Source organism: Orcinus orca, chromosome X, assembly GCF_937001465.1.
Source record: "Orcinus orca chromosome X, mOrcOrc1.1, whole genome shotgun sequence".
Taxonomy (NCBI): Eukaryota; Metazoa; Chordata; class Mammalia; order Artiodactyla; family Delphinidae; genus Orcinus; species Orcinus orca.
The window spans coordinates 1,870,497-2,158,854 of NC_064580.1; the positions used below are offsets into that span (position 1 = coordinate 1,870,497).

General features: G+C 46.0%; 1 protein-coding gene and 1 long non-coding RNA gene across 6 annotated transcripts; both read right to left on the minus strand.

Annotated features, from left to right (window-relative positions):
• Positions 1–41,050: 41,050 nt before the first annotated feature.
• LOC117199738 (uncharacterized) lies at positions 41,051–87,174 on the minus strand. Its single transcript, XR_004481054.2, has 5 exons — positions 87,015–87,174; positions 86,028–86,205; positions 82,273–84,424; positions 81,960–82,057; positions 41,051–51,081 (listed from the first exon to the last, which is right to left on the minus strand). It is a non-coding gene; the product is annotated as an uncharacterized LOC117199738 (long non-coding RNA).
• A 4,521-nt stretch (positions 87,175–91,695) lies between these two features.
• Positions 91,696–233,428, minus strand: PRKX (protein kinase cAMP-dependent X-linked catalytic subunit). 5 transcript variants are annotated; one of them, XM_049704899.1, is made up of 9 exons: positions 231,026–231,333; positions 199,080–199,248; positions 181,957–182,220; positions 173,262–173,381; positions 166,599–166,694; positions 161,448–161,505; positions 158,038–158,115; positions 154,239–154,386; positions 91,696–91,789 (listed from the first exon to the last, which is right to left on the minus strand). In XM_049704899.1, exons 1-8 carry the CDS (start codon positions 231,189–231,191, stop codon positions 154,261–154,263), a joined length of 1,077 nt encoding a protein of 358 aa, XP_049560856.1. In that variant the 5' UTR covers positions 231,192–231,333; the 3' UTR covers positions 91,696–91,789; positions 154,239–154,260. The 5 variants fall into 5 exon arrangements, with proteins under 5 accessions (XP_049560856.1, XP_033276138.1, XP_004265479.1 ...); XM_033420247.2 differs by lacking the exons at positions 91,696–91,789; positions 231,026–231,333 and adding exons at positions 147,088–151,721; positions 233,302–233,428; XM_004265431.4 differs by lacking the exon at positions 91,696–91,789 and adding an exon at positions 147,088–151,721 and having other exon boundaries at positions 231,026–231,572.
• Positions 233,429–288,358: the final 54,930 nt, after the last annotated feature.

Sequence of the window (288,358 nt, forward strand, 5' to 3'; positions counted from 1 at the left end):
TCCCCAAGACAGGATCTCTGGGGATACAGTGGCTGTTTCTTGCTTGAGCAGGCGCTCTGAATCTTGAATGGGAGTTTCATGTTCCGGGGGGCGCTGTGCATGACCACGGGATTATATGGTTTTTTGCTTAACAGCGATTGTGAAAGTAAATCCTGCATCAGCGGCTGCTACCCAGCCTCCATAATCAGATGAAGGACTGACCCTAAATATTCTAGGATGACTGGAGAGAAAGGAAAAAAAAAAAAGTCTGCACAGGAAATGTCTCCTTGCATAACTGGGAAATCCCAGGGGTAGACTAATAGCTAGTGGGGATGTATCTTTATCTGAGCAGAAAGAGACTTTCAGGAATGTTGCATGTGAAACTTGCCCCCGGTCTGTCTAGGGTAAGCCTTAAATGAGAATACAAGCTACTGGCAACCTCTCTGAAAATGAGGGGGTATTTTTGTTTGACCTCGTTCCTTCATACCACAGTCAGTGGAAGTCTCCCATTCTGCTGCATTTACTAAAATGCTTCCAGATTTTTCTCAACAGCGAATTTTTAAACAGAACAAAAAAATAAGAAGTACACCTCAGAGGAACTCCCCAGATCTCCCAAGCACAGTTGAATTATATCTGCAAAATGGGCTGGAGCAAATTCTGCTCAGCGGGGAGGGTAGAAATCTACAGAAAAAACATCAGATACAGATGTGATGTCAGTCCGACCCACCATGGGGGACGCGCTGAAGGGGACTGCTCGGCAAACTGGAAGCTATTTCTCCATCCCTCCCCCTTATCTGAGCCGGAAGCATCTAGAACAAGTCACAGACACAGGCTCTTCCACTCTGGGTCTCCAGATTCTGCTTGGTAGGAAACCAAGTGCAGGGGGATAAGATAATGGAATTTCAGCTCTCTCCTCCATACCACGGGAAAACATGCAGACTGGGGTCAGCAGCCCACGCCTCGGCACCCGTTCAAAGACCTCAGCTCTGGATGGCAACGTGTCAGAAACCAAGATCGGGCTTCCGTTTCGAAATAAAAGTTACCAGTGGTCTCTACCTCAAGGTGAAACTATTCATGCCGGAGAGATGTCCTGTGATGGCGACTATTCAACCTTCTACGCAGTGTCAAGACTTGTGGTTTTCGGTGTGTGTTTTTTTTTTTTTTTTTTTTGACAAAGCATTTTGACCTGCATTTATGCTGATTTTACATCCTGCCTCCGGGAATACAAATCAAGTAGCTTCTCTGGGAGTTCATACGGCAGGTGCACGAAAGGCTGGAATGAAAGGTCACTAAAAACTACTTCTGGGACTTCCCTGGCGGTCCAGTGGTTAAGACTCCGCGCTTCCACTGCAGGGGGCGAGGGTTGGATCCCTGGCCCTTCCGTGGGTCTCATAGGATAGATCCCAGGGTATTTCTCTCACCTGTGGATGCATTCAAGACACCAGGTAAGGTCCCTTCTGCTTTGGGAACATGCCTCTTTCACGAATTAGGACGGGCAGCCTCATTTATGGACAACAGATGACTTATGCAGAGAATTTAAGTCATTCTGAAAACAGACAAGCAGGAAGACATTCTTGTGTCTGGTGACCGTCAGTTCTCCCTGCACATCGCGGAAGAGAAACACGGATTTGTCGAATTGTCAGTGGCGTGGGCACGGACGACACACAGGCACGCGTTGTAAGCAGAAGAGCTTAGACAGGCACCCAAACCCAAACTGAGTTCAAAGAAGTTACAACAGGCTTTGGGACATGGTCTTTAAAGATGCAAAGAGAATTTACTTAGGAATAAAGTGGAAGGAACACATGACTCAAAACGATTAGAAAGTGTGAAGCAGAAAATCATGTTCTGTTCATGGTTTTCCAAAGAAGAACACGGCAAAGAAAATACTTAGAAACTGCGCGGCGTCGTTAGGACTCCTAATTAGCCTTCAAACTTGGATCGTACCTATATGAGTTTTCAGTGGCTGCTGTAATGAACTACCATAAAATTTGTGGTTTAAAGCAACAGAAATCTGACTGCGCTCCGCTCTGAAGACCAGACGTCTGAGGTCAAGGTGTCCCAGGGCCACGCCCCCTCCAGAGGCTCCAGGGGAGGGTCCTTCCCGCCTCTTCCAGCTTCTGGGGGCTCCAGGCGTCCCTGGGCTTGTGGCCGCGTCCCTCCCGTCTCTACTGCCGTCTTCACGGGGCTTCTCCTCTGTGTCTGGGTCTCTCCTCTTCTGTGTCTTAGAAGGACCCTGTCATTGTTTGTAGGGCCACCCTCCTCCAGGGGGACCTCATCTCAGACCCTTCCCTGCACCACATCTGCAGAGCGAGACCCTCTTTCCAAATAAGGTCCCGTTCTGAGGTCACAGTTGGACATGAATTTTGAGGGGATACTGTTTGCCTTACGGCACTACCTGTTTGCCCTGTAAGAGGGTAAAACGTGTCACATTGACATCGACCATGGAAGCAGTAAATCAGCCCCTAACAACCTTAAAATGTCATGTTTTTAAAGTAATGATAGAAATATTGCGATAGAGGAACTAGAACCCTATCATAGTGCCTACCTGAAAATGTAGGTCCCTGGTGTAGGGTACATTGATATAGGATGGATTTTTTTTTTTTTGTTCCAGCATCTAGAACCTCCAGACCTAGCAGAAACACATTCCTTCCTGGCATTGCTCTTCTCTGAGTCCTAAACTGGGTTCAAGTGGGATTGGCCAGGTTCACGTCATCCTACAATGCTGGGCCATGATTGGCTGGCACCACGGTGAGCAATCGCTGATGGACCTTCTGCACCAATCAAAATGCCTGGCTCCCGGATACAAATGATTGGTGCACGGGTGAGCACATGACCCAGGCCAGGCCAGTCACGATCCATGCCCAGAATTTCTCAAACAGAGAGGGAGATGCAGTTCCTGGAGATGCCGGGTGGGCACGTATGAAGACCCAGAGCTGCCATATTTCTTGTCCCGGTGAGGAAGGCTGTTTAAGAAAGTGAGGTCAACATTTTGGAGAACCAGAAAGGGGAGATGCAGCAGAGAGCACTTGCCTTTTTCTTTTCTTTTCTTTCTTTTTTGGCCTCGCTGTGCAGCTTGCGGGGGGGGGGGGGGTCTAACTTTCCCGACCAGGGACTGAACCCGCAGCCTCGGCAGTGAGAACGCAGAGTACTCATCACTGGACCACCAGGGAATTCCCACCTTTGCTTCCTTCTCAAGGTTCATGTGGGTTCCAGTAACCTCCCTGTCTTGCCTGAGCTGGTTCAGCTGAGTTGATAGCTTTTCCTGTTATGGATCAAAGCAGAAATGCCCAATGGGTGGTGTTCCACTCCAAGCCCCATAAAGACAGATGTTCTGCCCTCAGATGCGTTGTTTTTTTGTGGGGAACTACAGATTAACTATCACAAAAGACGCTGCCTCAGGACCTTTGCACTGACTGTGTCTGCTCCCTGGAGTGCTCATTCCCCAGATTCCCCCATGCCTTCCTCTGGACCTTCTCCTGGTCTTTGCTCAGGGGGGTCCCTTTCAGCAAGTCCTCCTCTGACCACTCCCCCTATACTTTTCACTCGTCTTTCCAGCTTTATTCTTCCACAGGTTGGAGCTGAGAAGAGACAGGTGGACCTGAGGAGAGGCAGATAGAAGTGGGTGGCAGCTTTGAGTTTCAAGGTCATTGTGATCTCCACGGACTGCATAGTTTCCCTTTGATTCAGGCAACTTTCCATCACCTTTCAGCACACACTTAGCCAACAGGCACCTTTATTGCTTTCCTAACTTGAGTTGGGTTTTTGTTACTTGCAGTGAAAAAAGTTCTCAGTGATATAACAATCACCGTTGAAATGTTAACCCAGTTTTGTTTTTTTTTAAACTGCACCACTTAGAACAAATGATAATGTAAGATTCATCACTTTCTGAATCAACAAAACCTGTATGGTTGAAAGAAAAATGTATGTTTGCTTTGTTTTCATTATGATGCTATGTTTTATTATTATTAGAACACATAGTCATTTATCCGTGAGTTTCATTTTTTTCCTGAAAAGGGTTTTCAGGATTTCCTGAAAATAATTCCTAAGGTAACGGTTTACAACTGGTCCTTCCCCATTTGTTTCTCAGGCATAATCGTTATGAATATAAGCGTATGCATTAATGTTTATTCTTTCATGTTTTACAGTGTTTTTAATGGCATACACCCATATATACGTGCTTGACTGTATATAAAAATTCTGAAGAAGTTAAAAGAAATCGTTAATTGTTACTTCTGACATTTAAGACCGAAAAACAAGGGGGGTAGACAAAAAACGTTTAGGGTTTGTATTCTTTTTTTTTTTGCAATATGAGTTTTTAGTTTTATACCAAAAGGGGCCTTTGTTTGGTTTAGAAATGTCTCCTGATTTTTATAACAATACAGTGGAATGTTTTATTGTCTTGGAATTTAAATGTAAAGCTATTAAGGAATATGATGCGAGCCCAGTCAAAGCCCAGTCCACTAAAAGATCCAGGACATATAATGCTTTTAATTTGGGGGATTCCTTTTTCTTTTAACTTAGAATAATCTTTTAAGAAGGACTATTTCTTGCTCAAATGAAACGTGTCCAAAGTTTAGTCATTCTTTGACTTCCACTTTTATTTTATCAAGGTAAAAGTCACACCCTACAAAATTTACCATTTAAACCACTTTAACGGGCACAATTCAGTGGCTTTAGAGCGTCCACCGTCTTGTGCAACTGTCACCACTACCTGCTTCCAAAACATTTACGTCATCCCTAACGGAGACCCATTAAGGGGTCACTCTTCATTTTCCACACCTCCTCCCACCCCCAGCCCCTGGCAACCGCTCATCTGCTTTCTGTCTCCCTAGATTTACCTAGTTGGGACATTTCATATAAGTGGGATCATAGGGTATGTGGTCTTTTCTGTGTGGCTTCTTTCATTCAGCAAAATGTCTTCAAGGTTCATCTATGTTATAGCCTGTATTCATACTTCATTCATTTTTAGGGTTGAATACCATTCCACTGTATGGCTGGACCACGTTTTGTTTATCCACTCATGCACGGGTGGATAGGTAGAATTCACTGAAATGCTTTTTAGAAAAGAGCCAAAGATGTAAGACTCTGCTTTAGACCTAGTGAAACAGGCATGGTTCTGCAGGTCAGCAAATGACCACGGGTGACTGTGACACGCAGAGACTCCGATTCACACCTTGCAACCACAGTTCTTGTATTTTTTGCAGGGAAAGGCAAGCTTTGCTCCTAATGTCTCTCCTCTCCACAGGGATGGAATGCATGAGAAATCTCTCTGGATCCCACGTGCAGCATCATTCCATAGAATCACTGACGACAAAATCATTTTTAAGATTCTCATAGTTGTGTTGGATTTTGCTGACTTGTACTTAGCGGCTGACTTGACTCAATTACAGGCATTTGACTCCGAATTTCCTGCCTAGGGGCAAGGGTTATGTCAACTTACAATTTGCATAGCTAAAACTATACTTAGGAAGAACTGGCAAAGTGTGTCTGGCATGAAGACTTTTCTCTATAGCTTAGGTGGAATTCTGCCCATTTTAGGCGTTTCTAAATCAGAGAACAGAGAATGAGAGCACACAGATATCCCTTTGCTTGCTAGTAGTTTAAGTTAGATGTAACTTGTTCAAGGAAAAGTATACTTTATGGCTGTGGATGCCTTGACCACCAAGGTTCACACCGATGAGCCATGGTGAGGACTTTAAGGTCTCAGTAGAATGAAGATAGAATCCGTCCTGAGGTGGACACGTACTCACATAACCCCGATTCAACTCAGAGCTCTGAGGGGGAGGGATAAACTGGGAGATTGGGATTGACATATACACACTACTGTATGTAAAATAGATAGCTAATAAGGACCTGCTGTAGAGCACAGGGAACTCTACTCAACACTCTGTAATGACCTATATGGGAAAAGAACCTAAAAAAGAGTGGATATATGTATATGTATAACTGATTCACTTTGCTGTACACCTGAAACTAATACAACATTGTAAATCAACTACACTCCAATAAAAATTTTTTTAAATAAAATAAAATACATCAAAATGATAAAGAAACAAACAAACAAAAAAGCTCAGAGCTCTGAGACCTGATTCTGGACCCAAAGGGATGCCACGCTGCGCTGCCGTACGCATTGGCAAGAGGAGAAAAGGATCCCAGACGTATCTTGTCATTGAACAAGTCCAAACACCAGACCCTGAAATCCCAGGTACTTGGTGAAGTCTCGGCCCCACGAGGATGACACAGGAATACACAGGAAGCTTCTCCTTCCAGCCTCTATCAGAAGACCTTCGAGGGCAGGAGTCCCCGTCAAGCAGAGGTCGTGGACGACCAGATGACTCTGTATTTTGCGCTTTCCTAACATGTGAAATACGCATTCCTGGAAAGGACTCAGAGAAGCTCTCCAATGAAGCATCCGTTTGGAGTCATCACCTGGTTGGCTGTTCTCCCAACGTCACTGGTCTACCCCCAGAATCAAGTAGTCAAGTTATAACGAAAGCCTCGTAGAAACAATGTTACCCCAGCAAGTGTGGGTTTTGTCAGACTTTGTCTATTACTACTTCTTAATGTAGTCTATGTTTTTTCTGAATGGAGTAAGATAATCGATTCATCATTTCTATCTATCTATCATCTACCTACCTGCCTATATCTATTATACCTAAGATAAATGAATGCAACTAATTTCCATTCATTTGACCAAAAAAATAGCCTTATCCAAAGGTTTGCTCGAAATTTTTGAGTCTGATGATTTCTTCTTAAATAAAATAATAATAAACTGCATTCCACATTAAAAAAAAAATGAGATCCTGCTTTCAATTCTTTTGACTATATACCCAGAAGTGGGATTGTTGGATCATATGGTGGTTTTATGTTTAATCTGTTGTGAAACTTCCATAGTGTGTTCTCTACCAACTGCACTATTTTGCACTCCCACCGACAATGCTGATTGTTTAACATCTTCACCAACACTTGTCGTTTTCTGTTTGTGTGCTTGTATTTTTTTTGTTTGTTTTTATAGTAGCCACCCTAATGAGTGTGAGCTGATACCTCATTGTAGTTTTGATTTGCATTTCCGTGATGGTTAGCTATGTTGAGCATCTTTTCATGTGCCTGTTGGCCATCTGTAGATCTTCTTCGGAGAAATGTCTATTCAAGTCCTTGGCTTGTTTTTTAATTGCGTATTTTGAGTCAAAATCACCAATGTGGCGTCCCCTGCCATTGCTTTGTTGCTGTTGTTGAGTTTTAGAAGTTTGATATGTACTGTGGATGTGCGTCCCTTATCAAGTATTTAATTTGCAAATGTTTTCTCCCACTGGGAGGGTTGCCTTTTTATCTGTTGATATTGCCTTTTGATGCACAAAATTTCTTAATTCTCATGAGGTCCACTCTGTCTATGTTTCCTTTTGTTGCCTGGGCCTTTGGTACGCTGTCCAAGAAATCATTGCTAAATCTAGCGTTGTAAAGCTTTGCCCTAGACTTGCTTCTCCCCATATAATTCAATGACACCAACTTATCAACCCTGGTGATGATTTACCACCTGGATACTCTTCTAACCTAAGGATCACACTGTCAGGAGGACAACATCAATCTAATGATCCTAGTTTTCCAGTTTCCCAAGTTTCCCCTCAAACCTTCTTTCTTTAAAAGTGCTTGCTGACCCACTCACTACTGCAAATTAGATTCGACAATTGAACCGTTAAATGCGACATGAATTTAAGAATATCCTTTGAGTTCCTCCTTCAACCCGTCCTGGAAAAAAGTGCTAAGCGCATGTGAATTGGAATCTTGAAATAGGAGGTCTGCGTTCTAAATGGACCACCCACCTTCTCCCCACGCGTCATGCAAGGTATCTGAGAGAAGCTACTTTTGTTCACTTAGCCAAATATGCTGTATCCTTAAGTGACACACACCGTGCAGTGATATTATATAACAGTGTTTCCAAGAGAGACAAAACATTTCATGACAGTTAAGGAAGGAAAAAGCAACTAACGTGTTCATACATAAAGTTCAACCCTGGGGCCAACACACCTATTAAACACCTGGAAAATTATATATATATATATATGTGTATATATATATATATACACTGTATATTTTTTGAAGGAATAGATACAATTTCCATACTTTCCATGTATGGAAATGATAGTCTGCGTATAGAATCTAGGGAGCTAAGTTAATTGCTGCAATACCAAGTACAACCTTGACTGGGGCGGGAAATGGGTACAGATCCAGGGGAAGTCAGATGACCCAGATCCTTCTTTAATTTTAGTGGTTAGGAAACCTATAAAGAGAGGGAAATAATAGCCCATGGGCTTAACTCAGGACGGCTATTTCAGAAAAAAGTGAGAGAACAGATAAGTGTACTTCAAAAGGAAAAACTTCAAGGAGGGCAGTTTCCTATTTGTTTATATAGTCCCCATCTGATTTTATCACCCCATTAATGGGTAAAGTAATTCCACACCATCCTCGCCAAGCTCCTGAATGAGTTGACTGCCTCCAATGGTGGGGGCTTGATTCTGTGAGAGGCATGCCAAAATCTATCACATGCAGCCCCCAATCCATCTCTTTGTAACTTTCATGGGTCACAGGTATGCCCCAAGTGGACATCTAAGATGTCTGTGGTACTTCATCTCCATGGCAGCCCTTTGAAAGTCAAAAAAAAAAGTCCCTGTGCTTCCCGTGTTTTATTTCCTTTAGAATACATACATGTCCGTGCACGTCCTGGTGAAAAGCCCTTGTACCAGGCTTCGCTTTTCTATATTCTTTCAAAATAAGAGTCCTCTTCGCTCATGGGTATCCAGGTGGGGCTAGGTAGGGACGCGCGAGGGCTGTCTCTACACTTCAGCTGATGGAGCTGAGTGTCATAGTATTGTGTTGGCCAAAAAGTTCATTCGGGTTTTACTGTAACATCTTATGGAAAAACCCAAACTTTTTGGCCAACCCAAAATACATCATCTGATCTGGGAAGGTGTTTCTTATGACCAATTCTCATTGAATCCGTTGTAGATTTTTGTAAAAGCTTTCAGAGGCATTTAGAAATCTTGATACTGAGCAGGGCCCTGGGGGGCTCTTGGGCACAAAAGCCTTTCTGTGTCTCCCGTTTCTTGATTACAGGAAGTAGGCTTCATTCAGCCTTCCCTGAGTTCCAAAGGGCAGGTTCAGACAGATGTTAATCAGGGAAGGGAGGGGATGCAGAGACAAGGGAGGAGCAGTGAAGAAACGACAGTACAGCCTTGGGGCAGGTCCTGGTTCCCCCTCCAGGGATACACAGAACAATATCTTTGAGCCGTCTTGCAGATACTGAAACCTCCACCAGGCAAGAGACGTTAACTGCATGCTGCCCACCAGCACGCACAACTCAGACGCTTGGAACCAGAAGGTTGATGATGCCGACTCCCACCTACCTCCCCACCAACCAATCAGAAGAAGGTCCACGAGCTGACCACGCCCCCTTTGAACCATGACTGTAAAACTCCTTCCTAACCCCCTCCCCAGGTCAGGACACAAAGTTTTGAGGGTATGAGCCCACTGTGGCCCCCTTTGCCTGGCAAAGCAAGAAAGCTATTCTCTTCTACTTCACCCCAAAGCTGTGTCTCCGAGAATTAATTCAGAGTCCGGGTAACAGAGGCTGGATTCAGCTTCAGTCTCTGCGCATCGGGTGTGGAGATAACAAGTGCTGCTGTGCAGAGTGGGAGCACGTGTCTTCTCCAGGTGGGCCCTACGTCATCACAGGGGTCCTTGGAAAAGGGAGGCCAGAGACTCAAAGCTTGAAAAGGACATGTGATCTGAGAAACAGGTTGGATTGATGTGACGAAGGGGCCGTGAGCCAAGGACTTCAGACAGAGTTTTTTTTTTTTTTTTTTTGGCCGCGCGGCATGTGGGATCTCAGTTCCCCGACCAGATATCGACCCTGTGTCCCTTGCCTTGGAAGTGCGGTCTTAACAGCCGGACCAGCAGGGAAGTCCCTGGACAGATTCACAAGCTGGAAAGATAAGAAACAGGTTCTGTCTTGGTGCCTGCGAAAGGAACCAAGCCTGCCCACACTTTGATTTCAGAACTCTGTGTCCACAGCGCGAAGAGAATACATCTGTGTTGTTCTGAGCTGCTAAGCGGGGGCGGTATTGTTACAGCAGCCCCAGGAGACAATAGACTTAAATCCTGTCGGTCAAGCTACAGCACAAGACAGATCCCTTCAGCCCCTTTAAACCTACTGGAAGCCTCTTTCTCCAAATGCCGAATGGTTTATTAAGATACCGTCTCTTGGGGCTTCCCTGGTGGCGCAGTGGTTGAGAGTCCTCCTGCCGATGCAGGGGACATGGGTTCGTGCCCCGGTCCGGGAAGATCCCACATGCCGTGGAGCGGCTGGGTCCGTGAGCCATGGCCGCTGAGCCTGCGCGTCCGGAGCCTGTGCTCCGCAACGGGAGAGGCTGCAACAGTGAGAGGCCCGCGTACCGCAAAAACAAACAAACAAAAAAAAAAAAGAAAAAAAAAAAGATACCGTCTTTTCAGAGTGGCTCTCCTGCTTCCCTTTGTTCCAGAATAAGCTTCCCCCCTCCCTGTGGCCTGATGGACTTTTGGAAACAGTCGTGAATACTTGGATTTGGTATTTATTGAATCGTCTCTAACCGCTCCCCCTGGAACATGAGGTCAACGGGATTGTCAGCATTCTCACTGCATTTTTCTAAGAACGTGCCTGGAACCATCAGTCTATATTGGAGGGAGAAATGGGCGTGCCCAGGTTTAGGGGGTGGAGTGCTAAATGAGTACAAAGTATCGTCTCAGGAAGGAGGGAAAACAAATTAGGTTTAATCACGGACTGAGAGAGCCATGGGGTTTCTTACGAAGGGAGCAGAAGCACATCTATTGGAAACCAGAATCAGAGGACACCCACATACCAGATGTGTGCAGGGGACACGGGTTCCAGCCCTGGTCCGGGAAGATCCCACGTGCCGTGGAGCAACTAAGCCCGTGCACCACAACTACTGAGCCTGCGCTCTAGAGCCCGCAAGCCACAACTACTGAGCCCGCGAGCCACAACTTCTGAAGGGTGCACGCCTAGAGCCCGTGCTCTGCAACAAGACAAGCCACTGCAATGAGAAGCCCACGCACTGCAGGAAAGTAGCCCCTGCTCGCCACAACTAGAGAAAGCCCGCGCGCAGCAACGAAGACCCAACGCAGCCAATAAATAAATTAATTAATTAAAAAAAATCAAGGTGGTCATATTTTCCTTCTACAGGGTAAAAAGAACTCAATTTTTAACCTGAGTTAGAGTGTGTGTGCGTGTGTGTGCGTGTGTGTGTTTATCCCTTAAGGACTTGAGTCATTATACTATCAATTTATATTTCTGAAATTGTTTTATTTCACAGTGTTTTATACTCAGCGCCCTAGAGGAAAAAATGTAATTTTCTCTGATTTGAAGCCAATCCCATTTTTTGGCTGTGGTCCAGACATAAGGGGGACTGACAGAATTTTAATTGTCTGTGGGAACGCATGTAAATTGAAATTTATAAAGAGAAACAGTGTGTAGGCAGTGTTTGCCTATTAGCTCCCAAAGGGACAGTAAATATTTTTTTTCCATGTAATTCCATCCCAAGGAATGCCTTGTTTAATTCCCAGAAGCCACCTAGAAAATCAGGGTGTACCCAAAGAGATGCCAGCAAGAGTTCTGACCCTAAACAGAGGAAACCAGTGTCTCCACCAGATGACCTACACCATTCAAGGACAGAGAAGTAATACTGTATGAAGGAAGAGCTACCGTATGACCCAGCAATCCCACTACAGGGCATGTATCTGGAGAAAAGCATGGTTTGAAAGAATACGTGCACCCCAAAGTTCACAGCAGCTCTATTTACAATAGCCAGGACATGGAAGCAACCTAAATGCCCACCGACAGAGGGATGGATAAAGAAGATGTGGTGCATATACACAATGGAATACGACTCAGCCATGAAAAGAATCAAATAATGCCATTGGCAGCCACATGGATGGACCTAGAGATGATCATACTAAGTGAAGTAAGTCAGACAGAGAAAGACGAATACCATGTGATATCACTTCTATGTGGAATCTAAAATACGACACAAACGAACCTATCTACGAAACAGAAACAGACTCACAGACACAGAGAACAGAGCAGTGATTGCCAAGGGGGAGGAGGGTGGGGTAGGGAAGGATTGGGAGATTGGGATTGACATATACACACTATTATATTTAAAACAGATACCTAATAAGGACCTACTGTAGAGCACAGGGAACTCTACTCAGTATTCTCTAATAACCTAAATGGGAACAGAATCTGAAAAAGAATAGATACATGTATATGGATAACCAAACCTTTTTGCTGTGCACCTGAAAACTAACACAACATTGTAAATCAACTATACTCCAATACAAAATAAAAATGTTAAAAATTATCCATTGTTAATCTGAAACTCACCTTTCACTGGAATCCTCTAAACCTGGCAACCCTACCACTGGCCATTTGGAGTTTGAGAAATAAAAGACAAGTGGCTTGATATTAGACCAAATATTGCACCCTTTGGCATCAATAGAGTAGTAATAATTATTATTACTACTCTATTGCATCAGTATTATTTACAGAATACTATACATAACTTTTATAGAGGAATTATTCTATAAAAATTATTCTATTGATTGCTTATAATATATAATGTAATATATTAATAACAATAATAATTATTATTTTATTGTTGTCTTTCGGTGGAAGAATTTCTCCGTTTGCCTCAAATCCCGCTGCGTTAGGAATCGTCCTAATGCCCACCCAAAGTCAAACCTGCTTGCTGACTCTCGTTTGCCATTTCTTCTCACATCTCCAGGTCAGGATACTAAGAGGCAGAGACAAATCATTAAGCCCACAGGAAACAGAGGCTTCTCTTTGAAAGTAGAAATGCGGACTGAATGTATTTTTTTGTTTGCTTGTTTTTAACTTTAAATTAATTTACTTATTTTAACTAACCCGAATGTGCTTTAAAAATTCATCTCCATATGTGATACTAACGTATTCATCCTGTCCTTCTTTGATCATTTTCAGCCACCTGCCTTCTGGGTGTCTTTAAAGGATGTCCTTTGCGTTTGCAAACGGTTACAGGACTAGCATTTGGAAATAAAAGTGAAATCAGTTCAAAACACTGGAACTTCTTCATTTTGACCCTGGAGTCAGAGGTAACCTTTGATGATCTATAAACCCTTGGAAACTTTAATTCAACTACATGCAAAAGGGGAAAAATTGGCATTTTTAGACATTTTTATCTGAACAGTTCTTAAACAGACCTCAGCACAGAAAAGAAAAAATCTGCCATGACTTTACTATACGAGACTATGTCACAAATGCGAAACATAACACATCTTCACTAAATAATGCATATGGCGAATATTCAGTACAAGCAAAAGACAGATTAATAGAATAGACCATGATCTACAGCATGTCAGTGTCTAAAGAAAAAACTTTTAAACTTAATAAAGAAGCAACTGAATCTCCTCTTATGATTTTGGCAAAGACCTTGAAAATTGCAGCTTTTTAGAGCAAATGCACATTTTCACGTCACTAAGCAGGGAGATGTAAAGAAAGGAAAAGTGGTGGTCAAAAAAAAAATAATATGATCAGAGGAGTGTTAAATTCAATAAAGCAGATGGCAAGGGGCCATCCGTTAAGTCGCTCCACATCTTGGAACACAAATTCAAAAAGGAAGCCAATTTCCAAATTAAAAAGTAAAGCTATGGCTGAAAGAACGGTTCCTTTCTTCAAGTTTTTCTTTATTCTTTGTAAGTTGTGCCTACCTTCCCGGTTACCGGTCGTCTGGGACTTTGTGGTCGCAAATTGTTAACATATAATTTGTTTCTAAGAGTCCACATGGTGCCCTGGAATTGGAGTCGATGTTCTTGGGGGGTTTAGCTTTGGTTTAGAAAAAAAATGATGAGTCATCAAAAGATTCTTTCTCAATATTGTTTACTTTGAAAGAGACTGAAGGCTCCTTTCTGGCTCTTAATTTATCCTGATTTAAATTAAAGGGTTGTGAGGGCAACCATCTATTAAAGCAATCTAAAAATAAAAATGCAGATGTAATATCTATAGAGTATGTGAAGAGGGTGCTGGGGGAATGTGTTTCATGGGTGGACGGCCTGTTAAGAGTTTCTTAAAATACAATCAGTGCTCCCTAAGTTTAGGAGATACGGTATCATGCGTAACGCTTTGCAAGAAGAAAACCCCATAATGGACGGGTCTGAGAGATCTTCCTAGACCTGCGCTTCTGAAGTTTTAATGTGCTTTTGAATCACCCGGGGATCTTGTTACAATGCAGATTCTGGTTCGGTACATCCGGAGTAGGTGCCCCAAATTCTGCATTTCAGACTCTCCCAGGTGATGCTGATGCTGTGGGTCCATGGACCCCACTCTTGAGTAGCAGATCCATTAGAGCAGAATCTCTTGGACCAGAACCTAGCCCTGGACCAGGTCACGTTAATATGTGGTCAGGATCGAAAAACCCGGATTGACCCCGGCTCCTTGGTTTTCCAGAAGAGGAAACGTAAGACCTAGTGTTCTTAGGACATGGCCACGTTCCCATGACAACAAGGAGGAATCATGGCAACCGCAGCCCCCTTCCCTGATTCCCAGGTGTTGGCCTCTATTCTGTACCACCTTAGCATCCCTGATCTGAGGAACTCTGATGGATGAGAACACAAAGTGTGTACTCACGTCTCAAAGGCTACAGCTAAGAGATGGGAGGAAAAAATTCAGTCACAAACATTTTCTTTCCTTCTTTGGTGGTGTTTTCACTTGCCAGTTGGGACGTGGTCCATCCCCATCCTTGATGACAGTAGTTGGACGAGACAGGATAGGGAGACAGGTGGTAACAGGGACCATGAAGGAGGGGAAAAGCGAGACATACAGATGGTGGCAACAGAAGCCTTCGGTCAGGGCTTCCCTGGGCTCACGCCTACATAAGAGACACCTCTGCAGAGTCGTAGTTTCCACGGGGATGGTGCACCCATTCCCGGTCCACCCATCTGCATTCCCTGACATACCCACTTGCATCACCTGAAACACATTATTACTACGAGTGCTAGATATTTTTTTTTCAAAAGAAATTTCCTGAAGAGCTGCTAAAACCAACCATGCCTGAAGTCCAGCTGTCACCAACCGCACCATGAGATCGGCCTGAACACGTCTTGCTGGTGAGGGTGATTTCGAGAGGCAGACAGTGTCTCACAGCTCAGAGTTACGGAAATGTGACACAAAGAGGAGTAAAGAGCAGGGGATACAGAGCTTCAGCCGGTCTTATCCGTTTGCAGCTAAATGGAGCAGGGGAAAAGGCAGGGCCGTCCACAAGTCTGTACTTCCTGAAAGAGATGATTTCTTTTTCACAGCTACGAGGGCTTCAGGGGAATGTAAGAAACAGATTTGCACAGATTCTCTTGTTGGGAGAGTTCACATTGAGAAGTATCCTTCGGCACCTCATAGAAACCACCAGGGAAGCACACCTGCAGATTCAAAATCAAGGAGGGTGGTTAGGCATGGTTCCTCCTATGGCCTCACTCCTAGTTTACGTTGGAACAAAAATGCAAGTCTTGTCCGTATCTTCTGCCCCATCCTAAGCTGTTCTTACTTGAATCACCATTTTTTTTCTTCAGTTACAGTCTTCTGCTTGGAGGGAGATGAAATAGAAAAAGCAAAGAAAAAAAAAGAATTTCTAGCAAAAAGTTTCTGTCTCACAGACACACAAAATCCACATTTATTTGTGTGTTGAAAGAATTCCAAGATCCTGATGTGAAAAGAAAAAAAAAAACCCCACATATAATGATTATGCTGAGCTCTGCAATGCTCTGTGTGTAGACTAGTGGTTAAGAACTCAGAGACAGAAGCCAAACCCTGAGTTCAGATTCCAGCTCCCACTTGGATAATAAGTGCCTGACTCACAAACATAATGTCTGTGAAGCCATTAGCCCCGGACCAAGCACACACAGAGGCCATTCAGTTGACAGTGTCGTGATGATTCTATAACACTTTCAGAAGTCGGTTCATCGCGGTCTTACAATTAGCTCTTTCTTTTGCTTCTTCCTCTTCCAGACATGCTATGGACCGACAAGATGCTGAGATAATATAAGATTTGTGTGCTGAGGAGATGGGCCATTAGGATGCGAAAACAACCCTGGAGAATTACAGAATAACACATGCAAAAAAAAAAAAAAAAATGACCAGCAATAGGAAGAGTAGAAAATAATGATTTATTAGAATCCATGACTCTGGCCAAAAATGATCTCAGCGAGCAACCCTTTAGGTAAGAAATGCGTGGGAGGTTCTTCATCACATATATCCAGTGTATCTATTGGGTTCCCAGAAGGCAAACTCGTGGCATGGATGCCATTCCTCTTAGACAACAGAGCTGTCCCCGGGCTTTGTGGTCGAAGAGCTCTGGTCGACAGGGCCAGCCTACTCTGTGTGCAGGAGGAGAGTGGAACTCAGTGTCTAGGCATGAAGACCATCTTCTGACTAGACCCAAGCATGGCGTCTTTGTAGGAATGCCAGCTGCAAACGTAAGCCACCAGATGCCGTCTGCCATAGCTCATCTCCAGGAGACACAGGAAAAATAACTTAGAATGGCTTCTCTTGAAGCCAGGAACATTATTCCATTGCCCGGATATTTCATATGCCTCCTCAGTCTTTGAGGAGTGTGTGTGTGTGTGTGTGTGTGTGTGTGTGTGTGTGTCTGTGTGTGTGTGTGTGTATTTCATCCTACTTGCCTGCTCTGTCGTTCTAGCCCTATTAAACACTTCACCATCTATTGGTGTTGGGTGAATTGGACAAAAATGCAAACCTACTCAGGGCTTGACCCCGTTTTGATTTTGTACTTTATTACGATGCTCTAAAAATACCAATGCATCCACGTGCAGTTTTCCTTGTGTTTCAAAACATGTTGGTGACTTATGAATTTCCTCAACCCTAATCAAGGGAGTGAACTTTCCTGTTGCAACTCTCTGAGTTACTCTTGCATCCTTGACCGGACGGGACATTTGCTATGACTAAGAATTGCTTCGATCACTATTTCTCACACATTACTAATGAATGGCAGCCTTTATTGTTAATGGGAAGAGAGATGAGCAAAAGATATGAATCCCTAAAAGTTGAAACTCATTGCCACAGATACGCTGTGTGAAACTCTCAAAACTCTGTGACCCATATTGTTTTAAAATAAGCCTTGAAATGATTTAAAGATAATGAATCTAAGTTGAAAATGGAAAAAAAAAACCAACCATGAACCAAATACCTTGAGGTTAGCAGCCATGGCTCTCATCAGCATTGTAAACGCCTGGGGAGAGAAACTGTCCAGCTCAGGTATGCAGACTACCTGGACAGGTATGGCCAGTGCATAGGTGCATTGATGTCCTGTGGACGCCATAGCATAGCGCCATGGATGGGCTGGGTTAAACAACAGACATTTATTGTCTCCCGTCCTGGAGGCTGGAAATTGAAAATCAAGGTGTCTGCAGGGCTGGTCCCTCCTGAGGCCTCTCTCCTGGGCGTGTAGACGGCCGTCTCCTCCCTGTGGCCTCACAGGGTCGTCCCTCTGTGTGTGTCTGTGTCCTGATCTCCTCTTCTTATAAGGACAGCAGTCCTATGGGATCAGGACCCCCCTAATGACCTCATTTTACTTTCATCCCCTCTTTAAAGACCCCATCTCCAAATCCAACCACATTCTGAAGTCATGGGGGCCTGGACTTCAACATATGAATTGGGGGCAGGGGGGAGGATACAATTCAGCCCATAACAGAACCGCTGGGTCATATAGTATTTCTTTGATTAACATTTTAAAAAATTTATTTATTTTGTTTATTACTCTTGGCTGTGTTGGGTCTTCGTTGCTGTGCGCGGGCTTTCTCTAGTTGCGGCGAACGCGAGCTACTCTGTTGCGGTGCACGGGCTTCTCATTGCGGTGGCTTCTCTTGTTGCAGAGCACGGGCTCTAGGTGCGCGGGCTTCAGTGGTTGTGGCACGCGGGCTCAGTAGTTGTGGTGCACGGGCTTAGCTACTCCACGGCATGTGGGATCTTCCCGGACCAGGGCTCGAACCCGTGTTCCCTTCATTGGCAGGCGGATTCTTAACCACTGCGCCACCGGGGAAGCCCTTTGATGAACATTTTGAAGAACCTGCACCATTCACTTTTGTACTTCCATGTAGCCTTAACCACGAACCAGAAACTGTGCATGACAGTATCCTTATAATAAAAGGAGCTTAGGACACACACAGAGGCATGACCAAGTGAGGACACAGGGATGAGAGGGCCGTCTACACACCAAGCAGAGAGGCCTCAGGAGGGACCAGCCCTGCCCACACCTGGATCCCAGATTCCGGCCTCCAGGGCTGGAGACAATCTATGTCTGTTGTTTAAGCTCCCCAGTCGGAGGTGCTTCTTTATGGCAGCTCCAGGGCACAAATACACACATGGAATTTGGGGTTCAGAGTCGTGTCCTAGAGCAGGAAGATCAGTTGGTCATAGAGTTAAGCTCCCCACACAATGCCCATCCCTCTATCTGGGTTCGTCACTCAATCTTCATCACTCTTTACTGACCTGCAGAAACATACATACACGTCTCGTGGTAAAAACCTGTCCAACATTTGTCGGCGTCACATGAAGCCAGCCATGGGGGTCTGGGAGAATTTGAGGACTGACTTTCAGGCTTGCTAAAAAGCTTCTCCTGATCAACAGAGCCCCTTCACCTGCCTGTCACATCTTGAAACGTCCCCGGGGAAGAATCCTCTCTGTTGGCAGGGTTTCACAGTCTTGTCTTTAAAGGAAATGTGCCCCGGAAGAGACTAAGGGATAAAGGAGAAGTAGTTGTTGGTTAGCTGGAAGCAGAGTCATTTTCTGAGAGTGGAGAAGGGAGGATGCGCAAAGAGGATGGGAAGGACGAGCTAGGAGGTGGAAAGGATGGATAGAAAGGGCAGACAGGGACCAAGGATGCTACAGGGCAGACGAGACATGAGTGGGCAGAACAGGGAAAGCAGGGAGGAAACCCCATGAGACTCTGACTATAGCGTTTCTGTTCCTGCTGCCGGACTTCTCGAGTTTCCTCAGCCCATCCCAGGAGCTTCTGATTTGCTCCCTTCTGTGCTTTTTCCACTGCGTGGGAGACCCGTTTCCTCCCCAGAAACATGCTCCCTCTGGCAGCCACCAGATTCCCACCCGAAACGTTCCCTGTGGCCTCCAAGAGACCACAATGTAAAAACTGCATCTGCTCTGAGTTCTTTCAGGGAAGAAGAGTCTACCACCTCCTTCTTGGGATTTCCCTGGCTGGTGACGAATGCAGACGCCTCATCCTCCCAAGCCCCCCTTGCACCCCCAGACCCGCCAGCCATGGCATCTGTCTCTCTTCCTCCCCAGGAATACTGGCTGCTGACCACACAAGAGGACGGCCTGAACCATCTGGACAAGAGGTCCTTCACAGTGGTCCAGCCTCGTCACCAGGCTCGTGGTGGAAATCACCTGTGCCGCTCAGCTCCTGTGCAAAGAATTGCTGACCCAAGCAGCTTCATCTGGGGAAACAGAACTGCTTCCCACGGAACGGATTTTTGGGGGCAGCAAGGACCTTCCTCCTGACATCTTCTGGAACGTACGATACTTTACTGAAATTGTGAACACATTTCCAGGAATGGTCTTCTCCTTTTCATAGACTTGGTGACTTTTGGAACGTTCCCCCCCAAAAAACACGCTTCCTTTTGGCAATTGGCCATGCCATTAAATGGAAGACATGTACTTTTGCATATTCATGATTTCAATTCCGGGCTTTAAAATATATTATTTTCCAGGGGAGATAAGAGACATACAGATTGCACTTCCTTCAGTGAAACAGAATCTACAGTTTCTTGCTGAATTGAAACCCTATGCACTGGTAAGAGAAATAGCAGGAGACCTAGTTTCTAATGAGATAAGATGATTAATGAATTGTACGTTACGCATAGGTGATATAAGAAGAAGTGGAAGGGGCTTCCCTGGTGGCGCAGTGGTTGGGAGTCCGCCTGCCAATGCAGGGGACACGGGTTCAAGCCCTGGTCCAGGAAAGATCCCACATGCCACAGAGCAACTAAGCCCGTGCACCACAACTACTGAGCCTGCACTCTAGAGCCCGCGAGCCACAACTACTGAGCCCACGTGCCACAACTACTGAAGCCTGCATGCCTAGAGCCCGTACTCTGCAACAAGAGAAGCCACCGCAATGAGAAAGAAGCCCGCTACCTCTCGCCACAACTAAAGAAAGTCCGCGTGCAGCAACGAAGACCCAACGCAGCCAAACATAAATACATAAATTTATTTAAAAAAAGAAGTGGAAGCATCACTAAATGAGTATAGTGAACCATATTCTTTGAGTTGTTGATATTGAAAGTCCTATTTCTTCATCCTCAGATATAATCTGAAATTTACCCTTAGCTCTCAGTGAGTACATGATAACTAACTTCACTGACCCCAGAGGATGCATTTGACCTTCTCCATTCTTCCTCTAGGGTCTCTCCTGGACTACTTTCTCTTATTCGACCCACTTTTGCTCAGTGTCCGTCTAGACTTTCCAACATTCCAAATGTGTGGTGTAGCCTAGGTTCTGTCTACACCCTCCAGACCCCTATATTTCATCTCCAACACCTCAAAGGTCGTTAAAGTCATCAAGACCAAAAATCAAACTTGCCTCGCAGCCTTGCAGGTCCAGGCCCACAAACCAGGAACCTAGGAGTCTTCATTCCTCCTTGTTTTATCCATCAGCGGCCCTCATGGACAGCTCTCCTTGACCTGCATCTCTCTGTGCCCATCAGCACCACTAGGAAACCATCATCGGTCACCTGGACGCTTTGCTTCCTGAATGGCCACCCTACGGACAGGCTCTGTTCCATATTCTCCACCCTTCAGGCAGTGACTTTTCCAAAACTCCCTTGCGCTCGAGGCAGCCTTCCTTCCTTAAAGCTTTCACAGCTTGCCATGGCTGTTACAATGAACGATATAGTTGGCTTGATGTCCAGGATCCTAAATTCCTTCCCTCCCCAGTTTCATTCCGCACCTCTCTCCCCTTTCCACATGCCCTCCCGTCACACTGCTTTCCTTCACTCTCAGCTCCGTTTGCTGGAAACCTTTGGACGTACTGCGTCTTCTGCGGAAGCTCCATCTCTGACCTGCTGGACCCACCCACTCTGTTAGGCATTCTCCAAGCATCCTGTTTATTTCCACCGTGGCACCTACCACAGTCTATAAATGTCCACTTGTCTGATTTTTAAATTACCGTTCGCTTCCAGTACTCTGGTTGTACTCACTTCTTAACCCCCGTCACCTAGCAGGCATGCAACGAAAACGCACCAATCAATGGATACAAGTAATGCACTCCAGAGCTATTTAAAGAGTTCGCTACCAGGAAGCCTGTCTTGGACGAGAAAGTTAAACAGGAAACTCTGTCCCTCGGGGGTTGTTCTCTGGCTCCTTGCAACGATTCTGAAAAGCAAAGAATGTACTCGGGTAGCTCAGACCGCACAGTTCATGACCACGTCCAAAGCAGCTCCTTGTTCCGCTCACGGGAACATATCGTATTTAATACCTTCTATGACGTTAGGTTTGTTTCTCATCTAAACGTTGGAATTCTGAGCGTAAGGACTCTTTTTTTGATGCTGTTCTTGTCTCAGATCTTATTACTCCTAATAACCGCTTGATTCCGTTTATGCCTCAGACTGAGAGGCACGTCAGGATTCATCTTCTCAAGCTGCCAGCAGTCAGGATCCAGATGCCAAGGAGGACGCGAGGTCGTTCATGAACACTGAACATCCTTTCTCACCTTGGATGGAATAATTAATTTTTTGTGTTGTTTTCGATTTTTTCAATTGGGTATAATTGATTTACAATGTTGTATTCGTTTCAGGTGTACAGCAAAGTGATTCACGCGTATGTAGGTATGTATTCTTTTTCAGATTCTTTGAAAAGGAAAATAACTTTGATCCACCATGACCTTCTGGTTATATCCCAAAGTCACGGGTTCCTATTATTCTATTTTCCCCAATGGCTTCAACGGCAGTATTTTAGAGACTCTGGTAAGACGTAGCAGATGAAGGAGGTGGTGTGTATATGTATACTTGCATATGGAATTCCATCAACATTAGGGGAAATGTGTGTTTCTATATTTGGTTTGGATCTAACCCCATGATGTGAGAATGGATTCATTTCAGCCAGCGAGAGGCACCGTCTCAAACCCCAGGGAACACAAATAGGAAGATACGTCGTATACAACCTTTGAGCCAAGTCCTTGCCATATGGCGTCTTATTGAATCCCGTCCATAACCCAACAAGGTCCAAAGATACTGAATAAAAATACTTGCTCAAGAATTGAAGTCAAGCAGACCGCAAACCTTTGCTTTATCTGGTAGACATTGATCCCGTAATCTGTAACCCCAAGGAGCTCACTGGTAAGCAGAGCAGAAGTAGGGAGAAGGTTGAACAGTTCACCCAGAGAAGTACATAGTCAGTTGATAAACAAGTGCTTGGAATCTAAGTCAGCTGAGTTTGGGATTAACAAACACACACGACTATATAAAAAACAGATAAACAACAAGGACCTACTGTGTAGCACAGGGAACTATATTCAATGCCTTAAAAAAAAATTGAAGTAGAGTTGATTTACAATGTTGTCTTTAATTACTGCTATACAGCAGAGTAATTCAGTTATACACATATATACGTATATATCCACTCTTTTAAAATATTCTTTTCCATGACAGTTTATCATAGGATATTGAATACAGTTCTCTGTGCTATACAGTAGGACCTCATTGTCTATCCTTCAATGTCTTGTAATAACCTGTCATGGAAGAGAATCTGAAAAATCTGAAAGATGTGAAACAGAATCACTTTGCTGTACACCTGAATCTAACACAACATTGTAAATCAACTATACTTCAATTAAAATGGAGAAAGTTAAAAATAATTCAAACACAAACAAAGAAACCCCTCAAAGAGTCAAAGTTGAAGAAAAGTAATTGAAAAGCTCAGCTCTTTCTTCAGCTATTATTTCTAAGGTCATTACAAATGGAGAAAAATATTGAATTTGCATGAGGCTAATCAGCTCTTTTTTTCCAAGACTTTTTTTTTTTTTCTCTCTAGAGCAGTTTTAGATTCACAGCAAAATTGAGGGGAAGGTACAGAGATTTCCGACAGCCCCTTGCTCCCCGACCCCTGCCCACAGGCTCCTCCAACGTCCATATCCGCCACCAGACAGAACGTCTGTTTTCACTGATGAACGTACGCTGACACGTCATCCTCACCCGAAGCCCCCAGGTTACATCAGGGATCCCTTTTGGTGTGGTACGTTCTGTGGGTTTTGGAAAATGTATAATGACATGTCATCTACCATGAATTAACTTTTTAATTTAAAAAATAATTAAAAAAATGACTTTCCATGAAGCTAGTACATGAATTGATATGAAACCCTAGATTTAATTTTGTTCCCTAACTATACAAGCATGCCTATAATAAACAATATTATGCTGGGTTGCTTTCCTGATGATGCTTCTGGGGGCCTGGGGGGACCGCCTTGTACAAAGATCTCAGGGTAAGGGCCTCAAGGGTAACCCTCAAAACCCAGTCCCTTCCAAGCAGGCAACAAACAAGCATCTTCAAAATGGTTTAATTAATTAATTGATGAGTGGCTTAATACCTGGAGCAGAGGATTTCAAACCTTATCAAACCTTGGAATCATCAGGGGACCTTTAAAGATGCTGGTACCCAGAACACAATCCAGATAGTCCCCTTCGCTGATCAGGAATTCATACTGGGCATTAGCATTTTTTTAATTGAAGTATAGTCGATTTACAATACTATATTAGTCTCGAATAGCGAATTGATGTTTTATAGATTATACATAGCGAATTGATACATAGCGAATTGATGTTTTATAGATTATACCCCATTTAAAGTAATTATGAGGTATTGGTTCTATCCCCTGTGCTGTATAATACATCCTTGTCGCTTATTTCTTTTATACCCAGCAGTTTGTGCCTCCTACTCCCCTCCCCCATCCTGCCCCTCCCCCCTTCCCTCTCCCCACTGGGAACCGCTAGTTTGCTCTCTGTAACTGTGAGTCTGCTTCTTTCTGTTGCACTTGTTCATTTGTTGTGTGTTCTAGACTCCACGGACAAGTGCAATCATACAGTGCGTGTCTTTCTCTGTGTGACTTATTTCACTTAGCGCAAAACCCTCCAAGTCCATCCCTGTTGCTGCCAATGGCACTATTTCATTCTTTTTCATGGCTGAGTACTATTCCATTGCATACATGCACCGTATCTTCTGTATCCATTCATCTGCGGATGGGCTCTTAGGTTGCTTCCATGTCTTGGCTACTGTAAATAGAGCTGCTATGAACGCTGAGGTGCAGGTATCGTTTGAAACGAGTATTTTTGTTTTTTCTGAAACATACCCAGGAGGAGAATTGCTGGATCATATGGTAATCCTATTTCTAAAATTTCGAGGAAGCTCCATACTGTTTCTCACAGTGGCTGCAGCAATTTACAATCCGACCAACACTGTACGAGGGTTCTCTTTCCTCCATATCCTTGGGCATTAGGATTTTTGAGAGCTCCTCGGGTAATGTGCGGCCAACCTTGGGTCCCTCTAATCTGTAGAATAACAGACCAGACAGACCAATAGAAGCTCTGTTTGCAGGTTCTCAAGTCACCGATGACTTGCAGTCAGCCGCCGTGAACGTTTGCACTACAGGAATTGGCAAGTAATTCACATATTGTTTCTTTCTTTCTTTTTTTTTTTTTTGCGGTACACGGGCCTCTCACTGCTGTGGCCTCTCCCGTTGCAGAGCACAGGCTCCGGACGCGCAGGCTCGGCGGCCATGGCTCACGGGCCCAGCCGCTCCGTGGCACGTGGGATCCTCCCGGACCGGGGCACGAACCCGCATCCCCTGCATCGGCAGGCGGACTCCCAACCACTGCGCCACCAGGGAAGCCCCACGTATTAAGTTTTGCTGTCATTCCCAGTACTAAGGTCATCAGAAACTTAGGAGCATGGAGTCACTTGGATCCCTCCAAGCAGATGGAGTGAAGATGAAAATGTCACCCTGGGAAGTAGTTGACAGCCCTAGGCTGGCCAGGTAGCCCGTGGTAGAGGTCAGAGGGCAAGGACCAGTTTTAATTTGCGCCGGGCTGTCCTCATCCCCTGAGGCTGACACCAAACACCCCAGTCACCCAAAGCTCATCCCAAAGCTTCTGCTAACTGGTGGTTCCAGTTAGCAGAGATAAACGTCCGTTTATAAGAAGGTGATGATCAGAGGGTTGACACCATGCTGTACCCCTTTTATTGACTTTTACCCTAAAAACCCAAGTTTGCTGCTACACCTAGATTGGCCTCACCAAGCTTGTAATTAATTCTAGACCGAAACAGAGCCAAGAAGTGACTGAGGATATATAACAACCAAGAAGCGATTTACGGTACATGTATGTGTATATATATATGTTTACTGGATATCCATTTCCTGCCTTTGATATATGTGTGTGTGTGCTTGATACGTGTTTCACGTGAGAAGAAAATGCGAAGCTTGCACAGGTACGAAAAGAAGCAGACGGTTTAACTTTATTGCACCATTTTTCAACAAAAAGGTCTACCAACTGTAACATGAAAGCTGCAAGCCTTCTCTTGCAGAAGTATCTATTCCAACGTTCGTAAGATGGAAAGGAGCCAGGTGGTTTCACCTTTGTCAACGAGGGATTTTCTTTGTCACTGAGACATCCAACCATTAAAATCAATCATTTGGGAACACAGAACGTCCTTTTACGGCAAGACAAGCTCTGCTGGTGTTTCATTTCCAGTGCTGTGATTGTGAATTCTTCTTGACAGTCCCTCTGGGCAAAGTACAACTTGGCATATGGTGCCAATAAATGAATTAATGAGCTCGATCAGTGTAAATACATAAATAAATTCATCCAGACACAGGAAGGTTTCCCAATGTTATTCGTCTTCAGGTCTTCACAACGGTACGTACATTGGCACGAACCCGGAATTCTTTCTTCTAGGGAAAATTTTGTCCCAATCAGAGGCATCTTCCAGTGTCTTTCCATGCAAGATTGACGTGACTTCTACTAGATATACAACAAAGGTCTCCGTTTTTATGAAAAGACACAGTCCTGACTTTTTGTTTGTTCTCAATAGCTAGACTTGGGGTTCTCGCCCGAGATGTCAATGTTGAAGTCCTTACCCTCCTCTTTTTCAGCATCCCGCATCCCAGGTAAACTATTTTTATTCTGAAAAGATTTCCTGAGGGACATTTAATCAATTTCTCCTTGTACAGATCCTAAAGTTTACCCTCGGGTCAATTCAAACCATTGAAAAGTTTTGGAGTTTAAGAGAAGGGAGACGTCACAGCTGGAGTTCAAAGTGCTGGCTTCTCGGGCTTCCCTGGTGGCGCAGTGGTTGAGAGTCCGCCTGCCGATGCAGGGAACACGGGTTCGTGCCCCGGTCCGGGAAGATCCCACAGGCCACGGAGCGGCTGGGCCCGTGAGCCACGGCCGCTGGGCCTGCTGGCTTCTCACAGGAAAGCTTTCCCAATATTGTTTCCGCTCCATGACAGTGGTTTATATTAGGCCCATAAAAACTGGGAACTTTCGGTACGCGGGCCTCTCACTGTTGTGGCCTCTCCCGTTGCGGAGCACAGGCTCCGGATGCGCAGGCGTCCTTATCAGGAAGCTGAAACAGGCAACACACTTTATAGCGTTCATCCGCCCAGTTCCTTCATTAATTGCAAGGTCATAATCATCGCTGTCATCATTACGTTGGATCATAACAGCCATGTAGAGTTTTAATTATTTTGCTGCCATAACAAAATACCACAAACTGGGTGGTTTAAAGAAGACACATATATTCTCTCCCAGTCCTGGAGGCTGGAATGTGAGATCCAGGTGTGGGCAGGGCTGGTCCCTCCTGAGGCCTCTCTCTTTGCTGTGTAGATGGCCATCTCCTTCCTGTGTCCTCACAGGGTCATCCCTCTGTGTGTGTCTGTGTCCTGATCTCCTCTTCTTATAAGGACACCCGTCCTATGGGGTCAGGACCCACCTAATGACCCCATTTTACCTTAATGACCTCTGTAAAGACGCATCTCCAAATACAGCCACATCTTGAAGTCCTGGGGGTCAGGGCTCCAACATACGGATTTTGCAGGGGACACAATTCAGCCCCTAATAAGCTTCTTCGCCATACACATTATGGTCCCTGACTCATTAATTTCTCTGACTTAGAACTCAGACACACCTACACACACACACACACACACACACACACACACAGTTGGTGGAAATATCCAATGGGATACATAGAACCTCTCTCGTTAGCGATTTTATTTTTAGGGTTGGAGATTCCACCTGGATTCACCGTTGAGGGTCACTCAGCCTTCCAGAATGTCTTGACCTGAGATGGTCAATGAACTCTTAACACTGGCTAAAACATTTTCTTCACGAGCGTGTGTGCAAATGCCCGTAAAGTGGTAAAGATCTTTTTGTCTTATATTTTACGATCTTGAAGTGAAAGTCACTTTAGTGCTCCCTAAATTGTAAGAAAATTAAGAACAGTGGTAAAAGATAGGCAATTGATGAAAAACATATAATATTAGATACACCTGTTTTCCAGAAGGGAGTAATTCTGCTTCCTCCACATTTCGGTAATATTTCCAAAAGGATAATATCCCCTAAGAATGAAAATGCATATGGACTTTCTCTATTTCTTGGAGTCCTGTCTAGCAGGTTAAATCTGGAAAACGAATTCTCTGCCTGTTCAACTAATTATTGTGAGGGATATATAAACAGAGCCATGCCTATGTGCCTCTCATTCCATGTCCGGAAGACAATCCTTTTTTTTGAACATAACTTTAACCCAATGTTGCCACGAACTCAATATTCAAGTTTTAAAAGAAACTGTATGTTTTGAGTGCATACCATTGCTAACTATTTCCATTTTCGATATGATGACAAAGATACAGGGCTTAGGTGGCTTGCCAATTTTGAACAGATCCTTGGGATCCAGCTAAGTCTTTAATTTAGGATCAATTACTCTACCAGGGTACTTTTGCCAAGATTGTTCTGATTCCCCACTAAAATTCCCAGATAGCTTGGATAGGAACCATTAGCCGTGAGTGCTTGTGTCTGGAACACCCTTTATTTTGCATTTGAGCTGTGTCCTATCCATGAGCTAATATGAGGTCGTTTGCAAATTACTGCAATTTTCATTTTTAAAACCAATGCTTTCAAGAAAAATGAGATAACCTTACATAACTCAATAGAAAACAAAACAAACGATCTGACTAAAGATGGGCAGAGGAACTGATGAGACATTTCTGCAAAAAGGACATATAGATGGCCAACAGGTTCATGAATAGAGGCTCAACGTCACTAATTATTAGACAAATCAAAACAAAACCACAATGAGGTATCACCTCACACCGGTCAGAATGGCCATCATCAAAAAGTCTATAAATAATAAATGCTGGAGAGGATGTGGAGAAGAGAGAACCCTCCTACACTGTTGGTGGGAATGTAAACTGGTGCAGTCACTGTGGAAAACAGTATGGAGGTTCCTCAAAATATTAATAGAGCTACCATATGATCCAGCAATCCCACTCCTGGGCATATATCTGGACAAAACACTAATTCCAAAAAGTACATGCACCCCTATGTTCATAGCAGCACTATGTACACTAGCCAAGACATGGAAGCCACCTAAGTGTCTATCAACAGATGAATGGATAAAGAAGATGTGCTATGTGTAGATGTATGGTATGTATGTATACATATATATATATGTGTGGTATGTATGTGTGTGTATATATATATGTGGTATGTATATATATGTGGTATGTATATATATATGTGGTATGTATGTGTGTGTATATATATGTGATATGTATATATATGTGGTATGTATATATATATGTGGTATGTATGTGTGTGTATATATATATATATGCAATGGAAAATTATTCAGTCATAAGAAGAAAATCCTGCCATTTGGGACGATATGGATGAATCTTGAGGGCAATGTGGTTAGTGAAATAAGTCAAATAGAGAAAGACAAGTACTGTACGCTTTCATTTATATGTGGAATACAAATAAAAGTCAAACCCATAGAAACAGAGAGCAGAAAAGTGGTTGTCAGGGGGTAGGGAGGTTGGGGGGGGGAAGATCGACAGGTGTCCAGCTCCTAGTTCTACGCCTCAAGAAAAGACTTTCCCAGCCTTTCTGTGTTGAGGTGAACCTTTTCTTCCTCTCAGAGGAATAGTGAGGCTTTTTGTTCTCCGTGATGGAAAAGGAGGCATTCCCTGTGGAGGTGGATGTCTTAGGTTGGGGTTCCATCAAAAACAGAGCCTGAGCCAGGGACCTGGGTGAGGTCGTTTATTTGGGATGTTGTCCTAAGAAGCTGGTGTTAAGTGAGCCAGGAAGAAAGGGAAAGGAACAAAGGTGACTTTGGTCCCACTGGCAACTCTCTCAGCATCCTTGTAGAATGAGTTATCAGTTGGGATTAACATATACACACTACTGTATATGAAATAGGTAAGTAACAAGGACCTACTGTAGAGCACAGGGAACTCTCCTCAGTATTCTGTAATCTTGGGAAAAGAATCTGAAATATTATAATAAGGGAGAAGAATAATAACCTATATGGGAAAAGAATCCAACAAAGAATAGATGTATGTATAACTGATTCACTTTGCTGTACACCTGAAACTAACACAACGTTGTAAATCAACGCTACTCCAATAAAAGTTTTTTAAAAAAGAATGAGCTATCAGGACTGTGTCCCCCACAAGGATGGGACATCTATGCCCCAAACCCATCCTTGTTTGTTGTGGGCATTCACGATCACCGCCCCACCCCCAAAAGTTTGAGTTTGCACAAGTCCTGAGACAGAACATCCAAGGTAGCAGGCGATGAAGATGGACATGACCCAGGAGAGGGTCCATGGACAGTACACCAACCCTTTGTGACTGTGGGTGTTACCTCGGGTTGCCAAGAGCAGGGAAGGAAAATATAGGCGTTTCAACATTAATATGCTCAGATACTTCTTCCGCGTGAGTTGCAGGCAATAGAGAAAAGGCGGGTGGATTTGATGGAAGGGAGGTGAGGTCGATCTCAGCTGAGAGAATTTCTGTTCCTCTGTAAGACTGAAGTCGAGATCGTTCGCTTAGGCTGGGGAAGGCATATTGAGGTTTTAAGAAAACGGGGAGACGTGGAAAACAATGATTTTAAAAAGTGGGGAAAGAACTGTACTGGGAGGAAGAGGATACAACAGACAACTGGGCACACTGGTGTGATTCTTCTCCAGCCCACAGCTGTTACTGACCACAGTTCTAGGCCTCCAGAGGCCAGATGAGAAATTCAGGCAAGGCTTTATTGGGACCCCTGCTACAGCATGGAAAAGGTAACAGGTTCCCTTGCTCGCTTCCCAAGGCGGGACGAGCTGATTCCTTATACGGGGTGAGGGTAGGTGTCCAGGGGTCCGGCTGGAGGGTCTGCCCACCCCTCTGTGGTCTTGTGTGCAGGGGGCATGTACAGTGCCCTGCTTTTGCTCCCGACCCTCTGCTTTTGCTCCTGGCTCTTCAGAAGTGGCAGTTGGGTTTTTCTTGGTCTCTTTGTATCTTTTTGTCTATAGTTTGCCCCAACTGCGCATGCATGCAGTTATTTTTAGTCCCTTCTAGTTTCTTTGTATCTTGCTGCTGGAGGAGAGGTGTGTCCAGGTGCAAGCCCTGCAGCAAAGGGTCCCAGGTCCCAGCCTGTCTCACACCCGGCTCATGGGGAACTGGCAGTCCGGATTTGAGCATGCTTGGTGTTGAATTCTGTTGGCCAAGAGCTTTGGGTGTTTGCAAGGCAGTGATTATGGCTCTCAGCCATGAACTGGACCGTAAGTCGTGGAAATACAACCAGACTGGTCCACGTATCGGCGCCCTAGAGATGTGGGAGGACCCTGGAGATGGTGACCCCAGAGTCGGGGTTAGAAAGTGGAGTTCTGGGAACCATTATTTCAGACATGGTGCTGGTGATGACCATCCTATGTGTGACCCAGAAAAGAAGCAGTGGGAGAGGCCAAGGGAAAGATGGCTTGGGGCTCATGAGATCAAAGACAACATAGGGGTAGCAGGCATGAGTTTTACAAACTTCGCAAACATTAGAATTCTAACGACCCAACTTGAATACCACTTGCATTTTAAGTTGGCTCAAAGAAGCCATAAAAATAACAGCGCATTTCTAAGGTTACCGGAGAGAGAAGAATCTGTTTTCTTCATCCCTCTGGCATGTGGAGTAGGTGTACTTTATTATGATGATGACTGTTAAGCATATCTTCGTGTGCCAGTAAGAGCATATATTTTTTCTTTGTGGAAATATATAAACTTAAAAGGAAGGCACTGACACTTTAGATTATGAAAATACTTTAGGAACAGAAAACGTTAAATTATTTTCTGTGTGTGCTTTTTGGCTGTGCCTTCGGAACTAAAAAGGAAAAAAAAAAGGTGACGCGAAGGCAAAAGCTGAAAGAAACAGGAGGGAATGCTGAAAATTCAATGTTTGGATTCCGTTCACAATAAACGAATGCACATGCATTTCGACAAATTTAATTCTCAGAGAAATACTTTATTTTTTTAGAGTATCTTTTTTAATCCAGGAAGAGAAAACAGCAGGGGAATCGCAGCCTGGTTTAATTCTTCTTCCTCTGTAAATAGACCCCAAGGTTATGATAACAGCTAGGTCTTTGGCAGCCAAGTTGCTTCAGATGGTATAATCTTAATGAAGTGTTATTAAAAGTTTAATCGCGGTAAATGTTTCCTCCTGGTACATAGTAGCTAAGTCTCATCGGGACCAGAAAGTCTGTTTGTGGAGGCAGAGATGTGTCCCTCACGGACAAAGTCTTGGGGTGCTCAGGGAGGTTTAATGGGGAGTCCAGCCCATATGAGGAACTCCACGTAGACCCCACCAGAATCTTCCTCTTCTGCCCACCCTCCATCTACCCACCCATACACCGATGGACGCACACCTAGAACCAGCCCAGTAAAAACAGCATCGTGGGTCATTACCCAAATCGGACTCGCGTCTCCAGAGATTTACCACCCGTGGGACTGAGACATGGACCCAGTGAGTCCAGTGGGAGCCTGAGGCTCTCATCCACATCCAAGTATAGAACTTGTTCTCTCTTGTTCTACGCAAGCAAAGCCATCAGACGGAATCCCTGCTGGACCACACACAATGGACCGACGGACAGTGTAGCCGTCCACTCAAACTGCCATGACAAAGCCGCACCTCTCGCAAATGGGGATGATAACAAAAGTACTTCCTGGCGTAGTGATAAATGGCAAGCGGTTAATGGCGCTTTCGGAACGTAATAAATATTCATTTCAGGTTTGATGACACTTGGTCAAACAATAGTGTTATTTTCTGTACATAATCTCAAAAAAGACCCGGTCAGACTGCTACACGGAAGCTGGGATAAGGGATTTTTTTTCTCAATACACAGTTTAGTCTGGGGTTTCTGCGATGCTAAGTTTTGCCATTGTCTGTGGGTGGATGTGGCCTGGAGTTGAGAAGCCAAGTGGTGTCAGATAAGAAAAAAAGAGCCATTGTATTCGTGGAACCTTAAAGCACGCTTTTCATTGGGTGACAAGAGAGAACAATGGCAGATCCTACCCAAACTGCTAACTGACACTGAGTCTTAGAGTTTCCAGTTTTTACAGGTCCCGTGTGGGGAGGATATGAAATATAGGGCACCAGTTAGTTCTGCATCATGTCAGCAGGAATTCGTGCAATGAAGGGAAATCTATGAAAATATCCCTTGTTAAACTCTGCTTGTCAGGGACATGTTGGGACTGGGCCCTCAGAGCATCTGAATGGAAATGGATTTTCCTTCAGTTTTAACATGTCTTTAAGAGCACCAAAGATATCTAGATAAAGCTACAACGATAATCACTGTTTGGTAAGAAAGAAATTTGCCACACACTTTTTACTTTATTTTGTTACAAGTATTTTTTTTTTTTTTTTTCTTCTGCTGTACGCGGGCCTCTCGCTGCTGTGGCCTCTCCCGTTGCGGAGCACAGCCTCCGGACATGCAAGCTCAGCGGCCATGGCTCACGGGCCCAGCCGCTCCGCGGCATGTGGGATCTTCCCGGACCGGGGCACGAACCCGTGTCCCCTGCATCGGCAGGCGGACCGTCAACCACTGCGCCACCAGGGAAGCCCACCTCTTGATCTTTAAAACATACTCAACGACAGAGGATGTCATACCTCATGCACCGACTACTATTTACAATAAAATCCTATTTCGTAATTTCCATTGAAACATTTTCCAGATATTCTGAATAAATATGTTATTGTAGACAATCCGTAGCTGGTAAAAACGTTATTTTAAAAAATGTCTTCAGGTATAAACAGAAATAGTTTTACCTATTCAAGAATCAGAACAAATGTATGCATGGGTTATGGTAATAAAATGAGTCATTTCTCGGAGAAAAAACATAATTCCTAGGCAGGCAGTACACGGATTTTATAAACGGTGGGATTCTGTTGCTGGACGTGAGACCCAAGACATGCTGTCTTGCATTCCCATTTCTTCTCAGGTGATGCTCTAGATGACTCCGGTAAGATGGAAATGGCAATTCTGTTATCTTCCTCTTCCTCTCTTTCCTCTTCCGGCATGTGTATTTTTCTCCCCTTATTGTATTCTGTACAAAATATATGGGAAGGGATCGCTCGATGAAAGACTTGGGAAGTCAAAGCCAAGATGCCAGAGGTTATGACTCCAATGAGGACAGCAGTGAACCAAACAAAAAATAAAGCACTAAGGGTCACCATATTTTTAGTTGGTCTTCTTTCTTTAGGACATCTAGGCAGACTTTTATGATAGGTAACTCTTCTTTTTCTAAGTATATACTTCTAGCACAGGCAACAGGATTTCACAGTTTTTGTATTGTGAACAACAGAAGCACACTTTTACATATTATCAGCATGTAAAAATAATTGTAACTTTTCCCGAGGTAGAATGTGAATGTATAGGAATCTCTATTCGTTTATGGTCAAGTACAGACTTACAATCCACCCACTTCCTGATGCTAAGTGGAAATCTTACACGTGGGCTTATTTTAGAGTAACACCTGGATCCTGTCTTATGAGGAAAAAAAAGGGTAATCAAAGATACCGCATCATAAACTTGAAGCATCCTTGTAATTTCCCTAGATGACTGGAGAAATACATTGCTAAACGAATGAGTTCAAGCAGATATGGGCCTATCTAGTTAACGTCAAGAATCCACTAAAGAAAAAAAAAATCCACAAAAGAGATTGACAGTTTAAGGTACGCCTATATTTCTATTTTATGTAAACATATTGAATGCGTAAGTTATATATATATGCAAGATTTATAAATGATAATCTGTAGTTTAATATATAACTATGTTATCTATTTAGCTTATGCTTACATTTTATATTTGTGTTTTTAATAAAGCATTAAAATGTAAAGGGTAAAATGAGTAGAACTTTGAAAAAAAACCTGCTCTTAGCAGAAGACAGGAACAACATAAAATGATGATTAGAAGGCATTTTTCCCCCTTACCTTGGCACTGACACTGGACTTTATGAAAGACATCTATTGGCGTCAACAGCCACCCACAGCATCATTTGAGTTGTATATTTCCACTCAAATGTCAGTGCTCCTTGGTAATACAATTTGTGTTGGGAAATTATACCATAAACACTATAACCCGTGGTTCTGGAAAACCACAAAGCAACTCCAGACTGCATGCATAAGACTCAAGGAACCCAGAGGGAAAATAGGGTTAGCGTTATTTTGTGAAAAGTTGATCTTCAGACTTTCATTCACAAGCCTTCGTGCCTCCGACGTGAAAGTTCCGTATCAGAACTGTTTTCATCTTGACTCAGCAGAGATTTAAGGGAGCCCTGTAATTCCCTGGGGCCGAGTGTTCCCGTGAAGTAGAAAGCCGAAGTCTTCGGGAGGGGAGATGGGTTCCCCGCGTTTGTGGTGAACAGCTGTAGGGACCGAATTCACGGGAAGGACCATCGCCTCTTCCAGGTGCCCCAAATCAGACAGACTCGGATGGGGAGAGGCTGCTACAGTCTCCCTCCAGGGCAGAGTGCCAGACAGAACAATGGAAGGAATTTTCAGGAGGAAGAGAAAAAAACAGAAGCAAAAGACTCAACCCAGGGGGCTTTTGTGTTTCAACATAAATGGAAAACAAATTTGGCCCTGATGACAGGCAACCCCCCAGTGAGGGGCCCCCTGGGGATCAGAAAGGACCAGACCCTTGTGTTCTTTTCTTGCAATCTGAGTTTTCTCTATCTGTACAAGTTTGGAGGGTTGCTCCAGCCCAGCTGGGATGAAGCCAACGTGAGCACACAGGAAAAAAGGGAACCCAGAGTCTGGGGAAGTCAAGACAGCTTGGCTCTGAAAAAGAGTATTTCTAGCTGTCTTTAAGACCGCAAGCAACTGATAAGGTCAGACTTAGGGAAGAGACCATCATAAAGATTTCTAGCATTGAATCCTATAGAATCAAAGTAGGTGGTATCTTTATTTTTATTTTAAATTTTAACTTTTTAATTAGAGACAGACAAAAGTTAGCATGCCTAAAATATTACAGATATAAGAACAAATGTGAACACATTTAAATGACATCTTGCTTCAGAAGGATTACACTGATTTCAGGTTTATTATAACTTAAACCAATATTTTCAATTTTAAATGGCAAGCTTTAAAAGGTTTCAACTGTATAATTAAAGCACTGAAAGTATATTCGTATAGTGGTGAGGATAAAAAAGCAGGTTGGGGACTTCCCTGGTGGCACAGTGGTTAGGAATCTGCCTGCCAATGCAGGGGACACGGGTTCAAGCCCTGGTACGGGAAGATGCCACATGCCGCGGAGCAACTAAGCCCGTGTGCCGCAACTACTGAACCTGCGCTCTAGAGCCCGCGAGCCACAGCTTCTGAGCCCACGAGCCACAACTACTGAAGCCCGTGTGCCTAGAGCCCGTGCTCCGCAACAAGAGAAGCCACTGCGGTGAGAAGCCCGCGCACCGCAACAAAGAACAGCCCCCGCTTGCCGCAACTAGAGAAAGCCCGCGCGCAGCAACGAAGACCCAACGCAGCCAACAATAAAAACAAATTTTGAAAAAGGAGGTTGTATTAAATACTTTACAATGCAATTAATTAAATCATAGACTTTACTTTTCGAATCTAATCGCGATTTTATCCTATTATTTTCTTGCTTTAGCAGGTTTTTGGTTTAGGTAAGTGAAATGATGAGTTGAATAAATTACTATGCTCATATGTTTGTATAGAAACACAGAAAATGTTTGCAATAATAAGATGAATGCACGTGATTGTTCTTTTAGCGGCTGCTTTATGGTAAAATACACTTTATAGTGTATTTTGTTCTGAAGTAGCTTTGTAAAGCGTGAATTAAGCTCACTATGGTGTGCCCACTATAGGCACGCAGTTGTATGAACTTCCATCTCTGCCCTTCTCTGATGTTTTGCAGATATTTCCCAAGTTCTTGGACCTCCACTGAGGGTGTGTGTGTGTGATGAAAGAATTCATCTTATCAATAAAACTGGAAGAAAAAGAAAGAAAAAGAAAGCATTCCATCCTTCCACCATGTATATCAAATCATCCCAGTATACACTTTAAATATCTCACAGTTTTATTTGTCAATTATACCTCGAGAAAGCTGGGGGAGAATGAATCTTTTCCACCCTAGGCCAAGGTTTAAATATTATTTTTTTAAAGTTTTACATGAGATGGTTCATTAGAAAAAAATGGCAATCCATATCTAAAACATTGAGGTGTAAACTCTGTAAAGGCAGTGAGAATTTCTGGGAGATCTGAGGATGCTATAAGGTCAAAAACCTCACCCCGGGTGCCTACCTATTTTTGCCCACATTCTCCTACCCCCATGGGCAAAAATGCAACAGCAACTCCAGGCGGGCGTCTGGCATGACCCAAGCTGGGGTTTACTAAGCGCTTCACAGCAAGTATAGATAATCCTCATCGCCCTTGACAAGGTGGGTCTTAGTTCCCATTTTGCAACTGATAAAACTTACCCACAAAAGAGACAAGGAGTGTCCTGTAGGAGCAGGTCAGGGTTTCAAACCCAACTCAGATGGATTTAAATCTCAAGTTGCCATTTTCCTATGAGACATGCCCCTCTCAGCAGAAGGCATGACCGTGTTCTCCTAGAACATGGAAATACAGCTCCAATCTCCCAGACCCATGCCGGAGTAGGTGTTTTTGACGTTTTGCCTTTTGCCTTAAAGATACACGTGCAGGGCTTCCCTGGTGGCGCAGTGGTTAAGAATCCACCTGCCAATGCAGGGGACATGGGTTCGATCCCTGGTCCGGGAAGATCCCACATGCCACAGAGCAACTAAGCCTCTGTGCCACAACCACTGAGCCTGTGCTCTAGAGCCTGCAAGCCACAACTACTGAAGCCTGCATGCCTAAGGCCCGTGCTCCGCCACAAGAGAAGCCACCACAGTGAGAAGCCCGCACGCAGCAACGAAGACAAATGCAGCCAAAAATAAATAAATAAATATATATTAAAAAAAAAAAAAGATACACGTGCAAACTATGTCCGCCTACCATTTATCTGTTTGGTGAACTAGTTATTGATGTGAAATGAGACATGTAGCCAAGTCCCTCCAACTGGGAGACAAGAGATGCTTATTGAGCTTTCAATGGACAGTAACCACGGGAGGAGATGTATCCCTGAGCGAGGAGGGTAAGTGAGTTCTCCCCCCTGATTTTTCTCTCCTTCCCTCCCTTTACTGGGACTGACTGAGACTCAAGGACACTCTCTTGGAAGTGCAAAGAATAAAACATGTGAGCATGGTTTTGGTTTCCTTTGGCATCTGTCAAATAATTCTTCTACGCCCCCGTAATGATATTAAGAGGGAAGGGTTGCATTCTTTGATGGAGACAAAAATAAAAAGTGTTTATTTCAGTGTGTCTGTACAAACCTAAATTCCCCACGCAGATGGGCAGCTTTGCGGAGGGAAAACTCTGTGCCATGCCCTGATCTCCTGTGATGGACTGAATTGTGTTCCCCCTAAATTCATATGGTGAAGTCCAAACTCCTAGGACCTCAGAATGTGCCTGGATTTGGAAGTGGGGTCTTTAAGGAGGGGACGAAGGTAAAATGAGGTCATTATGGTGGGTCCTGATCCCAAAGGACTGGTGTCCTTATAAGGAGAGATCAGGACCCAGACGGACACAGAGGGACGACCCTGTGAGGACACAGGGAGGAGACGGCCGTCTACACGCCCAGGAGAGAGGCCTCGGGAGGGACCAGCCCTGCCCACGCCTGGATCTCAGATTCCAGCCTCCAGGACCGGGGGAAATAAATGTCTAATGTTTAAGCCGCCCCGTCTGTAGTATTTACCCTAGCAAATTAGTACCTTTGCCTTATCAATAGTGATGTTCTAGATACATCCTGCTCCTGTGTCCATCAACCCTGCCTGCACATGCGTCTAATCGATGGGGCTGTTAAGGATTTCTGGGATCAATATTTCACCCTCGGGCCAGGCATCATTGGCCAACCACAGTACACCCCGGGGCTCTCAACTCTGGGTAGAAACAGACCATGATGGTCCCAAGGAGTTCACATTCTCCAAGGTTCTCTGGGTCCAAAGTTTTCTGTCCTCTCCCCATTTTCCACTCAGCTTTCTCATTTAAATTCCCAACATACAAATGAACTTATCTACAAAACTGAAATAGAGTTACAAATGTAGAAAATAAACTTATGGTTACCGGGGGTAAGGGCGGGGGAGGGATAAATTGGGAGATTGGGATTGACACACACACACACTACTATACATAAAATAGATAACCATCAAGGACCTACTGTACGGCAAGGGAACTCTACTCAGTACTCTGTAATGGCCTATACGGGAAAAAATCTGAAAAAGAGTGGATAGATGTGTTTGTATAACAGATTCACTTGCTGTACATCTGAAACTAATACAACATTGCAAATCAATTAAACCCTAATAAATTTTTTTTAAAAAGTAAAGGACCTAAAAACCAAAAAGTCCCAACATATCTCCCACTTCCTGGCCCTGTCTGTGTCCCTGGGGAGATGGAATTACCCACATGCAAAGAAAGCAGAGTGGGTGGGACTTCCTGACATCACTGTCAAGTGCACTTTCACCCCGCCGCTATCCCATAATCATCGCACGTCTGCAAATGCCGTGAGTGCGCTTTGAATGAAGTCTGTGTAAAAATGTACGAATAATGATCAAGATGTAAGATGAAGTGATAAAGGTGTAAGTGATGGAAAGAATCAGAAGAGGAATGTCTCCTCTCCCTGGGGAAAAAAATGTGTGTGTGTTTGTGTGTGTGTGTGCACGCGTGTGTGTTTGCAGAGTTTGTGTGTGTGTGTGTGCACGCGTGTGTGTTTGCAGACGAATTCTAGCAAGGATTGCATGGCTTGGTCAGGGCTCTGACTGAGAATGATGTGTTCAGGGTTCAGCCACGTTGTAGCCTGTGTCACTGCTTCACTCCTTTTCAGGGCTGAGTCATACTGTGTGGAAAGACCACCTTTTTTATCCATTCATCTGTCGATGGACACTTGGGTTGCTTTTGCCTTTTGGCTCTTGTGAATAGTGCCGCTATGAACATGACTATTTGAGTCCCTGTTATCAATTCTTTGGGGTATATGTACCCAGCATTGGCTGGGTCGTATGGTAATTCTGTTTCACTTTTTTGAGGAACTGCCAGACTGTTCTCCATAGTGGCTACACCATTTTACATGCCCACCAGCAACGCACAAGTTGCGATTTCTCCACATTACTGACAGCTCTTATTTTCCACGTTTGTGTTTTGCTTTGTGTGAAGTGGTATCTCATTGCGGATTTTATCTGCCTTTCTCTAATGACTATGGCTGTTGAACATCTTATCACGTGCTCATTGGCCCATCTTCTTTGGAGAAACATCTATTCAAGTCCTTGGCCCATTTTAAAAATTGTGTTGTTTGTGTTTTGTTGTTGTTGCCTTGGAGGAGTTCATATTCTGGACACGAATCCCTTATTAGATACATGATTTGCAAATATTTTCTCCCACTCTGGGGGTTGTCTTTTCACTTCCTTGAGAGTATCTTTTCTTTTTTTTAACATCTTTATTGGAGTATAACTGCTTTATAATGGTGTGTTAGTTTCTGCTCTATAACAAAGTGAATCGGCTATACGTATACGTATGTCCCCATATCCCCTCCCTCTTGCATCTCCCTCCCTCCCACCTTATCTCACCCCTCTAGGTGGTCACAAGGTACTGAGCCGATCTCCCTGTGCTATGCGGCTGCTTCCCACTAGCTATCTACCTTACGTTTGGTAGTGTATCTAGGTCCGGGCCACCTGAGAGTGTCTTTTGATGCACAGAAGTTTTTAGTTTGGGTGAAGTCCCATTTAATTACTTATTTACTTCTTCTGTTGCCTGTGCTTTTGGTGTGAGCCAGAAAATTATCGTAACTTTTTGGAAACGCTTTTTTTCAAGACAAGCTGATGTGCGTCCAGCGTGGAAAAAGTGAGATCTAGTTGGACGTCTCTCTCCCCAGGAATTCCTGGGTACGGCCAGATGTCCAGACTTCCGAGTTGAGGGGCACTTTTGTCCCTTCTTTACCTCTGCTGCCTGTCACAGCCCAGAAGATGGCAGATTCCCCAGAAGGCGGCAAGAGAAGCCGGTTGTGGCAACTGCGCAAATGGTCACTGTGGGCTCTTCCTTTACCATCAGGAAGTGACTTGACAGGAGACGGTCTAACGATAGCCCCACTGTACTTACCATCGGCCAAGCATGCCAAATGCTCCACGGGTCACTTTGGGAAAGTTCCCTGAGTGGTTTTTTTTTCCTCCAGAGAGATGAGTAAGTCTGGACTGCTGACGAGACCCTCTTTGTGGTCCCAAGAGGTTATCTTAAAAAAGGATGCATTTGCAAAAACAACATTTTCCAACAGGCTACATCTTCTCCCCTGGAGAAGCTGCGACATTTGGAGATGTTACAAGGGCAACGCAAACGCCCCGGGGGAGGGCTTTTGGAAAGGAAGGTGATAGATAAAGCCGAAAAAGGGGCTGAGGTCTCCTCCCAACTTTCTGCAGACACCACTCAGCCCTCGCCTGCCTTTTCCAGGACCCATTACATCACCTCCCCTGGAAGGGCTAAGGCGCAGCTGTCTGCCCAGAGGTACGGAGCTGAGCACAAACCTCCTCCAACATGATAAATCTTGGCGCTGCCGTGTCTAATACCTGAGCTGTCTGCCTCCACCATCCGCCCCGGGCAAGGGTGCATTCCTGTCTTGTGATTTTTAGGGATGGTTTTTCTGTTCCCACATCCTCTGTGGCTCTCACTGACTAGGTGCTACGCTCACAATAATTGTCACCATGATGCGTTTTTTTTTTTTTTCTTTCTTCTGCTCCTGTAGACCTGACCTGCATTACCCCAAAATCTCTCTCTGCAAGGAGAGCATGATTCAAAGTTATATTATCCGTGGGACAAAGCTATCCACGTATCTCCTGGCTCTGAGTTTAACCATATGTAAAATTTGGAAGTGCCTAGTGCGTGTTTCTTATCTTTCTCAGAGGTCACCATGAGCTGGATGATGGATAGAAGTGATGAATTTGGGCTTCAGGACGCTTCTCTGTGTGTGTGTGTGTGTGTGTGTGTGTGTGTGTGTGTGTGTGTGTGTGTGTGTTCATGAGACAGTGTACACTTTAGACTAGATTAACCAGGGTGCACATAGAGATAGCCAACGGAATCTTAATGTCCTGCAGGGAAATCCATTACCAACACCCATCCGTGATATTTATACATGAACACATTACTGTGGGTGTGTTTGTTACATGAAGTTTGAGATACGGTCTCTAGGCATTGAAGTAAGTTCTCATTTATCTGTCAGACATTTCTTTGGGTAAATATTTTTTTTTCCTGTTGGAAATATGTTTGAAGGTGTGGTGGAACTCAGGATTTATCTTAACATAAACCTCTCAAACTGTCCTGGGAGATGGATTCAAAAGTCTCTGTTCCCAACCTTATAACAAATGCCGTTGAGATGTGCAGTTCACTCCACAAACGAGGGACATTTTAATGAGCTTGTTCTTTTCCTTGTTATTTGGAACGGCATTTAGGGAGTGAGACAGAATGCAGGAAAAAATGGAGATGGGAAGGAGAAGACTGCTTTTGATGATACACACAGACAGGTAAATACACCCGCCCATGCGTACATACATGCATACATAAAGTCATGCAGAAACGCATGCGTACACATACACCCAAACGCATGTACAAACACAGATGCGTACACGCAAACCTAAACACATGCCTGCATACGAACACATATGCACACAAATACATGTGCATACACAAACACACAGATACAGACTCATGCAGAAACATACACATTCAGACACCCAGACACACAAAGGTTAAAGACGGTAACCCAGGCCAGAGCCTGGGATGTGGCTGAGACGGGGGAGGGTTCTCGTGGCTGGCCTTTCGGTCCTGACCAGGACATCCAGGAGGCGGGCAGACTGCAGGATGCAGCCCCCAGTGCTAGCCACGTGCAGGCGGACGAGGCTGGCCTCGGCTCCAACAGGAGCTCAGGGCAGCCACTCCTCAACCAAACCCCAGCCCCAGATTCACGGCTTCATCCTGTGGTCGGAAGGACAGCTCTGTGCACCTAATCTCTCGGCCACACATCAGCTTGGAGAACTCTTGGAGATGGATAAAGGACCACCATGCATGTATTCAAAAGGCACCCAGTAGCCCCTGAAGAGAATCACCTGTTTACCCTAAATCTACACCTACCATCCTCCCAGCTTGGCAGGAGGCTGGCAAGCCCATCAGAGTAGCTGACAGATAAAAACACAGCACAAGCGGCGCTGAGTATGTCTAAAAGTGAGTCTGGTAATCTGGGCATCTGACCCCATCATAACCGAGCTCCTACTGTGGTCCTGGAAAGAACGCTAGTGTCCACTACTTATTCGTGACCGATGGTTACCATGGATACCTCTGTCCAGCACATGTGCAGACTCAACTTTTATCCCACAGTCAGGCACATACACCGCTGTGAACCTTCATGTTAAAACCCAATCAAATGGGCACCAATTGTTTTGGATCTTAGTTCCCCGACCAGGGATAGAACCCATGCCCCCTGCAGGGGAAGCGTAGAGTCTCAACCATGGAGGTCCCAGCAACGATTTTTTAAATTTGAACTCCTACTGGGTTCAAACTGCTACACTGACCCACATGCCATGCCTGGAAAGACACTAACAGCTGAAAAGAAAATAAAACCATGTACAGGACTGCCTTCTGCATTGAACCCACATACGAAAGAAACTGAAAATAAAATTTGCAAAAGAAATTTGAGGTGGGTGACCTGATGTGGATGATTTTTCTTTTTTTTACTTCTGACAAATACTTTACAAAGTGTTTTGTTAGGCTAATGGAGGGGTTGGGGGGGGGGAATCTCACTTTCAACACACAGAAGGTGTACCATGGTATATTTCCATCTATTACGGACTGTTTGAGTTCCTCCGAAATACATAGGTTGAAGCCCTAACTCCCAGCACAGGTGTATTTGGAGAAAGGAAGCAATTAAGGTGAAATGAAGTCATGAGTGTGAGGCCCTGATCCAATAGGATTAGTGTCCTTAGAAGAAGAGATACCTTCACTCTCTCTCTTTCTCCACAATATGAAGACACAACAGGAAGGCAGCCATCTACAAACCGAGGAGAGAGTCCCCACCGGAAACCAACCACTGTGGCCCTTTGATCTCAGACTTCCAGCCTCTAAGACTGAGTAAATACATGTCTGCTGTTTAAGAGCCCCCCCATATGTGGTACTACATTATGGCAGCCTGAGCTGAGTAACATACCATCTCTGGGTGTTTAGCGCTATAATTTTCTATCACTGGGGCAAATGGATTTTGTAGCCCACCATACGCTTGTGTTATAGGCCCCTCAAAAAACTGAGTGAGCACTGGCTAGACACGGAGGCTTTGCAAAGACCCTGATTGTCCCTGACTATGGTGTTTGGAGTGGGTTTCTGCCCCCGCCCTCAGGAGCAAGGGAAAGCACATATGGACACGTGTAGGCTGTGTTTTACATTCTTCAGCGTTTGCTTTTGCCCAGATGACCCGTGAGTTTGTTTCTCACTGGTTTCCTCTGGGTGGGTGCTGGGGTGGGTAACATTCTCTAATTAATTACACCTGCCTGGACCCTGGCAGCCCTTGACTTGCTGCTCTCACGGGTGGGAGGGCTGTGCTTTGTTCATCGTGGTGGGTGATTCTCTAATAAAATGCTCCTTGAATTGACACTGACAGATCAATGATGCAGGAGGACAGAGTCATAGACAGAGGGGTTGGGGGACACTTGGGTGCTGCCATTTTGTGGTGGACTTTTAGTTCTGGACGAAAGTAACCCTACATATAATGTACCTCCTAGGACTTTGCATGACCCTTTGTGCTCTCACGTCTCGAATTTTAATAAGCATGGTTTGAATATAAGTGTGAGCATGGTTCCAAAGTAATTAACACAACAGCACAGTGGAGACCTAGAAAATCTCATCTATCTATCTATCTATCTATCTATCTATCACCTATTTACTTATCTCTATCATCTTTCTATTTATCTGTTTAGCTATCCCTATCATGTCTCTATAAACTATCTATCTCTACCTATTTCTCTATTTCATCTATCATTATCTGTATCTATCATCTATCTATTTATCTATTATCTATCTCTATCATCTTTTTATCATCTATCATCTTTCTATCTACCTATCATTTATCTATCATCCATCCCTCCATCTATTACCTAAGTATCTATCTATCCTCTATCTATCTACCTATCTATCCTCTATCTCTCTATATAATCTACCTATACATCCATCCATCCATCTATCCATCTCTTTTCATCCATTTGTCTATCTGTCCATCCATCCATATCTATGCATCTATATATCTCTCCATACATCATCTCTCTCTCTCCACCCATTCATCCACCCATCTATTCATCTACGTATTCATCCATCTATCCTTCCATATCTATCTATCATCTATCTAGTTATCATCCCTATCATCTTCTATTTATCTATCCCTGTCATGTATCTATAAACAATCTATCTATACCTATCTCTCTATTTCATCTATCTATATCTATCATCTACTTGTTTATCTATCATCTATCTCTATCATCTTTTCATTATCTGTCATCAATCATTTATCATTTATTTATCTATCATCTATCCATCTAGCTATCATCTATCAGTCATACATCTATTCACACCTACTATGGAAACTGCTTCAGTATGTAGTCAGTTAGAGCTTCCACACGCACAGATTTCATTTGGGTTAAGCACTTTGAAGTGTGAGTTATGGATGATTTCAAAGAATGGTGGGGGTCAACCCTAAAGCATCTCCCAGGTGTGCAGGAAGAGGGCTGGACACTCCAGCCCACAGCCCTACTTTTCTGAAGGGGGACACTAAATGGCTACGCCCCCCAGGATGTGTCCTACGAGCTTTCTGAAAGGGCAGTAACTGACGTTCAAGGTACTGCCCCCTTGAACCCTCTGGTCACTGGTATGCATCAAGCTGATTATGACCCAACATATCTGAGGAGCAGATGCCTCCCTGAACCTCCAACTGTTTTCTCTGTTCCATCGGCTCTGTCCCTGACACACACCTGGAGTACCGTTCAGGACTGAGTGCCAGGAAAAGGATGACCTTCTCTGTGCGTGCAGGGGAGGACTGCTTCCCATGCCGGATGCAGCAAGTCTGTGAGTTACCTTCAAGCTACCACCAACTTTAGAACAAACAACTATATTTAAACCAACACATGGAGGGGAAAAAAATACATGTTAAAATATACATCTAACGGTTACAGAGAAACAATGCCTGAATTGTCATGACTTCCAGTTTATACCCACCAAATATAATTTCTCTAACAATCAGAGGAAGGAAACTCAGCTTCAGAATTTCCCTGGGACCAGAGGAGTGACTTTCAAATAAGAGTGCTTTAAACTCCTCCGACGGGGCTGAGTTGAAAACCATGCCTTTTACTCTCTAGGAAAATCGTGGGGCATGCTTCTGACTCAGAATACACAAAAGGACCTAGTTTGACGTTTGATGAATCGACATCTGACTGCCCTCCTAACAGAAACATTTCCAGGGAAATCCATCTCCTCCAAAGTGCATTTTCTTCCCCCACGGGAAACTTTTCTTGGAAGTTCCTCATCTCATACTTGAAAATCTTTGCACTTACATTGAGCTCTTGGGGTTGGTGTGGGGATCTTGGGCTCCCAATGCACAGGAGTCTCCAGGCTTTCATGAGAAAAACCTCTCTGCCAGACCTTAACTCCAGATCTACTCCCAATTTTGTCCCTGTCATGTCATTTTGGGTAATTTGAGTAACCTCTGAATGTGAGATCATCACAGCAATTTACTTCGTAATTTCTCTCTGTCCAATTGCATCTGAAGAGTTGTGATGCACTCGGCAGCAACTGGAATTCAAATCTTCCACCTCTAGAGTTTTCCCTTGACATTCATCGGATTCCCTATTCTCTTCCTTTCCCTGATGGCACTGATAACAGGTAAGGAGCTGTTCCTGCTCGAAAATCATAATCTGTACAGTCTCCATGGGCAGAACCAACTGGGATATCTGGTCTACCACCTACCTTTTATGAGTCCTTGCAGGATTTTGCCTGCGAAAATGAATCACTATCTCACCTTAAAGCTATCTCCTTTCTCCAAGTAGGAAGTAGGAGGCATCACACTCTCAATATGATTTAGGCATCCATGGAATCCTTCCCGTTCCTACAGGTCACATTTCCATTTTTACTAAATTTCTGCCCACACTGACGTATATGCACTGGGTGGTCAAACCGTATTTGTGCAATAGATGTGTTGAATTCCAAGCCCTGTCTTCATCTGATGAAGAAATGCATTTCACAGTCACCCAAAGACCTGACATCATAACTGATAAGAGTTCTTGGTTTGATTATTATTTTTTTTGGCATCTTTTCTTTCAGCCCTCCAAGAAGATTACCTTTAAAGTATTTTCCTTGGACGGTTTCTCTCTTATTTTCTTCGTTGTCAATGACCAACATATTCTGTTCTCTTAAATATTCACAGCTCCTTTCCCCTTTGGGGGTGGAGGGGTATAATCATAGCTACGTTCCCAGGTTCATTGTTTTTCCTGTTTCAGCATCCTTTTTGGTTAATGAACACAGCTTAGGAACACTTATAAGTTCGGTTCAACATTCCAATCTGTTTCAATAATCCTTTCTGACTTTTCTCAAGGAAGCAAGGGATGGTTAAGTATTTCCAGGCTTGGGGAGGCTCTCCCGGGCACATCCTAAGAGAAATGTGGACTCTTCTTGGGCCTTTCCTGGAATCCAGCTCATGGTCTCTCCATGCAAGCTGAGTCTGCTTACCTGAAAATAACATTAGACACACTCAAGCAGAACAGTTCGCTCCCTGAGCTGTTTCCTCCTCACCTTTGACAAAAGGACAGGTGATCCAAGCCAAGGTGGCTTCTAACCAGCCACTGGCAAGATGCAATCTCTCTAGTCCATTGTGGGACTCCCCCAGTTTTCTTGCCTTAAACCCTTGTAAATCAAGTGAATTTTTTCTTCCACCTTTTCTCTCCTCTCTGTTTCTTCTGTTCCGTAACCCTGCCCCTTCTTGGGGAAGCAATTTTTTTTTCAGTTCTAATTAATTAGCCTTAGACATAATAATAAAGTTAAACCATATCCATTTTCTGCTAAGTTTAGTAAAACAAGGTTTCCTTCTTTTACTATTCTGCTAAATTGTCTCACAGTTACATACATAACGTACAATTTAAAAAACAACTGGGGCTTCCCTGGTGGCGCAGTGGTTGAGAGTCTGCCTGCCGATGCAGGGGACACGGGTTCGTGCCCTGGTCCGGGAGGATCCCACATGCCGCGGAGCGGCTGGGCCCGTGAGCCATGGCCGCTGAGCCTGCGCGTCCAGAGCCTACGCTCCGCAACGGGAGAGGCCACAACAGTGAGAGGCCCGTGTACCGCAAAAAAAAAAACCAAAAACAACTGTAGTTGAATAGGATATGAGAGTGCTCAGAAGCTCCTTCTTTTAGCTAAAAACAAAAATATCTCTTATGTAAAATTCATGCTGTTAAATTAGGACCAAGTTTCACATTATTTTGGTTGATTCTAAATCAGTAGTCTTAAGTAAATTTTGAAACCTTATATCCCTTCTCAGAAATTTTTGTTGACCTCTAAAATTCCTCATCATGTCTCAATAGTTGTAAAATATACAGTTTACAGAAAATTGTGAACATTGACATGAAAATTTCATCAGTCTTTGAAATGGATCCATTTGGATTCCCACCATAATGCATATAAAAATACTTGAACAAGCTCATTTTAACAGGTCAGAAGTTCTTCATTTTTTTTTTGTCTCTGAAATTCTATTTTCATATCACTTTTCTTGGGGAAGCAGTTTAATGACTTACATTTCCCTGTAAGAAAAATCTACTCCAATTAGCATTTTTTTCTTCTTCCTGTTTTATTGAGATATAACTGACACACAGCACTGTATAACTGTAAGGTGTACAGCACAATGATTTCACTTACATACACCGTGAAATAATTATCACAAGTTTAGTGAACACCCATCATCTCCTATAGATACGAAATTAAAGATATAGAAAAAAATTCCGTTTTGTGATGAGAACTCTTAGGATCGACTATCTTTACACCTTTCATACAGAAGACCCAGCAGGTGTTCATTCTACTTTTCATGTTGTACATCACAACCACAGTACTTATTTATCTTATCTTATAACTTATTTATCTTATAACTGTACCTTTTGACTTCCTTCATCCGATTTTTTTCTATGGGTTTTTGAAGTATAATTGACTTACGACAGTATGTTATTCCTGGTACACAACACAGTGATTCAATATTTCTAAACATTTCAAAATGGTCACCATGCTAAGTCTTGTTATGATGTCACCACACAAAGTTATCACATAGTCATTGACTACATTCGCCACACTGCACTTTTCACACTCTTGACTCGTTTATTTTGTAACTGAAATGTCTTTCAGGCACAGGGTTTTGCACGCGTTTGCCCTTGGTTAAATATTGAGGCAACATCATGTTCATGACCATAAACTACAGAGTATCCTAATTTTGTTGGCTATTTGAGAGTGCAGTGTATTACTGAAGGAGCACTAATGCATTTTAACAAGTCCTGATGTGAACATGAGCACACTGCCACAATTCTTCTAATACGTACGAGCCAATATGTTTATATATATACACCTTCTAACACATATCACATTAAATCCATGCATACAGTTTAGGACAAAACCAAAAAAGGACCCTGTGTTTCCTGTATCGTATAACACGGCGGCATCTGGTACGAGTTTCAGCCAGGCCAGGTCACGTCCCTGACCACATGTGTTATTTAAATAAGACTTCCCTTCTCTCCACTGCTCTGTGAGGTAGAGCAGCTGATACCACTTTGACATTGAGCTTCTGATTGCAACAAGGAAATTATAGAAGATTCAGTCCTAGGGAATTCCCGGTGGTCCAGCGGTTAGGACTCAGCACTTTCACTGCTGTGCGCCCAGGTTTGGTCAGGGAATTAAGATCCCGCAAGCTACACGGCGCCCTCCGCCCCCCACCCCAGCCCCCCGATAAAAGATCTGGTTCTGAAAATAAAGTCTTTGGGGAGGAAGTATTGCCTGAATGTCGTGGGATGGTTTCTGTCTTTCGCACAAACGTCTGTGTTTTCTGTGGACAGCCAGATTCCCAGCTAACTGAAGGGAATTTTGTCTCTCCCTTTTCCAAAGGGAGCCAAAGGCATCCCTGCAAAATATGCAATACACACAGGAGGGCTGGCATGCCAGAAATGCCACAGCAGCCCAAAGATTCTTTCCACCGCAGCCTTTCCGTTAGCTTGGTTGCAGTGGCTGATTTCATGGAAGAGGATGAGCGACCTCTTCTTCAGCCAGCAGCATGGAGCTGAACATTTGCAAAGCTGTGACTGCCTTAAAGATGGATCTCTACCTCTGATAAAATGACGCACGCACCCATCTTACGGCAGAAAGATTGAGTTGCACCTTTTTGCTCCTAAGATCTCTCAGCCGATCCTTCTGGTCCACAGAGGTGGTTTGAGAGAAAACATCCGGCTTCCAACAGCCAGTATTTCATTTCCCACTGGTTGGCGCAAGTGGACATCATTGCTGGTGGATGGGATGTTTCCTACTGAAGCCGAATCTGGCCTCCGTGCCCTGACACCAAATTAATTTTTGGAGACCAAGTTTGGGGTGAAGCAGAAGAGAAGAGCTTTATTGCTTTGCCAGGCAAAGGGGGCCACAGTGGGCTAATGCCCTCAAAACTGTGTGTCCCAGGGACTTCCCTGGGGGCACAGCGGTTAAGAATCCGCCTGCCAATCCAGGGGACATGGGTTCGAGCCCTGGTCCGGGAAGATCCCACATGCCGCGGAGCCACTCAGCCCGTGCGCCACAACTACTGAGCCTGCGCTGCAGAGCCTGTGAGCCGCAACTACTGAAGCCCACGTGCCACAACTACCGAGCCTGAGCTCTAGAGCCTGCAAGGTGCAACTACTGAGCCAATGCACCACAACTACTGAGCCCGTGAGCCACAACTACTGAAGCCCGCGTGCCTAGAGCCCGTGCTCCGCAACAAGAGAAGCCACCGCAATGAGAAGCCCGCGCACCGCAACGAAGAGTAGCCACAGCTCGCCACAACTAGAGAAAGCCCGCGCGCAGCAACAAAGACCCAATGCAGCCAAAAATAAATAAATAAATATTAAACAAAACACAGAAAACTGTGTCCCAACCTGGAGGTGGTTGTGAGGAGTGTTACAGCGATGGTTCAAAGAGGGCGTGGTCAGCTCATGGGCACTCTTCTCATTGGTTGGTGGTGAGGTCATCGAAGTCAGCATCATTGACCTTCTGGTTCCAACGGGTCTGGGTCTGCGTGCCGGTGGGCAGCATGCAGTTAACTTCTCCCACCTGCTGGGGTTTCAGTATCTGCAGAAGAACTCAAAGATGTTGTCATGTGTATCTCTTGAGGGGGAACCAGAACCCTGCCCCCAGGCTGCACCATTGTTTCTCTTGACTGTTCCTCCCTTGTCTCTGCATCCCCTCCCTTCCCTGATTAGCAACTGTTTGAACCTGCCCGTTGGAACGCAGGGAAGGTCACGGGGGCTGAAGGAAGCCTATTTCCTGTAATCAAGAAGTGCGGGACACAGAAAAGCTTTTGTGCCCAGGAGCCCCACAGGGTCTTGCTCGGTATCACTACCAGGGATTGTATGCAAATTTTACATTTTTGGGGTCAACGTCAGGATTTCCTCATTTCAGTTCCATTCAAGTGAGCACATGTGTCTTGAGCCCCTGCTGTGTGAGACCGCCCCCCCCATCCCCACCCCACCCCGGGCTGGCAGCTCTAAAGAGCTTGAGCCCGACAGGGTGGTGGAAAGGAAGGAACAGGCGTTCGGGATGGGGAGGGTCTCCTTGAGCTGCAGCATTGACAGAGGGATGGGTGTTTCTGCTGGGTGATGGTGATGGGTGGGATGTTGCCAGCAGAGGTGAAATGAGGCAAAAATCACTTGTGGGTGCACACAGATACCCTCGGAAGATATAATGGCAAAAAAGGAGCCACGTTGATGATGTGTGCAATGATTATCACCTTAAACTCTTCCTGATGACACAGCAGAATAAGGGTTATGGGGACACATTAAAGTGATATTGCATTTTTGAACTCATGATGGCCGGCAAGAGAATCTCGCCATGGCTTCCTTTCCTTTTTATTTTTATGGAGGTGAAATTCACATAACCCCAAATCAATCAACCGAAGAGAGCAATTCGATGCCATTTGGGACATTCACCATGTGGTTCAGCCGTCACCATGATGGTTCCACAACATTTTCATCACCCCAGAAGGAAACCCTACACCCATCCCCAGTCAATCCCCACTCTCCCCGGCCCTAGGCAGCCAGGTATCTTTCTGCTTCTTTGGAATGAACTATTCAGAACATGTCCTACAAATGGAATCCTATAATGTGTGGTCTTTCGTGTCTGGTTTCTTTCCCTTAACGTCTTGTTTCTGGGGTTCACCCACATTGTAGCTGGTATCAGAATTTCATTCCACGTTATGGCTGAATAATATTCCAACGTATATGTGTGTGTAGGTATATGGACATATACTTCATTTCCTTTTCGACTCTGGTGAGGTGACGAAACTTTGCTGTACAGCAGAGACTGGAACATACTGTAAATCAACTATACTTCAATTCAATGAATTAATTAAAAAATCAATCACTACATCACAAGCATCCTACTACTGAAGACTCAGGCTCCTTGCCTGAGCCACCTTTCCTACCTTTTCGATTCCCTGGGTGACCAATGAAGCCTCCTTCTATCTTGAAAGCCCGTCATCGGCCAACAACCCTCAAATGTATCTCAGTACCTTTGCTCCAGACTCACGTTATCCAACCGGCTACTGGGATGCTTAACGGATACGAGATTCATACCCACGTTCATGAGATTTCCGATTCAGCAAGTCCAACGCTGTATGTTTGACCCTCCTTTGAAACCTTCTCCCTGCCACCCTTCTCCGTCTCTGCCCAAATGTTTCGAGTCCATACTTACTGTTCTCTTGTGTGTCCTGCATCCACCAAGAAGTCTCATTCGCTGTCCTGTCTGTATGACTTTCCTAAGACTGTCGAAATGTATACTCTCACATTGCTAAAGGCCAGACATCCGAGGTCAAGGTGTGAGCAGGACCAGGTTCCCCTCAGAGGCTCTATATGAGGGTCCCTCCTTCCGCCGTCCAGCTTCTGACAGCTCCAGGTGTCCCTTGATTTGTAATGCATCACTCGAATCTCCTTATCCTCGGGGGATACATTCCAAGACCCCTGGAACCGCGAAAAATACCAAACCTTATGTACACGCTGTATTTTTCTATACATATAGACCTAGGATAAAGCTTAATTTATAAATTAGGTACATTAAAAGGATGCCCGAGTTGCCAGCATCACCACTCCTGTGCTTTGGGGTCATTATTAAGTAAAATAAGGGTTCTCTGAACTCAAGCACTGAGATACCGGAGAGAGTTGATCTGATAACCAAGACGGCTGTGAAGTGAGGAAAGGGTGAAACTTGCTGGACAAAGGGAGGATTCACGTCACGGGCAGGACAGAGCTGATCGCGCAAGATTTTCTCACACGATGCTACACAATTTAAAACTTACGAATTGTTTATTTCTTCAATTTTTCCATTTAATATTTTCTGACTGAGGTGGACCATGGGTAACTGAAACCATGGAAAGTGAAACCACAGATAAGGGGGGGGAGTATTGTATCTGCCTTTCATCTCATATGGCCTTCTCCACCTGTGTCTGTCTGTGTCCAAATTTCCCTGTTCTTTTTTACTTTTGGATTTTAAAAATCTTTTTAAATTAAAATAATTTGTAAATATTATTTTTTTAATTGAAGTATAGTTGATGTACAGCGTTGTGTTGGTTTCAGGTGTACAGCAAAGTGATTCAGTTATACACAGGTATTCTTTTTCGGCTTCTTTTCCCTATAGGTTATTACAAAATATTGAGTATAGTTCTCTGAGGAGGTCCTCGGTGGTTATCATTTTAGAGATACTAGTGTGTATATGTTAATCCCAAGCTTCTAATTAAGGACACCAGTCACGTTTTGTGAGGGCCCACCCAAATGACCTCATGTTAATTTGATCGTGTCTGCAAAGCACTTATTTCCAGATAAGGTCACATTCACAGGTACTCGCAGTTGAGATGTCAAACATCGTTTTTTTTTTTGGTGGGGGACCAATTCAACCCCTAGCACCATTCAAGTGTATCAGCTCTCAGAGCACTTCTCACCATCTTCACTGCAATCACCCTGATCCAAAATACCACCAACTCTTTTCCAGCAAACAATCAGAGTGCCATGGATTATTAGGGAAGTTCCCAAAGGCACACGTGATTTCATCATTCTCCAGGACTCGCTTCACCCCTTAGCATCTTGTCTGGACAACCTGCTCCTCACTCACTCTTCCCCACCCGTGCTGTTCCATGAACATACTAGGTGACCCTTACCACAGGGCCTTTGCACAACCTGTTCCCACTACCTGGGAAACTCTCCCTCCGGCCGTCTGCTTGAGATCAGCCCTCATGGCCCCCATGCCTTAGCTGAAATGCCACCTTCTCCATGAAAGCAAGCTTGACAGTCCTGCACAGAAAATTTCAACTTCTCTTCTGCTCTCAGCTGAGGGCTCCCATTCCCCATCTACTCTTCTGCTTTTTAAACTTTCCATAGCATTTATCACCTTCTAGCATTTTCTGTGATTCGCAGATGCCTGATGTTTATGCTATAATAGAGGCTTCAGCAGAATGCAAGACATGTTTTCTTCCCTGACGTAGCCCAGTAGCCCCATGAGTCCCTCTGAACAAAGGTGAGACTCAGTAGATGTCTACTGAATGAATGAATGAATTCATGATGGATGAGTCCCTCTGCAAAAAGGCAGGACTCGGTAGATGTCTACTGAATGAATGAAAGTTAAATGCCTCTCCCGAGATCTCACTAATAAGAATCAGAAACAGGGCTCAAACTCACATTTCCATGTGGAATCCAACCTTCTTTCCACAACAGCAAAATCTAGTAGAAATACATTCACTCATGGCTACTAGCCCATTTTCAAGATGTAACCATAAGGAAAAACCGTTAAGACTCATGTTAAAATAATCTATATAATGATATTTGGAGGATAAAAGGGAAACAAAACATGACCCTGAAGTACCCCTAAACATTTCATTCTCTGCTTACAGAATACAAATTTTCATCAGGACAATTTTAACTGAATCAGCTGAGACTGACCCTATGGAAATTCCTGGAGCTGTAATATGTTAAAATGGCCCCGCTCACATTTTTAGTATAAATACAGTCTCATTTTCTTTCTTACAGTACAAGGGAGAACCAAATAATGTCAACAAACCTCAGGAGAAATAGACAAATTATACCATCAAGGCAAAAACAAATTATTGAGGAAACAAAAAGTCGGACTCAATTCCACAACAAAGCATTTGCATGCTTTTAATACTATTGAGGAGTAGAGCATAAATCGGGTTTTCTAAAAACACTTAATTCCCCTCAATTCCAATTCTTGCTTTGCTGTTTGTAGTGGTTTGTTTGTTGTTCTATCGTCCTAAATTGCTTCCAAGAACTAGAATGTAGTCTTGATGCTAATCCAATTCAGCTATATTCATTTCCTTATTATTTTCTCAATAAGTAAATATTTTCATTTTGGAGAATGGTTCCAAAACACAATTATACCTCCCAGCAAGGGCTGTCATGCAAATTCGTAAGTCACTACTACTTTATTTTTATTTTATTTATTTATTTATTTATTTATTTTGCGGTACGCGGGCCTCTCACTGTTGCGGCCTCTCCCGTTGCGGAGCACAGGCTCCAGATGCGCAGGCTCAGCGGCCATGGCTCACGGGCCCAGCCGCTCCGCGGCATGTGGGATCTTCCCGGACCGGGGCACGAACCCGTGTCCCCTGCATCGGCAGGCGGACTCTCGACCACTGCGCCACCAGGGAAGCCCGGCAGTCCTATTTTTATGTAAGCAATCTCCGTATTATTTTCCATAGTGGCTGCACCAATTTACATCCCCAGCAACAGTGCACGAGGGTCTCCTTTCCTCCACAGCCTCTCCAACACTTCTGTCTTGCCTCTTTGAGTCACTCCTATTTTAAGCATAAATGGTTTGGGGTGTAACATCCTTAAAGGAAAATTGAGGGGAGCAAATGTCACGTCATCTTCAGGGATTCAATCACTTACCAAACATTTGTTGGACGCTTCTTAATTCTAGGGCACTGGGTGAGTTTTTTTTTTTTTTTTTTTGACAGAACGTAAAGCCTTAACATTTTTTATTTTTTAACTTTTTAGTTTATACTGGAGTATAGTTGATTAACAATGTTGTGATAGTTTCAGGGGAACAGCAAAGTGACTCAGTGCTACATAGACATGTATCTATTCTTTTTCAAATGCTTTTCCCATTTTGGTTTTTATATAATATTGAGCAGAGTTCCCTGTGCTCTACAGCAGGTCCTTGTTGGTGATCCATTTTAAATATAGCCGTGTGGACCTGTCAACCCAAACCTCCCGATCTATCCCTCCTCCCATTTCCCCCCGGGTAACCGTAAATTTATTCACTCATTCGTTCGCTTAATTATTCAAGAATTTTTGTTGGGTGCTGATTTGGGCTAGTCTCTGTCTTAACACCTAGAGGACGAATGGGGACAAAACAGATGTGGCTCCTACTTTTGGGGAAGTGTTGATCTTTTAGAGGAAGTTGTTTGAATACTTAGGAGCTGACGTGAGTGTCTAAGAAGGGAAAACAGGGGTGCTGAGGGGCACAACGCCAGGGATTGTGAGGTCTGTCCATTCGAACTCCAGGCTTTCTCTTTCTCTTGGTCATTTTTCGGTCCAGGTTTCTCCAGTCTGCCTACTGCCACGTCCTCCTGCGTCCTCCAAGAGGGCCCCTGCCCCTCAGCTCCACGCTTGCCCAAAACCCTCCTGGAGGTCAGGACTCTGCTCTGCCCAGCTGGTTTTCTTTGCATCAGAGGAGATGCTGACGGATAGACTGAGCATCCTCGGTCAGGTGTAAAGTCATCCACCTGGAATGACCCTCCCCAGGGAGCTCACCTTGAGTTCTTCATAGATGTGGAGAGCACCCCTGGGATTTCCCTGGGGGGAAGAAAAAAACCCTTCCTGACCCAAGAACCACGCAACGTCCGTGAACTCTGGGGCCAAAGGGATCTTTCTGCTGTACCGACTGGAGGGTCTGGGACAGTTCAGTAAATCGCTCATCACAAGAGCCTGATTCCTTGGAAATGCATCTGCATGTGTGAATTTTCTTTTATTTACTTTATGTCTCTGTGCTTTTAGGTCACAACTACTTTCCAAGCCTGTCATTCTGAGGCATATCTTACATCCTGATAACCTGTCCTTCTTATTGTGGTTGAAATACCCCTAATATACATCGCACCACCTGTATTCATTTCCTAGGGCCGCCATAACGAAGTGCCCCCCGCTGCGGGGCTCCACACAACAGAAAAATCACTCTGAAGAGCAGAGCGTGAAGGCGAGGTGCAGGCACGACTGATTTCTTCCGGAGGTTCTGGGGGAAACTCACGCCTCTCTCCCAGCTTCTGGTAGCTGCTCACAATCCTTGCGTTCCTTGGTTTACAGAGACGTCATCCCTATTTCTGTCTTTACGTTCCTACGCCGTTCTCCCCGCCTGTGTGGATCTGTGTCCAGATTTCCAGTCCTGTTGGATTAGGGTCCCTCCCTCCTCCGGCACGACTTCATTATTTCACAATGACCCTAATTCCAAATGAGGTCACATGCGGAGGGACAGAGAGTCGGGACTTTAACATATGAATCTGAGGGGCACACAGTCAACGCATAACGCCGTTGTAAGCATTTTAAAATACCCGACTGGGTGGCATTGAGCACAGCCACAGTGTTGTGCGATCACCCCCTTTATGTAGTTCCAAACGGTTTTCATCACCCCAAGGGGAAACTCTGTACCCGTGAAAGCAGTCACTCCCTAGTTTTCCCTCCCTGTGGCCCCTGGCAAACACTCATCTGTTTTCTGTCCCGTGTTTAAACGCTGGCTAACGCAGGCATTTATAAATACGTCGAACGGAAGCCCGATCTTACCTAGAGAGTTCAGATGCCTTGTGGCGTTTGGAATGGCATGCTCTCTCTGGTTCTGTCTGCAGACGGGGGCACAGGAACTTACATGACCTCACTCTTGGATCAGGAAATACTTTTCACCAGTGATTCGGATACCCCATTCCAAGAGCAGGCTTTTTAAGCTCCCACGATTAAAACCAGCTGAAGTAAAGCCAACTCACTCCCTTGACAAGAACGAGATTACCGTATCTAGAAACAGAGATGAGGCTCAGGCGTGGCAAAATAAGAATAAAAAGCCCCAGGGTGATCAGTTCAGGGAGAAAAAAAAAAAAAAGATATGGCCGGAGGGTGGGTGAAAGTCAGGGTTGGTCTGAGTGTTCGCAAAACTGAAATGGCAAGATTGTCATTTGTAACTGTCCGCCCTGCTCTTGCGGGCAGATAAAGTGGCGAGATGGCTGGTGTGTCAATCTTGTTTGGAATGCTGAGTCCTAGGGAGACTGGGGCGGGGTAGCATGCCCAGTGGGCTCCCGAAGCCTTTTCTTGTCCCCCCGTTTCTTGTAGGCAAGACTGCAGCCTCCGAGACCTTCCCAGACTTCCCAAGGGCGGATGTGGAACAGTTGCTAATCAAGTCCCTGCTGACCGGAGACCCTGCACATGCCCTGATCTTATCAGCAACCCCACCCTTGAACTATTGCTATAAACGCATCAAATCCTCCCAAGGTGGGATACATAGTTTTTCGAGGGCAGGAGCCCGCTGTGCCCCTCTCTGTCTGGCAAAGCAATAACGCTCTCCTTTACTACTTCGCCCCAAACTCTGTCTCTGAGATTCGATCTGGCGCCGGTGCAGACAAGCTCAGTGTTTGACATCACTTAGCAGGCTCCGACACGTGTGTCCAGTGAGCAAATCAACTCAACAAAACATGTCAGACTAGATAAGACTGGCCATTTCCCCAAAACCTTTAGATTCCAAAACATTTCATCATGAGCTCAAAATATGCCTTACATTATGCTATGAGGCTATATATATACCCAACAAACATAAGCATTGGATTTCCCTGAGCGCCAAATGAAAACTGGGGAGCTGTGCAAAGGGGTTCATTTTTCTATTACTTTTTTCTCTTTTGTTGCTGCGGTTCATGGCGAGAACACTGGTGTTTGGTTTTGTTTTGGTTTTCTCAGCGTTGGAGCTGCCGATGGAATCAGATGGACATGCAAAGGTCAGCGAGTTCTGAGAGGCGACCATGGGATTTATTTTGTGTTTTGGTTTACATCGATGGGTTGCACAGCATGGGAATGGAAATAGCATTTATGGAGGAACTGCTAGATGGGAGGCACAGGGAAGGTCGGGCAGCTAGGATCAAAGCAACATCCTCAAGGTTGTGACAACCCCTTGGCCATGTTTTGGGGAAGCTCAGCTTTGCTCAGCAGCTGTCAGGCTGCTGCGGTCACACAGCTCAAGGGAACATCTAAGCTTCTATAAACAAAACACAGTGAGACAACACACTGCAGATGTTAAAATACAAAAGGAAAAAGAAATGGATGACCATAAAATCATCTTAGATCCCTTTCAAGAACAAGTTCTTGCAAAACAGACTTCTACTCTTTATAAAAGAAGCCACGGAATTATCCGAATAGATGTTCCCCTCTACAATTTGCTTTAAATTTAAAAATAGATGTATATTTGGATGGTATCCTGTAAAATTAAACTCCATTTCTGTAAACCTAGTGTCCTTTTCATCCAGTGACTGAAAATAGCTGGAAGACAGCCAGTGTTTGAAACGCTCTGAACAACCACAAGGTAATCCGTAATTTGGGACTATTAACTGATCTCTTTCTACATTAGGTTCACTGACAAAGTCTGGTCAGGCTGTTGAAACAAACCGTTTGGCTGCAAGTTTACTATGTCTGTCCTTCATCATCGTTTTCTTTCAACGTGATTTTCTTTTCCTTCATAAATGGAAGAACAACTGGTAAGGTCACATGGGGTAAAATAAATACGGGGGTCGGAGTCTTCTAGCGTAACCAACCAAGAAATGTTTCTTTTTTACAAGGGCTGTGGCTACATGAAATCTCTCTCCAGAGACAGGCAAAACCAACGCTATCATGCATCCATTTAGCATCTGTAGTTTCTCTTCATCACTTTATGATACAGTTAAAATAATTTTCATTGTCCTGAAAAGAGGACCACCCTGGACAATAGATTTTTACCAAGAGTAAAAAAAAAAATTCCAAGAAATGCCATTAAAACAAGTCCTATTCTCCTCCCAGCTGCCTTTTCTGTGAAGCAATGCTAAAACGCAGTAGCTGTGTGAATGCATCGTTTGATGGACTTACTTTGTTTTTTAACAGAAAATGTCTTATAAATCACACGTCAACCTTTTCTTTTTTGAGCTAAGAAAATTTGAGAGCATAAGGCATATAGTAATATGCAGAGTGTGTGAAGGGACTTCCCTGGTGGCACAGTGGTTAAGAATCCACCTGCCAATACTGGGGACACGGGTTCGAGCCCTGGTCAGGGAAGATCCCACATGCCGCAGAGCAGCTAAGCCCGTGCACCATAACTACTGAGCCTGCGCTCTAGAGCCCACGGGCCACAACTACTGAGCCCGGCTGCCACAACTACTGAAGCCTGCACGCTCTAAGGCCCACATACTGCCACTACTGAGCCCGCGTGCTGCAACTACTGAAGCCCGCGCGCCTAGAGCCCATGCTCCGCAACAAGAGAAGCCACCACAATGAGAAGCCCGCGCACCGCAATGAAGAGTAGCCCCCGCTCGCTGCAACTAGAGAAAGCCTGCGCGCAGCAACAAAGACCCAACACAGCCAAAAATAAATAAATAAATTTATATTAAAAAAGAGAGTGTGTGAGTAGACCACCTGGGCGTATACCCTGAGAAAACCATCATTCAAAAAGAGTCACGTACCAAAATGTTCATTGAAGCTCTCTTTACAATAGCCAGGAGATGGAAGCAACCTAAGTGCCCACCAACAGATGAATGGGTAAAGAAGATGTGGCACATATATACAATGGAATATTACCCAGCCATAAAAAGAAATGAAATTGAGTTATTTGTAGTGAGGTGGATGGACCTAGAGTCTGTCATACAGAGTGAAGTAAGTCAGAAAAACAAATGCCGAGTGCTAACACATATATAGGGGATCTAAGAAAAAAAAAATGTCATGAAGAACCTAGGGGTAAGACGGGAATAAAGACACAGACCTACTAGAGAATGGACTTGAGGACACGGGGAGGGGGAAGGGTAAGCTGGGACGAAGTGAGAGAGTGGCATGGACATATATACACTACCAGATGTAAAACAGACAGCTAGTGGGAAGCAGCCGCATAGCACAGGGAGATCAGCTCGGTGCTTTGTGACCACCTAGAGGGGTGGGATAGGGAGGGTGGGAGGGAGAGGCAAGAGGGAGGGGATATGGGGATATATGTATATGTATAGCTGATTCACTTTGTTATACAGCAGAAACTGACACACCATTGTAAAGCAATTATACTCCAATAAAGATGTGAAAAAATTTTTTTAAAAATTATACAATTTTTAAAGGGTACTTTCCATTTACAGCTATTACAAAATATTGGTACAAAACAAAGTTATGGTTACCAATGGGGAAAGGGGGGGAGGGATAAATTGGGAGATTGGGATTGACACATACACACTACTATATATAAAACAGATAACTAATAAGGACCTGCTGTAGAGCACAGGGAACTCTACTCAATACTCTGTAATGACCTATATGGGGAAAGAAACTGAAAAAAAGTGGATACATGTGTATGTATAACTGATTCACTTTGCTGTACAGCAAAAATGAACACAACATTGTTAATCAACTATACTCCAATAAAAATTAATTTAAAAAATATTGGCTATATTCCTCGTGCTGTACGAAACTGGGGGATTTATACCTCATGCTTTCTCGTGGTAACCTCACAGTGTTTTCTTCTGTGCGTTCTCTTTCTTGCTTTTGCTCTTACAGGTGAGAAAGCTCAAATTCAGACAGCTCAGTGTGAAAGTCCAGAGTTGAATCTGATGTGCCTGGTTATAACGTCAGGGTTTGCCCACTGCCTCCAGACACTGTGGAATGCCGTTATTCAACTTGGTTTTCAAAAACATGTCACACGTGTAGCCATACCCTGAAGCGTGCGTCAAAACCAAGGGAGCATGAAAAGTCCCTTGCACATTCCCAGTCCTACTCGTGCATGTCACAGAGTGAACGTATTCTTTTTTGTCCAGTAAGCCATCTTTTTAGAAAAGCAGAACGACAAGATGTGCAGTATCTCAAAAAAGTGTCGAATGCATAAAAGTCAAGGTCTTGTCGACAGGATGAAAAATTTGCACTGGGTGTGAACATCCTAAGCAGGAGGATTGCGGGGAGAGGGGATATATAAATTACTTTTAAGCTACTGTCTGGATTGGTATTTAGAAACAAGTAAATGGGCCTGATTTGTTCCAGACGTGTCCTCGGATGTACAATAGACATTCTATCTCCCTTAGCTGAGTCACAACTGGGGAATCTATTTGTCTATCTAAAGATGTTGCCCCAAACAAATGGGAGATCTCACTGTCCAAAGTAATTTCCAGAAGTTGCATCCATTTTAGAAGGAATGTAACATAAGATGGAGAGGAAACCAAACACAGAGAGATCGTCAGAGCCGCATGCATCTGGTTTTCATTTGGGCTGTATGTTTATTTTCGTCGTGTAACTTTCATTTTCCAAGTGGCTGGCGGGTAAAAGGTTTTAACTGATGCAACTCTTTTTCCAACTGGCAACTTTCTGGCTGTCATCCCGAGACTGTGTCCCATGGTTCCATGAAAATACATTGACGACAGAAATCCTCCGCCTCCAGGTTTATTCAGACCCTTGCAAAAATCCTTCTTAATGGATCACACATGTTCTAGGGTGGCTAAGGTATCGGGCTCTCCCAGGAGTGAGAAGGAGCTTGGAGGAATCCCATTTCCCCCTCTACCACCTACTCAGTAGATCAAGTCCCTTGGATTCCATGGAGTGGTCAAAAGGCCAATTAAGTAGAAATAAAGGCAAGCTTTATTCAGTTTATACTTTATCTCTAATCATTCATTTCTACATGAATCAGACTTGGTATATCTCTCTTTCCTTTGAAAGCAGGATTCTCTCTAAGCAAAGACTTGTAGATGGCCGGGCTGTAGGTTGGACACCTTATTCTTCTAATTCCCCCAAATCTTGCTTTGTGTATTTAAGTGCTTTGCTACCAGGTCCAAAGAACGTTAGCATGTTTGTAACTTTTTGGTGAAAATTGATCGCTTCATACTAGCTTTCTTTATCCATAGCTTTCTTTTTTTTTAACTTCCTGAAGTCTTTTTTACTTGACTTGAATAGGGCTCCAGAAAGTTCTTCTTCAGTTACTCACCATTTTAGTGTTTTCATATCTTTATCTTAGCCTTTCTTGGTTATTGGTTTCAGACCCTTTCAAACTAGCAAGAACCTAGATTTTTTTTTTTTAAACCCGATCTGAGAGTTCATATCTGTCAAGAGAGATTTTCATCCGTTTATATGTCCTGCAATTGCTAATATTTCTAAATTTCATTTTGGGTGCTTATTTGACAATTTCTAGGAACCGTTTCCTTTCTTCGCTTCTATTATTTCTCTTCTAGGATACCTAAATAAAAAAAAATATTTCTCCCATGTTTTTAAGAGGAAGCTGTTTTCAGTCTTCATTATTTAGTGATTAAATTTAATACGCCTAATAACTTCAGCAGAAAAATAATGAAGCTCACGTTTACTGTCTTCTCAAAGAGGTGACTTGCTTTAACTCTGTTCCATTTTCATTCTGCAAGTTATATCACTGCTAACTTCGGCCCCACCTTTGCTTGTATGCCTTCATGGAGTCGTAATTTTATTAGTGGTGCTGGCTTTGATGGGGTCAGTGTTAGACCGGTTTCACACTCTGGTCCTTTTCTCCTTTTGCTCACAATGTTTCTTGCATCCTTTTCCTTCATCTGACTCCAACATTGTCCTTCCTGTGACTTTCCTTTTGAAGTCCCAACAATGAGGGTCCGTGAGAGGGAAACACTCTGGCTTTGGGGAAACACCCGGGCTTTGCACTATGTCTTTATTTCCTCTGTACTCAGAATAGACTCGACTCAGCGTAGAATCTTAGACATCCAGAAATTTCTCTTTCATGCTTAAAAGACATACTTCTAGCTTCCAGCCCTCCTGATGGTGTAGAGATGTCTTCTCTGGGTCTTACCGGATACTTTGAGGTCACCTGGCTATTTTAAGTTTTCCCCTCTGTTTTTGAATGTCCACCATGTTCCTGCTATGTGTTTGATGGTGTGTTTATTTTTCCATACCATGATTTTTCAACTGGGGAATTAAAGTTGTTCACACATGTACACACTGCTGTATTTATTTTTTATTTATTTTTAAATTACGGTCATATCGCATTTAAAAATTTATTTTTATCTTTGGCTGCGTTGGGTCTTCATTGCTGCGCGTGGGCTTTCTCTAGTTGCGGCGAGCGGGGGCTACTCTTTGTTGCAGTGCGCGGGCTTCTCATTGCAGTGGCTTCTCTTGTTGCGGAGCATGGGCTCTAGGCGTGCAGGCTTCAGTAGTTGTGGCACATGGGCTCAGTAGTTGTGACTCACAGGCTCTAGAGCTCAGGCACAGTAGTTGTGGCGCATGGACTTAGCTGCTCCGCGGCATGTGGGATCTTCCCAGACCAGGGCTCGAACATGTGTCCCCTGAACTGGCGGTTAGATTCTTAACCAATGCGCCACCAGGGAAGTCCCGACAATGCTATATTTAAAATGGATAACCAGGGCTTCCCTGGTGGTGCAGTGGTTGAGAGTCCGCCTGCCGATGCAGGGGACACGGGTTCGTGCCCTGGTCCGGGAGGATCCCACATGCCGCGGAGCGGCTGGGCCCGTGAGCCATGGCCGCTGAGCCTGCGCGTCCGGAGCCTGTGCTCCGCAACGGGAGAGGCCACAACAGTGAGAGGCCCGCGTACCGCAAAAAAAATAAATAAATAAAATGGATAACCAATAACATCCCAATACGCAGGCGTCTTTAGTGTTTTTTGTTACCTTAACCATCCGCTTTCTATTTTTCAGAATTGTGTCGCAAACTGTTTTCTGCTGTCTCCCTTTCTCTTTGTGTGTGATTATGCAGTTTAATCATGTCCTCTCATTTCTGTAGGGCTTGCCTCCATATTTATTACAAATGCTTCTTTTCAGGAACAGCCTCAGGCTGCCACCTGGGAAATCATGGGTTCTGCGCCATTAGAACAGTCTGTCTGAGAAGAACATTTCTGTGTGCTTGACATTTGGGGCCACGTGGCACAAACCTGATTAAATAGTTTATTCTTAAATTGTGCTATTTGATGAATGCATGTCTTTGCTCTAGGGGTCTGGAATCTGAAGAGCTGAAATTGTGATGTAGGTACTTCAGCCTTCATGACAGATCCCCAGTAAAATTCCTGGACACCAAGGCTCGGGTGGGCTAATCTGACTGGCCAGAGTTCAGATGTGTCGTTACATACCACTGCTGGGACAGTTAGCCATACCCACGTAACTCCACCGGGAGAGGACACCTGGAAGTATGTGCCTTGCTTCTCCTGGACTTTGTCCCACAGACCTTCAGGCTTTGCTAATTTTAAGGAAGGAGGATGCGAGGATGCTCTGGGCTAATGGTAACGTCTACCTCAATAGGGTTGGTCGCATAGACATATTTATTTGTCGAAACTTATCACAGGGTACACTTAATATTTATGCATTTCATTGTATGTAAACTTTACCTAGAAATAATTTTAAACAAATAGTAAAACCTAGTTAATGATACGTATACTGAAAGTTTCAGGGTAGCCTGTGTGGATGTCTGTACGTATTTTAAAATGTCTCAAAAAGAAGCGTAGAATAATGGATGGAAATTGGGATAGATAAATGGACAGACAGGCCTACAAAGCAAGTCTGGTAAAATGTTAATGCTTCATTCTAGGTGATGAGTACATGAGTGTTCAGTGTAAATCTTTTCAAATTATATGTTGAAAATTTTTCCTAATAAAATATTTGAAAAAATCAAAATTGGAACATTACAACAAACTCTCCATTTTTACTGTGATTTTGAAACTGAAGTATTGTTCTCAAGAAAGTTTCCTCAAGAAAAAATAAATAAATAAAATGGATAACCAAGAAGGACCTACTGTACAGCACAGGGAACTCTATTCAATATTCTGTAATAACCTAAATGGGACAAGAATCTGAAAAAGAAGAGGTACATGTATACGTATAAGTGAGTCACTTTACTGTACCCCTGAAACGAACACAACATTGTTAATCACCTATACTCCAATATAAAATAGAAAGTTAAAAAAAAAGTCATTCACAGATCTGCTAAAATGAGCAACCACTGTTTCTTCAAGTAAGACTCAGCCCCTTCTTTCTTTTTTTTTAAAATTTTCTTACCAATTGCGTGACCTTAAAATTAAAAAAAAAAAGAAGTCCACAACTATTCTGGTTCTTAATTTTCTCCTCTGGGTCAGATAATCTCCAAAGATCCTTCCAACTTTAGAGACACAAGACTACAATTCTATCACTTAAGAGGAGAACATGACAGAAACTCTAAATGGACACATTTTCTTTGTCTCCTTGTTCTTCTCCCCTTGAAAAATTTTTAAACTTTTAATGCTTATGAGATTATAGATTCAAAAGGTGTTGCAAAAATAGGACAGGGAGGTCTCTCTCTTGTATGTTTTTAATATTTTAGTATTTACAAGGGAAACATTTACTAATACACAAATTATTCAGATTAGCTGACTTTGCAGTTTAAATGTCCTTGGAATCATTTCACTGTTTCCTTTATATTTTTTTCTCCCAAATTCCTGTAACTGTTTTTTTTAAAAAATTAAAGTATAGTTGATTTAAAATATTGTATTAGTTTCAGGTATAAACAGAGTGATTCAGAACTTTTATAGTCTGTACTCCATTTCCAGTTATTACAAAATATTGGCTATATTCCCTGTGCTGTACAATGTAGCCTTTGTTTTATACCCAGTAGTTTATATCTCTTACTCTCCTCCCCCTATGTCGCCCCTCCCCGCTTCCCTCTCCCCACTGGGAACCACTAGTTTGTTCTCTATATGAGTGAGTCTATTTCTTTTTTGTTGTATTCACACCAAAGAGTACTTCTGTATTATTCATCTATCTTCCTTATTCCTGCTACGTTAAAACCAATTTCTTAAAAATTGAGGTACAGTTGATTTACAATATTATATTAGTTTAAAGTGTACAAAGTAGTGATTCCAAATTCTTATAGATTATACTCCATGTATAGTTATTACAAAATACTGGCAATACTCCCTGTGTTGTACAATATATCCTCATAGCTTATGTATTTTATACCCAGTAGTTTGTTCCTCTTAATCCCCTCCCCCTATCTTGCCCCTCCCCGCTTCCCTCTCCCCACTGGGAACCACTAGTTTCTTCTCTGTATCTGTGAGTCTGCTTCTGTTTTGTTATATTCACTAGTTTGTTGTACTTTTGTTTAGATTCCACATGTAAGTGATATCATACGGTATTTGTCTTTCTCCGTCTGACTGACTTCCCTTAGTATGATAACCTCTAGGTCCATCCATGTTGCTGCAAATGACATGATTTCATTCTTTTTTATGGCTGAGTAGTGTTCCATTGTGTACATGTACCGCATCTTCTTTATCCATTCCTCTGTCGATGGGCATTTAGGTTGCTTCCACGTCCTGGCTATTGTAAATAGTGCTGCTGTGAACACTGGGGTGCGTGCATCTTTTCTAATTAGAGTCTCGTCTGGACCCATGCCCAGGAGTGGGATTGCTGCATCAAGTAACCCTCACTCTTAGCTTAACACAAGTCCCACCTTCATTCTGCTTTGGGGTTGCCTTCCTGCATCCTGTCGCTCCCTTTCCACCCACTATGACAGCGTATGAATCCTTCCCATTCTGCCCCCCGCATTCTGCTCTACTGATATTTTCTTATTCAGCTTCTCAGCGGCAGCAGAATGTGTTCCCCCCTCTCTCCTCTAGGGCAGCACCTTCCCACGGTCTCTCTGGACAGCAGCCGCTCATTCACGTCCTCTCCATCAATCGCGAGGCCAGTGGAGGCGGTCGAGCCTTGCAGATTCTGTACTTCATTGGAGATTTGCATCCCGCAATCACGTCTGCTTTCCGCCTCCTGAACTTCTCACCAGGCGCCAACTCTCGGAGGATCATTCCGTCCACGGGGTCCTCTGTGGGTGTTTCCCTTCATCTTGAGCAATGAACTCTGCGTTCCGAGCCGTGCACACCTGGCATCCCATCGCCTCTCAGGAGAACCTTCTCCAAAGCGACTACATCTGAACAGAAAGGAAAACTGGGACAGCACACCTCGTTTCGTGTGTGAGTGGAAAGCTGGAAACCCGTCGACGTTTCCAATCAGAATACACTTGGCTGAGGTCCGGGGGGCTGGCTTTTCGTATGGAGCCAGAGGTTGCCGGCAGAACATTCTTTTTGCCTTCCACCTTCTCCGCAGCAGATTCCGGAAGTGGTTTTCCCATGGAGTAAATGAGAACAATAAATGAGAGACTCACCAAACAGATAAATCAGCAATTTTATTGCTTAAAGACTGATCACACAAACACAGTGTAGTGTTTTGTCACTGTGATGCAGTCTAGCGGATAAACAGAAGCGTTGCTTAGGGGGGAAGAAGTCGAGGGAGCTGGGAAAATATTCAGAAATAATGTCTTGTGTCAAATCTCACAGAAGCTGGGTTTAAATGCTTCCTGTCACTCATTAGCATTTGTAGCAGCCGTCCTCAAGCCAATTCATGAGGAAGTCTAAGAAACATGATCTGAAGACTGCACTGAAAAGTTTGTGCCCAGGAAGCAACGTGGCATTTAAAATGCTGTCTGTATTTCTAGTGGCAAATTTACTAACACACCAACCCAAATATTTAACTTCATGTAATACGTCACTTGCTGTACAAATGCTCTTCCGGAGCAGCGAAAAAGGTTATTTTACGGAGAAATGATGCTAAAGGAATTTACTGTTTGTTTTTTTCATTTGCCCTTATTCTCACGTATCAGAAAGTCTGCTAGCAAATACAGCAATGGCATTACCAGACTTACTTATCTTCTCTGTTGCAGGTAACGTGGGTTATGAAACTTCGTATCTTCCGAAGCAACTGTTCCTCTGCACTTTTTTTATGACGGAAATTTCTAAATGCTACGCAAAGGGGCAAAGACACGAAACACGCAGTGTTTACCTAAATGCTATAGTCATTCCTTACTTTTCCATATGTCACATGTTCCTGAAACTGTAAATTCACATGCTCGACCAACCTGAAATAGTTCTCCAGAATTCAACGTCATCTAAATGATCAGATACGTCAGGGAATGTGAATCTGAATTTTGAAATATAGGCTATAGTTCTTAAAAACAGGAAATTTATTCGGACTGTTCTAGCAATACACTGACCCTGATGAAAAAGCAGACATAGTCTATCTGGGTACAGCACTGACTTTGAATCCCAGTCTAATGTAATATTGAGAACCGCTGTGAGTTTTTCTAATAAGAAGGAAGACGGTTATATGTACATAATCTGAAAATAGAGCTTGTTGATCAAAACACGAAATCTTGCAGGGCTTTGAAGGTAGAGGTGACCAGGAATTTGGGGGAAGTTTACAGAAATGATCCTTTATCCCCCAGGGAACACAGCAAGACCACACCCTACCTGCACCCCACCCCAATACTGGTACGTTGGACAATGTTAACTGATTCTGACCAACGGCAACTGGGCAGAAGACGGGTCCCATTAAAAACAAAAATCTCCCACAGCAGCGTCCCAAGGGATCAGTCTGTTCTACATACAAGAAAGAAGAGAACACGTATCTGTAGGAACCTTACACGTAACAGTGAGACTAATCTCTTTTCTAATGTACTTGTAGACGTGACGTCACCATCGCCTCTGTCACATCGGTTGCACCGAACAAAGCCGGTCCGTTGTGGAAAAGGTCTACACAAGAGTGTGAGTGTTAGGAGGGGAAGACCACGGGGATCCCTTCTAGGGGCTGCTCACCCCAGAGAATGGCTCAAGAGAATCCCCCCATGGGGAACAACCCCGTTGGGCTTTGCAGGAACTAGACATAACTATTTCTGTCCTAACCCACTGAGATTTGGAGACTGTTTTGACTACTCTTAGCACAAGCTGCCCTGCACCAGATTCCTTTCTGAAACTCTCGAGTGGGAGCTTCAAGGTGACAGATCTGAGCCTTCGGAAGGAAAAGTGTCCCTGTGATGTGTGTCCTTCCTGGATGTCAGGTTACAGCTTTACGGACCTGGTCCCTGCCTTTGCTCCACGTCAATGACCAAGGGGACACGCCTGCAGCCAAGCCTTGGAGCTTGGCTGTCACAAAAGTCAAAAGATGTTTCATGAGAGCAAAACCACAGTCACATTCTATGAAGTGTTGATTTCTTTTTTTTTTTTTACTGCATGAATACAGATACTGTTATTTCAATGGTCTTCCTACTTCCCCTTACATCTGTAAGAGTGAAAATGAAGGCAGGTTGTGGTTTCTGAGTTTACACTTCACGGGACTTTTTGAACAATCTAATCCAGGACATGAAGATAGTCTTAGGCTCTTTGTCTCTTTAAAAATACGATTTCCTCATCCTCCTACACTGTTGGCGGGAATGCGAACCGGTGCAGCCACTATGAGGACAGTATGGAGGTTCCTTAACAAAATCAGTATAGAGCTACCATATGATCCAGCAATCCCACTCCTGGGCATATGTCCAGACAAAAGTATAATTCAAAAAGATACACGCACCCCAATGTTCACAGCAGCACTATTCACAATAGCCAAGACACGGAAGCCACCTAAGTGTCCATCAACAGAGGAATGGATAAAGAAGATGCGGTGCATATATACAGTGGAATACTACTCAGCCATAAAAAAGAACAAAATCATGCCATTTGCAGCAACATGGATGGACCCAGAGATGATCATACTAAGTGAAGTAAGTCAGACAGAGAAAGACAAATACCATATGATGTCACTTACATGTGGAATCTAAAATATGACACAAATGAGCTTACCTATGAAACAGATACAGACTTACAGACATAGAGAACAGACTTGTCGTAGCCAAGGGGGAGGGGTGGGGGGGAGGGAAGGATTGGGAGTTTGGGATTCGCAGATGCAAACTATTATGTACAGGATGGATAAACAACAAGGACCTACTGTAGAGCACAGGGAACTATATTCAGTATCCTGTGATAAACCACAATGGAAAAGGATATGAAAAAGAATGTATATATATGGATAACTGAGTCCCCTTGCTGGACAGCAGAAACTAACACAACATTGTAAGTCAACTCTACTTTAATAAAAAAAGTAATTTTTAAAAACATGCATTGTTTAATTTGCGTGTCCTAGCATCCGTGTTTGGTAGACTCCTCCCCGAGGTGAGATGGCCGGATTTGTCAGGGTCACACTGCTCTGTCTTTTCTCAGGACCACGCTGTACTTGAAGGGAAAGTAGATGTGCACGTGCATTGGTTACAGGACAGTATGAGAACGTTCCCCGCTGAATGCAGTAAGAGGACGCACTGCATGGATGGAAGCCAACACCAGGGCAGTCGGGTGGGTGGAGAACGTTGTGGGCTGGAGTCACTGCCTGCGTCTCCACAGCTCAGACACCTGACCTTTCCCTTGATGAGCTGCTAGGAGACTGATTTCTCAGATTCTGTCAACATCCAAACCGTGAGTGGGTGGAACCTCTAGCTGTTCTTTTCTTGCCTGCGGCAATTGTGCCACGACCTTCCTGGGTGTACATGTCCTGAAGTCTCGTCCCAGATTACAACCCCTGAATAGTAACCTTGACAAGCACTAGAAGAAGGGTTCCAGTGGAAGAGGTATACAAGCAGGGTCAGACCAAAAAAAAAAAAAAAACCCGGATAAATGGATAAAGAAGATGTGGTACATATATACAATGGAATACTACTCAGCCATAAAGAAGAATGAAACAATGCCATTTGCAGCAACATGGACAGACCTGGAGATGATCATACTGACTGAGGTAAGTCAAAGACAAATACCGTATGATGTTGCTTATATGTGGAATCTAAGAAAATGAAACAAATGAATTCATTTACAAAACAGAAATAGACTGACAGACAGAAAAAAAAAAACTTACGGTTACCAAAGGGGAAAGGGAGGGATAAATTAGGAGTTTGGGATTAACACATACACACGACTATATATAAAATAGATAAATAACAAGGACCTACTGTATAACACAGGGAACTCTATTCAGTATCTTTTAATAACCTAAAATCGAAAAGAATCTGAAAATATATATATATATGTGAAACTGAATCACTTTGCTGTACACCTGAAACACTGCAAATCAACTGTACTTCAGTTAAAAACAAGAAAACAATGAAACACCGTGGTGATATCTTTCTGCAGAAGGTCCATTAATCTACACGTTGAAATCCCTCCTGGCCACGTCACAAAGGATGCCCTGTTCCAGCAGAGCTCCTCTCCCTCGAAAGCATGAAGTGGTGTCCTCTGCTCTCGGTCTGGAAAGCGTCCTTGAAGTCTCCTCCCGAGAACGGTCACTGGGGGAACGCATCTTTAATTGCTACCAAAAAAACCCCAAAAACAAAAAAAGCATTTGGCCACGCAGGATGTGAAAGATAAAGTTTAATTTGCTGATGATTGCATGTGGGCTCCGAAGACGGATGATTTATCTCTGACACTTGGCGGCAAACTTGAGGACGCTGAGCCTCTTGTTTACATGCTTTGGAGTTTGTGCAACTGTACGGTACGGAGAGGCTCTGGAGGGATGTTTAGCTTTCTTTCTGAGCTTATGATTACCATGGACGTGGAAGCATGAGGCTCAGAGGAATGTGAAGGGGTCATTTAGAGAAAGCAATTCCAGACTTGTTCCAAGGATGGCAATCCTGGAGCAGCTGTGATTTGGGGGTGCTTCTCACACTCTTTGTGACACGTACGAACTCCCCTTGGGAGGCTCCAGTACAAAATGTGTCGGAAAGGCTGTCAAACATCTAAAGCTTATACTCTCTCCAGAACCCAGGTTGTCAACAAAGCTTGGCGTATTACTTTCCTGTGGCTGCCATAACGAAATACCATAAATTGGGTTGGCAAGACAGTGAGAAGTTATTCTCTTCCAGCTCTGGAGGTCAGAAGTCTGAGACCAAGGTGTCAGCAGGCTTGGTTTCTCCTAGAGGCTCCTGGGGAGAATCTGCTCCACCCACCATCCCTCACCAGCTGACGGCGGCTGTCGGTAACGCTTGGTGTTCTTCCGTTTGTAGACACATCACTCCCATCTCTGTTTCCAGAGTTACACCCCATTCTCTGAGCCGTCCTCGTTTTTAAGGACACCCTCATGGGATTTCGAGTTCGGCCTGCTGCAGGATGACCTCATCGTAATTAGTTACACCTGCAAAGACCCTCTTTCCAAAGACAATCACGTTCAGAGATTCAACAGGAACATAAATTTGGGGAGAAGCTGGTCACCCTATTCAAGGCTCCTTCTCTTTCCTTAAACAGATGATGGGGCCTCGAGTTTCTCCTTTTCATCCTTCCACAGAAAAATAAATGTTTCTTTTGCATTGGAAAACCTGTGTGCCAAACCCCAGCCCAGAGGGACTGGAGGGGACCGTTACTTCTCAACTATAGGTTTCAAGGAAAGCCTCTCCCCAAATATTTTATTGCATTTCCAAATGAGATCCGTGCAAACATCACAACGGTGTTGACGGGTCTTGGGTCTCGGCCTATACACACATTCACTCTGAAAGAAGTTTAAAAGACTCTTCCCCCCATACAGAGAAAAGGTCGGCTTAAGTGCAACCATCTTTGCATTATTCATACTCATACCTTGTCAGTTTTCACTAACCCTGCAAGTTAAGAATATCCAAAGAGCGATTTATGTCTCTGGGTTTTATAGCTGTTTCCCTTCTCCCTGGAGCCAGGGTGGCCCCAAGACAAGCTCCACGTCAAACAGTTTAAATCCTTCCATGTTTATTGACTGCAGTGAAAGGAGATCTCTGGACGGACGACATCTGCAGAAACTACCGATTATACACACACACACCACATCTTCTTTTCCCACTCATCTACTGATGGACACTTAGGTTGCTTCTCAGCCATAAAAAAGAATAAAATATTGCCATTTGCAGTAACATGGATGGACCTAGAGATGATCAGACTGAGTGAAGTCAGACAAAGACAACTATCATAGGATATCACTTGTATGTGGAATCTAAAAAAATAATACAAATGAATTTATTTACAAAACAGAAACAGACTCACAGACGCAGAAAGTAAACTTATGGGTACCAAAGGGGAAAGGGAGGGGAAGCATCAACTAGGAGTTTGGGGTTAGCAGATACAAACTCCTATGTACAATACAACAAGGATTTACTGTAGAGCACAAGAAACTCTGTTCACTATCTTGTTGTCACCTATAATGGAAAAGAATATCTATCCATCTATCTATAACTGAATATATATATATAACTGAATCACTTTGTTGTACACCTGAAACTATTCCAATATTATAAATCAACTATCGTTCAGTAAAAATAATATAAAAATGGCAATGAACTGGCATTTATCAACGGTCAATAGGTTATTGACAACGTAGCTTGTGCACAGACTTATGAGGTAGCTGTGCTGATCACATTGCAGCACCTGCCTTTTAAGTGACCTAATTCCACCCAGACAAGGGAAGAGGAGGGGGTGTAGGGAAAAGAGACGGGAAAACAGGTTGGAGAGACAGATGGGTCCAAAAAATGCATGGCCAGGTACTGTATGTGAAGGAGTGTGAATGTCGTCCTCAATGTGACGGGAAGTCAGCGGACAGTTTTAGGTAAGGAAGATGGTGGAAGGTTTACGCTTCTGAACATCCTTTGGCTGGGGCGCAGAGAAGACTATGTGGGGTGACGGTGTATGCAGACGCTCAGCCGTGGGGCTATCGCAGGCGTGCAGGTAAGAGAGGGGGATGGATTTAAGGAGTAGCTCTCTTAGAGATGAAGGAAAGGGACCGGTTCGGGATAGGCTCTGGAGGCAGAAACACCATCCTATGAACTGGATGCTGTTCTAGGGGACGTGGAGGGGAGGACAGATGTCAGGAACGGACCATGGGTTTTGCTCTTGGCCGTGGAACCAAGACTGACGGAGGAGGTATCACGGGAAGTGACCGAGAGCTCCCTTGCCGACATAACTTTTGAGATTTGTAGTGGATAATCCCAACGTGAAGAGGAAGGGGGGTATCCTAGGAGGTTCTTGGCTTCCGTGACAAATATATGAAGATCAAAGCGACGTCAGTTAGGCTCAGGAACGAGAATGGATTCTAAATTCTGAGTCGCACGAGGAGCATATGCCTGAATTAGAAAACGCTGAAAATCCAGTGCTACTGTTCCCTTGATATTCACAGATGGCCCTTCCGAGAGATTTCATTTTGCACACGCGTGTTTGCAAAGGCCTCTTTGGAGCCACACTCTTCTTTGCCCCCCATACAAATACTTCTCTGTGTGTCAAGCCCTCGTCTTTGCTGGAAGGGTCGCTGTCTCTCTGCCTCTGGGTTTTGGAAGCAGTAGCTCCCTATTGTTCCTGGAGAAGCCCCTGACCCGCACGGAACGGAAATCAAACCATCTACTGACGTCTTGGGTAGCAAGGCTGTGAGGACAGGCTACATATTCAGATCGAGATATTCAAGGACCTGACTGTCTTCTCCCTTTTTTCTTATCTGTGGGAAGCTAGGGTGCAGCTGCCGTGGCTGAAATTGGGGGAAATGTAGGCACTGCAGAATCTCTTTATGTTTCAGAAACTACGACAGTAGATGTCAAAAACACGTATCCCCTGTGACTCACTCGCCCGCGTTTCCTAGGAATTTCACGGCTTTGTATTAGACAAACATTCACTGAGCGGCTGAAATAGGACCAGTACTGCATGGGGCTTTATCCACACAAGGTAAATAGGCTTCATTCTTATCTTGAAGAAGAGGTTTCCCCATGTAGTCTGGAGGAAAGAAATCCTTTCAGCTCAGGGCACTCTGTTAAAAAAAAAAAAAAAAAGGCACATACAGTGCACTGCAAGGGGACAGGGAGAACCCGTATAAAAAGGACTACGGAGAAATGAAAACCAGAAATGCTCACTGGCTTCTCCGTGTCAGTTGGCAACACTTCTTTCCATCCGAGAGAGTGGAAGATGAAGCAGAAAGTACACAAATGATCCAACAGATGCTCAGACCCTTACACACAAATGCCTGTTAAATGGCTCATAACCTCCTTGGGCCAGCCCTGCCCCATGCCATCCGCCATGATGTTCTGCTATCTTGGCAACACCGATATGCACTGAGATTCCTCACGGAAAATGTTAGTTTAGAGAACGCAGAGTGTCATCAAATTCAAGCAGTGACCTCTGTTAGGAAAGGTCTTGCCCACGGAGACTAACATATGAATACTCATCAATATTAATGGATTAATGAGTGACCATCTTCTGAAACACTGGGGCCAATTCTTCCTCAGAACTGGACTGGCTACCAAAAGGTCTTGTAGGATGAGAGAATCTAGCTCATTATCCCGAAGTCTAGTTAGTGGTCAAGAAAAAGCCCAAATGGTATGCCTCACACTTTGTTTAAAAATTTCACTCCGGTCCTGAATCTTCACTGCCAAGTTTTAAGTATGAAATGCCATAAAGAGATGTTAAATGTTGGCTGCCTCACAGGAGAGGTGAGACATCTGTGGTGATTCATCCAGTGGTCTACCTTACTACAGAATTGCTTACAAGGATAACATTACATCAGCTCTAATTAGGCATTTATCAAGGGTAAATAGGCCTCCTTAGGGTTTCCAGACAATGAGGCAGTCCCTGTATGCCTGCTGCGTGGAATTCTGGCTGACAAGATGCCTGGGAGACCCCACCAGACACAGTGTCTGCCGTGGTTTGAAATATTTGTCAAGGCGAAGCTAGCTTCTCATAAATAGAGACAGTCCTAAGGCATAGCTTGAGAGACTGTCGCAATATTTGCGTTCTCTTATATATTGCTTAAAGATTCTTGGGCATGTGCGCCTTTTGTCTGAACTGACTATTTCTGGCATCTTCTGCAAAAACAGGTTATCTGGTCGTTTTTATTACTTTATACGCAATTACACACCGTCCACCTTCCAAAGTGAAAAGAACTTCTGGGTAAAGCGTAATAAGCCTGGGATGCGAGGGACGGTTCCAACAGCTGCTTCATGAAACAAAATGAGACCACATGCTTCTCCACATTTAGGTCGTGGCACCAGATTGTGAGGCTGGAAGTTTTGTTTCTGATGCAGAGGAAAGAAGTGAGGAATTCACTTTCGCCCCAGGGTGGTTGCCTTTGTCATTTTAAAATTAAACTGAGTTTGAACCTGCCCTGCAATGTTTTTTCTTATTTTATTTTTTAATTGAGTAGAGTCGATTTACAATGTTGTGTTAGTTTCAGGTGTACAGCAAAGTGATTCATTTATATATATATATAAAACATATATATATTCTTATATATAATATATATTCTTACATATATATTCCTATATATAACATATATCTACTCTTTTTCATACTCTCTTCCATTATAGGTTATTACAAATATTGAATATAGTTCCCTGTGCTATAGTAGGTCCTTGTTGTTTATTTTATGTATAGTGGTTTGTATCTGCTTAATCCCATACTGCTAATTTATCTGTTCCCCCACTTTCCCCTTCGGTAACTCTAAGTTTGTTTTCTATGTCTGTGAGTCTGTTTCTGGTTTGTAAGTAAGTTGCTTTGTATTACTTTTTTAGATTCCACACATAAGTGATATCATATGATACTTGTCTTTCTCTGACTCACTTCACTTAGTATGATCATCTCTAGGTCCACCCATGTTGCTGCAAATGGCATGATTTCACTCTTTTTTATGGCTGAGAAGCAACCCAAGTGTCCATCCATGTATGAATGGATAAAGAAGATGTGGTCTATAGATACAGTGGAATATTACTCCTCCGTAACAAAGAATGAAATAATGCCCTGCATTCTTTAAATGAACTGGGAACACAGATTTTCTAGAGAGGAATGTAAGGGAGAAAGAAACACCCTGCAGACCTCATAGCTGCAGGGCTGCCAGCAGCCAGTTCCTTCAAATGCCGTGACCATAACAGGGTGACCGGATGGGTGTCTTCTCCTCAGCAGTGGGGAGCTCAGAACACATGGAAACGTTCTGGAGTTACTGGAATTTTTATGTGGCATCACAGCTGTCTGAAAGCTGTATGCCTGGCCAACTGGCTACGTTCCCTCTTTTACTTTTTCAGATCCTTCCCTTAATTTGTATTTGGACGTTGCAAATGATGTTTCAGAATGACTTCAGAATACTGTTACAGCGCCCATATGTTCCAGCAAAAATTCCATCCTTCATTCGGCCCAGTGCTGAATGCATCCTAAGATGTACACACACACACACACACACACACACACACACACACACACACACACACACAGAGACATCATGACGGTTAATTTTAAGTGTCTTGACTGAGCCACAAAGGGCCCAGATATTTGGTGAGACATGATTCTGGGTGTGTCTGGGAGGGCGTTTCTTGATGAGATTAACATTTTTTAAAAACTGAAGTACCTTTGACTTACCACGTTGTGTTAGTTTTAGGTGTAAAGCGAAGTGATCCAGTTACACATATATATATGTTCTTTTTCAGATTCTTTTCCATTATGGTTTATTACAAGATACTGAATATAGTTCCCCAGGCTATATACAGTAGGACCTTGTTGGATGAGGTGAACATTTGAATCAGGAGACAGAATAAAGCAGGCTGCCCTTCACCACGTGGGTGGGCCTCATCCAGTCCACTGAAGGCCTGAGTAGAACAAAAGGATCTACTCTCCCACAGAAAGGAAGGAACTTCTCTCTGTCTAACTGTCTTCAAACAGGGACATCTGTCTTCCGCATTCAGACCCAGAGTGGAGTTGACACTATCAACCTTTCTGAGCCTGCACCTTGCTGACTATAGATCTTGTGGCTTCTCAGTTTCCATAACTGCAGGAGCCTCTTCCCTACAGCAAATCTCCTTATATATACATCACTAGGGTCTGCATGTTTCTGTTCTCCAAACTCCGTATGTTGGAGCCCTAACCCCCAAGGTGATGGTATGAAGAGGTGATGAGGTTAGGAGAGCGGTGCCCCCGTGGATGGGATTAGTGTCCTTATAAGAGACCCCAGAGAGCTCTCTCACCCCTTCCTCCGTGTGAGGACACAGCAAGAAGATGTCCGTTTACGAACCAGGAATCAGGCTCTCAGTAGACACCAGATCTGCCAGCAGATCTTGAAATCCCACCCTCCAGAACTGGAAGAATAAATGTCTGTTGTTTCTAAACCACCCGGTCTGTGGTACTTTGTTATAACAGCCCAAATGGGCTATACATATATGTATCAAATATGCAATATTAATATTATATATAATATTATTTTATGTATGTTAATATATATACTTATATATAGACATATATAATACATGTTATATATATTACATATATATGCCTTATATATTATCACATATAATATGTCCATCTTAAATCTAATATTGAATATATGTTCTCTGGGGAATATACATATATATTCACAAATTCACACACATAGATCTATATGTGTATACAGATGCAAACATATATTCATTTCCATTTCCAGTTGATATATTACAACCTAAAAGCACGGGCAGGCTAAGACCCCACGTGGAAGGCTGGAGTCTGTGAACAATGGCAGACAGGCATCTACCAGCCGGTAATTTCTTCTCCCTCCCTCTGTTTGAGGGTCAGTTCCTTCTGTCCACTGGGAAGAGGGTGCCTAAGATGGAGCAGTCAGCCTGGCTCATACCCAGAAGCGGTAACCCCGCCTTGCGCTGTCTCTCCCTGCTTCCCTGCCCCGGCCCCTGTTCCCTCTCTGCCACTTGCTTGGACCAGCGCAGCCTCATTGCTTTCTCCCTGCTTTCTGGGGGATCCCACCTAAGACATGGACCCTTGAGCTCACTGAGGCACCGGCATCCACAGTTCATCACTGAGCTGCACTTCTCATGCCTTGGTATTTCTTGAAAATGCTCAGTGGTAATTGGCGGAGGGCAGGCACGGTGCTGGGGCAGGACTGATAAAAATGAGAAGCTGCACCCCCTACCTTCACATCGCTCAGAGACCACAGGGCAAACGGGGGATGAGTAGGGAAGTGAGACCAGGGCTATCATGAAATGACAGACAGTGCAAAGAGACCATCTAGGGAGTGTGCCTGGCTCTGTTGCGGGGATGCTGGGGAAGTAGTAGGGAGGGAGGGGGTGAATCTCTGGGGCTGATTCCAAAAGCAGAGGCATGTGTGTCTCAGGGGGAGATGTTAGGGGAGCATTTCTCAGGGCAGAAAGCCGCAGAGGGATGCTGTAAATGAGATTCAGGGCAGGGTAACATCCACGGTGCAGATGTGGCAATGGGTCCTGCAGTGCAGGGGAGACACACATAGCTGCTGATATGGGGCCACGGACAGAGACAGAGGTGACACAGGGCGCCGGGACTTGCAGGCTTCCTGGGCAACTCTCTCAGTAAGGGACTGACCTTTGGGAACTGAACAAGCTTCTAAGGCACCCTGTATCAGGGTCTTCCCAAGTCATCTATTCGAACACCCTTAGTCTCCTCAAGAGAGAGGCAAGGAGACTCGGGGTGGCAGGACGTAGCGATGGGAAGCAGACGCAGCGATGGGAAGCAGACGCATTGAGTTCAGGCTCCAAACAGCCCAGTCGGGGGCCAAGCAGCAAAGACGGCGGAGCAAAGACCCCGAGGTCACCTCGCCTCACGGACACACCAAAATCACAACCCTGCAGAAGAGCCATGGATGAAAAAGACTGGAACCTTCCAGAAAAGATCCTCTACAAACTAAAGACAAAACAGCCAAGTCTGCTTGTTTTCTGCCCTGAATCTGAAAGGGTTCCAGGAGCTTCCTCCCTCCGGGATCAATCGTATGGACCTAGTTTGGGTTGGGTCACCACCTCTTGATCAATAAGCCCCGCAAATGATGGTGACAGCAGGAGACGGTTGTAGAGAAGCTACCTGTGAATCAAAAAGATCCTTTCAACGATGGGGAATTAACCAGGGGGTGGGAAGCCACCCAGGACTGGCTAAAACTAGTTTATTGCGCCTAAAACGAACTTATTTTTTGTGTGAACTGTTGGCGATCTTCAAAAGAAGATATGCAGTGATGTGAAGGTAACGAATAGACAAAGGAATGAACAAAACAAGCATGGATCCACCAGCCGCTTCAAACATCGGGAACATTTCTGAATCGTTATTACTCTCTGGGATCCCCTTTCCTTTCAATACTCCTCGAGAACAACTCCCCCCAGAGTTAAGTATTTTCCCAAATTTTATGCACAATAAGAAAATAGTAATGACTTTGCCGAAGGTCTCTGTATTTCTCAACAACATATTAGTATTCCACTCTGCTTGCTTTATTCATTGATAGCACACTGTCTGGTCTCCTGTACTCTTTTCTCTCAACTGTGCATTTCTAAAATGCATGAGGACGTTGCCTATGTATTCAGTCAACTTGCTTCACTTTTGTACAATATTCCAGTGTCGATCACTTCACACTCTATACATCGGCTCTCCTGCCAGCAGACACGTGGGTTGCCTGCAGGTTGCGGTAGGAGAGGCGTTACTCCTGAGAGCATGCTTATACACGGACACACATGCAAGACATTCTCTAGAGTTTCTACCAATGAGGGGAACTTCTGAGTCACCTTCAGCTTCTCAAGATGGCGCTAAATGGATTTCCAAAGCGATTGTACCAACGTACAGTCCCGGCAGCAAGGGATGAGTCTTGTCACTGCTTGCGTGCGCATCAACGGACGGTTTTATCCATGGGCAGAGGCTACTAACTGATCCCAAACCAAATTATCCCTCTTCTCAGCTTGGCATCGCCTCCCAGCTGGTCTCAGCGTTTGATGTGTCTGTGTGGTTGAGTTCTGGCTAAAGGAATGTGAGTCGAAGGATGTACACCACGGAAACCTCCCATGGGTAAGCGTGTACGTGTTTTCTCTCTTCCAGCCGTGCGGCACTGAAGCGACGGCAACAAAAAACACCAACAGCAACCAACCAACAAATGAAAACTGGGGTACCTTGGGAGGCAGGTGTTGATGATGGCAGAGGACCACTTTGGCCAGGAACCTGGATCTCTCACTCATCGCCGGGAAGAAATCGCCTCAAGTAGGAACACCTGCAAAGGACGAGTCCTTTAAAATAAACAAACTGTGGCTGCGTTAAGTCTACGAAATTCTCCGGGGTCTTTGTCAAGGCAGTTCGCGTTACTCTCAGCAACACAGCCCCCGACGTCTCAACGGGATCACCCTCCCGCATCTCCAGTGACAGCGCGGCCAGCGTGAGTTTCTCACTTTCAAACGCGATTGGTTGACTTTTCAGCTGTTTACTCACCTGCGTGATTCCGCTTCCGGGAAGCCCGAATCTTCTTGTCTTTCGCTCACCTAGAGAATGTGAAATAATTGTAAGAAAAGATGAGAATATGCAGATACGTGTAAATAAATAGCTGTAGACTTCTACAGCTACCCTACATGGGGGGTATAGGAGTATGTGTAACAAACATATTTAGAAATTTGGGACATTTTTCAGGATTTAGCTCTTTCATATCAGGGCTTTTTAGAATATCTAGGGAGCCCCATGTTCTGAGGGATGTATATTTGTGCCCTGATTATGAAGGGCTTTACGCTGGTATACAGAATTTTATGTGAGTATTCACTCATGCCCCTTCACATCTTCAAATCAAAAAAAAATTCCAAAGGTTAAAAACCCATTAGCCTTATTGTAACTAGATGTTCCTTGGTGATAGCCAGCCTCTAGACGAACACAGTCCTGCAGAAGTTTCTGCAGTGCTGGAATAACGTTCTACGCTGTGTCATCCAACATGGCGGCTACCCAGCACTAGCTTGAAACGTGGCTAGTATGACCAAGGAAGTAAGGTTTGAAGTTGTCTTTTATTTTAAATCATTTACATTTAGTTAGGCAGGGATGACTACTGGCTACTATGTTGGGCCACTGGGATACGTCTCTAGACCCTTCCCGCTCAACACATGGGCCACCGGCATCTGCATCACCTGGGTGCCCGCCATGAATGGATGTTCTCAAGTCTCGCCTCGGACCTACTATGTCAGACTCACATGCGAACACGTTAAAGTCTGAGAACACCACGTTAGAGCACCCACTTGCAGATTTTGACTTGAATCATTATGTATATATACAGCTGACCCTTGGGCAACACAGGTTTGGACGGCGTGGGTCCACTTCTAAGCACATTTTTTCCACTAAGTATGTACGACAGTACCACACGATCCAAAGCTAGATGAACCCTTGTATATGGAGGAACCATGGACACCGAGTGCTGACTCTAAGTTATACTCAAATTTTTGGTGCTCTGAACCTCCACGTGGTTCAAGGTTCAACTACAGTGGGACCATTCTCAGAAGGGGAAAACTGGAGGGTAAGAAGAGATTTGGAGGATTTTTTTTTTTAGAACGGGGTCGGGGGGTGGAGAGTGTAAGCCCAAGTTCTCAAATGATTAGAACAAAGCCATCCTATCCCCGAGCTGCTCTAAATGATCAGAAGGTGGAAAACACCACAAATAAGGTAATGTGCCCAGGTCGGGTGTTCTCTTTTAGAGAGAGGTCGACCACCATCTTCGTCCTGGATTTATCCTCTTTGTCAACGGCTGTGAGAATCTTTCATGCATTTCTCAGTGGTTCACCTGTTCCCCATGGAGCCCATCTGTTCTCAGAAGACAAGTTGGGTTCCATGATGCCAGAACTAGTGGCCAAGGAGGGTGGTCCCTGCTGCTCCCCTAGATCTCCACAGAGACAGTGATGTCTGGTTCCAGGCTCTTATCCCAGCAAGTTCAACTCTGGCTTGTCATGATTCAGCTCCAATCAGACACGCCTGGGAGCTTCTGGTAGAAGGAGCCGTCTAAGCCGTGGACAACCCACCCTGTTTGATGTATCCACTGTAGGTGTCATCAGATGCCTACAGGTGTTGGCTGTCCAGTCTGCATACCCCACGGCCATGCTACCACGGGGGTCCTGCCACCCGCTAGCCAAGCTTCCATTTCTTCCGAACCCAGGCTATTTAGAGAGAATCACAGAGTATACATGTCAACCCCAACCTCTCATATATCCGCCATTGGCACTATGTATAAAATAGATCATGAATGAGAACCTACTGTGTAGCACAGGGAACTCTACTCACCGCTGTGTGGTGACTTAAATGGGAAGGGGATCCAAAAAAGAGGGGATATACGTGTACGTAGAGCTGATTCACTTTGCTGTACAGCAGAAACTAACACAGTATGGTAAAGCAACTCTACTCCCATAAAAATTAAAAAAAAAAAAAAAACACAAGAGAGAGAGACTCATGGAGATTTCCTCTCCAGATGGTTCCAATCTTCCTCATGCCTCACTGGGTTGGCTCATTGCCCGTGGGCATAGCTTCAGTCCATTGGGGGTTGGGGGCGGGTCACCCTGGGTACCGTGGAGGCCCAGAGAAGCGATGTATGCCGGCGGGGCGAGTCTAGGGCAGGATCCTGGAAGAGGGGATGGGTTTTTGTGAGCTGCGCATAGCAGGATGGATGTCGGCAGGACACATTCTAACATTTATAGACCATTTCCAAAATGGTAAATCGGGTGAGTCCTCACTCCTATGTGTTCTGTGAAGAGGCTAGACATTAAGAAATGGTTGTAGGATGAAGTGAGTGTTCATGGATGACAAATGTACAGAGATAGTGGTCCACGTGCATGCCTGCCCAGCTGCCGCATCTGGAATAAATGACTGGTGAGGAATACAACCAGAAAAGTGATTGTCAGTTGATGACAGCAGAGGGGGAGGTGATGCTGGGGAAAGAGAAATCCCCCTGATGGATCCTGAAAGGCTTATAGATATTACTATAAATAGGCACATAGACAATTTTTTTTCTGAACTCTATATACGCCGCTGGGTATGAAATACGTATCTAGTGAGAACCTGCTGTATAGCACAGGGAACTCTACTTGGTCCTCTGTGGTGACCTGGATGGGAGGGAAATCCAAAAGGGAGGGGACACGTGTATACATACCTACAGTGGGGCCACTTTGCTGTGCAGCAGGAGCGAGCACAACATTGTAAAGCAACTGTACCCCAATAAAAAACTAAATATTAAAAAAATAAGTACAGAAAAGAAAAAAAAAAGTACCTGGGAAAGGAAACTTAAACGCATATGACTAAACGAAAGAAGCTAATCTGAAAAGACTACCTACTGTGTGATTCCAGCTCTATGACATGATAAAAAAAAAGAGACAAAATATGGAGACAGAAAAAAAGATCAGTGGTTGCCAGGGTCTAGGGGAAAAAGGGGAATGAAAAGACAGAGCACAGAAGATTTTTTAGGGTAGTGAAACTACTCTGTATGATGATAAAATGATGGACACGTGTCATTATACACTTGCCCAAAGCCACAGAATGTACAAGACCAGGAGTGAACCCTAATGTTAACTACAGACTTGGGGAGACAACGTGTCAATGCGTTCATACATCTATGTTAATGTTACAAATGTACCGCTGGGTACATCCGTCACATCTATCTATCTATCTATCTATCTATCTATCTATCTATCTATCTATCTATCTACCTACCTATCTATCCATCCATCCATCCATCACGTCTATCTATCTACCTATCTATCCATCCATCCATCACTTCTATCTATCTATCCATCCATCCATCACTTCTATCTATCTATCCATCTATCTATCCATCCATCCATCACTTCTATCTATCCATCCATCCATCCATCACTTCTATCTATCTATCTATCTATCTACATATCTATCCATCCATCCATCACTTCTATCTATCCATCTATCTAACTATCCACCCATCCATCCATCACTTCTATCTATCTATCTATCTATCCATCCATCCATCACTTCTATCTATCCATCTATCTATCCATCCATCCATCCATCACTTCTATCTATCCATCCATCCATCCATCACTTCTATCTATCTATCTATCTATCTATCTATCTACATATCTATCCATCCATCCATCACTTCTATCTATCTATCTATCTATCTATCTATCTATCTATCTATCTATCTATCTATCTATCAGGAGAGGGACAGAAGTTATTTTAAGGAATTGGCTCACATGATTTTAGGGCTGGCAAGTCCAAAATCCCCAGGGCAGGCCAGCAGCCTGGAAATTCAGTAAGAGTTGATGTTTCAGTCGTACGTCCAAGTGTCATCAGGGCAGCAAGCTGGAAACTCAGGCAGAATTCCTTCTTCTCTGGAGGACCTCAAATTCCTTTTTCTCTTATGTTCTTCACCTGATTAGATAAGGCCCACCCACGTTACAGCAGGTCATCTGCTTTACTCAAAGGCTACTGAGGCAAAAGTTCATCCCAGGTATAAAATGTCTTCCCAGAAACATCTAAACCGTTTGACTGGTCCCTGTGGCCTGGCCAAGTCGACAGATAAAATTATCCATCGCAGGCTGTATTTAAACAAAGCCACTTAACGCAGGCATGTCTGATGGTCTGACCCAACTCCAGCAGGTGATTTCAGCTCACCAATCTAACGTTCTAATTAAGTCCAGTTGCAGACAGATAAAAGCAAGTCCTTGTTTGGACATTACGAGGGCAGAATCAGCATGTGTTTTCTCCATCTGTCCCCTTCCTTGTCCGCAAGGCCATGGACCACAGTGGCTGTACTAGCAGCGGAAGCAGACTGAATGGGCGAATTGCCTTGTGATTCATTGTATTAACGGCACCACCGTTAGCCACCAGCTTCTCAAACCTCTTCACCTCCCTAAATCTATCAGCCTCCACACATAGAAGCATTTAGAGCTTCAAAGGTTCTGCTTTTAGAACAACGTCTGGGGTACTGGAGGACCAGGCTGGATGGCCCACAGACAGGAACGACAACACCAGGCTCCACCCAGGGCCCCTCGGACCTCTCCGTGGAAGCAGCACACTGTCAGCCCACTCTGCAGTCTCCGCGACACCAAGGCTGGAGAGCGGACCCTGCCCCAGCATCTCCGGAGGACCCCACCGCACGGTGCTAGCCAGGAGATGTGTACTTCACGGCGAGCCTTTCTAGCTCATCTCTGGGACTCCTGCAATGACGCTGGACGCACCTGGAGGAATCTGGCTCAGGGCACAACCCCAGCTGCGAAGTATCCTGGGACACGGATCAGTCACTTCCAGTTCTCTCTTCTGCAGGTGAGCAAGTAGGAAGGGGTTTCCAGCTTGTAGATGGCAGACGGTGGGACTTCTGGGTCTCCATTATCACGGGAGCCAATTCTCTCTCTCTCTCTGTAGATAGATAGATACATAGATAATAGATAAGTAGAGAGATGATAGATACAGACATACACAGATGAATAGATATTGATAGATAATAGACAGAGATAGAGGTTGATAGCTAAATAGATAGATAGATGGGTAGCTGGCTAGCTAGATAGGATCCATGATAAGTAGACAGATGATAGATAGATAGGTCAACAGGTGATTGACAGAGGATTGGATTACATAGATAATAGATATGATAAGTAGAGAGATGACAGACACAGACATACACAGATGAACAGATATTGATAGATAATAGACAGAGATAGAGGTTGATAGCTAAATAGATAGATAGATGGATAGCTGGCTAGCTAGATAGGATCCATGATAAGCAGAAAGATGATAGATAGGTCAATAGATGATTGACAGAGGATTGGATTAGATAGATATTAGATAGACTGAGATGGATAGATGATAGACAGACATACAGACTAGATAGATAGATGATAGGTGATATAGATATAGATATATACATATAGATAGATATCCGATGGGTTCTGTTTCCCTGCAGAATGCTAAAACAGGTCATCTATACTAGCAGATGGAGAACAATAACCCGTAGATTAATAACCCAACAAATAACCCGGCAGATCGTGCCAGCTGCCTGTTTCTGTGGACGAGCTAAGAATAAGTATGTACTTTTTAAATGGTTGGGGGAAAAAGTCAAAAGAAATGAAAAAGGTCAATATTCTGTGAGACTTGAAAATTATGTGACGTTCAAATCAATAAAGCTTTATTGGAACACAACCAGGAGCATCCGTTCAGGCACCGCGGGTATCTGTGTACCCGTTGCAAGGCCGAGCTGAGTAGTTGAGACGACGTGTAGGGCCGAGAAAGCCCCCAGTAGTTCCTCCCTGGCTCTGCACAGACCACGGGTGCCAAGTCGCGCTCTACCTCTTTGAGGAGAAGCCAAGCAAAAACCTTAAGAAACCATTAGCTGTGCAGTCGCTGTGATGTTGGGATGACACCTTATTCTGCAGAAGTCTCCTATGGAAGATTCCGGAGACATCATCTCTCGATGCTTTTCTGAGGGTTTTCCACCTTTGAGGACACCTTGTCTGTAAGGCCCATGCCACCCTTGACAGCCCCAGCTGTCGCCAGTAATGGGTGTATCCCTAAAGAGATCCCATTTCCCCTCTAACGAGCCCCGCACAGCCCTGCTCCGCACAGCTTTCAAGGCGCTGAGTCATCTCCTTCTGGAAAACTCAGTCCATTATCTCTCCTTCTGCAAAGCAGCCAGGCCATGTCAACTCCTTGCCAAGCTCCCACAAACTGAGATAATCATAATTGCTAAATGGATTACCATAAGTACCAGTTTTGCAAGAGCAGAAACCCAAGGGCAGCTGTTACCCCGAAGCGCATTCCAGAGAATGGCGTCGTGGGAGATTTCATAGTGCATTAGGTGGTGGTTTATGTGGAAACGACTCCGAGAAGTGAGCTGAAAGGATGTAGGCAGGCGGGATCATGGAAGCAGTCATGGCGTTTTGAAGAAAAGAAAAGATCGAGAGCAAGTGTCGTCTCTCTGGCTTTTGGGCTTCTCGGCTCCCAGACGAGGGGAGAAGTACTGAGAAGCACTGGACTCACGTCACCTCTTGATCTTAGCAGGTGGCACATGTGTAGTGTCATCTCATGCTAGGATAGGATGGGTTCTCCTCCCAGAATCCCGAGGATGACAGCATCGTCTCCTTGGTAAATGCAGCCCTTGGTAGTGATTCCAGATACGAGAGGGTGAGGGAAGAAAAGAATTATTGGTTTCCTCCAACGGGAGATATACTTTTATTTTTATATTGCATCTTTCCACTGTGGAAGATGCCACTGGGGTCCAAGGAAAGGAACAATTTCGGGTAAGAGCCATCAACACCATACAGACCTGGCAACTGGACGCCCTCTCACCAGCAAGGGATGGTCTTGGGCCAGTTTCCAAGGCTGAGAGTGAGTGCAAACCCAAGCACGGCTGCAGAAGTTGAGTGACTCATGGGAAAAACACGTGAGTTTGTGCAAATATACATGTGTCTGCCTGCCTCCCCACCACATGCCTTGCATGTACTGTGTCTATTGCTTAAGAATATGCAGGACAAAATGAGATAACATTAAATAACTGAATGCAATTGTCTGACGCCTGTGACTAGCCTCAAGGAGAGTCTGGAGGTCCAAGGAGGGGAGTGGGTGCAGCTATAGATTCAGCAAGATTACCCAGGGGGTGGTAATCGCTCAGTGCAATGGGTATATGAGGGATACAATAGACTCTTCTCCCTGCTTTTGTATATGTCTGCAATTCTCCAAACAAATATAAATTTAATCTGACCATCACAAAGATTTTAGAAGGCAGAGTATGTATTTATTTATTTTTAAACGGTTTGTTGGCGTGTAGTTGATTTACAATGTTCTGTCAGTTTCAGGTGTACCGCAAAGTGGATCACTTATACGTACACATGCATCTTTTCTTTTTCAGAGTCTTTCCCCATATAGGTCATTACAGATTACTGAGTAGAGTTCCCTGTGCTCTACAGTAGGTCCTTATTGGTTGTCTATTTTGTATATAGTAGTGTGTATGTGTCAATCCCAATCTCCCAACTTATCCCTGTCCCTCAGAAGACAGAATATTTTAAAATGTATCCCCCTTCACCTGCAATGTCTTTATGTCCCTGTCCACCACAATGACAAGATTTTTAAAACTAATTGAGTTCTGAGCTTCTTGACAGCCAAAGGAAAAAGTGATACCTCTTCTGTTCTGTGAATAACCATTTCCCAACAATTCTCCCTGGGAAGAAAATCTGTTCCAGTCATATCTCTGAGTCATTAATCCCTAAAATGTTTTCAATAGTTCCCCCACAGGGAACACAGTGACATAATTTGGAAATGCACTCTGCTACAACTATTTTCATTTTAACACCCAGTGCGTACTAACAAAGTGCTGTGCAGAGGTAGCAATTCTGTGGAGAACTACAACAGCAGTGGTCTAGGAACTCAGCTTTGGGGTGGTCCAGTAACACCTATGCTATCTACGAGCCATGGTCCTTCAAGCTGACCTCCGCAAACATCGCCTCTTTCAGGTGGTTGCTTGACCCAAATGAATGGCTTTTAACGTCGTATCGTCTGGCAAAGGCATGGAAAAATCCACATTTTCTGTGCCTGGGTAAGGGCTGATGCACAATTGGCCTAATAACTGGCCATGGAAACAGGATGGTTATACGTCTGTCATGGGGGCTCATGGCAGACTGGGGGGTGAGCGTCCCTCAGTACAGCTGATATCGTCCCTATAAATGAAAGTTAACTCCACATCATGCTAAGTGAAATGAGACAGAGACAAATACTGTATGATATCACTTATATGTGGAATCTAAAAAATACAACTAGTATTAGTGAATAAAACAGAAACAGAAGCAGACTCACAGATACAGAGAATAAACTAGTGGTTCCAAGTGGGGAGAAGGAAGGGGGGGAGGGGCAGGATAGGGGGAGGGGATTAAGAGGTACAAACTATGATGTAGAAAATAAGCTACAGGGATATATTGTACGGCACAGGGAATATACCCACCATTCTACAATAACTATAAATGGAGTATAACCTTGAAAAATGGTGAATGACTACATTGTACAACCTGTGACTTATATAATATTGTACATTAACTACAGTTCAATAAAATAATAAAGTTAAATTTTAAAAAGTCCTCAAACATTTGAGCGAAGGAAATGCTTCAAATTCAGACTTAGAATTCAGCCATACAAATATTTCCATCACTCTCCCATAAAACATCTGGATTTGAGCAATGCACTCTCTTTGTGAAGTATCAAGACGTAGTTCATGCAAAGATAATTTGAAGCAATGAGAACCGCTGTATGGCATTTCCTTACTTACCTCTACCTGCCATGGAAACAGGGCTCTGGTGCCTGGGCTGCTTCCCACGGTAAAACGGATCCCTTTGAGTCCTATCTCCTGGGGGCGGGGTGAGAACATTAAGTGGATGTGTTTAAACTACATCCGGAATAGGTCCAATAGCTTAATAGTAATCAGATAGTAACTGATTATTACATCAACAGTAAAACAAAGAACCCAATTTAGCCATGACCAACCATAAGCGCTGGTCAAAGGTAGCAGGGCACTGATATGGGCTCCCATGGGCTTCTCTAGAAGCCGACTGTATTGTAAATTCTCACTCCCTTGGAATCCTTGTGATTGAGAAGCTCACACAGTGAAAGTCACCTTCTGTCCCCTATCAGAGAGACCTCTTTCACACACTCAAAACACTGGGTTCAAAGATGTATTCCAGGGACTCTGAACAGTACCAGTAAGGTGGAATAAGATTAAATACCCAGGGGGTATTTATTTATAATGCTGACTGAATTACTGCAAGATATTCTACAGAACAATAACAAAACTGAACATAGCTGTGTACACAAATGAATACGGGTCACCACGACCCTGGAGCAGGTCAAATGTAAGTGTGATTGTGAATCACACACCTTTAATGAAAAGGGTAGGTGAGGCCACGTCTCAGCTCCATCTCCTATGGCTGTGTCCCCTTCCTCAGGTAGATGGTGACTGCATCAGGTGCGTTTTCACCTGAAGAATGAGAACAATGGCAGAATCACTGAGGGTATCATGTGTGAACGATTTACTGGGGAGATGGGAGATAGATAGATAGATAGATAGACAGACATATAGAAGGGTGGATAGAGAGATAGGTAGGTAGATAGATACACAGACAGACATATAGAAGGATGGATGGATAGATAGGTAGACAGACAGACACAGACATATAGAGGATGGATGGATAGGTAGGTAGACAGACAGACAGACAGACAATCAGACATACAGAAGGATGGATGGATAGATACATAGGTAGATACATGGATGGATGGATAGATAAACAGAAGGATGGATGGAGAGACAGACAGACAAATAGAGGATGGATGGATAGATAGATACATAGACAGATACATGGATGGATGGATGGAAAGACAGATACATCAGATAAGTGACAGGTGATAGGTGGAGAGATAGATATGAACAGATGAAAGATTTACAGATTCGATAGATGGTAGATAGATGATAGAACAGATAAATGATGGGTGGATGGATAGATAGATAACAGATACATAGATATGGATAGAGGAAAGATTGATAGATTTGATAGATGACAGTAGATAGATGATTGATAGATATGAAACACTGGTAGATGATAGATAGGTACAATAATATGTATTACATATTATATGAATTTATGCTTATACCCACACCCATGCAGTTGAATTTCTCATGTAGAGTAACCCAGCAATTAGAGGATAGCCATTTCAAGTGAGTTAAAAATTGCAATTTCTGGGCTTCCCTGGTGGCACAGTGGTTAAGAATCTGCCTGCCAACGCAGGGGACACGGGTTCGAGCCCTGGTCCGGGAAGATCCCACATGCCGCGCAGCAACTAGGCCCGCGAGCCACAACTACTGAGCCCGTGAGCCACAACTACTGAGCCTGCGCTCTAGAGCCCGTGAGCTACAACTACTGAGTCCGTGCGCCACAACTACTGAAGCCCGCGTGCCTACAGCCCGTGCTCCGCAACAAAAGATGCCACCGCAATGAGAAGCCTGCACACCGCAACGAAGAGTAGCCCCCGCTCGCCGCAACTAGAGAAAGCCCGCGCGCAGCAACGAAGACGCAATGCAGCCAAAAATAAATAAATCAGTTAATTAAAGAAAAATTGCAATTTCTACATGTAAGTGTCGTATATCAAATTTAAAAACCTTCTTCTTTTAACATTCTCGGTTTGCTAGCACACTCACTTCAGAAAAACTGATGACCTTCCCCATAAATAGTAACAACACCTTTGCAAGCAACCCACAGCCCCTCTGCAAGAGGGGACTTCTTTCCACCTCCTTTTGTGTCGCGCTTGCCTAGAGCAGATGACCACGTTCTTCTCATTTGCTCCTCAGGAGACATGCACGTACGCTGTTAATAAATGAACTCTAGCTTTCCACACTGAAAGCATCTGGAGGTCCAACGTGTTTGGAGAATTATTTTCGAGGCTGACCTCCCCCATGGCTGACAGCTTTGGCGGAGGCTGTGGTCAGCTGCCAGTCATTGCTCAACTGATACGCCAGATGGATGATGAACGGTGCGTGCTTTCCACCACGGGGAGAAGCGGTGACCTACATCTAAAGATGGAGCACTTGTTTCCAGTTTCTGCTGGTGACCTGCCTCGATCTCTCAGGCTTTTTAGAGCTTCCTGGTTCCGAGGCAGGGTCCAGGCAGGGCGGGGGTCCGGATGGGCAAGCATGGCCTGGGTGCTCAGGATTCGGGAATCCCAGGGACAACTTCACGGCTCTACCCCTAGCACGTGTTAGGAAAGGATTTCCCTCTTCATGTTCTGCTGTGGACCTTCATCCCCCCTTTTCAAACCTGCTGTGTATCTGAAGAAAATGAAAACACTAATTCAAAAAGATCCATGCACCCCCATGTTCACAGCAGTGCTATTTACAGTAGCCAAGGTGTGGAAGCAAGCTAAGGGTCCATCGACAGAGGAACGGATAAAGAAGATGTGGTACCTGTATACAATGGAATATTACTCAGTCATGAAAAGGAATGAAATCATGCCATTTGCAGCAACATGGATGGACCCAGAGATGATCATACTAAGTGAAATAACTCAGACACAGAAAGACAAATATTCCATGTTACCACTTATATGTGGAATCTAAAAAGAAAATAAAACAAATGAATGACTATAACAAAACAGAAGCAGACTCACAGATACGGAGAACAAACTAGTGGTTCCCAGTGCAGAGAGAGAATGGGAGGAGGGGCCATAGAGGGGTAGGGGATTAAGAGGTAGAAACTACTATGTGTAAAACAGATAAGCCATGAGGATATATTGTAGAACGTGGGGAATAAAGCCAATATTCTATAACTACAAACCTTTAAAATAGTGACTGCACTGTACACCCGAAACGAATATAATACTGTAAATCAACTATATCTCAATAAAAAAATTAAATATTAAATAAATAAAAGCAAAAAAAAAAATCTAACCTTGACTGGATGGATTTTCAGACAAGGCTGAGTTCTGAAGGTGACAGTCTGCAAAGACGACTTCTCCAAATCAGGTCACGTTCCCCAGTTCTAGAGACAGAGACCTGCTGTCTCTGCAGACACTGATTCAGGCTATGACAGGAAGAAGCTGTCACAACTTTGAGGGGTGATTTTTTTTTTTAATGATTACTCTGGAAGAGTGGGAATGCGGATGCATCGTGACCACCCGGTGAATGCCATTTCTTTGCTGGAAGGGAAACAAGCAGTGTTTGCTAGAATGAAAACGAACCTTGGGAGTTTTCCCTTTCAGAGTTTATAGATATCTCAGAGAGGTCCCAAGAGGTTAGAGGGACAAACTGGGGCCAGACGCCCAGCCACCGTTTCCCCCATTCGTGGTGCCTCTCCAAGAGAAAATGAAGTTATCTTTCACAGTGGACGATTCCCCTCCGTTATCCTGAGCCCGGGCGCATCCACCCTCTTCCGTTTCTGTTCCGCTCTGCTCTCTCCTGGAAGGCAAGATGCAAGGGACCTTGGGACAAGCGCATGGGTCCAAAATGTTAGTTGGTCAGAAAAGCCAAACAAATATCAACTCTCCCAGAAAGAAGAGAAAATCTTTCACGGCCACTGAAACATGGCGGCGGAGATGCCTTCGAGATAACTAGCTTCTCCCAGAGTAGTATTTCTCCCGTAGTAGTGTTAGTAAACATTCCTACTAGAGTAAGAAATATGAACCAGTCCTAAGGGATTCTGACAGAACTTCGGGGGATGAACTGTATTTTCTTTTCTTTTTAATTTTCACATCTGGAACTTCCCGAATCTGTCCATCTAGCACATTTGGACACATGTGCAGCCTCTCCACATGAATTCAAGATGCTGTGATTAAGCGTCATATGCTTTGCTCTCGTAACTTGACAAAAGACATTACATTACAGAGGATGGAACATGTGATGGAAACAGTGCAGAATCCCTTTTTATTAACTTTCCTATATGTTTTCATATCTCCAGATAATTTTCCCAAAGACACAGGTAATTTTCTTTTCTTTTCTTTTTTTTTTTAGTAATAAAGTGTTTCACTTATACGCTTAGGCCTCTCATAAACTCCTTTGGTGATGAGAAAGAAACTTTCCATCATTAACGAAAAGCATATGCCGAGGTTTAGATGACATCAATCTGATGCCTGTAGAAAGATGGGACATCGGGAGTTCTGTGAAGTTAAAAAAAAAAAGAAAAAAGAAAGAAAAGAGAAGAAGCCGTACAGCTTACTCAGCACTGCGTTTCATACCAAGGGAAATGCATGGAAGAGGGTAAAAAGCCATCAATGAGAATGTCCTGTCATTCTATCAAGGGACGTGAAGAAATGCTAATAAGAATGGGGACAGCTTTCGGGGACGTTGTCATCTTTACGGCATCAGCTTCACTCAAGGCGCACTCCGTCCATCTTAGATGCAGCACTGGTGGCATATCTTCACGAGAAGCGGCATCTCCAGCGTGAGTGTCCAGTTGTCCCTCCCAAACTCCATCCTCTTCACTCTTTCCAGTCTCCCCATCTGGCCCCTTCACAATTCATGTCTTGACCGCAGACATCTCCTGCCTCTCCCACCACAGCTGTCCACCCACTCCTCTCTGCGTGAGGCATCTCCCTGACATTCTCTTCCGCCCTTTCTTCTCCTTTGCTTCCACAAACGCGACATAAATGCCAGATGTCAGATGGGGCTGGGCATTTTTCAAAGGAAAAAAGAACTGGCAGGCATCCTCAGACATTCCCGAGACCTCCCTCCTCCTTCCCTGAAGCTACTGTCCCCATCTTTCCCCTTCCTGTCCCCACCGAATGTTCTCGAACATGGACCACACTCATTTCTCTCCCGTTACGTTGACTGCTCAGCCCAATCCACCACTGCTGTGATGCTGCCCCGGGAAATACGGCACGACCTCCTTTCCAACCCAAGAACCCATTTTCAAGAACCCATCTTCTTGGAGCTGTTCACTGCTGTTTCTCCCCAGAAACCATTCCTCTCTGATCTCCACAACACCGTATCCTCTTCTGCTCCCCGTACCTCTCGCACGGTGCTTCATCAATCATCATTTTGGATAATTTCCTCTCCTCCATATTCCCCTACGGGTAAGAGCTCAGACCTCACCAGTATCATTTTTTTTTTCATGGGGATGGGGTTTCCTGTGCTTCAGAATATAGTTTAAATGGACTTTTCAAGTTAATTTTCATGGGAGTACAGTTGATTTACAATGTTGTGTTAGTTTCAGGGGTACAGCAAAGTGAATCAGTTATACGTACACATATATTCATTCTTTTTCAGATCCTTTTCCCGTATAGGTCATTACAGAGCACTGAGTAGAGCTCCCTGTGCTCTATAGCAGGCTCTCATTAGTTATCTATTTTATATGTAGTCGTGTGTGTGTGTCAGTTATTTGCAAATGAAGCAACTGATAAGGGGTTAATCTCCAAAATATACAAAGAGCTCATGCAGCTCAATATCAAAAAAACAAACCACCCAATCCAAACACGGGCAGAAGACCTAAAAAGACACAGTGTAAAGAAGAAGAGAACGTAAAAAAAGAAGATGTGTAATATATATGTGTATAAGTGAATTATTTTACTGTACACCGGAAACGAATACAACATTGTAAAACAAATACATCCCGCTAAAAATTTTTTAAAAATTAAAAAACCCCATAAATTTCCACTTGACCATGGCTCACGACTCCGTGAATGAGAAAAGGACACATCTGGGGAGCAATGGACAAGCGGAAGAAAGGATAATTTCATTTTGAATATCCATTAGTGGGTTGGGACCATTTAACTGTCCTCCCAGCCAACTCTTGTAGAAGCTGGAGTGGGAGGCTGTGGCTTGCCTGCAGCTGATCTAAGCGGCACTATCTCTACCGGGTGGAAATTACACTGGCTCCTCTGTGGTTTGTGAAAACAGGATGTGAGAGCATTTGCTAAGTCTTGGGACGCAGCTTCAGGGAGCTCTGGGGCCTCCAGCATCTACTCTGCACGCTGTCTATGGATGACAGTTCACGCATTTCAATCTATTTCAGTGATGTCTACCGATGCCTGGGCGTCCGGTTGGCGGTCATGGGTGAAGCAGCATCAAATGACAAGTCACGGGACTTGCCTGGTGGTGCAGTGGTTGAGAGTCTGCCTGCCAATGCGGGGGACACGGGTTCGAGACCTGGTCGGGGAAGATCCCACGTGCCGCAGAGCAACTAAGCCCGTGCGCCACAACTACTGAGCCTGTGCTCTAGCGCCCGCGAGCCACAACTGAGACCACGAGCCACAACTACTGAGCCCGCATGCCACAACTACTGAAGCCCGCGTGCCTAGAGCCCGTGCTCCACAACAAGAGAAGCCACCGCAATGAGAGGCCCGCGCACCGCAACCAAGAGCAGCCCCCGCTCGCTGCAACTAGAGAAAGCCCGCGCGCAGCAACAAAGACCCAACGCAGCCAAACATAAATAAATAAAGTTAAACCTTAAAAAAAACAACGAAACAAAACATGGGTGCTTCCATTCTTCTCAGACTGACCCTTCCGTGCAAGATCGCCTCACACCCTAAGATGCTACGGGGAGATCTCCCTTCAGCTTTGTCTCATTCTCTTTACTTCTTATTCTTTTTAAAAGCCCTTGGGAGGGGAGTTCCCTGGTGGCCCAGAGGTTAGGATTCTGGGCTTTCACTGCCAAGGCTCGGGTTCCATCCGTGGTCAGGAAACCAAGATCCCGCAAGCTGAGCAGTGCAGACAAAAAAATTTTTTTAAATAAATAAAAACCCTTGGGAGAGACTGAAACTTAAGCAGGAAGTTAAGTTTCCCACTTAACCATTCCTGCTTTGCACACTGGGAATAGCTCATTTCTGTGTCCAGAGCAAAGAAACAAAAGGAGCCAGTGGTTGTGTGTGTGTGTGTGTGTGTGTGTGTGTGTGTGTGTAAATGTATGTGGCGTGTGCATGAGTGCATGGAGAGACACTGGTGCACGGGGGAGACCACAGTACACAGCTATGCGTGAGGACTAACATGTAAATTGCAGCTCTGCCGTTGCTTCTGGAGTACATTAATTAAGCTTTTTCAAAACGTTCCCTCTTCCTCTATAAAATGGAGATAAGACCTGTCACCAGTTTTTGTTGTGAGATTTAAAAATAAAGCGTCAAGTCCTGGAAGAGACACATGGATTGCTGCTGGGGGAGTCTCGTGTGGCAGAGGTGTGGGGAAGAAGGACTCTGAGTTCTCCAGATATGAGGGCTCCCTCTTGCAAGTGGATGGCAGACAGTGAGATCTGAACGCAATTTGGGAAGGTCGTTCTGTACAGGATGCCGCCGCGATGACTGCCGGGAGTCCTCCCGCAAACGCAACGGCAGTCAATACAAATATCACAATATCCCTGTAACGTAAGTCCCCCATGAATTTCTTCAACGCAGATAAATCCAGGTGGAGACAGAGACCACTCTCCTAACATGTGGGTTCATGAGAGGTTAACAAGCAAAAAGGAGAAAAAAAGGGAAAGAAAACCTGAATTTGGAAACTGGACATTATAACTTCTACCATCCTTTGCCATGGTCCCAGCTTGTGGAAATTTTTAAAACTTGTGGTAAGTAAAGGAATTCCCTGGCAGTCCAGTGGCTAGGACGCGGTGCTTTCACTGTCGTGGCCCAGGTTCAATCCCTGGTCAGGGAACTAAGAGCCCACAAGCCACACAGTGGTCAAAAATAAATAAGGGCTTCCCTGGTGGCGCAGTGGTTGAGAGTTCTCCTGCCGATGCAGGGGACGCGGGTTCGTGCCCCGGTCCGGGAAGATCCCACATGCCGCGGAGCGGCTGGGCCCGTGAGCCGTGGCCGCTGAGCCTGTGCGTCTGGAGCCTGTGCTCCGCAACGGGAGAGGCCGCAGCAGTGAGAGGCCCGCGTACCGCAAAATAAATAAATAAATTAATTAATTAAAATACATTAAAAATTGTGATAAATAATTCAACATGTGAGGTAACTATACAGTGTTCTTTACTTAGGGAATTGTTGAACCAATAATACAACTGAGAAGATGCTCCTCCAAGAAACCTTTCAAAAGGCGTCTAGAAGGTCATAAAAGTCCAGCAAAACTCCAATGATTGCCCCAGACAGGAAGAAGAGAAAGAATGGAAGAGAAGGAGAAAGAAGATTTGGACAACTAACAGTTGAAAATCTTCCCCGACTGAAGAAACACAGAAAAGGTTAGATCCAACCAACCCAAGAGGGTCTAGCCATCCTTCAGTCCCATGGCTCATCTAATCAACTCCTAACCAGGAGGCTACCAAGCGAATATAACCAGAAGCAATGTTGCTAGAAAGACAGAGTCATGAAAGGAAGGACGCTGTGTCACCTCCCGCTCTCAGATGTTCAGAATCTAGGGGAGGGCTCTGTTCCGCCGTGTGGCCCTGACACGGGATGCTGAGAGCCCAGAGTATGCCATGTAAACGGCGACCATCGCTATCAAGACAATCCAAGTTGTGCCCTGAAGAGTGGGACTCAGACAACTCCAGAAAGAGACAGGAAGCACATTCTAGGGACGGGGAAGTCCGCCTTCGTCTGGACTGCTCTTCAGGATGGAGCTGAATTTATAACAAAGTCTACAAGACGTAAACTTTACAACAACCCCAACCGTAGCCCAACCCCAGAGTAGGATGTCTCACCATGTGTATCATCACACCAGATGGGCTGCCTCGGAGATAAGTGATTCTGGAAATCTTCACACAGAGCTGGACAACCCTTGCTCTGACCCTTGGAAACTGACTATGGGATGCTTGGACCATGAGTTGGTGTCCATTTGGAGGAAACTCTGAGTGACCGGCTAAGGGGAGCTGGGCTGTGTTCTATGTCACGCACATAGAACCTTGGCCCAGCTCACACACTCAGATTTACAATTCATTTTTAAATATTTCCTTTTAACAAATTATAGACTATGCAATATTTCAACAAGAAAATGCAAACACATTTAGGTAGGCAAGGAAAAAAAAAAACCTCTTGGAAAGATAAATCCCAAACCCAGCATTTTATATATGAGTAATTCACTTCAAACAGTGCCAGTCAAGCGGGAAACTAGGGATATTCTGAGATCATCTGAGGATACAGCATGCTTGGCTTTTACGATGTTGGGTTGTTTTGAAAGGAAGAAGAGGGTTTTGTTTAAAACATCCGGATAATTACAGCTGGTCAGAATTCACTATGTGCGATTTTGTTAACAGATAACGAAATGTTTACTTTCTCCATGTGTGTTTCTAAGCAGACTTTAGTTTCTAGAAACCTCAGATCTATAAGGGAAGATAGCTGTGGGGTTTACTCACCTGTGAATTAAAAACCTGTTGCCTTGGCAACCTGAACTACGCCGTGGCGGATGTGTTCTGTTCCTTAAGTGGTACTTCACATGGTTTGACTTTGCTGTCAGTCAACTTGTTTGGGGTTTTAAAAAGGTCATCTCAGTTCCAGAAGGTTGAAGAGAAACAGCCTTGGTGTTCTCTGTATGTACAACCGGGATGAATGTATCAAGCTTGCCGATGCGCTTTTGCAGCAAACGTTAAGTTCTATGGTGCTCCTACGATGAGATTATACTCACCAAAGAGTTAGGAAACCCAAGGTGAAAACGGCCCAAGCTTGTAAACGTCGTCCCTTTCTCCTGGCTTCAAGACAGCAACTCCTTTGCTATATGATCCAGTAATCCCACTCCTGGGCATATATCCGGGGAAAAGTCTAATTTGAAAAGATACGTGCACCCCAATATTCATAGCAGCACTATTTACAAGAGCCAGAACATGGAAGCAAACTAAACGTCCATCAACAGAGGAATGGATAAAGATGTGGTCTATATATACAGTGTTTGAAATTACATTCAGAAAGAGCCTCTGAAATGAACAGCAGGTTAAACGCTGGACTCCAAGGAAAGGCGACCAGTCACCCCGCCCTCATCTTTCCTGTGTTCATATCCACGGGGCATCTCAGATCTGAGTCTGTGACCAAGGTTTATCACTTTACAATTGAATTCTAACACCTCTGAAAAGTCGTCGGCCCAGGCCCCCTAAAAACATGCATTCAGAGAGGAAATAAAACAGAGGTAGAGCACGTGGAACGCCAAGGAGGTGAGGACCCAGAGACAGCAAGTTGAAGATTACAAAAGAAGGGAGAGAGGAGCACACTGCATGTGCAGAAGGACGGATAAGGCAGTTACCCCGCACAGCCAGCCACCCCGTAGAGAAAAGAGGGACCCTGTGGTCCTGGTGGGGTAACTCACACCCCCACCCTGAAGGCAGTCCGCCTCGCCTGAGTGGTTCAGCTACAAGCAGCTATGACACCGACTAGGATAAATAACGGAGTTGGTCCGAAGGTCAGGGAGCTCTGAAGAGGTGGCTGCAAGACAGAACGCCCAGGACACCCGCTTCTGGAAGCGGAAACACCCTCCCCTGCATCCGGGAGACAAAGGCTCTGGTGCCGGCGTCGGCCTGCGGCAGCAGAAGCAAGGCTCCAGGAGAAGGAAAATGGCAAGCGGGACGCAAAGGGAGTCCGCGTCGGGCTCCGGCACAGGCAGACTGACATCTTAAGGCTCTGCCCTGAAAGTCTGCGGCGGGTCCGGAGAGATGCTGGGTCACCTTTGTTTGCCGGCACTTGGACGGGTTGCTTTTCCGTCTGTCATCCTGAGTTGCGGGCTCTGTGCGTGTGCGTGTGTGCGTGTGCGTGTGCGTGTGTGTGTGTGTGTGTGTGTGTGTGATGGAGAGAGCTTCGTGACTGATTGTGTGTCCGAACTCCTGTCTCTTCCCTTGTGAGCCTTGGTCAGTGTTCTGAAACAGGGATGTCTTCAGAATCACCCTCCACGGAGCCCTGGCTTCAGTAGGACAGACAGGCACCCGAGGGCTACAGGTGGTTCTGGACCTCGTCGACAAGAAGCTCACGGTGGTCCCTACATATGCCCCCAAATTAACGGGGTCCTTCACGTCCCTCCAAGCTCTCTCCACAATCCTATATCTCAAAAGCCTCCAGCGACTTTCTTCTCCTCCCTGTGTCTTCAGCCCGAAGTAGAAACAGCGTCCTGGAGAAATGTCGCCAGACCTCCTGTGTCGTGTGTTGAGCCCACGCTCTGTAATGGGTCCTGCGTTCAATCTCGTCCTTTGGGACACCTGGGTGGGACACCTCCAGCAGCCTCTGACAGGTGCCTGCCTAAATCCTTTCCTTCCTCAGGGACCTGTGGCTTACAACTCAATTCGGTGTTCACTTCTGGCTGTTTTCATCCCAGCCTCACACCCCATCATCGTGCAAAAAGGTGCGTGGGTCAGTGGAATTCAGGAAGAAAGGAAAGCCTGACTGATAAAACGGGCCAAAGGCTCCCTGTCGCTTCCACCTTTTTCATTGGGCCAAAGTTTCCTAATTGAAGACCCTCGCCGTTCCTCACATAGGAAGCGTCACTGTCCTTGACCTCCACGCCAATTAGGATGCTTGCAACCAAAGTACAGAGACACCTCCAGGGGTGTTTCTTGCCGAAAAGCACAGCTCAGCCTGACGACCCGTGGTCGCTGTGACCTTAAGAGGTTTCCTTAATGGGCTTTCCAGGTTTTCGCAGCTCATTCTCTGACCCTTCACCACCCCCAAAGGGGAAGGTCGGTCATCAAAGAATGAATGTCACAAAGCAGATGTCGTGAAGCAGAAGCTGTAGCGGTAGCAGACCGGGCGCTTTACGCTTTTCACGGCGTGGGAACCTTGCTCTACAAAGACCCCAGTAGGGATGTGGCCAGTGTACATTCTCGAGTCAGTTGGAAGGCTGCTCATTTTCTCACACTCTGGGCTCCGTGCACACCCCTTGAAGGAGGGGGTGGTGCTCTGGGGAGAAAAGGAGGGTCTCTCTCCTTTCACTCCCCAGAGAAGTTCACCTGAAGTGTGCACACACACAGATTTCTCACCTTCCCAGGGTCGACTTGTAGTCTTCAGCTCCCAGTATGACCACGGGGCACAATAAACTGACAATTACATAATCCCGTTCTGGGTTAAACTGTAGGAGCATTTGGTTGCCTCAAATAATTAGTCTTCACCAGCAGCTTCACATCTAGAGCAAATCAGCTAGAGATGCAGAGCGGGTTCAAAATGGAAATCACCACGGAATAAGATGTTGCGAAAGTGGACAACGCTTGGTGACAGCCAGATGTCTCTGTGAGATGCACCAGGTACTTAATCTTAAGAGAATTAGCAGCAGGTGAGCATCAGGCTCAGCGAGGACAAAAGTAAAAACAATAAACCTGAAAACTACAGGCAACTTGGAATAAGGATAAGGATCACAGCGGTGACTCCAAGACGCTCAGGAGTCTAGACTTCTTTGATCTTTCTGCTCCAACACTCCAATGTGTTGACTTCCACCCTCAAGCTTGCCACGTGGCTCAAGATGGATGCTGAAGCTCCAGCCATCGTGTCTACATCCCTGGAAGCAGAAATGAGGGAGCAGCGTGGAATCAAAGGGCCTACCTTCTGGGACTTCCCTGGCTGCCCAGTGGTTAAGACTCTGCACTTCCACGGCAGGGGGCCAGGGTTCGATCCCTGGCCAGGGAACTAAGATGCTGCATGCCGGGCAGCCCTGCCAAAAATTAAAAACAAACCGAACAAAACAAAACAACGCCCGAAGAGCCTACCTTCCAACTCAGTATTCTCAGCAGCCGTCCTAAATGTCCCACAGTGCTCCTAACTAAAATCCTATGAACTTAGTCACAGGGCCACACCTAGCTGAATGAGAGGCTAGCAGACGTAATCTGTACAGTAATCTGGGGACATTATCACCCTCTTCAAAAGGCAAAAACCTTGAGCTCAACTGAGAATGGGCTTCAGTTATCAACCAGCACTTTCTGCTCAGAGTGTCAGAGAATAACTCACGTCGGGGCAGGTTAGAGATGGGGCCAACTGCGATTTATGAGCCCCAAATGCCAGCTTCGGGAGGACCACCATGCTCCCCTCCACGCGTAGCCCCAAACAAGCCAAGCGCTCGCTCTGCACTTGGGGGTTCTGGCCACTTCTCCCCTCTCATCACACGGTACACCCCTGCAACCCGTGTCCACTGGAGGTTAGACCCTGAAATGGGTGGGCAGGGTGGTGCTCCTTCTGGAAGCTCCAGAGGAGAGTCTGTCCTCTTGTCTCTTCCAGCTCTTAGGGGCCACCTCCGCGGCTTGGCTCAGCAAAGGCTCATGGCCCCTTTGTCCATCTTCAAAACCAGGAGCACACACTCTTCCAATCTCTCTCTGTCTCTCAATCTCTCCCCCCATCTCCTTCTCTAACTCCACCCTCCTGCTTGCCTCTTACTAGGACCCTTGTCAAGACATATAGGGACCACCTGAGTACCCCAGGGTCGGTTCCCCATCTCAAGACCCTTAATCACTCCTGCAATGTCCCTTCTGCCACATAAGCTAACACACTCATGAGTTCCAAGCCTTCGAGAACAGACATCTGGGGAGGCGGGGGCTTTACTCAGCCAACCGCACCCACTTTAGGATTCTGAATAAAATAACAGAAGCAGAACAGCTGTTTCCAAAAGATATCAGCTGTTTTGGTGACTGTTCTCTGAGTGTTTCAGCGGATGGGTTTTAAAGCATGGTGATATTTCAGAGCATGAGGCTTGGCCTCCGTTGGACACTATCACATGTGGAAACACATTCACGGGACAGGGCTTCAACGTGCTGCGTGTTCAAAGAATTCACCGCTGTCACAGGTTCACATCAAGATTTAGGATACCTTGTGAACACACATGGCAAAAATCAAAATCGTTATTTATCCTCCAGAAGAGCACGTGTTTGACAAGTGAGTTGCATTTCACTTCAAAGAGAAAGTCAAGCGGAGAAGACTTGCTTTTGACATAAATGGGTGCTAGGTACAGCAGACGTTGAGAAAGCTTGTACGTAAGGAAAGTATAAGGCTGACTCTTAGATTGCGGTTAAAATTCACGGTAACGAATGCAGCAAGGAGTTATTGCACTCATGATATGGGTCGTTATGTTAATACAGATCGAGTGGGCAAGATAACTACGCAGAGAGCGCCCTCGCCCCTTTTCCAGGTGAGGACATAGTGAGAAGACGCCGTCCAGGAACCAGGAACTGCGTCCTCCCCAGACACAGAACCTGCCTCACCGGGATCTTGGGGGTTCAGCTTCCAGAACTGTGAGAAAGAAATGTCTGTTGTTTATGAGACCCCCGGTCTGTGATATCCTGTGACGGCGGCCTGAACGGACTAAGATGGGGGCCTTGCGGAGGGTGCACAAGGCAGCATGCAGGATGCGAGGCGGCTGATCTGGGGGTCAAACGTGAGCTCAAACTGAGGGCACTTGGTAGAGAGGAAACTTCTGTGAACTTCACAGCCTGCCCTGGGAGCTCTGACGCCTGGTCTCAGCAAATACCTGACATCCGCTCAGTCTAAAAAGACTTTCCTCAGGGAGCCTCCTACACTGCTGGTGGGAATGTCAAGAGGTGCAGCCACTATGAAGAACAGGATGGAGGGTCCTCCAAACACGAAAAATAGGACTTCCCTGGTGGCGCAGTGGTTGAGAGTCCGCCTGCCGATGCAGGGGACACGGGTTCGTGCCCCGGTCCGGGAGGATCCCACATGCTGCGGAGCGGCTGGGCCCGTGGGCCGTGGCCGCTAAGCCTGCGCGTCTGGAGCCTGTGCTCCGCAACGGGAGAGGCCACAACAGTGAGAGACCCGCGTACCGCAAAAAAACCCAAAAACAAACAAAAAAATGAAAAATAGAGCTCCCATACGATCCAGCAATCCCACTCCTGGGCATATACCCTGAGAAAACCGTAACTCAAAAAGACACACGCGCCCCAATGTTCATTGCAGCACTATTTACAATAGCCAGGACACAGCAGCAACCTAAGTGTCCATCGACAGATGAATGGATAAAGAAGATGTGGCACATACATACAATGTAATATTACTCGGCCATAAAAAGGAACGAAACAGTTATTTGTAGTGAGGTGGATGGACCCAGAGTCTGTCATACAGAGTGAAGTAAGTCAGAAACAGAAAACAGATACCATATGCTGACACATATATATGGAATCTTAAAAAAAAAAAAAAGGGTCTGAAGAACCTAGGGGCAGGACAGGAATAAAGACGCAGATGTAGAGTATGGACTTGAGGACATGGGGAGGGGGAAGGGTAAGCTGGGACGAAGTGAGAGAGTGGCATTGACATATGTACACTACCAAATATAATATAGACAGCTAGTGGGAAGCAGCCGCATAGCACAGGGAGATCAGCTTGGTGCTTTGTGACCACCTAGAGGGGTGGGATAGGGAGGGTGGGAGGGAGATGCAAGAGGGAGGGGATATGGGGATATATGTATACGTGTAGCTGATTCACTTTGTTATACAGCAGAAACTAACACACCATTGTAAAGCAGTTATACTCCAATAAAGATGTAAAAAATAAAAATAAAAATTACTTTAAACATGAAAAAAAAGATGTGGGGTGTGTGTGTGTGTGTGTGTGTGTGTGTGTGTGTGTGTGTGTAATGGAATATTACTCAGCCATGAAAAGAATCAAATAATGCCATTTGCAGCCACATGGATGGACCTAGAGATGATCATACCAAGTGAAGTAAGTCAGACAAAGAAAGACAAATATCATATGATATCACTCATATGTGGAATCTAATTTTTAAAAAATGCTATAAATGAACTTATTTACAGAACAGAAACAGACTCACAGATTTTGAAAACAAACTTATGGTTACCAAAGGGGGAAGCGGGGGGTGGGGATAAATTAGAAGCTTGGGATTAACATATACACACTACTATATATAAAATACAACAAGGACCTACTGTATAGCACAGGGAACTCTACTCAGTACTCAATACTCTATAATAACCTATATGGGAAAACAATCTGAAAAGGAATGAATATATGTATAACTGAATCACTTTGCTGTACACCTGAAACTAAAACAACATTGTAAATCAACTATACTCCAATAAAATTTTAAAAAATAAAATGACTTTAGTATGGATTTTGACCAAATCTCGCTTTCTTACACGAACAAGATAACGGCATTGAAACGCAGAATGATGAGAGAGAAAGACAGACAGCGGGCATTGGCTCTTCCTAATATTTAAAGACACGTCCCTAAGCTCTTGAGACACAGGGTAACCCGTGAAGTCACCAGCGTCCTGGGATGGGCACCGTTTTCATCTCCAACTCACGGCTAAGGGAACAGAAGCCCAGAGAAATTGGGGAACGAGACCAAGTTTCCACAAGCAGTAAGTGGAGACATCCTTAGAAGAACTGGGTCTGTAATATGGCAAAGACAGTGGGACACACCAGTTCCTTATTAACAGTCCCACAGATTGCAGGGAACAGGGATTTTTCTGTTTGTTAGTAGCGGCTTTCATTGTCCAGCGTTTAAATTATCAGTGGAATTTCCATTGGACTGTGTGTATCTTTGATGAACGTGGCCTGTGGGTATGAAGAGCCACATCTGAGCAGCAAATAAAGTAAGATGTGTTTATTGCAACCGATGCTATGAAGTTCTAGGAAGGAAAATACTGTAAGACTGGGGCTAGAGAAAAACAAACGGAGCACAGTCCTTCTGATTTAAGAGTATCCCGCTTTTGCGTTTTTGCGGTAACACAGCAATGCTCTTACACACTCCGGATGGCTCTCTCCGCCTCTCTCGTATTTAATGAGATTGGACGAGGCATCTTAAGCCATTCATCTGCAATCTACGCACGAGTGGATTTTAAAGAAGTGGGCGAAACTGTGCTGTCGTGTCGTGGTAAGGTCTGTGCGCCTCAGCCAACACAAACACACGTCAGGTGTGAGAAGAAGCAGGCAGGTGCAAACACCTTTACCCTTCCGAGAACGTGGAACGTGCAAATGCAGACACGGCGATTCCTCGAAAGGCCTGTAAAATGCCGTTTAACAGAAACACACTGAGAATATGTTTTAAAGGTAGCAAAACGCAGCACAGATAGAAGAAAGAACCCAGAGAACGTGAGGAACAGAGAAAGCCAGTCTGGGTGGATCACAGAAAACAGGAACGTACGATATTTGTATTCAACAGCAAGAGTTTGGAAACGGTCTGAAACCCTGGGACCACTGCCTAAAATTTTCCACTTTCCTCAGCCAGACTAGAAACTGCATTAAATATTTAAAAAACAAAACAAAACCGTGAAGGTTTTTGCACCAAGAAAAATACATCCATCCGTTGTAGCATCTCATGAACTAAAGCAGAATGGAAAAACCAGAACCAAGCCATGCTCCTAAGGTGATGCCCAAATGCAAAGGAAACGGGCCAGGGGTTGGAGGTGGGAGTCCAGATTTCCGAGGAGTGTCAAATTCTGGTCCTCGTTTGAGCTGCAAGGAGGTGACTGACTACCTCTGAATCTCTCACAGGTTGGGCCTTTCCAACTCAACAGCACCAAATCCCTGAAAGACATTATTTCAAGCACGGCTTTACAGCCAAGTAAGTTGAGAAGTCACAAAGCAGTGTCATTTCTGGGGCGCTGAGATGGTGCCTAGATGAGTTGCTAGAGCTGTCATAACAAAGTAGCACAGACAAGGAGGCTTAAATAACAAACATTTATTTCTCCCCGCCCTGGAGGCTGGAGTCTGAGATCCAGGTGTGGGCAGGGCTGGTCCCTCCCGAGGCCTCTCTCCTGGGCGTGTAGACGGCCGTCTCCTCCCTGTGTCCTCACGGGGTCGCCCCTTTCTGCGCGTCTGTGTCCTGATCTCCTCTTCTTGTAAGGACACCAGTCCTGTGGGATCAGGACCCACTCTAATGACCTCATTTTACCTTCCTCACGTCTTTCAAGACCCTGTTTCCAAATACAGCCCCCTTCCAAGGTCCTGGGGGTGAGCACTTCAACATGTGGATTTTGATGGGACGCAATGAGCCCATCACAGGGTCCCGACAGAGTGCCCGGTGCCGAAACAGTCTGCGTGTGTCACCGGGTCTGCACATGTCACTGGTTTTTGCTCAGCATCTTTTTATGGCGCACAGGGACGCAGGCATCCACTGGCTTCAGACGACATGGCAGGAAAGAGAGGACAGTTTAGGTCAGCAAGCTCAGGTCATGAAGAACTTTCCATGCGACGCCTGACGGTTGTGATTTATCCTCTAGATCAGAGGCCGACCCACTCTAGCGCATGGGCCGAATCTGGGCCACCATCTGTTTCTCGTAAAAAAGTTTTATTGGCACAAGGCTACGCCGGTTCCCTGACATATTTTCTATGGCTGCTTTTGCAATAAAGTGGCAGAGTCGAGGAGCTGCCATGGAAGCCAGATACCCTGCAAAGCCTGAGATACAATGACTCCCCGACCAGTTCCAAGAAAAAAAGAAAAAAAATGAATATATGCCAATCCCTGCTCTAAATGACGTGGAGCGATTGGAAAGGATTTTACTCAGGAGAATGATACACGCACGTTTACAGGTTTACAATCATTCAAGGCGTCCTGTGGGGATTTGGACCAGAGGGGATTCACAGAGGCAGTAGGATCCCAAGGGAGACGGGGCATGGGGATGAAAGATGCGGATATGTGTGTCTCTCAGGGGGAAGCAGCGCCTGGTCCCGACAGCCTGAAATGTGCATGGAGACACAGGTGGTGAGCCTGTCTTCTGAGCGAGAAAAGGGCGGGATGAGGCACGTTTGGAAACGGTTACAGGGCTCAGCCCACGAGCTAAGAGGTAAGCACGGCACGTGAAGGGAGGTTCTGGTGCCAGCTACAGACCTGGCGGGGTGGGACAGCCCCGCTCAGCAGGTGACTGTCTCCGCGGGGACCTGAGCCCAGGGGTAGCCTTGGAGAACGTGGTCTTAGAGGCTGAGCCAGGCTCGCCGACTGCGGGGCTGGTGCCCGCCAGGGGGCCTCAAAGCAAAGCTGCTTTGCGTCGGCCACTGTTAACAGGAGAGGCTGATGTGCTTCCAATGTCTATTGGGGTTGAAAATGCAGAACTCCCTACCCTGCGCCAGCCGTCCAGGCATGAATGATTTGATGAGTGTAGATGATCAACGCAGAGCGTGTAGACCTCGGTGTGAACTGTCTTGTCTCGGAAGATGAGGTTGGTTGAGACCCATCTGCTCCTTCCGCGTCACCCAGCTGTGTATGAGGGTCCTGGCTCCCCGGAAGGAAGTGACTTTTAAAGCCGAGTGACAGAAATCGACTGGACGAATAAAAATACCTCTCACATCCCAGGGGAGAGACTCTTGAAGTGGCGTCAGCTGCCCTCTCGTGGACACAGTTTGAACAAAAAAGATCCCGTGGGCCTGTGACACAAAATACTTTTTCAATTGTGGACGGGTTGTTTCCGGAATAAAGAGAGGAGAGAAATGTGCAAATGTTTCTTGTTAATTTATACAGTTGTTTAATCGTCCACAAAACCACACTCAGCAATGTCAGCAGATATTCTGTATACAGACGGCTGGTAGGTTTGCAGTTCAAATGACCATAAAGTAAACTATTTCTTCCCTTTTGCAAAGATGAGGCAGTGATAAGTTTGTTTTTTTTTTTTAATGTTCTAATTGGCCACGTTTGAATCTGTTGGGTGTGCTTATCTTTGGAGAGTTTTGCAAGCTCCACTAGCATCATCATGTAACATAATCCATCAGCAACCACAGAACCACGTCTGGTATTTCTATAGTTTTACAATCGTTGGCGCAAAGGCCCCTGAGAGCAACAGGTAGGAGGGGCAGGGTTTTCCATACCTTCTTCTGCTTGGTTACAACACTTTCTTTTTTTATTCCTGGTTCCACAAGCACTTTTCAGAATGGAACAAGTATGTGGCAATACTTCATTGCTGGATCCATGAAGCCAGGCGGATCTGAGCCCACTTAGAGAGCCAGGGACTTTCCACAGTGCAGGGAGGAGCTGCTCAGAAGCATGGCGAGTAAGTGAAAGATGTTCCTGCTGTGTGTCATCCCTTCTGGTCCCGGTGGGTGACAGGGAAGAGACAAAAGACAGCATCTTCTAAAGGGTCCTCGGTGTGTTCATCAGATCCCACAGTCCTTGACAGGGACAACTGTACCCCCAGAGGACACTTGGCAATATCTGGAGACATTATGGTTGCCATAACTTGGGGGTAGGGGTGCAACTGGCATCTGGTGGGTGGAGACCAGAGATGCTGCTTAACATCGTACAAGTACAGAGGACACCCCACCCCAGAATGGTACAGACCCAAATGTCAGGGTTGCTGATGCCAAGAAACCCCATGTTAGCATGGGAGATTCTATCTGTCTATCTGTCTACCCATTCATCTATCCATCCATCCATCCGTCCATCCATCCATCCGTCCGTCCGTCCGTCCGTCCGTCCGTCCATCCATCCGTCCATCCATCCATCCATCCATCCGTCCATCCATCCATCCAATCTATCCATCCATCCATCACTCCATCCATCCATCCATCCATCTACCCATCCATCCATCCAAGCTTATCTGCCTATCATCTATCTATCTATCCACCCACCTATCTAACTGCTATTGCTGTTGTTTCTCTCAAGACCTCAGACTAATACACATGGTATTGAGGGAGGAAAGCCGATGTCTCTATTCATGAAAACAAGAATAGTGGGACAGTAGGCAAGCAGAGTGGAGCCCAGAGAGCAGCCCCATGGAGTTCTGGAAGGGCCCCCCCACCTACTGGGTCATAGAAACCCTGGTCCCAAGTTCCCCAGTCCATAAGTGTTGGATTCAGACCAATCAAGTTCCCTTTGTCACCTAATAAATACTCCATTAGGCCACCACAATTTGAGTGAAGGATTCTCAGAACAGGACAAAGAACAGCTTCCTGCTACAGAGGATCTTTGTAGATTTTCCCGGGACTGAGCACTTTCCAGGGATGTGGAGACTTTAGTTTTAAAACCATGAACTTCTCAAGTAGGCTGGGACGACCTGGTCACCCTAATTCCTGGGATGGGGGAAAAGTCAAATAAGTAAAGAGCTGTGAGAAGCAGAATTTGTCTAAGTCGTAACTTGCTCAGGGAAACACCATTGCCCGGGGTAGGGAACAGGCAGGGGCTTGAAAAAAGGAGGGCTGTCAAAGAACACCAGATGTAAAAAGATGGATCAGGCCATGTGTATTTCGCAAATATGAGTCTATCATCATTTCCCGCCAGAGTTAAACGTTTCCTTTAAATAGACCCACCTATTCTCCAGGGTGGCTGCAGAGGACTTCACTGGAAAGCAACTGAATTTGTAAAACAGAAAATAGGAACAAAACTTAATTCTACAGTATTTTAGGAAACAAGGGATCATTATCTGACATTTCAAATTTAAATCCCAATAGATATCAGGCCTTCCAAAGATAAGAATAAGGAGAATGTGCTTAAAATCCCAAACTCAGGTATACTCATGGGCTTCCTGTCTTGCGCTTGCCACCCTTCTGACTATAGGACACAATTAGCCTGCGACTGAAACCGTATTTCCAAGATCTGTGGAGATCTGCCATCTTTGCACAGAGCGCAGCCCAAGAACTTCAACCTAATTCTTTCCACTGAGCCAACGAAATAAAGTATCTGCAAAGCATGATGGGCACTGGCGAGTGGTGAAGGTATACAAGATGTGAATGGCCTTCATAGGGCAGTCAGCTCCGGGAAGAGGAAAAGCTCACACACGTTCTACAGATAAACGGGTTCACTCTGCATTGAATCCATGGATTAAATGCTCAGATAATCCCAGGGCCTGCTTTCCTGAGAAGTTGAAAACCACCATCACCACAACTACCAGCATCCCAACAAGGAACGGAGTACATTTAGATGATCCAGGTTTTGTGCAGGCTTGAAGCTTACAGAATCTGGGGGGTATCGACGGAAAAAATGCACAGCCTAAAAGCTGTGAGTTCTGTTTGATTCGGGGACCTGACTGAGGACTACAGCCCAGGAGACAGACTCTTAGAGCTCCGAGAGGAGGCTCCAAAGAGCTCAGGGAAGAACCTGGGTATATAGGAGTTTTTGCTGAAAAAAGCCCCCCCAAAACACGTGCAGTTGAACATCATAGTTACTGCTAATCACAAAAAACCAGACATCTCAGGTCAATGAGTTTCGCACTTTTCTATGCATGGGAAGATGCGAGAGTCTGGGCTCACTGAAAGCATTCCTTGGACATGCACCTTAGCTATCTAGGGCCAGGATACTGTTTTCCTCCATCCGCGAGTGCACCACTGGGGCCAGCTGCAGTGGCTGATGGCTTGATGGCAGGAAACATTCACTGTTTATCAGAATGGCAGGTGGTATTCTTTGTCCACAGTGGCCATTTGAAAAAACAATTCAAACATATCCTACATTTGGAAACTGAAAATAGAGTCATCATAGGATCCAGCAATCCCACTCCTGGGCATATATCCAGATGAAACTCTAATTCAAAAAGATCCGTGCACCCCTATGTTCACGGCAGCACTATGTACAGTAGCCAAGACATGGAAGCAACCTAAGTGTCCACCAACAAGTGGATGGTTGAAGAAGATGTGGTACATGTATACAATGGAATACTACTCAGCCATAAAAAAGAATGAAATCATGCCATTGGCAGCAACGTGGATGGACTTGGAGGGCATGATGCTCAAACAAGTCAAAGACAAATACTGTATGATCTCACCTATACATGGAATCTAAAAACTACACCAAACTCGTGAATATAACGAAACAGAGGCAGACTCACACATGTAGAGAACAAATGAGTGGTTCCCAGTGGGGAGAGGGAAGGGGGAGGGGCAGGATAGGGGGAGGGGAGTAAGAGGTGCAAACTATTATGTAGAAAATAAATAAGCTACAGGGATCTGTCGTACAGCACAGGGAATACAGCCAATATTTTGTAATAACTGTAAGGAGAAAGTAACCTTCAAAAATTATATAAAATTAAAAAAAATTATTAGAATAAAAAGTGAGGTATTCAAGGGCATTTAGCACGCTCACAATATTGTCCAGCCACCACCTCTTTCCGGTTCCTGAACGTTCTCATTCCCCCAAAGGAGACCCCATCCCCGGGAGCCGTCACTCCCCGTTCCCCTCCCCCAGCCCCTGGCAGCACAAATCCACTGCCTGTGTCTGTGGACTGGCCCGTTCTGGACGTTTCCAGTCAATGGAATCGCACACCGTGTGTTCTTCTGGGTCTGGCTTCTCTCACTGAGCATCATGGGTTTGAGGCTCACCCACATGGGAACACAGATCCCAGCTTCATTCTTTCTGTTTACGGGGCTTCGTAGGGAAAGGGGCGCTGGCTGCTCTGCGCCTTCCAGGGGAGTGTCTCTGGATCCCTCTGTGGACCTATCATCCCCACATGGCTTGACTTAACGCGGATGGTGAAAAGACTCTCATCTCCACTTTGGAACCATGGATTCACGTCTCCACCCACTCATGACAATGAACAGAAAGGAGGAAGCTCTCGTCAGATCATAGAACACTCTGCTCCTTTCCCCTAAATATATCTGGAGGTTTGAACTGGTTTCAGCACATCGTTACATGTTTCCCTTACACACGCCCATCTGTTCTCTGCATATTTTCCCTTAACCTGCCACATAATAAATTATAGGACTCTTGAAAACTTAGGAAACAGAGGGAAGCACATGTGTGAAACCTCTGTGTGAAACCTGATTTTGCATTACGTATTGCTGGGAAGGGAGAGGCTGGAAACCAACCGAACCAACAGACTTGCAGTCTTCCGAGGTTAAGGGAAAAGTGGGAAAATACATGTAATATCTTCCCCCAGTGATGATCTGATTGCCAGAGGGTTTATAGGAACATACAGAGAGAAGCTCAGAAACGTGAGGAATTTCTGTAAGGATGTCAAGGCAGGTGTCTGGAGTTGTGATAATATTAGGATTCTGCGTCTACACAAAAAAGCATCGAGGAAAATGCAATGTTTTCACTCTCTTTTCACTCCGATTTCGTTATCCTACTTCGGAGGAAATTAACCACGTTTTAGGGGAAAAAAATATTTCCAAAAATAGGGGCCACGAATGGCTATCTGTGCCTTCAGCGCTGCCCTGAAGATGAGCGGCAGTGCTTTTAGGGGTGAGGATGGTGGAGGATGTCATGGAAACAACTGGCGAGGACAAAGCAGCTGGGGCAGGTTTCCGGATTGTCAGAGTTACGGTAGAAACTCATCTACCCCCTGTTTTATTGTTGTTTGCCATGTACTGGAAAGGAGATGTTTTAGATAGATAGATAATAGATATAGATAGATAGGTAATCGATGAATAGATAGATAGATAGATGGTAGAGATGACAGATTGATAGATGGGTAGGTAGATAGATGATAGGTAGGTAGATAGATGATAGATAGATAGATAGATGGTAGATAGATAGGTGATAGATATAGATAGACGATAGATAGATATAGATAGATGATAGATACATAGGTGATAGATAGATGATAGATATATAGACAGATAGATAGATATAGATAGGTGATAGATGAATAGATAGATGGTAGAGATGACAGATTGATAGATGGGTAGGTAGATAGATGATAGGTAGGTAGATAGATGATAGATAGATAGATGGTAGATAGATAGGTGATATAGATAGACGATAGATATAGATAGATGATAGATACATAGGTGATAGATAGATGATAGATATATAGACAGATAGATAGATATAGATAGGTGATAGATGAATAGATAGATGGTAGAGATGACAGATTGATAGATGGGTAGGTAGATAGATGATAGGTAGGTAGATAGATGATAGATAGATAGATGGTAGATAGGTGATAGATATAGATAGACGATAGATATAGATAGATGATAGATACATAGGTGATAGATAGATGATAGATATATAAACAGATAGATAGATATAGATAGGTGATAGATGAATAGATAGATGGTAGAGATGACAGATTGATAGATGGGTAGGTAGATAGATGATAGGTAGGTAGATAGATGATAGATAGATAGATGGTAGATAGGTGATAGATATAGATAGACGATAGATATAGATAGATGATAGATACATAGGTGATAGATAGATGATAGATATATAGACAGATAGATATAGATAGGTGATAGATGAATAGATAGATGGTAGAGATGATAGATTGATAGATGGGTAGGTAGATAGATGATAGATAGGTACATAGATAGATGATAGATATAGACAGATGATAGATAGATAGAGGATAGGTGATTTAGATGATAGATACATATAGATAGATAACAGATAGATGATAGATAGAGATAAATGATAGATGATAGATATAGATAGACAATAGATATAGATAGATGATAGATAAACAGATAAGTGATAGATAGATGATAGATAGACAGATAGATATAGATAGACAGGTGATAGATGAATAGATGGTAGATGACAGATTGATAGATACATAGATTGATAAATACATATAGATAGGTGATAGATGAATAGGTAGATAGATACATACATACATAGATATATAGATGACAGAGATGACAGATAGAGAGATATTTACATGTATAGCTAACACTTTATCCCCTGTGGCAAGGGCAGAGGTATCAGCCTGCTTATTTTCTCTCTCAGTATAGAACCTGACGGTAACATGAGCACATTGCTATGGTGATAACTTCCATGTGTTAATAACACACCGCAAGGCACCTGCACAAGACAAGCACACACTGCGTCTTCCTTCCTGAGTTTAAGAGCATTTCTCTCTTTTTGTTACTTTTACTTCACTGTGGTAAGAACACAACTTGAGACTCACCCTCTTTAACACATTTTTAAGCATACGATTCGTCAGTATTGACCACAGCCATGATGTTGAATAGCAGATCTGTAGAACCCAGTCATCTTCCTAATTTCCCCCAAAGTCAGCGGTTTGGAAACCTAATTAACAGGTCACCAAAATATATATACAATGGAATACCACTCAGCCATAAAAAAAGAATGAGATTACGCCATTCGCAGCAACATGGATGGACCTAGAGGTGATCATACTAAGTGAAAAGTCAGACAAAGACAAATATCCTATGCTACCGCTTATATGTGGAATTAAAAAAAATGATACATACGAACTTATTTACAAAACAGAAACAGACTCACAGACATAGAAAACAAACTTATGGTACCAAAGTGGAAAGCGGGGGGGGGGACAAATTAGGAGTTTGGGATGAACAGACACACACTACTATGTGTAAAACAGATAATCGATAAGGACCTACTGTGCAGCACAGGGAAATACAGTCAATATCTTGTAATAAACTATGATGGAAAGAATCTGAAAAAGAATATATATACATAACTGAATCACTTTGCCGTGCACCAGAAACTACCACAACATTATAAACCAACTATGCTTCAATTAAAAAAAATAATTTAGAAAAAGGTCGCCAAAGACCATATCCTTCAAGGTGGCATCACCATGCTTTTTGTGTCAGTGAATAACCTAACAAAAACGCAAATGATATCCACCCGACTGTATTCATTCTGCATTAGACATAACTACATTCTTCAGCTACGTTTGTCGGGGAGAAAACAGTGTTTTATGACCTAAAGGGTTAAGCAAGGAGTGGTCTCCAAAGAGCGGTGACTGTTTTCACCAGCGGACACTCAGCAATGTCTGCAGACATTTTTAGTTGTCGCGCTGGGGGGAGGGGTGCTCCTGGCACCTGGCGGGTGGAGACCAGGGAAGCTGCTCTGCACCCCACAGGGCACAGCACGCCTCCCAACAAGGAGGTCCCTGGCCCCAAATGTCCACAGCACTGAGACTGAGGAACCGTGACCTGAAGAATACATTTAGAAATAACTGGAGCGTGACATTTATGCAAAGGACGTTAACAGAATGGCCAGCCTTAACACTTCCTTTCTTTTTTGAAGTGAATGTTATTCTCAGAAAGGCATCTCAGATTTCTCTGCAAACGTACCTCAATTCTGGAGAGTTAAAAGCAGAAGTTAAGTACTCAAAGGAAATGAAAACAAGATCTTGAAGAGACAGCTGCACCCCGATGTTCATGGCGGCCTTATTTATGCACAGTAGCCGAGATATGGAAACCACCTAAGCGTCTGCCTCGAATGAATGGATAAAGAAGATGTGGTCTGTATACAATGGAATAACACTTGAGCCATTAGCAAGAAGGATATTCTGCCATTGGTGACACCACGGATGGACCTCGAAGTCATTATGCTAAGTAAGATAAGTTAGGGAGAGAAAGACAAATACTATCTGATCTCACTTACGTACGGAATCTCAAAAAGAGCTGACCTTGTAAACATACACAGTACAACGGCGGTTATGAAGAGCTGGGAGGGTGGGTGAATTGGGGAGATGGTTAAGAGAATAAATGTCTGACCAGGAGATCAATAACTCCCGGAGACGTAATGCAAAACGTAGTGATTACGGACAATACGGTGTTATAAACATCAAACTTGCTAAGAGACTAGATCTTAGTATTTCCATCACATTATATGATGTGATAAAGTCACTAACTGCCTACAAGGGCAGAACGTGCAATACATGTGTCAGGTCAACATGTTACACACCTGAAATTCACACAATGTTACGTGTCAAATATATTTCAATTTAAAAAGTGTGAGTTGAAAGGCGGGAATGAAAGCGTCCTGGTCACCAACCTGGAATATTAGGGAATTTGGGGCACGGAACACAGCAGGCAGCACGTTCCTTCTTAGAGAAAACTGAGAAAGTTATAACAGACACATCTGATGGCGCAGGGAGGGTTCCCCAGACCCATGCAGGTCCCCATCATGTCCAGAAGGAAGCTGGGTTTCTCACCCAGACCCTGTCTGTCCCCGCAGGCCACAGCCCCACCATTGATTGCAGCCCTCAGAACGGCTGCCTCTGACCTGCCCCATCTTCTCGTCCCCTCCTTCCTGGCCTCAGGTCAATGCTCCAAAAGCCAGTTCATCAGAGGATCGATTCCTAGAAACGATCTGTTTTACTGGTTTACCAAAAACATGTTCCTAGGGTAGCCCTCACCCCCCGGAAGCAGAGCTGCAGGCTGGGCTGGGCGCTCATTCACCTGACTGTCTGTCTTTCCTGGGGCAGAGGGATGGTCTGCCCCAGCTCACTCCTTGGTAGCAGCTGACAGCTGGGACACAGATAATCAGACATCTCTTAGAGAGCTTTTAGGAAAATAAAATAAAACCAGTCAAGGAACAGCTACTGGGCTTCTTTATCTTAAATCATCCAATGTGATAGGAATTGCTGTACACTTCATGAACAGTAAAAATGGTCACACATTCAACAAAATCTTTGAGAGCTGTTAAAATCATCTATCTATCATCTATCTATCTATCTATCTATCTATCTATCTAATTATGCATCTATCTACCTATCTACTTGTTTCTATTATCTAGGTAACTAGACAGCTTGCTACCTAGCTAATACCTGTCACCAATCTGCTATATATCTATGTCTATCTACCTATCTACAATTTATCTAACCTAGCTACTCTCTTTCATATGATATATTATGATCTATCTGTTCTATTTATCCTTATTTATCTATTTTTCAATTACATATACTTATAGATAGGTATATAGATAGATAGATAATGTGTAAAACGTACAAGTATTTAAAATGCAACATTTTTGGGGGGTGAAATGGGTGGCTTGGTAATTGCCGAAATGGCTCTTGGAGGACTTAGTGATGCGTCTGATTCCCTTTTGATTCACTCCTGCACCCAGCCCTGCTGGGGGCATGCCTGGGACGCCTCTCCCACTCGCTCTGCCCACCTCAGCCTCCCACCCCTGCACCCTGGCCAGCCTGGCTTTGCAGAGCCCCTGCTCCCTCCCTGTCCCCCCAGCACCTCTGGCTCCATCCCTTATCCTGTCCACTCTGGTTGGTGGTCGTCTGTCCATCCCTCCCAAGCCCCTGGAAAGCACCCCAGAGGCACACGGGTTTTCCTCAACTTGTTTTCCCCATACCGGGCCCGACGTTGTCAACAATGACCACGTCATAAACGTCCAAGTAAATGCTCTCACTGCTTAGTTCTTTCTACAACTGCCACTGAAGGAGTCATAAACGACGGTGCTAATTTTTAACTCCTATGATCCAATCCACAATACACAGGGAGTATACTTCCAGTTCCAGAAAATGGCTTTTAGGCAGTCCACTCCTAAAAGTCCCTTGAGCATAATGTGCAATAAAATATAAGTCCTGCAGTGTTTTTTCAGCCAGACCTTCCCCCACCACGAATCCAGCGCATCTGGTTCTATTTCAGGGCGAAGGAATTTAAGTGTGCTTTGTTAGAAGGCTTCACGGCACACATGTGCACGTATCAGGGTGCTTTGGGGGACTTTTCTGATATTTGCTAGTGGTGGGGGGGGGACAATTTGTGTCCCTGATTCTGCAGGTCTCCCCCACTGACATATGTGTAAAGAACTGGATGTACATTTCATTTTCACATCTCTGTTTTTCCTTATTTTGTTCAATTCCTACTTTCTCACTGGAAGAAACATGATCCAATTTTCCTGAAAAATCATCACGAGATTTAAATCCTATATATCTTTTAAGTATCTCCTTACGTCTGGGGGAAAAAAAAACCCCTGAAAATTATCATTGAGATTATTTACATATTTTTGAATGTTTTAATGAGGTTACACAGATTGGTAGGAAAAATCAATGCCTCTTGTAACAGGGAATCATATGCAGATTTTTGGGAAAAAAAAGCGTGTACATTTCGTGCAACGCCAGGGAGTCCAAATCTGACTTTCTCCTAAAATAAAAGAGACTCCAGAAATTCTTTTCTCCAAGTTTAGAAACCATTCTAAAACTTCATGAGTTTGCTGTTTTGATCATAATTTAAATTTCTTCCAGATTTGTACCCTTAGAAAAAAAAATATGGCTTCATGCTTTTAGTGGAGAAAGATCAAAATAGTACATTAAATGCTCTCAGAAGACTTTCTGTACAGAGAAAAAATATTCAGTGAGTTAATATAAAATAAATTAGAAACAGATTGATTCTCCCCGAGATTACACAAGCATTTCAGTGTTAAGAAGACGAAGGATAAAAATGAGAAGATCAATGAAAAATATCAATTAACCAAGAGGAACATTTAAAAAGCTTTAATTACGGTTCAGACGCCCAACTCCCAACGAAAGCCAAAACGTCGTGACTTTGTTCTTTACATAAGGTGGAATCTTAACCAGGTACATTTTCAGTGCTTGGTTGGAAAGCCTAATGCAGGGGAAATTGGCTGGGTCACCACCTTGGATTAGGCAGCAAAGTCATTTTACAAATTCCAAGTAATAAACAAAATCTTGTCTAAAACAAATACTTTCTTTTCCCTCTGTCCAACTTCCCCTATTCTAAGGGAATTCCCTTCAGAAACCCAAGCTGACCTTGGTCCAGCTTTGCAACTGAGCCACTCTGGAGGGATGTGCCCACCCGTGAATGTACAGCAACTAAAACGAGCTTCCGCCTGCCCCAAAATCTCCCCTTGACCCTCGTGGCATTTCCAACCCCACGAGATCCAAGGGTGGCTTCTCCTCCATCTTGGAATTAATTATAAACAGAAGGCATGAGAGCTCCCAGGCTTCCATGACACTAGCTGCTTGTTCGTTAAGGATCCTTATGAGATCACCGGGTAACAACCAACCCCAACACTTTGTCACCAAAGATGACCCACCATTTTCCTTGCTCACGTTTCTATGGGTTGGCCGTTTAGACTGGGCTCAACTGGGTTGCCTCTCTCTTGGTCTTGTCTAGGGTGTGTCACATGGCCACAGTCACCCGGCAGTTTTAACCAACGATGGATGACCCAAGCTGGAGCCCCTTGTCTAGGCTGACGGATGGAATCACCCAATAGGCGTATGGGCGCATCTACTCTAGACCATCCATTCCCATCCAGACCATCCAGAGGACGGCAGCTCCAAAACTGACCCCAGTCCGACCCACACAAGGACGTCCCGGGGGAGCCCAGACCCAGCTGCTGATTCACAGCATCACAAGCAAGTCCAGCATTTGTCCCTATTGCGCAAACTGGTGCTCAGGGAATTTAAGTAACTGGCCCACGCTCACCAAGACCAGAAGCGATATTAGTTTCTCAGAGCTGCTGTGAGAAATGACCCCAAACTTTGTGAGTTTAAGCAACACAGAGTCATTATTCTGCAACTGCAGAGGTCGGAGGTCCGGGACAGATGTCACGGCACTAAAATCAAGCTGCGGGGAGGGTTGCATTCCTTCCGGGGGACCCAGGGGTCCGTCTGTTCCCTTGTCTTTTCCAGCGCCTGGAGGCTGCTGGCTGCTTGCTTTGGGGCCCCTTCCTCTGTCCTCAAAGGCAGCAGTGGGGCGTTGAGCCCTTCTCACCTAGGCTCACTCTGGTCTCCTGCCTCCCTCTTGCCCTTTTAGGAAGCGGTTCCGCCGAGCCCACCGGCATGACCCGTGATCATCTTCCTATTTTAAGGGCCAGTTAATGAACAACCTTCATCCCATCAGCGGCCTTTATCTGGCCACATAACCAGATATATTCACAGGTTCTGGGGACAAAAGGAGGTAGACAAGTTCGGTGGGGAAAACCATCACCGCACCCACCACAAAAGCAAAGGAACGGAACAAACCACCAGACCGTGAGCTGTGTTATTGATTGGCAGGCAGGGCAGGGGCAGGGATGCGGGTTAGAGCTGGGAGAACCAAGGCTGCCCATCTGTCCCCAGCTCCCTGTTCCATGACGTCACGTGGGTATCCTGGAGTTGGCCACGGTGCAGGGAAATTGGCATGAGCTCTCGACCCCAGTTCCCCAGTACCGGCTGAGAACAGCTCCTAGGATATATCCGCACATGACTGGGTGTGGTACAGAACAGGAGAGCAGTGTAGTGTTCCGGGGAAAGGTTTTCTCAGAAAGATGAGACTTGCTAAAGAAACCCAAGGGAGGCTTCCAGCCATGCACTGGGAGGCTTGGTGGAAGAAGACAAGAGCGGAAGGAGGGCAAGGGGTGAGACAGGTGGAGGGGTTTGTCCAGACAGGAGATGAGAACACTGCACATTTGGAAACATGGTTCGTAGACTACAGAAGTGGCTGGTAAACGGGGAGCAGAGGGGGAACAGGTAAAGTCGCCCTCTTTAGGAGTCTGGGATGAATGAGCTGGAAGTATGCATTTTCGTCACGGTGACCTGAACGCACGTATTTTAACAACTCATTGATACAACATTAGATCAAGTGTCCTGCAAAAAGGAGGCAGGAAAACCCAAAGGTAGTCGATTACGTCTTGTGGTTTTTCCATTAAGATGTGACAGCTCATCGCGCCAACTCTATTCAATTCACGACGGTGCTGAACACGAAGGCAGCGTGGTTCCCCGTGAAGAATTCGATTTTGCTCAACATACAGAAGATGCACACAGAGTCTGGTCTAGATTTTAGTCCATTTTTTCTTGACCCTGAGATTCATGATGCCACAAAAAAAGGAGAAAAATCCCACAACGAAATCTAACACAAAAGCGAGAAAGCTCTTGAAAGAGAAAGGAGAAGGGGTATTGTATGTTTTGTCAATACAGAGGTTGGTTCTTCTTGACAGGAGGCTTGTCTGGGGCTGTCAGGGAAAGGGCCCCAACAGGGCAGAGGAGGAATCCAGCGGCCGCTCTGCCGTTCTCATGGCTTGCGCGGGACACGTAATGGATCAAATCACCTCTCTACATGGTTGAACCCACACTGTTGGCGACAAACAGGCTCCCCCTACGTTTCAACCGTCTGAACGTTCATCTCTGCCATGAAAGCAAGTTTTAAAAATGGAAGTTCAAGGTGCTGCATCTGGACCCCACGTGTCCAGAAGAATGACTGTTCTTAGAGATGAGTTATGTCTTCAATGGCTTCAGCTGGTGGAATGTTTGTCCCAATACTCAGGTACCTTTGGGATTCACAGTCCACTGGGAAATAAGGTACTAGAAGTTGGCAGGTGACACCTGGGTACAAGCTATATAAACCACGCATGACGGGAAAAGGAGAGAGCTTCCTAGGAACCCAAGATGGGTCTATGGAGGAAGACCCATTTGTACCCGGTGTTGAAAAATAGATTTTATTTGCACACAAGACACGGAGAATCAGTACTCTGAGGAAACTCATGGGAACAAAGCTAGGAATGAAGCATGTGTACAGAAAAGCAAAAACATCGAATTCAGGTGTCATGGAGGGCTGGTTACTGGAATAGTAAGTCAATAATAATGACGAATGGATAAAGATGTGGTGTATATATACAATGGAATAGTACTCAACCATAAACAAAGAATGAAATAATGACATTTACAGCAACACGCATGGATTTGGAGGGCATTATGCTAAGTAAAATAAGTCAGACAGAATCTAAAAAATACAACAAACTAGTGAATATAACAAAAGAGAAGCAGACTCACAGATAGAGAACAAATTAGTGGTTACCAGTGGGGAGAGGGAAGGGGGGAGGGGCAAGATGGGGGAGGGGATTAAGAGATACAAACTACTAGGTATAAAATACGTAAGCCACAAGGATACATTGTACAGCACAGGAGATATAGCCAATGTTTTCTAATAACTACAAGTGAAGTATAACCTTTAAAAATTGTGAATCACTACATTGTACACCAACTGTACTTCCACTGAAAAATAATAAAAAATTTAAAAATAATTTTAAAAGAAAAAATAAGTCAATAATAATGATAATACTAATACTACGTGTAGGAAGGGACCCATTTTCGAAGGCTTTGTCACTGAAACTAAGAGGTACATACTCGATTCTGTTGAAACCAGAAGCGATTGATGCATCTGGACGGAAACCTTGTCTTGATCATGTTGAACTTCTGAGAGATGAAACTCTTTCCACTGTTTCTCACACTGAATATGTGGGAACATATGTGTATGTAGAGCTGATTCACTTTGTTATAAAGCAGAAACTAACACACCATTGTAAAGCAATTATACTCCAATAAAGATGTTTAAAAAAAAGTATTTTAATTTTAATTCCACTCCAGATGTTAACGTACAGCAGGTGGGTTTTTTTTGTCTTGTGTTTTGACCGTTAACAGGATTGTCCCTGATGCATGAGATGTCACTTGAAGGAGGAAGGAGGTTACAGCACATCCAAGTCCCCAGAGGAAGTTTTAGGTCCACATCATCATTACGATGCCTGATGTTCAAAGCATGGGAGCATTCATGCCTATGTTCCTGCACAGAATTAAGGAAGAGATTCCTCAGCTGGAGATTCTTTCTGACCCTATAAAGTGATGCAACTATATTCGATGTTATGATTTTAGGGCAAACCCAATCTCCAATGAGGGATTCACAGCTCACGCCCACGCTGATTTTAGTGAACGTTGCTAGAGAACCTTGCAAGATTCTTGGCCACACGTTGGCTGAATGGCCCTCCAGCCCTATGGCTCGAGAAGTTGATGGACCCATAGCAGAAAATGCAGGCTGCCCTTCCTGTCGGGCGTGGCGTGCTTTGTGGGCTAAGGAAAGGGCCGTGTGTGTTCCCTGTGGCTGAGCTGGACTTCTGGTTTCCACCGGCCTCGGGGCATGAGACTCAGAGGGTCATATCTCAAGCATTCCAGCTGCGGGGTTTAATACATCATATATTAACCTTGTGCTATCACGCGAGAGATGATGTGGAAGGAAAACAATAATATTCCAAGGAAATCTGATGCCCACATACAACCCTGTTCGAGTCCGTTCTCCTTTTTGAAACCCATACCCTACACATTTGTTGGTGCAGACGGATTGTGTGACAGTCAGTCCCAAACGCACACACTCTAGAGACGAGGCAAAGCGCAATTTATATCAGCTTCTTAAATACATTTTTTTTTTCCTGCGGTACGCGGGCCTGTCACTGTTGCGGCCTCTCCCGTTGCGGAGCACAGGCTCCGGACGCACAGGCTCAGCGGCCATGGCTCACGGGCCCAGTCGCTCCGCGGCATGTGGGATCTTCCCGGACCGGGGCACGAACCCGTGTCCCCTGCATCGGCAGGCGGACTCTCAACCACTGCGCCACCAGGAAAGCCCCTTAAATACATGTTTAATATGTCAAAGTCTTCAGCAAATGTTACCCTCTCGAAAGCAGTGAGAAATGCGCTGTGAATATCTCCAGCATGACCGATAAGGGGGTTATCGGATCCTTGTGCAATCTGCCCCTTGAAATCTTTTAGGGGATGCTGTCTAGCCACGCGTGTTTCTCTCTGCAGAAGGGGATCCACATTTTCCAGAGACGAGGATCAACTCGGGTTTTCTGTGCCATGTGGAGCCCCCTTGAGCATCAGACGAAGATGCCTGTGGGATTCACACCCGGATGTTGCAGCTGATGGGGAAACAGATGGTGGGACTCAAGCCGTCCTTTGGAAAATATCGATACAATCGCTGCAAACACCACAAAGCGAAGTCGGAGAGATGTCTGCAATCCGTGTCAGATACTGGGTCTTTCTAGCTCCATTTGGCCTTTGCCTTTTCCCAAGAATAGTTTATAATGAAGTCAGCACGATGGCTTTTTTCTGGACCAACCACACCTAACACTTGCAAACTGATGACCACCGCCCAGTGGTCTGCAAAGGACAGCTGTTTGCGGTTAAAGGCATCAACGGCATTTCCCCGGGTGTCATCATTTTCCTCGGGCTCCCTCCCTGCAGCTCATTTTCTCAAGTTTAGGGACCCAGTCTTTATGTTCCAGGTCCCAGCCCACACACGTCGCCCCGTCGGACACGAAAAATTACATTAACATGGGATCAATTTTGAGAAAAGAATACTCTTTCAAAAAAAAAAAAAGACTTTTGATTTTACTCTTTCTTTAGCAAATGTCTTACTTGAGGTAATCCACCCTCCCCTGCCCCCTTGCTTTTGTTCACATCAGCAACTTTTCACCCAGAAGGATCTCATCAAGAACGTGCTGCATTTTCTCGAGTGCAAGGATGAAGTGGAATATCTGGCTGGGTTTTTGTTTGCCTGCTGTTAACAAGAAAATTAGTCTTTTCTAAGCCAAATTTAGAGACAAATAATTATTTTTTTCTCTTTTTATGAAATTTTTTATTGCAGTACAGTTGATTTACAATGCTGTTAGTTTCTGCGGTACAGCAAAGTGAATCAGTTATACATATATATCCACTTTTTTTAAAGATTCTTTTCCCATATAGGCCATTACAGAGTATTGAGTAGAGTTCCCTGTGCTGTACAGTAGGTCCTTATTAGTTATCTATTCTATATATAGTAGTGTGTATGTGTCAGTCCCAATCTCCCCGTTTATCCCTCCCCCGCCCTTACCCACAGTAACCATAAGTTTGTTTTCTACGTCTGTGACTCTATTTCTGTTTTGTAGATAAGTTCAAGAGACGAACAATGATTAAGCCTTGCCTTATCTTGGGCACAGTGTGGAATCAACTTAAAAATAGCAGAATGCTATTATGTTAACACATAAATATGGAATCTAAAAAAAAAAAAGGTTCTCAAGAACCTAGGGGCAGGACAGGAATAAAGACGCAGAGAATGGACTTGAGGACACAGGGAGGGTGAAGGGTAAGCTGGGACGAAGTGAGAGAGTGGCATGGACATATATACACTACCAAACGTAAAATAGATAGCCAGTGGGAAGCAGCCGCATAGCACAGGGAGATCAGCTCGGTGCTTTGTGACCACCTAGAGGGGTGGGATAGGGACGGTAGGAGGGAGACGCAAGAGGGAGGGGATATGGGAACATATATATACGTATAGCCGATTCACTTTGTTATACAGCAGAAACTAACACACCATTGTAAAGCAATTATACTCCAATAAAGATGTTTAAAAAAAAATGCTTTTAAGACCTCATCCTGTAGCTGAAACTCCAACTATGGTAAGGTGTATCTGTCTGTAGCATGCGTCTACCGTGTTTTACGAGCTTCACGGGGTGATGACCACCTAGGACAGCCTGGAATGCCCTAAACCACAGGAAATACCCGCGATGCGTCACCTTACACACTTCTGTAAGAATTCCTCTGGGATTTACACCTACAACGGATAGGGCTGGGTCATGAGATGTCCACGTACTCAGTGAGCATCTAACGTCTGGCCAGATGCTCTTCACAAGGGCAGCTACAGAAACTCAGTATCCTGCTGGCCCCCAGTGGTGGTCGTCTCACACAGGCGAGCGTTTCATACTATTCTGTACTGTGGCATCACCCCCCCCAACACACACACGATGAAACATACAATATATGCACGGTTGCTAACATTGTAATTAAACCTTTCATTCGTTTTTTCAGTCATTTTGAAACTATACCATCTCTTCCACCCATATATGAACCTACGTCGCGCCACCTCTCTTACACAACGTATTTCCAAAAAGGGTAGAGACGTAATATTATTATTACCTTCCTCCTGCAACAGAGGTTTTCTGTGGCATATATGTTGGGTACCGATGGTCACGATGGCATTGCCTCAGACCAGAAAAGGAACGAAAAGGAAAAGGTGGGGTTCACTAAACTAGGGCGGAGCAACCTCCCCACCTGCTCCTCTGTGGGACTCATGGCTTCTGTCCATCTTTCTCTGTCTTTCCTCCTTGGCTTCCTAAAAACGTGCTTCTTCTCTGGGCTCACGGCTCCCCCTGCAAATAAAGTACCGTAATATAAATCCTCGAAAACCCGGCGTCCTCTGGTCCTGAAATAGCAAGAATCTAAGGTAACCAAAAGGAGGGCTGATCCCATTGCCACTGGTTCAAGCTTCCTTTCCATCAATTAAAACCTAAGTGTCCATCATCGGATGAATGGATAAAGAAGATGTGGCACATATATACAATGGAATATTACTCAGCCATAAAAAGAGACGAAATTGAGCTATTTGTAATGAGGTGGATAGACCTAGAGTCTGTCATACAGAGTGAAGTAAGTCAGAAAGAGAGAGACAAATACCGTATGCTAACACATATATATGGAATTTAAGGAAAAAAAAATGTCATGAAGAACCTAGGGGTGAAACAGGAATAAAGACACAGACGTACTAGAGAGTGGACTTGAGGATATGGGGAGGGGGAAGGGTAAGCTGTGACAGGGCGAGAGAGAGGCATGGACATATACACACTACCAAACGTAAGGTAGATAGCTAGTGGGAAGCAGCCGCATAGCACAGGGAGATCAGCTCGGGGCTTTGTGACCGCCTGGAGGGGTGGGATAGGGAGGGTGGGAGGGAGGGAGACGCAAGCGGGAAGAGATATGGGAATATATGTATATATATAACTGATTCATTTTGTTGTGAAGCTGAAACTAACATACCATTGTAAAGCAATTATACTCCAATAATGATGTTAAAAAACAAACAAACAAACAAACAAAAAAAAACCACGTGTGTGTGTTCCAGCCATGAGCTCCAGATGTCCCTGCGGTAGGGGATCTCTGTAAGAGCCACGCAATCCGCTATAGTCCCCGACGTGGTATTTCAGTGCATCCGTGTCTACAGAAAACCGCCACAGGGGATGGTCAGCTGGAAGGACTTTGTATGAACACGGAGCCGTGCCCTGGACGCAAGGTTCCAATGTCCCGAACCCATAAAGGCAAGTTCTCTCAGTGGTGACCCAAATGCCCCCTTAGCCCATTCACCTGACACTTCGTCTGTCCATCTGATGAATTTTGGAAGTCTGTGAACCACCATCATCCCGCCAACTGGATCCTGAATACGTCACACCAATATTCATCTCCTTTCCATCTTTTTTTAAGAGCAGGAAAGCACGCGACAGTGGGAAGACACGTACTATGGCTTGCCTTCTCTCTTTTCTAGAATCTCGAGGAAAATCTGGCTGTCCCCGAAGTCCCGTGGATACATACATTTTAATCCGTTGTAACGATTTTGTCTGCAAAGCACACTTCACCCAGGTGTCCTACGTGAATCAGGAGCCAGTGCCTAGTGCGTATCCACTGTGTTGGTAGCCACCGCGCTAGCTTCTGGTTTCAAGGAAAAACGTTAAAGCCCTTGGATTACATGTGGACTTTTGCTTTCTAGGTCATTGTTTCATGAAAATAAAATGTCACAGAAGACAGAAAGCCGCTGCATGCATTCTTTCAAAATGTTTTCCTCTGCCCAGAGAAACAAGCTCCACCTGTATAAATATTAGGCGGCCAGGAAGTAACTGTTTACTTATTATTATAAAGCCTTAAAGGCAGCAGGAAGAAGAATGTCGTGTTTATTTTTCCACACGAAATAACATTTAAAGCCACTGCAATGGCAAGGGGAGATGGGAGCATCTAAGTTGATAGGAATAGTTATAAAACTGTTACAGTCGCCCAGATGTATCATCTGGGAGTTATTTTGCATAATGTTGATTTCACTTAGGGTGTCTCATGGGTAGACGGTCAGCTCAGACACAAACTGAAGCCCAATATATTTTTTCTCTCCAAGGTTCACAGCGTTGCCAACCGGGATGAATGCCAACCCGAAGAAGAGGATGACGTTCTTAGCAAAGAACCCCGACGGCATCCTGGGCGGACTGACGGACGGTGTCATTCTTCAAGCTATTTTAGACGATCGTTTCTTTTTCTGCCAAGCCTCTCTCTTTCGTGAAGGAGAGCCTTGTTCTCTTATTTGTTAAGGTTTGTTTTCTTTAAGTCGACCCTATTTAGACTTCTTTCTGAGTGAAAGCATCTGGGGATCGCTAGATGATTATCCCTCTGTCACAAACAATTTGCAACAGTGCCCTTTATGGACGGCTGCTGCTTTAGCAAACCAAATTACAGGACGCCCGCAAGTATAAGGATGTCCCAAATACTGCGTTGGACACACTTAACAGTTACCACTCGTCTATTTACCAGCTACATTTGAAGCTGGGGCAAATAATGGATAGTTTTTTTAAGTACGTACGTTAATTGGGGACATGCTCATGCTTTAAAAAATCATTCAGCATTTACCCCAACTTCAAATGTAACTGGGCTTCCTGTATTTTATTGGGCTACCCTGCCTTTAGAAGCCCTTTCTGGGGGCGGTGGGATGTGCATAGCAGATGGTACTATAATAATACCATTTTGGTCTTGAGGAAATAGTTAATCCTGGTCCTTCCAAAGCTACTTTTGAAAGTCAGCCAGGATGCTGCATGAACTATCTTTTACTTTCTAGCAGCGATAATTTGCTCGGGGCGTGGATGGGGGGGGGGTCACCCGCAGCTTTGAACGTTCACGCCAATCACCTGTAACTAAACCAATGACCATCTGAGCGTGGAGTACATCCTGCAGCGGTTTAAAGTCCCTGAGACAGGAGACGATGGGCAACAATAAATCTTTCGAGGCCGTCCATGGGCTGTCCCGATGCGTACGGAAACCCTGCCCTGCATTCCTGATACCTTCCTTCCCAAGATGTCCACGGCTCCGCCCCCCGCCCCCCAATCCACCAGCAACCTCTTCGCAAGCCTGTCTACGCGGGTCCCAGACAACAGCAGGCTCAGGACATCGAGTTGTTCTACCGCGGAAAGAAAACCTGGTGCTGGACTCAGACCTAAGGTTAACAGCCGACCGGGTCCCATCCTCACGCTTTGGGGGTGTCACCTTCGTTCTCTGCGACTGGATAAAGGTTTGTGCCCTTTCCAGAGCGGGCGCTGGTTACCGGGGATGCTGCAAACAGGCGCAAAGAACCCTGCTGGGAGTGTGGGCACTGCTGAGGCTGTGGACTGCAGCCAGCTTGGCGACCTAAGCTAGACATAAACGCCAGTCGGATAACAGTCCCTACCCAAGAGGTTCCTGGTTGGGACAGGGGGCTGTGACGCAGGAATAAAGAATTTAGAAAATGCCTTGCCCGCCCCCCCCCCCCCCACCCCGAGCTAGGAGGCCGCGGCTACGCACTCACAGCGGAGGCGTATTTGAGGCATAAAAGTGGCCCGAAGCCAGCCTGACGTGGGACAAGAGAAAACAGAGCTACTTCATGGGTTGGTTCTGACTTCTCTCCTTCGGTCCGGACACGTTAAATGACTTTGTTTCCGTCTGTGGCATATCAATGAAATGGAAGCGATACATCTAATAAGGTTCTCACCCCAGAATGGTGAAAATGGGTTTTGGCATTCGAAGGGCGAGCTTTCTAGAACTGGATCCGATGAGGAAGCAGCACGTTTTCGAATAAAACAGGAGAAATGAGGCTTCGGTTCCTGCTTTACATTCTCGGATAACAGCACGGGCAAGGCGGTGGGTACGTGCGTGCCCTGCGCGACGTTAGTGACCATACAATCGCTAATGGAAGAAATATGACTCTTTTATGGATCCCCAAAGGCACCGGAAATACCAACATTCCGCCGCCATTATAAATAATTATAGGAGGTACTGGTGATGCTGAAATTCCTTATTTACAAGTCGTCCTAGCAGCCTGGGAGTGTCTGTTCCTGGTCATGGCTAATACTTTAAAAATTAACTACAGAGACCTCTTCGGACCAGCCCTGTCTGTGAACTACACATATAGTACGGTGTTTTGTTGTTTTAATAATTATGGTTCTGGTCTCTGTGATTGATGTTTGGTCTTTATTCTCTGGTATCCATTGTTTTTCAATGAATAGGGCAGAAGAGAATTTCAGTTAGGAAGGTCTTTTACCTAATGAGAGATGAGAAATGCAATTGTGGAAGGGTTTGCCTATTCCTTTCGCTGGTAAATACTCTTTTGAATTTGTGTTCATTGTCTATTAACCGTTAAATTGCTCAGCTGGGTTCGGCTTAAAAGTTAAGGCTTTACTATCTACTTCCCTAACGAGAGACACTGTGGCCCAATTAAATACTGAGAGTCTTACATTTCAGCCCATTTCTCCAGAAAGAGTAGCTCACAGTGTGATCTCATGTTTTTTGGTTTTTGACACCTGAACAGTGTGTTCCCCTCATTTGCAGGAAGGATGGAATTTAGGATCCGCTCCAGCCCAAACCCATGTCAATTCTTAACTCAAATCTCTGTTGGCTGGCCCAACCACTGTGAAAAGAACACATCTTTTAAACACATGAGTGCATACTTAGGATGGAATCAAAATGTGTTTTACAAATACACATTGCCTTCAAGTCCCAGAAGTTTCTGAAATAAATTAAAACATGAGTTTGTCAGATGCCACAGACACCACATTATAACCCCAAAATAGATCCTACAACGATCTGACACGAGGCATTTATGAAATAATGAACAGACCTCAGATCTGATAGCCCTATAAAAAAAAGATATCGTAAAAACCGATAATAATAATCATAATAATAAGCATTCTCCCTTTTCATGAGCCAAAATCAGGATGGAATCACCCCTGATCATCTGTAATGAGCTGGTTATAGAGCAAAATGTTACAAACTTTATACTGTTGCTCGGAATCTGTAATTATTTGGACTGAGATGTTTAATAACAGTCATTTTCCAATGATTCTGATTTAAGAGGAGTCCTATGCCTATTTTTAAGGATTGTAATTTATCCTTTTCCTCAACAATTCCCCTGCGCCTGCATGATTATAATGCTTAACACGTGTGCCTCTCGCCCAGTGACGAAGACAGGGCCGTAAAAAAAAAGTAGGTATTCCATCTAAACTCTGCTGACATCAAACAAACAAACCATCAAAGTGAACGCACAGGGTATTTTTAGAACGCACAAGGGGTTCACAGCACCAGGCGGGGGCCACACAGCTAAAGAGCAGGTGTGATATCTTCCTGTAAAAAGTCTGCAAGATCCCTCCACCCAGCTGGAGACCGCCTGGCATGATGGTGATAAGGGAGGGGCAAAAGGCAGGGGAGGTGTTTCAAGGCGAAGAGAGGCTTCACCGAAAGGGGCTACCAGGAAAGCTACCTACCCAGATGGCCACGCATGGGCAGAGCTGCACGTTGGAATCCGACACGCCAAGACAAAGGGAGCCACCAGATAAACACAGATGTGAAACCTCGGGCACTTCGAACGCTACGGTCGTTTCAATTCTGCCAGTCATATTTAATTCGGGGCTTGGTTTCAAAACTCAAACCATGGAGGAATAAAAGGGAATAAATCCAAAGTTTTTCTTTACAATCTCCCTCCATTTCCCTCAGCTGTTATCTGTTTGATGTGTATCTTTCTAGACCTTTTCTATGGATCTGGGTCCATAAACATAGGAACATGCTGAAAAATGTGTAGTTTCCCGAGGTGCATCATTTCACCCCCCCAAACGAAACACAACGGATTCGCCTGAGCGAATTCTGAATTCACTTTTCCACATACCAATATATCTTAGAAATCTTCCCTTGACCCCAAAATACAGGCCTTCCACAGCTTTTTTTTTTTTTTTTTAAACTCCTGAAGCTTATTCTGTACATTGGCTGTACTCTGGTTTATTTTCAAATCTCGCCCTAATTTTATGATTCTGTCTCAGGCCACTTTTTTCTTGCTTTGGTTGTTAGTTTATTCCTTAGTACTTTAATACAAAAGACTCGAAGAACCCAAACTATCTGGTAATTCCAGCACACCGAAATGTGTGTTGCCATTCTCTAACATAAGTTATGTACGCCCATGGCAAGAAAACTCAAACCACATGGAATTCCCACTTTATCATATGTTTTGCATATATAAATTATTAGGAAAAGATAACCGATGGAAGGGGCAGATGGTATAAGTTATCTCACCCATTTCAAAGCAACATGAAGAAAATAACATATAACAGATGGTCAACTTGGTTCATTTAAAAATGCACATCACTGACTTGGAGGGCACTGTGCTTGGGGAGATAAGTCAGACAAAGGGAAATTCTGTATGACACCCCTTACACGTGGAATCTAAAAAAATACAAGAAACTAGTGAATATAACAAAAAAGAAACAGACTCGCAGATATAGAGAACCAGTGGTTCCCAGCAGAGGGAGGGAAGTGGGGAGGGGCAAGATAGAAGGAGGGGATTAAGAGGTACAAACTAGTAGGTATAAAATAAATCAGCCACAAGGATGTATGGTACAGCACAGGGAATACAGCCAAGATTCTGTAATAACTGCAAATGGGTGTAACCATTAAAAATGGTATAAAAAATAAAAATTGAAAAAAGAAAACCAAAGAGTTCACCCAACAAAAAACATTTTTAGGGCTTCCCTGGTGGCGCAGTGGTTGAGAGTCCGCCTGCCGATGCAGGGGACGCGGGTTCGTGCCCTGGTCCGGGAGGATCCCACATGCTGCGGAACGGCTGGGCCCGTGAGCCATGGCCGCTGAGCCTGCGCGTCCGGAGCCTGTTGCTCCGCAACGGGAGAGGCCACAGCAGTGAGAGGCCCGCGTACCGCAAAAAAACAAAACAAAACAAAAAAAAAACAAAAATTTTGAGATGCATATCAAGGTGAAATAGATTTTACCTATGTAGCTAGCAAAAAAAACCCTTAAAAGTAACTTTAAAGTACGCGGCAGTAAAGATCTGAAGAAAAGTATTTTTTTTAAATGATTGAATGAGTAGAAGCAGGAAGAATATTTTCTGAAGGCCAATTTGCCAAGCTGTATCAGAATTTAACATGTAGGTAAGCAGGAAGTTTGGAGGAGGAGAGATGAAGAGTGAGGCGTTTTTCTATTTCCCATTCGTGTGTTCATGGTTCAGATTAAAATCCTAGAGGTAGAAAGAGAAAGAAAGGGTGGGAAAGCCACATTTCTGCCCCAGCCCTGGGGCTCCTGCACCTGGGGGCGGGGGAAGGTGCAGACTGGCTCTGCCGACCAGCAGGTGGGACATCTCTTCCATGGGGGGAGCAGGCAGACCCTACGTGGAGCCTCAGGAGCTCCCCGACCCACCAGGAGGACAAGCAGAGGAAGACAAGTGTGGATGGAGGTTCCTCTTCCCTCCAGAGACTCTAAGCCAATCCAGGACCCCTCCTTCTTGGAGCACTTGTGCCGCAGACAGTAAGAGCTGGCTTCTTCCAGCTCTGGGAAGTCCACCTTCCCCCCCAGTTGCCACCATCCAGACAGTAAGAGCTGGCTTCTTCCAGCTCTGGGAAGTCCACCTTCCCCCCCAGTTGCCACCATCCGGACAGTAAGAGCTGGCTTCTTCCAGCTCTGGGAAGTCCACCTTTCCCCCCAGTTGCCACCACCCGGACAGTAAGAGCTGGCTTCTTCCAGCTCTGAGAAGGGGACTTAAATTCTGAAGAACTCTGTGAGCCAGCTCTTCCACTGTCGGCAGCTTGAAATCAGTCACGGCGGGATTAAGTGCCGACACCATGGACGTCGGCAGAAGCTACGCGTCAGGGCCTTATTTCCCCCGGGAGAACCGGTTTACAAAGCACACCACCACCTAAGACCTTCTAAGCCTCTGCAGCACTGACACGGAGCAAGACCCTACGTGGCCTTCTCAGGACAGACACTCCCCCACCCAATGTCCTCCACCTGCCTCTTTTCTGTAGAAAAACTTTAGCCAGAGAATAACTTTAATCAGAGAAGTGAGAAAATGCAGAAGCAAAGGAAAGCAGTCAAACAAAACCAAATAATAACAGTGGAGCCATTACACAAAGTCAAGGACGCTTAGTCCCTCCTCAGGGACTATCGATCGTATTCTGAGCCACGTCCTATGAGCTGCTTTGCAGATACTGAAGACCCCGCCAGGTGGAAGAAGTGCACTGCACGGTGACCAGGCTGTAGCCATGACATAAGCTGCCACCATTCTGAGAACTGGCCTCAAGGAAATGGGAACCAACTGACCTCGGAAGTGAAGACCAACCGTACGGATAACAATCAAGAGGATACAGATCAGACCATCCCATGACCAATTTCAAGATGACGATCACAGCTGACTGTGCTGTTTCTGCATGTAGCCCCGTCCCTCCACCTTGACACTCCCCTCCTTTTTTTTTTTTTTTTTTTTTTGCGGTACGCAGGCCTCTCACTGCTGTGGCCTTTCCCATTGCAGAGCACAGGCTCCGATGCGCAGGCTCAGCGGCCACGGCTCACGGGCGCAGCCACTCCACGGCATGTGGGATCTTCCCGGACCGGGGCACGAACCCGCGTCCCCTGCGTCGGCAGGCGGACTCTCAACCACTGCGCCCCAGGGAAGCCTGAAACTCCCCTTTGAAAGCTCCTGTCCACTGATCAGCAGGGGAGAGGTGGCTGTTAGACATGAGTCCACCTTCTCCCCCCAGTTGCCACCATCCAGGCTACCAATGCCTGCCTCTCGAGTATTGGCTTTGGAGTGGCAAGCAGCGAGACCCGAGTTCGGTAACACGACGACAGCTGAGTTCTGTGTTCTTGGTCTCACGGGATTGGAGCAGCAGGCTATATATGGGATTCATTACGCCTGGCAAAGCCACTAAACGGTTTTCTAAGTGTGATCAGGATTCCGATGATGGTGGGGATTGACGGGAAAATAGATGTGGAGTGAAAATCCAGAAAGGTATATTCTGAGCTACTACATGGTGCTTAGAGCAAACTAAAAGACCCAGGAGCCTAGGTGCAAATTTAGGAGACAACTGCCTTCCACTGGCAGCTTTCGCTTAAACAGAAAGCAGAGTAAATTTGAGAACAGGAATATTCTCAATGCAGAAGCAGAATAGGCTGCAACCCCCTAATGTTCAGAACAACTGGCCAGAAGAACAATCACAGGCTTCAAAACCCGTTAGGGCTTCCCTCGTGGCGCAGCGGTTGAGAGTCCGCCTGCCGATGCAGGGGACGCGGGTTCGTGCCTCGGAGCGGCTGGGCCCGTGAGCCATGGCCGCCGCGCCTGCGCGTCCGGAGCCTGTGCTCCGCAACGGGAGAGGCCACAGCAGTGAGAGGCCCGCGTACCGCAAAAAAACCCCAACAAAACCAAAAAACCCTGTTAATTTACTTTCAGATGTTAGAGAAACATTGTAGATCTACATCTGCTAATGTACACGCAAACACTACACACCGATGGTAAAACAAAGTATACAGTGGGCGCTAATAAAAAAAAAATGAATACAAGTTTCATGTGGCCTTACCAGCCTAAAATAATAAGAAAACCCCTTTCAATGGGATTATTTGCTGAGTTCAGAGGTTGAAGAAATGGTGCAGGGTGATTTATAATGGTTTGCTAAAAATTAAGCAAAGGACAGGCAATTCAGAAAAAAAGAAATGTGAAAGTCCAAAACATGTGGCTATGTGCAAAACCTCACTCATAAATGTGGACTGAAAATATTGAGATATGACTTCTTTAAACCAATCCAGGTACCAAACACTATAAAAGCTGGCCTGTCCACTTGCTGTGGACAAGGCTGTGAGAAACTTCTCTTCTCTGTTGATGGGTGTAAATTGATAAAAGTGTTTCTGCGTTGCAACGGGCAGTGTCTGATCGTAATTTAATTGAGCAAATCCTTTGGATCCAGCATTTTGTTTCTAGATCCTTTTCTAGAAACGACTGCTACACACACACACACACACACACACACACACCAGATACACACACACAGACCCCAGATATACACACACATACACACACCAGATACACATCCCACACCAGCGGTCCCCAACCTTTTTGGCACCAGGGACCGGTTTCGTGGAAGACAATTTCTCCATGGACCAGGGGTCGGGGGTGGGGGGCGATGGTTTCAGGATGATTCCAGTACATTACGTTTATTGTGCATTTTACTATTATTACTACGTTGTAATATATAATGAAATAATGATACAACTCACCATAATGCAGAATCAGTGGGAGCACTGAGCTTGTTTTCCTGCAACTAGATGGTCCCATCGGGGGGGTGATGGGAGACAGTGACACCCGACGTGAGGGCTTATGTCCAGTCTACTCCGTAAGACGCAGCTTAACTGTCACTTGCCACTCACTGATAGGGTTTTGAGATGAGTCTGCAAGCAATTGATTTATGATGGTCTCTGCGCCATCAAACCTCTCTGCTAATGATAATGTGTATTTCCAGCCGCTCCCCAGCGCTAGCATCACCGTCTCAGCTCCACCTCAGATCACCAGGCATTAGATTCTCACAAGGGGCGCGCAACCTAGATGCCTCGCATGGGCAGGTCACAGTGGGGTTCGCGCTCCCGTGAGAATCTAATGCCGCCGCTGATCTGGCACGAGGCGGAGCTCAGGCGGTAATGCGAGCGACGGGAGCGGCTGCAAATACAGGTGGAGCTTTGCTCACTTGCCCTCCACTCACCTCCTGCTGTGCGGCCCGTTTGCTAACAAGACACGGACCAGTACCGGTCCATGGCCCAGGGGATGGGGACCCCTGCCCCACAACACACACACAAAGATGCAACCACATGGGTATATACATGTACACTATTTTATATAAAGCATGGTTTGCGTTGTACAAAATGCAAAAAAATTCTCTTCTTTTCAGCAATTCGATACATAAATTACGTAAGGGCACCTTGCCTACAGTAGGAGACCATCTCCTCATTGCACAGGAAAGTGCAGTAAGTTTCTCTACACTTAGTGGCAGAGAAACTACACATAACAGAGTTTTACATGAGGATGTCCTTGCATGTCCTGAGAACTGTTCCGGGCACCAGACATACAACAGTGAACAAAACCAGAGACCAACTTCCCTGCCTCCATGGAATTTGCATTATAACGGGGAGAGACAGACCATAAAGATAAGTAAGAAAAGTGGACATAACCCATTAGAAAGTGCTCAGTGCTATGGAGAAAAATAAATGAAGGAAGGGGTTGGTGAGTAGGGGCAGGAGAAATGAGTTGAAATTTTAAATACGATGCAGGAGGGACCCCTTTATGAGAAGATAGTTGAGCAAAGTCTTTAAAGAAACGGTGCAAATGATGGATAGACAGACATAGATAGACAGACAGATATAGATAGATAGGTGGATGGACAGTCTTATGCTAAGGTCCAGGGTCTCCGAACTTCAGTGCTACTGACATTTGGGGCTGGAGGACTCTGATGTGCGGCGTCCTGTACCCCATCGAGTGTGGAGAGCACACCTCTCCCCTGAGAGATCAGCACACCTTTCTTTATTACATTTATACTCTTTTTTTTTTTATTTTTATTTTTTTTTATTTTTTTATATATATATATTTTTAAACATCTTTATTGGAGTATAATTGCTTTACAATGGTATGTTAGTTTCAGCTTCACAACAAAATGAATCAGTTATATATACACATATGTTCCCATATCTCTTCCCGCTTGCGTCTCCCTCCCTCCCACCCTCCCTATCCCACCCCTCCAGGCGGTCACAAAGCCCCGAGCTGATCTCCCTGTGCTATGCGGCTGCTTCCCACTAGCTATCTACCTTACGTTTGGTAGTGTATACATGTCCATGCCTCTTTATCGCTTTGTCACCGTTTACCCTTCCCCCTCCCCATAGCCTCAAGTCCATTCTCTAGCAAGTCTGTGTCTTTATTCCTGTTTCACCCCTAGGTTTTCATGACATTTTTTTTTTCTTAAATTCCATATATATGTGTTAGCATACGGTATTTGTCTCTCTCTTTCTGACTTACTTCACTCTGTATGACAGACTCTAGGTCTATCCACCTCATTACAAATAGCTCAATTTCGTCTCTTTTTATGGCTGAGTAATATTCCATTGTATATATGTGCCACATCTTCTTTATCCATTCATCCTACATTTATACTCTTAATGAAATGTTGCACGATCTAAATACTACAATTCCAAAACTGTTTTAAATAATTGCTTTACATATGCAACATTACCCATTTGAGGGGTTAAACAGACGCCTCGAAAAGTGGTGAAAATCTTTTTAAAGTGGGTTATCAAATTTATCTTGCTGGGCAGAAACAGTACATCTATCGGGAGCTTGGAAAGAGGATTATCTGTCACGACTGAAAGAATATTTTTACAAGGGCAGAAAATGAAGCCGATTTCCAGTGAAAACCAGTAGAAAATGTCAAAGGTAAGAACCAAAGGAGAACAAGGAAATAAAGTGAAAACTGGGGGATGGACACATAGGAAAATGGTTACACGTCGGGGTCTTCCATGCCTGACGAGGACACGCTGAATCCTGGAGCCACAAAAACTCAACCTCTGCTTTGAGAGAGCTGAGAGTAAGGCACGTGGAATTCCACCAGCATCTCTTCCCCTTTTTGAAAAGAGAACCCTCCCAGCCATCCAGAAGCCCAGACGTCTATGCAGATCTGAGACTGGCTGGGACCCGGGACCCTTGGCTGCAGTGCTGCCGTGCCTGAACCTGGACACACCTCTCTTCCAGCAACAAAATATAAACACACTGTATGGGACTAAAAATAACTGCGTGCATGCGCAGTTGGGGCAAATTCTGGACAAGAGACACAAAGAGACCAAAAAACGCAACTGCCACTTTTGAAGAGTCTGGAGCAAAAGCAGGGCACTGCGCATGCCCCCTGCACTCACACCACCAAAGCAGGGCACTGCGCATGCCCCCTGCACTCACACCACCAAAGCAGGGCACTGCGCATGCCCCCTGCACTCACACCACCAAAGGGGTGGGGGCAGACCCCCTAAGCCTCCCCTCCGGCCCGACCCCTGGACCCACCCCTACCCTCACCCCGTAGAAGGAACCAGCTGCCCCCCCCCTCGGGGAGCGGGGCAAGGGTACCTGTTATTTGTTCTCGCTCCCCCCCTGCTGCAGCAGGGACCCCAGTAAAGCTTTGCCTGAATTTCTTGTCTGGCCTCTGATCAATTTCTATCGATTAAGGAGGCCAGGAACCCCGGTCGGTAACAGATCTTCAATGAGAGCTGGAGACGTCTGGGGGAGGGGCCGGTGGCTGCCCCATCGCCAGCTGCCGAGAGCTGACAAAGACCTTCCACCACCATTAGGAAGGAAAATCCGTCCAACCAGCATCCCAGAGCAGACTATAAAAAAGTGATGGCCACAGGCCATGTCCATGGCAATTTCGACCCAACAGTTGTAAAACAAACAAACTAACTAACTAACTTAAAAAATAAAAGAACACACTGGACCAACGTTCTGTCAAAGTACAAGTGTGCAGAGACTGGGAATAAGGGCTGGAGAAAAGAAAATATGAGTCCAGAAAGACAGAGCACTGGTAAGCATGCTGTAAACCGCACCGATGAGGACAGAGCACCGGTAAGCACGCTGTAAACCGCACAGATGAGGACAGGGCACCGGTAAGCACGCTGTAAACCGCACCGATGAGGACAGAGCACCGGTAAGCATGCTGTAAACCGCACAGATGAGGACAGAGCACCGGTAAGCACGCTGTAAACCGCACAGATGAGGACAGAGCACCGGTAAGCACGCTGTAAACTGCACAGATGAGGACAGAGCACCGGTAAGCATGCTGTAAACCGCACAGATGAAGAGAGAGCACCGGTAAGCACGCTGTAAACCGCACAGATGAGGACACAGCACCGGTAAGCACGCTGTAAACCGCACAGATGAGGACAGAGCACCGGTAAGCATGCTGTAAACCGCACAGATGAGGACAGAGCACCGGTAAGCATGCTGTAAACCGCACCGATGAGCCAGAAGGCTGGTGTGCGCCGTGGTGAACGACGGAAATGAAGGGGTAGAAAAGAGGATCACCTTTTAAGTTCACAGACGTGATGGGAAAGAGAGCCGCAGCTTTCTTCTAACCCCTCCCTAGTATTCGGTCCCCTGTGAAATCAGCAACACAGAGCTTGGAGTTCATGTGAGGAAAAAAAAAAGCGGGATTCAGAGCAGTCACCTATGGGCTTCCCACAAAAGACCCAAGCCTGAAATGTGGTTTCATTTCTGGATGGTTCTGCTAAATATGCCAAATAGGTTTCCCACCATGACCACAGTAAAGGCTTGAAAAGCACGAATGAGGGGATCTCTGCTAAAGCCCCAATTCTTTAAGATGACATTCTGAAAGTAAATTCCCCCAAATAGGTCACGGGGGCTCCTTCCCTTAGGAAGGAAAAGACAACAGATTCCCAAGAAAAAGCCAAGGATCTAAACATCTGGCCAGGGACTTCCTGGTGGTGCAGTGGTTAAGCATCCGCCCGCCAATGCAGGGGACACAGGTGCGAGCCCTGGTCGGGGAAGATCCCACATGCCGCGGAGCCACTAAGCCCGTGCACCACGACTACTGAGCCTGTGCTCTAGAGCCCGCGAGCCACAACTACTGAGCCCACGAGCCACAACTACTGAAGCCCGTGCTCCGCAACAAGAGAAGCCACCGCAATGAGAAGCCCGTGCGCAGCAACGAAGACCCAACGTAGCCAAAAATAAATAATAAATTTTTTTTTTAATAAAAGGATATCAGTTTAAGAAAATAAACAAGCATCTGGCCACCGGGAAATGGAGAGTTCTCGGGTATTAGAATGTACTCTGCACAAGGCCAATCCTCCCCCTTTGCCTTTTAGGCATTGGGTCGTGCTTCTCCACCTTGACAAAAATAAGCACAGTGGATAAGAACTGCCCAAATTCAGACCTCCGTGGGCCAAATTAACCTTTGTTCTTTCCCACTTACTGGAAGGACGTCCCTTTAAAAACTCTGCCTTTTGTGGATTTTTTATTTTTCGCTTTCTCTAAGGCACTGGTTTTAAACAGCCTGCACACAAATTCTGATTCATGAGAAAGAAGCATTGTTCAGCCAGTGGCTTTCCGAGACATCGCCCTCCCCGGGGGACTATAAAAGCTGACTGTGCAGCAGGCTCCAAGCCAGACCTTTCTAACCAGATACCAAAGCCAGTCTATTCTCCAGGATGTTCTTGGGAACTGGAAACATTTCGGGTGAAATTCGAGACCCAGCCCCAAAGGCGGCTGCCAGGGGCCAAGGGCAGTGGGGACAGGGGAGCGGTGGGAGGCAGTCACTCACTGTTCAACGGGGATAGAGTTCGGTTACGTGAGAGCAATACATCCTAGGGAGCTGCTGTACTTGACGGTGCCTACGTAACAGGGGAAACCAGTTACCTGTTCCTTTGACCTTTGTGCTCTGTCGCCTGTGCTCAGTGATGCTGGCTCTGCACCTTTTGTAAAAGAATGTTGCCTGTGGCCTGAAATATACATAATGGCACATGCTCCGGGCTCTGACCTTTACCGGTAAAACACTTTTCGGTTCATATAGAGATAAAAGGTTGCAGAACAGAGAATAACATGTGTCTTGTTGGAGGTTTACGTGAACACGGTGACCTGACCTACATGGACAGATGCAAGAGCAAAGGATTCCAGCATCCAGAAGGTGCCACAACCCCAGCCCGCCCTCCCCTTGCCTTTAAAAACGCTTTGCTGAAACCCTTCAGGGAGTATGGGATTTTCTGAGCACGGTCTCCTGGCAAGCCCTGCAATAAACCTTTCTCTGCCGCAAACTCCGACGTTCCGGTTTGTTTTGCCTCACTGTACGTCGGGCACACGAACTTGCGTCCAGTAACATCTATACTTGACGATACTGTACTTTGCACTTAAAATTTTATTGAGGGTAGATCTCCTGTGATGCACTTTTTAACCACCATTTAAAAATAAAAGTTTATCTGTGCTCGTAGCTTCACAGGTCTACAGAAGAGTCTCTCGCCTGCATTTCTGGAAGCTAATTTGCCTGTTAATAACTCTGACTTTCAAAAGCGTTCAAGTAGATCATGGTTTCCTGCCTTAAGACAAAGCAAGGCATCCAATTGTCAATGCTCTCATCAATCCACTGACTGGAGGTCTTCAGCATTTGACAGTTTGCCCGGCATCCAATGTTTTCCTCCAAATATAGAGAACCTGGTCCTTTCTTTCTTCAGTGACGGTCCTAATATTTTTATTACTGAAATGTCATGTGGTGCACTGGAATGAGCAGGAGTCAGGTGGAGTTTGAATCTCAGCTCCATGATTTATTAACTAGGAGACTCTGGGTGAATAACTTAGTTTTTCTGGGCCTCAATTTTGTTACCTTTAAAGGAGGGGGCGGATATATCCTATTTTTAAATGTTAAATGGTAGCCGCGCCCAGGAGTGGGATTGCTGGATCGTCTGGTAATGCTACTTTTAATTTCTGAGGAACCTCACCTCCATGTGGCTTTCCACAGTGGCTGCACCAGTTTATATCCCACCTACAGTGTAGGAGGGTTCTCTCTTCTCCACACCCTCTCCGGCATTTGTTGTTTGTTATGTTTTTGATAATAGCCATTCTGACAGGTGTGAGGTCGGATCTCACTGTGGTTCTGATTTGCATTTTGAAGAGGTATCTGCACCCCCAGATTCACAGCATCATTATTCACGAGGGTCGAGACACGGAAACAACCTCAGTGTCTGTCAACAGAGGAATGAATAAAGGAGATGTGGCGTACAGATGCATACGACGGAATATTACTTGGCCATCAAAGAGGAGATCCTGCCTTTCTTGACAACATGGATGGGCCGAGAGGGCATTATGCTTAGTGAAATAAACCAGACAGAGGAAGACACACAGGGTTTGGTATCACTTATCTGCAGAGTCTAAGAAAGTCACATTCATAGAAACAGAGTTAAAAGGTGGTTACTGGGGCCGCGGGGTGGAGGGGTGATAGGAGAGATGTTGATATCAGAGTATAAAGTTGCAACTAGTAGGTAAATAAGTCCTGGAGATTTAATGCAGAGCACGGTGATTACAGACAATAATATTGTATAATAAACGCCACCCTCACTAAGAGACTAGTGCTTAATTATCCCCACCACATACACATACACAAAAATGATAATTAGGTAACCTGATAGAGATGACAGCTATCGCTACAAGGGCAATCATACTGCAATATATAAATGTATCAACCAACACGTGGAACACCTATCAGAATGTTATATGCCAACTATATTACAATAATAATTTAAAAAACAAACCCTGTAAAGCAGGTATCTTACTGTCCTGTATGGAGGGGAGCTCCAAAAACAGAAGAAAAATTTTTTTTCTGCAGGCAATACCTGAGGCAGCCTCGGGCTGAGACCACACCTGTTCTTCCTTAACTTCTTGAGACAAGGTTGTTGGATTCTTTAACAAGAATGCAAAATGAGACTGGCTTCCAGACTTCCATGAACAGAGTATGGTTACGGAAAAAAAAGGAGAAAGAAAAGAAAAGAAGCCAATGAGGGCAACCAAAACGGCAGAGGAGACAGAAGAACCTAGCTGCTTCGCAACACAGACTCCGTGGACCATCTCCAGCAGTCCCTCAAAAACCCTTTCTCATTTTCTCCCGAAATATGCATGGATGTGCACGTGCATGTACACACACACGTCCACCACACACACACGTCCACGCACGTCCACACACACACTCACTCACTCTCTCTCTCTCTCCCAAACCAGAATGTCACCCCCTAAGCACCTACTCTATAGAAATTCTAGACCGTCACTCCCAGAAGGTTTGCAGCCAGACCCTAAGTTGCTGTGCCTGTCTGTGGAGACGCTCCCAAAGGAATTCCATGAGCAGAGGTGGACAAGGGTGGCCACCAAGCAATAAACAGGCTCGTACGGGACCCTCGTTTTGGTGTGATGCTTTGCTACCTGGCTGTAGCAGTGATGTGAATGCTATAAATCACACACGGGTTGACTTACAGTGAGGAAGGGCGCACGTTTCAGCAAACTGCAGAGGTAGCGTGGAAAGCCGGGTGCCAAGCTACGTGAGGGATGAGAATGAAATTTTAAAATAGTTCAGTTTTTGATGACAATGATGGAGGTACATTTTGAACAAACCGCAAAGGCGACTGGCAAAGACACCCTCGGGTACTAGACGAGAGGTTGGCAAAGCATGGCCAAATCCAGCCCCCCAGCCTCTCTTTATAAATAAAACTTTATTGGAACACAGCCACGCCCCTTCATTTACATACAGTCTAGGGCTGCTTTTGCACACAGCTTGTCCTGCAGTGCCAAAAATATTAACCATCTGGCCCTCTGCAGAAGAAAATACAATAATACTGTATTGTATGTTTGAAACTTGTTTTAAGGGAGAATTTGAAAGTTCTCAGCACAAGAAAAACATGTTATAACTATGTAAGGGGACGGATGTTACATAGATATACTGGGGTGTTTTTCTGCTACGTGTACATATATAGCATCATTATGCTGTAAACCTGAAACAAACATAATTTTTTGGTCAATTATATCTCAGTAAAATATAAAAAATTAAAAAGAAAAAGAAAGACTTCCGACACCTAGGCTAGATGAAAGCAGAAAAGCTATAGCTTTCCCTGTGACCAAAGAACCAGACCGGAGACAGACTTTATCTTAAAAGATACAAAGTTTTATTAAACAAACCTGGAATCAATAGTATTATTCCATAAATTAGACAGCAGTAAAATTTTCCTAGGGTATATATACAAATCACAGTGATTTTCATTGTGCAAGGAATTGACAGGGTTTTTTAATCCACATGAGAAGCTGGGATGACCCGGCGGGGCTCCCAGTGTGACTCACTGGGGACGTGCCACACTGGCCCAGGAACTTCATCCCGCAAGAAAGAAGGAAGCTCTGACGGCCCTGCAGAGCTGGAAAAGCATCTCAGGGAACCAGGAAAGACGGCCTGCGAGCAGAAAGGCTTCACATCCCAGTTGCAAAAACAAACATGTAATGACTTGTACTTAAATAACAAAAGTCCACCATGGAAGATCAATAGAACATCTTAAGACACAATAATTTAGAGGAAACCGTTACAGAGTATTTCCTTTTGATTATGAAGCACTGCTCCTTGGATGCAACCCCACAGGGTCTGCAAAAACAAGCTTGATATGAAAACATTATGCTTGGTGAAAGCATCCCCCCCCATTCCACCTCCAACAGGACAGACAGACAGACACACACACACACACACAACTACTCAAACATACTAAGACAACTGTGCCTGTGTTTTTCTCTTTGTTTTTGGTAACTCAACAACATCCAGGGAAGTGGAACTAATTAGTCAGAAACAGGGCTAGAGGGTACATACAGTACGTAGGATGTGCCCAACAGGTGTAAAATACATGCCAGGGAGACGGACCCCTGGAGAAAGAATAATGCAGGCATGTGTCCCTTCAACTCTTAATTGGGAGCCATCAAGGGCTTCTGTGATGGTGTAAATTTCGCGATGCAAAATCAAAGGGCTGGAAAAAAAAAAATCCAATCTTTCCTGCACCTGCAGCTAACGTGAGGATTTTGATGTTCTGATGGGACCTGCTGCAGCCTGCAGCGTTCACCTGGGTGGGCGGCCCTCGGTGCCTACAGGGCGGTGCGTCGGGGTCTCGCGGGAACAGGATGGAGCTGTATTTCACAGTTCAAGTGGTTCCGAACTGAGAGGCAACTTAGGTTGTACGTAGAAAGGGCAAATGTGTGTCATATCACCCAACTGCTCAGCGCTACTGGTGACGCTGTGGCTGGCAGCAGGGGAGTCCCGACATACAGACGGACAGAAGGAAACAAAACACTGCGCGAGACATTTATAAACAGCTGATGGTGCAGCTGCCCCAGGAGCACAACAGGAGGTGGTGTTTTAAAGCATCGTGACGGTGTGACATGGACACCTGTTACCTGGTGACTGGAGTTTCTTTTGCGTATTTTGACATGTGGAGAGCATAAATCACGACTTTTCCATTGCTGGCAAACGATACATTTCTGCTGAGGGGGATTCCAGCTTCTGTGACCATGAACATTATGCCGTATGGTCAGCTGTGATTTCATCTCCTTCTCAGCTTTACAGATGCCTATCAAAGCAGGCTGGCGACAATCCCCTTAGGAAAACAAGACCCGCCTCAATCCACCTCTTGCAATACATGTGTTTCCTAAAGACTTTTTAAATAGCATTGTCATTTACCAACTTGTCAAAATTGCAGAAAACAAAAATCAATCTGTCCTTTTCCGGCTCTGAATGTTGTGCTGATGGATGTGAATTTTCTCCAAAACTTTGCACCCTGATTATTTTTGATCCGATATGTGAACGCGGCAGAAGGCCTCCAGGGAGGGAACAATTTTTCGGTCATACACGGGGAGCATGCCATGTGCTTAAGACTCACTTTGATCACATCCATCTTTGCATTACGTCAAACCATGTAATTTATGCCCTGGTCACTGGCAGGTAACGCTTTGTGTAATTAAATGGGCCTGAGGGTCTGGAAGGTGAGACAAACACCATGTGGTACTCTTGGAATTCCTCTTCACTTTCAATGTTTTGCGTGGCTGATGGTCAATGACAACGTTTTTAAAGAACCAAGTCATCAATGCATTTGAACTTTTGTCTTCCCTGCATATTTGTTCAAAATTAAGGCAGTGTGTTTTCATGCATTCTTGGACTCTTTTCATCTCATAGATTAAATCCTGGACAGGAAGAGCGAACCCAAAAAAACACGCATAGGGATCGTGTGTATGTACCATTTTGCATTGTGTTCAAGAAAGGTGTTTCATTTATTTTGTATTTTTTTAAGTATAAGCCTCCAAATAATAATTTTTTTTTTTTTTTGCGGTACACGGGCCTCTCACTGTTGCGGCCTCTCCCGTTGCGGAGCACAGGCTCCGGACGCGCAGGCTCAGCGGCCATGGCTCACGGGCCCAGCTGCTCCGCGGCATGTGGGATCCTCCCGGAGCGGGGCACGAACCCGCGTCCCCTGCATCGGCAGGCGGACTCCCAACCACTGCGCCACCAGGGAAGCCCTAATTGTTTATCTTTATAGTCAGAAGACACAAGACATGTTTTTTCCTCGTGTGTCTACACCTCCGTGCAGGTTTGCTTTGCTCATTTAACCTTCTGACATTCAACGATGAAACAGTGCAGAAATTACACGGTAAAATTTTAGCCCCTGTTGGCCCATGGCTTCATCCAAAGAGCACGGCGCCTGAAAAGTACAGACTGAAAACACAGTTCTGTGGGAACATTTATCCAAGCGCACCCTCGGAAAATAAATTTTTATTGAGCTACTCCTTGTAACGGGTTTCTTTTACTAAATTTTGGACTCACTCTCACCTATGGAGTTGGTTTTTGAAGACGAGGTCATTTATGAGAAGGGGGTGATTTAGTGTCTTCAATGTAAAGCTCTTATAGGTGTAAGCTGCCTTCACGTCACCTTCAGATACACACAGCCCTCGTCTTTGGATTCGTGAGTGGAAACTGGCCAAATGTGAGAGGTGACTGCATCTCCTTGGACCTTTTTTGCTGCGGTAAAAAAAATGTATGATTTTTTGCAAATGGCAGCTCTCCACACCCCCAGATGTGACTGCAGAAGAGACAGAGGTAGGCAGGGGCTATAGGAAGAAAAGCCTTCCTGGCCCAGCCCAGGAAAAGCAGTGTTGATGGCCAAGAACCTGCCCGGTACCCCAAGAACACATGAGCTGCAGAGGCCTGGGAGGGGGCCGAGAGCTCAGGGGGCGCCCCACGCTTGACACCAACACACCTCTGCCCCATGCCGGCTGCCCAAGGAGCTGGACCTTTCTCGGCAGGAAAAGGGAGGATGCAGGAGAGGCGATCTCGCAGATCTATCGGGTGCATCCCTGCCGCCACTGAAGGCTCTGGAACCTACTTCTTCAACGCACAGACCTCCACGGAGAAGGCCGTGGTTGGGCCCTACGACCGGATACGTAACAGGTTTGAGCAATGCTGTGTTTTCAGCTGACTCACGGCCAACAGAATATGGGCGGCGGCTTCAGATTTTCACAGCAAAGTTTGGAATCGGAAAGCAGAAGCAGAGAGGAGAGGAGGAAATGCACGAGGGACCAGACAGACACCAAGGCCCTCCGCCCAGGCACTGCTTCTGGGAAGACCCATATTTACACAGCAACACACTCATGGCGACCCACTCAGCACGTGGCTTTCAAGATCAGTGCTAAGGGGAAGGCACAGCAGAGCACTCCTCAGGGGACCCTCACCATCACGTCCAAAGAGAAACGAATCTCACCCAACGGTTATGCTGGCACAAGCCAACCAGGTCTATGACACCAGATGGACTGAACATTGACAAGAAGAAGTAAAAAACTAAGCAGAAACGAGGGAGGTTCAAACACTTCCATCGTACCCGTTTTGTTTCTTACTTTTCCTAAAACCAAAGGGAAAAGAAAACATTTGCATAAGTTCATTGAGCCAATACAGAAAGCTACGAGTTTGCTTTGGGAGATGCAGTTTGGTCCACAGATTTAACCTGGAATATTAATAGATAGCCATCCCCCTACAGAGTATGAGATTTTTTTAATGCAACAGAGAAAATTCCTTGAATAACAGTCATGGCCAATGGCTAGCCTTGCACTAAAGTCCAAACCCACATCTCCTTCCCTGTCGTCCTGGATTCATGACCCAAGGCTACCAGACACAAAGCATTAAAGATACTGGATATAGACCGTCGTATGATACTTTCTTCACATATAACCATAAAATGCATATAAGATGACAAAAAATGCACATATCATACTTTTAAAATTTGTCCCCAAGAGAATAGATTCTTGGAAAAAAATGTGAAACACGAAACACCATAGGCTCTGGAAAGTAGGAACATTTACTTCACTGCACAATTTCCCTGATCCAGGCACACCGTCCTTTTTATACACACACAGACACACGCACAGGCACACACACGCAATTTGTGGTTGTATCTGAACAAGTTCAGCTCAAACTTATAAAGTCTATGAGAAAAAAAACCCCAGGATATCCCAGTAGGAACACAAGCCTAAAAAGAAGATAAAATCTACAACCAAACAATTTTTCAAAATGTCCTACTGTGCAGTCGATTTCCAGTTGCTTAAATAATTCTAGGTCCACAAATGTCAACGGCTCTGCAATCTCTTTATATACATCTGGGTGTATATAAATGTGGAAAAGTCCTTATCCCATTAAGAAGATGCTTCTTCAGGTCTGCCTGGGGGCAGCCATCTGTCCCAGGCAGGCTCAAATCACCCTGTTTCTGGCATGAAATTAGACAAAGGATTTTGTTAGTTTTTAAACACCTGGGTAAAGTTTGTCATCCTAAGAACAACAACAACAATAATAGCACGAAAGAAACCCAACTTTCCTTTGGAATTCTTACTGCAAAGACCCACAAGCCTGAATTTTAAGGAGAGAAGATGCCTAATAAGAGACATGGAACAATATTTGAAAGGTGGGTTTTTAATGTTCTATGGTGTTGACATGCACAGAACTAGCCTCTCCTCACCCACGATGAGAAGGGAGATTCATCACTCAAGCAAAAACAGATCCTAGGGCTTCCCTGGTGGCACAGCGGTTGAGAGTCCGCCTGCCGATGCAGGGGACACGGGTTCGTGCCCCGGTCCGGGAAGATCCCACATGCCGTGGAGCGGCTGGGCCCGTGAGCCATGGCCGCTGAGCCTGCGCGTCCGGAGCCTGTGCTCCGCAGCGGGAGAGGCCACAACGGTGAGAGGCCCGCGTACCGCAAAAAAAACAAAACAAAAACAGATCCTAGTTTCAATGTGCTTTGCTGTGGGATTATACAACCAGAAAAAAACATTTTATGATGAAGAGAACTACAAGGCACAGAGAGCTGAGAGGTCCCCTGCCAGCTGTCTTAACATCCATCTCCACCTGCCGAGAAGCAGGAGTCCACACACAGAGGCACGAGTAAGTCCCACAGCTGCAGAACAGAGCTCCGGAATCCTGTAACGAAGCTGAACTCGGGTCTCACCTGTGGGATGAGATTTCGCTTCATGAAAGAATATCTTTTCGCATAGCATCATCACACCTGATCGCTCAGCGGAAAATACCAGCCGGTAAGATGACTGAGAGAGATTCAAATATGAAAGTGTCTGGCTTTTAGAAGAGCAAAATGCAAGCTGGTTGCATGAACAGGAAGCAATGAGATCATGAAATGGTCTCCTGACTTCCAAAGGGTCACCAAGAATGTCATCAAATACTGCCCCTGCCATTGGCCAAAGTACATTAAAAATAACTCCACTATAAATCTGGAAAAAAAAAATGATACAAATGAACTTATTTACAAAACGGAAACAGACTCACAGACACAGAAAACAAACTTATGGTTACCGAAGGGGAAAAACGGGGAGGGAATATATTAGGAGTTCGGGGGAAACAGATTCACATTACTAGGTATAAAATAGACAAACAACAAGGACCTACTGTACAGCACAGGGAACTATACTCAGTATATTGCAAAAACCTACAATGGAAAACAATCTGAAAAAATATATATACATATATACAATGGAATCACTTTGCTACACCTGAAACTAACACAATATTGCAAATCAACTATACTTCAATAAAAAATAAAAATGAAGAAAATAAAAACCAACCCCTAGATACCAGAGAGAAAAATAAAAGGCAATTAAACTAACTCAATAACTAACTAAATAAACTAGACCTTCAAAGTCAGAGAGTCATAGACCTTCAAAGGTTCGTGGAAATAAGAGACTCAAAGTCATTTCTTTTCAATCTCAAATTAACTTTAGCAAATTTCCTACAAGGTGTTCTCAGATGATTCCTTTCTAACAAAAAGAGACCCAAGAGCCCTTCTGAAAATACTTGGGAAGTATTGTGGTCTGGACCTCGGGGATTCCAGGAAGCAGCCACAAGAGCTATGCTTCTCAAATGTGTAGGCGCACCGGTCTCCTAGGAGCCGTATGTATTGGTACAGACCCTGCCCCGGCAGGTCGGTCCGGGGAGTGAGATCCTGGTGGTGAGGCTGGTGCTCTGGCCGTGTGGCCCACACACACCGGCTGTTTCTTCTGCTGCCCTGGAAGGGACTAGGGCTGGTTCTGCTCCATCGCTCGTGCCCGAAGGGGGGAGAGAAGCCCCACTCGGTCTATGCAAGACCTCCTGCACATGAGGTTCTGTCAACCTCGCTGATTTTTTTTTTTTTTTTTTGCGGTACGCGGGCCTCTCACTGCTGTGGCCTCTCCCGTTGCGGGGCACAGGCTCCGGACGCGCAGGCTCAGCGGCCATGGCTCACGGGCCCAGCCGCTCCGTGGCACGTGGGATCTTCCCGGACCGGGGCACGAACCCGTGTCCCCTGCATCGGCAGGCGGACTCTCAACTGCCGCGCCACCAGGGAAGCCCCCTCGCTGATTTTTAACTACTAAAAATAAAGATACACCTTGTCGTTTACCCATTTTAAATACAGCAGTGTGGACGTATCAATCCCGAACTCCCAATGTATCCCGCCCCCCTCCCCCCGACCCTCCCCCCCCTCGTAACCATAAGTTCGTTCTCTGAGTCTACGAGTCTGTTTCTGTTTTGTAAATAAGTTCAACCAACGAGGACCTTCTGCAGAGCACAGGGAACTGGGCACAGTGTTATGTAACAACCTAAATGGGAAAAGAATTTGAAAAAGAATAGATACATGTATATGTCAAAAAAGAAAGAAAGAAAGAAAGAAACAGAACTCAACTGATAAAATTAATGCATGAAATGAGATTCCTTGATATTAAAAAAAAAAAAAAAGATATACCTTCCAGGTGGGGAGCCCATGCTCAGAAATTCTTGAAGACTTCCAGATCTTTCTGTGACACCGGAGGGGCCATGTTCCAGTCGTTCTCGGGATAAGCTTCGAAGTTGGAGGTGTCGCCCTCGCTGCACACTTTGGGCACGATGGGAGGCTGGGGGATCAACAAGACCCAACACCGCGTTACAGAGGAACAGCGCGCGCCAGGATGTTATTACGCTCAGCGCACGTTATCGCGCTTTGCGCAGACTGCGTTTTTTACAAATGGAAGCTTTGCAGCAACCCTACCCTGAGCAAGTCTATTGGGATCCTTTTTCCAACCACACGGGCTCACTTCGGGTCTGTGTCACACTTTGACACTTCTCACAGTTCAAACTTTTCCACTATGATTATATCTGTTATGTTGATCTGTGACCAGGGATCTTTGATGTTACTACTGAAATTGTGTTTGTTTTGTTTTCTTTTGTACTTTGGAATTAAGGTACAGACACTTTTTTTAGACACAGTGTGACTGTATGCTTAATAGATTACAGGTTAGTATATATTGTACATAACTTAATTTTTCTTCTTTTTTTTTTTTTAAGTTTTGGCCACGCCTTGGTTTGCGGGAATCTTAGCTCCCGGACCAGGGGTCGAACCCTCACCCTTGGTAGTGAAAGCACACAGTCCTAACCACTGGACCACCAGGGAATTCCCTATACATAACTTTTATATGTGCTGCGAAACCAAAAAATTAGTGTGACTCACTTTATTGTGGTACTCTGGAACCAAGCTTACAGTATCTCCGAGGTCTACCCATACATCCCTCTATGTCTACAGCTTTCTGTGAAAATGGAAAAAGAACTGGAAAACAACAGAGCTGCTTTTCTTTGTTTATGAACAGGAAAAGCTTGGAATTAAAGATATTGCAAGTGAGGTGTCAACTATCAGATTGATGAATGCTTACACAGTTTGAAGAATTTAGGGAAGAAGGAAGGTACCCAGCACTTGCTTCTTAAATTCTAGAATTGAGGACCACCTGGACTGCTTGTTAAATTGAGATTCCCAGGTCGGGGACTTTCTCATGTAGCTGGTCCTGTAACCACACTTTGGAAAATTCCAGAAAGATGGAAAGAGCTCCAGACTTGGGTTTTATTATCTCAGAGGCCATACCACAATCCTGCATTGATAAAAATGAAGGCATTGGGATTGAGAAGAGGGTCAGCAAACTTTTCCCATAAAGGGCCAGTTAGTAAAACATTTTGTTTTTCAGGCCATACAACTTCTGTTGCGACTACTCAGTGCTGCCATTGCAGTGGGAAAGCAGCCATCGACAATCTTTAAACAAATGGATGTGGCTATGTGCCAGTAAAACTTTATTTATAAAAACAAGCAAGGGGCCAGATTTGGCCCACAGGTTGTACTTTGCTGATTCCTGCATACACCCAACTCCAACATTCTGTAACACACACAGACACCAACTAGTTTTCTCTAATCCTGTGAAACTGTTACGCTTTGTCCAGAGCCTTTAACACACGTGGTGAGCACCACGCCTCTCTCCCTTCCTCTGCAGGATGGATCCTAACCTGGATGTTTCACAAGACACTTGAGGCTCATGATGCTAGAATCCTCAAGTCAAGTCCAGGACGAGGACCTAGCTCCATGGGACGAGGTCCCAAAGCTCCGTGCTTCCTAACAGACCACAGCAAAGCAGATGCAGCTGGAGAATCCTGACAGAGCATGCGTTCATACGTGGATCCCAGGGGGAACATTTTAACTGCTATGTGGACACAGAAATGAGTCAAGTAAGTTAAAAATTATTCATGTAAAAAAAAAAAGAGAAAGAAAACCCTCTTGTCACTTGTATATTTCAGTGAGTGTATCAAAGTGCAAAGAGCATGGAGTGGTCAGCATCTCAGAAACATCAAGGAACTTCAGGTGAAGGTGCCACGTTCCTCATCTGACTCAGAAGTTCCGTGCCAGAAAGTCTAATTAGTGAGGTTCACGCTGTATACGCACAGCAGACAACTCCCATCACCCAATGGGCCAACCCACACGTGAATAGATCTTAGGTTGGCTCCATAGAAGAGGTTAAAGATTTACAAAGATTTTAAAAGTCACAGAGTAAGTTTAATGGTGACTTTTCCTTCATTCTTTCTCACTGCATTCAATAAATGAGCTATTTCTATAAACCAGGCACCACGTGGACAGAAGGTGCATGATACTGGCTTTCAGAAACCTTCCAGCCCAGTCAATGGCTCCAGGGGAGTATCTCTATCTGGGTGGCATATTTGGAATCACTTGATGAGCTTTGAAAAAGCTATAAAAATAAAGTTACACAGAGATACCTCTTTTTAACCATCAGTTAGGCAAAACTGCAAAAGTTGTATAACTCACCACTCTTGAGCTGGGGGAAAAGAGGCATTTTTCAGAACGAGTCCCCTGGGAGCACAAAAGGATGCCATTTCTACAGGGACGTATGCTGCAAAAGTACCTAGATTTCAAACGCATTTACCTCTGCCCCAAGGATCTCACTTCTGGAAATTCATCTTCAACACAAAAGAAATGTACGAAATTATTCCTTTTAGGAGACTGGAATCGGCATTAAGTGTCTGTCAGTTGAGGTCTGGTTAAGTAAACGATGGTAGACACATGTAAAGGAGTTCCATGCAGTTTAAAAAGAATGAGAAAGCTGTTCAGGCATACGGGAAGATCTCGAGGTTGTATCGTTAAATGAAAAAAGCAAAATTAGAATAGTGCATGTGTAACTGTAGGTTTTGTGTTTTTAAAAAAGGGAGAAGGACTTCCCTGGTGGTCCAGTGGCTAAGCATCCGCCTTCCAATGCAGGGGACATGGGTTCGAGCCCTGGTCAGGGAACTAAGATCCCACGTGCCACGGGGCAACTAAGCCCGTGTGCTCTAGAGCCTGCGTGCCACAACTAGAGAGCCCGTGTGCCACAACTACTGAGCCCGAGTGCTCTGGAGCCCTCTCACCACAACTAGAGAGCCTGCGTGCCACAACTAAAGACCCGACACAGCCAAATAAATAAATAAAAACAAATACTTTTTTTAAAAAAGGGAGAAAATAAGAATATGTGTATCCACCTGGGTTTACATTAACCTAAAGAAACTTTTAAAGGATACACAGAAGAATCTAATAAAAGTGGTTACCTATAGCCAGCTGGGAGGGGACAGCCTGGCCATGTATACCTATTAATATTGATTTGGTTTTGGAACAATGCGAATATATTACTTAGGCAATTTTGTAAGTCAGTGTAATAGAATAAAATACATAAAAGTTAAAACCTTGAACAAAATGAATATCGGTTCCACCCCTAGAGTCTGGGCTGGGGGCGAGGCATTAGCGTTTTTTAAGTCTCTCCACTGGCGCCCAAGTGCAACGTTGAAAACATTGCTGTTGAGGATACCCGTCAATCACGTATTAAGTTCAAAGAAAGATGGGCCTCAGAATACTTTCCATCTAAGCTACCACCATCACTGTGCCACATCCGTCCATAAGTATGAGACATGCGTCCTACCTGTGTTATTCCCCCTTAGAAAGGGAACGGATGAGATTCATCATAGTCTCAGAGCCAGGGACGGATGGAGCCAGTTCTCCAAAAACCCAACTGCAAAAGTGGGGTCTGAACCCCCCATTAGGTGACTCTTTAGCTGAGCTCTCCCCTGAATAGGGAACTTGGCTTGTTAACGATTTGGGATGGTTGCTTGTACCGAATCAATTCATTACGTGTCCATCCTAAGTGAATGAGAGCTCAGGAGAGCTCCAGGCTGCCCAGGGACGAACTGCCCATTTAAATATGTTGTACCTTCAGTTTCCTTTCTGGGACAGTCTCCCAGTCCATGGTCCGGAACCACCGATGCCGTTTCACATCCTCTGCTCCATTCTGCAAAAGAAACATGCGTCATCAGTGAACAGAAGGTTGACAGGATAGGAAAGAAAATATTCCAAGAGAACCTCTACGTGATGCCCTACGGAGAAAAACAAGAGTTTGCTACGTGTGCAGTCACTGTGCCCAGAGTGTGAGCTACTAGGGAAAACGACAGATGAAGGCATCTGAGTTTCATTTGCTTTCCTTTGTCGTAGAAAGAAATCGGGCACGAGGTTCACGTGTATGCCGCTCTGGACCAAAGACCGAAGTATAATTATGATTCAGCCTCTTGACATAAAATTAGACTGACGCGCGGTCAGGTCTGAGTTTGACACCTGTTTTCATCTTGACAATTTCCTCAGGTGAAATTACGCTCATTTTAGAAATGTATAAACTGAGATTCAGTAAATGATGTCATTTGCTCTGTACTGCCCAGCGAGTAAGTCTATAACTCAAACTGAGCATGTCAAACTTCAGAGACTTTAACAACTACCCAACGTTGCCTCTCAATTAACAATGTGTACAGCACAGGGAATGCTACCCTATGCTCCGTCATAACCTACATGGGAATAGAATCTAAAAAAGAGTGGATACATGCATATGCGCTCACTTTGCCGTACAACTGAAACTAACACAACACTCTAAATCAACTCTACCCCCCAAAAAATTTAAAAAAAACAAAACACAAAAACCAATGTGTACTAAGGTCTGTCTAGTTCATCCTCAGCTGTGGTGTCAATAGCTGGACGGGAGGCACCACCAGTACCAGGACCTCTGAAAATCCCTTCCAAGTTCTCAGCCTTCAGCTGCACCTTTCTTCTCCTTTTTTACGACACTTGTCACAACTTTTTAATCAATTAAATGCGTGAAGTTATAAGAAACACGTGAAGTCTGTGACACAGGAGCCAGTGCATCTGAAGTTAACTTTTTAAAACGTGTATCAGTTCATATTTTTTAAAGTTTTAAATGATTTATCCTCAAAAAAGAAAATTCTCTGTAACCATATCTCCAAAAGGTAGGAGATGGGGTGTCAATGTTTTCTACTTTTTTCCAGTCCTATTATTTTGAAAACCCTTTTTCTTTTCCTATTTCTTTCCATCCATATGTAAGTCAAATAATGACATCTGATGAGTGTTACCTTGAGGGATGCTGAGAGAAGGTAAATGGGACTGAAGGTTTACTCCCTAAAAGTTCAAACTCAGTATGGATACTAAGGTTTTATGGTATCTAGATGACAGAGAGATAGATGTAGATGACGGTAGAGGACAGATGATGAGCTATTTAGATAGATACATTTATAGATGATAGATGAAAGTCAGGTAGATAGGTGTTCAATAGATAACAGATGATAGACAGATGATGGAAGATAACAGATGATAGGTGATAGATATATAGGCAGATAGATGATAGATAAATTGATAGATAATGGAGAGATAGATGGATGAGATATCTAGATAGATGATTGATAGATGACGGATATACAGGTAGATAGATGATGGAATAGGACAGACATATAGATAGACATAGATGATAGATAGATAGATACAACAAATAGACAAAGAAGTGAAGGAGAAAGTAAGTGCTAGAAACTTTCCAAGTGTGGAGGACAGAGCAGTGTCCACAGAGGATGAAGGAGTTAAACACAATGGTCTGTTTGGGAAATAAAAAGAGAAACACTGCAAATGAAGGAGCGCCAGGAGGAGAAACACAGCCCGTTACTGGATGAAGAACCATCCCGTTTCACAGATCTGTTCCTTTCACCAGTGATATCCAACCACTCAGCGTTTACTCCCCTCCCTTAAGGACCTCAACACATGAGCCAATCTCCATGAGTAGCCTTAACTAGCCAACCAATTTAACTAGTTATGTATTGAACTGTGCTCCCCACGAAAGGACATGTTGAGGCCCTAGTCCTCAGCACCTGTGAATGTAACTTTATTTGGAAACAAGGTTTCTGTAGATGTAAACAAGTCAAGATGAAGCCACTGGGGTGGACCCTAAATGCAATGACAGGGTCCTTACAAGACACAGAAGAGGAGAGACACGGACACAGAGGAGAAGCCCCGGGAAGACAGAGGCAGAGACGGGAGGGAGGCGGCCACAAGCCCAGGGACGCCTGGAGCCCCCAGAAGCTGGAAGGGGCAGGAAGGACCCTCCCCTGGAGCCTCTGGAGGGAGCACGGCTCTGGGACACCTGGACCTCAGACGTCTGGTCTCCAGGATGGGGGAGGATGGATTCCTGTGGTTTTAAGCTCACGGTTTGTGGTCCTTTGTTACAGCCGCCCCAGGAAATGAACACACCCACATAAACAGAGGGCCCCACGAGACCTGCGGGGTTCAAATCTCTCACACAGGTCTCCTTTGTCCCTCAAGACTGCAACTGACAGGGTCAATGCACTGGTCCACCTCTAAGTTTATCCACAGACATCCAGAGCTAGAAACAGCTAAGAAAATGTCCCTGGTTTGTCTCAAATTCAGCAGTGCCAAAACAGAACCAAGACAGGCATACACAATATCACAGTTTATACAAGTCAGTTCCTTCCACGTGTTTCCCTCCAGATGAAAAGTTTGGCAAAAGCACACATGGTGTACAGCTTCTAAAATGATGATGAACTCACACACCAACCTGCACATGCATGTTTATAGCAGCACTATTCATAACAGCCCAAGTGTCCATGGACGGATGGATGGCTAAACAGCACGGGGTCCATCCACACAGTAGAACAGGACTCAGCCAGGACAAGGAGAGAAGCTCTGACCCAGGCTACCACGTGGATGGACCCTGAACACACGATGCTCAGTGACAGAAGCAGACACAAAAGGTCATGTTTTGTATGATTCCATTTTCATAAGAGCTCAGAATAAGACAATCTATAGAGACAGAAAGTAGCCCAGTGGTTGCCTACCACCAGGAGGGATAGAAGGATAGAGAGGTGACAGATACAGGATACAGGATATGGGTTTCTTTTGGAAAGGATGAGCAGGTTCTTTAAAACTGTGGTGATGGTCGCACAATTTTGCAAATACATTACAAGCCATCGGACCGTCCACTTTAAAACGGGGAAACTGGATGGTATGTGAATTATACCTCAACAACGTTGTTGAAAAATACAAAAGCAAATAAAGTCATGATTCGTAACCTACAGATCACTGCTGAGTCACTGGCTCCTTTGGAGAGACAAGGAGATGGGGTGTAGACCCAGTTTGATTCTGCAGGCCCCAGAAACCCAGATTTGGAATCTGACCAATGACTGAATATGAATGTTCTGCCTTTGCTGAAGGGTGTGAAGTCAAATGACAGGCACTTATAACGAATACCACTTCACACATACGGACGGAAACACTCACCTTCATGTTTCCCAATCTCCTGGTTCTGTCGACAACAAGCAATTTCTTAATGAGGTCTCTGTTTGGGAGACGGAGACAAAAACACAGACGTGTTGATACGGACCCATCCAAACACAGCAGGTCAACAGTAGTAAAATCCACACCGTACAACGTGGACAACGGGCGCAGTGGTTCACACCGGCTGAACGCTTTCTGACGCTTCTTTCTAACCATGATCTGTTCCTAAATAATTTCTGCGGCGCAGAGCTGCGAGAGGGACCTAGCTAAGGGGAAGAGGTTGATTAGATCATCGTAGAGAAGAACAGCCCTGGAGCGGGAGAAAATGTGCCTGCCCTGGGGATGGGGAGGCTTCATTTCAGACATACGAGTCCGGCCATCCCCGCCGACTACACGACACGCGCTTTCACCAAAATCGATGCTCTCGCTTTGCCCTGTGGGTCTGTTTATCTGTGAGATTCTTGTCTGGCCATCCTTGCCTTCCCGTAAGCACGTAAACTTATTGGATCCCTTTCGTGTGTGCTGGTTCACTGAGATCCTCCCTCTAGATAGCAGACGGGGGACTTCCCTGGTGGTCCAGTGGTAAAGAATCCACCTTCCAGTGCAGGGGACACGGGTTTGATCCCTGGTCAGGGAACTAAGATCCCACATGCCGCGGAGCAACTAAGCCTGCGTGCCGCAACTACTGAGCTCACACGCCTCAACTAGAGAGCCTACGCCCTTTGGAACCCGCGCGCTACAATGACAGAGCCCACGCGCCCTGGAGCCTGCACGCCACAACTAGAGAAGAGGAAATCCGCACGCCACAGCTAGAGAGAAGCCTGCACGCTGCAACGAAGAGCCCGCGCACTTCAACAAAAGATCCCGCGTGACGCAACTAAGACCCGACACAGCCAAAAATAAATTAAATAATACATAAATAATCTTGTTTAAAAATAAATAAATAAATAAATTGCAGGCAGTATCAGAATACAGCAGGATGGTCAATTATGATGGGAAACTGGAGATGGTTTTCAAGACTTCCAGAAGATGGGCTAGCTCTCAGAGTAACAGTTAAAGAAATAAAAAGTATAATGTGTGTGTTTAAGTATCTAATACGCTGACTATGTTGTGTATACATTAATATCCAGGAACTTCAAGCATATAAGGATGTTTTCCAGGACAATCAAACACCCCCGACTCAGCTTTAAGCATCTCAGCTTTCCTGAATCCAACGATGCCCCGGGGTAAGCAGCACAAACCCAGGCTCCAGCTACGCCCTGGGCGCTGTGGGACCAGCTAAGGAGGCTCAGCTGCGTCAGGTGATAAATGAGGGACCAGGGACCCAGGGCTCCTCATATCTGCACTGTGAAATCCCCCAGGTTCCTACTGATCAAACTCTGTTAAGGTATAACTGTAACACAGTTTCCCAACACTGTGTACCTTAAGTAGCACGGGAGTCCTTCTAGACGTTCTCCCAAATCCATCTCAAAGAGAAAACCCAAGAACACTGGCTCACCTAAGGCTAGGATGTAGCCTTAAGGCTAGGATTTTGATGTGTCCATCGAAAACAGAGGAAATGTACTCTTGTGCAAGGCAGAGGGATACAAGACCACTGAGAAATGAAGGTACCTTTCCCATACTTAGTGAGTCTCCCCTTCACTATTTTGACATACCAAAGGAACACACTAAAAAACACAAGGTCACCAAACACCACACTCCCAAAACATCCCCAAACCCATGTGTTTTTTTCTTCTTCTTCCCTATTATTTACAGCACCCTTAGCCCTATGAGTGCATATCCTTAAAGCTGCCATTCCCAGGATTACAAGAAAATCAAAGATTTATTTAATATATAAAATCAGATCTTTGCGAAACAGCTCGATCCTGCAGGCAAAAGGTGCAAAGGAAAATGGGCCACCCGATATGGCAACGCCACACAGGAACTCTGCAGGCATCCAAGACGCGGCAGGTGGGCACCTCCATCCTGGAATGCCTGTGAGTCCACTGGCAGGCCCTTCATTCACCGAGGCTGAAACTCTGAATCCTGCTGACTCCCCGGGTGCCAGCTGGCTTCTCCTCGACACTTTCAGACACAGAGAAACACTTGTAAATAAATATGAGTTCTACCAAGTCGGCACCAGGCCCCCAAGCTTTTACTTCCTTTTCCATTATACATATTCCTGCAAGGAAACCCGAAGCTTCATCCAAAGAGACATGTGCCCAGGCCAACACGCTGACACGGTCCAACGCTGAGGCTGCAGGAACCCACAAAGGACCTGAACAACTTCAGTCAGAATTCTACCCTCGGGGCCACCTGGTGACAGTCACTTGGGTAGGAAATCACTCCCTCGGGCTCTGCTTCTCAGCCAGCCCATGAAGATCTAGGCAAAGACGTGAAGAAGTAAAGCTTTACTCAACTATGGTCTGCCATCACCAAGGGCAGCAAAGGGTCCCAAGTTCCTGCCCTTGCTGAGCCCTCACTGGGGACGTGAGAGGAAACGCCTGGAGCTGCGCACGTGAGCCCTCGCCCTCGCCCTCGCCCTCACCCTCACCAAGGATTCCAGAACAGCCTCTGCTGCTTCTCTCTTGAAAGTAAACTAGGAGAAAAAGACGGGGAGTTGGCAGGAGACCGGACGGAGATTACGCTTAGGTCTATTCTCTTTCTATAACATCTTCTTGTTCACGAAACGTTGGAAACGTACCCTATATACGAACGTGAGTGTAAAAAAGAATGAAACTGTGCCGTTTACAGTAACGTGGATGGACCTGGAGGGGATCATACTAAGTGACGTCAGTCAGAAGAGAAAGACAAATATCATATGATGTCACTTGTATGTGGCATCTAAAAAATGATACAGGGACTTCCCTTCCAGTGGTCAGGGCTCCGCACTTCCCATGCAGGGGGCATGGGTTCAATCCCTGGTCGGGGAACTAAGATCCTACATGCTGCACTCATGGCCAGAAAAAAAAAAAAAAAAAAAAAGATACAAGTGAACTTATCTATGAAACAGAAACAGACTCACAGACATAGAAAACAGACGTATTGGGAAAGGGGGTGGGGGGAGATAAATTAGGAGTTTGGGATTAGCAGATACACACTACTGTATATAAAATAAACAACAAGGACCTACTATATAGCATAGGGAATTATATTCAATATCTTGTAATAACCTATAATGAAAAAGAATCTGAAAAAGAATTTATATGTATATAAAATATACATATATATTATATATATAATATATATATAATATATATGTACATATATGTGCATATGTATAACCTAATCACTTTGCTGTACACCTGAAACTAACACAATACTGTGAAGCAACTATGCTTTAATAAAACAAAATGGATAAAAAAAATGGGGGTAAAATAGAAATAAAATTTACTATTTTAACCATTACAAATACATATATTAACATAAGCAAATAAATGACCTAAGATTTATGGATCTTCCCTTCTCCTGGGGAAACATCTCCTGGAAGCATTTAAGTCCTTCCTTGAAAGAGGAAGGGGATCCAGTCTGATGATCTGTGTTGCCTGAGACCGTCACAAGTTTACAAAAGAAAGAAGCAGGCTATGAGGACACAGGAGGTAGTTCATGTTTATCCTGCTTGGAGCACGTGCACCCACGGCAACAGCGAAGTTACACCCATCGCGGGCGGGTCCCGCCGACAGGCAGCGGGTGTTTACAAGCCGCAGGTGTACCAGGAGAATTCCAGGGAGTCTACAGGGGCCGTCAAGTAGCAGTGCCCGTGGGTGTGAGGCGGCGCTAATCTGATCAAATCATTGGTCAATCGTTGATACATTTATAACTCAACTTTATTTTTTTCTCTTTATTTTGTCTTCTCTTAATACCCTCCCCCGATCCTTCCTCATCCCTCCCCACCCCTCCCCTATAACTCAATTTTTAAAGTGTTTTGCCATCCATTCGAAACATTGTTTCGAATGGATGGCAAATCTCAATGATCAAAAATAACTGGCAAATCTCAATGATCAAAAATAATTCTCGTGCTGATTCCAAATCAACTCCTCACATCAACACTGATGGGATCTGGAGCCTGGGAGAGAAATCCTAGACCATATTTCTTCATTTCTTTCTAGAGCAATAGACTTTTGAGTGCTGTACGCATTCCCCTTGTCACCTTACTGTTGGACCATTCAGGACTCAGAAGTCTCCCTTCTGGATAATTTACGTCTAACTGGAGTCTCCTTTTCTTGCTAAAATCTTTTGAAACCCAGCTGGTGGGTCAAACACGACACAAGCTCCGGCCACACGAACCAAGAAGAACACCATCCTTGGTCCATACTGAGCATTGCTGTTTAAGGTGAAACAAAACTAGATGTAGCCAGTGGCCCCAGGATCACAGCTGATCACTGTCATGAAATAAGTTTTCCCTGAACTTAACAGGTTCCTTTAAAAATACGTAGCAAAAAAAGAGAGAAAAGTTTAGTTCTCAACTAAACACAATTAAACCCCATTTGGGGATCAAAAGAGGTTGGAAGCACCTATCAACGTATCTGGGAAATACAGTAAAACAGCTAGAAATTAGGACTCACAACGGTGCCAATGGCTAAAAGCTGACACACAGAGCAAGGTCGTTGGAAAAATCGTTGGAAAACCTAAAGCGTTATCTTTTAAAAAATTTAGCTTTTCCTCCCACTGACACAAAAATGCACACCCAAAGTTTAACACTGAAGCAATGCAACAGTTCTTGAAACAACGAGGGCGTAACTCAAAATTCTAGCAGGAGAAAGGACTTTAAGAATGAAAATAATTTAAGCAGGAGAGAAAAGAGAAACTCTGCTAAAGCCATCAACGCTTGTGCCAACCGCAACACTAGCTGGGAGGAAGGACACCCTTCTTGTCAAATAACAAAACGGCTCTCTTATTAAATATGATAACAAACGCCTTTATTCGCTAATTGTAAGTGTCATTTATTTTAAACGGTATAAAATAGGGCTGAGAGTCGTTAAAAGGTGAAGTCTCATCCCAGCAGAGTCATGAAAACCTCTTCCCTTTTGGTGGAAAAAATGACCGGTCAAAACAGCTTCAGCCCAGCACAGAGAATAACACAGGATGGTACCCCGCTCAGCAGATGCCATAACTGGGGTTTCTTAGATGCTTTAAAAATAAACACACCCGATGAGGAGGGAACGGTTTACTTACTTGACACTGAAGTCCAAATGCCTGGGGAAATCGATCTTGCCTGCAAGAATTTTTTGGTAAATGCCAAATGCGTTGTCATCAAAAAACGGAGGAAACCTGTTAGAAACATAAACATCTATTTTTAGTGCCAAGCAAGTGTGGAAAACATCCCTGCTGGGTAAGGATGACTCTTTCCGCCTGACCCGGGCAGAACAGAATTTATTTCACGGCCGCTCTTTCCTCGCATCCTGGAGTCCATGGATGGCTCGAGACCAGCTTCGAAGACATGGTTGCAAGAGGCCAAGCGTGAAGCACTGCAGCCCAAGTACAGACGATGGGCCAGCAAGGAAAGGCAATGACCATGAGGCCATCTGACCAACTATGAGGTCACTAGGGTGCCATTAAAAATGTCTCCCCAACTGGACCATGAGTGGACCTCTTTGTATCCCTCCTGCGTACGGGAGTGTGGAGCACACAGTAGGTGCTCAATAAGTGTACGCAGGCCAAATGTAAGAGGAGAGGTTACACTGGATCCTATTTTTTTGGCTCAAGTACTTCATAACTTTACAGAAGCCAACATGTAAATCTCCACGGTCGATGAATTCACCTCCATCCTACTTTGGGAGGTGAGTGACAGCAAGGCTGGTTTCCAGTTTGCGATTTTAGGCACAAAGATCTACACTAGGGGTTGGCCAATGATGGCCCACAGCCTCTTTTTGTCAATAAAGTTGTACTGGCACACGGCCATGCCATACACGTATGTATCCTCTGCGGCAGTGTTACCACAATTAAAGACTATAGTCTAGTTAGAGGAACTAACAGACCTATCCTTTCTAACATCTGGAAATAGAAAAACAAAACAACGTGACATAAGCTAAAGAAGAAATATACTTCCAACTGTGAGGACCACGAAAAATCCAAGAAACTCTAGAAGTAAACCACTAAATGCGTACCAGACAGCCACATGTCCCTGGGCACAAGGTATACTTCTGATACTTCCTCAGAGTATTCAAGGCAAAGACCTTCTACTCGAAAGCAAAACCTCTATTTAGTTTCTTTAGAAGGAGGTCTTCTAATTCAGTAGAACAAGCAATGGAAATATGAAGGGGAGTTTTCAAATGATGGTCTGATTGATGGCAAATCTCAATGATCAACAATAATTCTCGTGCTGATTCCAAATCAACTCCTCATGTTTTTTTTAAAGAGAAACAGTGTATCACGGGTGGAATGGTGGCCTCCAGAGTTACACCCGTGTCCTCACCCTGACTACCTAAATGGGACCTTATACGGAAACAGAGTTTTTGCAGATGGGATGAAGTGAAGGGTCTGAGATGAGGTCCTCAGGGAGAAAATGTGCCATACATACCTACCCACGTGCGTGGAGAATGTGGCACGCCGTACTCTGGGGGAGCTGGCATTACACGACACTATCATGGGAAAGGCATGTTAGCAGTAGTTTAGCGAGCGGAAAAAACAATAGTAAGGGAGAGCACTAACACATCTTGCCTGAAGGAAAAAGCACGGAGAGGGCGTATCGGAGAACTCGGCGTGTGGAAAGTGGCCAGAGAAAGTGCCCTCAAGTCTCTGCCTTTAATCCAACAGAATCCTTCCAATTCTTAATAAACGGGTGCTTGTCATACAGAAGTGGGCGTTATGTGCACCTTGCGTTGTCCATGGTGAGATGTAGTCAGAAGGACAAGCTGCCCATCCCCGTGAAGGCAGGCTCGAGACTTTCGTCTGAAAAATTCATGCCAATTTTGCCATTTTCTCCATCATCTATCTGGATTCTTTGTATAGATACCGTCGACCTACCTAAATCTCCCAGTAAAAAAAATGGATTGTCCAGAAACAGGCGCCATTGTTGTGACCGTGCGTTTCTCATCAGACCCCAGAGACCCGTTACAAAATGATGCTCCTGGGACGGCCCCAGTGGTCCAGTGCTTAAGACTCCATGCTTTGTACTTCCCTGGTGGCGCAGAGGTTAAGAATCCACCTGCCAATGCAGGGGACACGGGTTCGAGCCCTGGTCCGGGAAGATCCCTCATGCCGCGGAGCCACGAAGCCCGTGCGCAACAGCTACTGAGCCCGTGCTCTACAGCCTGCGAGTCACAAGTACTGAGCCCGCAAACCTACAGGCCGTGCTCCCAACAAGAGAAGCCACCGCAATGAGAAGCCCGCGCACGGCAACCAAGAGTAGCCCCCACTAGCCGCAACTAGAGAAAGCCCGCGCACAGCAACGAAGACCCAACGCAGCCACAAATAAACAAACAAATACACAAATTTATCTAAAAAAAAAAAAAAAGACTCCGTGCTTTCACTGCAGGGGGCACGGGGGGTTTGATCCCCGGTCCGGGAAGTTCCGCATGCCACAGGATGTGGCCAGAAAACAAAAACAAAATGAAGGTCCCACACTATGAGCCCACTGTAACAGGGAAAGGACCTTGGAAGGCAGGTACTTTGGAAATGGCTTCAAGGAAAAGAAGAGTTTCTGGAGAGAGATGGGCTGCTATAGTATCGCCCTCTTTTGACTTCTCCCTCCAAGGTCCTCGGCCTCATACATTCCTATAAAACAAATATCTGAGATCCTCAGAAAAAGGGGCAAGCACAAAGTACTGGGCCAGGAAACACCCGGGCAGACTGGAGCGTGAGAGAGAGAGTCCTGGGGCACCCTATCTTTGGCATGGCAGCCGTGATTCTCAAAGTGGGGTCCCAGGGAACCCTCGGGTTCCTCGAGGACTTTTCAGGAGATTTGTGACACCCTTTTTCTGACTATAAATCTGAATGTGGCTGCATTTTCGTCATAAACCTCAATCTAAACAACGAATCACACCAGAGTGTGAGAGAAGGGAAGAACGCAGTGGCCCGCAATGAAGCCGGACATAAAAGAGACTAGTGAACATGTGAAACGACGTCACTGTTTTCTCTAACTATTTTTAATACTAGGAAGTAGTTATTGTTTTCATTAAAACTTTGATTTACGCTCATCATTAGTTTATCACCTTCTGCTTTTATGTATAAACTTATATACGTATATATATCATCTCAGTTTAATTTCCAAATGTGGTAAACGTTAACAGATAGAACCTGTATCCATGAGAGCTCTTTGGGGTCGATACTAACATTTAGGGGCGTTTTCATAACTTTTAGGAAGGGAGTCACTTTTAGGACACATGGTTACTGAAAACTTGCAGGGTCCTGCGGCTGAAATGTTTTGAGAACCACTGCACCGCAGCTAATGTTCTACATGGACGCAGCTCCAAATGCAGACTAGTTCCATCTTCCTGAAAAACAGGCGTGCGACTGAAACTCTCCACATGGATGGACATGAAAGGAACAGATGATGGAAGACATCAGGGCTGAGTTGGGCGCTCCTGGAAAAGCCCATGAATCAGCCACCTGTTTTCAATCCAACCGAAACATTTCTTACTCGATGAAAATAAAATCCCAGTTATGACATGCTCTCATACCTAATCACGTGGCTGGTGGTACCCAACAAATGTACTTCATGAAACATTTCACCCACCAATGAAAGCAATAAGCAAACAGACAAGGCAGAGTCCAGCCTGATCTTGCTAAAGGCGCCAAAACAGAAAATGGAAATCCAACAGGCACGCGGGAGACGGGAACTTGGAAGAAAAGGCCACCTCCGCCATCTATATGAGAACTCCCTCCCACTGGCCACCAAAGGCGTCTGGGTTCAAGGGGGTGAGAAGAGCAGCTTGCACCATCCAGTGATCTCGTGGGCAACGAACACACGGAAACAGATGGTTTCAGACCCACTGAGCGCTCCAGAGAGAACAGAAAGGGGTGCTAGGGCGGAGCGTGGCTGGAAGCAGCGGAGGAGGGCTCTGAGGGCAGGTTACAGGTGAGCCTGAATCTTGAGGACCGGAAGAGAAGGGACCGGCCGGGGGGATGCCCTCAGGCGGCTGGCAGAGAGAGGGACAGCAATGCCGCATCGGGTGCTGGAGGGGCAGGAGGAAGGCCCGCGATCCCAGGAGAGAGGCCAGGCCTCCGTCTAAGGTGGGTAGATCTTCTACAGACCGACTCAGAGCCTCGTATAACGAGGAGCTCCGGCTCTGTCCCCTCGAGGGCTGCTAGGGAGAAGGACGTGGCCTGGCGGGTGTCGGTGAGGGACCCCTCCGGTGGCTGCCAGGGGAACGTGCCACGGGCAGGGGCAGCTGGAGGAGACGTGAGGACACTCGGGACGGGTCCAGGCGAGAGCAGAGGCTGGCCAGACTTCAGGGGCAGCCCCGGGTCAGCCAGGCGTGCGGTCTGGGCAAGGACGGGTGTCTCTGGAAATACCACCCAGACAAGCCTGACTAACTGAAATGTGGAAAACAAAAATATGCCGACTGTGAACTAACAGCTCCCTTTTATGAAATGCAAAGTTCAGCTTACGGTGTTCTGGGTTAGGAGAGGGTCTGAATGATTAACCTCCAATTATTCTAATAATAGGACCTAGTAATAGATTCTAATTACATTATTTTCTACTGAATTCCTAATGTTCTCTGAGACTACTAGAACTACCGTATGGCTAACCTTCTACTGGAATAGAATATTTTCTATTTTCTAATATTCTAATATTTTAATATACTACATCCCAATAGTAATGAGAATATTATTTTAATATATTATATCCTAATAGTATCTTAGTTACTATTAAAATAGCATATTAAATTATTAGAATTCTAATAATTATGTTTATATAATAACCCACATAATAATTCTAGTACATCCTAATATTATATTCTAATTCTACCCTAGCCTACTCTATTTTAATAATTTTCTATTATGGTCTATCCATACTGTGTTCTAACAGTCTATTATATTCCAACCTTGCCTCTCCTAATGATATTCCGCATGACTGTATTCTGCACTATTACAGTCCAACCGAACAATAAAGACAAAGCAGAGGACACGTGGACCCCATTCTGCTCAACATGACTGGGCGCCGGGATTCAATTCTCCTCGGACAAGGCTGCCCTCTCGTGGTCAGCAATGTACAGGAGGGAAGGTATGCTGCTGGCTTGAGCGTGGAAGCTGATCAAGTACAGGTGCAGAAAGATGTACAGTTTCTATACCTTCTTGGTGGCTCGACCGTACATGCCATTTATTTCAGCGTGCTGCTTTGATGAGGACTTCCTGGGCTAGGGTGCATATGAAGAAACTTGGGTCTATGTGATTTGCTAGAGGTGTTTGACTAAAGAGCAATGGAAAACTGAAAAGATTTGATAGATTGATAGATATTGATCTATGATTGATAGATGTTGATCTATGATTGACAGATACTGATCTATGATTGACAAATATTGATCTATGATTGATAGATATGGATCTATGATTGATAGAAAGGCAGATAGCTAAAAATTAATAGATATACAGTTAGAGATAGATATAAATAGATGATAGGTAGATAAAAATACATAGAGAGTTAGAGATCGATACAGGTAGATGATAGAATAGGTAGATGACAGATGATAGATACATAGAATAGATGACATACAGATGATAGACAGCAGATATACAGTTAGAGATAAATAGGTACAGACAGTAAGACAGACAAATAGGTAGATAGATGATAGATAAAAATGACAACTAGATGATAGGTAAATATGATGATAAACAGGTGACAAGAGTGGGCAGATAGGTATATTATGTAAATAGATACCAGAGCTGACCACAGATACAATAGAGAAGATATACAAAGATGACAGATAGATACAGATGACAGATACACAGACGATAACTAGATATAAACGACAGAGAGATCATAGGTAGACGATGAAGAGAGGGACGACTGACAGATGAATACGGACAGGTTTGCAGAGATTCCCCCCTGGCTGCTCACACACTCAATGCAGGAGAAGGCCTCTTTCCATCTTTCTTTCCAACTGAAAGCTGTGGACCAGCCCTGCAGGGAATCACACAGGCATGGAACAGGCTCCGGGTTTTATTAAAACCAGAGCAAACTCAGTGTCTGCAAAACTTACCAGCAAAAAGCACAGCCGCCAAAGAAGGCAGGACACAGGGAAGGGGTGGGAGTGTGGACGGAGGGCTGCCCGTCAGACAGAAGAGCCTCGCGTTCACAGGACGTGGGAGAATCCCCAGGTCCACGGTTTCTACGAGGGGGAGGCCTGCTTTCTGTGTCCATCCTGCACGTCTCACGCAGAAGCCACACACTTCACTATTCAATCATGCCGACCCCGAGAAACAGTCCGACTCTCGGCTCTCTGGACGAGGGGCAGCGTGACTCCTAACCTCCCCCGAGGCACGTTTGGGATTCCAGGGAAGAACACCCTTTCCCTTCCGGCACACTCTCCGTTCATAACGTCCTCAGTTGCGTGATCCGACACGTACGTTACCCAGCTCCGGGAATCACTCCAGAGCGTCCGTGCGGGAGATGAACAGCATTTTCTTGGGAGACAGGGACACTTACAGACAGGACGGAAGACCTCGACAGCTGTGCCCTGCTGGTCCTTCAAGCCTCCGCTTTCGCTCTTTGGAAATCAAGCCGGACGGTCCGTTCATATCACCGTCACCAGCAGCGGGAAACTGCCGTGCGACCCGACCCCGAGAGGCTGCCCCCGACCCCCGGTGCCCCATCCTGGGGGCGGGCTGAGCACCCCAGGGCCAGCGAGGGGGGCAGGGACTCGCCGCAGACTTCTCCACAGAAACCCGACTCACCCCGAAAGCATCTCGAATATGAGGATGCCGAGCGCCCACCAGTCCACGGCTCTCCCGTGGCCCTTGCTCTGGATGACTTCGGGGGCCAGGTACTCGGGGGTCCCGCAAAGGGTCCACGTCCTGTGGGCAGAGAAGGGGGTCCACAAAACTCAGCTGTGCTTGGCCAGTGCGTGCGTCTCAGAAGCACTGAAGGTTAGTCACTGAATCGATCGACAAGATGCCTTAAACCCTCGCCCGGTAGATAAAGACAGTAACCTCGTCTTCCCTGACGTTTGTCCTTTATAACAAACACTCTGTAACCAAGAAAGAATCTGAGTAACGGCCCTGTTATCACGGCTGTGTCTTCTTCTTGGTGCTTACCTTTGCTGCTCAGGAGCAAAACCCCCAGTCCCTGTTTTCCCATAAAATGATGGAAAAAAGGATTCAAGGATTGACTCAAGGGAACGACCCTCAGAAAACCAGACGTCTGCTTTATGAATAAATGAGCTGGTTCTGTGCCCCCAGAGGAGACACCAAGCCACAGCTAAGTGCCTTTTCCACCTGCTCTCCAAAAGGCCTGAGGTGTTTTTGTGGGTTCGCGGTCATTTTAGTATCCGTGGTGGCTTTTGGAAATCCTCAGGTTAAGGGGCTCTGGGATGTTTGGGGTTTCAATGGGGCGCACAGCTTGGGAAAGGATTTTCTCCCCAGGAGTTGAGACTTGCACAATAGTTAGCTTTTAGCGCCACCTAGAGGACAGCTGGCTGAAAGCAGGAGATTCCAACCAGCCAAGCCGGACCCAGCGCAGAAAGCGGAGATTTCTGATCGCGTGGGTGGTTGTTTTTTATTTGGGTCGTCCCTTCCCTGTGCTGCCTTAAATCTGTCTTTTTCACAACAGATGAGAGAAGCAGTCTTCTTCTCCTTTTAAGAGAATTGTATTTATAATTTAAAAAGCCCCAATGTTTAATTAAAACTTATAATTTGTAACATTTCTGCTGAAATATCTAAATTCTTATGCCCTATGGAAAATAAAGACTGATTTTCCTCATTTTCTCTTTATTTGTATATCTCAGTATGGAGGATTTTGCTAACAAAAATTCACCCGTGAAAAGATAAAAACAATACAAACTTCCAGCTGAAAGATTAGGTCCTGGGGTTGTAACATATGTCGTGGTGACTATAGAGTTAATAATACTGTACTGTACATTTGAAAGTTGCTAAGAGAATAGATGTTAAAAGTTCTCATCAAGAGTAAAAAATTGTAGGGCTTCCCTGGTGGCGCAGTGGTTGAGAGTCCGCCTGCCGATGCAGGGGACGCGGGTTCGTGCCCCGGTCCGGGAAGATCTCACATGCCGCGGAGCGGCTGGGCCCGTGAGCCATGGCCGCTGAGCCTGCGCGTCCGGAGCCTGTGCTCTGCAACGGGAGAGGCCACAGCAGTGAGAGGCCTGCGTACCGCAAAAAAACCCCCCAAAAAACAAAACAAAATCCTGTGTCCAAAGCATAGGAAAATAACACGCTATGGTCATGTTCACGTTTTATATGACAGATCAGCGATAGTGATTAATATCCAAAAGGGAAACCACGGACTTCCCTGGCGGCCCAGTGGTTCTTTGCCTTCCAATGCAGGGGGTGCAGGTTCCATCCCCGGTCAGGGAGCTAAGATCCCACAGGCCTGGTGGCCAAAAAAACCAAAACATAAAACAGAAGCAATATTGTAACAAATTCAATGAAGACTTCAAAAAGGGTCCACATCAAAAAAATCTTTAAAAAAAAAAAAAGGGCAACCAAAGGAGATGCCAGGGAAAACGCTGCTGTGACACATGAGCTATGAGCTCCATCGGCACCTTCAGCCAAAGTCCGAATGGTGACTTTCTCTTCCCCAAAGTGCAACTGACACAGCTAGGCTGTTAAACCACTAAGAAGATCTGGAAACCGCCTGGTTCCAGCCCATGTTCTTACGTTGGGTAAACGTCCAAGGCAATCAATGTCATCTGCCTGTTTTGTGTTTTTGGTGTGTGTTTGTCATCATGATATACACTAAAGCCCCAGAACATATTTATCATATAACTGGAAGTTTGTACCTTCACCCATTTCCCCTTCCACTCATCCCCTGCCCCTGGCAACCACCATTCTACCCTCTGGTTCTATGAGTTCAGCTGTTTTTTTAAAAAAATTAAAGTATAGTTGATTCACAATGTTGTGTTTGTTTCAGGTGTACAGCAAAGTGATCCAATTAAACACATATTTTTTTCAGATTCTTTTCCATTATGGTTTATCACAGGATATTGGATATAGTTCCCTGTGCTCTACAGGAGGTCCTTGTTGGTTATCTATTTTATATACAGTAGTGTGTATCTGTTAATCCCAAACTCCTAATTTATCCCTCCCCCACCCTTTCCCCTTTGGTAATCATAAGTTTGTTTTCTAAGTCTGTGAGTCCGTTTCTCTTTTGTAAATAAGATCATTTGTATTATTTATTTAGATTCCACATATAAGTGATAGCATATGACATCTGTCTTTCTCTGTCTGACTTACTTTGCTTAGTATGATCATCTCTAGGTCCACTCATGTTGCTGTAAATGGCATTATTTCATTCTTTTTCATGGCTGAGTAATATTCCATTGTATACATGTACCACATCTTCTTTATCCATTCATCTGTCGATGGACACTTAGGCTGCTTCCATGTCTTGGCTACTGTAAATAGTGGTGCTAGTAACACAGGGGCACATGTATCTTCTCAAATTAGAGTTTTCATCTTTTCTGGATATATGGCCAGGAGTGGGATCTCCAATTCAGCTTTTTTAGATTCCACACGTAAGTGAGATGCTACAGTATGCATCCTTCTGTGACTGACTTAACTCACTTTAATGCCCCCAAGGTCCAACCATGTTGTCCCAAATGGCAAGATCTCCTTCTTTTTTATGGCTGAATAATATTCCATTTTATACACATCTCCTAGCTTCTTTATCTACAAGCCAAGAAACACGTGAGGCTACCAAAAGCTAGGAGAGGGGCACAGAACAGATGGTTTTCTAGAGCCTTTACAAGGAACACTGCCCTGGCAACACCTTGATTTCCTACGCTGGCCCCCAGAACTGTGAGGCTGTAACATTCTGTTGGGTTAAGCCCCTTAGTTTGTGGTACTTTGTTATGGCGGTCTCAGAAGCCAAACACCCACCCCATGTGGGCCATATCACATCAGCCCTCACCCAGTTCACCTCTGCTTCTAAAGCACCTGGGGTTTTCACACTCCACACTGGGTATTATAACTTGTGCTACGTGACGGGCTACAAGCTAAATGATGGCCAGGGAAACAAAACATTTGGAAATACAGCTTTGGAGGTCCAGAAAATTGTCATCATGATGTCCATGTTTATCTCTTTAAAGAGGCTGACCACCCAGTTGCCCCCTCAGGCTTGGAGAGATGACATCATGTCACGTAGACAAGGAGATACAGCTCAGAAAGGGGATGCGATGGGGTTTCCGTGAGGAAGAACTTCAGGTTCTCCTTGTGACTTTGCCCTGGGATCGGCGAGAGGAAAGAGTCGAAAGTGCAGAGGCGACCACTTCACCCCAGGCAGATGGCTACCATCAAAAAAACAGAGAACAAGTGGTGACGGGATGTGGAGAGAAGGGAGCCCTCCTGCACTGTAGGTGGGAATGTAAAATGGTGCGGCCACTATGGAGGGTCCTCAAAAAACTAAAAATAGAACCACCGTTACGATCCAGCAATCCCACTCCTGGGCATATACCCACGAGACATGAAAGCAGGGTCTTGAAGAGATATCTGCACACGTGTGTTCATTACAGCACTGTTCAGAACAGCCAAAAGGGAGAAGCAACCCCAGTGTCCCTCACGGATGAATAAACAAAAAGGAATATATCCAGACTATGGAGTATTATTCGGCCTTGAAAAGGAAGGGGACTCTGACACCTGCTACAACATGGAAGAACCAACCCTGAAGACATTATGCTCAGTGAAAAGGAAAACTACCTAATGATTCCACTTACATGAGGCCCCTAGAGGAGTCATATTCACAGAGACAGAAAGCAGATGGTGGGTCCAGGGGCTGAGGGTGAGGAAGTAGGGGAGCTGGCACGTTTTAACGGGGACAGAGTTTCAGTTCTGCAAGAAGAAAGGAGTTCTGGAAATGGATGGTTGGGGATGGCTGTACCACGTACTGAATGTAATTCATACGCTGAATTTTACGCTTAAAATTGGTTAAGGTGGTATCTTGGATGCTATCTGTATTTTGCCACAATGAAAATTTTATAAAGTGCAGAGACAGAAGAGGCTAAGAAAGGAGGGTGTCCCCGTGGGCGGGAGATCCAGGAACAGGTGTCTGATACCCAGAGTGAAGGTAAGGTAGCCAGGACATCGGCAGAAGCTGGACCAAGGGCGGGTTTGGAAAGGATCCGGGACGAGTCCAGACAGAGCTGTGTGGGAGCCACGTCCAGCTGGCACGCTTGTGCCAAGGAGCATGTCTCTGGGGCAGCCACTTAAAAACTCTGGGCTGCAGCCCAGGTCCAGACCACGTGTGCCCGGGTTGCCTAGTGTTGCCGTTGTGTCTGGCACCTGTCTGTAGACAGGGAGAAAGGAACGGCATCTTAGGAGGGAGAAAATATCCTTTGCAAAGAACTCCTCCAACAAGAGATGCAATGATGAAGCACTGATAGAAGAAACCCCTATCTTGCAGGTTTAATGTAAAGAAAGTAACAGTGTCTGCTCACTGATACGTTTGTCCACTCTCTCTGTTTCTCTGCCCATCATCGAGCTTACGCTGACCCTGCTGTGTAAGCAGTGCATCTGGTCCGAGCCCTCCCCAGGTCCACTGGAGTGTTGGGGGTCTTGGGCGGGAGTGTTCAGCTCTCTCCAGGAACCCACCCAAAGGTGCTCTTGGGTCCCTGCTTCCCTTCTCCATGACACCTCTCCATTCCCAATCTCTGATTCTTTTTTCACACGACAGACTCTTTCCCATTTCCCTAGAACCCCCTGTGATATGAAGTACCATTCCACTTTCAAATCCTATGGAAGGAATGGAAGGTCACGTTACGTTGGTGCAGATAGAAATTGTATGGTCTGGTAACCAGCCAGGAATTTGGGTGCAGAAGGTGGCCGTAAGTTCAAGGAAGGAAAGGAGATGGGAGACGTGGGTTCTTCCCACACGGAGTCGAGCGGGAAGGGGCTCACACTACCTGCTGGGCTTTTTCAAGAGGCAACCCGTCAGGGTGCACAGAACCACCTGGCGGTCCAGCTGGGAGTTTCTTGTCCCCAAGACTTAAGCTTAGGAGCATCTTTCTTCCCGCCACATCCAGCTGAGTCAACTCAAAGTCAACCCTCGTCGCTCTGGCTCATGATATTCATTAATTCTGCTGAGAGATCCAGGTACTGGCCCGTGAATGCTGTATTCCCAGGTGGGGCACATCCACGGTGGCCTGAATCTAGCTGGAAGCCTGGCGCTTAGCTGATGTCCTCACCAAGTGCAGGTGGGTGCAGATAATTGTATCTGTGTTAGGTGTGGTGTCTCCGCTTACATGTGGAAAGGTGAGTCTCTCCCTGGCTTCATCCTGGGGTATGGGGCACAGATGGAAGGCTGTATGACTTTCCAGTTTCTCAGTAAACTCAGGTAGCCTGACCCCCTCATTCAAGGAAAAGCTTTCTCCAAAAAGCCCCCAGGCTTCTTGGATGTAGAGAGGCATAAACTGCTAGAAAGAGCTTCAGACTGCAGTAAACGTCCTTAAAGCCTTAGATTTCAAACAGTACTGCAGTTCCCTAAAAAGTTAAAGAGAATTTCCGTAAGTCCCAGAAACTTCCGTCCTTGGTTAAGGCCCCCGAAGCATTGACAGCAGGGACTCTAACAGACATGTGTACACCCAGGTGCACAGCAGACGATTACTGTGCAAGGTGGAAGCAGTCTTCTCCTTTTAAGAGAATTCTCTTTATACTTAAAAAAGCTTCCTGCAAAAAGCCCCCATGCTTCTTGGAGGTAGAGAGTCACAAATTGCTAGAAAGAGCTTCAGACTGCAGTAAATGTGTTACGACAAGACAGACAGTGGGGGATGTTACTGGGAGAGTGTGCTGGTCCAGGCTGTGAATTATCGATGCCCCTGGTCTTATCGTTTCTGCTCACTGGCTCTTGAAGAGAGGGCCAAGTGACACCCGCCGTTCTCAGTTTTCTCACTGTTATCAGGTCCACCACAACGGGGGGTGGCAGACCGTTATCCAAGTATGCTCTGTGAAACAGACGTCCAACTGCTCATGTGTTCCGACTCCCCCACTGCCTTCCATAGCATCCCCACTGAGCTGAATTGTGTTCCCCCCCAAAAGTCCTAGACTCCGGTACCTGTGAATGTATTTGGAAATAGGGTCTTGCAGATGTAATCAGATTAAGACTGGGGCTAATCCAATGACTCGTGTCCTTAAAAGAAGAGGAAGAGAGAGAGACCTCTCTACTGTATTAGAAGGAGGCCGTCTACAAGCCAGGAAGAGGCCTCACTGGGAACCAACTCAGCCAGCATCCTGACCATGGACTTTCAGAACTGGGAGAAATACATTTCTCATAAGGTCACCAATCCTATGGGATTAGGACCCCACTGTCATGACCTCATTTGACCTTAATTACTTCTTAACAACATGATCTCCAAATACAGCCACACAGTGGGGGTTGGAGCTTCAAGACATGAATTTTGGAGGAACACAAGTTCAGTCCAGAGCAATGAAGGTGAAGGTGATGGTGATGGTGGTGATGGAGGTGATAATTATGGAGATGATGGTGGTGATGATGATGATAGTGGTGATGATGGTGATGATGATAATGGTGATAATGATGGTGATAACGAGGGTGATGATGACAGTGGTGATGGTGATGAAGGTGATATCTATGGAGATGATGATGGTGATGACAGTGGTGGCAATGGTGGTGGTGACGATGATGTGAGGGTGGGCATGATAAAGTCAGAAGCACCTACTGTCTACTCAATGCTTACTACATGAGAGGAACCGTTCTTAGGAAATACTTTCCATTGAGCAGACCCATCCACTGTTACCAATCACCCTACAGGGTAGGAACAATTCTCATTACACAGACGAGCAAAACCAAGGCACACGGGGTGATGACAACATACAACATCCTCAATCTCTCCAGCTGGAGAGCGGCAGACACAGGGGTCCAGCAGAGGCAAGGGGTCCCCATATCCACTCTTCATTCCTAACTGCCCCTCTGAGGTGCTTCCGTGAACAGAGGCTCTTGGTAAGGGAAATAAATTTAACCTGGAAGCCGTAAGGTACTACCACTTGGCAATTGTGGGGATACACGCAAACTGCCTTACCTCTCAGGGCCTCAGATTTCTCAGCTGTAAAATGATGGCAGTTGGCCAAACTTATTACCGAGTGAATTTGTGAAACATTTTATTGGTTGTTTGTTTGAATCAGGGCTTCCAAATAAAATGATTAAAAAAAAACCCCAAAAAACTAGCAGGTGGACTATATACCACATGTTATCAATAGGGGGCAGCACCAATGCCATAAACCAATTTTTAAAACTATATAAAGTCTTCTCACCCTTCTACGTAAAACCTTCCCATTTTATTCTTAGCCATGAAATAGATGAAATTCTATAGGGGAAAATCAGACTGCATTTAACAGCAGCCTAGAACGAAATTGGGTCATTTGTAGAGACATGGATGGACCTAGAGACTCATACAGAGTGAAGAAAGTCAGAAAAACAAACATCGTATATTAACGCATATATGTGGAACCTAGAAAAATGGTACAGATGAACTTACCTGCAAAGCAGAAATAGAGACACAGACGTAGAGAACAAATGTATGGATACCAAGGAGGAAGGAGGGGTAGTGGGATGAATTGGGAGATTGGGATGGACATATATACACTATTGATACTATGTATAAAATAGGTAACTGGGCTTCCCTGGTGGCGCAGTGGTTGGGAGTCCGCCTGCCGATGCAGGGGACACGGGTTCGTGCCCCCGTCCGGGAGGATCCCATGTGCCGTGGAGCGGCTGGGCCTGTGAGCCATGGCCGCTGAGCCTGCGCGTCCGGAGCCTGTGCTCCGCAATGGGAGAGGCCGCAACAGTGAGAGGCCCGCGTACCACAAAAAATAAAAATAAAAAAAGAAAGACAAGCCGTAATATGAGTTGGTGACGGTGTGGAGAAAAGGGAAAGCACGTCCACTGTTGGTGGGAATGTAAACTGGTGCAGCCACTATGGAGAACAGGATGGAGGGTCCTCAAAAAACTAAAAATAGAGCTATCATGTGATCCAGCAATCCCACTCCTGGGTATATATCTGGAGAAAACTCTAATTCGAAAAGATACATGCACCCCAATGTTCATTGCAGCACTATTTACAATAGCCAGGACATGGAAGCAACCTAAGTGTCCATCGACAGAGGAATGGATAAAGATGTGGTGTGTGTGTGTGTGTGTGTGTGTGTGTGTGTATATATATATATATAGACACACAATGGAATATTACGCAGCCATCAAAATGAATGCAATCATGCCATCTGCAGCACCGTGCACGGACCTGGAGATTGTCATACTGAGTGAAGTGAGTCAGACAGAGAGACAAATACCCTACGATGTCACTTCTGTGTGGAATCTAAAGGAAAAGGAGGTCACAGCGCAGAGGACGCAGAGCACGCTGTCAGAGGCAGGGGGCGGGAAGATGGGAAAACGGGGGAAACGCTCACGTACTTGTCCACCAGTTTCTTGGCGAACCCGAAGTCCGTGAGTTTGATGTGACCGTCTCTATCCAGCAGGATGTTCTCCGGCTTCAGGTCCCTGTAGACGATCTCCTTGGAGTGCAGGTACTCAATGGCACAGACGATCTCCGCGGCGTAGAAGAGCCCGGTGGAGCTGGAGAAGCGGCCCTGGTTGCGCAGGTAGCTGAAGAGCTCACCACCCGGCACGAACTCCATCAGCATGTACAGGAAGCGGTCATCGTGCCCCGTCCAGAACCTGCGGGACCAGAGCGGGAGTGAGGGCTGCACCTCGGAGGGACAGGAAGGGACAGGGACGGACGGATGCTGGGATGGCACTTAGACGGAGGTCGTGTTACATGAACAGGTCATGTTAAGATATATCTCTCGGTAAGACATGATCATACGAAGTGAAGTAAGTCAGACAGAGAAAGACAAATACCATATCACTTATATGTGGAATCTAAAATGAGACACAAATGCACTTATCTACAAAACAGAAACAGACTCACAGACACAGAGAACAGACTGGTGGTTGCCAAGGGGGAGGGGGTGGGGGAGGGATGGAGTGGGAGTTTGGGGTGAGCAGACGCCAACTATTATATAGAGAATGGATAAACAACAAGGTCCTACTGTAGAGCACAGGGAACTGTATTCACTCTCCTGCGATAAACCATATGGAAAAGAATATGATAAAGAATGCATATATACGTATAAGGGAATAACTTTGCTGTGCAGCAGAAATTAACATGACATTGTAAATCAACTATACTTCAATTAAATCTTAAAAAAAACGATATATCTCTAGGTCCATGTTAGGATACTCATATACACGGACAGATGCAAGACGTGTGTGGACAGATGTTAAGATTTGGTAGAGGGCTTCCCTGGTGGCGCAGTGGTTGGGAGTCCACCTGCCGATGCAGAGGACACGGGTTCGTGCCCCGGTCTGGGAAGATCCCACGTGCCGTGGAGCGGCTGGGCCCGTGAGCCATGGCCGCTGAGCCTGCACGTCCGGAGCCTGTGCTCCGCAACGGGAGAGGCCACAACAGTGAGAGGCCCGCGTACCGCAAAAAAACAAAACAAAAAAACAAAAAACACGATTTGGTAGAGATCGATGTTAAGATATGTCTATAGGTATTAGAACAGAAAAACCAACACATAAGCAGATGATTATTTTGTAAGAAAAGATACATCCCTAGGTAGATGTTAAGATACTCATACAGATGGACCGATGCCCACATTTGTGTGTGCGGCGATGCTAAGATTTGGTAGAGAGCGATGTTATTGGTACAGATATATGTTAAGACATGGCATAGACAGATGTCACGTTATGTGTATAAATACACGTTAAGATCGATCTCTAGGTGGATGTTAAGATACTCGTATAGGTGAACAGATGTCGAGATATGTGTGTGGACACATGTTAAGGTTTGGCAGAGATCCATGTTATGGGTACAGGTACCCATTCGATGTGCTAAGATGTGGCACAGATGATGTTAACGTTACGTGTACAGACACACGTTTGGACACGTATAGGTAGACGTTAAGATTCAGGTGCACGCAGATGTTAGGGTACAGGGAGACACAATGCTAAGGGATGGCTATCCTGTCGACGTGCAAAGGTCTCAGAACGGCCAAGAGTAAATACCAACTTATGACGATAAACTGGTGAACAGCTTGTTATGGGCTGAACTGTGTCCCCAACCCCCAAATTCCCAGGACCTCAGGAGGTGATTCGATTAGGAAATACGGTCTTTAAAGAGGGGATGAAGGTAAATGAGGTCACTAGGGTCGGCCCTGATCCCATAGGACAGGTGTCCCTATAAGAAGAGGAGATCAGGAGACACAGACACACACAGAGGGACGACCCTGGGAGGACACAGGGAGGAGACGGCTGTCTCCACAGTCTCAAAGGGCACCCACAAGGCCGACATCCTGACCTCAGACTTGCAACCTCCCCAAACATGCGCTAATAACTCTGCTGCTACAGCCGTGCCATCTGGGGCGCTTGTCTCACAGCCCGAGCAGACTCACACGGGGTGGGCACACCTCAGGGATCACACCTGGTTCAGTGGCCCCAGGGTGGTCATCAAGACTGCAAATTTCCAGTCCATTCATGATGGCCTCCCAGAGACCTGCTGGGAAAGGTGGCCATTAACAAAAGCCCAAAGCAAGAGACTTCTAAGCAACGACGGGTAGGAGACGTCCCCAGCGAGTCAGAAGAGACGCATCCCCTTTAGAAAGGCGCTGATTGGCTCTGTTCACGGGAGCAAAGGCAGCAGCGAGAAACTGAGGAGAAAAGAAGAATATAGATGCGAGAAGAGACAGAGTCCTGAATGAATTTTAGAGGTCACGGCAAAGAGGAAAAGCAACAGCTACATCCTGGGGAGATAAGCACTGATGGAGAGGAAAGTTTGCCTGTAAAGGAGATGTAGCTACGTATGGCTGATTCACTTTGTGATACAGCAGAAACTCATACACCATTGTAAAGCAACTGTACTCCAATAAAGATGTTAAAAAAAAAAAAGATGTAGAAAAAAAGAGAAACGCTCTTTGGAAGTAAGGGCTCTGTTTCTGAGCGGATTTAGGACACAGAAGTGTGACTCACGCACAAGCATATAAAGGTCCCCCCGCAGGATCGGGACACACAGACGACGATGTGAAGCAACGCGAGGCTACTGTGCCAGCAGCGGTGCCTGATCCCCGAACCCCCGGCCCAGGCATCTTCTCTGCTCAGGACACTGTGCTCCCCTCCAAGGCTGGTCCCAAAGGGCTGCGTCCCTCTGGGCTTCCATGAAAACAAAGGATGCTCGGAGGAGCCGGCGTCCTTGGGTGAGGATGTGCAGGGCACCATGCACCAGATGGTCCTGGCTGCTGGGAGGGGCTGTTCCAACAAAATAAAGAAAAATACAGGCACACCTCGTTTCACTGTGCTTTGCACACACCGCATTTGTAACAAATGGAAGGTCTGTCACAACCCTGTTTTGCAAGCAACTCTACGGGCACCATTTTTGCAACAGCATTTGCTCACTTTGTGTGTCTGGGTCCCCTTTTGGTAATTCTCGCGATACTTCAAACCTTTTTGTTATTGTGGCGATCTGTGATTTTGGGTGTTTCTATTGCAAAAAAGCAAGTCACGGAAGGCTCCGAGGTTGGTGAGCAATTTTAACCAATAAAGCGTTTTTCACTGTGGCACCCACATTGCTTTTCTTTAGACATAATGGTACTGCACACTTAACAGACTACAGTTCAGCGTAAACGTAACTTTTAGATGCGCTGGGAAACCAAAAGCTTCGTGTGACTCGCTTTACGGCGATATTTACTTTACTGTGGTGCTCTGGAACGGAACCCACCGTTATCTCTGAGATCTGCCTGTAATCAACCGTATCGATATATACACAAAGCACTGGAGGAGATAGTTTGCAATGACCCAAAAACTAGCTGGAAGGAAAATCACGAAGCAATAAGCAAGTGTGGCAGTGGTCAGGAAGGTGTAAGTTTATGCAATAAATAAAAAGATGGGAGACTTCCCGGGCGGTCCGGTGGTCAGCACTTGGTGCTTTCACTGCCGAGGGCACGGATTCAATTCCTGGTTGGGGAACTAAGATCCCCGTAAGCCTTGCGGTGCGTGCGGTCAAATTTGGAAAAAAAAAAAAAAAAAAAAGATGGGCTGCAGAGAGGAAAAACGCCCCCCGTCGCGGATGTGAAAAACTTTTCTATGCCCAAGGGAAGCCTTTTAAAAAGAAAAAAGGACAACATATTCTTCTGATGTTCAAATGAATGGCTTTTTTGTTAAGCCCTATGGTTTATATGTCTTCACACAATATGGGCCACGCGTTACGAAAGGGTTTCTCTACATGCGCGTTTCCACGTGCAGACTCTGCACGACGGGTGCGGTTGGGGGATGACGGCTACCCTCCGATAGGGTTGCCATACATGCCATTCTTTCTCGGTGTTCCCCGTTGATTTCTGTCTCTCAGAGTGAGAGACGGCCCGGGGTCCTGTCTGTAAGAAGCACAGTGGCAGCCCCGTCTAGGCGTTGCTTTTCCCCCAGTTCCCGATAGCCGTGCATCTCTGGCCTGTTCCCCTTCTCACATCTGACAGTTCAAAGGCTCGAGATTTGCAGTGTTGAAACTTGAGGGAACACAGGACGCAGGAAGAGTGCTTTGGGGTTGTGGGTTGTGGCTATTGCTACTGGAGTGGAACACAACTTTGCTCCCCCCGCAAAGTATCTCTTGGCATGCGGATTATTTCGACCTGAAAACAATCAAAGACTCAAAAGAGAAACTTTGACCTTCTCGCTAATAGTCTAAAAGAATTTAGACGGAGGAGCTGTTCCTGGGACCCCTATCCTCACCAGAGATGTCTGCCCGTGATATGGGCCACCCGTGGTGGGGAAACAGCAGGGCCTGGAGATCAGGGTCCACTCTGTGTCCCACTGTCTCTGCAGGCTCAGCAAACACTTGTCTACCAACTTTTTCTTTTCCGTCTCCATGTCGATGGCCTTCCTCCCCTTTGAAGTCCCAAGCCACTACCCCAACAGGCTCTTTTGTCTTTAGCTGAAGATGATAGCATTTAAGATGAGGGTTTGGACCATGTTTGTGAGTGACTCCGTTTTCCTGGGTCTCTCCCGTGTGTCCAGGGGATTCAACTTTCGTGTGACTTTCTCCTGTTCATCTGTCTCACGTCCATTTCATTCTCAGACCAGCCAGAAGAGCCTGGACGGATAAGGAAAATGTCTTCCTCCCCGACATGGCTTTCTGGAGAAATCGTCTGAGCAGACGCCCATCCTCCTTCCATCATTTAAAATCGAGATGAGCCGTTATCTTTGGGCCGCCCGCCCTCCTCCTCCGGTCCACATACCTACGTGTATGGCAAGGACGTTCCGTGCCGTGATGCTTGAATAGAACCGCACGGTATCCCAAACGCATGACAGCCTCGCTGTGTTTTGCGGGCGAGCTTAGAACCCAGCAAGGGCTTTGCGGTTCTGACGGGGAGATGTGTTCTAGGGCAGGGGTCCCCAACCCCCAGGCCACGGTACTGGTCCGCGTCCTGTCAGGAACCGGGCCACACAGCAGGCGATGAGCCGCCGTTCCGCCCCGCCCCCCCATCGCTCGCATTACCAGAAGCCCACCATAGACACAGACCTTCCGTGGAAAAACTGTCTTCCACAAAACCGGCCCCCGGGGCCAAAAAGCTTGGGGACCGCTGTTCTAGGATCCTGACACCTGACTGGCGAACTTGTACACCGAACCTCTACGTAAACTGGTGACTTGCTGAATTTCTCTGGGGCAGGGCGGATGGCCAATCTAGCTAGCACTCATCTGGGAAGGCCTGGTATTCTGGGATTTCGGGGCCGAACTGAGCCCTTAAGAAGACGTGAACAGTCAATAATACCTAAGCAAGGGCACGACCATTCTCTACAGCTGTGAATTGGGTTGAAAAGGTAGGAGAAATATATATAAGCCTATCTCTCCGCCGCTCCAATGCACGCATGCGCGCACACACACGCACCTGGAGGGCATCAGTGAGCTGCTAGGCAACTCACTCTTTGCGTAACTTCTGTAACTGCTCCCACAGACCCACTACCAGGCTAAGAAGCTGCCCTGACGTATTCCCAGCTCCGGCAAACAATGGATCACAAGGTTCCAAGGCAAACTCATCTCAAGTCTCAGGAGCATCAGATAATGAACAACGTGGGGAGGTGAGGACAGAACCCAGATGGGGTTAGGAGCGAGGAACGAGACGACTTTCAGGGTTGAGCAAGTAGGTGGAGTGCGTCAGTCCCCAAAAATAGCGTGGCTGGACACCAGGTGATTCGGGAAGGAGGCCGGGGTCACAGTCTCTCTTTCCGTCCCCTGGGCTCCAGGGGAACTGCAGTTTCATCCACGGGTAGGTCGACCGACACAGGAAGCAACTGAGGGTGAAGTGTCTGTTATCCGGCTCCCAATTCCTCACACGTCAAGCCCTTCTCAGATACCAGCTGGGTGTCCTAGAATTCAACTCAGTTCTGGTACTATGCACCCAGAGGTAGCATCAGACCCCACGGGGTAAGGGCTCAGTCCCACAAGACCCCAACGGCAAGTCCAGGGGGCCACCTGTGCTTCTGACCGACCGGCTGCAGGTGGAAGGTTGCCACGACCTCTCCTTGGGTTTCATCTGCTAGAACGGCTCACAGAAGTCAGGAATGTTTACGCGCTAGATCGCCTGTTTATTATAAGAGGAGCTAACTCAGGAACAGCCAGATGGGACCAATGCAGAGGGTGAGATTTGGGGAGGGGGCAGGCTGCACTCTCCCCAAATCTCTACATGTTCACCGACACGGAAGCTCTCTGAACCCTACCTTCTTGGGGTTTTATAGAGGCTTCATTACGTAGGTCTGATGAACTCACTGGCCACTGGGAAGTGAACTCAACCTCCAGCCCCCCTCCGCTTCCCAAGGTCAGGGTGGGACTGACAGTTCCAACCCTCTAAGGGTTGGTTCCCCTATAACCAGCCCCCAGCCACAGGTGACCCGGGGGCTTTCCAAGACACCTTTATGGCTCTCGACACTTAGGAAATTGCAAGGGTTTTAGGAACTCTGTGCCAGGAACTGAGAAGAAGACCAAATAAATATTTCCTAGGGTAAATCACCGTATCACAATCTCAAATGTCACAAACAAGGGATCGAGTGGGGAGAACTATACCGACCGACCAAGCTGGATGAAGATGTTCGTTCCACAAATATCTAATGAAATCAAACAAACCTTCAACCAACCGCCATACCTACGAAAGCCACCGTATATTAAGCGGATAAGTCATTTTTGCCTTTGTAGATCACACGCAGAAGTGATCCGTCATCAGCTTGCTTAAGAAGCAATACTTTTCAAATAAAGGCCCCCATAACGAATAGAACTTACGGCTATAAAACAAACAAAAGTCCTGAGGGCCCTGACGCCACTTTCCTCCTCCAAATCACGAAAATCAGATACATTATCGAAAGGAAGAAAAGAAATTCCTCCGATACATCTTTGCTTCAAAGCTCCACCAGTTAAGAGGTTTCTTGTATGGAAAGAAGTTGTAAAGAGTTGGGTATTATTAACAATCGGAAGTAAACGAATATTCAAACAGTTCCTGACATCACGATTCCAAGAACAGTTACAGTCATCGTTGGTGCTTGTGGCTGACAGGAGGCAGTCCACGTGACCATAGAGGAATTCAACTCTTGAGTTTAGAGAATCAGAAGCGGGATGAACTGCAGGAGCTAATCTGTTCATCCCGTCATTCTCATCAACTGCAGGACCGAGTCTATAAAAAAAATAGAAGTTCGAGGGCCAAAAGCAAGGTTTATCACGTCGCTACGAGAAAAGCACGCATGTAGTGGATCTAAAAGGCGTGGGACCCACGGTTAGCATCACCAAGCAGCATCTCCAGTAACTCATGATCGCCCGTCTTTATTGACCTCACCACCCACTGGTTTTCTCTGTTTAGTGGATACATCTGGACAAGGACCCACTTCGGGGACTTCCCTGGTGGTCCAGTGGTTGAGACTTCGCCTTCCAGTGCAGGGGGTGCGGGTTCGAGCCCTGGTCGGGGAAACTAAGATCCCACATGCCTCACAGCCGAAACACCAAAACACATAAAGCAGAAGCAATATTGTCACAAACTCAATAACGACTTAAAAAATGGTCCACATCAAAAAAAAAAAAAAAAAGAAATCTTAAAAAAAACCAAACAAAGGACCCACTTCAAACCTGGCAATGTCCTATCTTGGACACACTGGAAAGGGCATCTCCCGTTTGGCCTGTCATGAGCCTTGTGGGAAGCAGGGGAACCAGCTCTAAACACCGAACACAGAAGGGGGTGTGTGTCCCAGCAAGATGGGAAGGGTTGCCCAGGTGTATCTGTGGTCGAAGGAGGCTGGGGACAGACATACAGGGAAGTTGGAAACTGAGGCACCAGTCAAACCCTAGAGCTGTGGATGCACCGTAGGGAGTCTGCATTTTGTTGACGGCAGGAAGGAAAGTCATTGACGGGACTGGAAAACAAAGGATGACAGTTGGGTTTTCATGTCAGAAAGAAGCCCCCGTCTCCAATCAAGAGTGGATAAGCCCTGGGGAGGTGACTGAGAAGAAAGAGAGGGGACCCAGATGAACAAAGGTGGACGGACTTTGGAGATGTGACTTACAAGAGGAAAGGGCAGGTCTGGAAAAGATGAAAACTCTAACTTGAAAAGATCCATGCACCCCTGTGTGCACAGCAGCAGTAGTCACTACAGCCAAGACATGGAAGCAACAGAAGTGTCCATCGGCAGAGGACTGGATAAAGAAGACGTGGTACGTGTATACACAGTGGAATACCACTGAGCCATGAAAAAGAATGAAACAATGCAGCCTGCAGCGGCATGGATGGACCTGGAGATGATCATGCTACGTGAGGTCAGTCAGACAGAGAAAGACAAACGTTATACAGTATCACTCCTATGTGAAATCTAAAAAGTAACAGGAATGCATCTACGTACAAAACAGAAACAGACTCACAGACACAGAAGCATGGATGGACCTAGAGATTATCATAATGAGTGAAGTAAGCCAGAAAGAGAAAGACAAATGCCATATGATGTCACTTAGATGCGGAATCTAAAATATGATACAAACGAACTTACTTACACAACAGAAATAGACTCACTGACACAGAAAACAAACTTATGGTCACCAAAGGGGAAGCGGGGGGAGGGGTTAAAAACTAGGGGTTTGGGGTTAACATATACACACCACTATATATAAAATAACCAACAAGGACCTACTGTACAGCACAGGGAACTGTACTCAATAGCTTATAATAATCTATAATGGAAAAGAATAGGAAAAAAGTTTTATATAAATATATAAAACTGAATCACTTTGCTGTACACATGAAACGAGCACAATATTGTAGATCAACTATAGTTCAAAGAATTAAAAAAAAGGAAGAGGAAAGGGCAGAAGCCCTGGTGAGAGTGAACACAGCAGCAAAGAAAAGGAAATCAAAAACAGTGCCCGGGGGGTGGGGGGGGTGGGGAGGGGACCCAGGAGCTGGAAGGGCCATTTCGGTGGAGTCCAAAGGAGGAACTGATTGGAGGTGTGGGGCAAAGAGGAAGGTCAAGAATTCCTTTCCAACATGAGGACCCTGAACTGCCTGCAGAGACATCCGGGCAGAAGGGACCAGGCGCCAGGTGGGTGGATGAGTCTAGCTTGGAAGGAGCAGGTGTGAGTGAGAAGCTGAGCTTAGGAGTCTAGAGTGTGTAGTGTGCAGCAAGTGTGACTACAGTGCATGGTTTTGGGAGCACGTGCACACGTTCACACACGTCCGTCCCCTATACCACGTCCGCTCCCTGGTCCTCCCACCTCTACCTTGCATGGCCCATGGCCCAGCCTCTCTCCAAGGAAAAGCTAAGAGACCTCCCTCCCTTTCTGTACGCCCTCACCCCTGCCCGGCCTCCTGGAAAGCGTCCACCCAAAATGCCCAGGAGGGATCTCTATGAAGCAGAGTTAAAAACAGCGAGAGGCAAAAAAAATAATATGCTGTAAAAATGCCACACTCTGCGTGTGTGTGTGCACGCATGCCCAGAGCTCTTTAAGCACAGGGAGAAGGACAGAAGGCATCATACCAAACTGTCCACGTGGTGACCTGGTGATGATGGAGGGACAAAGGAAGAAAGAAAAGGGAATGAGGCAAGCTGAGAAAAAAAAAAGAAAAAAGAAAGAAAAGCAGAGAAGAGAAGAGAAAATGCTTAAGCACTCTCCACGGGCAGGAAGGAGAAAGAGATGTCGAAAACGCACTCAAGGAGTTGAGGCTGGGACTGAGACGCCTGTACACCTGTGTTCACAGCAGCATTACAACAGCCAAGAGGTGGAGGCAGACCAAGTGTCCCTGGATGCATGATGGATATAAACAAATGTGTTCCAGTCACACAATGGAATATTACTCAGCCATGAAAAAGGAAGGACATTGTGATACAGGCTACAATGTGGATGGGCCTTGAGAACATGATGCTTGGTGAGAGAAGCCAGACCCAAAAGGACACACAGTGTGGGATTCCACTCAGAGGAGGTCCCTAGGGTTGTCACACTCATCAGAAAGTAGATGGTGTGGCTGGGGGAGGGGGAGGGGGACGCAGTGTTTCATGGGCACCATGAGTTCCAACTTTGCAAGATGAAAAGGTTCTGGAGATGATGGTTGGGATGGCTGCACGATGTGGATGGACTTAATGTCACCGAATTATACACTTAAAAATGGTCAAGATGGCAGACGAATGGATAAAGAAGATGTGGCACATGTATACAATGTAATATTACTCGGCCATAAAAAGAAACGAAGTTAAGTTAGTTGTAGTGAGGTGGATGGACCTAGAGTCTGTCATACAGAGTGAAGTAAGTCAGAAAGAGAAAAACAAATACCGTATGCTCACACATATATATGGAATCTAAAAAAAAAAAAAAAAAAAAAAAGGTTCTGAAGAACCTAGGGGCAGGACAGGAATAAAGACACAGATGTAGAGAATGGACTTGAGGACACGGGGAGGAGGAAGGGTAAGCTGGGACGAAGTGAGAGAGAGGCATGGACATATATACACTACCAAATGTAAAATAGCTAGCTAGTGGGAAGCAGCCGCATAGCACAAGGAGATCAGCTCGGTGCTTTGTGACCACCTAGAGGGGTGGGATAGGGAGGGTGGGAGGGAGATGCAAGAGGGAGGAGATATGGGGATATATGTATATGTATAGCTGATTCACTTTGTTATAAAGCAGAAACTAACACACCACTCTAAAGCAATTATACTCCAATAAAGATGTTTAAAAAAAAGTCAAGATGGTAAATTTTATGTGAGGTACATTTTACCACATTAAAAAATTAAAATTGAAAAACTGCATTGGAGAGAACATATTAATCAATTATTCCATAAACAGCAAAAAAAAAAAGTGGCCGTCATTGACAATGAGTAGGAACACACTGGCAGAGAGACGTCAGCTCTGAGCTCAAAGAAGCACTTTCCACCTTTGATTATTGTCTTTTATTTGCAAAGTCTGCAGTGAGCACCTCCCTTGTGGCATTTTAATTAACTTAAAAGTCAGCCTCATCTAGCTGGAGACACCTAACTTTAAAGTTGGTCACAATTTCTCCAGATGCTGCCGTAAAGCTGGACTCTGCCGTTCAAAAGGAGAAAACAGAAAGCCACTCACGTCACCCTTTCTTGAGCCCCATCGCCCGGCGCAAGCTGAGGTTCTGGAACATCCCTTCCAGTTTCCGAACCGGCTCCACGGTAACCAGTGCCCCCCGCCCGCCCCGCCGAGGGGACCTGAACTTGTTTCCCCGTCCCCAGCCCAGGCTCCCCCTGTTGTGGACCCCAGGGGTCCCAACGCTCGGTGGCTACATCTGATGCCTTCCCAAGGACGACCGTTCGCTCTCTCTCTCTTCCCAGATGGCTCCCTGGAAACTGCCCCACCTGGAACCCTGTCTCTCCCGTCCAACTTCCCAGGCGTGTGCCAGGCCAGTACACCGCTGTGGAAGGCGGGGACGGGGTGACCTCGTGCTCCGTTCTCGCACCCAAGTCCCCAGCTGAACGCACAGGGCAGCGCACCCTCCGAGGTGCCCGGGTGCACAGCGTGTCCATCTAACCTCCCCAGAAGTGCCCTGGGGGCCCGTTCCCATCTCCTACCCCCGCTCCTGAGTTACACACCAGCATCGATGCTGGAGCTCCCCCCCACGTCCAGCCTTGCGTCCAAGGCGGACTCAGATCGCTCCCCATGTCCCAGCCTCCTGGCTGACCCATGGCCCCTGCACCAGGCATTCCCCCCACCTGTCAGCCACCAAATGCCTTCTCCTTCTGCGAGATTCTGCTGCAGCATCCTCAGCGGCTTAGGACCTCCGGCCCCAAAGGGCTGACGATTCCGTCCTTACCAACCACGCTGGGATATACCAGAGCCTCATCGGGAACTTCACAGTTTCCCTCCATCAGGAGAATTCAAACCTCCCTTTTACAAGCATCCACCTTGCCAGACACCCCAAAATTCAAAATGGACATTTCGTTACGTTCGGACAAAGCACAGAACAAGGAATTGGGAAGTGGCCGTGTTCCTTCTGTCACAGCCGTCCCTTGCAGGCGATGGTGAAAGAGGAAGGAGAGCTATTTCTGGACTTTTGCTTCTGAAACTCAAGTGCAGAGGGGTCAAGGGAAGTCAGAACAGGGTGTTCTTTCCTCCTTAACTACCAGAAAAGCCAAGGAACAGGTTTACTAACTACCCGTCCATGTGCCATGGAGATGCACACGAGACTCAAGTCTGTGGGCAGGAAGAAAGACCTTTCCTTTAGGCTATGGGCTCGTCCTCTCCAGACTAAGACCCAAGTTCCTCTACGTGGAGATCCAAGCTGTCATTTCGCCAATAATGAGAAGGATGTGCCCCATGGGTGATGGACCTCTGAGTTCTTTCATACCCAGATCTGTAGCGGAAAGCCAATGAAACATGGCTGGCTAGCTGGGTCTTCTACTGCGCAATGAGTGACACGGCACTGGGACTGTTATTGGGTCCACAGGCTCATCACCAAGACGAAATGATGGAACTCCACGTGCAGGGGCTGGGACAGGAAAGTGAGAATGCACCCACACCCACCTAGTCTCTGTGTGTGCCCCTATCACAGGTGTTATCAACCAACCTTCCATCCATCATTCAACCCATCCATCCATCCGTCAACCTATCTAATCATTTGTCTACCATCTGTGTATCCATCCATCCATCCACCCACCCATCCATCTACCCAAATATCTACCTATCGATCTATTTATCTATCTATTTCTATATCACCTGCCTATTCATCCTGTCTTCCTTTCTTCCTTCCATCCATCCATCCACACATTCTTTCTTTCTTTCTACCTACCTATCTATCTATCTATCTATCTAGGCAGTGGTCTGTAATCAGGACTATTTCACTCCCTGGGACATTTTCTGTCAACGTCTAAAGACATTTCTTGCCATCACACCACGGAGGGAGTGTGCTCTTGGCATCGAGTGGGTAGACACCAGGGATGCTGCTAGACCTCTCTACTACACAGAAGAGCCGCCACCACAAAGAATTTCCTGTCCCCAATGTCAGTGGCGCCCAGGTGAGAACGCCTGTCCTGGATCCCACCAACTCTAAGATGCCAGCGATTTCTATACGCACAAAGGGCAGGGAGCAGACACAGGGTCCTGGTCTAGGGGCGGGACACAAGTCTTCCTCCCCGGGACACCTTGACTGTAACACAATCCTTCTACACTGAGTTTGTCAGCCCTTCTGAAATTATCTCTACGCTGGCTGAACCGGCCTTCAGGATGGCTTTATCCCAGAACAGAATGCATTCTCTGATGTGGACGTAATGAACGTCCTGGCCGACTTTCAACAACGCAACCAGTAGCACTTCAAATACCGCACGCTAATGACACCGTGGGCGAACGTGCCACACCGTTCACGTGGAAGTTGAAACTTGAGTCTTCGTGCGGCGTGATACCCGGGATCACCGGTATTCCACGTGGCTTCACGGGAACGCGAGTAAGGCTCACTCAACACTTCTGGACGGTATGAAAGGCAGATGTTGGGAGAAGCAACTCATTTCCAAGAGAAACTGAACAGCTGGGGGGATTCGGTACCTGCTTCCCTCGTGGTCTCTTCCCACTAAATCTGGTGCCCCATCCAGTGGCCCTGGGCACCCCACTCCCCCCGTTCGCGGGGCTGGTCAGATACAGCGCTCTTCCCATTACGTGTGGGGCACCTCTAGAGTCTGCTGACCCTGGATCAATTTAATCCCAGTTTTCAAACACCGCCGGGTCCCTCCAAAGGCTCCAAGTACTTTATAATGAGACCCCTGTGCACTGAAAGACCTGCACTTATCAAGTCACTAAGTAGTAGTGTCCACCCCAAAATCTATATGCTGAAGTCCTAACCCCCAGGACCTCAGCATGTGGCTGGATTTAGAGATAGGGTCTTTAAAAAGGGGATGAACGTGAAATGAGGTCACTAGGCTGGGTCCTGATCCCGTAGGGCTGGGGTCCTTATAGGAAGACGAGGCCAGGACACAGACATGCAGAGGACAGCCTTGCGGACTAAGGGACCAGGAAAAGTTCCTGCCTGTTGGCCGTAGCACAGTTGGACCTGACATATAAAAAGACTACGTTGAGGTGTGCCTGCACCCAGTGAGCTGTACGGCAACAGGAATATCAAGGTAGCAAAGAGACTGTCAGATTACAGAGCCACCACAGTGCAGAGAGATCACACTCTTTAAAATTAGAGAAAACCCGATTTAGATAACCTGGGGTCAAATTCCATCCCACTGAAACTAGGGCTTACAGCCTTTGTGATGGAAACAATTCAGGTACTTATCCAAAAGCACGGAATACACAATCTGCGTCCCTCTGGATTCAGCAGTCTACCCTACCTGAGGAGGAGACCGCCTGATTAGCTGTCCAGGAGTCAAGGAAGCAGAGTTGTTTGACTAAAGCTCTGTTCTTCACGGTCCTCCTCTTCCCTATTCCCTTTTAACTTCCCAAAGCTCAAGGATTCTATCCTGGGGACTCCTCTGAGGTAGTTAGAAAGCACCCCCAGAGCCCATCCCCTAGGCTGGTGCCCACTCCAGGAGACGACGGGGTGTGTGGTACTTTGCTGGGGCTGCCGTAACAGAAGACCACAAACTGGGTGGCTTAAACAACAGAAATGCATCCTGTCATAGTTCTGGAGGCTAGAAGTGCAAGATCAGGGTGTTGGTGGTTCCTTCTAGAATCTCCAGGGAAGGATCCGTCCTAGCTTCTTCCATAGCTTCTGGTGGTTGCCAGCAATCCCTGGGGCTCCTCGGCTTACGGCCGCATCACCCCCAATCTCCACCTCTGTCTTCACGTGGCCTTCTCTCTGTGTGTCTCTGTGTGTCGTCTCCGCTTGGTACGAGGGCACCCATCACATCGGATGGAGAACCCACCTTACTCCTATAGGACCTCGACCTACATCTTGACGACACCTACAAAGACCCAACTTCCAAATAAGGTCACATTCACGGGTACTGGGGGTCAGGACATCAACGTATCTTTTGCAGGGGTGGGGGGGGGGGACACGACACACAATTCAACCCACAACAAGGTGGAGCTCCCAGAATGGAAGCCGTCCCCCAAGGTTTCCTAGAGCATCACCCTAATGTTTCCAGGGGGACATGCCTGATCCCAGAACATATGCGTTGAGGTGACCTCAGCAACCCCGCCAGCCGCCGGGCGGCACGCCCACCACCCACGCACAGCCCTGGGAAGCACTCCTCCCGCTGCCTTCTTCCCTCTTCTCCAAACTTGTGTCTTCTCGACGCCAATGTCTCAGACTTTTCGTTTTCACCATCAATTCCACCTGCTTCTCTTCCGTGTTCTCCTAATGTCACTGCAGACACGTAACCGATCACGCCACTTGGTTTCCAGAGCAAACCGGAACCCAGCGGCCAGGTGCCCCGTCTTCCTGGGAAAACTCAGCCACAAAGCACCCTGGGGGACACACCCTGGGGTCCTGGCTTGAGACTTCCTGTATGTGGTAAAAGCCCAAGACCGTTCTCCCAAATCACGTGAGGATGACTTGGCAACAGATGAAGGCGTCCACATCTCCTGTACAGAACGTGTACTGAACACCCTAGCCAACTGAAGTCGTCATCCAGAATCACTATTTCAGTTTCTAGAAGAGACACCAGAAGTAGAAGCTCTTCTTCTTTCCAGAAGAAGATCTACACGCATGAGATTTTCTACCCATCTTCCCACCACCTCCCAGCGAAGAGGAGACTCAGACCTGAACAGGGAGGGGTGGTGGCTCTGCTGCACCGGCTAAGTTCTTTTTTTGTTTCGATTTTAATGACTCAACAGCATGAGACTCTACTGACCCGTCCACACTGGCCCAACACAGCCACTGGGCTTCATAAAAGGAAAGTAAGACAAGAAGTCAGCTGCTTCCCTTCTGTCACCCGTCAAACATGCCGCCTGTCCCTGCTCCGAGTGACACGCTGTTTCGGGCCCTGGGGACGTTGCTCCGGTGGCTGTGAGCCGACAGGTGTTATCTCCCTGCACTGGGGCACAGGCAAGGTGCTCCAAGAGCAGGGTGCAGGCGCCTGTCTCTGTGAACAGGCAGGTGCATCGCAGAAGAAAGGCAGGTGAGGGTGAGGTGGGAGAGGCAGGGGGTGGAGAGAGGCAGATGAAGGGGGCACCATGGGGGGGCGGGTGGCCCTGCGGTGACAACATGGATGGCACCTCCCACCTCCTCCTGCAGGTCACTTTCCTGGGATGGAGGCAAGAGCGTCTGAAAAGAGCCAGAGGCAGAGGCAGAGCCCGGGATGAGCCGTTTCGAGGCCACTGAGGCCCTGGGGTCATTCCCTGAGGATGTGTCAGCAGAGACGCAGGTCATCGGAGGGCCGTGCGGGTGAAGGGATCACTACGGCTGTAGTGAAAGCAAAGAACGCCTTGAAAGAGGCAAGTCTGGGAGGCCAAGAACAGCTGGGCACTCAGGCCAGAGAGGGGGGCCCACACCAGGCTGGGCTGGGAGGGGTCGGGGGCTGCGAAGGGGCGTGAGGAAGGCGGCGGAAGGGGCAGGCCCCCGGGGATGGGGACGGAGAGCCCTCTGTGGACGCCCACACCTGAGGCCCCTGAGTGGGAAACGGCCTTACCCTCCGCCAGCAAAGAGCGTGGCAGAAAGAGGGATCCATTTGGTCCACATTGGGCACCTTCAACTGGAAGGTTCTATGAGGCATCGACATGGGGCCACTGAACGGCCAGCTAGAAACCCAAGGAACGATGTGAGTGAGCAGAGGTGAGCAGGTGACTGAGGTCCCAGGAAGACCGACTGGACAGGCTGTCCAGGGGGCTGGGGGTGGGAGGAGGGGACAGAGCCTCTGGCGGGCCCCAGGCGGCCCTGTGGACACGCGGCTGGTGCAGGGGGGGCAGCGCCAGGCGTGCCACCCTGGCAGGCACTCGTGGGAATGGCGCCTTTCTCCGCGAGACCGGGAGCTGAGATGTCTCAGCAGAGGGTGACCCGCTGTGACCAACATCCCACCTCCCGCAGGAAAATCCACCTGGGGGCCGGGAGGGTGGGGCCCCGGCGAAGGGGACTCACAGCTTGACCAGGAACGGGTGGCTGACTTCCTTCAGCACGGATTTCTCGTTGTGCACGTGCTGTTCCTGCTTCAGGCGGATGACGTCCGGGATACTCATCACCTTCAGGGCGAAGAAACGTGTGCTCTGCTTCTCGCGGACCAGCTGCACGCGACCGAACGTCCCCGTACCTGCAGTGGGGAGACGCGGTGTCAGCAGCCACGGCCCCCAGGACGGGAGACCAGCACCCCGACCTCAAGGCTACCTGGAGGCTCGGACAACTCAGTAATGGGCGATACACCTGGTGCGAGGGCTGGGTGACAGGCACCTGTCTGGAACGGTCAACTGAACTGACACACACACGGGATCACTTGCCCCCGAACTGTTCTTTAATAGGGGCGACTGGCCATCCTTTCTGCAAATGAGTCGTCCCAGAGGAAACGCGCACACAAACACACACAGAGGGAAAGGCAGAATGGAAAAGGATGCTAAATACATTCCTTCCATGTGTCTTTTTCTTTAGGTTTTCTAAATCAAGACAAGACATAGAAAATAAACTTACGGTTACCGGAGGGGATAGCAGGGGGTGGGAGAGATAAGTTAGGAGTTTGGGATTAGCAGATACACACTACTATATATAAAACAGGTGAACAACAAGGACCTACTGTAGAGCACAGGAAACTCTACTCAACACCTTATAATAACCTATGATAGGAAAGAATCTGAAAAAGAATAGATAAGCATATATATAACCGCATCACTCTGCTGTGCGCCTGAAGCTAACACAACATTGCGAATTAACTCTACTTCAATTTAAAAAATTGGATTAAAAAATAAAAAATCAGAAGATAACTCTTTCCATGAAAACTTGTGAGTATCCCTGCCAGGTTCCTCTTTATCCCACAAAGCACTGTATGAGAGGCTAATGAACTCAAAACTCTAGTACACGTGTTGGTGACTGCCACCGTCCTGTTAAAACAAAACAAAACAAAACAGGCTAAGTGTGACACACCCCTCCTCACAAGCTGCTTCCTTTAAGCCATTAATGCCAGCTAAACGCACTCAGTGTTTCTGTGAACACTTGCCAAGGGTTAGAACCAGTGATGCAGATACTAACAGAGAGAAAAATTTAAAAAGTGCAACCACTGCAAACATGAAAGGAAATCAACAGTATAAATGTAAAAGGCAATCAAACCCTCTTGTGTACCATAGGCTGTGACACTGTCAACCCAATGTCTCCTCCTCTGTGGTCTCCCACCAGCCCTTCTTCATCCTCTGAGCCTCACTGTGGGGTGGGGTCCAGCTGCTACCCCTCCCCCCGGCCGGCAATCACTTAGGGCACCTCTGAGATTAAAGCTCCGAAGGCATTTTACCTACGGCCAGAGAAAAGGTAAAGTTGGGGGCAGAAAAATGACATCTGTCTGTGTGAGCCTCTGGAAGCTTACCCAAGACGGCTGTCCTTTCTGCCCCTGTTTATTGAAGAAATAACGCAGAGGAAGGGCTCTCCCAGGGGAAGGAGGTGTGGAAAACGGCCAACGAATTGGGGCTCCCTGGCTGGAAAAATGGCCATCAACATGATGAGAAAGCAGGAAGAAAGGAATTCAAGGATGGCTCGAAGACGAAAAAGACCTTCAACGCAACCACGCAGCTACCTTCTCCTCTTTCACAGAGTTGGGAACGCCATTTACGGCACACGGTAACATGGAGAGGAAAACAAAGTTACACCTAAGCAACGCACTTGGGGGGAGGGCCTCTTCTACAAATTGAAATTCTCAAGCTGCAAAATAAGTGAGTGCCTCTACTGGCTTACGCAGCTGGGGTGAGGGACATGGCTACGCCACCTCGGCTTTGAAAGCAAGTTCCCGATCGTGACTATTTTATTACTGCGCAAGTAGAAAGCGATGCACACACACGAAGGAAAGGAACTGCCAGAAGAAGCCAATGATGAGCCCCAGCACAGGTTTTAAAAGTCCGTCCTCAGCAAAAGATGATTCAGAAGTAGAAACAGAATTGTGTCACAGTGAGGCAGCGTTGACAAAGTTCTGCGCAAGCAGGTTCACAGAGAGGCAAGTAGGGGAAGGGCCCCGAGGAGAGTGAATGGACACAGTCTAGGTGTTTTCAGGAGATCGCTTGGTAAAGGGCGCAGGAACGGGAACTGAGGACACTGGCATGGTATCTAGTGCACGTTGTGCCTTTGACTTGTTCTGTGAACCCAAGGCAAACCAATGAACCCGTCTGGACTCATACTGTTTTCATCTCTCTGGTAGAACAGGTAGATGACTAGATCGACGTTATCAACGGTCTCGCCACACGCTAAAATTCTAACGATGAAAAGAAAGACAACATGGCTATGACTCAACAGATTTTTTAAAAATTTTTTTATCTTTCTGCCTGCAACATCTTTTAAGCTTTGGTCTGAGCTGGGTGTGCTGTAAACACTGAGAACTCAAAGCAGAGTGCCTGCAGTGCAGAGATGTGGGAACTCTCTCAGCACCACAGTCAGATTACAGGATGATACAGGGAAACCGTCTTGTTGACGGCAGATGAAACCAGCATGCTGTAATTTTTAAGGTGACCGGCTTTAATGCGCTAAAGACCAAACCAACATTCAATGGTGCTGGTATGAAGTTGTTATTGCAGTAGAAAGAAAAACGACAAACATCTTTTCCTGCTCAGTGTTGGCAGGCTCTCCAATATACATCGCCAGCTCTCCATATCTCCCGTTGGAAACTAGAAAAGTCCCCCTTTTAGCTTTGCTGCAGGTAAGGATGGTTACATGACCCACCTCCGCCCAATAAGAGACAAAATGGAATATTATTCAGCGTAAAAATGAAGGAAAGCCTTGTTGATTATCTATTTTATATATACTAGTATGTGTATGTTAATCCCAGGTTCCTGACTGATTCCTCCCCCTCACGTTTCCCCTCTGGTAAACATAAGTTTGTTTTCGAAATCTGTGAGTCTGTTTCTGTTTTGTAAGTAAGTTCATTTATATCATTTTTAATTAGATGCCACAGATGAGTGACAGCATACGATCTTTGTCTAACTTACTTCACTTAGTGTGATAATCAACTATACTCCAATAAAATTAAAAAACGAAGGAAATCCTGCCACTTGGGACATCACGGATGAGCCCCGAGAGCATTAGGCTAAGTGAAATAAGTCCAACAGAGAAAAACGCACACTGTATGATCTCATATATATGAGGAATCTAAAAAAGGGCAAACTCATAGAAACAGAGTCGACGGTGGTCGCCAGAGGTGAGGGGTGAGCGATCGGGGGAATGGATGAAGGGGGTTAAAAGGTAGAAGGTTACAGTTACAAAATAAATAAGTCCTGGGAATGTCAAGTACGGCATGGTGACTACAGTTAGTAACACCGTATTGTTTACTGGAAAGCCGCTAAGAGAGTAGATCTTAAAAGTTCTCATCACGAGAAAAAAATGTGTAACTATGTGAGGTGATGGATGTTAACTAGATAGACTGTGGTGATCAGTTTGCAATATATACGAATATCCAGTCATTGCGTTGCACACCCAAAACTAATACAGCATTATACATCAAACACATCTCAAAAAAACGGGGAAAAAAACAAAACAAACCTATTTCTCAACTACACTCCGGTAAAAATTTAAAAAATAAATAAAGAGGTCACCTTGAACACAAGGCATCACTTTACTGTGAAGTCACAACAGAGGGGAAAAAAAAAAAGAACTGCAGAGTGAGGTGTGGGAAAGCACAGAAAATGCATTTCGCAGGGTCAGGAGGGACTGACCTGCCGTCTTCCTCAGCCCCAAACCCACAAACTGTCCCGAGAGGAGGGAGGTCACACAGGGACCATGGCAAAGCCTTTGCCCTGCAGACGCCAGGTAAAAAAAAGCGACCACCTTATTTTGTCTTTGAAAACCCATAATGTAAATGAAACAGGTGGAAAATCAAAGCTACTAGGATTTAAGTTTGTGTGGGTCATTGTAAGTTTGCTGGAACTGAAAACACTTGGGGGGAAATCCACACAGAATGGGGACCGTAGGAGTAGCGTGGAATGCCAGGTAATTACAAAAGGAGAAAACGGAAACCACTTTGGGTTTTATCTCGGGGTATGGGGATCACAGGGGTAATGACAGAAATGATAGGGAGGCCACTCCCTCTGATTTCACCCTCCATCCCCCTCTGGTCTCCCCCCTTTTCCCGCACCACGTTCTGCAGAAAAAATCCACTAATGGACCAACACACCAGAAAACCGACATCGCCCATGTGGACCCTACGCAACCTCTGTCCTGGGAGGGGACCCACAGTGGGCCTGGTCCTGTTTGCCTCACCTACACACAGTTTTTCTAACCCTCCTCCCACCAGTTGAGGGTTGAATTGTGTCCCACAAGAGACAGATTCAATTCCTAACCCTGGAACCTGGGAACGGGAGCTTATTTGGAAACAGGGTCTTTGCAGAGGCGATGAAGGGAAGGGTCTGAGCTGAGGTCCTCCTGGAGGAGGGTGGCCCTACATCCAATGACAGGGTCCTTAAAAAACACAGAAGACGAGAGACCCAGACACAGAGGAGAAGCCCCGGGAAGACAGAGGCAGAGACGGGAGGGATGTGGCCGCAAGTCCAGGGACGCCCGGAGCCCCCAAAAGCTGGAAGAGGCGGGAAGGACCCTCCCCTGGAGCCTCTGGAGGGAGCGCGGCCCTGGGACACCCTGACCTCAGACGTCTGGTGTCCAGGATTCAGAGAGGATGAATGCCTATGGTTTTAAGCTTCCCAGTTTGGTGGTAATTTGTTACGGCAGCTCCAGGGGTACAAATTCAACCAAGCAATGCAAGGATTCTTCTAGCATCCTTATTATCTAATCACCTAATACTATGTGTTCATGTTTTTGCATACAGAACCTAACAGGATTTTTACTTATCTTCCTCCTGTTTGAGAACACGTCTGGAAAGGAAAATTTACGTTTTTCAAACACCCCAACAGGGATCTGCTCAAGTCTTTTGATACATTGATGTGGTTTGGGAAATCCGGGGAAATTTAAGGGCCAGCACTGAGGACACCACACTCAACTGTCTTTGTCCAGATAGTTGATGAGGAGATACTCAATGAAAACTCTAGAATCCATAAAATGAAAAGCCGGTCTGTTCTGGAAAAGTGATGAACTTTCCAAAAGCTTATCAAAAGAAGCATGCAGGGTTTCCCTGGTGGCGCAGTGGTTGAGAGTCCGCCTGCCGATGCAGGGGACACGGGTTCGTGCCCCGGTCCGGGAAGATCCCACATGCCGTGGACCGGCTGGGCCCGTGAGTCATGGCCGCTGGGCCTGGGCGTCCGGAGCCTGTGCTCCGCAACGGGAGAGGCCACAGCAGTGAGAGGCCCGCGTACCACAAAAAAAAAAAAAAAAAAAAAAAGAAGCACGCAAACCAGGAGTCTGCTTCAAGACAGAATAGGATGATAGCTAATAACAGCAACATTTTCTGGGCAAAGGAAACACTGCTGGGTTTCTGCTCCGGTGGGGTAAGCCCCGTGGCTGTCCTCACCAGGAACACGCCCCCGCCAGAAAAGGGAATTTCTCTTGGAGTCTCTGACACAGGCAGTTTCGCCAGAAAGACAGCCAAATTCCACATTCCCTTTTATGAACTGCATTTTCATTTCATGTTTTAATTACTGGAAGTGAGAAGATTCCTCCTCTTACAAAGGATTTTGTAAAAGTGTATACGCATAATGTCTCCTGCGAAAATGCACATACTTAAGCTTACCGTTATGACACAGAAGTCTGGCTTCCCAATGACTGTTTTTTTAATCCTTGAGACTGCAGCAATCAAATGAAATATGCAATACCCCTCTATCTATTTCTAGGTACCTCTGACAAAATTTAACCTTTAAGAAACACACTGCTTTTTTATGACGTTACATCGTGGAGACCATCGGCAGTGACTTCATCTTACACGCTTCCGTCTTGTGCTTTAAGGAAAAAAGACTCCACAAGAAAGGACGTATCCACGCTTTGATGATGAAAGGGGTAGAAACAAATCCTTTGAGGACACGTTTAAGGAGAACATTTATTTCACAAATAAAGGAAAAGACAACGTGAAATAACAGGATCATTGTAACAACCCGTGGAGCAGAATTAAGATAGAAACTCCACCAAGGTAGAAACTAGCAAAGACTGGTTAAACGTGCAAAGGGAGTCCTGTACATAAGAACCGTATTTCCTGTGTTCTGTTGAAAATTAGGGAACTGAACCAGTTTTTAACCTGACGAGAAATCACCTTTTCTTTTCTTCCTGTTTCAGAGATTCAGAAATAGTACTGGTTCCCTAAAAATGACTGAGTTCATGCTCTGAAGGGTCTGCTCTAAAAAGGATGAGCTCTGGGGGGAGGGATAAATGGGGAGACTGGGATTGACACATACACACTATTATATATAAAACAGATAACTAATAAGGACCTGCTGTAGAGCACAGGGAACTCTACTCAATACTCTGTAATGGCCTATATGGGAAAAGAATCTAAAAAAGAGTGGATCTATGTATATGTATAACTGATTCACTTTGCCGTACACCTGAAACTAACACACTGTAAATCAACTGTACTCCCATAAAAATTTCAAACAATAGGGGCTTCCCTGGTGGTGCAGTGGTTGAGAGTCCGCCTGCCGATGCAGGGGACACGGGTTCGTGCCCCGGTCCGGGAAGATCCCACATGCCGCGGGGCGGCTGGGCCCGTGAGCCATGGCCGCTGCGCCTGCGCGTCCGGAGCCTGTGCTCCGCAACGGGAGAGGCCACAGCAGTGAGAGGTCCTCATACCGCAAAAAAAAAAAAAAAAATTCAAACAATAAATCAATAAATAGGATGATGTCGTCCACACAGCAAGGGAGGGGCAGTTATCTGAATATGCAAACAATTCTTAAACACACACACACATTTTCCATTCTGGGTCCACGCTGGGGATGAAACAGTTCTGAACAGGAGGTGCTACGGCTGTGGGGATGGATTCGGGGGTCTGAGATGTCAAGGCCTGTCTTTCACATCTGTGGGCCTAATCCAGCAATGAAAGACATCAGCTTCATCCTTCTAATTCATTCTTTACCCAAAGATCCCAGGGTGGCCTCCCGGGTGTTACCTTCTTACAAGGGACCCAGAATCAAAGCTCAGATTTCGTGCAGAAAGTCGCTCAGTTACCTCCACTCTTACCAAAGAAGGCCCACTCGGGAGATTCTGCAAAGCCAGGTCTTGGTTTTAACTTCGTCCTGTGTTTACGGAGGATGTTATCACTGGGGGTCCCAGAGGAGGACTCAGGGGGACTCCCCTCTGTGGGCTATTCTACAACTTCTCCTGCGTCTTCAAGTGCTGAATGAACCGTCTTCAACTAGTTCATCATAAAAAGTTCTTGTAAAAAATCGCGTCTGTCGTACACCCTGGAGGATACTATGCCCCACGAGACCATCTTCAAGAAGCCCTGTGTCTGAAATCCATAGATTCCAGGTTCGACCAGAGACACTTCGCTAAAGGCATCGGTCGAGAAGGACCGACTGTACCAGCTCACCTGCCTTCTTTTTCTTAACCTGACTGTATCCCCCCCACCCCTGTCAAAAACAGGAAGGAACGGATACACAGATACGTGGACAGATAGAAAGAATGGAGAGATGGACGAAGGAGAGACAGATGACAGATAGATACGGGCTTTGTAAGCCTATTTCCAAGAGAGGAGACAAAACCTCATCACAGTCCACCTGACAATTACCTGTAATCTCCACCTTCATTTAGTAACAGCCGACGCAACCTTAGGACAGTCCAAACGACTCTATCAAACCTTAAAGCACAGAGAGCTGGGAAGAGGATTAAATACACCCGTCACCCAGCTTTTGACGTCAAGAAACCTCACTCCCGAAGACTCCTGGGATCTGGACGCCAATTAATTTCAACTCACTTCCCACAGCCGTCTGATAGAGAGAAACCTTTTTTTGTTTAATATTTATTTTACTTATTTTATTTTTGGCTGCGTCGGGTCTTAGTTGCGGCATGCGGCAGGCTCCTTCGCTGCGGCGTGCGGGCCTCTCTCTAGTTGTGGTGCGAGGGCTCAGTAGTTGTGGCGCGCGGGCTTAGTTGCTCCGCGGCATGGGGGATCTTAGTTCCCCAACCAGGATCGAACCCACGTCCCGTGCACTGGAAGGCGGATTCTTAACCACTGGACCACCAGGGAAGTCCAGAGAAAGCTATTTTTTTTAATGGAACTATAGGTAATTTACAATGTTGTGTTAGTTTCAGTTTACAGCAAGTGATTCAGTTCTTTATGTATATATATTCTTTTTCAGATTCTTTTCCATTATAGGTTATCACAAGATATTGAGTACAGTTCCCTGTGCTCTACAGTAGGTCCTTGTTGTTTATCTATTTCATATATAGTAGTGTGTACCTGTTAATCCCAAACTCCTAATTTATCTCTCCCTCCCACGACCCACTATCCCCTCTGGTAACCAGAAGTTTGTTAGAGGTAAAGCTTTTTCAGGGGAGCATCTCAGGATCACAAAGAGACCAACTGCAAGAGTTCTCAGTACGCATCCACCCCATCCTGAAACAGTCTGCACCCGCCCCTTGTATACAGAGCATAATCATACCTGTTTATCCTGGCAGGAAGGGAGCTGAGCCAGAGCTCAGAAAGAGGTGACCCAACCATCTCTAAAGACAGACCTGCCTTACCGGCCATCCCATCCCCTGCACCTCCACCTCTCTGTAACCCGCGATCTCTCTTGAAGTTACGATGCTCAGTGTGCCTTGCACTGGTGTATCCCAGATACTAACAAAACAGAACCAGGCATGGCCAAGGGGACAGAGAGTGTGGGTGGAGGAGACCCAACCTGCCCTGAAATGCAGGAGAAAAGACAGCCGACAGGCCAGTGCGGGGGGGTGGGTAAAAATGCCACAGGAGCAGCGCTTCCAAGAAAGCACGGCATCTCTTCCCTGTGGCGCTGGGAAAGAGGATGCGGCGGAAAAGGCGCTTCAACCCAGGTCCCCTCAGCGGGAGCAGAATCCCCACACCCTGTGTGTCACCTGCTGGGCCAGGGGGTTGAGCTCTGCGTTGGGTTTCGAGGGAACACTCTTCTTCCTCACACTTCTATATGGTCGAGGTAGGTTAAGGTACAGAGGCTAACACAGGATGTATATAATATTAAGGGCTGCAACTGGGAGACTTCTGAGCGACCCAGCGACCCTCAAGGGGCTACAGAGGGGTGTGGACCACGCTTCAGAGCCAAGGCTGCCTGAGGATCACACACCCCCGGCCTCGTTGTGCCGTGGCCTCTGATGCAGCCGTTCTGCAAGATGGGGGCCGGACAGAGGGTGACATACCCCCAATGCGCTAGCATGCCCAGACGTGGGAAGAATTCAGCGGACCCGGAGGTGAGCCTGGGACACGGCAGGCAGCCTCAGCCTCAGCAGCGTCACCTGGCCACCCGGGGGGATCCGGGGGTCCCTTCCAACTCCCTTCCACCACCCGTGCACCCCAAGTGTCATCAGCAGTCACCCCCTTTGCCTGGAACCCCGCCTGCAAGGTGTCAGGAATCACTTGTCTCCTCCACCCAACGGGAGCAAAGGTTTTATCTCCTCAACTGTTTAGACAAGTGAAATTAGTTTGCAGATGTTTAAACCAATTGAAAAAAGGATCTATAATTTTTAAGGAGGCTGAAAGAAGGCAGTATATGAAGAAAACGTCAGTCCACTCTTGATAGTGATATGTGCTCCTCTATGTTGAAAAGACTTTTTTAAAAAAAATAAATAAATTTATTTATTTATGGCCGCGTTGGGTCTTCGTTGCTGCGCGCGGACTTTGTCTAGTTGCGGCGAGTGGGGACTGTGCTTTGTTGCGATGCGCGGGCTTCTCACTGAGGGGGCTTCTTTTGTTGCGGAGCACGGGCTCTAGCCGCGCAGGCTTCAGTAGTTGTGGCCCGCGGGCTCTAGAGCCCAGGCTCAGTAGTTGCGGCGCACGGGCTTAGTTGCTCCGCGGCATGTGGGATCTTCCCGGACCAGGGCTCGAACCCGTGTCCCCCTGCACTGGCAGGTGGACTCCCAACCACTGCACCACCAGGGAAGTCCCTGAAAGGGGCTTCTGCAGAAAGATACAAGATACTAAGCTGGGTACCTGGAGTTGGCTAGGGGATGGGGTGATGGAGGCAGATGGGGGCCAAAAACAGGGATGCATTTCCATGTATAATTTTCATTTTTTAAATCTGTGAGCTGTAGAAATGTTTCAGGTACATGATAGTTAAATCTATGTTAAATTGATCAATTCAATAAACATACATTATATAATTATTGCAAGATAATTACTACACCATAATGAAAGAATGTATCATTGTAAAACCCAGTTCTTTTCTTTGAGGTTTCCCCCCTTAAGGTAACATCAGAAAAGCTTATAAACTACAATACATGACATCATGTGCTCCACGCCTGCAGTTCTCCTTTTCAAAGTTGGCTTTTGGAAATTACGGCTGCAAACTAGTACAAACTTCTGTTTTACAGGTGAAAAAAAAAACCTTTAGAAGGTGTTTATTAAAGAATGTGTGCTAACTCTGATTAAAATTAGAACTGTGGAACTGTACACTTTGAAAGGGTGAATTTTACGGTTTGTGAATTATCTCTTAATAAGCAAAATTTACCCCCAAAAATGTGTGCTTTGGATAAAGTTCTGAGGATTTTTTTTTTTAAACTTGGAACCTTCAAAGATCAGCTGATTAAACTGGACACAATTCAGCTGAGCCCTGGGTGGGAGGGGTTAGAGTTGTGAGTTCACTAGTCTAGACAGATTTTAAAAAAACAAAAACAATCAGTTCTCTCAAAATGTTGCTGGGTCAAGCCACATTCCCTTTCACAGAGCCCTCCAGTAGAACAGATATTTCAGACACACAATTCTTCTATTAACAGATTAATTACTAAGCTACACTCTCTCTTAAGAAAGATACAAAGTGTATAATCACGCAAGAAAAAAGAAACACAGGAAGTCCCTCACACCAACCCCAACGCTAAGGAATGTAACACAAGGAAACGCCTGGAATCCCTGGCCCTGCACTGGGCTCCCCAGGAGCAGATGTGAGGGACCTGGAACCGCGCTGGGTGACTCTTCACCCAGGAGCACAAAGGCTGGTCTTTGTATTCTGACAACACCATCCGGGCAGGTTAAAAGTCACAGCCTGGTACTGCATCCAGGGTGGGATGTGATGATGTCATAGCACCCCGCAAAGTTACGAACAATGCCCCTCAGCGTAATTGACATTCTGGGTTAGATAATTCGGGGGTTGGGGGGGAGGGCGTGTGCTGGGCACTGTGGGCTGTGGAGCACGATCCCTGGTCTCCACCCGCCACATGTCAGTAGACACCCCCCCCACATGTGTGACACCCCAAATGCCTCCAGACATTGTCAAGTGTCCCCCCGAGGAGCAGAATCCCCTTGGTTGAAGACCACTGGTATAGACAGATGGATGACAGATGGACGACAGATAGAAGATAGATAATAGGTAGGTAGTAGATGATAAGTAAGAGTGATGACAGATGACAGCTAGATAGAAAAAGGTAATAAATGGATGGATGGATGGATACATGGATAGAAAGATACAGAAGACAGATGATAAATGGATGGGTGATATAGGTATAGATGGATACATACATACATAATAGAGAAATACAGAGATGGTAGATAGATGATAGAGAAATATAGACAGACAGTAGATGGATAAATAGATAATAGGTAGAGTGGTAGATGACAGATGGATAGATAGATATGGATAGATGAAAGATTTATAGTTTTGATAGATGGTGCATAGATATAATAATGATAGGTGGATGGATAGATGATTGATAGACAGACAGACAGACAGGGTCTCTCATGTCAACGCAGAGTTTCTCTGCCTCAGCACTACTGACACTGGGGCTGGATGAATCTCAGATGCGGGGCGTGCTGGGCCCAGCTTCCCTGGTCTCCATCCCCCCAGGTGTAACCATCAATAATGTCTCCAGACTCTGCCAAGTGTCCACTGGGGGCAGCATTGCCCCCAGTTCAGAAGCACCAACTTGGAGCAAGACAGCCCAGTCGAACTTTCTGTGGTGACAGAAACAGTCTACGTCCGTGCCGTCCAACCCGTGGCCACAAGCTCACAGCGGCTCCAGAGGCTGGGCGACTGGCTTTGATCGTCTTTCACGTGGCCAGCAGCTGTCATACCGGACAGCCTTCAAGGTGCCGCAACTCAGCTCACGCTCAATTCTTGCGTCAAGTGTCAACTTGCCCCTCTGGAAATGTGGAGAATGCTGCACCTCTGACAACAGATGGTTTTTGTGGCCCACGCTGTGAAGACCACCTAGCTCTCTAAGCAAAAACAGGGTCCGGGACTTCCCTGGTGGTGCAGTGCTTAAGACTCCGCACTCCCAGTGCAGGGGGCCCAGGTTCGATATCTGGTCAGGGAACTAGATGCCACGTGCATGCCACAACTAAGAGTTCGCAAGCTGCAACCAAGGAGCCCGCGAGCCGCAACTAAGACCCAGTGCAACCAGATAAATAAGTACTAAAAAAAAAAAATACTGAAATATTGCTGTGTGTTGGACGCTCTGCACGATTCAGAAACAGCCACAATCCACACAAGGCTGGTCCCTGATATCTTAGTTTTGTTACCATCGTGCGGGAAAGGCTGACAGTAAACGTTAATGACAACAGCCATCCTGACTCTGATGCGCTCATCTGTGTTTCAGGGGCTTCTAAGGCTGCAGGACTTCAGGACACAGGTGTGCTGAGGTACATACGGATGGACCTCACCTTGGGGTGAAGGTTGGGACAGACATTCGTTTTTGAGGAAGGGAAGTTTCCAGTGGAAATTGGAGGGTGGGGCGGACTGGAAAGTAGAGGCTCACTGAAGTTAAGGACGGGTGGGACTTCCCTGGTGGCGCAGAGGCTAAGAATCTGCCTACCAATGCAGGGGACACAGGTTCGAGCCCTGGTCTGGGAAGATCCCACATGCCGCGGAGCAACTAAGCCCGTGCTCGACAACTACTGAGCCTGTGCTCTAGAGCCTGCGAGCCACAACTACTGAGCCCATGTACCACAACTACTGAGCCCACGTGCCACAACTAGAGCCCACGTGCCACAACTACTGAAGCCCTTGCGCCTAGAGTCCGTGCTCCGCAACAAGAGAAGCCACCACAATGAGAAGCCTGCGCACCGCAAGGAAGAGTAGCCCCCACTCACCGCAACTAGAGAAAGCCCGCACGCAGCAACGAAGACCCAATGCAGCCAAAAAACTAAACTAAAATAAAATAATTAAAAATTTAAAAAAAAGGAAATTAAGGATAGCAAAGGCCACAGAGACAATGGAGATTTGTGAGGATGGAGGAAACAGGGCAAGAGAAGGCAGGGATTCTGAAATCCTTCCACTGCGTTCTTTAGGCAACGGATTACAGGAACTCACGCGGTGGGCAGGGGGAAGTGACTGACTCCTCTGAGTTCGGCGTGCTTTCCGTTTTGTTTCAGAGATTTCCCTGCGGTTGCAGAAGCCAGTAGGAAGGACGAAAGACTAGTGTGGAGCGAAAGAACAGATCCTGCATGAGGCTGGAGGGGATGGGCTGGGAGAGGGAGGGAGGAGATGCCCACAGGGTACCACTGAGGCATCTGAGAAGGTCGAGATTTAAAACTTGAAAAAAGAGCCTGTACTTTTATGAAGATGTATTTTATATAACAACGCTAAAATATAGTAAGATCTTTTGAGAATGTTATTGTAATATATGTTATTGTTTGCACAGACTTTTATGCATAATTCACTCTAAAAGCATACAGTGTATGATCTAAGAAAGAAAGAAAAAAAAAAAGACAGAAAACAGGAAACCCTGGCAGGCGTTCCAAAGGGTCCACTGAGTTGTTCTGTTTTGGGGAGGGTGGTAACAAGTTCCACGTTGGACCCTGCGGATGTCTGGAGGAGCAGGGATGTACTGGGTTCAATCGAGCCCCCAAAGATTCATGCCCACCCAGAACCTTAGGATGGGACGTTATGTGGAAACAGGGTCTCTGCAGATGTGATGCAGTGAAGGGTCTGAGATGAGGTCCTCCTGGAGGAGGGTAGCCCTACATCCCATGACAGGGTCCTTCTAAGACACAGAAGAGCAGAGACACAGACATAGAGGAGAAGCCCCGACAAGACAGAGGCAGAGACGGGAGGGATGCGGCCACAAGCCCAGGGACGCCTGGAGCCCCCAGAAGCTGGAAGAGGCGGGAAGGACCCTCCCCTGGAGGCTCTGGAGGGAGCGCGGCCCTGGGACACCCTGACCTCAGACGTCTGGTCTCCAGTATGGGGGAGGACGGATTCCTGTTTCTGTAGGTCACCTGGTTTGTAACGATTTGTAACAAGAGCCCCGGGAAATTAATATAAGGGGCCCCCTGGATGTCGGGGAGACAGAGACAAACCCACCCAACAGGGTCTGCCTTGGAGACCACCCTGCAGCTCGCAAGAGCAAGGTGCAGGTGACGGCTGTGCCTTTGGCCACCAGCTCCAGGATGATAACTACAGTCACAAGCATGGATCAGACCACCCTTTGGACTTTAGAAAATTCTCCTTTGTAATATCCAGCCATCCTGTTGGAAACTCTTTTGTTTCTCTTTTATTGGAACTTCCTATTATTGTTGATGGATACAGTATCTTGTCAAACTTCTCTGAAAATGACTCAAAGTGAGACTTTTAACAAAATTCCTTATGTTCCCTTGTTTTCACCTTCTCTTAGGTTCCCTGAATTATTGGCTTTCTCTGGGATCTCAAGTCTTCTGCTATCTTGATGTCTCAGACTGTGTAAACCTATCCAACAAGGCGAGTTTGGTGGCTGTTTCCTGTTAAGAATGAGGGTCTTCAGAGGAAACTCAAGTTTCCACGTGTGAGTGAGGCTGGGACCCTCGGCATGAGAGCATTAGGAGAACGTTACCCTTAGAGGGCAACCACTGCCTTCCGTCTCTTTACTGAATAAACTGTTCCAACAGCGCTGATGGTTTTCTGGGCACCGTGCTCATCACAAGAGCTGTGGAGTTCTCCAGGGATCCCTGTGCTTCCTTACTCAAGCCTTACTTTTTTTTTTTGGCCCCGCCGTGCGGCTTGCGGGGATCCCCGTTCTGCGACCAGGGATCGAACCCGGGCCCTCGGCAGTGAGAGCACCGAGTCCTAACCCCTGGGCCGCCCGGGAAGGCCCACTCAATGCTCACTCTTGTCACAGCTCGTCTGGGGTCTGGCGTGTCCCGCCCTCCCCATGCTGCTTCGTCCACACTGTCCTACACGCTGGCGTGTGCTCTGGGCTGCCCCGAAGTCTGATGCAACTTCTAACCTGTGCGTGACACCTGCAGCTCCTTCGTGACGACTGTCTGTACCTACGTTATTCCTGTGTTCCTGAAAATAAACTGCATTATCACTTTAATGGAAACTTGGGAGAGGGAGACTATGAGGGGTGTGTGTGTGTGTGTGTGTGTGTGTGTGTGTGTGTGTGCGCGCGTGCGCACGTACCAGCAAGCAGGTGGCATCTGTGTGCAGTCAGGTTGCCACATGACATCAGACGTCTCTGCACTACTGATACTATGTATACGATAAACAACTAATGCGAAGCTACTGTGTAGCACAGGGAACTCTACTCAGTGCTCTGGGGTGACCTAAATGGGAAGGAAATCCAAAAAAGAGGGGATAAATGGATACGTAGAGCCGATTCACTTCGCTGTACAGCAGAAACTAACACAACACTGTAAAGCAACTCTACTCCAATAAAAATTAATTAATAAAAAAGTCTCTGACAATATTTACAATGGAGAGAGGCCGGAAATAAATTACGCACACACACACGCACACACACACACACACACACACACAGTGGCAGACCTCAGAGACACAAGTTGGGTTCCAGACGAACTCACTAAAGCAAATACGGCAATAAATCGACTCACAGGAATTTTTCTGGTTTTCCAGGGCGTATAAAATGATCTTTCCCAGTTGATAGACTCCCCTGTAGTCTGTTAAGTGTGCAATAGCATTCTGTCTAAAAAAACAATGTACAGACCTTCGCTTTACAATAGCTTCTTGCTAAAAACTGCACACCATCCTCCGAGCCTTCGGGGACTCGTTGCAGTAACATCCAAGTTCCCTGGTCACAGATACCACGACACATATCATCACAATGAAAACGTTTGAAATATGGCGAGAACGACCACAATGTGACCCAGAGACACAAAGGGAGCAAGTGCTGTTGGAAAAGCGGCCCCAACAGGCTTGCTCGAGGCGGGGCTGCTACACACCGTCGATTTGTAAAAAAACGCGGCATCTGCGAAGCGCGATAAAGCGAACTCTGCCTGTGTGTCTATATATTTAAAACTGTAACTTTCGCTACATCTTCTCAAGGAAGATGTAGCTTGTCTTCTGCTGACAAACTCCATCTTCCCATCAGTGAAGGTGTTTTGCCCGTTTGAAAGTGTTTTGTTATGAAATCCTCAAGTAACCACAAGAATATGGTTCATACAGAAACAGAAGAGATGCTATAAGGGGTCCGTGTGGAACGTGCAACCAGAGATGTTTAGAAAATGGCATCTGGTATTCAATCACTTTTGGAAAATACACGTATGCCTCTGGACATTCACTTATACTGGGGGAAGGAGGTCTTTTTGACGTGTCATTTATCCCAGGTATCGTAATGAATCAGGGGACAGCCGAGAATTTTATTAAAGAGCTGTTTCCATTGGTATCCCTAACAGTGTCTGAGAAATCACTTAAAAACGATCCTGAGGTAGTGGCACCCCAGAAGGAAGGAATTCTGACGTCTGATTTTGTTGACCTATACGACTGCTGAGATTCTTAGGTGTGTAAGCTGTGCTGTCCAATGAGGCAGTCACCAGACACATGTGGCTTATTTAAAGTCCAATGAAGTGAGGTTGAGTCAAATAAGGAAGTTGATGATGACCCAGCAATCCCTCTCCTGGGCATATATCCAGACGAAACTGTAATCCGGAAAGACATATGCACCCCTATGTTCATAGCAGCACTGTTCACAACAGCCAAGACACAGAAGCCTAAATGCCCATCGACAGAGAAATAGATAAAGAAGATGTGGTGCATATATACAATGGAATATTACTCAGCCATAAAAAAGAACGAAATAATGCCATTGGCAGCAACATGGGTGGACCTAAAGATGATCATACTAAGTGAAGTAAGTCAGAAAGAGAAAGACAAATATCATATGATATCACTTATATATGAAATCTAAAATACAACACAGATGAACTTATTTACAAAACAGAAATAGGCTCACAGACATAGAAAACAGACCTGTGGTTGCCAAGGGGGAGGGGAGGTGGGGGAGGGATGGAGTGGGAGTTTGGGATTAGCGGATGCAAACTATTATGTATAAGGATGGATAGATAACAAGGTCCTGCTGTAGAGCACAGGGAACTCTATTCAATATCCTGTGACAAATCATCATGGAAAAGAATGTTACACATGTATCACCGAATCACTTTGCTTTGCTGTACACCTGAAACGAACACAATACTGTACACCAACTATACTTCAATAAAATAAATTTTAAAAAAAGAAGCTGGTACCTCAGCTGGTCACCATAGCAACATAGATTCTAGGACATGGTCCTCACGGCACCCGGTTCTCTTGGACCGCGCTGCTCTAAAGAACCCAAGAACAGGAGAAGTTTGCTGTCAGAGAATCCAGGAGAGGCAGACGACTCAAGAACGAGGCACGCGAACTTGCTGAACTGGTCCTGCGGAGTCTACTCGGGAGCCTGGCTCATTTGCGTGATAGCGCTGAGGCCGCCATGCTGCTCCCAAACTACTGAGAATCATCCTTATGATAGGGGAGGGTCAGGGTTCAGCCCTAGACTTATTCTTGGTAACAGAAAACAGTACTAACGTTGCATAATAGTCTTTACAATGTTTAGACCGTGCACGTGATGGTTAATGGAAAGCACGGATCCTGCTGAAATATCCCCCAGCTGGGCAACCGCTGGGTTCCCGGAGCACAAGAAGCTTTCTTCTGCTAAAGCCCCGACCCCGGGCCTTGTCTCTTCTCTCTGTTGCTGATCACATCCCTGAGAGGTGACCCTTCCATGCTTCCAACTGACCTCAGGCTCTGAACTCTCGCCAGGGTAACTGACAGCCAGCAACACATCCATTCTTCCAGTGCCTGGCTGGACAAATCTTCTGGGGTCCCTACTGTGCCCCAGGGTACAGAGAGATACATACACTGTGTGGTAGACATAGACCCAGGCCACCTGCAAGCCCGTCAATGTCCACTTCAGAGCCCCCCACGCTCAAAGCAGCACCTCTCAGACTCTCTGATCTCAGGATTTCTGGATGCGCTAGAAATCTATCGAGATCCCTGAGGAGTGTTTGTTGGTGTGGGGCGTGGGGGTGCCTCTCGATAGCAGCCATAGTAACAAGTAAAACAAAAATAAAGAAAACGCAAGAGCCCTCAAGGATGCATTTCACTGGTGGTCAAAGAGGCAACCATGATCCCACGTCAGGCGGCCACTGGAAACGCCACCCAACACTCATGCGAGAGGGAGAGAGGAAAAAAAAGCAAATGATGCTTTCGTATTCTTACAAAAGTCATAGTGACCTCAGAGTCCCACAAGGAACTCCCATGGGCCCCAGGACCCCACTTTGAGAACCACTTGCATCTCAGCTATGGACCGACCATAGCAACCCATCGCGTAACCGATGCGGTCTTTCAAGAGGCATTTCATTCTGCCTCTTAAATAGACTATTTCGCAAGAGCTAGCATTTTCCAAACTGGATAAAGAAATATTTTTACCGTCTTTTTAGTTTAGGCTCTGCAAAGCAGACATATTTTGAGTTGAGTCTGTTAGGTATTACGATCCGCCCTTCTCATTCTCATTTAGTATCTATTTTGTGATCATTTAAGAGCTCACGGCACTAAATACGGGCATTCTGAAAACCTGAACAAATGACACATAATCAAATATAACTGTCCCCCATTCAAAGTCTTTCTGATGATTCCTACTTCAAACCACAACCTTCTCACCAAGATCAAAGGTGTCATTTGAGAATGTGACGAAGACCCACTTTCCCTCAACCATCTTCCTCCAGGATTTCCTACCTGTCAAGGATATCCAATTCCCACAGCATAACCCTCATTCCCCAAAGACTAAGGACGGAGACCAGGGGGTCTGGGAGGGAGCGACCTAAGGGTCCCCAGGAGTCATCTTAAAAGTCCCCCGTGGCCCCAGGTTGGGGTAAGCGTCCACCCTTCATCTTTGCACGACACAGGCGAACCACGTCCTGGGAAAGCACATGGAATCCAAACATCTACTAAGAAGACAGAAACGAGTGTCTCCCAATGCCCGTGCCTGAGCCTTGCCCAGCTGGAGCCAGAGAACATGTTCATAGCCCAAAGTACACTGCTCTACAAGCCCGGGCACGGCCAGTCCATGCAAAGTCAGGACAGCCAGAGACCTGTTTCATGCCAGCCACTTGGCAAGTCAAGTTTAATGCTGGCAACAAATAAAATCGATAGAAAGACAATGTCTCCAATTCCTCCAGAGCCTTGATAAAAGCTGCTCACTCCATCTCGATGGCCCCCCTGCAAATCTGTGGTCTTTCAAGAATCCACATGCAAGACTCCTGCTGTCTGTGCTACTGAGTGATTCCTGGGCTGGGCTGGCGTCCTCATTTTATACTAATCCTGCCTTCTACTTTCCTATCCCTGTGTGATGTCTGTCACGATTCATTACTCTTTTCTAGGCTGCAAAAGAAGCAGCCTGGAACCTGGACCGCCAATGAAGCAGCCTGGAACCTGGACCATCAGAGGTTGCACTGTTTCCAGAACAAAAATATTCTGAAGGGACAATTCAGAAACCACCTTCTGGTGCAGACTCGGGACTGTCTACCTAGGAACGACCTGCCCTGCTGACTTGACAGGAAGGCTAGGCAGCGGGCCTGGCAACAGGAGATGGCTTTTCCCATCCAAAGAGGTGGCCGGTCTCAGGTTTCATCAGAGTGTTTGGCAACGTCCGGAGAACTGGAGTGTTTTCAACAGCCAGAAGGGTTCTCACCCCCTCAGCCAAAAACCTCCCAGTGTACGTGGGCGTGTGCACACCTGTGGATGCAGTCATGCAGGGAGAAACAGCAGCATGGAAAGTCACTGGACAACTGAAGAAAGAAGTCGGTTTCCCCTTTCACAAAGGTAGATCTCCTGCCGATAACCCAGGAGGTGGAGAACCCAGTCCACACCCCCACCCCCCACCCTTCCCACGGAGGGTTCTGCCAATGGCATCCCCAGTTCTAGACGGGGATTGTAAAGCTGACGTCTAAAGCTGACGGCGCCCTCGTTTTACTTTTGCTTCTAAGGAAGCCGAGCGGCTGTCCTGAAATGCACTGCGCTCAGAAACAGGCTGGAGCAGGTGGCCGCCGACTCGCTGTTCTCCCTGCTTATTTCTGTGGCTGGTTCTCCCCAGGGAAGCAGCTGGGGGTTTTCATTCGTGGAGGGGGAACTGTAAGGAAAGCAGCAGCAGCTGGGAGAGGGAAACAGACCTGCAAGAGGGTCCACCAGCCACAGTGCATAGAACACAAGACTCCCCCAACGACCAAGGTGCCCCGGGATGGTGGGAAAAGATGACGCAGGCTTAGCAATTCTCCTGGGTCACGATTCCCTTTCTTCCATGGCCCTCTGGGAGGCTCAGAGGAGTAGCCCAGAATCTCAATCACAATACAACATGTTACTACCAGGAAAAGTAAATAAAGACCCAGAAAAGAAAGAAAGAAAGAAAAAAAAAAAAAGCCTACCCAAAGAAGAGTAACAAAAACCAAAAGCAAGCAGAAATAAAGACCTAACCCGCGTCTCTGTGTTAGGTCTTTACCAACTTTACAAGCAAAAACAATGAAATTGAAAACAAAAGAGACTTCCCTGGTGGTCCAGTGGTTAAGACTCCATGCTTCCACTGCAGGGGGCACGGATCTGATCCCTGGTCAAGGAACTAGATGCCCCGTGCCGCGACTAAGACGCAGCGCAATGAAATAAATAATAATAATAAAAGAAAACAAGAAATCAATAGAGAAAAAATAATCGAGGCAACGAGAAGCTGCGGCTTTGACCCAAATCAATACAACGGATACCTCAGAATCTGTTACCAAAAGAACGTGCTAACTCATCTTTCGCAGGATCAACGAAATGAACGTCTTCATGAGTATAATCACTGCCAACCATGACTGTATTCAAGGAGCCAATACTCTGACTCACTGGTGTTTGGTTTTTTTTCTGGGTAAATGTTTTTTTCCCCTACGGTGTGAGGATAAATGGAAACTAGCACCCAGGCAGAATTTCCACAAGAGGAAACTCTAGATAGCTGGCCTTCTGGGTGCCCGTTCGATTTAGGGGGGCGGGGGGGGAACACTCCAAGCGAGAGTTTTCAATCTGTGCTGAATGATTTTTTTTGGAATTGTCCGCAAACACCAGCTGGCTAACTACCCACCTCTCCTCGCTCCCTGCTAGCCGTCCCCCCCAGATTGCACACACCCAGGCACAAGCAGGCGTGGGCACACAAGCCCTGCTTCTGTCTGCCCCTGCAACCTCAGACCCCAGGTGCCCTCGGCGTTACAAAGGCCGTCCTGTGAGCAGCGGAGCCCTGCCCGCCACACCCAGCCCTCAGATCTGCCCGGTCTGGTCCTTTGTTCAGTGAACTGGCTCCCGAGATAATGAGGCAGCAGAGTGACATCATCGACCCAAATCACTGTCAACTGTGTTACAGGAACCCTGGGGAGGCTGCCCTCCAAACGCCTTCCATGAGCCCGCCTCATCAAAACCGTGTCCAAAGGACACGTCCAGAGGATGCGTATAGAGAGCAGCGCACGACGTGGGAGCGCTGGGTGCAGCGATTTTCAGGAACTCACGCGTTTGAGCAGGGACTCCGGGAGACGGTTTGTTTTTCCTGTAACTGGAGGGAAAGCCAGCGTGAATTTCCAAATGGTGAGTGGGGTGAACAGATGTGCAAGGGGCGGAAGGTGGATCTTTTTTTCAAGCATGGAATCACCCAGTGGGAGGGGACCTCGGACGCCCAGAGTCTAGTCTTGACAGACCTCCTAGACTAAGCGGGAGGCACTGGGCCAAGCAGGTGCTGGGGAGGCCGCGGCAGCACCTGGCGCGAAATAAAGGCTGGAAGGACGGCCCAGAGGGGTCCGACGGGAGCTCCTACATGGGGACAAGGTGACTCACAGGACGGGTGACAGCCACCCACATGGAGAATGCCCCCTTCACGTTCCTACGCCCCAGGGCAGCAGGACGGTCCGTGCCGGAGGAGGAAAGGACCTGCATCGTAGAACACATGCGCCCACTCCATCCGCGGCCTTGGCCGGTACGGGGCGCGTTCCAATGGGACGAGCCTCGGGGACACTCAGGATGCGTGACTGGAGTCCTCCACGGCTAACTCCAAAGGCCCTGAAGAGCTATTTGTAACATATGCTCTTATTTGCAGACGCAACCCAGATGCCAAGCGGACGTTTACTGGAGTGCCGTAGGGGTGTAGCGAGAGATGCAGCATCCTGGGCACCCAACCCAGCGCAGTATCGCAGATCCGTCCTCCCCGTGAAACGCAGGCGGGGCACGACGCTGCTGGAATTAGGAGCTGCTTAGACGCCTTCATAGTGTTGCTTTTATTATTCTTCCAAGGGTAACCTCGGGGAGGCGGGGGGAGAGCCTGCCAAGTTCCTCAAAAAAAAAGATAAATAAACGTCCCCGTGTTGTCCAGTCAATGAACATGCTCAAGACTCCTTGAGAAGAAACCGCCCGCTGCCGCCGTTACCTCCCGCCCCCGCGTGGACACCAGCTTGGTTTCTGGGATTCCACGTGGCTAACCACACCTGCCTCCGCACGGGTCACAGCCGTGTGTCTAAAGGTCCATCCCGGGGCCAGAAGCTCCTCAAAGGTATGAGGCTTTGTCATCTCATCTTGGAGCAGTCCCGTCACTGGCCTTTCTCTTGCAACACGAGAACTGGTGCTGCTTGGCCGGGGACGTGGCAGTCAGTGGTGACACCATTCCAGCCCCTCAAAAGAGGGCAAAGATGTGACAGCCTCAGGTAACTCATGAATCCCTTCCCCAGCGCGCACGGGCACGCGCACACACACACCCCATTTCCAGCCCCGTCTGTCGGTCAGTGGATCTCCCGTTTCTCCTCCCAGGTAGTAACGGAAGAGCTTTTTACTGCTAACTGCGGTCCCTCCGTTTGTGGAAGTCAAGGCCGTCAGACCAGGGCTGAGGCCAGGCTGGGCGCAGCCATCCACCCGCCACGTCCTCCAAAGCGGTGCTGCGTCTCAGGAGAGGCGCACACAGAAGAGTAGAAGCATCAGTGCACGATACACAGAATAAGATGTCCTTGTCGTCATCCCCAGAACCCGGGGACGCGAGGGGAACTGAGTTTCAAGGAGCTAACCACAGAGGTGAATCAGCAGAGCCTTAATAGCGAGATGCCCCTGGGTTAGCTGGGTGAATCCAGTGGGGTCCTTAGAAGGAGCCGAGAGAAGCAGGAGAGAAACGGCACGAGAAGGGTTGACCCGGCAATGCCGTCTTCAATGACGAAGGAAGATTATCATAAACAAAGGAATGCGGGCGGCTTCTAGGAGCTGCAAAAGGCCAGGGAAGAATTCTCCCCTGGAGCCTCCCCAAGGCACACAGCCTTGCCCACACCTTGGTTTTTAACCCAGCCATGCTGGGAATTCCCTGGCGGCCCAGTGGTTAGGGCTGGGAGCTTTCACTGCCGAGAGCACTGGAGAACTGAGATCCTGCGAGCTGCACAGCACGGCCAAAAAACAAAGAAAGAAAGGAAAAAAAACAACCAGTAATACCATTTCCAGACTCCTAACCCTTGGAACTGCAGGTTAATCAATGCATGTTGTTTTAAGCCACTGAGTTCGAGGTCATTTGTTCCAGTAGCCCACAGGTGGGAAAGGCCATGCGAGAGATCCCAACAGGAGACCACGGGAAGTGGAGCTTGCACTGGGCTCCCTGTGCGGGCCCTGCCCGCCCCCCTCCCCTCCCCGGCTCCCTGACTCCGGGGTCAGAAGAAGGAGGTGCTCTGAGCACCGGAGGGGTGGACGCACGACAGGTGTGCTGAGAGGAGTTAGCGCCAAATCCACGCAAAGACACTACCGTATGTCCTGGAACACGAGATGAGCCTGTGTTTGGAAAAGGTGATGCTGGTGATGAGGGTGATGATATTATGGTGCCTACCTTGGATGCAATGAGCCAAGTCCACCTGGGGTGAGGCTCAACTAGTGCATCATGGGAACGCCAAGGAGGCTGAGGTACCACATGATGCACTGAAAGGTTCATGGTGTCATGGGCTGAGTTGCGTCCCTCCACCCAAAGGATTTCATCTTGAAGTCCTGACCCCCAGCACCTCAGGATGCGGCTGTATTTGGAGATGGGGTCTTTAGGTAAAATGAGGTCATTAGGGTGGGCCCTGATCCCATAGCACTGGTGTCGTTATAAGAAGAGATCAGGACACAGACGCGCAGAAAGAGGCGACCCCATGAGGACACAGGGAGGAGACGGCCGTCTACACGCCTAGGAGAGAGGCCTCGGGAGGAACCCAGCCCTGCCCACGCCTGGATCTCAGATTCTGGCCTCCAGGGCTGTGTGAAAATAAATTTCTACTGTTTAAGCCGCCCAGGCTGTGGTACATTGTTTCTCTAAGCAAATGCATGCAACAGGAGAAACAAAATGGGGTCCATCCAGCACAATGAAACATGACTCAGCCATAGAAAGGAATGAGGTCCTCACACAGGCTACCAGGATAAAATTCAAGAATGTGAAGCTCGGTGAGAAGCCGGACACGAAAGGCCAGACAGTGTAGGATTCCACTGACGCGAAACGTCCAGCACACGCAAAGCCATAGAGACGTGGGTTAGCGTTCGCCAGGGGCCGGGGAGTGACTGCCTAACGGGTAGAGAGTGTCCTTTGGGGGATGACGAAAATGTTTTAGAACCAGACAGAGGCGGTGGTTGCACAGCACTGTGCCACTGAATTGTTCACGTTACAACAACCTTCTGTGAGTTTCCATTAAACGAAAGTTCCCCGAGGGTCAGAAGTGATGCAGGTGATGCTGGTGGAGGGTGGCAGGATGTGGCAGCAGGTGGCGGAAGGGGACGGAGACGATGGAGATAACGACAAAGACGCCTCCCAGGCAGATCGAACTAACCACGTCCCGAACGGTACTCCTGGGCTTTTCCCCCCAACACTGCTCCATCCCTAACCCCCTCAGTGTCTCCAAGGGGTGGTACAGCTTTCCAATCATGTAACCCCCAAAGCTTGGATTTACCCCCGATTCTTTTCTCAGTCAGGTTCTCTAAAGAACCTTCCTTTCTCAGTTCTTTACTGTTCTTCCCAGCAAGAAAGAACATTTGTAGTCTTCGAAAAAAAGAGGAAAAGGGGAAACGTTTTAAATGGTGTGAAGGTGGTGACATGTGGGTGTTTGAAAATAAACAAACTTGGGGGAAAATACCAGGAAAGCCCCAACAGTTGCTCCTGAGACTGAAGGAGGCACTGAGAATCCTGAACACGTGTTTCTCAAGAAGAACATCGTGCTCACAAGCTTCAAGTGACCCCGGAAAGGGGAAGCGTGTGTCTGTGTCACGGGGTGCTTCTGCCCTTTTCTTGCAGTGACAGACAAGGCCTCCTTGGTGGTCCCCAACTGTGGAGAGACCCATCCCGGAAGCAGGTCTGAGACCAGCATCATGGCGTCATGTCCTCGTCCCCATGCATGAGCCAGGTCGGGACAAGGAGGGTCGTCCCCAGATCCAGGGAGAGAGGTGTCCTCCTGTAAGGAATCCAGGATGTGGCAAGGTGAGGCTGTTGCTCGGACAGCCACCTGCACCCCAAAGGCAGAAGCTCAGGAGAAAGAAGCCAGGGCGACATGTAAGGAGGAGTCAACCCAGTGTTATGGACTGGATGCCTGTGCCCCCCCAAATTCCCACGCTGAAGCCCTATCCCCTCCCCACCAATGTGACGGTATCCGGAGGTGGGTCTATGCGAAGTAATTAGGACGAGATGAGGTCATGAGAGTGGGGTTCCCAGGATGGGATTAGCGTCCTTATAAGAGCTTTCCACTCTCCACCATCTGAGCACACAGCAAGAAGACAGCCAGTGCGACCCAGGAGAGAAACTCTCACCAAAACCCAACCACGCTGGCACCCTGATCTCGAACTTGCGGCCTCCAGAGCTGGGAGAAATCCATCTGCATTGCGGTAAGACACCCAGGGGACGGTCTTCTGTCATGGCAGCTGGGCCAATCAAGACAACAAGGTCGGGATGGATTCAAGATGGCGAAGCTTGGCCTGGCCACATGGGAACTAACTCTGCCCCATCCAGCTCGGGGGATGACCTCTGCCAAACAGTGAACTCTGCTTTAGCCATACCCACATGCTGCGTGGGATGAGGACGCCCTCGGAAAACACATGTAACCTGGTGTCCTCCACCTCCAAGGATGTGAGGAAACTGCCTTATGGACCAAGCCGTAAGGCCACACAGAAATCAACTCTGCAGTCCTCTCTGGCAGGTGAATTAGTTTCCTGGGGCTCCCACAAACTGTGAGCTTAAAGCCAGAGGCATCCGTCCCCCCCAGTCCTGGGGACCAGATGTCTGAGGTCAAGGTGTCCCAGGGCCACGCCCCCTCCAGAGGCTCCAGGGGAGGGTCCTTCCCGCCCCTTCCAGCTTCTGGGGGCTCCAGGCGTCCCTGGGCTTGTGGCCGCATCCCTCCCGTCTCTGCCTCTGTCTTCCCGGGGCTTCTCCTCTGTGTCTGGGTCTCTCCTCTTCTGTCTCTTAGAAGGACCCTGCCACTGGATGTAGGGCCACCCTCATCCAGGAGGACCTCATCTCAGACCCTTCACTGCATCACATCTGCAGAGACCCTGTTTCCAAACAAGGTCCCGGTTCCCAGGTTCTGAGAGGACCTGAATTTCGGGGGAGACGGGGACTCGATCCGACCCAGGTCAGCAGGTTCTGTGTGCACGTGTCTATGACTCGTTTGCTCACCCCTGCCTCTCTCACTGCCTGCACGTTTCTCCTCCTGGCTGGTCTTCACCCGACCGCCCCCCCCATCCCACACTTTCTATCCTCTGGCGCATTTTCCTTTTCTCCTCCTGAGCAGGGAACTATTGGCTGTGTATCTCCTAAGCTTCTCTTCCCAAAGTCCCACCCCCGCCGTCCCCTTGGAGATGCAAAGTAAGAAAGCAGAGTGTGTAAGATGAAGACGACACGAAACAGACCGATCCACGGAGACAGAGAGCAGATGGGGGTTCCCAGCAGCCGGAGGAAATAGGGGGTGACTGCTCACAGATTTGGGGTCGCCCTGCGGGGGCAGCAGACGAAAATGTTCTGGAACCTCACAGAGATGAGGGTCCTGCGACTTCGTGAACGTGTAAAGCGCCACGGCACGGTTCCCTTTGAAATGGTTCCTTTTGTGTTATGTGAATTTCACTACAATTTTTTAAAAATGAGAACGAACAGGGGCTTCCCCGGTGGTCCAGTGGTTAAGACTCCGCGCTTCCACTGCAGGCGGCCAGGGTTCCATCCCTGGTCAGGGAACTGACGTCCCACATGCCACCGGCAGTGGCCAAAAAACAAGTAAAAGTCTTTTTTAAATGAGGAGGAACAGCCTGCAGGACTTCTGTAAGACGAAATATTCTTTTCTAGTATTTTCCGTAATTTTATAAAAAGAAATATTCTTTTCTCGTATTTTACCTAACTTTCGAAGTTCCTCTGATGCTCTTAAGTTGAAACTACCATTCACGCGCACTCACGGTAAATCAGATTAAAAGGTGAACACAATTTTCTGGGTATCGCTACACAGTAAGCAACATTCCCTCCTAAAGGCTTCTGTCAACATCGCCCCGGGAGAAGCCATTCACATGCGGTGGCAAATCTCCCCAGTGCGGATTCCACCCGCCTCCAGGGCGTGCTGCTCCCGGAGATGCTTTGGGAGTCCAGGTGGGAGGGAGAAAAATTAGGGCCGGTTCTGGGGAACCGAGGGTGCATGAGACAATCTTATCAGCAGGGAGGAAAATGAAAGTAAGAGACAACAGTGCAGGTTTAATTACTCACTACGGAAGGTCTCCTCAGTCTAAAGAAAATACAACTTTCTGACAGTGTGACGTGATAGTAAAAAAATACAAGTGTCAGGCGTGAGCGCGTTTCTGTGGTCAGGGAATGAGCTTTGTGCCTCGATCTCGGGGCTGGTGGCTGCCCAGACGGATGTACAGGATAAAACTGCACAAAACCAAACGCATGCCCGCTCCTCACAAGCTCAAAGGAGTTCCCATGAAAGGTGGGAGCACTGATGAAGGTCTGTGGTCTCTTAGCAGGATGGACCCCACGACGGCGTGCGTCCTGGTTTTGATATTGTGTGACACCTACAGAAGACATCACGGGGGAAAACTTCATGAAGGGTGCATGGGACTAGGTGCAGGTTTTGGAATCCCCCGTGCACCTATCATTATTTCAAAACATTTATCTTTAATAGCACCATTGTTCGTGCTCATAGCGAGAAATCAAGCTTGGTTACCTGGACCAGGAATGTGGACCGGGGGCTGCACACCATTCCTTCTGTAACTGGGCCTGTTTTTCAATCTATGAAATCAGTTTGGCCAAGACAGGACCCAAGGTCCCTTCCACGCACGCTCTTTAAAAAATGCCCATGTTGGGGCTTCTCTGGTGGCGCAGTGGTTGAGAATCTGCCTGCTAATGCAGGGGACACAGGTTCGAGCCCTGGTCTGGGAGGATCCCACATGCCGCGGAGCAACTAGGCCCGTGAGCCACAACTACTGAGCCTGCGCGTCTGGAGCCTGTGCTCCGCAATAAGAGAGGCCGCGATAGTGAGAGGCCCGCGCACCGCGATGAAGAGCGGCCCCCGCTTGCCACAACTAGAGAAAGCCCTCGCACAGAAACGAAGACCCAACACAGCAAAAATAAATGAATAAACTAATAAACTCCTACCCCCAACAACAACAACACCAAAATGCCCGTGAGATTTTTCACCAACATAAGCTAAGCTTTCTTCCAAGCTGTCTGAATCTGTGGAGGGCTAATCAACTAGAACACGGACAACTTCCCATAGACAGTTTATTCAGGAGCACAGAATAAGAGCATCTGAGACCTTACTGGTCACTGACTTTCCTCCTTATTCTATCTCCAAGGTGTCATGGCCGCCCCGTGAACTGGGCCGTCGGCTTCCAGCTGGGTCTCGGTATCCTGGTGCCAACCCTCCTGGGGGGTCCTGCCATCTGAACAGCCACTGCCGGTTTTGCTAAATCATGGAGAAGCACATCTGTGCCCACCTGCTGCGTTCCACCTGCGCTGATCGTCACAACCGTCCTTGGGGGATTGTGAGTCAGCAATTCTGTCCCACAGGCGCCTCCCCCGGGGCCCAGCTCACAGGCAAAAGAAAAGGATGAAAAAAAACACCTGTTGGTGAGACAAAGAAGAGCTCACACACCGGAGTGGAGATCAGACCAGGTGAAAATGCACAACTGTGTGAGGCCAGAACTTCAGGGTGGAGGACAAGCCCAGCCGGCCCGGTCCTTCCACCCTGACTCATTCTGGAAGGTTCCAAGGGCGTGGGGATTGTGGTTATGTTAAGAAAGGCTGAGAGGTTTGTCAGGATGTTTTTTTTGTCTTCTGTTTTGTGTGTGGGTTCGTTTCAAGTTGTGGAAGACAGCCTTGCTCAGCTGGAGAAATGCATACAGATGGCTTCAGACGATTCAGAGCCACTGGGGGTGCCTGTTTGCGATGGGGGACAGTTAGGGATGGGTCCGGGGCAGTCAAAAGGGAACTTAAGTTTCCTGGGCCCGAAGCTTAGGATGAAGAGGCACCATGCTGGCCCCAACTGCGTTCTAACTGTGGGTAAAGAGCCCAACATAGCCCCTCACTTTTGTCCATGACACCTCATGGTCTAACGTTACTGGAAACTCTAACACCTCTGATGGGTTTGGGATTTTTTGAAAGCTTATTCTTACTTTCTTAGATTAACCATGCGCAGATAAATCTGGAATATTAAAGAATGTTCTGGCAAAAGGTGATTTTAAAAAGCCACCAAAACTGCAAAGCCACACACACACACACACACCCTGGGTCCCAGGCCCCTGCTGGTCCAACATCCTGAACACGTGTGACCTGGCTCTCCCTTCACACCCTTGGAACCCACAGGAAGTTATCCTTGAAGAGCAAGTATCTTCTTCATTAAGAAAGGGAAAGACAACTGGAGAGCTCATTTCCCCCCCACCCGGCCCTGCTCGGTCCCCAGAGCCAGTGACTTTCTATTTTTAAGGACAAGATGACTCACTGGGCACCCTATGCCCACTAGGCAGCGCCCAAAGGGCCCCCAGGCAGCTGCAGACACCGGGCTACGCCACGTCCGCAGCCCACCCACCAGCCCACGCCCCGCCTGATGCCCTGGCACCTTTCACAATAGACTTGCTTAAGTGCCCAAAACAGATCCAGTTGCCAGCGCTGTGTGCCAAGGGCCGCCGGGTCCTCCACCAACTTTCCATTGTTGAATTGTGTTTCCACCTACCGGTGTGACTGCACTGGTCTAGGTTTCTATCCTCGTCTCCTACCCTGCAAAACACAGCCAGCTTTTAAAGCAGCCCTGCAGAGCGCCCCAGAGGGAGGGAGGGAGGGAGGGAGAGACAGAGAAAAAGAAAGGGAGAGAGAGAGAAGATGGAGAAGATGAGACAGAGAGACACACAGAGAGAGAGAAAAACAGGAAAGGGAGGGAGAGATGGACAGAGAGAGAGAAAGAAGATGAAGGAGGAGATGGACAAGAAGGCTTGGAGGGAGAGGAGGAGAGAAACAGGAGAGAGGGAGGGTGCCTCCTGTCCCCTCCGTCCCAAACGAGGCTTCCTGGGCACCCCTTCCTCACAGCCAACTACATACGGGCAAAAGGCTACTGACGGAAAAGGGAAGGTTTCAAGGCCACTCTGAGTGGTTTTAATGCCACTCTGGCTGTGCCCCTTGGTCATATGAAACCCCAAGCCATGCCCTTGAGGCCAATGCTTCCTCCCTTCCAAGAGAGGGTGGGGAAGGGCCCGAAGAAGTACCTGGGTACCCCTGCTCCAGGGTCATTTACGGTATGTGCCCCCTTCCCCACTGATTCTTTCCTGACAGGTTGGGACAACTCCCTTAGCAACAAAGGGTTGCTAAGAAGCCACAGGCTGGCTTGAGCCCAAAGCCTGAAGGCAGCGCCCTCGCGGAGTCGGGATATTCTGACCCACTCAGGGCGGGCTCCATACACCAACACGTTTTGGGATCCAGGCACTCATGGGACTGGAGACTTCACGTTTCCAGCTGCCTAGGAGTGGTCAGGTTCAAAGGAGGACGACAAAAAGGAAATCAGTGCCGGATAAAAAAAATGCCCAGTTCCGGATACACAGACGGAAAATACGGCAGGATAAGGAAATGCGTAATTCACCCCCAACGCCGCCCCGCGCCCCTAAAACGCCACGGGACACCTGACCTCCCAGTTCCAGATACGCTCTCAAGTCCAGGCGGGAGCATCCTGACGCGGGGGAGAGGGGGAGCCTGGCCAAGGTGAGGTCTGCAAGGGTCTCCGCGGCCGCCGCCGCCCTCAATGTGACGTGACCCCAGCAAGTTCTGTGACGTCGGGGGGGCCCAGACACCGGGGAGGTTGCTGGGGGGCGGGAGGGAAGGTCTAAAACAGGAGACTTCGGAGGTGCGGGGCAGAGCGCCCGCAGGTGGGGAGGCTCTCGGGGGCCGGAAGGAAGCCCTCCAAGTCTCGGGGCGTTCGGCGGACCCAGGGCGCACGGGGAGCCCCGCGCGGAGATCCCGAGCAGGCGGGACCAGGCAGGGCCCTCCCCGGGCGGCGGCCGGGCGACCGCACACAAGCCTTTTGTCTGACGCCGGCTTCCCGGGCGGCGCCGAGCGCCCCAGCGGGCCGGGTCCCCGCGCGTCGCACTCACCCACGGTGGCCAGCGTGTCGAAGTCCTGCGGGCGGTAGGCGGGCGGCTCCGGCGAGGGCGCCCCAGGGCCGGGGAAGTGCGCGGGCGCGCCGTCGGGGGTCTCCCCCGAGCTCTCTCGGGCGTCGGCGTCCGCCGCGGCCGCCTTGGCCAGCCCGGGCGCCTCCATGGGGGCGCGCTCAGGTCCGGGGCGCCGGGCCGGGCCGGGGGGCGCGGGGGGCCGGGCTTCCCGGGACGCAGCCTCGGAGGGCGGCGCGGCGGCGGCGGCGGCATCAGCGGCGCCCACCCATGCGCGGCCCCCGCCTCCCGGTCGGCGGCCGGGCGCAGCAGGCGGCGCGGCGGGGACAATGGCTGGGCGCGGGGCGGCGCTCAGGGCAGGAGCGGCGGCGGCAGCCGGTGGGAGTAGCCAGCGGCCTCTGAGGGCGGGCGCGGCGTGGCCTGGGCGGGGGACGCGGCCCGGGCGGGCGGGCGCGAGGCGGGGTCCTGGCCGCGGCCGCGCGGCCGCCTGTTCATTCCTCTCGTCCCGCGCCCGCCGCCGCCGCGCGGGCGCTGCGTGCGCGCTGCTGGGGGGCCGGGCGGAAGCGGCCTGGGCGGGGCCGCGCGCTCCCTCCGCCCGCCCGGGCGCCGGCCCGGACTCAGCCCGCCCGGCTGGGGGTGTGGCCCGCGCCGCCGCGCCCCGCCCCCTCCGCGCCCCAGCCCTGGGACCTCAGGGTCCGGGCGCCAGGAGCCTCTCCCGCCGTTCTGGGGCGGGCGCGGGCGCGGGCGGCGAGGTTGCTCGCGCGGCCTCCGCGCCCCGGGGCGCCCCAAGGATGGGGTCTCGGCCGAGCTCCCCCGGGAGACGCGCAGGCCTGTCCCCGCGCCCCCTGCGCCCCAGCCCGGAAGGCTGGGGGAAGGCGGGACCGGCTGGGGAGCGGGAGGGCGTGGCTTAAAGAAAAGTAAAGTTAAAAAATAAAGCTGGAGTTGGATGCGGATGGGGCGCGCTCCGCCGACCGCGCGGTGCCCGCGAGTCCCGGCGGGCGGCCGCCACGTCTGGCGAATAACCATCGGGACCAAGGCCGCTCCCAGCGCTGGCTTGTTGGACTGCAGTCATGTAAGATACGCACCATGGGGGAGGCGCGGAGCCGCGCTCCCGGAGCGTTTCTTGACAGCTTCCGATAAATCTTTAATTATTTCAAAAGAACCATTTCTTAAAATACTAAGAGGCAGGTAACAATCAGACAACTACCAAATGCGGCGCATGCAACTTGACGGGCAGCTGGTGTAAACACACCAGGGACGATTTCGGAAAAGAAACGCAGTACGGTCACAGACAACTACACAACGATAGCGTTAGGTTTTTCCTAATGGGAAGTGTGTCCCAGGCCATCTTTGGTTATAGTTATACCCCCAAAATGTCGGGGCTGTATCTGAAATGCAAATGTAACTAGACGGATGCGGCCACTGTTTTTCCGGGGATCTGGTTAAAGTGCTCCTTGGACCACAGCGGGCCGGGCAAGAAACGCCTGGAATCGGTCTTTCAGAGCAGCCCCCAGGGCTATCCGGGCCGCAGGTCCGCGGACCACAGTTTGAGCAGCGAGAGGCACCGAGCCTGCCCTATTGTTTGGCGGGATTCCAGCGATTCCGCCCTTGAAAGGGAGGGTCCTGCCCCTGAGTCTTCTAGTTGGCGTGGGGACGGTCTGTCGCAGAGGCCAGAACTACAGAAAGGGGGCGTTTTACGGGGGACCAGGCCGGGCCTGCCTCGCTTGGCCAACTGGGAGGGGGTGACAGGAAATCAGAACCTGCTCTGGGTGTGGTGCTCTGGCCCCCGGCTGCCAGCCGCGCCCCTGCCCTCCTCTGCACACTGTGGGTGGCTTTTTCCCCGGGCGAGACGCCTGCTCTCTGCTGGTTGCCAGATCTTGAGCTGGAATGCGAAAAATGCGCTCCAGGAGCGGGCCGCGTGCGCCCCAGCGGCTGCTTAGACAAGGACTGGTCCCCCGCGCTCAGGCCACCAGGCCGTGCCCCGCGGAGGGGCGACCGGGACGGTCCACGCCGGGCAAGGGCGCGACTCCACGCGGAGCGCGCGCTCGTTCCCCGCGGACGCGACCTTGTGACTGCGGCCGGGCTGGCTAATTAAGGTCGATGGTCAAGGCTAGGGTTTCACGCCCAGTGAAAGGCACGCCTTGCCCTTCTAATGGCAGCCGGGGAGGAAAAAGTAACAGAGACGCTTGCAGAGTTAAACTCTGGATGGCGGAGTGGATCTGACCCTTCCTCGCCCGCCCGGAGTTTGACCGCATACCTACCTGTTCCTATAAATATCCCGGCGGGTTTCACAACACCTTGATGAACAAAGCCGCTTTCATCTGGAAGGCTCATAAAAATTCTTCAGAAACCACAGCATATTTCTTGAAAGGCAAAAAAGAAAAAAAAAGCCGTGCAAGCGAGGCATTACAGGGGCATTTGTACCGCCTTTGGGATGAGCATTCGGTGGTGATGGGGCAGGGAAATACCGAACTCTAACCCAGCGGACTAAACGCTCCCCGTACGCAGAATGAGCTCTAAAGTCAACGCCGAAACAGGTGTAGGCGGTGTTGAATGAGGGAGAGAGAAAAAGGGTGGTCCGTGAGGGCAGCTGGACACTTCTTTTGGAATTGCATGTATTTGTAAATGTGTATGTCTATAAGTAGATAGGTAGATATGTGTGCGTGTGTATACTGAGTTAAAATAAAAAGCGTACAGTTGCCTTCACAAAGTTTACAATCTCTCTATATTATTATATATATATATATTACATTCCAATGTGTTCTGATATATATTCTAAAGTGTTTACCAGCCTTCACAGACTTAACAATTTATATGTGTATAACAGATATTAAATATCACATATTATATTCTAATCTATTCTGTGATACATGTTTTACAGTATATATTCTATTTGATTATGTTCTAATACATATATTCCAAAAGAAGTGTTCAGCTGCCCTCACAGACTTTATATATATTAGATATTATTATATCACATATATTCTATTCTGAATATATATTCTAATATGTTTTATTATATGTTCTAATATATATATTCCAAGAGGTTTTCAGCTGCCCTCACAGACTTTACAGTTTTTAATGTATATAATATTAGATACTATTTATACCCCACATATTCTAATCTATTCTGAGATATATATCCTCATGTTTTATTATATGTCCTAATATATATATTCCAAAAGAAGTTTTCAGCTGCCTTCAGACGCTACAATTTATATATAATATTAGGTATTATTTATGTGACATTACTACATTCTAATATATTCTGGAATATACATTCTAATATATTTCATTATATATTCTGATTCAGAGAAGCGTCCAGTTACAGGAATACGGTTTCCGATTTGCGTGGTCAGACTTTACTGTCATTCAGATGAAGCCGTGTTTTACTAGGAATAGCCTAGGTCATGTCTCATGCTCAGTGATTTTGTTCCTGTTTCTCAGGTGAGCTGCTGCATAGCCACGTAGGGGGGTTTTGTGCTTTCATTCGGCACCAGTGAACGTTTTCCTGGCAAGGAGTGATTCAAGTATTTATAAGCGCTCACTTTTCGTAGGTTTGCAACCCTCTGCTGCTTCTTTTTCCCTTGTCCGGACGGCCCTGTGGTGGGTTTGCGTTGGTTTCATGCGCTAGAAATTCACGATAACCTAGTTAGTTGGCTACGTTCTATTACAATCCTGGGCACTTCTGCCTCCACGGATGGACCGCTGCTGTCACGATGAGTCACAGATGATGGTACTTATTTTATCATTACGATCAGTACACCCACAGTCATCAGAGGCCTGCCCCGGTGGGAGCCCAGCTGAATCCCCACCACTCACAAAGCGTCCCCACGCACCCCAAGGCTGTATTTTGGCGCCTGGCTCTCTAGAGATATTTTATGCAAAGCGGACCCCCTTTTCCAACAGCTTCAATTTCACTTGTTGAATAAGTGTTTGACCCAACATACGTGGATAAGTTTTGACCTAGCAATGGCCTTCCTGCTGATGGAAATGAAGTTTTCACCACGGAGATGTCACACACACTGCCCTGGTTGCGGAGGTCATGAACTCCAAATGGGCTGAGAGCAATGAACTCATCCAAGGTAGAATCCTGGATGGTTAAATATGTGCACATTTGGGTAAAATGAAGCAATCCACCATCACTAACATAAAACAAAACCCTAAGCCACCCTCTCTACAAACTGAACTTTAAAAATCCGAAGAAGTACAAAGACATTTGACTGTCACACTGCTCTTATTCATGTATGGAGCTCCAACGTCTATGAATAATGGTTTTGTTTTGTTTCTGTTGTTTTTTGCGGTACACGGGCCTCTCACTGTTGTGGCCTCTCCCGTTGCGGAGCACAGGCTCCGGACGCGAGGCTCAGCGGCCCTGCCTCACCGGCCCAGCCGCTCCGCGGCACGTGGGATCTTCCCGGATCGGGGCACGAACCCGTGTCCCCTGCATCGGCAGGCGGACTCTCAACCACTGCGCCACCAGGGAAGGCCTGAATAATGTTTTTATACGTGTCTATTTACTCGGAGGCTTTTCTTGAGAGATTTCAAAGGAAACTGTAGAGGAACGTGTTGAGAATAGACACATTGCCTGGGATAGACCAGCCTGTAATTAGAAGATGGTGCATTTATTCATCACTGAAGATTTGCAGGAAAGTTTTTACTTGTCAGATGCTGAAGAGATTCATGGAAAATCTAAGCTGTGATGCTGGAGGAACACAGGTGGGTCATGCTTCCCGAAACGTGAATACATATGGTGGATAGACGCATCCTTCACCCGAAAGGGAAGTTAACGTTCGGTGCCCCTGTGGCTGCTGTGTAACTGGACTTCTGAACTTGAACTTTAGAAGTCACATTTTACCCAAGGAATCATAGTGATGATTAGAAAGCAAAGATGATTAGGAAGTAAATATGATGACTTAAGAGAGATTTCACCAAGGGCATCGATCATTCTGTTCCATCATACGTTAACGCAGTCTCCTTTCCCTACCTAAAATCTCAAGTTGTGAAAATGAATGAGTGGGGTGGCCCCCATGAGCCGCGGTGACCTGCATCCTAGAATCCACAAACCAGACCTTGTCACTTGGGTCAGGCTGTCCTTTTAGCTCATGTGCTAGTGTCTGGAGCTTTCCATGAATTCCAAGTACCACAAAGGAACATGAGAAAAATTATACCAGATCAAGTCGTATATGTCTCTAGACATTATAAATAATATTCTAGTACCAGCTGTTATCTACTTTGGATTAAAAGCGTCTTTAGATTTTTAGATTCTCACCTTGTATGCTATTAAAAAGTACCACAAAGACATTACCACGAAAGACAACTAAAATCCATTTCAGAAGGACTAGGTTTAAAGATAGGGGGAAAGTACAAGACAGGTTCAAGGTTGTATTGTACAACACAGGGAATACAGCTAATATTTTATAATAACTGCAAATGGAAAGTAACCTTTAAAAATTGTACAAACATTTAAATTTTTTTAATTAAATAAATAAAAAATTTTAAATAAAGAAGTGGGAAAACAAACAACACAATGAGACTAGGGACTTCCCTGGTGGTCCAGTGGTTAGGAGTCTGCGCTTCCACTGCAGGGGGCACAGGTTCAATCCCTGGTCAGGGAACTAAGATCCCCCAAGCCGTGTGGCATGGCCAAAAAAAAATATAAAACAACAAGACTAGAACATGATAGTGGAGTGGGGTCAGTTTTCCAATCCCTGGATGGTCATAGGAGGACCTCCTAAACTTGACAGAGACGGAATCACAGGGGTAAACAGATAAATAGATCTGACAACCTAAAAATGTAAGAACATTATGGAATTATAAACAAAATAAAAACACATTTACAACAAGAATGCAAAGTGCCTAAGAAAAGTACATGAGCCAAACTGATATATGTTCAATGGGCATTAACAGACAACCCAAAAAAGGGCATAGCTACGGGTCATTCACACAGGGAGGAAACAAAAAATCTTTAAAGTAACTAATAATCAAAGAAACTGGACTGAGAACAAACGTGACGGCTTTTTTCTTTTTGTTTTTAAATCCACCTGACATGGTACAGGTGAAATGTTCCATGCTAATGAGGGAATTCTTATACACTTTTGGTTGTAATGTTACGAAATGATCATATGTTTTGGTGCAGTCATTCTATGTCTAGAAATGTACTTTTCAGAATTAAATTTTGGAGAATATCAAAAGCCTCATGATCAGAGTTAGCCATGATTATGGGATGAAACGTGCTCCGCAATCTCACACAAATTCAGATGTTGAAGTCCCCACCCCCAGGACCTCAGAAAATGTGGCTGGATTTGGAGATGGGGTCTTTAAAGAGGGGATGAGGGTACAATGCGGTCACTAGGGTGGGTCCTGATTCCATAGGACTGGTGTCCTTATAAGAAGAGGAGATCAGGACACACACACACACAGAGGGACGGCCCTGTGAGGACACAGGGAGGAGACGGCCGTCTACACGCCCAGGAGAGAGGCCTCGGGAGGGACCAGCCCTGCCGACACCTGGATCTCAGATTCCAGCCTCCAGGACTGGAGACCATAAATTTCTGCTGTTTAAGCCGCCCAGTCAGTGATATTCTGTTTTAGTGACATGATCTGACAATGACACCAATGATTCAAGGCAGTTTTTATTATAGAGAAATAAATAGACATACTTTCAACACCCAGAAATATGGGAAAGTATACTGGTCTGTTTACGTAAGGGGATTTTCAAACTCTTCAGAATGGGAGCATTATGGCCAAATTGTAAGTATCACAGGCAGCCACCCAAGTTTTGTAACACACTCTGATCTTCATTATATAACAAGACGATGCCTCCCCCGCCCCAGAAAGGGAGGGAAATGTCCCAAAAGGCTGTGTCTGGATTAGGAGAATCTTTACAAAGATTTTTCTAATGTTGTACGCCAATTTTTTTTTCATAAGGACAGAGACCTCAGAACACACAAGATTTCACAGGAGATACAGAATGAGAGTTATCTTAGGGCTTGCCTAGAAACTGTGGTTCTGTAGTTTATCTTAACTTCCAGGAGGGACGTAAGAAAACATTAATTCTTATCGGAGAAACAGATTGCTGTAGTTGGTCATCAGTATTTATCGGTAGGAAGAGGGAAGTTGAAAACTCGTGAAGGACGTGAGGAGGATGTGACTAGAAGTAGAAACACACCCCCTGATCTTGGAGGAAGGCATTTGTGGCTGGAATTCTTCCTTAATGGAGGATTCAGGCCAGCCTCACAGCATCATCCCCTCCGAGGCGTGGTGGCGGGGCTCTAAAAATCCCGAAAAATAAGACTGGGAATGAGGTGGCAACGAGCTTTTCTCGTGATAAAGCCAGGATTTAAAAAAAATAGTTTCCTATTGCAGAGGAAAGAAAGAGATTGAGAAATGCATTTCACAGGAGTCCAGAATGCGTATGCCGTTTTAACAGGGCAAAGAACGTGGGTCACCCAGTAAACGTTATTCGGAAAACTGCAGGGTGACTTAAACGTAAATAAAGCCGGCCTCTTGGTCTACTCTTGACGCGGAAATTAATTCTTCACGTGTCAAAAGGCATGTACAACAATAAAGCCCTGGAGCGTTACATGAGAATATGGATTTTAAAATACGATACTCATAATAAATACATTTGTATCATCTGTATAACGTATACGTTTTCCATAGTGTATATATAAGTTGTATTGGGGGGGCCAAGAAGTTTGTTCAGGTTTTTCCCTAAGATCTTTTTTTTTTTTAATGAATTAATTTATTTTTACTTACTCGGCTGCATGTATCTTTTCGAATTAGGGAAAAGGGGGTGGGAGGGATAAATTAGCAGTTTGAGATTAGCAGATATATAAAATAGATAAACAACAAGGACCTACTGTACAACACAGGGCTCTGTACTCAATATCTTGTAATAATCTATAATAGAAAAGAATCTGAAAAAGAATATATATATACACACACACACACACACACACACACACACATATATATATAACTGAATCACTTTGCTGTCCACCTGAAACCAAAACCTTGTAAATCAACAAAACTTCAATTTAAAAGTACATAAGTAAAGGGGAAAAAAAGAAGTGCTGTTCAGAACAGTCTTAGAAAATGTGGACAGACTTGAAGAGAAACAGGCAATACTGGACATATCCAAAAGGAGCCCTAAAACATCCCATCCCATAACCTTGAAAGAGCAGATTCCACCCATCCCCAGAAAGCAAGGATGCCACCAACACCTCATGCCTGGACTTAACATCAAACACCTGTCCACGGGATAAGAGGCACAACAGGTAGTATCCATCACGCATACAATGGGGTATATTTGGGGTTACCACCACCAAGAACAACAACACAACCATGTGTTTGTATAATGAACAGTGGAACTTTATAAGAAAACGAGGGTTTGGTATCACTTGTTTTGAATTTTGCTGAATTCGTGGCTGCCCTCTCGGGCAAAAAGAAAGATGATACAAGTGTGACAGATAAGCTTGAGGTTAAATACAAAAAGACCTTCATGGGATAGGAATGTTCTGTGGTGTGAAATCTTTGAGGGACACAGAACTAAGAACAATTTAGAAACAAATTTAATCTGCTGTGTGGGCACACACGGAACTGGAGTTCACTGAATATCAGATACAGCGCTTCAGCTCTTAAAAGGGGGGCAGTAGGTGTGGGCTTGTCTAGAGACAGTACAAAGAGTTTCAAATTTCCAGAAGAAACTATATTCAATATCCTGGGATAAACCATAATGGAAAAGAATATTAAAAGGAATGTATATATATGTATAACTGAGTCTCTTTGCTGTATAGCAGAAATGAACACAGCCTTGTAAATCAACTATAGTTAGTTCAATAAAAAATAAATTAAAAAAATTTTCCAAAAGATTCACAACAGAGTGTTCAATGGATGAAACTGTATAGTTTGGGGGAAAATTGATCCCTCAATGGGCCCAGCCTTCTGTGGGGCATTTTAATACAGACCGTGAAGTCATTTAGGCTGGAGTCTGTGGGTCTAAATTTTAGGATTTGAAAATGTCAATCAGTCTAATATTTCTACCGTGTGATCATTAAGGAATCTGAAGGTACCTGGATAAATGTGAATTCCTGGTAGGGGATTCCACAATCTTTGGCCAAAATGTTGAGATTCCACCATATTCTTAAAAAGCCAATGGCCAAGAAGCTTAGAGGTTGTCTTTCATGGACCAGGTACTGGGTTCCATGGTGGCCCCCCCTCTCTTCCCCCCCCCCAAAAATGATATGTCCTCTTACAATCCATCAATGGGATGTTATTTGGAAAAAGAGTCTTTGTGGATGTGACTGAGGATCTCGAAATGAGATCAGCCTGGATGAACCAGGTGAGCCTTAAATCCAGTGATGCATGGACACATGTCCCTACATGAAAAGGAAACACAAGAGGAGAAAGCACTGTTTACAAGGAGGTAGAGGTTGGGGTAATGCATCTACAAGCCCAGGACCACCAGAAGCTGGGAGAGGGGATGGGACAGCTTCTCCCTCAGAGCCTCCAGAACTAACCAGCCCTACCCACACCTTCCTCTCACACTTCTGGTCTCCAGAACTCAGGATACATTTCTGTTGCCCTAAGTCGCCCCAGTTTGGGGTAATTTGTTACAGTAACCCCAGAAATCCAACACATCAGCTTGTCTTATTTTAGATCCCCATGAGAATTTGATGAACTGGAGGTCGTACTGTGGAGGGTCTGTTTCTGTAGACACTCCCATTTGTTGCCCCAAGGGCACGGGATAAACCTTTTACAGAAAAACTCTAAAAATATGTATACATCTGTCTACCTTTAGCCAGTTGGCAGGTTGCCTTCCTCTTTGCAAAATGACGAGGTTGTACCGGTGGGGGGTCTGTCAATGTGTCACATCCCAGACGGATGGTGCAAGAATGTTCCACAGTCCAGCCCACCCAAGATAAACTGTGCACTTGCCACAGATGATGGCTGCAATTGGCGAGGGTGTGGAGAAAAGGGAACCCTCGTGCACTGTTGGTGGGATTGTAAATTGGTGCAGCTACTGTGGAGAACAATATGGAGGTTCCTTAAAAAACTGAAAATAGAGCTACCATGTGATCCAGCAATCCCACTCCTGGGCATATATCCAGAAAGGATGAAAACTAATTGGAAAAGATACATGCACCCCAATGTTCATAGCAGCACTATCTACAATAGCCAGGACATGGAAGCAACCTAAATGTCCATCAAACAGAGGAATGGATAAAGAAGATGTGCTATATATATATATATATATATATACATATACACACAATGGAATATTACTCAGCCATAAAAAAGAATAAAATAATTCTATTTGTAACAACATGGATGGACCTAGAGATGATCAGACTAAATGAAATAAGTCAGACAGAGAAAGAGAAATACTGTATGTTATCACTTATATGTGGAATGTAAAAAACATAACAAACTAGTGACTATAACAGAAAAGAAGCAGACTCACAGATGTAGAGAATGCATTAGTGGTTACCAGTGGGGAGAGGGAAGTGGGGAGGGGCAGTATAGGGGGAGGGGAGTAAGAGGTACAAACTATTAGGTATAAAATAAGCTACAAGAAAATAGATAGCTAGTGGGAAGCAGCCGCATAGCACAGGGAGATCAGCTCGGTGCTCTGTGACCACCTAGAGGGGTGGGATAGGGAGGGTGGGAGGGAGATGCAAGAGGGAGGGGATATGGGGATATATGTATACGTATAGCTGATTCACTTCGTTATACAGCAGAAACGAACACACCATTGTAAAGCAATTATACTCCAATAAAGACGTTAAAAAAAAAAAAGCTACAAGAATACATTATACAGCACAGGGAACATAGCCAATATTTTATAATACCTGTAAGTGGAGTACAACCTATAAAAATCGTGAATCACTATATTGTACACCTGTAACTTCAGCAACTATACTTCAATAAAAAAATTTAAATTAAAAAAAAAAAAGAATGACAGCCTCAAAACTCTGACCTCCTTTTGGAACTATTGCTACCGATTTTCTTGCTCTCAAAGATCTTTCCAGAATTTTGCAAGGAGCAGTGAGAACAAGACACAGAGGACAGAAGCAGCGTCCCTCATACTAGCCGCCAGGGTTCATAAGAGGCGCGTGTTATTATTTCCTGACTGGGGGTGTGAGATGGCTGCAGGCTTTTGTGGTTGCAGGCTGGGTGTTTGTTCTTCTGAGCTCCTGCCGTGTGAGCCAGGATGCTTGCAGGTAGAGGCTACGCCTCAGAGCTGTGTGGGGCCACAGGGAGCCGTCTGTCTCAAGGCTACACCTGGTGCAACTCCAGCTTGTCAAAAGTAAAGTAAAGGCTGCCGGGAAATGGAATCTCGGAAGGAGGTGAATGCAGTTATTTCAGAAACAGTCTGGATTTCTGGCTCCCTCCTGCATAATGAATACGAATGAAATAGCACAACTTCTGCCCTCTCTCTTCCCAATCTGCAGGTTTCCTTCATGGTTTTCATTAAATGGGATGAGGTCGGTTGCATATTTAGGTGGATGGGGTGCTATTCTGGAATGAGTACGCAGCGGTCATCAAATCGAAAGCTGAGGAGCGGTGACTTGAAGCTGGGTTCTGCTGGGGCTGTCCGCAGGACCACGTCCATGGGGCTTCGGTTTCCTCCCAGCCCTGGGAGCATCCCTGGAGCAATGGGAGGAAGCTACAGGGGCTTTCCTAACCTCTTACAAGTGTCCCTTCCACCCCCATTCTGTGGTGACATGGACTGAACTGCGTGCCTTTGAAATCCATATGTTGAAGTCCCAACCCCCAGGACCTCAGGATGGGGCTGTGTTTGGACATGGGGTCTTTAAAGACGGGATGAGGGTACAATGAGATCACTAGGGTGGGTCCTGATCCCTTATAAGAAGAGGCGATCAAGACAGAGACGCGCAGAGAGGGACAACCCTGTGAGGACACAGGGAGGAGACGGCCGTCCACACGCCCAGGAGAGAGGCCTCGGGAGGAACCAGCCCTGCCCACACCCGGATCTCAGATTCCAACCTCCAGGACTGGGAGAGATACATGTCTGATGTTTAAGCCCCAGTCGCATGGCGATTGGGTGCAGCCCCAGTGCGTCACCCAATCAGTGGTGCATTGTTTTGGCAGCTCTAGGGAACTAAGACATGTGAGACAAAGTAAGTTTATCTCGGATGCAAGGGGGAGGAATTTAGGCTCCACTTCTTGGGGGAGGGGCAAGATAAGAACCTGTGGAAGGGAGATGTCAGGTCACCTCTGGGGCTGCGCCATCTTTAAGGTGCTTGTTTTGCGGGGACGGTGGGAAAAGGTGATGTCATTCGTTTGAAGTACCGTGACTGCACTCTGACACGCACCGGATCAGCTGCCGCAGAGCAGTGAAGCAAGAATCTTCATCTGATAACCCCCCCCCCCTTTTTTTTTTTAATACCCTTTTCTTAATACCATCTTCTTGACTTCTCAAACCACTTTGGCCACCGAGCCGGGGCCCCACCCTTAACACTTCCTGCTTCAGTTTGCAGTCAAAAGCCATCTGAGTGTTTTACTAAACCTTGGTCGTAAACAATTCATGCTCTGACGTTGGAGGGGTTCCGGAGAGGTTCTTTAACACTTTTATGCCGCCATAAAGAAACAACAAACTTTTGCCATTTGCAATAACGTGGATGGACCTGGAAGATATTACGCTCAGTGAAACACGTCAGGCAGAGAAAGACAGATACTGTAGGATCTCACTTATATGTGGAATCTAAAAAACAAAGCAAACTAGTGAATATAGCAAAAAAAGCAGACTCACAGATACAGAGAAGAAACTAGCGGTTACCAGTGGGGAGAGGGAAGGGGGGAGGGACGAGATAGGGGGAGGGGATTAAAAGACACAAAGTATTACGTATAAAATAAATAAGATACAAGGGTATATTGTACAGCACAGGGAATATAGCCATTGTATCTTGTAATAACCTATAATGGAGTTTAATCTGGAAAAATTGTGAATCACCATGTTGTACCCCTGAGACATATAATATTGTATATGTATATCAACTCTATTTCAATTTAAAAACAAACCCCCAAAAGCCCTGGCTCATCCACCCCCCCCCCAAAAAAAGACACTGTAAAAGAAAATACATAATTTATTGGAAAATACATTAAAAATTGTTTAGGGACTTTCTATTTTATTTCTCTTCTAGAATAGGTGGTACCTGGAGTTATGTTCAAGTCCATGTATAGGGCATGCCACCGGGTACAAAGACCAGAGATGCCAGGTGAGAATGACACTAATCAGATCCTTCTACAGCGTTTGTGTTGCTCTGTCCATCACTCTGTGGGCACCCTTCCCTGGTGTGCACATTTCACGGGTCCCGCTGAATAGTTCCTAATCTATAGCCCAGGGTTTTTCTTCCCTGGCACTGTGGGTATTTAGACCAGATAATTCTTTGCTGTAGGGGAGCTGTCCTGGGCACTGCGGGCTGTGGAGTAGCATCCCTGGTCTCCGCTCACCCCATGCCAGGACCATGTCCTTTTCCCCAGTGGTGACAACCAAAAATGTCTGCAGACATTGCCTCTCTGCAGAAGGAGGGCACTGTCTGTGGTAGAGAATCACTGTCTTAGCACCATGTATAGCTGCTATTCCACACAGATGATAGATATAATTTTTGTACGTGGGTGTGTATATATACGTTTAGATAGATAGATAGATAGGTAGATAGATAGATGCTAGATGGATAGGTGGACAGATAGATAGAAACTATGTACCAGACATTTATTATATAATAGACAAATTAGACAGATAGATAGATAGGCCCACATTTGTCTTTTTAAATTTGGCTACAATTTTCATTTAAAGAAAACATCCCTAAAATTGATTTGTCTCCATTTAATCTTTTTAATTAATTAATTAATTTGTTCTTATTTTTGGTTGTGTTGGGTCTTCGTTGCGGTGTGTGGGCTTCTCATTGCGGTGACTTCTCTTTTTGCGGAGCACGGGCTCTAGGCACGCGGGCTTCAGTAGTTGTGGCACGCGGGCTCAGTAGTTGTGGCTCACGGGCTCTAGAGCGCAGGCTCGGTAGTTGTGGCGCACAAGCTCAGCTGCTCCGCGGCATGTGGGATCTTCCCGGACCAGGGCTCGAACCTGTGTCCCCTGCCTTGAAAGGCAGATTCTTAACCACTGCACCACCAGGGAAGCCCAGTCTCCGTTTAATCTTAAATAATACTTCTACAAACTTAGCTACTTTCCTGGTATCTGTTCCATGAAAATAATACTCAACCAATTTATCATGACAGCGTAGGGGGAAGCAAGTTTCACATGCTTTGTGAAACTCTCCAGTTTGAAAGAAACTCCATTCAGGGAAGCTGAAATGATATTTGTATAGAAAACAGTGCAGCAAGAAATCCAATGCGGAAATCACAGTGACCAAAAGAAACAAACAAATTGTTGCGTTTGTATTTTTTTAAGTTTTTCTTCAGTAAAGGTCTATAAGCATAAAGAGCTTTTTTTTTTAGACCTATTTTTTTGTTTGCACCTACGTGGGTAGCGTAATCCCAACACAGCATATGCGGGAATTATTCGTATTTGCAAAGCTTTCTCAGAGAATCTGAAGACACATTAGCTCGATACTTCTAAAGCTCTCTCAAGCTCATTTCATTAATTCCTTAAAATGTCACTGGGCTAGTGCAAAAACTAGAACGCAACTTTGAGAAAACATCACCAAATGCAGCTTTTCTCTGGCAACTGCAGCTTCCAAACGTAAAAAGTCCTCTTTCCGACATAACTCCTTCCAAACGAATCTTGCCTCAGTGGTGAAATTACTTTGTATAAAAGAACAGCTTAAAATTAGGTTGAAGCCAGGTAATGATTACTCTTAGGAAAATATTTAGACGCTGATGCTGAAATTTTAGGTATTTTTAAATGTTTGAGCTGATCACCCCTAAGGCATCTGTGGACACATCTATATTCTTTTCCTCGTGGGTGTTTGTTTTAAATTGAGCAATCTGGGCTTCGAGGGGAGAAACTGTGTTCATCCCGTGGAATTTTGATCTTGTCTGTCTAATCAGATGTCACTGGGAGAGTCTGTCCAGTTCCCGGGGGTTGAGGGGGTTTACGTCAGCAGACCTCACTCTTCCAGACGTTATTGCTTATCTCAGTGCCTCAGACGGGAAGATCTGGGGTCAGGAATCTCACTCATCTGTCTTTTATTGACCTGGAGGTCCTTTTAACACCCGGACCAAAAAAAAAAAAAAAAAAAAAAACCAAATGAAAAAAGCACCCGCAACTTCTATGAACAAAGAGATGTCGCCGCCTATATTCATTTAACGTTTTGTTTAAACATAGTTTTTAAAAGGAAGAAGACGCAGACATAAGTTATGTTGATTATTTTAATAAAGGATTTTAAAAATATAAAACAATCTATCGTTACGTCTGTACTATTTAAGTAGACTTTTATGAAGACATGGGGGAGGTGGGTGTTTTCCTAAGCATAGAATTAGCAGCTAGAATGAATACTCCTTCCTTGATTTAAGATGGAATTGAAACACGTTGTAGTTTTAATGCTGAGTTTAGCTTTCATCCCCCCAGTTTTCCCGAGATTTCTGGGACTGCGGTGTTCCTTCAATCGCTTCTGAAATACCCTCTGATTCTAATAAGAAGTCTGATCTTCTGTTTTTTTACCTAGAGAAATACAATCGTGAGCTCTATTCCAGAGGCACTTATCCGTATTACAAAAACACATTTGCAAACCCAAATGCCTTTCCTAAAATACGGTTTGGATATTGGAGTGGAATAAAATGCTTCAAACGAATCAAGCCAAAAAAAAAAAAAAAAGTCTAAAGTGTACATCCTTAAGAATTAAAATTTTAAGTATTTTTTTGTACGGTCCCTTCGAAAGGCGTTTTATGATTCAAATGTTGTCCTTGTCCTCTGGCAAGCGATCGAGAAAATTGCACAAACATTTTATCTCTGGACAAGAAGATCTAAAACACAGCAGTTACTCAAGAGACGAGACGTGAGCACAGAGAAATTGCACGTGGTTCACTTCCCCGCAAAGGACGCTCATTTTACTGTGTGGGAAATCACTGTCTTCTAGCCTCAGTGCCACTGACTTTTGGGGCTGCGTGACTCTGTGATGCGGGGCGTGCTGGGCACTGTGGGCTGTGGAGCAGTGTCCCTGGTCTCCACCCACCACGCGCCAGCAGCATCCCCTCCCCTATAGCTGTCACAGCCAAAATGTCTCCAGACACTGCCAAGTGTCCCTGGGGAGGCAAAATAACCCCCAGGTTGTGAATCACGACTCAAGAGACATGAGGACGATACACAAACGAACTGGAAATCGTGAACACTGATCTTAGCGGGACTGACTTGGGATCTGCTCGGCTGGACCCCAAGTTTCTGGTTGGGTGACTATCTTCCCCATGGGTCTTCATGCTGGGGTGCAGGCCAAGGGGCAGCGGATACTTGGGGTGTCCCACTCTTCTGGCAGAGAATGGGAGCTAAGAAGATTAAACAAACGAGGCTGCCGCATTTGGAGCCCACACTTTGGTCACCTGTTACTGACGCATTGGCCAGTCACACGTTTGAACCCAATACAATGGTGCAGGAATAGCTCCTGTGCTATAAAAATGATTCTAGTACCAACTCCAAGGTGTATGTGGGGGGGGGGGTTCCCCACATCACTTCTTGCACACCAGCTGGTGTCCTACAGTTCAACTCAATTCTGACACATCTACCTGGAGAAAAGGTCGGACCCCACAGGTGAAGGGCTCAAGTCCTGCAAGACTTCCTCCACTTCAGATGCCAATCCAAAATCCAGGGTGACGCCTGTGTTTCTGAGCGACCACCTATTCTGGGATTCTATTAATTTGCTAGAGTGGTTCACAGAATTCAGGAAACCTGTTTATTCTCTAGATTACCGGTTTGTGACAAAGGATAGTAAAAGGTACAAATTCACAGCCAGACGGAGAGGTCCCAAACAAAGGAGCTTCTGTCCCTGTGGAGTGTGGGGTCTGGCATCACGTCACGTGGAACTGACCTCGCTCCCCAACTTGGAAGCTCTCTGAATTCCATCCTTCTGGGTCTTCAGGGAAGCTTCATTACTTAAGCACGACAGATTCACTCATTGGCCATGGATGACTGATTCAACCTCCAGCCCCTCTCCTCTCCCTGGAAATCAGGGGGGTGGGACTGAAAATTCCAACCTCTAATCACAGGGTTGGTTCCCCGGGCCCCCATCCTTAGGCAAGTTAACAAAAGTCACCTCATTAGCATAACAAAAGTCACCTTGGTCTCTCTCCTCACGAAATTCCAAAGGTTTGGGGAGCTCCATGCCACAAAGGGGGGTGAGGCCCAAAGACATATTTCTTATAAATCACAATATCACACCTACTTTTGTGGGAGACTCTACAAAGCCCCTGAGTCTCTGAGTCCTTTGTTTCTGCCTTTTACCATCTTCCTTAATATCTGGGCAGCCTAGTGCTAAAATTATGGGATGCCGCCTTTGGCTTTTTTTTTTTTTCCACATCTTTACTGGAGTATAATTGCTTTACAATGGTGTTAGTTTCTGCTGTATAACAAAGTGAATCAGCTATATGTGTACATATATCCCCATATCCCCTCCCTCTTGCATCTCCCTCCCACCATCCCTATCCCACCCCTCTAGGTGGTCACAGAGCACCGAGCCGATCTCCCTGTGCTATGCGGCTGCTTCCCACTAGCTATCTATTTTACGTTTGGTAGTGTGTATATATATGTCCATGCCTCTCTCTCACTTCGTCCCAGCTTACCCTTCCCCCTCCCCGTGTCCTCAAGTCCATTCTCTACGTCTGCGTCTTTATTCCTGTCCTGCCCCTAGGTTCTTCAGAACCTTTTTTTTTTTTAAGATTCCATACATATGTGTTAGCATACGGTATTTGTTTTTCTTTCTGACTTCACTCTGTATGACAGACTCTAGGTCCTTCCACCTCACTACAAATAACTCAATTTCGTTTCTTTTTATGGCTGAGTAATATTCCATTGTATACATGTAGCACACCTTCTTTATCCACTCATCTCTCGATGGACACTTAGGTTGCTTCCATATCCTGGCTTCAGCTTTGGTTTCTTGCTGAAAGACTGCACATTCCTTTCAGTGATGAATCCCACACAGAACTTCCCTCTTCCGATAATCAGTGGTGCTCAAAGCCAGCCTGCACCAGCAGTGCTGCATCATCTGGGGATTTTCTGGACATGCAGAATCTGGGGTCCCTCCCAGATGGGATGAACAGAAAGCTCTGGGGGGGTGGCTGTGTTGAACGAGCCTTCTGGGAAATTCCCAAGCACGCACCAGGCTAAGAGGAGAAGGCTGCTTCTTCCCAGAGACCCCCAAGCTTCACCACCTGAATCCCTGGGGAGGATGGGACCCTTCTTCTGGAGCAGCATCCTGGGGGTGGATATACGATGGGCAAGACACCCGACAGTGTGGAAGACGCTGGAGCGCACCAACCCCTCCCCGGGGATGGCTGTGGGCTGGGCACCAAGTCCTGGGGTCGTGCAGAATCTCATTCCTTTCTTGGGTCAGCTCACGTGAGGGCAGGGGACGCTGTCCAGGCCAGTGAGACTCAGTGAGGCTTCTGCTTCTTGGCAGAAAACGTGGAGCTCATTTCTGTTGGACTCAAAGCTGGACTGTTGTGGGCTTAGAGTCGGGCTTCTCAACCAGGGGTGATCCTGCCTCCTGGGGGACCATTGGCAATGCCTGCAGGTGTTTTTGATTGTTATAATTAGAGGCCAGGGGTGCCACTGTATGAGATGTCCTAGGGCTGCCTTCACAAATGACCCAAACCAGATGGCTTAAAACAACAGAAATTTATCCTCTGTCAGTCCTGGGGACCAGACGTCAGAGGTCAAGGTGTCCCAGGGCCGCGCTCCCTCCAGGGGCTTCAGGGGAGGGTCCTTCCTGCCTCTTCCAGCTTCTGGGGGCTCCAGGCATCTCTGGGCTCGTGGCCGCGTCCCTCCCATCTCTGTCTCCGTCTTCATGTGGCTTCCCCTCTGTGTCTGGGTCTCTCCTCTTCTGTGTCTTGTAAGGATGCTGTCACTGGATTTAGGGCTACCCTCCTCCAGGAGGATCTCATCTCAGACCCTTCCCTTCATCACGTCTGCAGAGAGACCCAATTTCCAAACGAATTCCTATTTGCAGGTTCTGGGTAGACACACATTTTGGACCCACTGAACCCACAACTGGGCCCATCTTAGGATTCTACCCACCACACTCACGATTTTCAATATATTTCCTAACAAGGAAACACAAAAGTGTATCTGAAACGTTCCCTTCCTGTTAAAGAATAAAATATACGAATACGTTCTTCAAATAGCCTTCAATCAAGTCCAACCTCTGAAATACTGACAGTTGGCCTTTTTCCAACCAACCAAACATTAAAAATACGCAAAACTCTCCTGCATCTGCCGGTCTGATTCTCTCTCATTCTATGCTCTACCAGGAAAGGCGCCTCTGAGCTACCTTTCAATGCTTTTTACACAGTTGCTTTTTCTGAAACAACCATGTTTGAAGTGAACTTTCAGTGGACATGGGGGAGGACTTATTTAGCATCTATGTTTTCCAAGGAGCATCAGCTCTGTTCTGTGTCACCCAGCCCTGCCAAACAATTACATGGTTTTAATACAGATCGAAACGGTGGCCATAATTATGCTACCCATCTAATCCAACGCATGACAAAAGTGCTATTACAAGCCTAATTACTATATAATTATATATGATCAGAAGTTTTCCAGCTAATAGGAGCACATTCTTTGCAAGGAAAGGAATGTGTATGTGTGTGTGTGTGTGTGTGTATGTGTGTGTGTGTGTGTGTGTGTGTGTGTGTGTGTGTGTGTGTTTGCATTAGTAATTATAGTGCTGTCGCAGTGCTTTGAAAAGGAAAAGTGGCTTTGGCTTTGCTTTGTTTTGCTCTAGGTACCCTTTATTAAATAAAGTCTGAGGTGTGTATGTCACAAAGAGAAGTGAAGAGTCATCCCAACTTGTTTTTTATGATTACATGAATATTATTTGCTGTGAGCCAAGTTGTAGGATGAGAATCCTAAATTGGAAAATAATTACATTTTCCAAGTTCAAGGGTTTACATTGTTTATTCCTTGGAAACATCAGGAGTGAGATGTCTTTCACAGAAATGTTTTGAGGCTTAAACAACCTATGTGAAAACATTTTGTCAACCAATGATCAGGTGGAATTGTTATTAGAGTATGAAGTGTTGCAATAAGTAAAAACCAGGAGATCTAATCCAGCTGGGCAAACGTCTCATGACGGTGTCAGGCTTGAATTGGGCTGAGGTGCTAGGAAAAAAAAAAGATTGCCCTTGCATGGTGCCTGAAATGACCTTCTTTGTGGAGACCCTTGGGATTCCATCATCTTCCAGAAGGTCCCAGTTGAAATACAAACAAAACTGAGAAAGGAGATAGGTGAAACCAGCAGAATTCACTATTTTTATTTTATTATTTTGTATCATTTTAATTTTAGCTACGGTCTGCAGATGGGAAGAAGAAAATTCTAGCGCTTTTCAGTTTTCACAGCTTTTGGAGATACTATTCACATAGCTTTCAATTCACCCAAGGTGTACACTGGGATGCCTTCAGTCCATGCACAGAGTTGTGCAACCAGCACCTCTATTTAATTCCAGAACATTTTCATCACCTCAAATAGAAAGCCCGTCCCCACGAACATTCAGTCCTCACCCCCTCCCTGGTAAACACGAACCCACTTTCTGTCTGTCTGGATCTACCTGTTCTGGACGTTTCCTATCAATGGAATCACACTGTGTGTCCTTCCGCGTCTGGCTTCTCTCACTGAGCATCGTGTGTTCAAGGTCCAGCCGCGTTATAGCCTGTGTCAGAGCTTCACTCCTTTTCACGGCTGAGTCATATTCCACGCGTGGGTGGATCCCATTCTGTGTATCCATCCGTCCCTCCTTCCCTCCATCCATCTGTCCATCCAAGCATCCACGGACACTTGGGTGGTTTCCACCTTCTGGTGGTTGTGAACAGTGCTGTGAACGTGTGTGTACAGGTGTTTTCATTTCTCACCCTGCCACTTACGTCAAGCAAGTGCGTGCAAGCATCTTTCAAAACAGATGGTGCCACGTGTATAGAGGCTCTCGCCGCTGAGACCCACCGTGGTCCAGATAAAGTCTGAGAGGGCAGCAGGGTGGGCTGGGGGGTCAGCCCGGGGCGTCAGGTGACTTGCCAAAGAGCAGGGACATTTATTATCCACCCGTCACCACTGTCGCCTTCATAGATTTGATGGTGTCTTCATGGTCACCTGCTTTTTCACCACCTGACCCTGAACAGGCCACGCGGTCTCAGCAATGCCAGCAAGTGTAAAATACATGTGGGTACCACCTTGGGTAGGATTCATTTCCTCTGCAGGGAACAGAAGGCCCAGTGCACAGTGATGCAGAAGAGATGGATATTTTCTCTTCCTAGGAAGGAGAAAGTCCACCCGGATGCAGCCCAACGCCCGTGGGGTGCTCTGCCCGCTTGCAGGCTGGTCTGTACCCGGATAGCCCAGGACGGCGGCATCTGGCTTCTCAGAGGGAGGCTGGAGACGTCAGAGAAGAAGGTGACAGACACCCAGCTCTTCCGAAGAGGCTCATGGGAGCTGCCCCCGGGGGCTTCTTGCTTTCATTATGCCCAACCAACTGTCATCCTACGCCCCTCCAGCGGCAAGGAAGCCTGGGGCCGTTGTCCTGAATCCGAGAGGCCTTGTGCCGGGTTGCAGACTCTTCGTGGCGGAAGGAGAGTGGAGTGAATACTGCAAGCGCCCCCAGGCGGCCGTCCCACGGCAGGGGCTGCATTTTGGTCCCTTGTATGTGTGTTTTGGGCGAATAGAAAAAAAGAAGTTATGTTGCAGAAACTAGACGAGTGCGGGAACAGTTGAAGCTTGAAAGACGCAGTGCTCGGGCGGTAGGGAAAGAATAACAGAAGAGAAAAGAAAAAACCAGCCGTTATAACGTAATCGATGTGAAAAATCAGTGAAAGGATGGACGAGGCAGACAGGTGGGTGACTGCGGCTGGTGAGAGGGCAGAATTCCCTGTCGTGGTTACTAGACTTGAGATCAGTGATTCTCACCTGGGGCTGACCTTTTCCCTCCACCCCCAGGGGACACTTGGCAACGTGTCCGGAGACACATTTGGTTGTCACAATTTGTGGAGGGGGGGAAAGAGGGAGAGGGAGAGAGAGACACAGAGACACAGAGAGACTGTGATAGCACCCACAAGGTTTCCCACTTGCTGTTTTAATAATCATAGAGCATACAACTCTGGGGCAGTCAGCACACGCACAATGCTGTGCACCCCCCATTTCACCCCAAAAAGAGACCTCGTACCCATCAAGCGGTCACTCTCTGTTCCCCTCCTGCAGCCCCTGAGGATCTGCGTCCATCATCCCATGGTTTTTTTCCCTGTGTCTCCACTGGACCATCCTGTCATCAAAACACCAGCTCTATGAAGAGAGGGGCCCCGCCCACTCCACTAGGACCTGACGTTAACTTGATTCTACCTGCCAAGCCCCTATTTCCAAGGACGGTCCCGTTCTGAGATACTGGGGTTAGGATTTCAGGGTATCTTTGGGGGAGGTTGGGGGTATAATTGAGCCCACCGGAGTGCTCAAAACTCAGTAATGACGATCCATGCATTTTTTAAAAGGGAAATGATATTAAACTTTTATTTATATTTGGTGTACTTATTGAAATTAAACTCTTCCAGCAGGTCAGAACAGTTTACAGTTTACAGTTCATGGCATTTACAGATGGTTTCTTTTGTTTTAACTGAACTCAAAGGGAAAAGAGGGGACGTCCCTGGCGGTCCAGTGGTTAAGACTCCACACTGCCAAGGCAGGGGGTGAGGGTTTGATCCCTGGTCGGGGAATTAAGATCCCACGTGCCGTGCAGAGCGGCCAAAAGATTAAAAAGGTAATAATATTAATTGTTTTAAAAAAGGGACAAGAAGCTTAAAGAAAATACCTGAGAAGAAAGTACAGATGGACGTGTATATGCTATGTCATGAATCAGGCCTGGGTAGGCGTGTGTAAATGTGATATTAGGGTTAGCAAGACTTCAACCAGTGTTGGCCAAGAGGCAATTAGGGATGCAAGGCTGGGTTCAAGGGTCATGAAAAATACAACATGTGGTGCGCGTTCTAAACAAAAAGAAAACCCAATTCCTGGCACGATTCTACGTGATGCGGCAGCAGTCAGCTCCCATGGACACCTCAGGAGCTGACAAAGATGACACGCAGCCAGGCCAGTTAATCCTCCCCCTGCGTCCCGCCTGGGGAAGCGCACCAGGTAAGAGGACACCCTTCCCTCAGCATCATCGAAAAGGCGCAAGGGATACAGCACCAGGGATGGACCTGGAGGGTATGATGCCTAATGAAATAAGCCAGAGAGACACAAATACTGTAGGATATCGCTTACATGTCGAACTTACAAAATACAACAAAGCAGTGACTATAACAAAAACAGAAGCACACTCACAGACCTAGAGATCTATAGTGACTATAACAAAAACAGAAACAGACTCATAGATCTAGAGAACTTCCCAGTGGGGAGAGGGAAGCGGGAGGGGCAAGATAGGGGGAGGGGAGTAAGAGATACAAACTGCTGTGTACAAAATAAATAAGCCCTGGGACTTCCCTGGCGGGCCAGTGGTTAAGACTCTGCGCTTCCGCTACAGGGGACACAGGTTCTATCCCTGGTGAGGGAACTAAGATCCCACATGCCGTGCGGCACAGCCAAAAATAAAATAAGATAAATAAGGTAAAAGGGTATACTGTACAGCACAGAGAATATAGTCAATATTCTATAATAATAATAAATGAAGTATAATCTGTAAAAATTATGAATCATTTTATTGTACACCTGAAACATAACATGGTACATCAAATATACCTCCATTTAAAAAAATTTTTTTAAAGAAAAGGAAAGATGCAGGGAGCTTGGAAGGGGCCACCTACGTGACCCTCCCTCTTCAAAACCAGCACAAAGCAAGTACCCATCTCCTCCACCCAGAAGATGGTGGGGCACATATAGCATCGGCCACGAATCATCTAATCTACGTGCAAAGACACAGGCACGAAGGCTAATTCCCTTTTGTGCTTTCCCACACGGGTCTCGTTTGTGCTATTTTGGGTCACCCAGTCATGCGGTCACGGATGCTTTGAGCACAGGCTAAAGGCACGGGGAATCCATCTGCCTACTTCTTTTGTTGCAAGGACAAAAGTCTCCCCGAAGGGGCTCCGGGAATCTTGTCGCTGCTTCCAGCTCCCCGACAGGGAGCTTTGCTAAAAACGCAACAAAGTGTCCGTTCTTTGCAAATTCACGGAGGAGTAGGTAACACAGAGTGACCTTCACATGGGGCAAATGTTTATCTTTGAAACGCGATTGCGCCCTTATATTTACATAGACAGTCTCCATGTCCTGAGAAAACATTGGCGAGTTCCATTTGGGGCTACTTGGTACTCTCTTCAACAGTTCAGAGGCTGTGGGATGCACAGAGGTTACATTGAAAGGTACAGTGTTTGCGCCAGGAAAGGAGAGACGGCACCAGATTAAAAGAGCACAGTGTCCGACCTGGGAGGTTAGAAAGAGTACAGCAGTTGAACACACACAAAGGAAAGAGGAAGAAAGAAAAGGGAAACAGCAGGGTTCATTACATAAAAAAAGAAAGAAAGAAAAGAAACAGAAGATCCACGTAGTCAAAATTAAAAGCATTTAAAACTTTTTAATAAAATCCATTTTAAGTTAAAATTGAATTTTAGTAACATTAGTGTTATTTAAAAATTTACATTTGGAATTCCCTGGCAGTCCAGGGGTTAGCACCCCGTGCTTCCACGGCAGGGGGCACAGGTTCTATCCGTGGTCGGGAATCTAAGATCCCGCAAGCCAGGACACGTGGCCAAAAAAAAAAATTTTTTTTTTAATTTAATTTTATTTTTCATACAGCAGGTTCTTATTGGTTATCTATTTTATACATATTAGTGTCTATATGTCAATCCCCATCTCTCAATTCCAAATAAAAATTTACATTTAACACATTCAATTATTTTAATTTAAATTTTAATTTGTAATATAGCTAAAAGCACACTGAAATAGAAATAGTAGAATCAGCAAAATTCTGGTAAGATTGAACATAAAAAGAAAATAGAATGTGGCAATGAATAATAAAAAGCAGATATAACTTAAGATGCAGCAGTGTTTATAACAACAACAACAAAAAATCCAAGAAGATAACTTTTTTTTTTTTTTCCGGTACGCGGGCCTCGCACTGCTGTGGCCTCTCCCGTTGCGGAGCACAGGCTCCGGACGCGCAGGCTCAGCGGCCATGGCTCACGGGCCCAGCCGCTCCACGGCACGTGGGATCTTCCCGGACCGGGGCACGAACCCGTGTCCCCTGCATCGGCAGGCGGATTCTCAACCACTGCGCCACCAGGGAAGCCCAAGAAGATAACATTTTTAATAACGCTTTTCCCCGTACATTTAAGAACTTGGACACAACAGATGCATTCACACTGTACTATGAATTTGGTATTTTTTTTTTTTTACCAAAACTGACTCAACTACCTATGTAAGAGCTGAAAAGTATTACAGACGTTTAATAAATCGAATCAGTACTTTAAAAGCTTCCCACTGAGAAAATACTCGGCTCAGGTAGTTTTATCAAGTAGTCGAAAATTCCAGTATTATCTAAACTACTCCAGACAATAGAAAAACAAGCAACATCTTCAATGCATTTTATGAAACCAGTAATATTTCTATGCCAAAACTTAAGAAAGCATGGGAAAGAAAATCACAGATCAATCTCACTCTTTGTGGAAAAAACCTGCAAATTTCAAAGCAAAGTGTTGGCAAAACAAGTTAGGTAAGCCATTAAGTGAGTTTGTTTTATGTTGCACATTAAATGTGAACAGATTAAAGGAAAGAACAAAATGAAGTAAAAACAAGCCCTTCTTATACCACCTGATGCAGAAAATAACTTGGGTAAAACTGAACATCCATTCTTGATTTAACAAAACAGGAATAAATAAAAACTTCCTTAATTGAATAAAGCCTTTCTACAAAACAACTGATTGCACATAATACCAAAGAGCGAAACTTTGAAAGTGGTCTCCTTAAAATCAGGAACAATTCAGGGATAACATCATTTCTATTCAACACTGTCTTGCAGGTTCTAGCCAGTACAATCAGACCAGAACAAGAAAAAAATAAAGTACAAGAACTGGAAAGAAGGAGGATCATATCATTTGCAGAGGGCATTTTCTACATGTATACAGAAGAAGACAAAAACACAAGTTTCTAGATAAAACATAGAATTAATGAGTTTAGCAAATTACCACTTATAAAATCGTGAAGCAAAGTCAGTCTCCTTTCAATACACTGGAACAAGAATATTTCATAATATGAAAAAAAATCCCATTTATAATAACAAGAAAAAATAAAGTCTTTTGGATTGTTCTACCAAAACAAACACAAGAACAAATGAAGAAAATTGCACAGATCTAGTGTCCTGTTGACAGACATAGCTGAAGAATATAATTTGAGAAATGTATCATGTTGAAAGTTTGAAAAATTGGGTAGCATAAAGATGCAAGCAGTCCCTCTCTCTCTCTCTCTCTCTTTCTCATAGTTATAGCAATATTTTTTTCAAAAGCCTGACTACCTGACTTTAAAACTGATACACAGATAGCCAATATTGCTAAAATAAATGTGAAGAAGAAAAACAAGGGGGAGATTATTCTTGCAGATGTCAAGTTATCTTTAAGGATGCAATAGTAGGAATGCAGTGGTGCCTGGGTGCTGGGACTGAAAACAGTCGATGGAAGGCATGGTAGTGCGTGACAAATCCATGGGTAAACCATGACCTAATCAATATGGCGCTGGGACCACTCGTTCTCCATAAGGACCAAGCCATACTTCAAAATCAAAAGTTTCAAGTAAATCAACAATGCTTCAAAAAAAAAAAAAAATCAAAGGTTTTAAGATTAAGCAGTTAGGTTTAAAAGGTGAAACCTTAAAACGCTTTAGAAGAAAATACAAGCAAATATATTTATGACCTTGTGGAAAAAAGAATTTTTTAACCAAGAGACAATCGGCAGAAACTCTGAAAGGAGAAGACTGCTGCATTCGATAACATGAAAACGAAGGACTTCTTTGCCTCACGACTCCTTGCCTGCCTCACGGCCAGGCAAGACACAGATTGGGGGAACTTATTTGCTATACATAATCCACAGAAGAGTAGTATTCATAATACATAAAGAACTCCTACACGTCCACTTGAGAAGACCACATGATTCTAGAAAAAAGGGTGAAAGACTCCAACAGGCATTTCAAAGAAAAGGAAACCTAAGTTATAAATTAAACAAAGGGAAGCAGCTCACTCAGTGGTCATCAGGGATATAAAATTAAAACCAGCACTGGTATCTCATAGTGTAATCAAGCGGGACCCTATGGGGCCTTCCCAGACAGGTCTCCTCCACCTCCTCCCACCCCATGTCCTCCACCTGCCTTTTGTCTGTAGAAAAACTTTAGTCAAAGATTACATTTAATCAGAGAAGTGAGAAGATGCAGAAAGAAAACAAAAGTCAAGCAAGACAAAATAATAATAGTTTGGCCATTAAACAAAGTCAAGGGCCTTTAGTTCCTCCTCAAGGGCTATAGATCATATTCTGAGCCATGTCCTGTGAGCTGTTTTGCAGATACTGAAACCTCCACTAGGTGGGAGAAGTTACCTGCATGCTGCCCACCAGCATGGAGACCCCAGACCGCTTGGAACCAGAAGGTTGATGATGTGGACTGCCGATGACCTCACCACCAACCAATCAGAAGGTCCACGAGCTGACCACACACCCACAGACCCCCTCCCTCACTCTGTCTTGAAAAACCCTCCCCCGAAATCCATCAGGGAGTTCGGGTCTTCTGAGTACTAACTGCCCGGACTCCTTGCTTGGTGCCTTTCCTTCACCACAATCCCGTGTCAGTAGATTGGTTTTACTTCACGTGGGTGAGGGGACCCAAGTGTGGTGTGGTAACAATAGTAGCAAGAGCTGAGCACAGACATGGAAACATGGGAACACGCATACTCTGCCTGTAGATGTGCTACGGCTACTCGGAAAAACCATGTGGCATGACTAAATAAAGATGAGGAAATGCATATGACTCAGTAATTCCACAAATTACTTACCCTGGAAAGACTTTTACAAACGTGCACTAGGAAAAAAAGACGGGAAGCCCTCCAAATGGTTATCGAGAGGGAAAAAAATAGTAAGTAAACCACGTGACATTCAGATGGTGGAATAATACACAGCAAAGAAAATGAATAAAACACAGCTAAGTACATCAACAACGTAATTCTCAGAAACAGTGTTGAAGGAAATAGGCATGTTGGAGAAGACATGTAACCCAATGCCATTTATATAAAGATCAAAAACAGGCAAACAACATACTTTACAGTTTAGAGATGAGACCCATGACAAAACTACTTATAAAACAAAATAACGAGCGGGAATTTCCTGGCTGTCCAGCAGTTAGGACTTGGTGCTTTCACTGCTGAGGGCCTGGGTTCAATCCCTGGTTGGGGAACTAAGATCTCGCAAACCGCATGGTATGGCCCAAAACAAACAAAAACAAATTGATGAGGAACATACATTCAGGATATTTTAACCGTGAGGGCTTTGGAGGGACAGACAAGAAGCTTATAACATATGGGATGTGTGTCTTGCTTTATGCTACATTGTACATGCGTATTCGTATTATTATTTTTTAACTCTACAAGATATTATATACTCATGCATGCGTGAAAGGAAAAGAAAATAATTCTATCGACTGGTTTATTTACACTCTGTGGTGAGAATTTATCGGTGATTTTGTAACTGCAGCAAGTCAATCAGAATTTAAGACCCAGAAGAGACCAGAAATACAGAAATATGCATGGAGGAAAAAAACCTCAAAGTCGCAATTAGTGGTAGAATAGGTTGAGAACCAGCTTTTTTTCTCTCCTTCTCTCTCGTTTTACTAAGCAATATATCCCATATATGACAGGACATAGTTCCAATATGTTGACCTTAATCTTTCTCTAGGAAAGACGTCAACTAGACTTCATGTATGCAAAACTAGTCTAAAAGTATCTTGCCCTCTTTAAAATGAAAATTATTATTTGTTCATTTTAGAAGTGTACGTTCTCATTCTTTTTATGTATTTATAAAATAACCCCCAATTGAACCAATCACCAACAGAAGGCATCTTATCTGGTTTTGATGAAACGTGAGCGTCTTGACTATTAAAGCAAGTACATGTGCTTTGAATATGAACATGATTTTAAAGTGCTAATTGAAAGATCTGTTCATTCTTATTACTTCCTTGTAAAGGCTCAGGGTCGAAAACTGATTTTCTAGAGTAAAAATAATAACAAGTGAATTCATTGCTACCACATTTTGCCCCCATCACCCAAGCTGGTGGTTCCCTTTCTCAATATTAAAAAATATATATATACACATTTCTGTTCAATCCTGCTGAGTCCTAATTTGGACGTTATCTCTGCCTTTCTTTTCTTTTTTCCAAATGCGGTCTGTCACCACATCCTGTTGACTGTGCACTTATCAGGTCCTTCAAACTGGAACCTTTCTCTCCTTATCTCCCTCATCAATCTCCCATCCAGGACTGCACGGGGCTTGTACCTGTGTGCTCACCACAGCCTTCCTCTGGGTTTCTGTTTGGACCGTCACACGCCCTGACTGTGGCAGACGGAATTATTTTTCTTAGATAGTAGGATATGCTCACGCGACAACTCACAAAAGTTTTCTTGTTCTGCAGGAGGAAACCCGTCCATGGGGCATCCATTTCTAGACCCTTCCAGACCAAGGTACATGTTCCCCCATGCCGTGGCGGCCCATATTTACCACCTGGCCCTTTACAGGAAGAATGTGTCAACACTCGGTGTGGACAAACCCCGTTCTTGTCCTCAGAGAGGTCACCACGTGAGGATGGAGAGACATGAATGCATGATTATAACCTATTGTGATACCTACTAGGTGAAGGCAGAGCAGAGTAATAGCGTTGCATTCAGAGACTTCTGGAATGAAATCTGATACAGGATGTGATGGTTGGTACCTCAACCACTCAACGACCCTGGAATGAATAAGTGCACCACGCATTTCAGACACTACAAAGAACTCCAATACGTGATCCCAATCGTTCATTCCCCCTTGAATATCTCCGGTTGGAGTTTTGTCTTTTTTGTTTTTTTTTTAATTAATTTAATTTTTTTTGGCTGCGTTGGGTCTCCGTTGCTGTGCGCAGGCTTTCTCTAGTTGCAGTGAGCGGGGGCTACTCTTTGTTGTGGTGCGTGGGCTTCTCATTGCGGTGGCTTCTCTTGTGGAGCACGGGCTTCAGTAGTTGTGGTACGCGGGCTCAGTAGTTGTGGCGCACAGGCTTAGTTGATCCGCGGCACGTGGGATCTTCCCGGACGATGGCTCGAACCCGTGTCCCCCGCATTGGCAGGCGGATTCTTAACCCCTGTGCCCCCAGGGAAGTCCCTGAGTTTTGTCTTTTTCTCACTTTTTCTAAACCTTTTTTTTCGTCAAATGATTTGCGTGCACTTCAGAGAATGGAATTTTAAAAAAAATCTCAATTCGGTAAAACGTTACTAAGGGCTTATGATGTGTGAGGGGTATAAGGGTCGGGGTTGGTCTTAAAGATGCAAACAGGTGAGGTGCTTTGTATTTGTCAGGTAGGGCTGCAATAACAGAATACCATGGGTTGGGGGCTCCAGTAACAGAAATCACTGTTTCCCAGCCCTGGAGGCTAGACATCCCAAATCAAGGTGTGGGCAGGGCTGGTTTCTCCCGGGGCCCCTTGCCTTGGCGTGTGGACGGCTGTCTTCTCCCTGTGTCCTCAGGTTGCCAATTCTCTGCACATGCCAGTAGACAGACAGGGAGAGAGACATACAGAGAGAGACAGAGAACTGTGGTGTCTCTTCCTCTCCTGACAAGGGCACAGCCCTGTGGGGTTAGGGTGCCACCCTGATGCCCTCATTGAACCTTAATTACTTCCCTAAAGTTCCTGGCTCCAAATATGTCCTCAGAGGGGTTACGGGAAGACACAGTTCAGTTCATAACAGCCTTACTCAGAATTGCATGCTGATTGCATGGGACCTAGCAGTTCCTTTCTTCCTTCCTTGCTTCCTTCCTTCCTGAAGAAAAATTCAAATATATATTACATCACTCATTATTACTAATAATGGACGCTATGGGAGAAAATTACCACGACTCTATGAAGATAACTAGTAAGTCACTTATTTTCTTCTCATCTTGTTGCCAAACGTAACGAATTGGTCTTGGCTTGTAAATTTGTGATACACGTGGTTTTCACGCTGATTCGTGGTTAGCATGCTTCTCGTGGTCAATGGTTCTACATGTCTCACTTCCTTTTTCTCAGGGATAAACAGGCTAAGAACGTATGGAACAATCAGATGATTTTATTCCTTTGCTTTTGAGTGAAGGTCACTGGGGGCCTTTGCCTGGGAGGCTGACGGAGACACTGAGAAAACAGAGCAAGGCCTACATACTCTTCATTTTTCCTATATCCCCAGAAGGGGTGGGGGAATGAAATACTTCAAGGTAATGAGCACAAAAATGGGACAGCCCCAAGCCTCAGAAAGGTAGCCACGACTCCCTGCCTTACTGAGTGCGGCCAGATGTACGGAGGAGTCATCCAGGCTTAGACATTCCCCTTCTTTGGGGTGAGTTAAGGATTGTGGGTGGAAGTCCAAGTGGATGATCTTAAACGCCAGTTTCCTGTTCAAAGAATTGTGTTCCAGCGACTGCCTCTGTCCCCGTGTGGTGGACGCCGCCCTGGAAGGGCAGGTTGCAAGACAGGGAGGTACAGACTTTCCCCGCAGGTGCCCCGTGCAGGAGGGCGCATCCCCGAGCTCATCCCGGGCACAGCCCAGATGCCCGCCCGCCGAGCACCCAGACCTGCCCAGGAGGCAGCTGTCTGCTCCCGGGCTCTGCACAGCTACTGGGAGCAGGTGCATCCAGCCCGCAGGGACCCCCCCCCCCATTCCCTCGGGATATTCTTCCCTAAAGAGACAATCTGCGCCTGTTTTGGACACGAACGCCAGCTCCCTCAGTTCGTAGCTACGCCAGTCTGGGCTCGTGTCGCTAAGAGATGGCATGGAATCATCTCCTCTTGTCGGTTAAAGGCTGCGAAGCAGGAAGAGAGTCTGATGTGAAGTTTGGGTCAAGCCTGTGTAGCCTCAGCTCTGGATTCCCCGGGGCCTGATGCATGCGCTTCGTCTTCTGGGCCTTCCTGCTAATGTTCTGCGTTTTGATCTGTTTCCCGTTGGTTACGTTTTATGACTTAGAGACGAGGCTCGATGAAAAGAGATTCAACCAAATGTATCTGGTTTTGTAATAGCTCCAGCACATGCTGAGGAATAGAAGGGAAACAGAAATAAGGGAATAGAGGGGGAATTTTAGATTTCCTGTAAATTTTGTTCCTACAGATTCACATTGTTTTACACACACACACACACACACACACACACACACACACACACACACACTCCATCCATCCACCCATCCATCTACCCAACCATTCATCCATCCATTCACCCGTCAATCCATCCATCCACCCATCCATCTACCCAACCATTCATCCATCCATTCACCCGTCAATCCATCCATCCACCCATCCATCTACCCAACCATTCATCCATCCATTCACCCGTCAATCCATCCATCCACCCATCCATCTACCCAACCATTCATCCATCCATTCACCCATCAATCCATCCATCCATCCATCCATCCATCCATCCATCCATCCATCCATCCATCCATCCACCCATCCATCCATCCACCCACCCATCCACCCATCCATCCATCTTTTATTCTCTGTTTCTCTTTATTTGTGTATTTTGAGGCCAAAATTGAATTTAATACTCCTTTTCTTCTGCCTTCCAGGGAAGGTGGAGATAGTTTACAATGGAGAAATGCACACACTTTTCCTCTCAGCTGAAGCATCCCATTTGTAAATAGCTTTTGGCTTCCTGAACTGCTTCTCCACTGATTCTGAAAATCCATCCTGCTCTCCCCAAGGCACATATCCAGGCCCTCCTAAGACCCAGAAGAACGCCAAGATTTCTATTTAAGGAGCGTCCCTCTCCTTCAAAGGTGGCTGTGGTTATAAATAGCAGCATTTTAAAACTTGAATGTTTATGTTTTCATCGGACTGTCAAGGTTAGGAAAACTGGCTTCAAATCCAACCACCCTGGAGTTGGCTTCTGGCTATGCCTACGTAACAAACTCATGTGATCGTTGTGAAACCAGCACAAAATATTTCACGTAAAGAGCTTATTATAATGTTTGCCATTTAGTGAGGAACCAATAATAAGCACTGCTTAACAATAACAATGATAATAGATCATCTTATGTTTTGTATACTGAATAATAATAATAATAAATTTAATGTTTGGTACACTGCTTAATAATAATAAGGAAAACTTCGTATGTTTGGCCGTTAGTAAATAATCGATAGTAGTTTAATTCAGATTTATAAATAAATTTAATGATCACATTTATTACTATTTTATATTATATATAACATATATTAACATATATATGTAACATATATTACTATTTTATATTTATATATATAAACATTTAGTAACAGTAAATAATCGATAGTAGTTTAATTCAGATTTATAAATAAATTTAATAACATTTATTACTATTTTATATTATATATAACATATATTAACATATATATGTAACATATATTACTATTTTATATTTATATATATATAAACATTTACTACTATTTTATATATTTGTGCCTAACATAAGCCGATCCTGTTTTGCTGGGTGTTGCAGAACATGGCATCATTTTTGGTAGGCATGGGAAAAGAATACTGAAAAAAAAAATGATTTCTCCCTTTGCATGAAGAGTCATGAAAATGTTAAATGTTACCATCCGTGATCATGCCCCAGCTGACTGAGCACACCATGACTCAGATCCTGTGAGCTGCCTAGTGATTTTCTGTTTTTAAAAAATTTCAGCATCTAACTAAGTAAACCTACTTTGGGTTATGCAACTCGGGATGTTATTTGTAATTAAGCTGTCATCCGTTTTCCCAATATTTATCAGTCCCTTTCATAGCATTAAGACCCACATTTGGCTTGTTTGTGGCAATAAAGAACACTGGCTAAGGAGTTTCCAATAATTTTAGATAAGTACTCTGGTTTATCAAAAGATGTTGTCATTTTTAGAAAAAATAATTTTAAAAACAGATCTCTATAAACATATATAGAAAACAGCGTGCAGTGTGCCCTAATGAAATGGAAGGACAATTGTGTGCTAAGCACCTTTATGTATTTGCTACGAGATGTCTCCTTTTAGGATGTCAGTTCATTTCGACATTGCTGTCAAACTTCAGAGCATCCAATATCTTTTTTCCCTTTACTGAGGTATAATTGGCATGTAACATTATGTTGGTTTCAGGTGTCCAGCATAATGACTTGGTATACGTATAGCCTGAGAAATGGTCCCACAATAACTGTAGTTAACTTCTGTCATCACTACACAGAGCTACCATTTTTCTCTTGTCATAATCCAATACGTTCTTTTTTATTGAAGTAGAGTTGATTTACAATGTTGTGTTAATTTCTGCTGTACAGCAAAGTGATTCAGTTATACATATATATGCATTCTTTATCATATTCTTTTCCATATGGTTTATTGCAGGAGAGTGAATACAGTTCCCTGTGCTCTACAGTAGGACCTTGTTGTTTATCCATCCTGTATATACTAGTTTGCATCTGCTCACCCCGAAGTCCCACTCCGTCCCTCCCCCACCCCTCCCCCTTGGCAACCACAAGTCAGTTCTCTCTGTCTCTGAGTCTGCTTCTGTTTCGTAGATAAGTTCATTTGTGTCATATTTTAGATTCCACATATAAGTGATACCATATGGTATTTGTCTTTCCTTGTCTGACTCACTTCACTTAGTATGATCATCTCTAGTGCATCCATGTTGCTGCAGATGGCATTCTTTCCTTCTTTTTGATGGCTGAGCAGTATCTTATTGTGTATTTATACCACATCTTCTTTATCCATTCATCTGTCGATGGACACTTAGGTTGCTTCCATGTCCTGGCTATTGTAAATAGTGCTGCTATGAACACTGGGCTGCATGCATCTTTTCGAATCAGAGTTTTCTCTGGATACAAGCCCAGGACTGGGATTGCTGGATCATATGGTAGCTCTTCTTTTAGTTTTTTGGGGAACTGCCATACTGTTCTCCATAGTGGGATAAGCCAGTATGTTGATTTCAACATTGAAGGAGTTGTGAGGGGGAAATGGAGGGGGCAATTCGTAACTTAAATTTGCAGAGCAAGACGTTTATTTTATTTTCATTTCATCTTTATTTTTAAGCTTTATTCTATTTTTAAAAACTAATAGAGTTTATTTTTTAGAGGAGTTTCAGGTTTACAGAAAAATGGAGCAGGAAGTAGAGAGTTCCTATGCACCCCCTTTCTTCCCACTCATGCACAATATCTCATATTTTTAAAATTTAGTATATTGAGATACAGTTGATTTACAATATTGTGTTCATATCTGCTGCACAGCAAAGTGATTCAGTTATACAGATATATATATATATATACATTCTTTTCCATATTCTTTTCCATGATGGTTTATCACAGGCTATTGACTATAGTTCGCTGTCCTGTACAATAGGACCTTGTTGTTTATCCATCTTACATATAATAATTTGCATCTGATAATCCCAAACTCCCAATCCATCCCTCCCCCAACCTCTGCTTGGCAACCACAAGTGTGTTCCCTATAACATTTCATACCTTTAACATCTTGCATTCGTGTGGTTCATTTGTTATAACTGATGAACCAACACTGCTACATTGTTATTAACTGAAATCTGAGTCTACGTTAAGGCTCACTCTTTGCAGCGCATATGCTGGAGGTTCTGACAAATGGATGACGACATCATCTACCATCACGGCATCACACCGAATCATTTCAGGGTCCTAAAATCCCTCCCTCCCCGAGACCCCTGGTCACCCCTGATCTTTGACTCGCTCTGTGGCTTTCTGTTTGATGGTTTTACATTTTTAATCGATACCAATTGGAAAGTCAATTGGAATTACTTGGGTCCAGCGTGGTACCTCGGTGGCGTATCTATACCCCAATGACTATTTTCCCATAACGCTCCAACGAAGGAGACGATAAAACACACAGCGTCTACTGCAGCCTGTTTTCATTCATTTCCCTGCATCTGTAGGGCTGGGACAGTCCGTCTCACTGAGCCAGACCACGGGCTCTCAGCTCACTGTGGGCATCTTTGCCAACGTGGCAGATGGAAATCCTGGCTATTGCACGAGCCCTGCTGCTTCAGGGTCTGTGGGTGGGGCTGCCACTTGCCTACGATATATGGAAATTATATGTGATTCACGAACGCAGTCAGGGTCAATACGATGAGGCAAATGGCTGACGGATTTGTATTTCATACCTGCTTCTTCTGATCACGGTTCCGGACAAGGCAGGCATGTAGTGTGCCACTCCTTTTTCTTTTTTTAAATCGAACAGACTTTCACGTAATATGTAATTAACCACTGTGAAGGGTACAGTTCACTGGCATTTAGTAAGCTCATGACACGGTATCACTGTCCCCTCTATGGAGCGCGAAAGCAATTTCATCCCCCCAAAGAAGACATCCATCGCACCCGTGGACTACTCACTCCCCATCCCCCTTCCTGCAGCCCCTGGCAACCACTGACGTGCTTTCTGTCTCGACGGATGTAACAACAGAATTCAATTTCTTTTTGGAACCATTAACCATCGACGAGTTACAAGATGATGACCGTTTCTCTATCCGGTACTCAGTGTATAGATGGCAAAAATGGCTATCACATACCTGATACATATTTGCGTTAGAAACTGGCTTATAGGGATAGCGAAATTGCCACATGGGGTTACGTGTTGGGGTCTCGATGTGGATTAGCTAATCTTACCAACACTTGAATCTCACAGTCTTTTGGTCATGTTTTCAGCTCACATGAAGATATTCAATCTCAGAGAGAATCAAACAAGTTTGTTTTTTTCTTTGCTTGTTTGGTCGTGCCGCGAGGCTTGTGGGATCTTAGCTCCCTGACCAGGGACTGAACCCGGGCCCCTGGCAGTGAAAGCACCGAGTCCTAACCACTGGACTGCCAGGGAATTCCTTCAAACAAGTTTTTTCTATAACTTATGAGTACACAAGTATAGTATGATTGAGATCAGCACGTAGACCCACTTACTACAGATAAGCCCCCATCCTCGGGGTGACCTGGTTGAAATCACAAATTTAAGGGGTACATCCACAGCCCCGAGAGTCAAGGGGCCAGGGATGGGCTGGAAGAATCGATCATTTTGATCGAGTCGGCTGATAAAAGTCACATGGTTCTCTGGAGTTGACCTGGTGGCTCCCACTGTTGGGGAGATCATTGCCTGAGTCCCGAGAAGGGACGACTGGGCAGGTTCTGCCTCACGTTCCTTTACTGATGCCGGCAGCACAGGGTGTCAGGAACAACCACTGAGGTATTCCTGTGGATATCTGTACTTAGATACAAATATTTGCACTCAAAACTAGAGAGGAAACATGTCTGCTTGCAGAGAAAGGTGTAAGCCTTACATGGATATCTGTACATCGATACAAATATTTGCGCTCAAAACTAGAGAGGAAACATGTCTGCTTGCAGAGAAAGGTGTAAGCCTTACAAGACGGTACAGATTCTGGGCAGTTGAGTGCCTGAATTCTGGATCTGAGAAAGTAAGGTGTCATCGTACTTGGGGGCTTCCACTGGCAGAAGCCCCTCAGGATGGGCTTGTTTTGGGGGGTTAGATAACCTGTCTATTGGCTGTGTTGAGACAGTCTTCAAGGTGCCCATGGATTGCTACCTTCTCTCTCCCCTCACAGACTCTTCTAAATTAGTGGTTTAAAGTATGGAGTTTCCTTAAAAAACTAACAACAGCGCTACAATGTGATCCAGTAATCCCACTCCTGGGCATGTACCCTGAGAAAACCGTAATTCGAAAAGATAGTGCACCCCAATGTTCACAGCCGCGCTATTTACAGTAGTCAGGACATGGAAACAACCTAAATGTCCGTTGACAGATGAATGGATAAACAAGATGTGGTGCATATATACAATGGAATATTACTCAGCCATAAAAAAGAATGAAGTAATGCCATTTGCAGCAACATGGATGGACCTAGAGATGATCATACTGAGTGAAGTAAGTCAGACAGAGAAAGACAAATATCGTATGATATCGCTTATACGTGGAATCTAAAAAAATGGTAAAAATGAACCTATTTACACAACAGAAATAGATTCACAGATGTAGAAAACAAACATACAGTTACCGGGGGGAAGGGGGCGGAGGGATAAGTTGGGAGATTGGGATTGATACATACACACTACTATATATAAAATAGATAACTAATAAGGACCTACTGTCTAGCACAGGGAACTCTACTCAATACTCTGTAATGACCTAAATGGGAGAAGACTCTAAAAAAGAGTGGATATATGTATATGTATAACTGATTCACTTTGCTGTATACCTGAAACTAACACAACATTGTAAATCAACCGTACTCCAATAAATAAATTAAATAAAGAAATAAATACTATAAAATCTGCTATTGAACCACAAAAAATTTTTTTTCTAATTAAAAAAAATATTAGTGGTTTAAAAAGAAGAGTATGCACTCTGCCATTGAGGAAGAAAGACGATTTATTTGGATATGGAAAAATGTGACAATTTCTATTTCTATTTATTTTATTTACTAAACGGGAGAAAATAAACCTTACTAATATGTAATATGTTGACAGGTACATTTGCATACATATTGAGTGTGCACTTAAAAGTTTTAAAGCGTTGAGCATAATCTAAAGAACAAATGTCACCACCCTCGCTCCAGACTTTGGATTTCATGTCCTCACTTCCTTTTTCTGTCTCTCAGAAAACAGTCGATATTTTTTATTTTTGGTAACCTCCTACCTCCACCCACATGCTTTTTTCACCGTGCAGGATTTTGGTACTTCCATATTTTCGTTTCAGGGAGGCTTTTTGGTTTTTTTGTTGTTGTTGTTTTGATTTATTTTTAGTTTTGGCTGCATTGGGTCTTTGTTGCGGTGCGCGGGCTTCTCATTGCGGTGGCTTCTCTTGTTGTGGAGCACGGGCTCTAGGCGCGTGGGTTTCAGTAGTTGTGGCTCACGGGCTCAGTGGCTCCGCGGCATGTGGGATCTTCCCGGACCAGGGCACGAACCCACGTCCCCTGCCTTGGCAGGCGGATTCTTAACCACTGCGCCACCAGGGAAGTCCCGGTACCGGAGACCTTGATGGTTAAAATCCAAGATTCTAGAACTGAGAGCTGTAAGAGCAGCTGAGGAGATGCTTCAAGGAAGAGTCACCCCCATTTGCTGACTGACAGGTGAGTTCTCATCAGAGCTCTCACTTCGTCCTGAGGGTGCTGACCTGCTGGGCAAGGCAGTGGGTGGGCTGGGCTGATGGAATTGCTTTCAGCTAAAGCCAGGAAGACGCCTGTCACGGATGATTCCTTTAATGGAGCTAAGATGGGTTGTCCATTTGTGCATTTGCAATTTCTCCTCTTACCCTAGCATTAAAGCTTCTGGAGTCCAAAATAATCTTTTCCTTTTCTTTTTTTTCTTTTTTTTTTTTAAGACATCCTTCAATAGCGGCTTCATTATAGAAAAAAAAAAAAAGACTGATGCAAGTCAGAGCGGAAGAATCAGACTGTTACCATATCTGCGAATTTCCGAGGGTCTCGTTAGGTGGGACCTCTGCATTGGTTCAGATTTTGTACGTATTTTTTAAATGTCATTTTTATTTTAGATTGGAGTATAGCTGATTTACACTGTTGTGTTAGTTTCAGGTGTATAGCAAAGTGACTCAGTTATACATATACATATATCCGTTCTTTTTATATGTATTTTAAGAAGCGGAGGCCGAGCACAGACAACACTCCCTTTGATGGGTTTGACTTTAATTGCTGCGTACAAAATGCTCAGAGCTGGAATTTCAATCGCTGGTAATGGCCAGGGTGCTGTTCTGGAAGACTCCTGGGAAGCTGTGGTCACTAATGCAGAAGTCAAAGAGAACAGCAAAGCTCATCCCTGAAGGTTTCCAGAACCTTCCTCATTAAGAATTTAAATAGATTTGTAGTCAAGCTCTGGTGTAGAGGCAGAGGTACCTGCTTTGGAAGTGAAATGGAAAATTTAACTGCGTATTTGGGAAAAGGATGCTCTAAATGAGGTTCCATTGCATCACATATAAGCTGCAAGCTTGCAGTAAACTCTTAGAAATGGCCACATTGCTCTATTTCAAGTGTCAGCAGGCTATGAACCGTGGGCCAAATCTGGCCCACGGTCAGCTTTTATAAATAAAGTTTTATTGAAACACAGCCACATACTTTCATTTGCACATGGGTACTATCTATGGCTGTTTCCTGCTACAACGACAGAGTTGGATAATTTTGAAGGAGTTTGTATGGCCTACAAAGCCCGAAGTATTTATTCTCCATTTTTTTGCAGAAGACATTTGCCAACATTTCTCTATTTGATAAACTTTGCTGCCTTTCAGACAGAACCCTCACGTGCCCATAGCTTTGGATATTAAAAATGATCACTTTTTGTATATAAAGTTTGAGTAGGTCTTCACCTTTTTTCCCGATACTTTCCACATCCACAGAGCTGCAATGAGATACTGTTATAATGCAGTGGTTGAATGCCATGAAAGATGGTAAGCGTAACTTAAAGACTGAGTCATTTTAGTGTTCACTGCGGGGGGAAATAACTAGAATAGCCATTAATTTTATCAATACGCAGGCTTAGTTTCCCATAGCAGCCTCTTTAAGGTAGGAGCTTCCCTACTACACGACATTAAAGGGTCACAATGCTTGGGCTGCTTAAATGTGTATGAATTTCTCAAGCCTTAAATCTCTCAGAATACAGTGATAGTTCTCCTGGGTGCCCTTGCCTTGGCTGAAAAGTTTCAAGTCCCTACCTGTGACCCACTGGTCTGAAGAACCAAAGCAGAAATCAGAGCATGACTGTAGAAACTGTTCTTTATTTCCTGCAGTGAGCATCGGACTATCAATTATATTCATAATTACAGGTTTCATACAGCACATAAATAATGCATGGGCTGTCCTCGTCAAGCAAACCTTAAGTGCTTCTCGTCGAGAGTTTCCTGTAAGTCATTTGAAATCAAAACACTCTTCAGACACCATCTCCAATCACCTAACAGCGTTTCAATGGTCATTTCGATCATCAGAAAGAAACCACAGTCAACAGGCTTACCCACTAATACGGCAGAAAATGAATGTGTTCGCAGCCAATGGGTTTTACATTACGGGGTTATAATCACGCAGCTTAGTCTGCGTCTGAACACCTAAATCAACCCGCGAGTTTTCTTCCAAACGCGGTGTAGACTAAGGGGTACTGGGGGGGGAGAGTCCTGCACAGGAAACCATGGCAGCCTCAAGTTCTGTGATTTGAGAATGATTGTGAAAAAGGAACGAGTTTCCAAAGTACGGGAAGGATATAGGGAAACTCCAGGCAAGAATGCAAAAATCTGGGTCTTGAAGGAGCAGAAGGGAAAGGAAACACCGGAATCTCGAGGCTTGGAGGGCTCTGTGGGAAGGGGTACCTTGCACGGGGCGGAAGTGGTCAGCCTCCCTCTTCTTTTTCCCGCCTGGCTTCTGCTGGTGTACCCCACCCTTCTGATTGGAAACCAGCGGGTGAGGTAATCTTTTCATGTTATCCGTCCAAGTCAGTCTCTGGGAACTTGGATCAGGGAGGAGGAAGTTAAACTGAGTCATAGTGGATCCCAAAGGCAGGAGATACTCAGCAAAGGTGGTCAGACCCCCTTTCCAGATGGATATTGCCTTTTGTTTTGTTTTGGGTTTTTAAAAAATTTGTTATGTGGATTTATTATGAAATGATCACCACAATGAATCTAGTTAACATCCATCACCATACGTAGTTACACATTTTTTTTTCTTGTGATAAGCACCTTTTTTTTTTTTCATGGAAAGACGTTTTCTTTTAAATATAGCAGTGTGTACATGTCAATCCCAAACTCCCAATCTAGCCCTCCCCCCTGGTAATCATAAATTCGTTCTCTAAGTCTGTGAGTCTGTTTCTGTTTTGTAAATAAGTTCATTTGTATCATTTTTTTTAGATTCCGCATAGAAGCGCTCTCATACGATACCTGTCTTTCTCCATGTGACTTACTTCTGTTAGTATGATCATCTCTAGGTCCATCCATGTTGCTGCAAACGGCATTATCGCATTCTTTTTTTATGGCTGAGAAATATTCCATTGTATACATGTGCCACATCTTCTTTATCCATTCCTCTGTTGATGGACATTTAGGTTGCTTCCATGTCTTGGCTATTGTAAATAGCGCTTCTAGGAACACAGTGGTGCATGTATTTTTTGAATTAGAGTTTTGTCTGGGTATATGTCCAGGAGTAGGATTGCTGGGTCATAGGGTAGCTCTATTTTTAGTTTTTTAAGGAACCTCCACCCTGTCCTCCATAGTGGCTGCACCAACTTACATTCCCACCAACAGTGCAGGAGGGCTCCCTTTTCTCCACACCCTCTCCAGCATTTGTCGTTTGCTGGCTTTTTTGTTGTTGCTGTCCCCTCATTTTTGCTTGTGTATGTCAAAGCAATCTCATGGTTGACCTAGCTTCGAAGTCAAAATTGTATGTCCTCTTGTGGAAATGGTTAATAGTTAGTGACGTTGGTTTCCACTTGTCTTGACAGTGTCTGCTTGAGGGTAGCTTCAAGCAGGCTTGAAGGCAGAATTGAGAGTTTTGAAAGCAATATTTGGTGGAAGCTTAGCTCTCTTTCACGTACCTGGAGAATGCAGCCAAGATGCAGGGTTTGGAATACGCAACAGCGGGATCATCTCTGCAAAGGTGGCCTGGGGGCAAAGGGATAGATCTTCCACCCAAGAAAAGATTCTCAAACGGAACTGTGATCCTGGGTAAAAATAAAATACCAAATGCATGTCTGCCTTCAAGTGCAAACTCAAATGATGTCTCTTCACTCACTGTATTTTGTTTTTTCTTAGATTAAAAAATACTTCAATTTCCATTAAAAAATTGTGTATATTAAACGTATACAAAACGTATACAACGTTTTGATAAATAGCATACACGTTTTGATATCATGTGTACATGTTTTGATACGTAGTGAAACGAAGACCATAGTTGAGCTAACTAATACATCCAACTACCCACAGACGTATCCTTCCACGTGTCTGGGGCAGGACAGAGCATAGGATTTATGCACTTCACGAACTCCCAGGATACAGCACAGTATTGTTAACTACAGTCACCATGCTGTACATTCGATCCTCAGAACTTATTCAGCCTACGTAACTGAAACTTTGCGTCCTTAAAGGAAACTCTGTATCCTTCAACCAACATCACCCATTTCCCCCGACCCCTCAGCCCCTGGCAATCAGCATTCTACTCTCTGCTTCTATGTATTTGACTTCTTTAGGTCCCACATAAAAGTGGAATCATGCAGTGTCTGTCCTTCTGTATCTGGCTCAGTCCACTTATTCCAGTTGTTGTAAACGGCCGAACTTCCTTCTTTCTTAAGGCTGAATAATACTGCATTATATATACACCCCATCATTTCATCCACCAACACACGCTCAGAGTGTTTCCACATCGTGACTGCTGTGAGTAATGCTACAATGAACATCAGAGTGCAGATGTGTCTTTGAGATCCAGACTTCATTTCCACCTCGATTTGTTTAAAGCAAGGGACTGTCGCCCCCTGTACAGTTAGGATAACCACGCCAGGTGAGGTCTGAGGCTGAGCCAGGCTGCAGGCACCATCAGCTAACCTGGGGAGGAAAGGTGCCAAGGAGGTCATGCCCATGACCATACCCAAGAACCCTCCAACCCCACACCTCCCCACACACAAGTTCAAGGCAGAACATTTTCAAGATGATGCTTTACACTGGAAACGCAATTTGTTTTGCCCCAGCCTTCTACAAGAGCTCCCTTCTCTCCGCCTGAGCACTGGCTTCCTTACTGGCAGGCGCATCTCACCAGACACACGGACATCTGAGTCATTATCTCGAGAATGGCTTCTGCTCATCTTACGGTTTCCGCTGTGCTTGAACATTAATGTGATTCCAGAAACCAGACGCCAAATATGATATGAACCTACTTACGAGAAAGTGACACCTAATACGGTGGTTCCTGGACTTCAGGGTGGGTCAGAAACACTCCGAGCGCTTGTGAAAACATAGTTTTTGATTCGGTGGGTCTGGGGGTTTGTACGTGGCTTGACGATTGGCATCTGGAGCAAGTTCCTAGGTCGTACTGAGGCTGCTGGTCCAAGAACCCACCTCGAGAACCACTGCCTTAGAAGGTCTTGTGATTCTTTTTTAAGCACGGTGATGGGATTATTCAATGGGCTCGTGATTGGATTTTTGGTTCCCACCAATAATGAAAATATATTCGTCTGTGATAGAAAAAGTTTCCCGAGCAAAAGTGTTTGAATATACTGAGGTTCTGTTTCCCAGCTGGTATGCTGTATCCAGCGTTGCGTAGCACATGGTCGAAATTTAGAATCTGAGCTTTTGCATCTGTAGATGGAAGAGTCGTCCTGTAACCTGTGCAGCTGAGACGATGGTAAAGCCCCAAGCTGTGCACGAGGGGCGACGCTCAGCTGAAGAATTTCATTGCTTCCTTGGAGGCATTCATTTCCGAGCTATGTCCAGGTTTCTTTTGAAGCAACGGAAGCAGGTATGGGCTGACAGAGTCCGTTCAGATAACACGCTTCAGCCATGTCATCTATTTCCTGGAAGTCAGAAGATAAGAAATGTAGAAGGGATGAGAGGAGGTGGAGAAAATAAAGGACCTGAGGCTACACATACTGGTCTTCCGTTGGCTTTATTTGGAGGGGCTCAGACGTGTCAAGTACGGTGACGTTCAAAATACGTTTCTCTTCTTTTTCTGCACTGGGCGTTCTGACTTGGGAACAAAGGCTTTATGGATGTGTGCGTGATTAAATAGTCCCCTCTGAACACCTGGGTGAATTAAAAAGATTTGTCAACAACTCATACCACGGAGGTAAAACGTGGCACGCTTCCTGTGGACACTTTTCAGCGGGGAGTCGATGGGTCTTCTAGGGAGTTCTTGTAATGAGCAACTGAAAGCTTGCCCGGACCATCAAACGACTTGCCTTGTGGAAATAAATGAAGACGGAGGAATACAGCAATAGCGTACGAAGCAGACAGTCACGTGTGCTTTCATCTCTCAGGGCTCAGGGTGAGTGTGAGGGTGGACGGTTTTGTTCTCAGGAGATCACACGGATGCAACACCTGGCCCTAACCACACGCTTTCTAGAAAGGAGACCCTCACGGTTCTCCAGGGTTCCTGGAAAAGCACAGGAGGCGGACGCACTCTTCCAGAACCGCCCAGGGAGCGTCTGTGAAATGATGTTTGCTACAACCCTCTTCCTCCCCACTCGAGCTCAGAGGATGTTTACTGACGGCACGATACTTATAAAAATCAATCAAGTGCCTATCTAGTACGCTCTTACTTATCTATTATGCTCTCTCTTTCGAGGACCTTCCTTATCTCTACAACGCTTCCCTGTTGAGGGTGGCCGGAGTCTACTCAGTGGATGAAAAAATCACTTCTCTTGACATACGCTTTGAAAAACGCAGGAAAAATTAAATTTCTCCCTCGAACAAGTGGCGATCGATCAAACTGGGCTTCAACTCAATGCATCTCTGTAACTCCTATGAGAGAGCTGTCTCTACAATTGTGCATTATAAGTAAGGAACAACCTTGGTTTTCCTGCTGTGCTGCTGAAAAAGTTATATCTTCCGGTACGAACCGGAAGGTATAACTTAGACACACATTTTAAATGAAATTAAAAAAATATTCATTGTACTTATCTTGGATTTCTCACCAAGATAACGTGTCCTTATTCTCCACATCTCCTTTCCCTGCTTATAAGAAGTCAACCATGGGTCCCAGGGATAGGGAGACGTCCACTTGGTGATTGGGTGTCAGTGAAAAGTAGATTCAGTTGCATATGAAAGAAAATCAGGGGGTGGGGGAGGGATAAATTAGGAGTTCAGGATTAACATATACCCACTACTATATATGAAACAGAGAACCAACAAGGACGTACTGCAGAGCACAGGGAAGCCTACTCAATATTTTGTAATGACCTACAGGGGAAAGGAATCTGAAAAACATTGATATATATGTAACGTAGAGCTGAATCCCTTTGCTGTACACCAGAAACTAACACAACATTGTAAATCAACTACGCTTCAATCAAATAAATAAAACTTAGAAAAAAACTAAAAGCCAAGACAAGAAAATCCCACGCGCCTCCGTAAGGCAGAGGCTTATCGTGGGGACGCGCTGAAGGAGATAGACCAGGGTCCGCGTGCCAGTTACACTGTCATCAGAGACCAGGATACTTTGGTCTTTCCTGTCCAGTCCTCTTGACTCTGTGCTTCCGACCTCACTGTCAACTCATGTTTCAAGATGGTGCCTCAAGCTTTTGTCATCGTGTCCAAGACGCTGGACGCGGAAGACCAAAGGTGCTCTACATTCAGAAGCTCTCATGCAGGAGCCACTGCACGGCCTCTGCTCACGTGTCATCAGAGACCCTGCAGTGCAAGGGGAGACCGTGGGGCTTAGTCTTTAAGCTAGGCCGACGGCCACCTCAAATAAACTAGGCTTCGGATAATAGGGACAAAGGAGAAAGTGGATGCTAGCTGGGCCATTAGGAGTCCACTGCAGGGTAGAAAATGGACCAGGTAAAGCTCAGAGGGAGGGCAGGCAGAGCGGGACAAAGAGAGACAGAGATGCTTAAAGAATTTAGCAGTAAGAGGGGATGCAGGGGGGAAGTCCCTGGTGGTCCAGGGGTTAGGGCTCAGCGCTTTCACTGCCGTGGCCTGGGTTCAATCCCTGGTTGGGGAATGAAGATGTTGCAAGCCACTGCCCCCCCCCAAAAAAAGGAGGGGATGCAGGAAGACAAAGGGGAAAAGTGTAACAGAGTTTTCCCGCATCATCTTTCAGGACCCAGAATCCCACGGCCCACAGGACACTCTTTGGCTTGAAGCCATCCTGAAATCTAGTCTTTCTTTGTGGAATTAGGACTGGGTAATGCTCTCCACTGCCCTCGTCCAGGACGCACTGGGTTAGATCCTCCCGGGCCATGATGTGAATTCAACTTTGTTCTTTCCCCGGGGAGAAAAGATGCTCAACCTGCGACCTGCTGTCCGGCACACAATGACTACTGGAGATGCCATTGTTTGGGCCGGGCTTGCTAAGGTTTTTTTTAGCTACCATTTAATCCACGTGATTATATTTTAAATGACGAAGGGACCCAGGGTTCTTATCCATTTGGGTATCTTGTTTCCTGCTCCTAGGTCGGGTGAGTAGTTCAGTTCTTGAAAGTTTCCTGAGGTTTGTTTTTTTGTTTTGTCTTGTTTTTTTTTCAGTTCTCAGAAAAGATCTGGGGCACAGATACCAGGGCTTATTTTTGGAGAAAGAAAGAAAGACCTTGGGACTGCAGAGGTCTGCTTTTAATTTATGGGCAAAATGACAGGCAGGAAGGCTGGTTTCTGTTGACCTGCTATCAGTTAGGGGGTGAAAACTAGCAAAGGAGCCCAAGGCTCCTTTATCTCCACCTGCACATTTTATAGGAGGACTGGGGCCGGTGTGATAGCAGTGAACAGTGAGCTTGAAGGGGCTGAATGTCTTCTTATTTGCAGGCTCATCACTGGAGAGCCGGGGAACTCTAGGAAAAGAGTCATCAGGAGGGTCTGTGACTGGGTAGAGATCGGCCCCCGAGAGGATTTGGAACAACCTGCATTCCAAAACTGATTCAGGAAGGAACAAATAATTTGAACAGACTGATCACTAGAAGTGTAATAGAATCTGTAATAATAATTAAATTTAAAAAACTCTGCCTGCAAGCAAAAGTTCAGGACCAGATGGCTTCACTCGGTAATTCTACCAAACATAAAAGAAGAACTTACACCTGTCTTTGTCAAACTGTTCCGAAAGACTGAAGTGGAGGGAACCCTCCCAAAGTCATTCCATGAAGCCACCATCACCCTGATACCAAAACTAAAGACACGACCGAAAGAAGAAAATTACAGGCCAATATCTTTGATGAATATAGATGCAAACGTCCTCAACAAAATACCACCACACCGAATCCAGCAACACAGAAGAAGGCTCAAGCACCATGATCAAGCAGGATTCATTCCAGGTCCACAAGGATGGTTCAACTTATGCAAATCAACCAATGTGAAACACCACCTCAACGGAAGAAAAGACAAAACCACGTGACCGTCTCAACAGATGCAGAAAAAAACAAAACAAAACACATCTGTTTGTACAGCTGATGGAGAAGCCAACAGGGACTTGAACCTGCAGAGTCACAGTCTGGGGTCTAACAGTTGCATACGGGATGTGCTTTGGCACTTCTGTGGAGTTTATCCCTGCTCTGGGCTGCAATCCTGCCAGCTTCCTGGAAAGCATCCCAGGCTACATTTTATTTGAATTCTTCCCTACCCTTAGCTAGGAAGAAGAGGACCAGACTGAGGCAGGAGATAGATGGGCTCCAGGCTAGGCATTGACATCGGCCTCCTGTTTACATTTCTTGGGGCGAGAAGAAGATGGGCTTCCGCAGGGGGACACTTGCAACTAGCCTTGTTTGCATTTCCTGAGACAGGAGATAGATGGGCTTCAGGTTAGATATTTACATCCAGCCTCGTGTTTGCACTTCAGAATGGAAATAACAACAGACACAGGGTAAACAGCCAGGCTTTGTCTCCTGTGGACGCCTTAAGATAGCAGTCGTGGCAGGAATAGAAAGAGGCTAAACCCTGTCTCAGTAAAAGATCAAGAGGTTGTGCATTTCCCATCCTTGGGGCAAGGGAGACACTGCACATGCGCAGAAAGGCTCCTGGGGGGCTCAAAAAGGAGGGATGCTGACGCTGTCCCATAGGCCTCTGGGCTGAAATCCATCTTGGGAAAATGTTTTGCACGCGTGTTGAAGAGGGTCCTAGGCAGGGCAGGTGTGGAAGAAGAAACCAGGTAACCGGCCAAAGGTAAACAGAGACCGGGAAGAACTGCCCTGTATGAATGAGCTAACCGCCTCTTTCCTGGGCTTCTCCTCATTACGGGGGGACGCCCACACCCTTGCTCCCTGGGTGTGCGTCTCTGCCCTGCTTCTGTCTTCACTAAACCATTTCTCTGTGTGCTGTCCCACTTATTGTTGTGCTGGGTCTCTAATAATAAACTTTCCGTCTGTTTTTACAGTTTTGCCTCTGTGAGAAATGCATTTTTCACTGGGGTGAAGAACCAGGGGGACTCTGCTTCTAGCCTCTAGGTCTTGCCGGTCTAGCGGCTAGGATTCCTGGTTTTCATCCAGGCTACCCAGGTTCAATGCCTGGGCAGGGAACTAAGGTCTCGCTTCAAACCACTGCTCACTGTGTCTCAGAGATCAAGAAGGCTTATTTTCTCTTATTTTTCATTTTCAGAGATGACATTGCTGGTCTGGGTGAGCTCTGTGTGTGCAGTTGTTCAAAATCAAACGTAGAGTCAGGAATTGCTTTTGGACTTGGTGTGGAAAGCACTGTTTGATTAGTCTCTGGTATTGGGAATCTACGGCTGCTGCTTCCAGATCTGTGTTAGCCTCCAAGCAAATCCAGTCCTTGTTCAAACTGAGGGATGCCTTTTCCGAGCTGTTAGCCTTGCTGGGAGCGTGGGTGGAGTTCAGATGGAGCCTCAAGCTTTTTTCCCTCCCTTATTGATTTTGGGATATTTAAACATGCTTGGCATTATGCGTTCTTTTGTTAATAAGGAGGAAGTAAAAGCTAGGTAATAATTATGCTTGTGATACACATATTCTAAGATGATCCCCCGAATTCTTACCCCTTGGTCCACACACCCTGTCTAATCTCCCCCTGAATGTGGGTGGGGCTATGACTAGCATGGATGCCACACCTGTGATTAAGTTACATTACACAACAAAGGTGAAGGGGTTTTACGGGGGTAACTAGAGTCTCCAAACGGGTGACGTTCTGTTGATCAACAGGGATGACTGTCCTGGGTGGGCCTGACCTAATCAGGTGAGCGACTTACAGTCAGAGGGATGTGAAGCAGCAGAGATGTTCTGTTTTTGTCCTTGAAGGAGCAAACTGCCTTGGGGTGGAGAAGGCTCGTGTGGCAGGGAACAGCCGGTGGCCTCTGGGATCCTCAACCCTACAACCACAATGAACTGAGTCCTGTCCACAGCCAGTAGGCTTGAAAAAGGACCCTGAGCTTCAGAGGAGGGTTCAGCTCTGGCCGACACTTTGATTTCATCCTTGTGGGACCCTGGGCAGAGGACCTAGCCATGTTCTGCCCGGAAACCGTGACAGAAGAAATGAGTGTGATAATTTGGTACACGGCAATCTCTTAACTAATACACTGCTCTTTTCGGGTAGAAATGAGTCCGCAGTCCTTTTCTAGAAGGAGACAGTCTGGACAGCCCTTCCCACTTGTCTGAAATAAGACATTCCGTCTGTCTGACAGCAGCTACTCAAATGCCAAATACCCTGATGTGGAAGAAATGCTGTTCTATCACGCTAGCTTAGCAAATCCAAACCTTGGGGTTTTTTTTGTTGTTGTTCTTATTATTTTTGTTTGTTTCTGTTTGCTTGATTTTTTGTTTGTTTGGGTTTTTTGCCTTGTGGGATCTCAGTTCCCCGACCAGGGATCAAACCCAGGCCCCCAGCAGTGGAAGCGCAGCGTACTAACCACTGGACCAACAGCGAATTCCCCAAAGCTTGTTTAGACAGAGATGAAATATTCTCTATCAAGATGCTTTTTGGGATACTCCCAGGTAGCTGCTTAAAACACGCTGTGTGAGGGCTCACTCTCTCTTGCGTGGCCATTTCAGTCCACTTGCACTGGAAATTGCGTGTATTTGAGGATACGGACCGTTCCGATAAGTCACCATCCATTCTGTCTACCGCGTACCTCGAAGGTGATAGGAAGGTAACGAGAGTCCCAGGAAGGCTGCCCTGGGTGATGAGTTTTACAGCCCAGTTCTGCCAACGCTTTACTTTTATTCTTGAAATTGATAAGCAGTTTCCTACCCTTTTCCTGAATCTGCTTTTTAGTCGAGAGCAGTGAATTATTGTTTATTGCTATTTTATTGTTATTATTTTTATTTATTATTTTTTTATTTTTATATTATTTATTTTTATTTATTTATTTTATTTTATTTATTATATTTTATTTTATGTTTATTGTTATTATTATTGCCATACGAAGAGTTCTGAGCTAGGCCATGGCCGAGGGTAATTTCTCCTGATCAGACTTATCTAGTCACACCAGGACGCATAGGATAAAGCAAACCTCAGAGTCATCATCAGTTCGTTCATAATTTTTTGGATGCCTTATTTCATTGTCCTATTTCATTGTGCTCAAAGAGAAACACATGCCCGATGTTAATTCCCCGTCCCCCAACCAGGTGATGTTTTAAAGGAACCCAAGAGGAGTAGCAAGGAGACACTTTACAAGGGTTACGAGGGATTCTGACTTATCATTTTCATGAGAACGCTTACATGTCGTGAGTTTGCCTCTTGGCCACCCTCTGTGAGGCACGTGAAGGACCTGGGACATTGGGTGGGTACCCCTCTCAGCGACCTAAACTTTAGTCCTAATGCCTTTTGCCTACACGGATGCCCTGCAGGTGGCTTTGGTTTATTTCTTCGTCTTGACAAAGACTGGCATTGTGCTCGTCCCTTAGTTCCAACAGCACCTCTTCTCTGGCTCCACGGGCTTTCCTTAGCAACCTGGCCTCAGACGTCACCGCTGGTCGTATTTGGGAAGCTGAGCTGCCCTAAACTTCCCTAGACACCCCCCAGGATGTGCCCCAGAACTTTCTGGAATGACCCGTGTAATTAATGAGACTGAGAATTCACTCTGAACAAGGACCTATCGTACAGCACAGGAAACTACATTCAATATCTTGTAATAACCTATAATGGAAAAGAATCTGAATCACTTTGCTGTACGCCTGAAACTAACACCGCATTGTAAATTCACTATACTTCAATTGTTTAAAAAACAGTTAAAAAGAGAATTCATTCCAAGGAAAGGCAATGGGGGACTTGTTTCCCAGTATGAACTTCTAATCATGGAGAAGCATGTAGAGGTGATCTGTCGTTGTCACGGTGCCCATGTGATTAAGCAGAGCCTTGGTCTTGTAGAACAGATTGGGGGCTGCTGTGTCTAGGTCTGCCCACCATGGGCACTTTGGGGATGCATGGTGACGTGCCCGAGGTGAACACAGCATCCTCTGTGCCGCTCGTCCCTCGTTAAGAATACAGGGGGAAACTCTACTCGTAAAGCCTGTGTCACCATCTTTCATATCAAGTCCTCCTACCTTTCCAGGGTTTTGAGGGAGTGGTTCTGTTTAATGAAGACCTAGTGGCACTGACATACTTTGAGCTGATCGAACTTCAGGGCACGCAACAAGAGTGTGGCAATGCATTCAGGTCACGTCTCCCCGTCCGGAGAGAACCTTCTAAGAAAGCACTTGGGTAGCCACATTAAAATATGCGTATTAGGGTCCACACAAAGTTCACGTCAGTCCCACCTAGCTGCGGAAACGGAGCCTCCTGGTGCCTGTCTTTGCTTGATGGGTAAAACTTGCCTAGGGATGTTCCAGGGATGCCTAAGGCATCCTGTTTGGTTTCTTTGATTCTTGGAAGAGACGCTTCGCTTTCAGAAGGCTCAGAAAGCCCCTGGGAATTGGGTAAACAGTCTTGGAAGTCAAGGTAACCGTCTCCAAGGAAAAGGTAGAGAGAGAATGGATGAGACAGAGCTCTGCCTATGGGCATCCTGGTTGTCTGCTGGGGATTCTGTGGGGTTTGTGGGCACACCAGGGTCTGCCCCATGGAAGGGGGAGCTCGAGTGTGCAAGAGGGTTGACTTCCAAGATGGCCCCATGCACTGGCCTGGACGCACGGGTGGAAGCTAGTGGCTCAGCTGGGGATGCTGTCTGGGCTTGGTTCTCCACATGGCTAATTCAGGTTTCTCACGGCATGGGGGGGGGGTCTCAGCGCAGTTGGACTTTTCACATGGAGGCTGATTTATCCCATATCACAAAAGCGGAAGCTTCCAGCTCTTAGACTTGTCATGGGTGCAGCCACTCTTTGCCGTGTTGTGTAGGTAGGACAAATCATGTTACAGGGTCACCCTAGCTGCAGGGGAGGGGACCCACGGGGGCATGAATATGAGGGGTCAAGGTTTATCTGGGGGTCCTCAAAGTACAGTCTGTCCTCATTACCTGTGTGATCCTCTGTTTGCAAATTGGACTACTTGCTACAGTTTCCTTGTACACCAAACCAATACGGCCACACTTCCCCGGTCATTCGTGGACCTGCACAGATGGGGGAAAAATGGCAGCTCCCAGGTGAGGTTGAGCAAGGTGACCCTCTGCCTTCTTGTTTCAGCTCTTCCTGTAAACAATGTCCTTTTCTCATCTCTTTAGTGCCAACTTATTTGTTTGCATTTTCGTGCTTCTGGTTGGTGATTTTGCTGTTTCAAGCAGCGCTGAGGTTCTGTCCAGGGCTCCTAAGGGGGAGCAGGTAGTGACAGGGCTTACAGAGAAAACAGGTGCCTTAGATAAGCTTCCTTCAGGCAAGAGTTATAGTGCTGTTGGCTGTGAGTTCAAGGTGAGTGCATCGAAAATAAAGATTATATAGCACAGGGAGGTCAGCTCGGTGCTTTGTGACCGCCTGGAGGGCGGGTGGTGGGGAGGGAGCCGCAAGAGGGAAGAGATATGGGAACATATGTATACGTATAACTGATTCACTTTGTTATAAAGCAGAAACTAACACACCATTGTAAAGCAATTATACTCCAATAAAGATGTTAAAAAATAAAAAAATTAAAAAAAAATAAAGATTAAATGAGGAGCCTTTTGACAAGCAGAAACACACACAAAGCCAGGTTATGTACTGATTAGCCGATGAAGAGGTTGTGACCAGTGGCTCGCGCGAACCTGACCGAGGATGCCCCCAGGGATGGTGGTTCGGTTTCTGCTCACGTAGCACCCGCAGTGACTTTACAGGACATAACCGGCATGAGTCATGAGAACAGGCTGTAACAGTCCACTACAAACACCCACTCAGCTGTACTTTTGGACCCACATCTGAACCGAGCGGTCAGGAGACCCCAGGTATCCTGAGAACGTGTCTATGGGGCCGGTGTCCGTGGGTCCCTCACTGCCCTTGAGTTGAGCAGGTCTTAGAATAGACTGAATGGACATTTTTCTGTTCAGTCGATTCTGAAATGTGCGTGTGGACCAGCAAAGCTACTTCACTAGATGTTTTTTAACTTTTGCTTTGAAATAATTGAGGACTCCTGATAGGACAGGAAACATGTTTTTGTCCACAGCTCTTACCCCCAAAAAGAAACAGGATAAATGTGTAAGGTGAGGGATGTGGTAACTAGATGGTGGCAATCTTTTCACCATGTCTACGTACATCGAATCACCACGATGTATACTTGAGATATCTTATGATTTTATTTGTCAACTATAACTCAGTAAAGCTGAAAAAAGTGGTCGCATATTACGATAGCACCAAACCGTACTGAATAAAGAACCCGTACGTTATGACTTTGTAATCTCATTCAACGCATAACATGAAATGAAGGCTTTTAAGCAGGATTTATGCCCCATGACAAAACCGATTTTAAATATGCAAGCCATTGGAAAGACACTTTAACGCCAGCCAAGAAAGCACTTTCTGGTGTCTGCAAAATGATTCACTTGAGTTTGAAACTACCTATAGAAAGGGTGCATGAAGAGAAGAGTCACCAGGGACTCTGGCTTTGCCCCCCTTGTCCCCTCGTGCCCCGGAAAGCTTGCTTGATTTGCAAAGAGGGACTTGGGCGTGAAGCGGTAGCACCTTAAATTACCCGTGGGCGAGCTGAATGCTTCACTGGAGGAATTTTCCACACGCGTTGGCCCGTTTCCCAACGTAGGAAACAAGTGTATCCAAGAAAGGTGTCTCACAGCAGCTCACTTCTGCCGACTAAAAAAAAAAATGCACAACGTGAGAGCTGTGAGCTAAGTTTTATTTGGGGTAAACTGAGGACTACAGCCTGGGAGACAGCATTTCAGACAGCTCTGAGCAACCGCTCCAAAGAGGTAGCAGGGGAGGGGGGAGGTCAGTATATATGTGGGATTTCGGTGAACGGGGAGTGCATGCAATCAGTCAGTGTATATGTGGGATTTCGGTGAAGGGGGAGTGCATGCAGTCAAGCACATATTTTTGCAGGTTTCTGCTAGTCTCCTGCAGGTTACTGCTAGCCACACGGAACAGACGTCACCAGGAAGGATTTTAGTGCTTTCGTGGTTACGAGGAGGTGCAAGCATTGGGCTCATAAAACCGTCTCCTGAAAATCTCTAACTATCTGAAGACCTGTCCCGCCAGCTTTCCCCAGAGCACAGAGTTCCTCATTCCTGATCTCCACCCTGAGCTCCTTTCCAGGGGTGTTGAAGGTCAGCAGCTGCAGCGGCTCTTGATTTAATCCTTGTAGAGGTGACGGCAAGGGTCAATCTGTAGTTGACAGTTCTAAGGTCTGGCCCTTGGAGAAGCTCAGGAGTGAGGGGCCCCATTTGTCTGGCGCTGGGGGTCGGGGTGTGTTGGGTTTTCCATCCGTTTCTGCCCAGTGCACAGGATGTATGGGGCAGACATACCAGCCAGAGCTGCCATTTCCCCTGAAATGTTGCTCTCCTGTTTCTCTCCTGTGCTCTGTAAACTGATGCCTCTCCAAAGGCCTGAAAAACGAGAAGGGAGAGGGCGGGGGCTGTGCCAGGGACCTGGCTCCTCCAAGCTCCCCCCGCCCCGTGCACCCCGGCAGTTCTCCCAACAAAGCGGGTGAGCCCTGGACGGAATCCAATCTCACAGGGGTCCTGGAACGGGGACCCTTTTGAAGACTGGCCCTGAATGAATCTGTCTGCAGAGACCCAGCTGCTTCTTTGCAGACGGGTGGGGCCAGCCCCCGATCCCCACTCCAGGGCTTTGAAGGAAACGATGCCCTCCTGCAGGTGATGGGGGTGGCGCGAGGTCCCCCAGCCCCTGCCTCACAGGTAACTGTAGCGCTTGTACAATGAGCGCTCTCCAGCTCTGATCCGCGGCTGCAAGGGGTTCTTCTTCAGGTGGATTTTCTTGCGATTGAGGAAAGGGGCAGTTAGGGGCTGGTAGGAAGGACGCACATGGCTTTCCCCGGGCAAGCCTGGTGTTTCCACCTGTGGGCAGGAGGGTGCAGGAGAGCATCGCTGGGGAGCAGCTCCATCCAGCGGACAGGAGAGGCAGTTTAGGAGATGCTCCGGGATTGAAATGATAAACTTGGGGTCCTGTTATGCCTTGGGCTTCCCCCTGCCGGCGGGGGAAACAGGACCCTCAGGAGGGTGAGCAGATCCAGGCGGACAACCTTTCCCGCTGGGCGGGTGTGCACACGTGGGCTCCTGGCTCCAGAGGCTGCCGGGAGGGTGACGGGAGGACACCTGGGTAGCTGCCCTGAATGGAGGGTCTGCAGCGCAGAGGAGCTCAGAAGACAGATGAGATGCAGGTACTTCTGGGAACCAGGAGAAGCTTAACCCCTGAGGACCAGTGTCCAGGCTTCTGTTTCCTTTCGGCGACTAGCTCTTGACCTAGATACGACGAAACGCTCGGCTAAAAGGGCACGGTGACTGCACCGTGGATAAACAGGCTGAATAGGAAACCACACTGAAACCTGTGCCAGCACGGGACATTCTCCTTAGCCTTCTGAGGCTGGCGGGACTTGGCACACCTGGGGAGGATGGGCGTCCCATCTCTGAGACCCCGTGTTTTCGTTTTCTGTTTTTCTTGTGGTGACATGCACACATGTACGATTTAAAGGTTGAAGGGCTGTAAAGTGGACCCTCCTGTGGCAGGGAGCACATTCACAGCATTGTACCGATTTGAGAACATATATCCTACGCGTTGGTGGTCACCATGCCCCAATCCTCCCACTTCCCTGCCAGCTCCCGGGAACCACTCCTGCCTCTATGGATCTGCCTGGGGGTATTCAACGCAGACCCTACCAGCCACCCGAGCCCTCGGAGATGCATTTTCTCCCATCTGTCTGGTGGTCTTGGTGAGGGCAGAAGAGATGC

Bases quoted from the DNA above. Each gene is read 5' to 3' on its own strand.
- PRKX (XM_049704899.1), bottom strand. From the start codon at position 231,191: ATGGAGGCGCCCGGGCTGGCCAAGGCGGCCGCGGCGGACGCCGACGCC. The intron at 173,382-181,956 runs GTACGTGAGCGT...CTCTGCCCACAG, and splicing joins GCCAAGAAACTGGTGGACAA to GACGTGGACCCTTTGCGGGA. The intron at 158,116-161,447 runs GTGAGTGTTTCC...TTTCTTTTGCAG, and splicing joins GGAGATTGGGAAACATGAAG to AATGGAGCAGAGGATGTGAA.